Below are 268,228 nucleotides of genomic sequence, written 5' to 3'. Positions count from 1 at the left end.
TCCTCAATTAGAATATTATGCTTTTTGTACAGGCGGTATCTGGTTAAAGTAACCATTTTTGGGTATAATAACCATTTTCCTCTTTTTTGCATATATCTCAAGAGCTAAGGTAGAGGCACCAGTACCTGACACTCGTAAGACCAGAAAGATACATTTTCTGATATTAAAACGTTAATTTTACTCAGAGATTAATTTGTTCTCTTAAGCAAAATGTATGATTAAGTTAATTATAAATAAGTTAATTGTACATGTGAAAAGAGATTTGATTTAAATAAAATTTACCAAAAAAAATTTATTTTAAATACATGTTTTGTCTCCAATACCTGGCATTGCAAAGTTTGCAGAATCCAAAAAAATACCCAATACTTGACCTATCAAAAAAGGTATTTAAATAAAAAAAAATTAACTTATTTATTCAAATATCTAATTAAAACAGGAAAACTTTATTATTTCTGGAACTCTCCATGTCTGGAACCTTCCACGAATATTTAAACTTGCTGGTTCGTTGATCTTCTCCACAATATCAGTATGATCATACTGATATATCATATTTTCTTCTACTTCTTTTATTTTTCCCGGGTAGTGTTGATCTTCATAAATAACAATAACATAATCACCTTCTTTTAAATGAGATTTGTTGAATGTTGGAACAATAACTGGAATGCCATCACCACTATCAGATTCCAAATTTAATTGCTCATCAGATAGAGATATTTAGAGTGATGATAGAGTGTCCTCCCACTTGCCGACTTGTTTATTGAAGGCTTCTATTTCTTGTTTAGTGACGTCCGCTGACATGCCCCTAATGTGTAGGATAACGTTTTTTTCTTCTTCCCCTTTGGTACTCCTCGTCGATCTGACTGATTCCGTGGCCTCGGTCCTCTTTAATGGCGGTTTTTACCGTTTGCAAAATCTGGTTGTAATCTCCACCCTTTTTGGAGACCATAAGTGGGATGCTTTTTTCTTTGTGTCATCGTGTAGACTAGTATCTCCGTATAAGTCTTCTAGAAGAAGGCCTCAAACTTCTTGCTGAGGTCTCCAACGATGAGGTAGCTGACGTGACGTAACGCCACTTTTTCTCCCAAACCCATCTCTTCTTTTACCTTCAGGATGTTTTCCCAAACATTTTTCCGGTCCTGTGATAATTTTGGTCCTCTAGACCTGACAGTTCCGGTTAGCTGTCCCTGTACAGTCTTTGGATAATGTTCTTTTTTTGCCTTTTGTATATTGGGAACCTCCACCACAAATCTAGTGAGGTCTTCTACTAATTTTTAGTAGGTCTCCAATCCTCCCATAATAGAGAAGTATTCACAAGACTCTTTTTTTTTGACTCATTTGCCTCTGTTGACCCATTTTTTCTTTTTGTCCCCGTAATTTTTAAAGGTAGGTTTGGAAGGGAATTTACCCTCTTCCTTCTCCCGCCGCAACTCTTCTCTTCGTTGTGTCTTCTCTTGTTCTTTTTTGCGTTTTTTCATTCATGTAAATCCCACGAGTAGCTAGGGAAATACGGTCCATTACCACAGAGCCCCACATGTGGGAATAATGCTTTTTACAATATGGTTTCGCCCGTTTCCAAGAGAACCGTTCGTGACCACGTTACATGTAGCTATCCAGTCATCAGCACGGTTTCTGACACCTTATCTTACGGTTTTTTTTCTGCTGGTTGTCTCCATCGGTTTTTTATTTGGCGTCAGGTTGGCCCTTGGGGTTATGAAAAAGGTATGGAGGTTTATGGGACGAGGGAAATGTGAACGTGAGAGTTGAGATTGCTCATCTCCTAGTCCAGGTCCCAAACGCATCCTGATAAGCTTCCCTAGCTCGTCTCATCGCACTCGACTTACAAGAATTAGCGGTCACGGCCGGACAAGAGTGCAACTGCGTCTCCGTTTAGTCGCCTACTTACTACTTACTAAAAATAAGATGATAACTTTGGAGTTTGAATGACTATAAACATAATGTCAAAATAGATTATGTAAACACTTATATATAGTAAGATTGTAAAATAATTTTGTAAAGATGTTAATATGGTTAGAGAATTTCTGATAAGTTCCTGGCAGAAAAAGGAGAGGAAGACCAAACAAGAAAAAGGTAAAGAAAATCTCAAAACAAGGTCAAAACTCTGAGCCTGTATCCTAATTTTGAGAGAATAATGTGACTTTCAAATTAAATCTATAAATCATACAGAAAGTAAAGTGCATCTCACAAATCACCTACTTCTAGATGCTTCACGACAATACTTTAGTTTTATATGAAATTCAGCGCTCCAAGAGATTTGCATCGGAACTAATTCAAGCGGGAATTTCAAAATTTAATTTTGGTGGGAAAATTTAAATAAAGCTTAAAATATTTTAATATAATTTGGTATATTTGAAAAAAAAATTGCATTTGAAATTTTAAAATGTGTAAATTATTTTTAAATTCAAATATACACAATACCATCTAGGAAAAATAAGACATAAATTGTAATTTATTTATTTATTTAATACCTGTAAAAGCCCTTTGTATATAAATTTAGAATAGAATAGAAATATGCTTTATTGTCACTGAAAATTGTACAATTTTATGGACAAAGCTTACAAAAAGTCAGAAAAATAAAAATTTAAATTACTGAAATAATTTAAGTCGTCAATATTTATTGTCACTGAAAATTGTATGGACAAAGCTTACAAAAAGTCAGAAAAATAAAAATTTTAATTACTGAAATAATTTAAGTCGTCAATATCACAAAATAAAAGATAATAAAATACACAATCTATTGCAAAATTTAAATAAATTTCAAATTGCATGATAAAACCTTACGAATTAACAAGTTTAAGTTGTTGCATGTGATACCCAAATATATATTTATAAAAATACTTTTGTTACTTGTACATCAAGCTATTCGTTAAGAAACTCTTCTACTGAATAATATGGTCTTTCAGATAGATAGGCTTTTCCACAAGGAAACTAAATTCCTGTTTAGTGAAAAAGATAGGCTTTTGTCATTTTACGGGACTTACGGAAATAAGTAAATAAGATACAGTATTGCTCTTTTTGTAATTTAAAAATAACATAAGATTGGGTAGCTGTACTAGAACCCCAAAAAGGAAGGCCATATCGAAGATGAGACTCGAAGAAAGAAAAATATGTTATTTTGAAGATACTAAATTGATTTCATTCGAAACAGATCTTATTGCATAGCAGCTGAAGCTAGTTTCTTACTTCACAAATCGATATGAAGGGACCATTTAAGGTTGCTGTCTATAAAAATACCAAGAAATTTTACAGTCAACGATACTGATCTGGCTGTTATTAAGAAGCAAAGGTTGAAAAGCTCCTTTGTAGGATAATGCTACTGTCTTATCCACGTTAAAAGAGAGTAAATTAGAGTCGGACCAGGTTTTTATTTTTAGTAGATCAGAAATAAATAATTGCATGAAGAGTTGCAATATTAGAGTTCCTCCGGGTATTACTGGTATCGTCAGCAAAAAGATGTTTGCATCGATTTTTAAGCTAGCGATATCATTTCATAAGGAAAAATAGAAGATCCAATATTGAACCTTGTGATACTCCACATACAATCCTTTTGTAACTAGAGTCAATATCATTTGCGCTAACTAGTTGTTTGTTATTCTCCAAGTAAGATTGGAACCAATTAAAAGAAATTACTCGAAATCTTAATCCTTCTTCTTCTTAGAGTGCCATATCCCTACGGAACGTCGGCGATTACCATGCTTATAATATTGTTATACTGAACTCGGTCTTGCGCTACGTGTAGCAATTGGTCCGCTGTCAATCCTGTCCACTGCCGCAAATTCCTCAACCAAGAGAGTTTCCGTCCTATCCATTTCTTTCCTTCGATTTTACCGTTGAGAATTAGCCGAAGGAACTCATATCTTGGTCCTCTGATTATATGTCCAAGATATTCTAGTTTACGCCTCTTAATAATATTTAGTAGAGTTCGTTGATGTCCCATTCTTCGAAGAACTTCTTCGTTTCTGGTTCTGCTAGTCCATGGAATTTTTAGTAACCTTCGATACAACCACATCTCAAACGCATCGATTTTATTCATGATATCGGCGTTTAAAGTCCAAGTTTCACATCCATACAAAAGTACAGACCACACGTAACATCTTGTAAACTTTTCACGGATTTCCAAATTTAATGAGTTATTGGATAATAGAGGCTTGAATTTTTGAAATGAATTTCTTGCCTGTTCAATTCTACATCGAATTTCGAAGGATGGATCTAGATTTTGGGTAATCCAACATCCAAGGTATTTGAATCTGTGAACTCTCTGCAGCGGTTGTTGGTTTAATATCAGTTGGGTTGCGCCGATATCCACTTTACTGGTCACCATGTATTTAGTTTTATCAATATTTATCGACAGTCCCCAATTTGTGCATTCCATGTCAACTCTATTGATTAGCTCCTGCAGATCGTCGATGTTTTCAGCTAGAATCACAGTATCGTCGGCGTACCGTATATTGTTAATTATTTCTCCTCCTATGATAATTCCTTTTTGATCTTTTAAAGCTTCCCTAAATAGATTCTCAGAATACACGTTAAAGAGGGTGGGAGATAGTATACAGCCTTGTCTTACGCCTCGTTCAATACCGATTGGCTTTAAAATCCAATAAGTAAAAAAATACATAATATTTTGTCAAACATTTGTATATTGTAAATATCTTATGTGCGTTTATTAAAATTTACTTTTATATAATATACATAAAAAATACAAATTTCAGTTTTAAAAAACAATTGAGATTTATTCTAGGAAAAAAATGTAATGAATTTGAATTTTAAAATAATCGGCTACACTAGTTATCTCCACAAAGTCTGAGATCATCAGCAAAGAATAAAAATTTGTTATGCTTAACCAATAATTATTGGCTATATTATTAATAGTCATATTGAACAGTAAAAATCCCAAATAAGACCGTTGAGGACCATCAGAGGAAACACTTATAGCACAAGTAATAAGTCTTTACTTTCATGTACCAAACCCAATTACTCAAGTAGAGTAATCGCTTTCGCTTAAGCAGAAAGTCCATATAGCTGAAGGTTATGAAACAACAGACCATGATTCACCCTGTCAAAGACCTTTGAAAAGTTGGTATATATTTCAGACATCTGAACCTCCTTCTTGAAAGCAGAACAATGTGTTGTTGATAGACAATGAAATTAGTTATCATCCTTTCTTTAAAATAGGCGTAATATAACTATCATTCCAAGTTGAAGGATATAAGTATCTATGTGCAATTTTATTGATAAGTTCAATAAATAACATAAAGGTACACAGATAGTGTAAAGCACCTTTTTAGAAAATAACTGTGAAAACGTAATGAAGGCTATATCCACATTATTAACCAATTTATATGCATATAATGATATAAGTTCAGGTTTTTTAATATATTTTCTTTTTACTCTACCTGCATACATCTTATTTGCCATGATTTTTGTTTTACCTATTTGTTCCAGACTAATGCATGATTTTATCTTGCAGAATCCGGTTCTGCTGCTTTACACCAATTATGTAGTATGGTTTTAATTGTAAATTTTAATACTAATTATTAATTTTTAATTGATTTTATGGGACTTGCAAGTTATAAATTCAAAACTTGCCTTATCGAGAACAATTGATTCTATTGTATTTATTAAAAACCTTGAATGTGTTTGTTCATTTAAACAAAAGTGAATAATTTGTACAATATTATAAAATGCTTCCACAAAACAAGAAATCGAAATTATAACATAATCTTCGAATGCCATTGGTATATTCCCTTAAATCCAGGGACATATAGTTTTCAGATGTATAATTGGCAGAAAACATTGTTTTTCTACAATCTAAACAATGAATGAGTTTTTCTTTAAAATAAAACCTTCATCGTAACTGGTGAAAAGTTCCTGAATAATAATTCTTTTTACAATTGGAATGTTTGACATTGTTATTGGATCAGAATAAGATATTTTATAATCATCACAATCTGGAGAATGTACCTAATATGTTTGAATTAAAAAGTTTTGTCATTGGCACAAAAACATTAAAGAATCGTCCTCTTCACAGATAAATGTTTTTTATAAATATCTAAATGTATAATGGAATTCACCAACAATGTTTTAAAAATCCTTGTAAAAAAAGGTAGGCTATCTGCATTCTGCATCTAGCTAGAGTAATGTAGGTAGTCTACCTTTCAGTTGGAAATAATTTTTAAATTAAAAAATAGATACAGATACATAATAAAATAATACTTAAAGAAGAGTATTAAACCTATTGTATTTTAATCTTTCCTCCCATTGTTAAAAACGTTTAAATAAGTTGATTTTTATAATATTTATGGATTTTTAATCAAGAAACATAACGACATAACCTAACAATTTGAGCAGTAGTCTAGTCAATAGATCTTGATATAACCAAATTAACCACTTAATACTATTTATTTTCTCTTCAACTCTTCAATTTAAAGTAATTAAAGAAACTACTGAAGGGAACTGGAAAATGAATCATGAAAATATAGAACCTCAAAAGTGCTGTCCCGATAACAAAATGAAGCTAAAAATCCTAGCGATTCATGGTTACAGACAAAACGCTGAAACTTTCAGATCAAAAACTGGGTCTTTTCGAAAAATGATTCACAAATGGGCAGAGTTCACGTACATTACAGCTCCCCATAAGGTTATTCTAGTAGATGATCCTAATGATTTAGAGAAAAATGGACCTGATATAGGACAAAGTAAAGACGAAGGTAGGTAATGTTCTTTATATATTTTTAAAGTTAACATAGATTACATTGATTTGTTCTGTTATGTATCTCTTGAGATGTTTTGTGGTTACATGATATGTATGATTACATGGAATATGTATATAGAGAGAAAACAGGAGAAAGATAATTATACGTAATTATGAACAAGTTCAATTTAGTAAAAAATGATCAACTTCCATTACTGAAAAGTGAAAAATGTTTGTTACTAAGGTTAGAATAATAGATATTTAGATATAGGTACTTAGTTGCGTTAATAAATATACATAGTAGAAATGTCAGATTTGTAGATTTTGATAGTTCTGCCTCAAGATACAGTGCGGCAGCTGATTGATATACTGTTAAAGCAGGACATAGTATGTGCTAAACTTAATTTTGACCATTTTTTATATACATTTCACCTTAAAGTAATTATTATTTAAATGGGAATAAGCCACAATTAAAGGTTAAAGTATGTTTATTGGTGTTTCAATTTGAGAACAATTTCCGAAGTGGAAATTGAAACGTCAATAAATGTACTTTAACCTTTAATTGTGGTTTATTCCCATTTAAATAGTAATTACTTTAACATGCCACAAGAAAATAGCTTCAGAACAATACATTTCACTTTACAAGGACCCTTCCTCTTACTGCATGCTTGCATTGATAACTGATGTAGAGTAGCTTTTGTAATTACTCTTGTTATTGTTAGAATTATTGATACTAAAAGAACTTTATAAAAACAGAGTTAAATCTAAAATTAATGTAAGTATCCAGTTCAAATTTTTTAAAATTCAGCAAAAAATTTCAAAGTGTCTGCTTTTTTTTTATTTATTTCAGAAATACAAAACCCAACAATATGTCAACTTTTTTAAAAGAGAGTCTTTTCAATATTACACTTGTAATTTGTCTGAATATTAATTGCACAACGCAACAATTATTAAGGAATCAAGTACTTCACACTTAATTCAATTTCTCCTTCTTCAGTATTTTCTGCATCACTGTGATAATTCATATTATGGTTTTCAATAGTATTATAAGTGAATTAATATTAGTAAGTAATGTGTAATAATAAATTATGTTGGTATGCCTTTGGTCGTAGTTCATAAATGAATACATTTTACTTTACTATATTAGTGTATTGACTGTTTATCAAATGAACACAAATGTAAACAATAACAAAGCTATTGACTAGCATGAATCATAAGTTACTCAAATATAAAATGATCATCATATCTAGGTACATTCTTATTTATATGTAAGTAGATATACAATTTATACAAAACAATCTGTGCATCAACAATGTCAGTATTTCGGTTCAAGTTCAGGATATAGTTCACCTAAGTATGGTTATTAGTGTACATATTTACAATTTAGAAATTAACATTCTTGCAAATTATTTATATTTTTTGTAGGATTTTTCTTTTTAATGATTAAGGGTGAAGTACCTTACTATAGCATCTGTAGGTCTTCAAAGATCTTACAAGAATTGTTTTTTTTTTAGAGCAATATGGTTGGTTTTTTAATCGAGATGATAAAACATTTAGAGGTATTAGAAAAGGAGGGCCAGCCATTGGTTTTGAAGATAGTTTAAAATATATAGAAGACATTTGTGAAAAAGAAGGTCCATTTGATGGTCTTTTAGGATTCTCACAAGGAGCTTGCTTTGCAGGATTACTTTGTGATTTACAACAAAGAGGATGTGAGTGTTTTCAATGATTAAGTGTAAAATCATTTAAAATAATTTAAAAACTTGCACCAGGAAATATGTCCTGGTTGTGAGTGACTATTAGATTTCCTTTAAGAGGGTCTATTAAAGGTTTCCTAATGACCTAGGTATTCAAAAGGATCAGAGTTTGCCATGACTAGCTTTAACTTATATAGTTTTGTTCTAATTATTATACAATTTGAAACGAATCACGGTGTGAATCTATTGATTTTATAATTGGTATTTTTTCTCTTCAATTATATCAATACCAATATAAAATTAAATTCTACTTAACTAATGATGTATTCTTATTTCAGTGACCAAATTTACTTTTAATTTTGCCATTTTTTCATCTGGTTTCAAATCAGGGAGCCTTCCACATTTGAAATATTACACTGACAGAATAACAATACCAAGCCTTCATATTTTTGGAGAAAATGATCAAATAATTCCAACAGGTAAATATCCTCTTGTTTAATATACAGTGCATTTTAAAGAATTCTCTCAAAATATAGTAAGGTGAAATTTTATAACCGAAAGTTGTTTTTAGTTATATTTTTTCAAATTTTCCTCTGACAACATTTACTCCGACAGAGGTTCAACAACAAATAAAAATGCTAAATCCTAAGAAAGCTCCTGGCTATGATTTGATAACTGTGGAATTACTTCAGAAGTTACCGAGAAAAGCGGTGGTGCTATTAACAATAATATACAACTTCATACTACGTCTTTCGATACTTTCCAATACAATGGAAATTTGCTCAAGTTACTATGATTCCGAAACCTGGTAAGCCCGCAACGCAAGCAAATTCATATCGCCCTATAAGCCTACTCCCAATAATGTCAGAAGTATTAGAAAGGCTACTATTACATAAAATCGAGGAAGTTGTTCCCGTAAACGAAGTTATATCACAACACCAATTCGGATTTAGACGTGAACACTCAACCATCCAACAATGCCACAGAATACTAAATATAATTAAAACAACTCCCGAAGAGAAAAAGTTTTGCGCTGGAGTGTTTCTAGGTATACAACAGGCATTTGATAGAGTATGACATGAAGGTCTCCTCTAGAAACTGAAATTACACCTTTTTTTAGTGCTAATAGTTGGCACCGCCTGTGCATGACAAGTGTGTCAATGAGTTAACAACTTTGTAATATTCCGTCTGAGTAGATTCTTTCCCACTATGCATCCCACTAGAGAAAAACAATGTGAAAGTCTGGAATCTAGATGAGTAATGTTTGCATGACAGTGAAAAATCAAATACATTAGGTATCACGTACAATCAGGTACATTAGAAAATACATACCAAAAGAAGGGAATTTTGATACGGGTTTAACTTCTTCTAGTGCCGACTCCACTAATGACGGTTGGCTATAATCATTGCAAATTCGTCTCTATCTTATGGTTTTCTTAAAAACGTCTGTGTGTTTAACCCGGTTCAGTCACGAATTTTTTTCAGTCAGGATATTTGTCATCTACCATTACCCATTTTCCTTCGATTTTGTTCTTCTTAATCAGCTTTCTAAGTATGTGCCCCAAATATGCTGTTTTTCTCCTTTTAACGGTGGTCAAAAGTTTTCTGTCTCTTCCCATTCTGTGCAACACCATTTTGTTTGTAATATGATCGGTCCATGGTATTTTCAAAATTCTTTTAAAAAGTCACATTTCAAAAGTTTCTAGCTTTCTCATTAAGTCAATATTAATAGTCCAATCTTCGGCACCATGAAGAAGAATAGAACATTTTACCATCCAATGTCAAATTTGCAGGTTGAGTCTTTGGTTACTCAGAAATTTCCTGATCTTCAAAAAGGCTGCTCTTGGTCGCTTTATTCTTGATCGAATTTCTGATTTCAGATTTAGATCTTCAGTAATCCAGACTCCTAAATACTTCATTTTGTCAACTTGTTCAATATCTTTTTGGCTGCATCGTTTTCATAATGAATGTTATTTATATTTTCACCATTTATCTTGATCCCTTCTGTATAGTTTTCAAGTGTTTTGTAAATAACTCTTCGGAGTATATATTAAATAGTAATGATGAAAGTACACAGCCTTGTCTCACACCTCTACTTATCTGTTGCGCATCCGTGCTATTTCCATCTAATGTTACCATAGCCTGTTGGATCCAATAGAGATTTCTCACTATGCTAATATCATTTTTGTCAAGTCCATTTCGCTTTAGACAGTCTATGTGAATGTTATGTTTAACTTTGTCAAAAGCTTTCTCATAGTCTATAAATGCGACAAAAAGATGTTTTTGTTGGCCTCGACTTTTTTGAGCAAGAGTTGTGAAACTTTACAGAGGTTCTACTGTTCTGATGCCATTACGAAAGCAAAACTGTCTATTCTTCATATCCGCTTCACACTTTCTGAATATTCTTGCATGTATAACCTTTAAAAATGGTTTCAGTAATTGTTTAAATTCAAATATGGTTGTGTAAATTAATCGATATATTTGTCCTCCCTGTATCCCTTCGATTCCAATAGTACCGGTCGGGGAATGCATCTCGCGAACCAGACAAGAGCGTGATCGTCGATAAGAGGGACAGACGCAACCCGAAAATGAACCTATGCATATATATTGAATTTGTTTTGTTCGTTGTTTCATAAAATAGTGTAAACCATGGTCATCAACTTCAATTATACATTGTTTTGATTGTTTATTGCAACCATTTAAAATTTGATGGTTATTTGCACATATGAGTTAAAGTTCATTCATCTCTCTAGGCTATCGAAGGAAATATAGTTGAAATTAATATAATTATTCTTAATTATCTCGTAGTAAATCATTGTTTGTTTAATTCGCCACAGTAATTGTGACATTAAGCTGATTGATCTATAGTCATTTCAGTGTTTGGGATTCTTGGTTTTTGGTACAGATTCAACTGCAGCAGAAAATAAGTTCGTTGAAATACATAACAGGGTTTCAATATATTTTTAAAAGAATTCAGTTAAACTGTTTGGGAACTTAAAAGTGCTGGAGGTCAAAGTAGTGAAGTCTATCATTCTTACTCTCTGCAATTTCTGAAGCATATAGCGGTTACCACACCAATTGATATTATGTTCTGCCAAGATGAAACTTAAGTTACATTACACTTTGTTAAAAGCAAACTACTAATGCAAGAGGCCAGGGAAAATAAAAATGATCGAGATGATAAATATTAGAATAAGGCTGGAACCCGTGATGGTAATGTAAGAAACAATTTCAATTTAAATGCCATAACTTTGTAAAAATGGGGCGCAGGCGCTATCAGTGTGGGAAAAATAAAAATGTAAATAGACCACTCTCAGTAGAAAATAGTGAAAAGGTAACATTCTTGACTGCAGAGAAATCACTTTATTTACCAACTCAGAACCTAGTGAAATAAATTTCATAATAGATTGGGGTGCTACGAATCACTTAGTTATGAAGAATGATGAAAGGTTTTTAGATAATGACCAAGAAGTAATATACATCACAAATGTGACAAAGAAGAATTGGTGACAACAAAACAAAGGTGATTTGAATCTACAAGCAGCAAATAGTAAACAAATTGAGTTAAAAAATGTATGACTATGTAATCAACTTTTATATAATTTAATTTCCGTGAAGAAAATGGAAGAACAGGTCTTTAAATTGTATTCAAAGAGAAACGGGTCAAAATAATGAAAGGAAATCATGTTGTGATAACACTAACAGAGTTAAGAAATAATTTGTACATTGTTAAATTAAGATGTAAATATCTACTAGATGCACAAATCACAGCTGTTGAACTTAGTATGCTAATGCATAGGAAAATGGGTAATTCTGCAAAGTATCCCGTTGGCAAATATATTAAGAACAAGAGCCAAATGAAAAAGCAATTACACAGCGGTGTATACATACTTAAATGTGGCGACTGCCCAAAAACTTACATCGGTCAAACTGGTAGAACTTTTATCAAATGTATAGCAGATGGTATATAAAAGGCACAGCCCACCTCATCATTTTGTTTTAAAGCATCGGTATATACTTGTATGTAATTAGGATATTTGGCAGTATTATAATTAAAGGTAGCTTTGCTAAGTGTGAGAAGTTCGGAATATGAGGGGGTTTGAATTATCGATATTTCTAAAGTCTAAAAAAATCCGATTGAGGCGGTTTTTTAATCATTTTTATAATATTACAAGTATTTCGAAAAGCTGTACATAAGGTGGGGGAGGATTTTTAGACCAATAGCATATTAGATAGCAAGCTTTGTGGGATCGCACTGTAACTGGTGACCCTGTGTAGCTGCTTTTATATTCTTAGTATGCGCGGAAACGGTCTGAGCGGGAAGGTTTGGGGCGGGGGGTCGCTGAATCAGTGGTCGCAATGTTTCCGGCAGTTGTTTAGCATCACCGCGCGTGTTTAAGCTGTTAGGCCATTTTTCAATTTCGATGACTTCACGAATGATTCTCGATTTTAAGGAGCGGATGAGAGCAAACGTTTTTGCTTTTTCGAAATCTATTTTGTGGCCTGTTTGAATATGATGTTGGGCTAGGGCTGAAGTAATATTGGAATGTGATATAGATATAGAATCTTCGTAAATACGGTTATGGATTCGTCGGTTTTTCTGTCCTATGTATGTACGTGGGCAACTGGAACAGAGTATCTAGTAGACACCATGTTCTTCATTAGGGATTTGGTCTTTTAACGGATCTGACGAGATTGGACAACTTGGAGTGAGTAGTGAAGATGGTTTTGATGTTTGACGTTATGACAGAGGTTTCATCAAAGTACCGTAACCAGCAGGAGGGTTTGAGATTTGATGAGGACATGGCTGCTGTTTCGAAATGTTCAATGAAGATATCAGCTATTACGGGAGAGAGGGGGATCCCATTGGGGCACTTTTGATTTGACGATAGAAATGATTTTGGAATGAAAAGTATGTATTAGACATGCAGTGTTTTATAAGAGATAATGTGTCTTGGGGGATTTTATGTTTAGAGTCCAAGATGGAAATGGTTTCATCGATGGGAATGTTGGTGAACAAAAAAACAATGTCAAAACTAACTAGTATATCTGAGGTTGAAACAGAAATGTTTTTCAGAAGATCAATAGAATGAAAATAGCTTTTGACAAAGGACGAAGCGTTTTCGGCTAAAGGTTGTAAGAATAAAGCAAGATGTTTTATCAATTTCTGGGTAAGGGGTCTCAAGGTAGAGTGGACTTATTTATGATGGATTTGGTCGTTTTTTCTAGATAAGTAGTGGGATCGTTTGGGGCGCGTTTGTATTTTGTGGAATTGAGAAATTCGAACATTTTGTCGAAATAATTAGGAAAGTTGAGAATAACGGGTGGCATTACCTTTGTCGACCGGAAGAATGACAATGTCAGGGTTGTTATAAAATTCTTTTAGGGCGCTTCTTTCTGAAAGACTGATATTTGACGGTGGGGATTTGGAAGTACGGAGAATTCTGGCGACATCTTGTCTGGCAACTTCGGCTAGGCCGAAAGGAAGATTAGAAATAGCTTCTTCAGTTTGACAAATAATTTTCTCAGTTGGGATGGAAAGAGGAGTGACAGAAAAATTGAAGCCTTTTAACAGAGCTTTGATAGCTGAATCGGATATGTGAATATTTGAGAAATTGCGAACAACAGTAGAAACTTGTTAATTCGAAATGGGCTGTGGATTTTGCTGAGAGATAAGTTGGTCCAGTTTGCGTTTCTGGGTTAGGGTTTTGTTGTCAGAAAAATGTTGGCCTTTTTGGTGAGAAAGACTATCGAAAGTGTCACATATTCTTCAATATCTTCATTTTTTGGCTGCATCGTTGGCATAATGAATGGTACTTATATTTTCACCATTTATCTTGATCCCTTCTGTATAGTTTTCAAGTGTTGTGTAAATAACTCTTCGGAGTATATATTAAATAGTAATGGTGAAAGTACATAGCTTTGTCTCACACCTCCACTTATCTGTTGCGCATCCGTGATGTTTCCATCTAATGTTACCACAGCCTGTTGGATCCAATAGAGATTTATCACTATGTTAATATCATTTTTGTAGAGTCCATTTCGCTTTAGAAGTCTATGTGAGTGTTATGTTTAACTTTGTCAAAAGCTTTCTTATAGTCTTTAAATGCGACGAAAAGATCTTTTTATTGGCCTCGACTTTTTTGAGCTAGAGTTGTGAAACTTTACAGAGCTTCTACTGTTCCGAAGCCATTACAAAAGCAAAACTGTCTATTATTCATATCCGCTTCACACTTTCTGAATAGTCTTTGAAGCCAGGTCACAGAGAAGACGGTATTTGCGTGTTAGAAGATTAGAAAAAGATTTAGTAAGAATGAAAAATTTTTCCCCGTAGAGGCGAATAAAATGTTCGGATAAATTTCCGCGGTCAGGTCAATGAAAATTACTAAGTTGTCGGGATAAAAAAAAAGTTTGGTGTAGTCCATAGACTATAGTACTGAAGAATTAAGTACGAGCCAATTCACTGAATACTGTGTATTTTTCTTGTAGTTGCTTTAGAATCATATAAGGCCAGATTATTTTGGATTATAAAAACCAAATAACTACAGTACAGTACTTTGCTGTAGACGATTGTTGTTTACCCTTGCATTAAAAAATAATCAACACAACTTATAAATCGTTATAAAAATAATTAAGTTTACAATTGTTTTAGAAATGAGTGAAGCTTTGAGTAACTGCTTTGAAGAACCAGTTATAGTAAGACATCCTGGAGGTCACTACTTACCTGCTGCAGCTCCACAGAAAAGTGATTATCAGAAATTTATAAAGCTCCAACTTCTTAAAAAACAATGTAATAACTTAACATTCAATGCGGTTTAAATAAATTGTAGAAGTAATATATATTTATTACAAAAATAGTTTATGCTTATGACCTACTCAAAAGTCAATCTCCCCTTCTAATAACCAAACCAATGCTATATAACATGGATGGTTTTTTATATTATAATTAATTAATTAATATATTATAATTGTGGGATCTGCATTTGTTGAAATAAAGCAGGAGGGACCTGATCTCCTATCTCTGGCACTTGGTCGTGGAATCATTGTACCAAACCCTGTCCTTGTAATAAACTGAACCAAGAAATCCTGGATCTTTCATACAAGCCTACTTTCTTATGGGAAGTTTAAGAATGTCTACTTGTTTTGTCCGTGTATTTTCGCCTCATGCTCTAAGCACTTCATGTTCACAAAAGACATATAGCTGTTTCTTTTTTCATTTGGTATTTCATGCACCGTGGTTGATTCGTCTTATCTATGTTGTAGAGACGCATTTCCTCTGTTGACTTTGTCCAGTGATCACCTTCGTGACCGGTTTCATATCTCATTTAGCAGATAAACTAGATAAAAGGCTGTACATTTTGCTCTTACGATTTTCTTACCACTTTTGAATTTAATCTCATTTCGTTCTCTCGGACTCCTTCATGTCTCAGCATCCATATTTTTTTCGTGGCCCCTTTTTATTTCGTGATTATTAAGATCTCTACAGTTTTTATGAGATTTGCTAAGTGTGCTCTTTACCACTTTTATTGATGCCTGACTGTTGGTACAAATAATTTTTTCGGTTATCCTAATGGTTATATATAATAGCTTGTCCGAATGGTTTCATCAGTACCGATCATTAGTGAGAATACTTCAGCCCAGAACAGTAAGTACCTATAGTATTGTCCCAAACCCTAGTACTCACTGAATTTGCTTGTCTGTCCTAGGTCCTCGGACTCATGAATCGGTTTCATGTACAGTTTATGAACCACCTCATAGATGTATTGACATCATAAGTATTGGCGAAACTAAATTCAAATTTTTACCTCCGTGCTTTCTAAATCTGACAAAACAGACAGATTGATATATTTTTTTAATTATTATTTATTTATTTAAACGAATTAAGATAGTATGTATTTCAAAATATCATTATATATAAGTAAATCAAAATATTCAACTCAGTTCTTTTATTAAGTGAAGTAGGATGTTTAAGTATATAACACATTTCCAAAGTCTTTTAGTATAATTCTTTTAATACAAAGAATTCACACCCCTTAAATGTTAACCTTATATTTAGTTGTGATGACATGTTGTGCTGTGATTCATGCACAAGAATGTTTAGATAAGTTAGTGTAACTGCGATGTGAAGTTAATCTAAACTTCAACGAACGCCCAGTTTGCCCAATGTAGCACGTGTTACATTCTGCACAAGGTATGTGTTGGTATGTCGTAAGCAACATTAATTTGTCCAAGAGGAAAAAAGGAGTTTTGATTTTGGAAAACAAGTTTTTGACGGTTTTAGTACTTTTTCTTTATAGCTACTTTAACTGGTAAATTTCTAAACAATCTGATAAATTTATCCGTAACTTAGGGTAAATAAGGCAGGGATGAATAATGAGTCGAGTCCTAAGTGTTGTAGCTTGCAGAAGTGTATTATTCGAGATTGGCCTTAATTGGTCACCATTAGTAAATCAGTAGGTAACGTGCCATAACTCTTGGAAAAAAGGTACTTATGGATTAACGAAGGAGGATAGGAATTTTCAATAAGAATACTTCTTAATAAAGGAAGGAATTCCATTCGATGAAACGTATCTGTTAACCTGTGTAAGCTAAAACTAAGGACTTAAATGAGGTTGGTTTTATATTTAAATCGATGACAGGAATTGTAGTTGAGAAACTTATTGAAAGCCATTGGTTTCCTAGACTAACTTGACAGGGTGCTCGATGGCCTGTCCATCCATTAAAATTAGGCTATCCACATAGCGCCAAAAAAAGGGATTTAAATATCCAATGACTTTAAACGGTCAGAGATTAGATCATCTAAAACACAATTAACAAGTATAGGTGAAATGGTGGGGTACATAGGTATTACAAATGTTTGTAGATAATATTTATTATTGAAAACCAAAAATTAGTAATCAAAGTAATTAGTAAAAATCAAAATTGAGCGACGTGTAATATTTTAAAATTATTACTAAAAAATATCTAACATCTGGTTCGATAATAAAACTTGTTGGGCCTAATATTACATGTAAAAGAAGACCCAAATCAGTGCCGTTTTACTCGTTTGTAGAATACGATGTGTCTAAATTGTTTTATAAAATAAAATACAGAATTTTGTAAGTTAAAATATTGTAAATGTTATTTTTTTTTAATTTGTTAGTTGATTTTGTAATGTTTCCGATGAAGTTAAAAAAATGAATAATCAACGAAATATCGGAGTGATGAAATAAATGTGAAAAAGACTTTAATCAGTGCCGTTTTGCATACCATGTGTCGCTCTGATATAATTTGTTTCATAAAATACAGCATTTCGTAAGTTAGAATATTGTTAATGTTAGGTTTTATCTAAATGATATATTATATATATATATATATATATATATATATATTTATATATATATATATATATATATATATTTATATATATATATATATATATATATATATATATATATATATATATATATATATTGTTACTTATAACGACGATGCCCAGTGTATCAGGACTTCTAACTACCAGAGCCGATAAGAATCTCTGCACATGCAGTATCAGCAGAGTCAGCGGAACCCGAGGTTTTTACACGTTCCCAGGCACCAATCTTATAAAATTATTTGTCGCTCTTTATTTCTGTTCTGTATAATTAAAATTGTGATGGATTGATGATGTGGAAGAAGACCTACAGATTCTAGGGGTTAGAAGATGGAGGGAAGTTGCCAGGAATCGACAGGAGTGGCGACTTCTTTGTGAGCAGGCCAAGATCCACAACGGATTGTCGAGCCACTTATGATGATGATGATAATTAAAATTGTAGCACGTTACTTTGCTCGTAGTATTTTTGAAATAACATTATTTTTTTAAAAGTTCAAAAAGTGTTTCGTGATATAAAAAGTGGCGAAGTCAGTAGGATCTGGAAACGTAGGAAGAACTTAGAGAAAACTTAGAAAAAGCTTTCTAATCGGAAAAGAACCCGTAAACTCCAAAAAGCAGTGGCGTCCTAACTTTGCAGAAATCTACGAAGGAACACCAAGTGAAGCTCCTGGTAGAACAGCTATCGAGAACAAGACGACTTTATGTTTTTGGAACTAATGTAAATCTAACATTGAATTATCTCGTATATAATTTTTGTTTTATACTTTTTATTATTATATAATGTTTAATAATTATAAATTTTTGGCGGTTATTTTGTAAATCGTCGATTTTTTTTATTTTATTCATATTATTAAACGATTATTATTGTCGATTATTCCGTTAATCAGACAGTGTCTTTTCCAATATTTTGATATATTATTTTGATATTTATTTTGTGATTAATTATTTAGTTAATTAATCCATAACCTTATATTTGTATTTAGTTTATTGATTTATTGATCACCATGAATAATAACGGCAACACTTCTCGTCCCGCGTCTCGCATCGAGAACCAACCTGAAATACAACCTTATAAATTATCTGAAATATTTTCTATCGTACCCGAATTTGAAGGCGATTTTTACACACATTTTTAAATGCTTGTGAATATGTCTACGCATGATAAAAAAAAACTATTAGTAATTCACATAAAAAATAAATTACGCGGAAGAGCAGCGCAACTTATAAGTTCAAGAAATTCATTATCATATCTAGAAATCAAGCAGCTTCTCACTTCTCATTTTGGGGACACTAGAGACTTATTTTCTTTGATACAAGATTTACAGAGAGTCAAACAGCTTCCGAATGAATCGGCTCTTTCATTCCTTAATCGTGTCCAAGTCCTTAATGCAAAAATGCGTGCTAATATACAGAAATCTGGTATAGAGAAACAAGCTCAGATTGTATTAATCGAATCAATGCGCTTAATACCTTATTGCCAGGCCTTGCTTTAAGGATCGCTCATATTATTCGTGCTAATCCAAAAGACCTTCTTGAAGCTCAGGTCCGCATCAGACGAGAGTTACAATTATCCTTGTATTTCGAAATACAGAAAATCAATTAACCCAATACTTCAAAGCCCAATCAACCCATCACAAGACCAGTCCTTCAACCACCTAGATGCACGTTTAGTGGACGTATGGGCCAGTCGAATAATGAATATCGTTCTTGGCAAAATTCCGAAAATAACTCGCAGAATTTCAACAACTCCCATAATTTTAACAATTCTTGAAATTTCAATAGACATCAAAACTTCAATAACGCTCAAAACAACGGCTTTCAGAGACCAACTTTCTGTTCAAATAATAATTACCAAAACAATAGACCCAACGACCAACAAAGACCTCAATTCACACCAAATTAAAATAACTCACAAATACGCCCTTCTGTAATCGATAAGAATCGTAATTTTTCGAAAGATATGCACAGAGCTCATATCGTTAACTATGAACCTGACTATGTTAATGACTACACCGCAGCTCCAAATGAAAACTACCAGTATGAAGATTTCTCTGATAAAAATTGTTCACCTCCTGATTATTACCATTCATTAGATCAATCAACCGATTTAATTGATAGCCAAGACTATCAGGATTTTCTCACAGTCTCGAACCAGAACCACCCACCAGACAATGCCAATTCAATGAACGAATCTTTGTCTCAAATGCTGAATCAGATTCAAACTCTAAATCTGGACGACATGAACCCATCTCTGAACTATCCAGAACAGAATTTTCTCTGAGTCCTCTGCTTCCTGTGAACCTGTACTATATAAAAAACGCATCAAATACGTTTAAATTACTTATCGATACCAGTACTGGTATCTCTATCTTTAAAGAAAATACCGCGAAAAATTTCAAACCATGTTTTTCCGAAAAAATTACCGTACAAGGTATTACAGACCAAAAGATTTTTGTCACTGAATCAACTTTGGTCCCGTTTCAAGTGGAAAACCCACATAAGGTGTTCATTTATAATTTAAATATTGATTTCGATGAAATTTTTTTCCTCGATTTTTTAGAACATTACGAATGTACAACAGATCTCAAACAAACAACTAATCACAAACTTTAAAACATTACCTCTCTACAAAGTAGAAACTAATTCGCGTAAAAATGAACCCTCTAATCAAATTAAAATAGATCCCAGATCCGAGCAAATAAATATTCAAGTTAACATGTCACCTGTCGAATACAGCAGTCTCAAAACGTTAGTACACGTTAAATGAAAAAGGAGAATTTCTGACATCCGTAGTAAATGCAAACGTAATCCCCAAAATTATCGATTATTCCGATATCGTAATTGAACCCTATTCGTAACTACCCTATCCTAGATTTGCAGTCAAAAGATAACTTGGTAAATTATTGCTCTGATAAAATTAACCGAACCAACAAAATCAAATCTCGACTTTGAACAGAACATCTTAACGAGGAAGAACAAGAACTAGTTACAAATCTTTGCTTAAATTATGAAGACATATTTTACTTAGAGGGAGACAACCTCACTTTCACCAGTAAGATAAAACATCAAACTAAGACCAATAACGCCAAACCCATTTTTACGAAGTCATACAGATATCCTCAGGTCCACAGAGTGGAAGTAAAATCTCAAATGAATAAGATGGTTAACGAAGGCATCATCCGGCCCTATACTTCCCGTTGGTCATCTCCTGTTTGGGTCGTTCCCAGAAAAATGGACTCTTCTGGAGAACAAAAATGGCGAGTAGCAATAGACTATCGCAAGCTTAATTAATGTACCATTGACGATAAATATCCTTTTCCTAATATCTCCGATCTCTTAGACCAGCTTGGAAAATGTCAATATTTCATAACTCTCGATCTTGCCTCCGGGTTTCATCAGATCGAAATCGGTCCCAAATATATTCCTAAAACAGCCTTTTCCGTTGAAAACGGACACTATGAATTTACTCGTATGCCTTTTGGACTTAAAAATACACCATCCGTCCAGCGTGTCATGGACAATATTCTTTTAGGTATTTTGAACGAACGATGTCTTGTCTACATGTACGACAATATAGTATACTCCCCTACCTTTTACGAGCATATTTCCCGTCTTACTGAAGTCTTCAAACGTCTTCGAAAAGCTAATCTTAAAATCCAGCCTGATAAATGTGAATTTCTCAGGAAAGAGGTGGTGTATCTCGGACATCTTATTACCCACGATGGGGTCAAGCCTAACCGTTCAAAAATCGATTGTATCCAACGATTTCCTGAACCGAAAACACTGACAGACATAAAATGTTTCCTAGGTCTAGCCGGTTACTATCGGTTTATTCCAAATTTTGCCAAACTTTCCAAACCCCTTCACTAGACTACTACAAAAAGACGTTGCTTTTAATTTTGATCTAAATTGCAGACAAGCTTTTGAAGATTTGAAAAACGCTTTAATTTCTGACCTATCCAAACTTTGAGGAACCATTTGTTCTCATAACAGATTGGAAAAGATCTACCTATAGCATATGCTTCGTGTACCCTGTGTAATGCTGAAACACGATATTCGACCATTGAGCGAGAGCTCCTTGCCATCGTATGGCTGTAAAACATTTCCGACCCTATCTGTTCGGAAGAAAATTCACCCTAGTAACTGATCACCGTCCACTAACCTGGTTATTTTCTATAAAAGACCCTGGAAGCAGACTAGCTAGATGGCGCCTCAAGCTTGAGGAGTACAATTATAAAATCATTCATAAACCGGGAAAAGCAACAAAAATGCGGCACCCATTCCCGAATAAAAATCAATAATTTAAAAGAATGTGCGAATTTCCATAAGAAAATATGAATATTAGATTCGAATGATACGGAATCTGACGAAGAGCTAAATGAAATCGATGAAGAAGCAACCACTGAACATTACAATAGATTTGTCGAACTGTATAAAACTAAATCACTTATCGATTATTTTAAAATTGAAATATTTAATGATAGACCAGCCAAGTCTTGGATACAAGGTGTTATGGAAACCATGAAAGACAGAGCCATTGATGAAGACACCTGGAGAGATAGAAAAAGATGGCGATCGAAATGCGGGAAGCGGCAGAAGCTGTAGATCCCCGCTATATATATATATATATATATATATATATATATATATATATATATATATATATATATATATATATGTATATATATATATATATATATATATATATATATATATAAAAGAAATTTAATCTTTGCAGATAAGTTAAATAGTAAACTCTTAAATATTGGGGAAATCTGCAAGAAAGACTCTAATGAGTATCAATTGTTTCGCCGAACGTTTTCGCCAAAGAGAATTAATTTGGCTTCTTCAGGGCTAAAAGAGAATAAATTATAATTAGCTACCATATATTATCTATTAAAACATTATTGATCTTACCGTAACTTAGAATTGTAGAGTTAGAATATTAAAAAGCTTTGCTAGTAACATAGTGGTGTATTTTGTTACTATGTGCAAAAAAAGTTTTTTTAAGGTTTGAAATGTATGGTAGCTTTGAACTTAACACGCACAGGTTTACCCAAGGTTAATCAAAAAACCCAATGTAACTACATTTAAAAGGAGGTAATTCTTTGAATTGTCGGCAATAGCTAAATTTTTTATTTTTAGAAAGTTTAAAAGTGAGGTTCTGTTTTAGCCAGAACGCATGCGCTAACAATTTCAATTAGTTCTTATGAATCTTTATGTCGTTAAGGTTCATTGGTAAAAACGAATGAAATTAAATCCCAGTATAGGGAAATATTATTTTGATTTTTATTAAATTTATTAGATTTGATTTTAATTAAATAAAGAAAATCAAAATAATATTTCCCTATACTGGGATTTAATTTCATTCGTCTTTACCAATGAACCATATGACCGCTTGGAATGCATATATCTAATTACTAATAGCAACTTAAAATAATACGGTGTCGTATGTCAGCGATTTTATGTCGTTCTCTGAGACTACATAATGATAGCTTTGTGGTTCTTCAGTTGTTATTCTGACTTTACAGTTAAATGTTAATTGAAAATGGAAATTCGAAAAATATATCGACAATCTAGTAAACCGCATGCCTGAGAGTTTTGGCAACACTGATCTCCATAAGCCTAATGTTATTTTCTTAACGTGGAACGCTGTATAGCAAAGTTTTTTAATATTCTAACTCTACAATTCTAAGTTACGGTAAGATCAATAATGTTTTAATAGATAATATATGGTAGCTAATTATAATTTATTCTCTTTTAGCCCTGAAGAAGCCAAATTAATTCTCTTTGGCGAAAACGTTCGGCGAAACAATTGATACTCATTAGAGTCTTTCTTGCAGATTTCCCCAATATTTAAGAGTTTACTATATATGGTGGTGAAATATATATGGAAAGGTGAAATGTTCTTATGCGATTTATCTAGTAATTGATCATTAGATATTATATATATATATATATATATATATATATATATATATATATATATATATATATATATATATATATATATATATATATATATATATATATATATATATATATATATATATATATATATATATATATATATATGTCGTAGGCAAGTATGAAATGCAGGCATTCTCGCAAAAGCCTAGTCATTTTCGTAATGACTTGGCAGTTTGTATAATGTTTTCATTTTTACAAAATGACTTCAACCTTTTAGGCATTTGTGAAACTACCGGAAATGGTAATTTCATGGTATCATGGGTAATAATTAATAATTCTATTTTGAAACAGTGTTGCAATTTAGGCACAGATCATATAATATAAAAAAAGGAAAGGAAGAAGAAGAAGGAATATAAATTTAGAGGTTATGTTATAATGTTATTTATTTTTGTTATTGTTGGAAAGAAAAAGATATGATATATATTACCAAAGAATATAGACGCATATAAGTCTATATTGTTTAATATTACATATGGAGCAGTAAACGTAAATTTAGCAAAAAAGAATAAACAAATTGACACACTACAGTATCTAATAAAAGATAGAAAAGACGAACAACATTAACCTCATAGGTGAAGAAATTAATAGAAAAACTGTATGTTACACAAAGTGCTTAATCTGTGTTGTTGGTAAGTTTTCTTTCACATATTCAATATAAGAAGTAAATTAAATTATTATTATATACTTGTATTTTTGTATAATTATTCTGTATTTTTATTGTTTTAGGTCTCTTTACGAAAATCACCCAAAGTATTGTTTCGATGGTTTTTAAAAGGTGCCAAATATTCTCCAGAATCAAGGACATTTGCACTGACTTTAAATTTTTATTCACCAAAAGAATATGATTTTGGAAGAGCTTTTAATAATTCGTTATCTCACCCATCACGAAATGGTACCAAACTGTTGATGGTGCACCTAAGTTTTTCAAAGAATGTTTTAATGCTTTGAAAAACAAAGTGGAAGAAGTAGGGATGCAAAAAAACACTGGTGTGCAATTTAGAAATGTCTATTTGTAAGCAAGTGGAATGGTATGGAAAAAAATGTACTGGCTACATTGATTTGTGTACAGATATAGAATCTGATAATATACCTGAAGAGAAAGAGGTACTGATGTTTACGTTAGTAGCCCTTAAATGAGTGCCAATTGTATATTATTCTGTTATAGTTTTATTTTATCATTTATGCAAATTAGTGCAATGAACTCGTAGTATAGCTTTTCAGAAGACAAGTATAGCAGGTGTACCGATACTATCAACCTAGATGGGAATGTAGATCTTGGAGGTTGGGGATATATAAAAATTTGGCTATAGAAAGTAGAACAAGACATCAAAATAGAGACACTTGTGACAATGAAAAAATGATCAATGACAAAATTTTTGGTGTAAAACAAACAAGTTCAGTAAAATAATGGTTTAAGTTCAAAATGTTTAATTAAGTTCCTCTATATAATTAAGTTAACATGTTTATGTTTTTCCTTACTATAAAATAAAGGTTTAAGAACCACTGTGTGTAATAATTTCATGGCATTAATTATTTAAATTTAATAAAGATTAAAATACTTTAAGGTTCGATAACTGAAAAATAACATTTATAGATTTTATTCACTTCTATTCTGATCACTTTTATATTTTAAAGAAAACTACTGTATGGATTTACAAGTTTTATTATTTATTATTATTTTATCTATTTACAAAAAAGAAAAAAAAGTTTTATTATTGTTTTACAAATCACTTATTTGCACAAGGACCACTTAAATGACATTTGCTGGTACATTTCATATTAGCTCTAAAACAAAAGCATTTGTTTATTCGACACTGATTTTTATTAGGTTTACAAGAACACTTTTTAAATCCTTGTCCTCCAAACTTCGAAAACATCCCAACTACTTCTCTTAATGCAATATATTTATCATGAGGAATTTCTATAATTTCATTACTTTTAATGCTACCTATTTCTTCTCTGGAAAACCACCTATTTAAAATACCAAATTTAGTACCAATTTGATATGCTCCATTTCTAATTTCTAAAATGACACCCAGAATATTTTTGGAATCCAGTGGTCCCCTGTCTACTTTCGGTACCTCAACAATAATATTTTGTCCAGGTTGAAGAGGCTGCAACTTCTTATTTGAACTTTCAAGCATTTTCTCTGCAGCACGTTTTTGACCAATTGTGCAATTTGTTCTCTGCATCTTTATTCTTTCTTCGTTAAGACATAAATTACATTTTGATTCTTGCACAGAAAATGATTGATCGCAAAAATACTCAATTTCGAACAAAATGTTTGGGAAACACTAGCACTTGGTATATTGTCAACAATTTCTTGCTTATTGTCGTCTTCCATCACAGAAAATTGTTCTTCAACGATTTGAATTTCATCTGTGTTTGATACTTGTTCTTCAATTGTACAATAGTTGTGAACATTTAATAAGTCTTGTCTTTCAATGATTGCAATCTCGTCCATGTTTAAGACCTGCAGATCATTTGTGGCACATGTTGAAGAAGCAGTTGATTGTTGACAATCTTCATCTGTGACATGACATGACTCATTTAAGTTTTGAGATGAATTCACAATAACACTATCTAGCCTTTCTTCAGTATCTATATTTCTTATAACTTCATCTGGTAAGTCTGAAGAAAACAATCCAACTTTAAAATCTACTCCGAATAATGCTTTGTATGGGGTGCGTCCGATTATTCTGTGGTAAGATGAATTCTTCTGCCATTGCACAAAGTAACAGCCAACTGACCAATTGGTTGTATTATTGTCAGTTAACCAGCTTCGCAGCATATTTTCTACATCTTGATTGCTTCTTTCAACACTTCCTTGGCTCTGGGGGTGACGTGGACGACCATTAATTATTTTACAAGAAGGCCATTTTGACACTAGTTCTCTAATAATGCTATTGACAAATTCACGGCCATTGTCGCTCTGTAAGATACACGGGGCTCCAAATTCTAAGAACAATTTTAAAAGTTCTTGTGCAACTTCTGTTGCGCATTTTGATTTAAGTGGCCTTAAATGGATGAATTTTGTAAAATGGTCTTGATAGTTCAATAGCCATTTGTATTCTCCATCCGGAGATGACTGAAAATCTATTAAATCGACTTGACCTCTACTATTCCAAGAAGTAGAAACAATCGGTTTAACTACCACCCCTTTTTTCGTCAAGTGCTTTTTTTCATCACAAGTGGTACATAATCTTACAAAAATTTCAACGGCTGGTCGTGGAATTGCGTATTTGGGTTTAAGAGCGTTTATCATTTTATCACGACCTCCGTGTCCAGTATTTAAATGTACTTCGTTAAGTTTGTCGTAATACTCTTCAATTGGCAATACGAAGGTGAGTTCTTGTTTTTCGTCGGTTCGTTTTTTTATAACTCTTTGAACCCCACCAATTTCAAGTAATTCATAATTCCTAAAAAAGTAATGTTGTTCATTGGTTCTACGAACGCCAATTTCTTTTTGTTCTCTGGCTGTTCTCAATAACGTACAAACCTCTCTTAGCTTTTCGAAACTCCACGGCTTTTTAAAGCTATTTAGTTCTGCAAAAAATAAAAAAATTTCAATCGAGCATTACTACCTATTATCCTACAATGAGTTTCAATATAATCCCAAGAAATCAAGAAGAATTTAGAAGTTACGTCAACTTACTAGAGTAAAATTTATTTAATTCTTCATAGAATTTTTCCCGATTAGCCATGTCTAATATCTGTACCTAATGTGACCTAACTTAGACTGTAAACTTTTGTAAAAGCTGCTTTAATCTGTAATCTTGAAAATTGGAAAACTAGGTAGGATTAGAAAATTAGGTTAAGAAAAAATTTTGTTATATTATATTATGATCTGTGCCTAAATTGCAACACTGTTTCAAAATAGAATTATTACCGTTTCCGGTAGTTTCGCAAATGCCTAAAGGCTGAAGTCATTTCGTAAAAATGAAAACGTTATACAAACTGCCAAGTCATTACGAAAATGACTAGGCTTTTGCAAGAATGCCTGCATTTCATACTTGCCTGCGACATATATATAATATATATATATATATATATATATATATATATATATATATATATATATATATATATATATATATATATATATATATATATATATATATATATATATATATATATATATATATATATATAATATCTAATGATCAATTACTAGATAAATCGCATAAGAACATTTCACCTTTCACCATCTTTCTTAGGCAAAATAAAATGGAAGGGATCCATCACAAAATATTAGACGACGTTTTTGACGAAAACAATATAGATTTTAACTTGTCAAAAATTAACTTGTTGAGTAGTAAATATATATATATATATATATATATATATATATATATATATATATATATATATATATATATATATATATATCGTCGTAAAAGTCACCAATCACGATGCAGATTGTCACTTTGGCCGGCCAATCACAAACATCGAGAGAGAAGAGAAGCAGTCAACGTACCGAGATACATTGCAGAAAGATTCCTCTTCAGAGAATTATATATATATATATATATATATATATATATATATATATATATATATATATATATATATATATATATATATATATATATATATATATATATATATATATATATATATATATATATATATATATATATATATATATATATATATATATATATATATATATATATATATATATATATATATATATATATATCCTACATATACATTATCTGACCGGCTACTCTTTGCTGTATCTTGATTATTATACAACTAATATGCTTATTTTATTTAACAGCGTTACAAAGAGCGTAAACGGATGAATGCAGCCAATATGTTAAAAAAAAAGTAGATAAATAACTGACCCCTATCACCTATCATAAAAGGAGTTAAGAAAACTTCTCATATTAGACTCGCCAATCAATTAACACCATCGTTCGATAATATAATCTTACAAAGTACTAAAAGAGAAGGAAGAAGAGAATAATTAAGGCAAATTTCAATATGGGGCTGTGACGCTAAAAAGTGATGTGTGTTGTGTATATGAAGAATCTTTCACTGTCACTGTCATTTTTTAGCGTCGGCAAAGGTTATTGGCGATGTCAACGAACTATAGGGGGCGCTTTGACAGATGATCAGCTGATCACGCACGTAGGAAAACAAAACAGAGCTTCCATAATCTTTGTAGGTGAATCTTTGTTGTGTGTAAAAATTATCTGTATTTATTATTTTTTTGTTAATGCAATGGCAAATAAAGAAATTGAAGTTAGTCTGCTCGATATTTTGAAATATATAGGAGACACAAAAAGACCTTTAAAAGAAGGCGAGGCCTTGTTAAAGGCTGGCCACGTTTTGTTGTGTGGCAAATATAATATGATATTATTTCCTAAATACATATAAATAAAACACTTGGTTGTTTTTATATCACTATTATTCCAAAATGGTACAATTTTTTTATGTTTGATTAGCATAAAAAAACAAGCAATATTACGATTTGTTTACTGATCGAATAATAAGTAATTTATTTCTAACCTAAACTAACTAACTTTTTCTAATCTAAAGTCTTACTTAGCAGTTTGTCTTTAGTTACTATTATGACATTTAATATATTTACATATTGTAAATGTCCTAATAGTAACTAAATTATACAATATTATATTTACATTTTACTACTGATAACTTCTGTACAATAGGAGAACTTAACTTTAATATGAACATTGGTAAAACAAATATTAATACATTTAAGACTAGTTACATTAATTACAACAAATTAAGAAACTAAAATTGTGACACTTCAAAATAAAATAAAAGAATGTACTTATGAAAAACAACGAAGGAATGCCATGTACGATCTTGTAGATTTTTGTCACGAGAAAAAAAGTGCATACTTATTCTTTCCGATCGATAATTACTGCATTGCGGTGCAGAACAATACTTTTTAACATTTTGTTACCTTATTGTGCTTTATTTAATAATATTTAAAATGTTTATAACTATGTCATGTGTGTATAAATAAATACAAAATGTTTTGTTATCCTACGTGCACTAGTTCAAATTTTTACCGCACCGTGCCGCCTCTTTCGTTTGACATCGCCAATACCAAAGAATATAGACGCTTAAGCGTCTATATTCTTTGGTTATACACAAAACAATCAGAAGTTAGTCATGATTTTAGTTCCATATTTGTACCACTATGGAGTGGTCATGTCAGCGCTATTACTGCTTCTAAAATAAGAAAGAGTGGGGCAACAAATGCAACTTAGATATTTTTATATGCAGATTGCAGATGCCGCGTGGTCAAGTGTAGGTGCGTTTTATAACATTTTTTGAAGAATCTAAAATATTATTTTGAATCTTTTTAGAAAAAACATTATTCAAATTTTTAATTTAATTTAATATGGGCAAATTTACAAATAGAATGGATATCATAGCTTATGGTTCTAGGGAAAACTGGCGTGATGCAAAACAAGTGGTGAATAGTACAAAATAAATGGGCAGTAAACAAGTTTGTACCGTATAAATTACCAGGTCCAGAGGGGATTTAAACAATTCTTTTACAACAGGAAAATGACCTTTTCTACAAAAAATATGTAAGATACTGCAGGCTAGCCTATGACTAGAAAACATACCAAAAGTATGGATGCTAATAAGGGTGGCTTTTATACGTAAACCTGAAAAAGTCGGACATGAGTAAATTAGGTCCCTGAGGCCGATAAGTTTAATGGCATTCGTACTTAAGACTAGGGAAAACTGCTCGATAGGCATATTAGGAATGGGGTATTGGTTGAAATTCCGATACATCAGGGACAGTATGTGTATCGAGCAGGAGAGTCTCTACAGAAACGGCACTGCAACATCTTGTAAAGAGAGTGGAGTACGTTCTAAAAACCCAACATTTATTTTAACAAATGTCAGTAGAACCTAGGTTCAATATATATATATATATATATATATATATATATATATATATATATATATATATATATATATATATATATATATATATATATATATATATATAATGAAAAGAATATTATTTAGTTGAATATACTATGTAGTAATTAAACACTAAGTTAACAGTTGGCTTTATTTTTGAAACCAATAATTTATTCATTCATTGATATATGAATATATAAGTTATGAAGATTATATTTTAGTAAATGTCATAAATTTGCCTATACATAAAATTTATTTGAATTTTAACTAACGGCATCAGTTTATTTTCAATTAAGTATAAATCCGTTTAAGACTATATTTTAATAATTTTACCAATATTTATTCATTGCGAAAATTATGTTTTACTAGTAGTTGTTATTTTAAAACAAGATTAAATAGTACCCATACAGCATAAAAACTCACATAGAATATTGATTAAAAGTTACTGTTAAATATTTCAAAAATAATTCAGGAATGCTTTTTGTTGTTATTAAAAGATTATGGATGAAATGGAAGTTACGGCGAAATGGAAAATTTCAAAATTTAGTAAAAAGTTTCAATGAATACTTTTTTTAAACAGGACAATTGTTCAATGAAATAATTTCGAAAATATAAAAAGTTTAATGAAAAGTCCTGAGAAAATTAAATTTTTGGTTGAATATATTTTGAAATTTTTTAAAAATATTTCGTAAATTTGTGGGCAGTAAAACAGTATAATAAAAAGTTACGTGACGGTTTTTCGTAGTGTTGGAACAAACCTATTTGTAATTCAAAGTTATAAAATTTTATTTACATGTAATAAAAAAAATAAATACTTTGAATATTGTAAATTTCATCCCTTTTAAGTTTTAAAATTAAAAATATAACAATTTAATATATTAAAAATAAAGATTTTATTGTGTAAAAAACAAAAAAAAGACAGTTTGCAAATCAATGGCGTAAAAAATTTGATTAAGCGTGGAAGTACAAGTTAAATAAATAGCTGTGTTCGTAGGTTCGTACTTCTTTCCCACTTGCCCCTAACTATATCTTTAGGGTTAGGAAGGTGTTTAATTTAATATCTCTGATCTCTGATGTAAAGTTCTAAGTTTTCTCTTAAAATTTATAGGGCTTTAGCTTTTTGGATATAAATATAAAACTGAAATTGGTACAATAAAATGAAATCAAATTTAATAATATGGAAATAAAACCAGAAGCTAGTAAGAGAACTTGTAAATTAGAAATAGATAATGACACGTCTGTTGGTCCTTTGGATGCCTTCAAAATTGAAATTAAGGAAGAACCCAAGACAGAAACTGCATACGACGCATTTATAGGCTTAAATGAATTTCCCGTAAACACTGAAGTGGAACAAGATGAATATAAATTTACACTATTTGAAGAAAAACAAACATCAAATGAAGAAAGTAAGTACTTAAATACAACTGATTATTACAGTAAATGATAAATTAATTGTAAGTATGTTGAAGAAATTTATTATATTTTTAATTATCATCATCACTGGCTGGACAACCCTTTTTGGATCTTTGCCTGTTCCAGAATACATTAATACCTATATTCCACTTTTCTGGAAACTGTTTATTCATATCTTTATTATCAGGTCATGTATTGTTTTTAGTAATGCATCTCCTCCGTCCTTTGTTTTTAACAGAAAATTACTGCTATGTTACCAGGGTTAGGTTAAATTAGGTTTATTAACATTTTTTTACATTTTCTAATTTTAAGTTAATAAATATTGTGGGATTCCCAGACAGACTTTTAATCCTTAGGAACAGAATCTACTGATTTCATGGAATCAGTGTTAGTGTTATAAGTGCTGTGATTATATATTTTTGTAATGAGCAATATCAAAACAAACATACCAGACATCATTTTTCCTTATCGAAATTTCCCTAAGGCTATGTTATGATGTAGATGATAAAAGACAGTTTCATATGAAAATGTTGATATATTTTTCATTTCATTTCATAGTATTTTTAAATCATAAACAATAATAAAAACTTAACAGAATTAGCATCGAGCAGTAATTTATGCCCCTTCAAAAGTTTTTATTAAAATGAAAATTTAATTAGTCTTCGTTCTGTTTTACTAGCAAAACGGCCAATAAATCGTTTATTATAGTCTTCAATGTTGTTATGAAACACTTTTTCAGCTGATAACATTCCCAATGCACTTAGTCTTGCTTCATTCATCGAGTTGCGTAAAAAAGTTTTTATCTATCTTAATAAAGAGTAGAGCATCTTTCAGCTTTGGATGTTGACATAGGTCTAGTCACTAAAACTTCCAGCAGCTTAACAGTTTCTTGGAAAGTAGATATCATTTCTTACTTTGAAAGTAATGATAAAAGAGAAACGGCTTAAGAAATTGTTTGTAGTTCTTCGCTTTCATATAGTACTTGCAGTTCTGGTTTTAAACGTTTTTTTTTTCTCTATAAATGGATATATGTCAACAGTATCAGAGAGCAATTTGTCTAGAAAGTATTTTTGATATTCGTTAAAATTTTCTTTCATAAATAATTTTGTAGCTACCAGATGTCCTGTAAAAGTAAATCGAGCACTAATCTGTTGAAAAATGGAGTCGCAAACTACCAATGCTTCTATTTTTTTATTCATTGAAACAGATATATGGGAATGAGGACACCGTCTCCTTTTCTGAGGAATAGGATCATCGGTTTATACTAGCTACGAATCTAGTTGGTCAATAACTGTATCTATTTCATCAATAATTTTTTGCATTGTCTTTTCAAATGTTTGCAGATCTTGTTTATCCTTAATGGTGTCAGTATGAATTATCTGCAGTTGCTTAAAAATTATTTCTACATGTGGCATGATTTTCTGAAAAAATGTTAACCAAAATATGAGCTCTTTATTCTGTAATCTAAGTTTAAATGTACCGGTTTGCTCAATTGTTGAATTCAATTTCATACTTTTGTCATTCTCTAAACTATCCATGACGACTTCATCATCATCAGCTCATTTCGGTATTCATAAACTGTATCGACTCCACGTGATCGAAAATTTCATCTAGTTTGTGATGGTAGTGGTAATCGTTTATGAGCTATCTCATCCAATTCCTTTGTTCTTTGGGGTGATGTAATAAAAAAAAGAACAAATCCCAGTTAAATGTGCCAAAAAAATCTGAATAGATGCATTAATTGAAGCCGCCCTGCTCATTATAAGATTCATCTGATGTGCATAGCAATGTACATAGTTTGCAAATGAATATTTATCTTTAATTATTTTTGTACCTCATTTACACCTCCGCTCATTACTGATGCTCTGTCATTACTTTGTGTTATTAACTTATTTGGCGCGTCACTGATTAAAGGATTAATTTCATTTTCCGTCGACCGTCCATTTATGATCAATTTTAACACCCTCAAAATCATTGATTAATGACTCCTATGAATGAATGATTTTCTATTAATGAACGATTTTATTATAGGCAACACAACATACATTGCTTGCATAAATTAATTAAACGCTCTGTGATTGGCAGTGACCTGTGGTGTAGGCAACCAAACATATACCTATTTATATTCCCACTAAAAAATTAATTTAAAATGAAGTAGCCGCTGTTAGTACCATCTGTCATTGTATGTCATTATTTACTTTATTGTTTAAAATTCTGTGTATTTGAAAAACCATAGGATGGATATAGACGAAGAGTTTAATTTAACTCCACCAGAATTTAACTTCTTCTATCACAGAATTTACAGAGGTCCAAGAAGACTTAAATATAAATTTGTCAAAATGCTGTACAGCAGATAATCATTTATCAATATCTTCCTTTAATTTCAGTAATTGCACCATTTCGAATATTAATGTTTACTATAATAAAACTACCACTAAGGAAACTTTTGAATAAAGTCAATGAAAGCTGAAAAAATTGTTGTTTATCGTTAAGTTAATAAATATTTAAACTAAGATCTTTATTTCTGAAAAGTATGGTCGACGGAAAAGTTTTGTAACGAACTCGTGAATTAAAATGGCGATTAACAATCTCGAACATTATATCTCAATACAAAAATATCTCAATTGTTAATCGCCCTTAATAACACACTTGTTGGTTAAATAACTATTAAAATACAATTTGCTAGTGGAATGGTATTTTGCCCGGGAGTATTTACAAATTTCCAAAATCTTTCTACTGGGTTATTGGAGGCAATATATCATAATATAATGCACTAACTGAAATTCGGTAGCGACATCTGTAGCTTCATTGGCAATTACAGCTACATAATTTGATTTGTTAATTTCTTTAGTCACCTCATCATGGCAAACGCCAAGCATACAGTGCAATAGTTCATTTTGTATACTTTTATAGGTTCCTTTAAATACTGTTGCTTTATTAAAATGATCCTTTAAATCTGTATCTAATTGAGAACTAAAATCGCATTAATTCCCGAAACACTCCTTTATTTGTTGATTCTTCCGTTTCATCGTGACATCGCAATGCTAATTATAATGCACCTTATAATGTTATACAGTTTATAATGTTTAAAATGTACCTGTTTTTATCAACAGTTTGTTCTGCATAATAACATTTTGGCGATAAGCCGAACAACTGAGTCGTTATATTTGATTTTCCGAGCAGAGAGAAACTAAAAATACTATAGTATTTTTCATATAAAAATGCGTGCACGTCATTCAAGATTTACGACGTCAGAACCCCATAGCGTTGCCAAAACATCAGAATAGTTAGTAAGTGAGGAATTTTTAAAATGCCAAATATTTGTCAAACTATTATATAACAGTAAATACACTTAGTTTTAAGACTACTGCAACACACTAAAATACATAAGAAAACATTTTAATACAAAATTATATATTCTAAATCTTAAACTTACCTCTATTTAGAACATTAAGAGTAAAAACGTCCCGCCATTATTTCTTGTTCAAAACAATCTCTAGCTAGACTATTTAGTTGTTTTGGCATAGCACAAACACAATACGCAACAATAATTAGTTTTTAAAGCTATTAATCTAAATTTAATATGTATTTATTAATACAATTTATTAATATATAATAATATTATGATCAAATTGTGTAAGAAATCAAAACATAAACAAAATTCTTACTCTAAAAAAGCGGCAACACTTTAAACCATTTTGCCACACGCTGAACTGTCAAAAAATTTGAAGTATTCCCATATCAGTTGCGTACAATTGTCTAATATATTTAATTAAAATTATTATTTTGTGGAATATTAGACTTAAAGAGTTATTTCATAAAATTTATATTATTAATAGTAACAAATGTTTTTGGTTATTTAATCAATATAATTCTAAAATTCCCAATATAATGATGATTACATTTTTCTGATTACTATACCATGCTGACGCCTATGAAAGATCGATCAGTTCCGTATGGGTTTCATATTATTAGCTGTGTTAGGAAAATTTGAACTCTAAGGTTGACGTTCTGGAAATTTTAAATATAAGTGAGGTCACTTTATATAAATTGTGACGTGCACGCATTTTTATATGAAAAATACTATATTTATATTATGTTCCTTGCTATTTTCATGAGTTTTTATTTTCTCGTAAATATGCACTAAATCAATGATACCATGTCTTGCCTATGTAGAATCGCCCCCAAACAAAACACACAAGAAACAAAAAAATGCATTTTGTTGATCACATCCACAAATCCAGCTATTTTTTAAATATATATGTCTACTAAACTTCCTTACATGACCTTTAACATTTGAAGATTTATATGTTGAAGCTTTCTGCGTAATTGTTATATTCAAATCTGGAAGAGATCTATTAAGTTCCTTGATTTGAATTTTCTATGCAAGCGAGTGAGAAACACTTCGATTTCGTAATTTAAACGTAACTAAAACGGTATCTTCTTTCTTCTTTTAGTACCCTGTCCGATTATCGAACGTTGGCGATCATATTGGCAATAATAACTCGCACAAGTGCTTACTCACACATATACATACAATAATAATGTATTATATTTCTCAACATCTGTAATGTACGAGATTTACTATAGTACTCCTACATATGGAATAATTGCTTGGGGCTCAGCTTAAAATACTAATATGAAAGGTCTTAACTTTCTCTCTCTTTTAACATTGCGTCGTGGTACCTGCAATATGTCATTTTCATGTAACTTTTCAGGAAGGACAAAAAACTTCCCTTTACAATTCTTCACCAATTCATCTGAAATTTTATTTACTTAAATGAAGTCACGACCGGCTGACATGCATTATCTCATTTTTAAGTAATTTAACTTATTACGTCATTTAGGTTGACATACGACCTTTTACACTCTAATGTTAGCTGTTTTTTTGACATAAACCAAATTTTGCAAAAAGAGACAAAAAAATCATAAGCCTAAGGCCTGATAGAATAATTTGGTGAATTAATAATATTGTATTTAAAAATAAAGTATTATGTTTGTCTTGACAAAAACTTTGTCGGAAGGAAAACGACAAAAATTTTCTTAAAATTCTGTTTTTATGTAACCAAAATAAAGTAAATAAGAGTAAAAAATATTTATACAAGTTTTAATTTACTGAATTTTAATTCACGATGTAGTAGTAACAAAAATATCATTTGCTTAAATAAGAAATTTGTCACTGCGTTATTTATTACAGAAAAAGGTCACAACACTTATTTAATGAAGGTCCACACAGGAAAAAGTAAAAACTGCTTTAGTGTCATTTTATGAAACCGATAAATTTTCTTCGTGACAGAAGTTTCTGTTAAACCTCTCTATTAAAACTCTATTAAGTAATTTTTTATTTGTATGGAAGGTTGGTGTAAAAGTCGCGGTAGTCCTGAGGAATTCTTCTTTAGGTGCCGTCTTCTTAGCGAAGGTTGGCGATGCCCTCTGCAAAGTCTTCCCTATTTTGGGCTTTCCTTATTAAACTTTGAAAGTCTAATCCTGTCCAATCTTTGATGTTGAGGAATTAACTGTTTTAATTCTTGAAGGTGTTCATACTTCGATTTTTCAATAGAACAAGGTTCTGTACAATTTTGAGCGTTCAGTGTCTAACTTCTTTTTTGTCCTTTGTGGAAGCTCAGTCCAATTATCATTCATTGCAAGTTTATAATTAATTATCCCTGCTGGTTTGTATTGACACATGAATCTCCTTTTTCGATCCTGGTCTAATACTACGATAGGTAGATGTATCATATTGAAAGAAATCGGCATAATTTAGGTATTTTATAAGGATTGTTGATACGTGCACTTTTAATAATAATTATGTAGTCAGCAGGGACGAAAACCTGTCTACGATTTCTGAGTTTCGTTTCAATTACTGAATGGACAGAGTCTACCTCTATGTGGGTATGACTATCTCTAAATATTTTTGTTCTATGATAATATTGTATTTTATACTAATATCGAGTAATGCATTTGACAGCTTTGCATTTCTGTTCTGGTATGCATACCCATCACTCCAAATAATAATTTTCTTTATTGAGCTCTGAATACCAATTTCATTTACTGTAAAATTAGTTGCAATAGTGGCAAAAACATCACTCTCTAGTCCTCCTTCCACCTCATGCCACACAAAACAAATTACATCTCTTGTAGCTTGATTATGAACTTTCAACTTAGTTTTGTAATCATTGGCGGATGCATTCAGGCGAGGGGAAAGAAGAACCGCCTGTAAATCTATTGTATAGCATTTAGTATCTGTGTCTGATAAAGCGATGTCTTTATCAGTCTCCTTTGATTCCTTAGCATCTTTCATCTTTTTAATGTTTCTGAAAAGATTTTTCATCAAGTGTTTCGTTTTTGTACAAAGTACACTGATTACACTTATCTTTTTTCGGCGCGTAAATAGATAAATTCATTTTCTTGAAGATCTTTTGGAAGGTATGCCATGATACTGTTTTTTTGTTTTCAACTTCGTACACCTTGTGCATTTCTCTAACACTGTACCAAACTGGCTCTAGATACAATTTACTTGTAGATGAGCGACAATAGTGGGATTCTCAACTGACCTCAATAATTTCTGATAATGCTGGATTCTTCTTTGATGTCCATGATCTTAATTGTTTTTCTCTAATACTCAATGTATACATTTGTCTGCAAACTTATTTTTTTACAGAATCTACTGTAAAAGAAAAATGGTAGGTTTTTTTTTTCGGGAATCTATAGTTAAATCTGCCTTTGGATATTTAGGTTTTTGTGGTAAAGTGTTTTCTAAAACATAAGTTTGTTTGGATTCCCAGCTACGTTTGGCCCAAAATGTCCTAAACAGTAAGTCTCGTTGGTCATCACTGATTTCGTGGCATTTAAATGACTGTGTAGGGTCCTCCTTTTTACACTTAACAGAAAGGCCAGGGCACCGTGGACCTAAAGTCTTACGATCTTTATTAAACTTTTGTTCGTATTTTCCTGTGTCAGGATTTTTTTCGAAGCCGACATAGGCTTTGCCTAATAACCGCAGCTTGTCGTTTTTTTGCCTCTTCCACTCTTCATTTCTTTGGCCTTTTCTTTTTCTTTTAATTCCAGTTTGTTCGCCAACCAGAATCTCAGTAGTTTGGTTGACCTCGGTAACTTTGAACTCTGACTCATCTGAGGAACTTAATGCAGATCCTTCGTATTTGTAAAGAGAGCCAGAGTCAGAATCTTCACCAGACAGCGAATGTTTTGATTCTCTAAGCTCTTGAGCCAACTTTACAGTACCACCTATAATTTCATGTTTTTTGTTATTAGTTGTATCTATTAGTAGTATCTATTTCTGATACAACGTTTTTTTCAAACACATCTAATAGATCCTCAAATAGATTTGATGCTGCAACCTCACTTTCAGTTGGCAACATTAAGACATCATTGGTTTCTGCAGAACTGAAGGTTATTTCAGACTCAACAGTAGCATTAGATTTTACTTCTGAAGCAATTATGTTTTGAAACTCATTTGAGAAGTTCTCTAGTAGATCTGGCGCTGCACTATCTGTTTACACGGGCAGCGCTAGGACGTCATTTATTTCTCCAGAGCTACTAAAGATTGGGGCAGACTCAGCAGTAGCATCAATTATAACTTCAGCAGACTCCCAAGATTTCTAATGGTTTTGCATAAGTTGTTCCAGGGCCTAAAAAATAAAAAGTCGAAAATAACAAAAAGTATTTATATACCTAAAATTATTGTAACGAAATAGCCCATCTCCGATACGTCATAATTCTTAGAAGGATGAATCTAGAAAACGTAAGAATCGGCATGTCAATAGCGCCCGTCTTTCGGACTGGTGCTTTCAATTACACGAATTAGAGGTGGTCTACTCTCGAAAATTCTCGAACATAATAATTTGTATATATATATATATATATATATATATATATATATATATATATATATATAAGTAACGGTGATTGAGGTAAGTTAGTTAATAAGAGAGTACCGAACTGTAAACTTATAAATAAATATATTTATATAAATTGTGTGTGTGTGTGTGTGTGTGTGTGTGTGTGTGTTTTATTGGCACTGGTTTTGACAACCAACTGGCCAGTCAATTTGTTTTGAGTTCTCTCTTTACACAAGATATTAGATTAAATTTAAAACTATTGTATTGAGAGTTAAGACATGGAATGTTAGAAACTTACTTACTAGTTTACTCTGTTTTTGCTGTTTTATTTTTTGTATCTTTTTTTTATTTTTTTTTATTTTGTTTTTACTTTTTTTTTTACTTTTTTTTTATTTTTTTTTTATTACTACGCTAAGACATAAACCCGATTCGACACCTCGGAGGTTTAGATCTTCTTAGTAACTTTTTTTTTATTTTATTTTTTTGTATTTTGTTCTCCATTTTTTTTATTCTTTATTATTTTTTTTATTGTTTTTTTTTTGTCAGAGCTTTAATTTTAAACAATTCATATGACCATATAAAATTTTATATACATCTAGATTCTTTGACTCTAAAAGATGTGTTAGATTAGAAGGTAATTGAACATTAAGTTGAACTAGCTTGGTAAAAAAATTTGATATTTCAATAAAATGTAAAGGACATTCTAACAGCATATGTTGTAGATCAGCTAGCTCCCCACATATACATTCATTATTATTTGTCAGTCCTATTTTTCTTTTGTATACTGGAGTCATACAATGATTGCTTCTTATTCTACAAATAGTTTTGATGAAGCCTCTGTTGGAAACTTGTTTAAACCATGTCTTGACGAAAATTGTGGGTTGGATTCTTTTATAAAATTTGCCTTTGTCTGAATTGTTGTAGTGTCCCTGCCATTTTGTGCGTTTAAGAGATCTGATTACAGATATTAAATCACCCATAGGAAGTTGATAGGTTTGCAGAGTGGATTCTTTCATTGTTGCTTTTTTAGCCATATCATCTACTATTTCGTTGTTTTTTATACCAATGTGTGCTTTTATCCAGCACAATATGATATTTTTGCCCGATTTAAAAGCTTCACTATTCAGAGCTATGATGTCACTGATGATATAATTTTCTTCAAAATTGTGTAAATTATATTTCAGTTTATGTACAATGCTTTGGCAGTCTGTAAATATAACATAGTTTAGTTCTTTTTGATTCATACATATTTGGAAGGCTTCTTTGACTGCTACGAGTTCAGCTGTAAAAGTTGTCATTTTGTCAGGTAATCTGTTGTTTATCTTTATACTTTTTTGGGGGTAGAATATAGCATATCCAACTTTGCCGTCTATTTTTGAACCATCTGTATATAATTTTTAATAACTCTCCCAATGATGTTGTACATACTGTAGGTGATCTATTTTAGTAAGAAAATCTGTGGCAAGAATATTACTTAAATGGCAGTTAAATAGAGATAAATAATCTTCATAGTTTAATTTTCGAGATGAGGTTTGTTCCATTTGGTGTATGTCGTCAATGTAACTAGAAACGTTGAGAAAACTTTCCACAACTAAAAGCTGCTTCTTTTTTTCCCAGTAATGATGAGTTAGGTATGTAGTGGTTAGTTGTACAATTTTACTCAACAACAGTTTATTGTTAACTGCCACTTTAACTATAAATTTCTCACCTAAGAATTCTCTGCGTAATGAAAGTGGAGGTTCATTAAGCTCACATTCCATGACCAATATGGGAGTACTACGAAGATAACCAGTGCTTAACCTAAGTGCTTTATTTTTTATACTTTCGATTTTTTGGAGTACAGCGTTTGATGCTGAGCCATAAAATATAGATCCGTAATCTAGGATCGATCTCATTAAATTTCTGTACAGTAATATTGAGATGTTTGGGTCAGCTCCCCAGTTACTGACACTTACAGTCTTGATGATATTCATTGCGTTTTCCGTTCTTCGCAATATATAATTTGTGTGTTCTTTCCAATTTAATTTTGAGTCTAAGAATACGCCAAGAAATTTTATTGAAGTTTTATAATGAATTTTATAATTATCAAATTGTAGGTGGTTTGGAGGAGAATATCGTTTTCTGGTAAAAGTAACAATGGTTGATTTACTCTCCGAGATTGTTAAATTCTTATCCGTCGCCCATTTTTCTATAATATTCAATCCTGATTTAAGGTACTCATTACATTTATCTATTGACTTATTTTCTACATAGATTGCAACATCATCAGCATACTGTAAGATTTTTATATGTTGAGGAAGTTTATTTTCTAAATCAGCAGTATACAGAATATATAATAGAGGACTCAAGATGCTACCTTGTGGTAGTCCCAAAGATGTGTACCGTGTGTTAGACTTATCTCCATTTAATCTAACGTGTACTGATCGATTAACATACAAATTAATGATATTCCATGTTACTGTTTCAGGTATTCCTATTTCTAACATTTTCGCATATAGAATGTGGAGATTAACATTGTCATAAGCCCCTTTTATATCTAAAAACAAAGCACTAACTGCTTTCTTATAAGTAAAGGAACCATAAATGTCTATCAATAAGTGACTCAGGCTTTCTTGTGTGGATTTACCTTTTCTAAAACCAAACTGAGTTTTTGGTAATAGGTCGTTCTTTTCTAACCAAAATTCCAAACGGTTTTTAATTAATCTCTCATATGTTTTAAGTATACATGAAGCCAGTCCTATTGGACGGTAAGAATCACAATTATTTAACGATTTTCCGGGTTTTAAGATCGGGAGAATAGTATAAACGTGCCAATCGTCAGGAATCTTTATGCGGCGTGACCAAATTTCATTGTATATATTCAGAAGCACAGTCTTACCAATTTTTGAAAGATTTGATAGCATCGAGTAATGGATTTCATCAGCACCTGGTGCTGAATTTGAATTTTTCTTTAACGAAAAGTAAAGTTCAGTGCCAGAAAATGGTTTGATTAAGAAGCGGATTTGTTCTGGATAGTCGTATTGCGCATTCACTTGTAGGTCAGGAATTACTAATTCTGCAGACAGTGGAGTGATATTTTGGTGGAACTCTTCTATCCATGAAGCTTCCGATAGTGTTATAGGAACTTTGTTCTTAGTTTTTCTATTTTTTAGTCTATTAACTTTTGACCATACATCTTTAATAGGGACCGACCTATTTAAGGACCTGACATAATCTCTCCAGCTATTTCTTTTGGCTTGTTTAGTGATCTTCTTCACGTGGGCATCATCTTTTTTATACTTAAGTAGGTTTTCTTGGTTTGGATGATCTTTGAATATACAAAAACTTTCCCGTCTTCTTCTGACTGCTTCCTCACATTCTAAATCCCACCAGTATTTTCCTCTGGAAGTTGGTTTTTTTATTTTAAATTTGGGGATGCAGTAGGATGCAGTTGTATTTATAGTGTGCAAAAATTTTTCATATGAATTTATATCTTCAGATTGAGAGAAAATATCTTCCGAAAATTGTTCATATAATTTCCAGTCGGCTTTCTTTAAATTCCACTTTTGTGAATACGGGTTATATATGTGAGTTGGTTGATCCTCTAATTCGACTCTTATAGGTGCATGATCTGACCCGAATAGGTCTTGAAGTGTTTTCCAAGTGATCAGATGACTTAAGTCAGGAGTACAAATGGTCAGATCTGTTGCCGATTTCGAAAAGTTCCTAAAGAAAGTAGGAGAGCCATCATTTTTGTATATCAAATTATTATCATCTATACAGTCCATTAAGATTTTGCCTTTTATATCTGTATGATTGTCTAAGCCCCAGGCAATGTGATGAGCATTGAAGTCGCCTCCTATTATGAACGGTCGTTCTATAGATGTTATGAAATTGTTCCACTGTTGTAACGATAACTTTTCTCCTGGGGGAACATACATCGATACAAATGTGACAGTAAATGATTTAAACTTAATTTTAATGGCAACTTTATTGACGTTTAATAATTCGACTTTCATGGTGACTTCCTCATAATACAGATTTGAGTTTATTAAAATTGCCGAGCCACCACCGACAGTTGCTGAAAAGCGGTCGTCTCTGACAATATTATATCCGTGGAAGTTAATATATTTTTCTGGTTTAAATCTAGTTTCTGATAATAATGCGATATCAACTTTCTGGTCTTCTAGTAGGTGGAGAAGATTTTCTCTATTAGAGTTAGCCGATCTACAATTCCATTGACAAATTACCAAACTATTCATTATTATATGAGAGAGAACTTAAAACTGTTTGAATTAAATTTATTAAAACTGATTTTTCTGGGATTTCAAAATTTTTGTGATTCATATTAGAAATAATACTTATAACTATATTTGATATTAGTTCTGTTAATTCTTTAGGAGATTCATGTATTTTGGATCCTTGTTCTGTATTAAATGTAGATTGATAAGAAGATGAATTGAAAATGCCGCCAGGTCTGGTGGACATGGGGTTTAACTTTATTATTTTTTGATGTTCTATTTCTATTGGGTCTTGCGAGGAAGGGAGGGGTCGTTTGGATTTTGGAGGTTTTATTATTGTATATCTGTTTGAAACTGTAGGGAGGGTGAGCTGATTGGGGGGTGAGGGGGGTGTGGACAATTGAGTAGAGGAATATGAAAAGGATGGAGCGTTCATAATTGGAATTTGATGTGAATTTATTGAGGAATTATTAGCTGTTATCGATGCATAGGTTACTTTAGGAAATAATTTAAGCGTTTCTTTGAAAGACAAGCTGTTTTCAGACATGTAATGTTTTATTTTTTTTTGACGGTCGAATTCTGGACATATCTCCCATTCATTAGTGAAGTGTTCACCTTCACAGGAGAGACATTTTTTATTAAAGGATGATAAAGAACACGATTCGGAAGGGTGAGACTCATGACATTTGAGACATCTAGGATTACTTTTACACTGCTTACTCATGTGTCCATACCTATAACAGTTGTAGCAAATAATTACTTTTTGTTGGTATTTTTCTACATTATGTAAAACATGGTTAATTACGATATATTTTGGTATACTTTGACATTTGAATGATACAATTACCGATTTTGTAGGTTTAAAAACTACTTTATCATCTGTTACTATTTTTCTCTTTATTCTTTTTACATAATCCACCGAGAATTTACAATGGTGATCAAATTCTTTTATTTTATCTTTGAGATATTCTTCTGATATATCTGATTCTATATCCCTAACCACACCTAATTTAAATAATTGAAATTTCGGAATATATGCAATTAGATTTTTTTGAATAAGCAATTTAGAAGTAATTAAGGTATTTGCACTAGCATAGTTTTTAAATGTTATCCTAATCCGATTGCGTCCAATTGAATCAATTTTTTTAATATAATTATCAATTTCTGGGTGTACGGTAAATAATATTTCACCTATCTTAACTGCATTTAATTTGCCTGTAAAATTTTTATCATTGTTTTCAATAAAAATGTGAAATGGCCCTAAATCAGTTTTATCATATAAATATACAGGTCTGCTTTTTTCTGGCTCATTAGAAGTTAATGGGTTAATTTGTTTATCGGTTTTTAAATGATTAATATTATTAAGACTACTTATCGAGTTTTCTAGCTGATGGGATGAAAATCCATGGGAACCATAACTGCAATCATCCATCGCATCCTGATCCCTTGGCATTTTATCGGGGGGCTCGCCCCCGTTAGAAGACTCCATAAATGGAGCCTTCGACGATCGCTTCGACGACCAAACTAGTACTAATGTATATGTATTAAACTATAGTAATAGAATGTAACTGTGTTTAGCACTTTCTAAATCATAAAAATTCGCAGAGGACTTTAAAATGTGTAATTTAACTTGAGTTTATATGTAAAACTATCTGAAATTAAACTTTAAAATGCAGAGAACTTTTAAGTTCGTATTTACACTTTGACGTTTATTTGACAGATGTATATAAATTCGAACCGCTCGTTTTATTTAATCTCGCCACAGTTGGTGTCCGGTGTGAGATTTTGAAAATAAATTCTGCAGTGCTTTTTGAAAAAGACTTTTGGACTTTTGAAAAGTATTGTTCGTCGGGAACATCCACGTAGTTCGGCAGTGATCTTTGTACGAAAGAACATTTAAAAAGTACGTGTGTGCCTGATCAAAGATGCTGCTAGTACAACTTTCAGTAAAACAGTTGCGTGAGCAACTAGAAGAACGCGATGAAGACTGCAGCGGGTCCAAGAAGATACTCCATGAACGACTGAAGACTGTTCTTAACAAAAATGGAGATGACCCAGAGACATTCCACTTTCAGTGAGCAGAAGCAGTTTTAATGAAAATAGAAGAAACTTCTAAAAAAACTGATGATAAATTCGAGACTGTTTCCAAAAGATTCGATGAAACGTCTCAAATGATAGAAGAAACTTCTAAAAAAAATGATGATAAATTCGAGGCTGTTTCCAAAAGATTCGATGAAACGTCTCAAATTATTAAAGAAGTAGCTAGACAAAACGACGAGACTTCACAAATAATTAAAGAAATATGTATTCAAAACAATGAGAAATTTGAATAAATTTCTAAAACATTTGATAAAGTAGAAGAGAAGATCAAACAGTTAGAGAGCATGATAACCAATACAAAAGTGCTACCACCAATTAATACAGTAGCCTTACATCCGGTAGTGAAAGAAGACTCACCTAGAGACGAAACGACACATAATATGAGATTCAAATTGCCACCATTTGATGGAAAGTCTTCTTGGTCCATATACATTAGACAATTTGAAGCTATTGCGACAGCCAATCATTGGACAGAACAAGAAAAAGCTGTTTCCTTGACTTCTGCTTTACGAGTGATGCTGCGGATATCTGCGAAGATCAATTCCTAAGGGTCAAGAAAAATGTTACCAGACCTTGTTCACGCGACTAGACAAACGTTACGGAGATGCCCATCTACAACAAGTCTACAAAGTACAAATTAGAAGTAGAATCCAATGAGCAAGTGAGAGTTTGCAAGAATTTGAAGCAGATAATGCTCATATAGCGCTGTTGGCATATCCAGAGGCACCAGACGACATTTTGGAAGAAATTGCTGTAGATTCCTTCGTCAATGGGTTAAGAGACAGTGAACTACAGATAGCTTTACGACTAGCAAGACCGCAAGTTTTAGATGAAGCGCTCGCTATTGCCTTGGAACATGAAAAAGCTAGTCAAATTTCACGGAGCTATCGAGTACGAACCTCTGAAGAGAGCGACGAACAAAACGAGAAACGTCTGGAGGAAATCGTACGGAAAGTAGTTCGTAACATGATGCCGAAGAGATGTGAACCTATATGTTGGAATGGTAACGACATAGGTCACATTCGTCGTAAATTGCATGAAAATAATACAACAGTCAGAAAGCTAGAACAGATCGAACACTGGGCTGGAAAAAGCATTCAAATGCTGAGGCTCAGTCAAGACGGCCATACAGTGCAAATTGTAGTCACTGTCTCAAATTAGAAGAACGACTTTGCCCCGTGAGACGAACCACCGTCATTAATGATCAATGGCAGCCTCAACAGCTACAAGACGCTCAAGCAGATGATCCATGTATAAAAAGAGTATTGGATTGGATGCGTCGAAGTGAAAGACCTTCTTGGCAAGACATTAGTGCATGTAGTCCAGAAGTCAAGTGTTACTGGAGCCAATGGAATTGCCTAGTGCTGAAAGATGATCTTCTGTATAGAACCTTTGAGAACGATGATGGTACAGAAACTAAGCATCAGTTGATTGTACCTAAAAGAAAAGTGTCAGAAGTAAAAAGAGGGCACCCATGAGACAGTACAATGTTGGTAGTCCTATGGAAAGAGTAGCAGTCGACATTGCAGGTTCACTTCCAGAGACAAATGATGGAAATAAATATATCCTGGTAGCCATGGATTATTTTACGAAATGGACTGAGGCCTATGCGTTACCAAATCAAGAAGCTGCTACCGTTGCAGAGGTACTTGTGAAAGAATTCTTTAACCGATTTGGTGTTCCCTTGGAGATCCACTCCGACCAAGGGCGAAACTTCGAGTCAACCCTTTTCCAAAACGTTTCTAGATTGATTAGGGCCAATAAGACCAGAACGACACCCCTGCATCCTCAATCAGATGGAATGGTCGAGAGAATGAACCGAACAATGGGTAAACACATGTCCAAAGTTGTATCAGAACATCAAAGAGATTGGGACAGCACATTCATTTATTCCTAATGGCCTACCGCTCGGCCGTGAATGAAACTACAGGCCAGACTCCAACCTGCCTGATGTTAGGTCGTGAAGTTCGTTTGCCTTGCGACCTAGAGTTTGGCTGCAGACCTTCCGAAGAACATGTTGCAAGCGAAGATTATGTCGACCGCCTGAAGTTAAGAATGAATAAAATTCATGAACTTGCCCGACAACACATCCAGTTAGCCAGTGACAGAATGAAAGATCAATATGATTCTCGATGCAAGAATGAAAGCTATGAAGTAGGTGATCTTGTTTGGCTTTATAATCCACAACGTCGTCGAGGCTTGTCTCCCAAACTGCAAAGACAATGGGAAGGTCCGTATGAAATTAAAAAGAGAATAAATGACGTAATAGCAGCAGGATCTTTTTAGTGTTCCGCGTAACGTCTCTCTAGCCCACTGTGTTGCCCAAGATCTTGAGATGACTAAAGGAATCTCATCTGTATTCTATAGGAAGTTCGGTCGTTTGGTCCTCGATCTTTGCTGTATATGGTGACCAGGAAGTCGTATACAGACAGGGCAAGCTACGAGGATATAAGGTGTGCTTTAACTAATTTGAAGAAAATCGTGTGCAATTATGACATTAAGAATTTGGCCTTACACAAGATAGGCCATGCACTAGATAATCTGGACTGGAATATTGTCAGAAGCATGCTTGAAGTGATCTTCCGAGAAACCGGCGTACGAATTACTGTGTGTTGCATTAACCCGATGAGATCGTATCCTGCAAAGTCAGTAGACTGTTATTTCTTTCTAAGGGGTTCATGCAGAGCTGGAGAGCTCTGTAGATTCCGCCATCCTGGGCCTACATCTGGAGTTACTGATCGGGACGCTCAGATCTAAGAGGGGAGCAGTGTAACGAAATAGCCCATCTCCGATACGTCATAATTCTTAGAAGGATGAATCTAGAAAACGTAAGAATCGGCATGTCAATAGCGCCCGTCTTTCGGACTGGTGCTTTCGATGACACGAATTAGAGGTGGGCTACTCTCGAAAATTCTCGAACATAATAATTTGTATATATATAAGTAACGGTGATTGAGGTAAGTTAGTTAATAAGAGAGTACCGAACTGTAAACTTATAAATAAATATATTTATATAAATTCGAACCGCTCGTTTTATTTAATCTCGCCACATTATTAACAATAATATTTTGGTGCAAAATGACTACATCATTATAAAAACGATTCATGAGGATAAAAACCTAACCTTACCAGCTTTAACATCAGTCTCCCAACTACTGCAATTAGTCGAGTGTCAAAATAATAACCTGTCTATCTTGATGCAAAAGGTTGTATGTCAAAAATGCATTTATATAAAAACTCTTATAATAATAAAATAATTTGATTATTATATTATTATTGTATATCAAAATCAACAGTTTTATAATATAACTCAATTTTTAAACTTAACCATATTTAACTCAATTATAAAATGTATGGTTTATAGTTCTATAATAAAACATAAAGTAAGGATATAATACTTTATAGAAACAACCAAAGAAAGATCCCAAAATTATCAACAACACTGGAATAAAATTTACTTTTTTAATATAATAGTAATATAATAAATCCTTACATTTTAATTGTAGATAATAGCACAATATGATTCTAATAAACTCACTTAAACAGTACTACGGGATATTACATTCACTGATCGCTCCGACATATGACTAAAGGTCGTGGCATATTATCGTGCACGTTGCGTTTCCAGCACATAGCGTTTAGTTTCCGAAAAATATAATTTAAATGGTTTTAAATATGAACAACGCACACTGTCCGGAACATAGCTTTTCAGGCACTTAACGCTTCCGTTCAGTATATTCGAAAACAATATTTTACTGATCCCGACGGCTACGTAACGAGTCTTAACCGGTTGGTAAGGATAATGTGCATTAGATGTCCGTCATTTTCCCCTTGTTGTTTATTTAGGAATTTGTTTGGTTTTGATACAGAGTATTTAAAAAAATAATTTTCGTGGCTATTTTGTCATTTATGCATGTGTTTTTATTGCTTTGTGACATTCTTTGTGTTAAAATGGATTTCGAAAAATTAATTAAACTCGTACGCGGTGAAGAAATTTTATATAATTACAATCATAAATGCTATCATGATGCAAATAAAAAAGAAAATATTTGGAGGGAAATCACACGCAAATTAGGACAAAATGGTAAGTAGGTATCAAATAATCCCACAAATATTTAATCCGTCTAAAATGTATTAATACAAAATACATAGAAATTATTGTTGCCAGTCAAGTTTTCCAGCAGCAGATTAAAAAATGTTGTAAAGTTGTCCCTTACTGTGGATGCTAATAATGAATTATTTCCACCCTGTCTAGGCAGACTAGTAAATTCTTCGTCATTTTTTTTGTCATTAGTTAATAAATGTTCTGAATGGGCCCCAATAAAACTATGTAATATGCACGTAGTTAGTACCACCTTGTCTACAAATTCTGGTTTCAATTGGATTTTTCTATTATAAATTCGAAATCTTTTAGATAAGATTCCAAAGGCATTTTCTACCACCCTCCTAGCTCTTGATAATCGGTAATTGAATTGTTGTTTTTCTATGTCATCACATTGAACTGCAGGATATGGCCTCATTAAGTATGGCTTTAAGGGGAAAGCCTCATCACCTACAATAACATGTGGCATCTTTAATTCCATTCCTGGTAAAGGTTTATCCTCTAACTTTATTTCATTTTCTAAATATTTTTTTAAATAGGAATTATGAAAAATGCCTCCGTCACTATTCTTGCCATAGCTGCCTATGTCGACAGCAATGAACTTATACCTAGCATCCACCAACGCCATTAGGTTTATGGAAAAAGTTTTCTTATAATTAAAAAATAATGAACCACTATTTGCTGGAGCATTAGGGAAATTCCACAATTCCCAAAACTCTTGAGCTATTTCTTGCCACTTGTGACGATCAGGAACAGGAATACATTCTGATTTCATAGTCAAAATAATTGCATTTGTAACATCCATAACGATTGACTTGACAGTGGACTGTCCGAGTCGAAAACTATATGAAATTGTTTTAAACGAATCCCCAGTAGCTAGAAACCTAAAATAAAATTTTATTGTTAATGAATGTTTTTTTTCAGCTAAGGATTGTAAAAAGCAATGGAATTCCCTTAGAGATGCGTTTAGGCGACAGCAAAAAAAGCGAAAAACAAAGAGTAGCCAGACCGCAATTATAATTAAAAAATGGAAGTTTGAAGAAGAAATGAACTTCCTTCAAGATAGGTCTACCATTTCGACAATCGAAATGCCCGAACAAGAAGAGTCACAAGCTGAAGCTGAGGCCGACTCAGAGATAGTAGAGACTGAAGAAGAATCTTTGAATGTTGAGGTGTCCTACGAAAAACAAGCCCCAAAAAGAACTGTATTTGAAACCCCGCAATTGCCAAAGAAAAAAAAGAATGAACGTACTGCTGCATCTGTGGTTATGGTTTATCTCCTAAAATCCGAAGAAAAAGACGAAGTTGAAGCGCTTTTTTATGGTTTGGCCCAAACTGTAAAAAAGATGCCGCCATATTATAGAGCACTGGCAAAAGCAAGAGTTTCTTCAATTGTCGGGGAGATAGAACTACAATCTATTACTCATCCTAATCCACCTGCGATGAGAAGTCCATACATCTATCCGGGTAACTATCCTGCCTATAATGATGAGCCTAACAATAATAATTCAGGGCCAATTACACCAATGCACTCACCTCAGACATCGGAATGTTCAACATCAACAAAGACTTCTAACGTTTCTATGCCAATGCCATCATCTGCAGCATCCAATATCCGAAATTGTAATGAATATGTTTCACAGAATTTGGTTTTTGATAACGAAATCATGCATTGGCGGATCCAGGGAAAGGCGATCGACCCCCCCTCTCAAACCGAATGATTTTTTTTAATTATATAGGGATAGGGTGTCGCACATCCTGGAGGTGGGCTCTAAAATCTTAAATATCAACCCCCGTTTTTTATTGCAGTTTTGGATTATGAAAATTATGTATAAATAACATTTATTTGAAATATTTTTTAGAATTGTTGATTTTTGTATTTTTTATTTGTATTAATTGTATTTTTCCGATTATAGCGCCATTTATCAACTATTCTAAAAAATGTTTCGAATAAATGTTACTTATTTTTTCATAAAGGTAGTCCCCGCCTTACCTGTAAGGGGTGGAGTGTGGAGTCGTTTTTGGTCTCATTCGATGGATTTTTGAAAATGATTGAAAAACGTATTTTTCAGTTTTTCGATCCGATGTTCATTTCGCGAAATATTTGACTGTTCCGCTACTTTTCCGACACCCTGTATACCCTGTATAAAAATTTATGTTGCTACTATTAATTTTTTTAAGTAGTATTTGTTATGATTATATATTATGATTATAAATAAATGAGTTAATTTTGTTTATAGAAACTTTTGCTTTAACTTACCTTAAACACACAGCTAATTTTTCTTTAGGTGTAATGGCTTCTTTAGATGTAGTATTTTGTTTTTTAACTAAAGGTGTAATTAAATTTAAAATATATTCAAACTGAACTCTATTCATTCTAAAATATCCGTAATATTTTTCATCGTCATCAATTAATTCTTTGTATAAAGTCCAGTATTCACCTTTCTTTTTTCTTTCTCTTAGCATTGGATGTACTGCAAACCTTTTATTTACTACAGTATTTCTTTCTTCATCATCAAGTAGAAGCGCAATTGGACATAATTTTTGTCGCGAAAAGCGAGAACACATCTTTACCGCATCAAACTGAAACGTTCTGTGTATGAAAATGTGAACGCGCAGTCGAATTGCTGGAGTGGAAGCGCTACGTTCTGGAAACTATACGTGCAGTATATGTCACGACCTTAATTGCATCAGCCAAATATCAACGTGGTAACTTTGGTGGTAATAATCGACCTTTTGCAAGAGAAGGGGAACACGATTTTTCATTGGCCCATCGACATATGACTTATTGGAGTTGTGTATTTGACTGAATCGGTCATGTATGTTCCATAAACCAGAAAGTTGTTTTTTTTACATAGGACCTATTGCATGTACCACGACGATTGGTATGTCTCACTTTAACATTGCTTAACAATATTTTTAAGTTAATAAATATATCTACCAGTTTAACAAGATTTTAAAAATTGAATTGTTTCGTAAAAAAAAATTGGGAAATGAAACCATTGGTACAATGTAATTTTTTTATTTTAATTTATTAAATAATGAAAACAATGTACTTACAACAAATAAATACAAAAAAATTAATATCAACTCTAAACATTGGAACATAAATAAAAAATTGCTGAAATAAAGGGTGATATAGCCTTATGACAAACTGAATTTATTTGCCTCTTTTATTTATAGATGATAGTACAGTATAGTATAGTTTTTGATTTTGGTTTTAAAACCAGTCTTTGGACAGACTCCGGTCTATATAGTAGTATGAAGGATACGATATGTAAATCCTCATTTTAAATTGCTGGTAACAATAAATATAACTAAATCAAGTAGGACACAATGTTCTGATTCTTCTTATACTTATTCTACTAATAATTTATTGTGCTACCGTTTGCATTTGGTTTAAATCATCAATTCATTTTAGAAAATCGTATAAGATCAAAAATATAGAAAAAATGAAAATAAATACTTTTATTTAATTGTATTCTGGTTACAAATTTAATGAAAGTATTATTTTTGATATAATCCAAAAGTTGTTTGTATAATGAAATAAAAGTAAAACATTGCTATCGATAACGCACTGACATGGAAAACTAGAAAAACTAAAAGTAATAAATATAGCTCTCAAATCCTATAAATAACTATATTGATATTAAACATGTTTATTATTTTGTTAGTTAATATAAACTCAAATGTAGTTTTCCATTCATATCAGTTTGAATAACTGTCAGATCAACGCTAAAAATATATATCTTAATTTTTGAGTTATTTTGAGTACTGAATACTGCTGCCTCGAAACTAAAAGACTATCGAAAAATAAAAAAAAACGGGTGTGGCAGTCCAGTGGGACTACCGGTGGAAGTTACACTTCTATACACGCATTCGCCGTTACAAATTTATTTGGGAGTCGATCTGCACAATCATTACATATGTAATGCTATAGGTAAGACATAGCAGAAAGAGAAACAGAATTAATAACAACTTACTAACAATTAATAAACAACTTTTGACCTGTAATAGGAGTATAGTAAATGAAGGATTGAATCAATATTTTGATGAAAATGTATATTTTTATTTTCATATATGTATGAAAGGAGTTGAATGCAAAAATTTTTTTACACATACTCTCAGTAAAATTCATTGTTTATTTTGTTATCAATATAATAATACAATACAAATTAAAATGCAATATTCATAAGTATTTAAAAATGATAATAATATACATAAAAAAAATACACTACAATACAGTGCAACATAATTCAATATAATAATACAATGTAAATTAAAATGCAATATTCATAATTATTTAAAAATGACAATAATATACATAACTTTTTTACTTACGCATATATGTTTAATTTACCATGTAATAATATTAATAAAAAAGTCCTCCCTGTCTGGGAATAGAACCCCGGTCTCCCGCGTGACAGGCGGGGATACTGACTACTATACTACCGAGGACATGACACAAACGTATTTCAAAAGTGACAGTTCTGGGTCATACAGTGATTTATTGAGATTATTATTTTGGAATACAAAAGACTAATGTAATTATGAACATTTAATAAATAATACAAAACATATCACATAAATAATAATATTAATAAATATTTTATTATATATATATATATATATATATATATATATATATATATATAATATATGTATATATATCTTTATATAATATATATAATATTAAATTATATATAAAAAAGGAACATTTTTATATTCGAGAGAGGAAGAGAGAAAATATATCTTCTGTCTCTCTCTTACTCATTATCTTACATATGTAATGATTTCACTGATTCACTCCCATACAAATTTCCAACGTGGAGCGCGCGTATAGAAGTATAACTTCAAAAATTTCTCAAATTGATTTCTGAAATTCATCATGTGTGGAAACGATAATCTCCATACGATAAAATATACACTTCTCCAAGAAATTAACGCACCACTTTGAAATATTAAAATATTTTGACAACGTCATGAAGACACATCGAAGTCTACAAATTCAGCTTCGAGACGTGCATGCTATACAAATTAGTACTGAAACTGTTCGCCAGCGACTTAAGGAATACAGCTTAACACCTAGGATTGCCGCCTGAGGTCCTCTATTAACTGCAGAGCATTGAAGGTGGAGACTACATTTTGCCTGAGAACACGTTAATTGGTTAGAGGCTGACTGGGAACGAGTGCTATTTACTGATGAATCCCGATTTTGTTTGTACAATAACGACAGACGTGTGTTGCGTCGACAGAACGAACGATATGCTCAGTGTAACTTCTCACACACCACATTTTTTGGTGGAGGATCCGTTATGGCGTGGGCTGGTATTTCTTTGACCGCACATATGGTACTAGTGGTCATACAAAATGGAACTGTTACAGCTGAAAGGTACATATTGGAGATCGTGGAGCAACATGTAGTACCATTCGTTCCTTATATCGGTGAAAATTTCTTACTAATGCAAGATAATGCCAGAGCTCACGCTGCACAGATCGTCAGAAATTATCTAGAAGAGGTAGAAATTAACACTATGGAATGGCCAGCACATAGTCCAGATTTAAATCCGATTGAAAATCTCTGGGATATCCTTGGTAGGCGATTAAGAGCGACACCGATGCAATCAAATAACTTACAGGAAGTGGGAGAGAGGCTGATCCAGATTTGGAGAGAACTAGACCAAAATGAAATACGGCAATTAATTTTAAGTATGGGTCAACGATGTGAGGCTGTTATACGTAGTAGAGGTGGAAACACTGGTTATTAAGACTTTTTTCTTATCATTATTTTTTTAGAATTTTCCGTTTTATTTTTTTTTTCTCCTGTACTTCAACATTTTCTGATGATTAGACAAATTGTTATAATTACCAATAAAATGTAGAATAAATCTGGTGAAGTTTAATTTTGTATTCTTTGCCTGTTTACAAATAAAATTGATTTATTGAAGTGGTGCGTTAAGGTCGATTCAAACACATCAGTCCCGTCACAGTCCCGGCGCCGAACCGGTCCCGTCTGGTCACAGAACTATTCGTTCGTCTATTCGCACACACCCGAAATGCATCAGTCTTCGACGACCAATCTGTTGAAAAGATGGAAAGTTTCTCGGATGAAGAATTAGCAAATATTATTATTATTTCCTGCCAAATATTATTTTTAAAATTAATGTCCATGAAATTTGCATGCGACAAATCATATAAAACATTATATTTTCTCACACATTCTATTAATTGTTCGTCAATCATTTTATTTTGTTCACTTGTACCGCCCGTCATGTTCCCGGCAAAACCAAAAAATTTGTCGCTGAGATTATAAAATCGGCCGGGCGATAGACGTGTTGAAACCTGATTGCTGGGAAACTGTTCGTCAACTGATGAATGTGAATGCCGGTGGAATATTTCTAATAAGAATATTTTGTATGACGGATTGTTTGGTTTGGCGCCGGAACTGTGACGAGACGTAACTGATGTGTTTGAATCGACCTTTAATTTCTTGGAGAAGTGTATTTCAGACTTTAAATACCATTAAAAAAGAAATCCTTTTTATTTATTAAATTATAAATTTTTGATTCATATTGCACAGGACCAAATCTAAGGTTCAACTTAAGGTCTTGATTTCAGATTTTGGATATCTGGAAACACAAGATTTTAACCAGATTTCGTGTTTTAAATTATCATAACTCTTTTAAGAATCCAAAATGGTTCATTCGGTATAAAAATTAAAAGTATTGATATCGACTGATGGATCAAATGATTTTCAAAATAGTAGCGTCTCTAACAGTATAACTCAAAACGGTGAAAATGCTCTAGGGCTCTATTATATTCAATGTTTTTTTTCTATTAACGTCTTGATGGTTTGCAAATGATCATTTGTTTCGTATCCTCTTCGTATCTCCATACAAGTATTTTTGTCTCTTGCCTGATTTTTTCATTCTTATCCTTCCTGCGATTTGTGTTGCACGTTTTCTCTATGTTCCTGATAGCTTTTAAGTTATCGTTTATGGTTTCGACATTCGTAACGTCTTTGATTGTTGTCCAACTTTGGCTGCAATTGTATTTTATTTATTATAATATAGTCCTTTGTTTTTCTGTTACAGTATAATGTTTATAGTTGGTTTGTATTTTAGGTTGTTTCCAGGAGGGGAATAAAATAAAAATTATGGAAACGCTACATTCATCTCATAAAGGAAAACATACAGATCAGCACGTTGAAGGAAAAATATTAAATAAAAATATGAAAGTTGGGACTGGACAGAGGCCTTACAAATGTGAAATTTGTTTCAAGCAGTTTTCTCGAAAAAGTATTCTGAAAAGACATATGAAAACGCACACTGGAGAAAAACCTTACAAGTGTAAAATTTGTTTTAAACAATTTATTCAAGCAAATAATTTGAAAGAACATTTGAGAGTGCACACTGGAGAAAAACCGTACAAGTGTGAAATTTGTTTTAAACAATTTATTAAAGCAAATAATTTGAAAGCACATTTGAGAGTGCACACTGAAGAGAAACCGTACAAGTGTGAAATTTGTTTAAAGCAGTTTTCTTTAAAAAGTAATCTGAAAATACATTTGAAAACGCATACAGGAGAAAAACCTTACAAGTGTGAAATTTGTTTTAAACAGTTTATTCAAGCAAATAATTTGAAAAAACATTTGAGAGTGCACACTGGAGAAAAACCATACAAGTGTGAAATTTGTTTTAAACAATTTATTCAAGCACATCATTTGAAAAGACATTTGAGAATGCACACTGAAGAAAAACCGTACAAGTGTGAAACTTGTTTAAAGCAGTTTATTAGTACAAGTGATTTAAAACAACATTTGAAAGTGCACACTGGAGAAAAACCATACAAGTGTGAAACTTGTTTAAAGCAGTTTATTAGTACAAGTGATTTAAAACAACATTTGAAAGTGCACACTGGAGAAAAACCATACAAGTGTGAAACTTGTTTAAAGCAGTTTATTAGTACAAGTGATTTAAAACAACATTTGAAAGTGCACACTGGAGAAAAACCGTACAAGTGTGAAACTTGTTTAAAGCAGTTTAATATTACAAATGATTTGAAAAAACATTTGAGAGTCCATACTGGAGAAAAACCGTACAAGTGTAAAATTTGTTTTAAACAGTTTAGTCAAGTATGTCATTTGAAAACACATTTGAGGGTACACACTAGAGAAAAACCTTGCATGTGTGAAATTTGTTTTAAGCAATTTATTCAAGCAGGTGATTTGAAAATACATTTAAGAATACACACTGGAGAAAAACCGTACGAGTGTGAAATTTGTTTTAAGCGATTTTGTCAATCTGGTAATTTGAAAGAACATATGAGGGTGCACACTGGAGAAAAACCGTTTAATTGTAAAATTTGTTTTAAACAGTTTAGTCAAGCAAGTAGTTTGAAAAGACATTTGAGAATACACACTGGATAAAAACCTTACCAGTGTGAAATTTGTTTTGAGCAATTTATTCATGCAGGAGATATGAAAATACATTTGAGATTGCACTCTGGAGAAAAACCGTACAAGTGTGAAAATTGTTTAAAACAGTTTATTACTACAAGTGATTTGAAAATAAATTTGAGGGTGCACACTGGAGAAAGACCGTACAAGTGAGAAATTTGTTTTAAACAATTTATTCATGCCCATCATTTGAAACAACATTTGAGAGTGCACGTTGGAGAAAAACAGTAGAAGTGTAAAACTTGGTTGAAGCAGTTTAGATTTGAAAAAACATGAGATTGCACACTGAAGAAACACCGTACAAATGTGAAATGTGTGAAAGCAGTATAGTCAAGTATGTAGTTTAAAAACACATTTGAGGTACACACTGGAGAAAAATCTTCCAAAGTGTGAAATTTGTTTTAAGAAATTTATTCGATCAGGTTATTTAAAAATATATTGGAGGGTGCACAATGGAGAAAAGCCTTACAAGTATGAAACTTGTTTTAAACAATTTATTTAAGCAGGGTATTTGAAAACAAATTTAAGAGTACACATTGGAGATAAATTATACAAGTGTGAATGTTGTTTAAATCAGTTTATTAGTATAAATGATTTGAAAAAACATTTGAGAGTACACACTGAAAAACAGCCTTTTAAGTGTGAAATTTGTTTAACGCAGTTTATTACTAAAATGATTTGAAACAACATTAGAGAGTCCACACTGGAGAAAAACTGTACAAGTATGAAATTTGTTTAAAACAGTACTGCAGGTAATATGAAATTACCTGTCATTCCTACCTGTTAATAATTTGAAAACACATTTAAAAGTGCACACTGGAGAAATATCGTACAAGTGCGAAACTTATTTCAAGCATGTTTAAAAACAGATTTGAGGGTACACACTGGAGAAAAAGGTTTCAAGTGTAAAATTTGTTTTAAGCTATTTATTTAAGTAAGCAGGTTCTTTGAAAATACATTTAAGCATGCACACTGGAGAAAGCCGTACAATTGTAAACAATTTTGAAGTTAGTAATCTTTTCAATGGCATGATTTTACCTCAAAACTATATATTGGCTAGCCTAGATGTGATATCTAACTATTAAGTAAATAGTTACGGCTAATGAGTAAACTGTTTGGAATTATAAATTTAATAATCTAAAATTTAGTTCATTTTATTTAAGTTACATTTAATAAAGTTTCCTATTAATGTTGCCAATTTCGTTTTAATGAAGTTTTTGACATGACCAAAAATTGACACAAGGAAAACGTAGGCGTTACGTTTAGTTTTTAAGAGGTGTAACAATTTCAATAAACTAAAAAAAACATGGATGTCTGAATTCTCAAGCGAAATACCTGTCTAAAGCAAATCAGCTAATGCAGCAAACAATTTTTTTAATAATAATAATTTAAAAGACATACAAAATATATGTTCTGTGAAATTCGAAAACCCACATATAGTTTGTACAAAGTTATGTTTCTTCTGCAAATCGGGGGAACATGAGGCAACAAACAAATGTTGTCCAGAATATGAACGGCAATGTAATATAAAAAATCCATGGAATACCAGAATTTAAACCATTATGAAACCAACCTCCTACATCCCAAAACATACCTACCAACCTCTTCTTCAGATAAAAATGAACAAACATATCATTTTCTCCAAACAAAATTTCCTTCACTTCAAAAGAAAATACAACAATCAGACAATCATATACAAGTTCATGAAAGATCCTCAATCTCCAATAATACACTGCGCTCCAAAATTAACGCATAATTTTAAAAACCCGGGTAAATCAAATAATTTTAATGTTTCGATTTTTGTGCTAATATAGTATTGTTACCCCCGGTATATTGTAAAATTTATCGAAAGAACGGTAAAAACGCTAATGTTTTTACCATTTTTTGCAATAAAATTAAAAACATGCTAATTGTGCTTCATTTTATTTCGAATTTAGTTGGGTTGGATTCATCGAGCAAAAAGACAATTGGCAAAGGCAAAGTTGTCTTTTTGCTCGATGGTTGGATTACATTGTGCTGAACGTTTAAAGGTGTTTTTCAAGTTTATTAAGTGTTTTTTCTTTGAAATGAACCATCAGCAGCAAGAAAATCGAAATTTGTCAGAAAGTGACTGTTTTAGAATCGTTACTCTTCGCGAAGAAGGTTACACTCAAGTAGAACTAGCTGAACGTTTTAACGTCACCCAGTCAACCATTTCAAGAGTGTTAACACGTTTTTCTGTTACTGGACGTAGCTCGCGAAGACCCGGTCAAGGCCGTAGAAGGGTTACAACTCCTAATCAAGACCGGTTTTTGACACTTCGTACACTGAGAAAAAGGTTATCAGTACTTCTCTACAAAATGAATTTTTGGATCGTTATAATTTTAGAATTAGCCAAAATACGATTAGAACAAGACTTACCGAAAACGACCTATACCCTGGAAGGGCACCAATTGGCCCATTATTGACCAGAAACCATAGAAAGCAAAGTTTGCATTTTGCTCGTGAACACGTTGATTAGAATAATGACGATTGGGGAAGAATATTGTTCACCGATGAATCCAGGGACTGTCTTTTTTCTGATGACAGAAGAAACCGAGTGTATAGAAGGCCTGGGGAACGCTACGCACAGTGTAACACCGTAGGGACTGTACAGTATGGCGGCGGTTCTTTAATGGTATGGGGTGGGATTAATTTAGAGGCTCGTACGGAATTAATTAGCATAAATCGCGGTCGGCTTACATCGCAGAGGTATATAATAGACATTTTAGAAGAGCATGTCGTGCCATTTGCACCATTTATTGGGGATAATTTCATGCTTATTGCAAGATAATGCCAGGCCACACACGGCAAGAATTGTGCAGCAGTATCGTCAGGAGGTTGAAATTCCTGCCATGGATTGGCCTGCGAGAAGTCCTGACCTCAACCCAATAGAACATGTTTGGGACATCATAGGTAGACGACTACGACAACTACCTAGTGCACCAAACACATTAGATGAACTGTTTTGCGGCTGGTGGAAATTTGGGATCAAATTGATCAAGAAGAAATTAGAACGATTATTGTCAGTATAAGAGATCGTTGTCAAGCAGTAATAAATGCCAGAGGAGGCAATACTCGATACTAGTACACGGTACTAGTATTTTCTTCAACATTAAAAATTTCAATTTCGTCATTAATTTATAATGTTATGTAGTTTGTTTAGATCAGTTGTTTGTTTAGATGTTTAGATTTATGATATTATTCAATACATTTCTTGTAAAAAAATAAAAAAAATTTATTTAAGATGTTCTAAAACAACCATAAAGCAGAAAAGAACAAACAAAAATTTTTTCATTACAACTCAAAATAAGAATTTTAAAATTATGCGTTAATTTTGGAGCGCAGTGTAGTAGCTTAGGGAATTCAAAAAGATCATTCTCAATGTTCTACATAGCCACAGTTACTACAACTCCTCCAACAAAAAAAAACAAGTTTTGACAAAATATCACACAACAAATCACTAATAGCACCGAGTGGAAGACAGGAACAATCAAATTATAGACCCCAGTTACAAAACACTCTTAAAACCCTTTGCAGTAACACAGAAAAAGATAATTTAAATACATTAAACATACAAACCACAAAATCCTTAGAACAGACCACAGTTGATGAATGTTATAAACTATTTTTAAATACACCAATTGAAGTAAAATGTCAATTTAGAAATTTGATCAATGCATATTTTGAGTTGTCCAAATCAACAACGGATCTGAATGACCCAGAATTGTATTGAATAATTAAAATTTACAATTTTTTTTTATTTTTATAAACATTTGCATTAATAATTTTATTACACAATAATAATTAACAACTTTATATAATATCAATTGTTCAAAGATACAATTTTTTTTCTAAACTCAACCTAGCCATAAAGGTAAGAACTAATCCAAGATAAATTAAACAAAACAACACAAACCTAAAAATTTTGCAATGGAATATCCAAAGTGTAAACTCAAACTACAGTAACGTAATATCACTCATAAGAGAGGAGAATCCGGATATTATTTTACTACAAACATTCTTGAAACCCACACACAAATTAAAGTGATGATGAAATGATGTGATGGAAGGTACAAGCATTGCTACCCTGATAAAAAAAAGATTAAATATGAAATATTGCACTGTGAGAAAAAATTTAAAACAAATAAAATTAGACTAATAATAATCAAAATACAAAACTATAATGTTGTTAATATTTATTCACACCCCACTAATAAATTAACTCAAATAAAATGATCATCGATAATTGACTCCTTACAAGGATTCACCATAATAATGGGGAACTTCAATGCACATCTCATGGGGTTGTGAAATATGTGATACAAATGGTATTCAGGTACAGAAATTCGTGGGTGAAAAAAATATGTTCATACATAATGATGGAACCCCAACAAGACTCACCTGTCCAGGAGAAAGGCGCAGTGCCATAGATCTGACAATAAGCTCTGATACAATTGATACAGGATCCAGCGACCACTTCCCCACACGATTAACAATACAAATCTCTCTAAAAATGTAACTGAAAATACTGTAGAAAGGAACTTAAAAAAAGCCAATTGGAAGAAATATTATGAAATATTAAACTTGACACCTAATATAGAACACCTTACATACAATGGTTTAGTACAAACAATGGAAAAGGCAGCATTAGATGCAACACCTAATACTAGTAACGTTAGGACAAAAAACAAAGTAAGGTGTATCTGGTGGGACCAGGAATGATCTCAAAAAAACAAGGAAAGAAAAAAAGCTCCACTGAAGTTAAACTCAGAGTTCACAATGGATAATTATGTAATTTCCAAAAAAACAATAGCAGCAACAAAAATGTTTCTAAAACAAAAAAGAAAGATAAATTTAGACAATTCTGTGGGACACTGAATAGAAACTCAGATATGAGCTATGTTTGGGCTTCAATTCAAAGATTTTACAACCCACAATACTAGCAGTAAAAAACTTCCCAGCAAACTAATTTGTGAAAGCATCTTAGAAAATCTATCAGCTTGCCATATAGACGCAGATTTCAAACCAGAAATTAATAATCACATTTAAACCATTGTCTATGAGCGAACTACAACATTGTATTAAATACAAAAAAGATACAGCACCTGGCAATGACAAAATCACATACTCAATGATAAAGTACCTAACAGTCACAGCACAAAAAACCCTACTTAATATATACAATGATACATTAAAGAATACATACAGGCTGCTTATGACCATGTCAGCATATATCTCTTATTTAAAAAGTTCTAGAGTTAAACCTTCCAATTGAACTAATTATTATCATATTCAATCTTCTCCACTAGAAAAATATACATTAAAGACAATGAAGAAAACCTTGTAGGACCAGGCTACACAACACAAGGGTTACCTAGTCCCTTACTTTTCAACATATACATCAGTTCCAATTTATGACATAATTCCAAATGAATGTGTTCTACTATCATATGCAGATGATCTAGTTCTATTGAGTAAACATTATAACTCTATTCAAGGAACAACATCTACAAATTTAGTCCTAGCTGACATACACAACTGGCTGAATACACACAATTTCTCAATTTCGATAAACAAAAGTGGGGCTATATGGTTTGCAAAAACTAAGAGCATAGGTACATACCCAGATATTAGTATCAAACATCAGATTATCCCATACAAACAACAAATAAAATATTTGGGTGTAACTCTCACATAAAATTTAAATTGGAACCCACATATTGACAATAATAAAAGTAAAACCAGTAAGGGAATCAATGTAATGAGGACTTTCTGTAGAGTTTGGTGGGCTGGAGACTCTACAACATTGCTTATAGCCTATTACGGACTGGTAAGATCTCATCTTGACTTTGTACGGAAGCAAGCAAACCCTACAAAAACTAGACACCATACAATATCAAGCACTAAGGCTAATTCTAGGATGCGTGAAGTCAATCCCCACTACAGCCCTGTTAGCAGAAACAGAGGAGATGACCCTAAAATTTAGAAGGAGATGGCTAGCAACAAAATTCATGTCAAAAATTTATAGCTACCAAAAGCATCCACTGTTGGAGTTAACACATGAAGTAAACCAGGCATGTAATTACAACTTTGGTTACTGGAGACAGAAAGCATCCATACTTAGTAGAAGCATTAGATTATCTAAAACCATATAAAAAAATAGTCCACAAAACAGATGGGATAGCTGACTTCACACAAAATTATGATACCTTATATGGTCAGATCCCCATAATTCAATTAAACATCAATAAAACAGGTATCAATTAAAATACAATAGGTATTTAAAATAGTAACTGAGAAATTGTCTAGAAAATATATTTTTGTTTAGACTGATGCAGCAAAATGCAAAATTGATCAGGAAACACAAACTGTTTATGGAGTGTATATCCCTGACATATATTTTTCATTTTCATCCAATTATGAATATATGTACAGCAGAAATAGTAGTCAATAATAAGGGGTAACTGTATGCCTAAATAGGGGCATCAAAGATTGTATTATCTAGTGATTCTAATTGCGCTACACAAAAATTAAATTGCATAGGTATTAATTCAAAAAGTGATTATATTGCACTACAAACAAAAAAAATATTTATTGAGGCCAACTCTACTAGTAAAAACTATAGACTGTGCTGGATTCCAGGTCATTCAGGAATAGAGGGAAATGAACATGCGGATAATTTGGCAAACATTGGCAGGTGTCTTAAGATACCTCCGAAGATAAAAGTAAACCACACAGAACTCTGGCCAGCTCTAAAAATAAATATAAAAAATGAACACAACACTCATTGGAAATCAAAAGTTCAAATTAAAGGAAAATGGTATTCAAAAATACAATTAATGTTCCCGGAAAAACATAATAATGAGAACAGGACATTGTTGCACAGGCTCACATCTATAAAGATTAAGAGTAAAAGACCACCCATACTGTGAATGTGGAAAAATTGAGGATCTTGACCACATTCTTCTTCAATGTCCAATAAGAAGATCCAAACAATTTAATCTGAGAAGTGAACTCACAAAATTAGGAGTACCAAAAAATTCAAATGCTCAAAATATGTTACACAACCTTACTTTTGATCAACTAAAGGCAGTGATTAACCACTTAAACATTAACAAACTGAATTTATGATAAATTCATCCCGACCACACATCTTTTAAACATCCTCCAATTCCCTCCTGGGTACTTGTTAAACTACTGAGGCAACATTTCGGTTTGTGAAAAGCTCCGTCGTTGCCTCGGAGCGAGAAAAGTCTAAGTTTCCTATGTTTTGTGCTATTTGTTTCAAACTAATACCAAAGAATATAGAAGCACCTCTCACCACTAGTGAAATAAATACAGTAAAACCTCCGTTAACCGAAACCTTTTTAACCGAAACATCGTTTAACTGAAACGGCTGACAGTTTCATAAATTTCGTCAATACAACATAAATTTGTATCGCAAAACGAAAAAACCTCGTCAGCATTGCTTTCATGCAACTAAAGAATGCAATTAAATATACAAAACATGTTTTTTATAACTGTAGTTATCTAATTATGTGTTATATCGGTATCAATTACTCACTGTTATGACACATTTAGGGTGCAAGCGGCCGTATCTCATTCCTCAGTCTGTTCTTTGATTCAGTATCATACTCGTTTGTGTGCTACCTTAATTTCATTAAATCGTCTGTTGTGTGAAAATGTCAAATAAAAGGAAACGTGTTGTGATTGCAATTGAACAGAAATTGGAGGCTATCCGAAGGATTCAAAATAGAGAGATTTTACGGACAGTCGCAAGAGATTTTGGCGTTGGCGTTTCTACAGTTTCCGAATGGGTTAAAATGAAAAGCAAATTTGAGGAACATGCTTCGAAAATGCCAAACAAAAAAACTATGAAACTAAGTCAAAATGAGAAGGTAAATGAAGCTGTCTATTTGTGGTTCACACAAAAAAGAACCAAAGGAGTAGCATTATCTGGACCAAGAGAAGGCAAAAATGTTATCCGAAATGATGCGATGATGGCGATGAAGGTGAAGGTTTTAAAGCAAGTTCAGGTTGGCTAAACAAATGGAAAAATAGGTACGCTATTCGTCAAGTTAGTTTATGTGGAGAATAGATATCTGCTGACCACGATGCTGTGAATATTTTTAAAACTGAAATGGATGAGTTATTGACAAACTACACTAAAGATAAAATTTACAATGCATATGAGACTGGAATAAATTTCAAAAGCTGCCCAAAAATCACTTGCACCAAAACATGAACACAGTGCACCGGGCCTAAAAATGAATAAACAACGAATAACAGTTCTGTTTTGTAGAAATGCAGCAGGAACTCACCGATTGAGGCCAATGTGTGTTGGAAAATCAAAAAAACCAAGAGCTCTAAAAGATGTTTCAGAAAAAGCACTTCCAGTTTTTTATAGAAGCCAAAAAAGCTCATGGATGTCGACCACTTTGTTTTCAGAATGGTTCGAAAATGAATTCGTCCCAAGTGTAAAATCTAGCTTGTTGACAATGCAGATTTTTGCCACCGAATATCACAAGCTTAATTCAGCCGTTAGACCAGGGAGTAATAGAGACATTCAAAAGACATTATAGAGGAGCATTCTTAAGGCATCTGTTATTACAGGAGACGAATGAATCCAAAAGCGTTCCTGAAATTCTCAAATCTTTAACAATGAAACATGTTGTTTATTGGTGTGCTGAGTCGTGAGTCAAGATCAAATCTTCAACATTGGAAAAATGCTGGAACAAACTTTTTTATTGGATTTTGATTGACGATCCTGAAGAAGAAAATGTGGAAAAAAAGACTGAAGAAATTGAACCTTTGCTAAGAAATTTGCCAGGATGTGACGAAGTTAGCAGCCTTAGCGGTAAGAATTTTATACAGTAGGTCTAATTAGTTAGGGACACGGCTAGGTTCTTAATTTTTGTTGTCATGGCATAATGTTTTGTCCTTTTCAGATTGCTTTACGTGTCATCGAACAATCTAATGAGGCAAAACCGCATAACGTTCTGCAAATGAAACGATGGAGAGATATAGCTGCGAAACATCGTATTCAAAGAAAAACACAAATGAAAATAGACGATTCCTTAAAAAAAACAAGATTATGTTAATTTTCCTTATTTATTACTTTATTTTGTATTTTATTAACATATTAGGAAAACATTACAAAATCACCTTATAGTATTTTTTATACCAACTTTGACCAAGAGTACTATGTAATTTGATACAAGAACAATACAAAAAACAATGTTATTATTAACCGAAATTCTTGTTATCCGAAACTGTATCCGAAAATATTTTTTATTTATACAGGCCCAGTGCTCATTCAGTATCCAATCGCCTAACCTCGTAACTTCATTTGAAGGTGTTGAACATAGATTAGGGGAGGGGTGAAGACCAGGAACCAGAACTACAAACGAGTGAAAAAAAAAACGAGAAAATTTAGTGTGATTTTTAATTTCAAATATCTCATTCAAAAAAACTTTTTGTTTATTCTAAGGGACTTTCGGTCCTCGGTAATAATGTAATCTTTCATTCTGTGTTTAAATTTTTCAAAAATATTTGTTAGTTTTCTCAGGATTCCAAAAAAATGTTAAAAAGCATTGGCCCGAAATTTTGCGCCTACGCTCTTAAACGAAACAAAGAAATTACTAAAATGCTCAAACTAAAAATTGTTGGAAACATAATTAGACCTATAATTGGGAAAATCTTAAAATTACAACAGAACAAGACTTCAAAATTGCAAAAACATGGTTGCAAATAAACAAACTTACATTAAATTATGAAAAAACTAAATAGGTACTCATCTACTTTCTGCTATATACAAAAGTTGTCTGCCCATTTTTAATTCGTTAAATATAAATAAAAAAGATCAAATATATGGATCGAAGTACATAAAATATTTAGGAGTTTTAAATGGGAATTACAAATAAAAAATATTAAAACTTTATTTGTTGCATATCTCAATATTTAGTGACATTTTTGTGACTTAGTCAGGAGAAAACTGTAAATTTATTAAGATTAGATATTGACAAAAGTTAAATATTTCATTACTTACAATATACTTAGAATATACTAATACTCTTATAGTTGTAAGTAATAAAGTATTATTTATAAATACAGAAAAAGTTCTTTGTTTAAAATTTGTTCTGTTAAAAATTTGTAGTGCCAAAGTGTGGATAGAAGCTTGCAGACGAGAAGATTTGTTATTCAAAATGGATTCACTTTATAATAATTATAGGATTTGTGAACTGCATTTTGAAGATAATGTTATTGTAAAAGGAAAGATATAATAATCTTTGTTATTTATATTTAACGAATTAAAAATTGGCAGACAACTTTTGTATATAGCAAAAAGTAGATGAGAACCTATTTAGTTTTTTCATAATTTAATGTAAGTTTGTTTATTTGCAACCATGTTTTTGCAATTTTGAAGTCTTGTTCTGTTGTAATTTTAAGAGCGTAGGCCCAAAATTTCGGGCCAATGCTTTTTAAATACAATCATTTTTTTCGAATCCTGAGAAAACTAACAAATATTTTTGAAAAATTTAAACACAGAATGAAAGATTACATTATTACCGAGGGCCGAAAGTCCCTTAGAATAAACAAAAAGTTTTTTTGAATGAGATATTTAAAATTAAAAATCACACTAAATTTTCTCCTTTTTTTTTCACCCCTGTAACTTATTAAAATAAACATTATAGAAGTTTTCAGGAACTTTCGGCCCTCAGCAATAATGTAGTCTTTCATTCTGCGTTTAAATTTTTCAAAAATACTTATTAGTTTTTTCAGAATTCGAAAAAAATGAATGCATTTAAAAAACATTGGCCCAAAATTTTGCGCCTACGCTCTTAAGAATTTATATTGTGTGATATGCCCACTGACTATTAATTTTCTGGTTGTTAGCTGTCATTGGCGGCTTGGCCACGAGGCCACGTAACTTCAAAGGACTGTCGCTTCTCTGTGTTCGGTTGTTCTCTGTGTTCTCTGGTTGAAGACCAAGTACTAAGCTAAGTACTCAAGTAGAAAAAATAAAAATATATATATCATAAAACAATAACAAAACTTTGACACTTTAGTTTTTTAGGGTTTTTAGTGTTGCAGCATTGCCTAGAGCGAGACTAGCTACAATCAGAAATGCACAAGGATGCGAGCCAACAAATAAAGAAAGAAGAAGAGAATAATTATATGGAAATGGAAAATTTTAATATGGCGATATGATGTGTGTTCTGCTTGTGTCGTTAAATTCATAGATAAATAATATGGTAAAATTCTTTATAAAGCAATTGGGTATGTATTGTGGCAGTGGCAACTGGCAATATACTATACTGTGCTGTTGCTGTAACCTGTGACATTAATCCATTAATGAGAAATCTTGGTTAGGATTAGGACCATGTTAAAACAGTAGGAACATGTTAGAACAGTAAAATCAAATTTAATAACATGGAAATAAAACCAGAAGTTAGTAAGATAACTTGTAAAATAGAAATAGACAATGACACGTGTGTTGGTCCTTTGGATGCCTTCAAAATTGAAATTAAGGAAGAACCCAAGACAGGGCTTATGGGCTTAAATGAATTCCCTGTAAACATTGAAGTAGAACAAGATGAATATAAATCTACACTATTTGAAGAAAGACAAACAAAAAATGAAGAAAGTAAGTAAACAAAACCGATTAATACAGTAAAATGATAACAAATTAATTGTATGTTGAGGAAATTTATTATATTTTTAATTATCATCATCACTGGTTGGACTACCCTTTTTGGATCTTGGTCTGTTGACTGTTCCAGGATACAATCTGCTGGTAACTGTTTATTCATATCTTTATTATCAGGTCATGTATTGTTTTTGGTAATGCATCTCATCCTTCCTTTGCTTTTAACCGAAAATGACTGCTATGTTACCAGGGTTAGATTAGGTTTATTACCATTGTACATTTTTTAATTTTAAGTTAATAAATATTGTGGGATTCCCAGACAGACTTTTAACCCTTAGGAACAGAATCTACTGATTTCATAGAATCATTGTTATAAGTGCTGTAAATATATCTTTGTGTAATTAGCAATATCAAAACAAACATATCAGACATCATTTTTCATTATCGAAATTTGCCTATGGCTTTGTTGCCATGTAGATGATAAAAGAGAGTTTCATATGAAAATGTTGATATATTTTTTATTTAAATGTACTATAGATTTGCAATAAATTTGCAAACATCTAAATTTGGCAACTGTGTTTATTGGTGGGGAATAGAATTTTCAAATCATTTCCTGTTTGATCAGCCTTGCAGAAAGTTATAATTGAGTGTTAAGGTATTGGTGGAGAATAACATTTTCGGATGTTTTTCACATTTGGTCCCAGTGAAGATCACATCAAATGAGTTTGACAGAAGGAAATATTGTTGTTTGGCGGTGTTTACAGTTGGCAGTAAATTAAAAATAGAATATATCGTCGTCAACACAAGGAAAACTCGTAACTACATTTTCCATATTTTTTCAGGAGAGACTAAAAAGAGTAACATGTTCACGGATATAAGTATTTTATTTGATAGAGAAGAACGATTAAACAACTATATTTTGAGTTTAAGCAGAATTATATCAATTTTAATTTCAAAAACTACTGGATATAGCTAAAAATACAGAAAATTTGGAGATACAGATTTTTCTTCTTTTGAAATGAGACGTGGCTATGGAGTTACATAGCTTTCTTTGTAACGCTGGATTGGACAAAATTAATAAAAAGTATCGGTTATTGATTTATAAAAATATATTATCTGACACACATAAAAAATATCCTAATATTGAAATACAGACCAATATTCTCCATACGATAAAATATAATTCAGACTTTAAATACCATTAAAAAAGCAAAAAAAAGCAAAACCTTTTTATTTATTAAATTATAAATTTTTGATTCACATTGCACAGGGCAAATCTAAGGTTCAACTTAAGGTCTTGATATCAGATTTTGGAAAAATTTAGTTGAATAATAATTTAACTAAAGAAAAGAACACAAACCGTCGAAATATCCTGAAAACAGAAGATTTTAACCAGATTTTCATGTTTTAAATCATCATAACTCTTTAAATTAAAGGTATTGATATCGCCTGATGGATCAAATGATTTTCAAAAGAGTAGCGTCTCTAACAGTATAACTCAAAACAGTGAAAACGCTCTAGGGCTGTATTATATTCAATGTTTTTTTCTATTAACGTCTTAATGGTTTGCAAATGATCATTTGTTTCGTATCCTCTTCGTATCTCCATACAAGTATTTGTGTTGCACGTTTTCTCTACGTTCTTGATAGCTTTTATTAAGTTATCATTTATGGTTTCGACATTCTTATCATCTACGTTTGTTGTCTTTGATTGTTGTCCAACTTTGGCTGCAATTGTACTTTATTTATTATAATATAGTCCTTTGTTTTTCTGTTACAGTAAAATGTTGATAGTTGGTTTGTATTTTAGGTTGTTTCCAGGAGGAGAATAAAATGAAAATTATGGAAATGCTACATTCATCTCATAAAGGAAAACATACAGATCAGCACATTGAACGAAAAATTTTAAATAAAAATATGAAAGTTGGGACTGGACAGAAGACTCACAAATGTGAAATTTGTTTCAAGCAGTTTTCTGTAAAAAGTAATCTGAAAAGACATTTGAAAACGCATACGGGAGAAAAACCTTACAAGTGTGAAATTTGTTTTAAACAATTTATTCAAGCAAATAATTTGAAAGAACATTTGAGAGTGCACACTGGAGAAAAACCGTACAAGTGTGAAATTTGTTTTAAACAATTTATTCAAGCACATCATTTGAAAAAACATTTGAGAGTGCACACTGGAGAAAAACCTTACAAGTGTGAAACTTGTTTAAAACAGTTTATTACTAAAAGTGATTTGAAAATACATTTGAGGGTGCACACTGGAGAAAGACCGTACAAGTGTGAAATTTGTTTTAAACAATTTATTCATGCTCATCATTTGAAAAAACATTTGACAGTGCACACTGGAGAGAAACCATACAAGTATGAAACTTGTTTAAAGCAGTTTATTGATACAAATGATTTGAAAAAACATGAGAGTGCACACTGGAGAAACACTGTACAAATGTGAAATGTGTGAAAGCAGTAAAGTCAAACATGTAGTTTAAAAACACATTTAACACATTTTAGAAAAATTTTGTAAGTGTGAAATATGTTTAAAGCATTTTATTTGATCAGGTTATTTGAAAATATATTTGAGGGTGCACAATGGAGAAAAAGCTTTCAAGTGTGAAGTTTGTTTTAAGTGATTTATTTAAGTAAGCAGATTCTTTGAAAATTCATTTGAGCATGCACACTGGAAGAAACTGTACAATTGTAGACAATTTTGAAGTTAGTAATCTTTTCAATGGTATGTCTTTACCTCAAAACTATATATTAGTTAGCTTAGATGTGGTATCTAACTATTAAGTAAATAGTTACAGCTGATGTGTAAACTGTTTGGAATTATAAATTAATTATTCTAAAATTTAGTTCATTTTATTTACGTTACATTTAATAAAGTTTCCTATTAATGTTGCAAATTTCGTTTTAATTAACTTTTTGACATGACCAGCAAAACATTTTTGCTGGTGTCAATTTTCGGCGTTACGTTTGGTTTTTAAGAGGTGTAACAATTTCAATAAACTAGTAGTTTTTCACAAGAATACAGTCAATATCAATAAAAATGTGCCACGCATGGTATATTCCCTATTTACAATTTAATGTAATGTAATAATGATAAAGGTCATGCTTTTCATTTGGATAATTCACAAGTATCCAAAGATAAAAATTATAAATTACAAGTTTTTTTTTCGTGGGCATACCCATTTAGAAATGGACAGTGATCATTTTATTATTAAAAGAGAACGAAAAAAACACAAGGTTTTGAAACTCAGCAGAATACAGACCTTCGTATATGTCAAACTAATTTTAATTCGGAAACATTCCAATCTGCTGAGGTTAAGAGACATGCTATATAGAAGTGTTAAATTATATAATTTTTATAAAAAATTATCCCAATCCGATAAGATAGGTGATAGTAATAGTAGGATTAATTATTTTTTCCAAATTAATTTTGAGTGAACAACACCCATGGGCCATGATCCTTTGAGTTTCGTTTTTTCATTTTGTGTTATAAATGTGACTTGTATATTTCACTTAATTAAATACAAAGAAGTGTTCTTGACTAAATTTTGTTTCATTTATAGTATTATCTCCAGATTATTTATTCACGTGTGTCAACTTATTGTATTCTATCACAAACATGGTAATTGTTTTCATGCCAAACAGTATTAACTCCATGTTATTTCAAAAATTTGAAGAGCTAAAGAAATAACAGATACGATGAAATAAAGTATCATTTATAACTATTAAATAGTGTCCATCACATATTTGAAGAAAAAGAAATAAAAATTCTATTTAAAATTGTCTGTTATATTTCTTTTAAACTCTCTTTTATAATTTCAATTTTGTGAGTTAAGGTTGATCTGCACCCCTCAAAAAAACAAACTTTTTCGTTTTCGAAAAAACTCAAAAAAATTTCTTTTTTCCAATTATAAAGCGAGAAAACCAAACATACGATTTTGTTAATTTTCTTACAGCATAAAGATATAATCCTAAGAAATACTTTTTAATTTTTTGAAAATTTTTAAATGTACAGTTTTGCCGCAATATAAAAAATATGTTCCGGCTTATAATAAGGTTATCTGTAAGAAACCGGAGAAAATTTTAATAACAACATGTAAAACTGTAAAAGTGGAAAATATTTGCAATAAAACGTTAAACATTTTTTGCTAAACATATGAAAAATCTCGTTACAACAAGAATTATATCTTGAACTGCTGCTATCAAATTATGTTGTAGAGAGGGCTCCATCTGAAACATCTGTAATATTTATCATCGAAGATAGCATTACTTTTGGCTTCGAAACACTTCAAACGAAACGTCATACTAACAGGGTTGCCATATCAATTACTTTGTACAACACTTTGGCAGATTACAACAAAATTTAATAAGAATGTTATCGGTTTGAATTTTGAACTGGCTATGCTTAAACTTACAGAATGGTAGATACTGTAACTTTTGTTTTAAAAGTACGATGTCATAAAATTTACAATCTACAAGTAATATATCTATAAAAAACCTATTTGATTTTTAAAAACCTATTTAGGCGTTTTTACTTAATTATTTTAGTATTTATAAACAATACTGTTCCTTGTATAACGTATAAGTGGTAATTTTTATATTAATATTAGTTTTAGTGTTAGGGCATTATGCCTTTTAAACAGAATAGTAGGAGAGGGTTACATTTTTTTAAACGATCATCAAAATCGATTCATATCAATAGGGATAAACACAATGTGAATTCTTCTAGCGACGTGGGGTACTTTGGCTATTGGAAAAGGACATCATTCAGTAGAGGAATGTTTAACGGTGTTGGATATTCCGCCAATGGGTATTCACACATTTAATAAATGCCAGCAAGAACTAGGAGAAACGTGGCTGCAATGTTTAACTGATGCGATTCAAGCAGCAGGGGAGGAAGAATGCCAGAAAGCTTTAGAAACTCAAAACGTGACATCAGGACGAATTGGTCAATGTGCAGTGGTTGTAGATGGTGGATGGAGTCACCGTTCGTATGGACATAAATACACGTCAAAATTCGGCATAGCATGCATTATTGAAGTTCATACAAAAAACTACTTTTTATAGGAATTCGCAATAAGTATTGTGGTATATGTGCAATTAATGAACGAAAACATACTATAACACCTACTCATATATGTTACAAAAATTGGACTGGATCATCACCAGCAATGTAGGCTGGTATACTTATTGAAGGTTTTTTAAAAAGTGAAAGCATGCACAACCTTTATTGGTGATGGTGATTCCAGCGGCCACTCAAAAATTCTTGAAAAGGTTTCTGATTTCGAGAAACTTCAAATAATGTTCTAGTAGGTAGATATGTATCACATATATTAACTAAATAACAAGGCAACCTAGCTCTGTTCATCTTGTAAATTAGTGCCTTCTTCCATACCATGTCATATGCTTTCTCGATGTCTAGGATGGCCATTCCAGTTTTCTGTCTTCTGCTGAATCTTATCTTCGTGTCGCTGATGACTCTTGCTAGTTGGAGTTCGCAATTTCTTCCTTTTCTGAATACGAACTGATCCTCCTGAATGATTCTTCTTCCTTTCACGTGCTTCATCAGCCTTTTGTAGATAATTTTTTACAGTACTTTTCCTAATGTTTCTTGTTTAGTCTTAGTGTTGCCCAAAATCGGTCTTGGTCTTGCAGTCTTGGTCTTGTTCTTGCGTTTTTGCAAGACCAAGACCGCCTAATTTTAGCAAGATCAAGACTGTCCGTGCAAGATTTAATCAAGAACAAGACTAAGCCTGCGAGACTTTTGCGTCTGGCAGTTAGGACTGAGTGTGGTTTTAGCGAGTAAAGTAGTTTGGGTATATGCTAAAAGACTCTATGAGACGCAAAAAAATATGTAATAAAAATTTGAAAAACTGGACTTATGCGCATTACAAACAATACCATAAACATACATACCGGATCAAAATATTCAAAAAAAAAACACATTTGACACGTGCTCAGAGGTCATAATTACAATGTAAAAATAAAATATTTATATTCAGCAGACGACTTCTTCGCTCTGAAATTATATGTCCATATTTTGATAATAGCCGCCCTCTAATCATAAAAATAATCTTCTTGCATTGGGACGCCGACAGTAATATCGTATCGATATTTTTTAAAATATGTCACCCTAGCTAATAAAAAATATAATTGTTACGAACACCCACTTAATGATTCAATTTTTTTCCCATTATATTTAGTCAGGAGGGATCTAAATAAACAAATCTTATCGGCCTAAGACTATAAATTGTTTCTGTGCGATGAGATCATTCGGTTAAACAAAATTTGCTGAAAAAGTGCGGCTAATATTCAAAAGTAACGAGACAAATTAATAACAGATAATGTCGAAGTAAACAAAATACCGAAGTATTTAGAATAACGAAGTAACGGTATATAATTCTCGGTTTGTTATTAGATATTTAGGGCATTGGATAGTAACGAACATAAAGTAACTATTAGTAGTATAGTAGTTACTTTTTCGACATCACTTAACTTCATTCCCAATTGAGCTTTCCTTTGAGTCTAATGTAATCATTGTTTTTCATCTCATCCTTGTTGTTTCCGGAGTGACAAGTTTACAATTTGACATGAGGGACAAAGATTCAAGTAGTTCTAGCGTTGATTGAATAACCCAAATTGGGTTATTCAATCAACGGTTCTAGTCGGAGTAGTGAGCGTTGGAGTTATAGATCTAAAAGACCTAAAAGCAAATTTGATGAGTTTTTCGAAATAATTCATGCATCCCAAATTGCTTTGTGTAAATTGTGCCTACATAGAAAGGTTGAAATGATGAGAATGATCAACAGAAACACGTCAGATTTAAGGAAGCATCTAATATCTTTTCACAAAAAGGAATTACAAATATTTCTTCCTGAAAAACCAAAATTCGGTGGAGATATTACAAGCTTTTTAATAACCGCTAGAAAAAGTGGACATGTAGAAAAATATACTTATTACCAATTACATATATTATGTACCTACTACTTTATTTTGGTAAATTAATGTATTTATTAAGTAGGATCTCCTTAATTTAAAATAACTTCTTTTGATTACCATTGCTTTTTTTAACTATTCTTTATTTTTTCAAGTTAGTTTTTTATATAAAAGTAGAGATAAGATTGGTAAAAACATTTATTTTGATTTAATAAGTGGATTATAGTTTGTTATCTTATCACCTAAAAAATATGTGCCCTTGATACATGTATGTGGATTTTTTGCCCATCATGTCCATCAATCCCTTACTAGGCAGATAATGTTCTTTAAAATACAGGTATCTTTATGTCATTAATTTGTGTTTTTTAACCATGTTTTAGCAAATGTAAGCTTAGTAAATGCAAACATTTATTAAGAAACAGATTGACTTCCGTGGGGCCTGGTAGATAGTTGAGTTAGTTAGAGCATAGGCACGGATCGCTTAGATCGTGGCTTCAAACCCCACCCGGTGTCAGTTGTTTAGACATTTATTAATTTTGTTAGTCTTTATTATGGCTATGTTAATTCAAGCTTAAAATGTACTTACTCTGTTACGTTGTTCTAAGATCTAAAGTAACGTTTAATAAATAACAATAGGCTAATGGGCAACCATTGCTATTTTTGAATGTTTATTATGTGTTAAAAATAAGTGCTTTTAAAAACATTTGGATAAACTGAGTGATGTGCATAGTGATGCAACTAGAAAAAACTCCATTATAATATCTTTTATTTTGTAGATTAACGAAGACCCAGAATTCATATGAATATATAGCTAGTAAGAAACTAGCCTCAGCCTGTTATGCGATTTGCAATAAGAACTGTTTCGGAAGAAATCAATTTAGCATCTTCCAAAATAAGATATTTTTCTTTGGTAAATCATGTTATCATTATTAAAATATATAATGTTATCATTATTATAAACAATACCAATATAATTTTATGTTTGAATATTACAAAAAATGTCATTTAAAATGTTGTGCAATATTGTGTGACCTTACTAAACTCATATTCGATGGCCAGCTAGCTCATCCGATCTAAATAAAGTTGACTTTATCATTATTTATTTTGATTTTGTGTTTTGTTCAGTAGGTATATACGTACAAATTTTGTGTACCTTCATTACCAGTTTTTTGTATCTTTTTAAACATCTGAAATATCGAACTCTGGAGTATAAGTTAATTAACCTGTACCCACGTGTAATAAAAGATAATTAAAACTTGTTTTATAAAGGATATCTATGTTAACAAAATAACAGTACCAAAAATCAATAAATTTAAATTAACTTCAAAATTTTATTTATGATTAAAATATTATAATAACATAATTTTATCATCTCTTTATAATTACTATAATTAAATTAGCCAAATTATATAAAAAAAACTTAAAATTAAAAGTCTTTCCTATACTACATTCAAATGCTGCGGGAATAAGCGTTCTTCACTACGTCATGCGCGAAAGCGAACCGATTTTGGAACATTATGTTATGAATTCTTGTTAAAGTTAAATGGGATTTTTATGCATTCTGTGATGAAATTATTTGATTAGCAAAATAATAATATTAAAAAAGGTTTAATAATTACAATAATCGTACACAAAAGAATATCTCCAAACTATTTATTAAAGATTATTTATTGACACATACAAAAAACTGACATTACGAACGTGCAGCTCTCCAATTACGTCACGACTTATGCGCAATATCTTATCTTCTTAATCATAGTATCATGTGTGCAAAGAATATAGCACAAACCATACATACTGTGGAATATAGGCGCTAAGCGTCTACAAGTCCATAATTTACAACAAAGACCATCTACTTTACAGACTACACTATAATATACAGCCTAGGTTTGGCGTGATTGGTTGGTGGGTGGGTCCCAATTTAAAAATTGGCGGGTTTCATGTTTTTTAAAATGACAATTGAGGTATTGTGACACAGTATATCGCTAAAAAATTTATTAGCAGAGTAGCAATCTACTGTGGTATTGGTACAAAGCCGATGATATTCACATTTTAGGATTAAGCTGGCTATTATAGTTTTATTAGAAATGTAATTATTTTTTCTTTTGAGATTATGTAGGTAAAATTAATTTCTGACTTGTGTTTTTTTATTTTGATATGCTAGTGATGCTTTTTTATTAGATATATAGATATTGTTTTAATTTTTTTTTGATTAGGTAATTTTTTTATTAAGATTTAGAGGTTCTTCTTATTATTTTTATTTCTAGAACATTCATTAACATTATTATTCTCGTTAGCTTTCTCTATGTGGGATCGGCTTCTCTAATTATTTTCCTGTAAACTTTTCTGTTCTCTTGCAGGGACTAAGTACCTCTCCGCTTTTTCTCTGAGATTATGGTTTTTCAAAAACATGCAATTTCTGTTCATCCCCTTTTTTACTGCCCTACATTCAGTACCATACATCATAGCTGGTCTAAAAGCAGTCCTATACAATTACCTTTTAGTTTTCTTCGTACCTTTTTTATCACACATCATTCAATTTGCCTCTTTCCTTTATCTTTAATTGAAGTATGATAAATAAAACGGTAATACCGATCCTAAAAGCCGAAAATTATCATCTTTTTTGAGTTCTTGTCTATTCAAGCCAACTACTCTATCTGGAATTGAAATATCATATTTAAAAGAATATTCTAAATATTTTGTTTGTATCCAACTTAATTTTAATCATTTTTCATTAAGGACTTGTCTCCGCTACTCTATAGCAAGCAGGTTCAGTTGTTATCTAATCCAGCACAAATGAGAATAAATATGGGCGAAACCCGGATGAAGCCCTATTTTCACACAAAATTGGCCAGTTTCACCTACAATTGTATAGTTCTAACACTATAATAGTTATTCTAACTATATATAGTAGTTCTAACACTATTATAGTTGTTACTTGCTCATACTCCACTCACACATTCAGCTGGCACTCCTTTCCTACTAAATCTCTGCCACAGTAGGTTTCTGATAACTTCATCATGTGCTTTCTCAAGATTAATAATACTATTCGCAAGTCTATCTCTTTCACTCTAAATTGTTAAATTAGCTGTTTTATAATAAAAATTGCTGATGTAGACCTGCCTCCTTGCATAAATCCAAATTGACATTTATCCATTTTCATTTTTTTAGAACACTGAATTATATTAGATTTCACCACAAATGTAGGATAATAAAAAGATATATATTGTGAATCGAGTACTATGAAAAATTGTCATTGTTAACAAAATGAAGCAGAGGTTTACTGGAAATAACTATTGCAAACCAAATAAAACACTAAACAGTTATGTTTAAAATGTCTTTATTCTTTATTAAAAATCTGCAAAATCAAAGGAGGGGGGGCCGTTATTGATGCAATGGCGAAGGAAAACCCCTCTAAACCTCGCCTAGGGCCCAGTACATCCCGATTTAAAAATGCAATTCTAATATAAAAGCATACAAATATAACATCATTACTTAACACAGCTTTAAAATTCAGGCCTAAACTAAGCATTTATACATATATTTTATGAAATTTTACTACATATATTACTAATTGTCGCTGGATTTGACCCTCGGGAATGAGGGAAGGTGGTCCAGTCGCACTATCCATAGCTATGTTGGACCGGAGCATATAGGGATCACAGTCCGTGGACATAAAGGTTATATATGAACCCTAGCTAGCGGGAAAAATACCTTTATTAAAATACAATAAAATGTTTATTACAAGTAAGAATCTGCAATAAAAGTTGATTAGTATTATAACTAAGAATCTGCAAAGAAAGGGGTTAGATATCTTAATACTAAGAATCTGAAAATAAAGTGTTAATTAGTCTTAGAACTAAGAATCTGTAAAAGAAGGTCGTTAGTTATGACATCTAAGACTAATTAATGCAAAAGGCAATTTGCAATAGGTAAATAAGCCTATAAAGTGAGCTACAAGAATGGTTCAAATTTAATTTTTAATCAGTTTCTTTTTTTATTGGAAGGAAAATATTCCTGCTTTTCCATTTTTCGCTTCTTTGTAATATCCTTAGGGGTTTCCTGAAATTCTTTCTTCACTTTGCGCTTTGTTCCTTGAATGTCCCTCACAATTTTGTCATGTAATCTTGCAAAACTTTCATCATCTAAGTCTTCCATGGTTTTTACTAAATTTACCAAGTTTTCTATTTGAAGACTTCGTTTGGTTTTTTCCTGGATGACATTTGTCTGTTCTACCTTCCCTCTGACAAACTCATTAATTTCCTCTTGATGCCTTGATTTGATAATTGAAGTTTCTGCCAAACACCTTGCAGCATCATCTAAAACAGAGTTAGTTCCCTCGCGCTCCTCGTGCATTCTTACCAAGTGCACATGCTTACACAAGATATTCCTCACCACATATTCAGCACACTCACACTGATAGCGATGAATACAAATTTTACATACTCTACAATACAATGTCTTACATTCATTTTCACATACTTGCCTTATATTTACATTATATAATTTATTAGGATCTCTAAATGACTTTACCTGAAATTGACCATATACCTTCTCATTTTTCTTAACCTCCACTTTGTTTTTCATCGTTTCTGCCATTTTGTGTGCTTTTGCTATAACCCTATCTTGATAATTGTTCGCATTTGGTCTTTCGATGTCTATAATCCTCTTCCACATTTTAATGTCAACTAGATCATCTATTGTGTCCAATAACTTTTCAATTGTTACCCCAGCACTTCTCCTAAGGTGGTTGGTCTTCAATAGGTTGTTGAAAGATTCTATCGCCATGTTTGTATTGATTCCTGAATTTTTTCTGTAACAATGAGCCCACATTTTGATTCTCTCTTCATTCTGAAAGTAATTCCTACAAAAAAAATAGACTTAAGGATGACTTAAAATGTATGATTTCATATACTTATTTACCGTGCCAGATAATTAAAAAAATCTATCTCATTTGCCTCTTGTAATTTGATTATATATCTATTGCATAACTCCATAAATCTATCTTCATCCGTTTCATTAATAATTCTTTTCATCTCAGTTTTCATCTGTTTCTTCAAAATTGGATCTTTTATTTTCTTCTTCCCTTGAATGTTCCAATTTTTCACAACGTGCCATGTACATAAAAGCCTCTTTGGTTGGTTGCCCATAATCTTCACCCATACATTATAATATTTTTTATCGTCATCACTCATAAAATGTTCTGCATAAATTCCAGTTTGCATTCTATTCTTGAGAGCACCTAAAAGTTTTTAAAAATTATTTTTACTTACCAGTCATAAATTGTCACTACTCATATAATACATACCTAAAAAAACTTCTTGAACTACTTGGTCCAATCGGTTTGACAGTAAGAATGCAACTGGAAATCCTGTATTCCTGTCATCTTTAATAAGCACCACTGTTAAATCCATTCCCCTCTTGTTCGTGCCATGTGTACCATCCATACAAATTATGCTATGGAATTCTCTTAATTTATCTTCCATAACAGAGTTCATGAATCCTAATGCAAAATCTTCTTTTTTAAGTACATCATGTTGTTCTCCTAATAAAAATAAAAAATTTATAGTTTAGAGATAATTAAAGATAATAAATTAATGGTAAGAGACTGAAATTTTATTGTATTTTTTAACAGGTAATCATTAGTCCTATTTTTTTTTTGTGTTGACTTCTTATTTAACATATCATATTTATCAAAAACTGGAAGAGCAAAGTGTGAAATAGATCAGAATGGAGAAGTATTCTTTAACAGACTAAGACCCAAAAATGGTTGTCTAGTAAAATTAAAAAGTAGTAAGTTTGCCCAATAAATCAGCACCTCCATTACAAAATTAGTTTTAATGTAAAAAACCAATGACTACAATCTTACGAGATATATTATTTAAAAATGTATATTGTTGATTCTGCTAAGAGTAAGGTTTGTTACATGAGTCAAGTGATAACAATTCACACAAGTCAAATTGGAATAGGATTAATTATAATTGTAGTAGGCATAAAAAAATGATAGGTCTTTACCTTCCTTCTTGAATAAGAAAGCATAATTCTTGTTGTTAGCATTCCATTCCTGAACCTTTAAAGCCGTTGCTACCATATCATTTTGATCTCGTTTCTTATATGTATTATACTTCCTGGACAAATTTGAGAGGTCTTTACTTGTTAATAGGGCAAGTCTTTCTAGTTTTGGTGTTTCCAATTTTCTTGAATCTTCTAAAATTCTGCTGGATGGCACCCCAGATATTAACTTCTCTACAATCATTTTTTCTTCTGCTTTTGCCAGATGCATGGTTCTTAATTCCTCTTTATGTCCAGCATGTGTTTTCCAATAACTGACTGAAACTTGTCCTTGATCTCTCAGTTTGCAAATCAGCCTGGAGGGACACACTCCTTTAATTTTAATTGATCCACCAGATTTCTCTGTTCTAATTTTATAGTTGGGCTTATATCCTAAATATAGATTAGTATAAGTTTTAAATATTACAAGTAACAAAGTATTGTACCTACCTTTAGTGTTACTTCTGTTACACTCATAGTATAATGTCTTCTGTTCATTTCTATTAACAATTCTATTCATTGTATAACTTGTCTCAAATTTCTGCATGTCTTTCCATGTCTCATATTCTTGTAAACTAGAAAATTCAAAAGTTATTAATTCAATACTGACCTGGTGGTTCCCTTTAAGATGTTTTCGTAAGCTCTCATGGCTTTTGAAATTAGTTTCTTGTTCACATAAGGGACAAATAATGTGATTAATTTTCTTAATCGACAATTCTATGTTATGTATTCCTTTGATATGACGATTTCGTAATTCCACATTTTTAAATATTTTGCTGCAAAGATGGCAGGCTCCTGAGTTAATTTCACAGCTTGTTGAAGTGGATGGATAGACAGAATCCATAATTGCTTGCTAAAACAAAGTCTTAGGTAATTAAATATGGTGTTCTAACGAACAGATTTTTAAAACAATTTAACAGATTTTTAAAAATAAATGAGAAAAATTTAAATTGAAATGTTCTGTGTGGTTGCTTATTGGCAAATTGGTATAAAACCGCCTAATCACAGATGTTTAAGCGCCAAACAGAGAGATACATAACCTGAAAAATTCAAAATCCGATGAAGATGCTGACCAATCCACAGCTCTTATGCTGTGACCAATCACGCCAAACTTAGGCTGTATATTATAGTGTAGTCTCTACTTTACAAACCGTTCACGTCATTATCTACGTCAGAGATCGTAGTTGACATAGTTGCCAAAGTATAAAAAATTCCTGAATCCATTTTAAATCAAATAGGTCACATAATTATTGCAAAAGTGTACAACAGTATACAACAAAATAAATTAATATTTAATGTAAATAAATAGAAACAAAACAAGAGTTGAAAAATAATCTTGTTAAAAACAATTTGAGCCGCTTGTTTAAAAAACAACATAGTTTAATTAATAGTAAATAATAAAAACAAAACTAAAGTGTCAACACCGCAACTGTCAAATAAGTGTTACCAATTTATGCCAAAATTTCACCTTCGTTCGATTATAGTTACAGTGTGTTCCGAACAAATGTTCTTCATAAAAATGATGTATTTATACAAATTAAATGAAATATATTATTGTGTATTTCTTTAAGTTAACATTAATAGAAATCTTTAAATATTATATATACATAAAGTGATTCTAAAAAGAATACACGTACCGCCTAAATATTTCTTGTTGGTATCATGTGACGTCACGGGCTATGACGCCGATGAATGCAACGGTTTATAAATTAGATGGACTTGTATATTCTTTGCCTTGTGTATTCATTGTACCATGGGTTATGTTCATTGTTCATTGTAATGGTACGAGTACATACAAGAATTTAACCGTAGTAGAGAACCCAGGTAGGGCTATTCTAAGGTTTCCTGCTAAAATTTAATTATACAGTAATTTTGCTTTTTGCGTGTAAACATAAAACCAAAGAATATGGTATCTGTCAATTAAATTCACAGAACAAATGTTTGACGTTTGACTGTGTTGTCATGTCTTTATAATGTATATGTTGTAGGCTTCAATTACAAATAGAGAAGCTTTCAAAAATACATTTTTATTATATTATTATATGAATTATGCAATTTTTTTATTTTTTTATATACAACACTAACGAATAAATACTCGTTTCTTCTCATATTAATTGCAGTTCATTATTACAACATTTTTTTGGCATTTGCCTTTGATAATAAGCTGATAGATTTGGCAATCCTCAAACCACCAGTTGCCAGATTGTTACAGATGGTCACCAGATGTTTGTGGAAAGTACCTGAATACTATTCTTATTATTTTTTGAAAGAATTTCTTTTTTACTTTAGTTTGTTAACGTTCTATTGGATTTTTATTAATTATAAATCACATGCTCTTTCCCGAGTTATTAAAAATCATGGCAACACAGTTAAACGCCAAAATTTCGTTCTATAAACTTTGATTGACAGCTCAATTATAGCTATCTTCAATGGGACCAAATGTGAAAATCGTCCGGTATGTGTCTATATTCTTTGATAAAACAAATAAAACTTACTTAAAATCAAATTTAATAATATGAAAATAAAACAGGAAGTTAGTGAGAAAACCTGTAAAATGGAAATAGATAATGATACCTGTGATGATCCTTTGGATGCCTTCAAAATTGAAATTAAGGAAGAACCCAAGACAGAAACTGCATACGACGCATTTATAGGCTTAAATGAGTTTCCCGTAAACACTCAAGTGGAACAAGATGAATATAAATTTACAGTATTTGAAGAAAAACAAACAACAACTGAAAAAAGTAAGTAAATAAAACTTATTAATGCAATAAACTGATAACAAACTAATTGTATGTTGAGGAAATTTATTATCAACTTAAGGCGCATTCTTCTGAGCAAAGTTTAGTTGATCAACAAAAGTTGAATAAAAAGTGTAGTGAGATAGTGAGAACCTGTTGTTCAATAGAGTTGATCAAGAAAAGTTTGGCCCATCAAACTTTTCTCGTTCAAGTGGTGAATCATCTCGAATTGTTTATAAGTTCAAGCTTGTCTTGAAATGTGTGAACTAGGCTGTCAACTTTTGTTGACTAATTGACTGTGTTTAGTAAGTACATTTTTTGAAAGTGACTGGGGTGCAAGAGCCTTTGTTTGGTTTGGTTAGGTTAAATAATTAGGTGTTAAAAACATAGGTGTCATATCATTATAGACATAATATAATACAAGATAGACTAATCATTACCAGCCTGTTCCCCAGTGTGGCAGTTCCTGCACCTCTTTCTAATTTGCCACATTTGCCAGGTTTATTGGCCATATTGACCTAAATGACCAATGAGAAGGTCACATGGTCCATAAACCTGGCCCATTAGACAGAGATGCAGTGCTTTGTCTTTAGAAGGGGCTGGTATTACAAGGATCAGTCTATTTTTTATGAAAGTTATTATCTATAAAAAATAGTTCAAATAATGACCCTCAAGTGGTCTGTATTATGTATTATGATGAAATTTTTGGAGCTGTATCAGATATATGATTGTCTGTGGGACCACCTTACCAATAAGTATAGAAATAGAGATGCATAAAGTGGGTGATCGACGAGCGAGCCATAATACCGCGGTTTTAAGAACGACGGTTTTACTCGCGGTTCGTTGGTGCTGATAGACTAGCGAGCAAAACAGTCATTGTCAACTGTCCACAGCTAACATGTCGTGTTCAACTGAAAGTGAAGTTTTATGTTACCTCGCTATAGCATACTACGAAATTACAAAAAAAAAGCGGAGATGACCTAGACGTTGGGTATTTAAAAGTTTAACATATGCGGTAAGTCGAGTTGTTTTGTTTTTGTATTCTGGCGATGTACATTTCCGTAAACAAACACAGTCTCGTAAACAATATATAAATTCTAATAAAAAGTCGTGGCTGAGAGTTCGCATATCCATGATTAAAAACTGATCTTTTCACTTCAACGGTCTTTGAAAACTGCCGGTTTTGCTCGCCAGTAGTGATACACGCGCGGTTTTAAATGACGAGCCAAGTAAAAAATAAAACAAACTGACGAGCCGCGAGCCAGGCTCGTAGGTATATAAAACCGCGGTATTGCAATGATACACTGACAAGCTTTACCGATGAGCCACAAAACCGCAGTTTTACTCGCCTGTCGATCATGGCCTTTAGAAGATGCTTTTGGCTGTATTGTCAAGGAAATAGAAATTTCTACTGTTATGATTGCTGACATAAAAAACAAAATCAAAATTAGAAGGATGTATAAAAAAGAACATTCATTGATTTGCAAATCAATCCATAGTGGAATGTGAAGAGATGAATTGTACATGCCAAAGTTTTTTTGGTATAAAAGAGCAGATATGTTTTTAAAATATAACTTTACAAATACAAGGAATACCTTATCAAATTTAGTAAGTATACTTTTATTTATTGGTTAAATATTTTGCCATGAACTTTTAAGTATTATTCACATCATCTTGTATCATATTCAGTTGCCAGGGCACAGCTCCATATCTGGAAAAATATTTAACATTACAACAGTAGATGCTAATGTTGTATAGTTGCGATTTCCTAAATTAACATACAAATAATCTTCAGTGTCAATAGAGCTGCTGGTGTACATTTTTAACTAATTACGTAATGCTAAAGCTGCTTTAATGATTCTGTCTACCTTGTTAATTCCAACTGGGTATAGGTCGTTCAAGCACTCTAAATCTAGAAACCAAAATTCCAAATGCATTTTCAACAATGAGACAAGCTCTTGTTACTCTACTCTACTCTACTCTACTCATCTTTTACTACTGGCAATGGTGATACCCAGAAAGAAGCGATAAGAGTAGAAAGCACAAAAACTACCAATCCGTCTTCTACAAAGCAATGAAAGACAACAAATGTCTTTCATGCTCCTCAGAATCGCAAACGGAAAATAGCAGAAAATGAAAATATTTCAAATATAAGTGCAGCAATTAATAATTTTTCATTTTCATTTTTTTTTTCATTTTCAAATGAATCATGCAACACAAGTAAGCAGAGAAGATTTGCAGGAGTCTTAGTCTTAGACTTAGAATAGACTAACTTTTATATTACCTACTTTTTGTTACAAAGTTTTCATACTTACTTTAATAAACTCTTGTAACATGATATATTGCTGTACACACTTCTCCCATAAAATTTGGTATTTTTAGGTACTCAGTATATGGAGTGTTGCAAATGAATCTTCTGTAGAAAAAGATTTTAAAGAAACTTGTAGCTTTAATCTTGGTGAGATTGCTTGTCGCATCACTGTATCTTGTATCTTTTATGACAATGTGCACTTTTAACAGCAGGTCCTCAAATTTTTCTTTTGACATTCTTAAGTGATTTCAATACCCCCTTTACCCTCTAATGCTAGCTCCTTTAATAATGTTTCTGATGCTCCCACTTAATTTCTTTTAAGAATCCACTGCTTCACACAAAAACGATGGTTATTACGACTTTTGTTCATCTTATTAACAAATTCTCCTCAGTTCTTCTTGTAACAAGACAGCAACATTTTGTACACATTCACGCACAACCGCCAGTCGATGCCATTTTACATTGAACTGCTGATTTAGTTTCAATTGAATAATGTGAACAAAAATGAATGCAAGTTATATTCAAGTTTTGTTGATCAACTAACTTGACTCATGAGAACACACCTTTAGAGAATACATATTATACAAGTACTTGTAGGTAGTAGATTTTAAATGTTAATTAATATAATATAATATATAAAATTAATTATACTACATCATATACGAGTATAAATATTAAAAAATTCTAGAAAAACATTTTGAAGTTATACTTCTATACGCGCGCTCCACGTTGGAAATTTGTATGGGAGTGAATCTGTGAAATCATTACATATGTAAGATAATGAGTAAGAGAGAGACAGAAGATATATTTTCTCTCTCTTCCTCTCTCGAATATAAAAATGTTCCTTTTGTATATATAATTTAATATTATATATATATATATATATATATATATATATATATATATATATATATACATATAATATTATACATAATAAAATATTTATTAATATTATTTATGTGATATGTTTTGTATTATTTATTAAATGTTCATAATTATATTAGTCTTTTGTATTTCAAAATAATAATCTCAATAAATCACTGTATGATCCAGAACTGTCAATTTTGAAATACGTTTGTGTCATGTCCTCGGTAGTATAGTAGTCAGTATCCCCGCCTGTCATTCGGGAGACCTGGGTTTGATTCACAGTCGGGGAGGACTTTTTTATTAATATTATTACATTATTGTCATTTTTAAATACTTATGGATATTGCATTTTCGTTTGTATTGTATTATTATATGGAATTATGTTGCACTGTATTGTAGTGTATTTTATTGTCATTTTTAAATACTTATGAATATTGAAGTTTAATTTGTAATGTATTATTATATTAATAACAAAATAAACAATGAATTTTACTGCAGAGTATGTGTAAAAAAGTTTTTGCATTCAACTCCTTTCATACATATATGAAAATAAAAATATACATTTTCATCAAAATATTGATTCAATCCTTCATTGTTAGTAAGTTGTTATTAATTCTGTTTCTCTTTCTGCTATGTCTTACCTATATAATTACATATGTAATGATTGTGCAGATTGACTCCCAAATAAATTTGTAACAGCGAATGCGTGTATAGAAGTGTAACTTCCACCGGCAGTCCCACTGGACTGCCACATCCGTTTTTTTTATTAATTTGCTGTACCTAATAACAGTAATTCCAGAGAACAAAAATTTTGCAATTCATAAAAGGAAAAGAACTCCAATTAAGCCCAAAACTTACAAAAAAGGGAGATAATAAGCTAATAGCTTATTATGCATTACTACTATAACAGCTTTATTTATGAGACAATTTCAAACTTCTTTTGAAAGGCATGCATTATGTATTATGCCAATACTTGTACTACTGCTGTCTTTTCTCCTGCTTTAACTGCCTCAATAATGATTTAATTATCACCATCTACTTTATCGTTTTTTATTTGATTTAATGATTTTTAGACTTCTTTTGTTACTTCTGGAGTGTCCTCTGAACCCACTTATGCTGTCTTTCTTATCCTTTTTTTATATAGTTACGTGTAAAATTCTTCAACTATCTTAATTATCTTCCCTTTATATGTTATTTGCCCATTTCGATCTGCTAGCTTAACAATATTGTTTTTACTTAGAACTTGACTTCTCTTCAGCACCTATAAACTTCTATTTTCCTTGACAACCGTTGTAAGCTGTTTGGTGTCATATTGCACTTCTTTTGTCATCCCTTACTGCTTTATTAATATCTTTATTAAGCTGTCGTAGTACGTTCTTGACAGATTTTATTTTTATCCTGCCTGCGATTTTTATTGCTCGTCTCCTCTGCTTTCCTGATAGCTTTGATTAAGTTATCATTTATCGTTTCGACATTGATAACATCTGTGTTTGTTGTTGTGTAACTTTGACTGTAATTGTACTTTATTATATTATATTCCTTTGTTTTTCTGATCCAATAGAATGTTAATAGTTGGTTTGTATTTTAGGTTGTTTCCAGGAGGAGAACAAAATGAAAATTATGCAAACGTTACATTCGTCTCATAAAGGTCAACACATTGAAGGAAAAATATTAAATAAAAATATGAAAGTTCGGACTGGACACACTTATAAATGTGAAATTTGTTTCGAAAAGTTTTCTCAAAAAAGACATTGGAAAACACATTTGAAAACGCACACTGGAGAAAGACTTCACAAATGTGAAATTTGTTTAAAGCAGTTTAACCACGCAAGTTATTTGAAAACACATTTGAGAGTGCACACTGGAGAAAAACCCTATAAGTGTGAAATTTGTTTTAAGCAGTTTAGTGTAACATGCAGTTTAAAAAGACATTTGAGAGTACATACTGGAGAAAAACCGCACAAGTGTGAAATTTGTTTAAAACAGTTTATTACTATAGATAATGTGAAAAGACATTTGAAAACGCACACTGGAGAAAAACTTCACAAATGTGAAATGTGTTTTAAACAATTTAGTGAAGCATGTAATTTGAAAACACATTTGAACATGCACACTGGAGAAAAACCGTACAAATGTAAAATTTGTTCAAAGCAGTTTATTACTACAAGTAATTTGAAAATACATTTGAGAATGCACACTCGAGAAAAACCTTACAAGTGTGAAATTTGTTTTAAGCAATTTATTCACGCAGGTTCTTTAAAACATCATTTGAGAATGCACACTGGAGAAAAACCGTACAAGTGTGAAACTTGTTTAAAGCAGTTTATTAGTACGAGTGATTTAAAACAACATTTGAGAGTGCACACTGGAGAAAAACCATACAAGTGTGAAACTTGTTTAAAGCAGTTTATTACTAAAAGTAAGTTGCAAAGACATTTGAGAGTGCACACTGGAGAAAAGCCCTACAAGTGTGAAATTTGTTTAAAGCAGTTTACTAGAACAACTCATTTAAAAGTACATTTGAGAAGACACACTGAAAAAAAATCGTAACAAGTGTGAAATTAAGAGATGTTTAAACTAACATGGGACTGAACCCCAAAAAATTTATTCAGGAGGTACAAACAAGATAGTACTCAACGTTTTTCATGATTCAGAAAATTTTCGAGTTGAAACATGCTGTCAAAATAACAATTGACTTAATAAACAAAGATATTCCAGTACTCAGTGAAGATGGACAAATCGACAATGGCTCCTCAGAGAAACGGTCGTGTTTACGATTCGGTAGTTAAGTGCTGTAAAAAGTGCCTAAAAGTTGCACAAAGAGGTCTGTTATGTGCAAAATGTGGAACCTTATCTCATAGTGGCTGCCTGAAGCAATTAAAATGTATTAAATATATCGACGATGAAACAGTTATATGCTGTGAAGAAAGTGTTAGGTTAAGTGATACATCAAACGAAATCTTGCATAAAGGGGCTGACGATGAGGATCGGAGGATAACTGAAATCAGGTGCTTAAAGAAAATTATTAATCATAATGATATTATAATATCAAATCAACAAATAACGATAAATTTACTGAAAGATCAAATAGATTTATTTATATATATGCAATTAACCGACCAGTCGCCATCTACTCAACAAAATATGAATTTAATAAACCATTCTAACAGAAACCTCAATTTTAAACGACCGATACAGTCTAGCAAGCAGTAAAGAATACCCAAAAAACAAAAAAACTACACCCGCAAAAAATATTGCTGTTAATGAAAGGCTAGCTGTTGATAAAGAAAGGAGTTCCCCAACAAAAACTGTGTTTAAAAATGTTACCAATAAAAATAAAAAAGTTGTTTCCTTAATCGAAAATAATAAACAATTATCAGCTGATATTTTAAGAATACAAACGGAAGCAAAATGTTCAGATATTATTAATTTAACAAACGATAATTTGATAAATATTGAGAATACAAATTCGGTTACAAATAATAGTGAGCAAGAATGGAAAATGGTTAGACACAAAAAAAGGAATGGGCGTTTTATTATAGGTAATAATTAGAACTCAGAAATCAGTGGTGTCCCAAAATTTAGCCATCTCCATGTTACTAGAATAGACCAACATACAACGGCAGAAAATCTTAAGAAGATGTTAGAAAAACACTTTCCAGAAGTAATATGTACGTCGTTAACGGCTAAGCATCCCAACATATATTCATCTTTTAAAGTTTCAATTTTTGAACAAAATTTCGGTAAAGCGATGGACCCAAAACTATGGCCAGTAGGCTCCTATGTAAGTAGGTTTTTTATGAAGCGCCCAACACATACGCAAATAAAGTGAAGTATGAACCAATGACTTTTAAACAGGAAAAAGGAAGGGATGAGTACGATCTCCTACTGTCAAATATTCAGGGACTAAATCAATTTAAAATGGATTGTTTATTTGCTGATTATAAGGAGTCTGACTTGAAATTTCTTTGTATGACTGAGACGTGGTCAGCAGATGGCCAGGTGATTCATTATAGTTTTCCAAATTTTAATATTGTAAATTATTTTAGTAGATCCCAATATAAATGTGGTGACGTTGCAATTTGGGCAAGGAATGATTTGAAGGTTAGTTCCATTTTACTTGATCAGTACTGTGTTGAAAAAGACATTGAAGTATGTATCTAAAGTGGCATTATAATTCAAATTATACACAATTTTAGTTTGCTACAGATCTCCTAAAGGTAAATTTGATCTATTTTATGAAAAACTTAATCTTATTTTAAATTCAAATTTTAAACCAAATCAATTCATATTTTTAACAGGCGATTTTAATGTAAATTCCATGACACTAAATAATTCACACAGATTTTCCGGTCTTCTAGCATCTTAGGTTTGTCACCCAGGAATTTTACACCTACAAGGTTGACTTCCACATGCGGAAATATTTTGGATCAGGTATTGTATGTACAAATTGTGATGATTGTATAGGTACTGTAAATGTAAATACTGAATCGGATCACGATATATTCCTTTTAAGGTTGAATTTTATTAATCTAACTATGACATCAGTTCGAAATACTTTCAGAGTAACACATGAAGGCGCTATAGACATTCAATAGGCAATAGACTATAGGCATTCAACAATCTCTTGAGTAAAGAAACATGGCAAGATGTTTATCATGCAACTGATGTTGAGAGTAAATATAATGCCTTTCATGATAAATTACAGTTCTATTTCAATATTAGTTGTCCTATTAGAAAAACCAAACATTACCAAAACCAAATAAAAAAAACATGGTCACACAAGAAGTAAAATCTTCTTCAGAAAGTCTGAAGGATTTGTATATTTTGAGTAAGGCATACCCTGAGCTAAAAACTCTATACAGACAAAAAAATATCAGCACAAAGTTCTTGTTGAGACCACAAAGGGTCAGTTTTATTTTAACAAAATCTCTGAATCCTCTAACAAAAACAAAACCACATGGGCTGTTATAAATGAACTTAATGGAAAACAAAAAAATCACAAAAATATCTGTCTAAAAATAGATGATACTAGGATTACAAATTCAGATATAATATCGTAACAAATTTAATGATTACTTTATAGATGCACCAATAATAGTAAAATAAAAAGTAAAATAATTAAACCAGATATAAATTTTCAGCATTCCAACGATTTTGTTCAAAATAGTTTGTTCCTATCTTATGTAACAGAGGAAGATATCTTAGACATAATAAAATATAAAATTAAAAACAAACCATGCATCGTGTGGTTTTGATGAAATATCAGGTGTAGTAATTAAGAAAATTGCGTCTCAGATTTTGACACCACTTGGTCACATTATAAATGCTTCTTTTAATGCTGGTGTTTTTCCCAGTTTGCTTAAAACTTCTATCATTTCACCGGTATTAAAACAAGGTGATCCTGAATTAATGTCAAATTTTCGACCATTGCCTGTTCCATCTGTAATATCTAAGATTATTGAATATGCAATGGTAAAACAACTTTTATTATTTTTAGATATCAACCAAATTATCACAAAGCATCAACATGGATGTCGAAATAAATTTTCTACTTCCACAGCCATTAACAGTTTCTATGAGGAAGTCTTAATCTCTATTGAAAACAGTGAAAATCCAACTGCCATTTTTCGTGACCTCAGTCGTGCTTTTGTGTGCAACACGATGAACTCCTCGATAGATTGTACAGATATGGTGTTAGGGGAGTTACCCATAGTTGGTTTGGTTCCTATCTGAAAGACCGGCACCAAATAGTTAGAGTGAAAAATAACTTCAAGATTTCAATGTCTGATCCGATTGTTAATAAGAATGGGGTACCACAAGGCTCCATATTGGGCCCGATATTATTTATTTTGTATATTAATAAACTACCATATGTAATGTCTGATGCATTTGTATCAGTTTATGCTGATGACTCAACAATGCTATATCGCGATAAAGACATAAATTTTTTACAAGATAAAATAACAAACTCACTGAAGACCTTCTCTGATTGGTCCAGTAATCAGTCGCTCCTGTTCAATGTTCACAAAACTAAATTTTTATCATTTACATCTCGTTCAAATTCTACTAAACCTGATTTAAGTATTTCCATCAATAGTGAGGATATTTTGAGTTGTAGTGATGTGAAGTTTTTAGGAGTGACTTTCAACTCTCATTTATCTTTTAAGACTCATTGTTGGAATGTATGTAAAAAACTCAATTCTAAATGTTATCAATTGAGAAATTTGGGTAGAATACTTAGTCTGCAACACCTTCGTCTTTTTTATTTTGCTGAGGTACAATCGACAATGAGTTACGGTATAACTGTCTGGGGTGGCTCTTCTAGTATAAAGGACGTTTTTAAGGCCCAAAAGCGTATTGTCAGATGTATTGCAGGAGTTCCGTATGGTTGGTCTTGTAAAAACCTATTTAGAGATTTAAATATATTAACAGTGTATGGAATTTACATTTTGGAATTATTGATACTAATTCATAAAAATAAAAGAACTTTTTTATGTAACAGTGATATTCATTCACACAACACAAGAAATAAGAGACAGTTTGTAGTACCCTATCGACATTTAGAAATAAGTAGGAAGTCATCTACTGTCTCTGGTTTTCTAATGTATAATCAACTTCCTCAAAAATTTAAAAACATTCATTCAACTACAGCTTTAAAAACCAAGTCAAAGAGTACCTAGTGACCATGTGTCCTTATACATTAGGTGAATATTACCAGAGTGTATCTGTGAATGCCCAAGCTGCAACATAACCAAATTTAATATTATTTTAATTATACATATTATGATGTCCATACTGTACGTTTTATATGTATTTTAATGTTTTAAATATTTTTAGTGTATTGTTTTCATTTTTTTGTAATGATTTATATTTATAATTTTAGTTTTGACTTGCTGTAAACCTTGTAACTTACAGTCAAATAAACTATCTATCTATCTATGAGTGGAAGATTTGATTTGAACCTGTCATGATTCTAGAAACATTCGAAGAAGTCATCAGAAATATGAGTGAAGAAAATTTTCTTACTGCTAGCCAGGTAATTGAACCTATTACTGCAAAGTAACTGTAGTTTCCATGGCTAGACGAACTCTAAAACTTTCAGTCTTAGAAGCAGAATCAGTATCAGATGTTCAAAAAACTTGTTTTATGTAAGGTCGTAGGCCACTTTTGTAATATATAATATGCTAGCCGCTTGGTCAACGATCTCTGACTTTTTAGAAAATTCAAGCGTCTGCAGGTATTTTTCCAGACCACTGCCCGCTAAATCTTGTTTGTCAATCTGGCCTTCTTCAAGAATGCTATAGGCTGACGTAATGTAAACAAGCAGGTAGATGATTCCATTCTAGTACATTTAAGGGAACCCCAGCTAAAGGAACATTAATATAAATATAAACGATTTAGATTTTTCGGTCAGTGGGGAAATAAATTGTATCGTAAAGTTTTGAAATATGACGTGCATATTGTAGTCGGAAATAAAAACTTATAAATATTAAAATATATAAATTAATTAGGTGTAGATAATTAGAATAGTGTTAGTGTAAGACTATAAATAAATAAAATAATGTAATAATAAATTAAAAGACTGCCAACAGAAACATTACAATATAAATATATAATGAAAAATAATGATAAATAAATGTATAAATTATCGGAAATTGGTTAATTTGAAAATAAATATTTTTTTCAAATTTTATTTAGAATAATAGGAATAATAACAGTAATGTTACTAAGTTAAGAATATTAAGCGTACAGGAAGGAGCATTTGTTTTCAGAGTTGAATTTTTTGTTAAAACTGATAGAACAGTCAAACAAAATGGACGTTTTTATCCTTGTCAAATAAATGTCAAAAGTTAAACTTTCTATACTTTAGACGACACCGTCACTGAACACAAGTTGTGGTAGATATATATATATATATATATATATATATATATATATATATATATATGTATATATATGTATATATATATAAATAGGTATATATAAATATATATATATATATATATATGTATATATATGTATATATATATATAAATAGGTATATATAAATATATATATATATATATGTATATATATGTATATATATATATAAATAGGTATATATAATATATATATATATATATATATATATATATATATATATATATATATATATATGTATATATATATATATATATATATATATATATATATATATATATATATATATATATATCTTTTGGTCACGAGGATATCGGTCAAAGGAGAAATAATAAAAGGAAATCACAGTTCCATTCCTATATTTGAAGACTTTTCGCTTATTTAATTTACAAGCTTCATCGGTTCAATCTAAAAGAATACAAAGGTGGTAGGTAAGAATATAAAAAAACATGGAAAAATAACTTACGAATGGTGAGTGAAGAAAGTTAAGGTGTAAAACAAACACACCATTCTCTTAGTATCCGTGGTCAAAATATTAAAGTTGAAATATTAGCTTAAATGTTCATATGTAGTCGAATTCATGTATAACCATAAGAAAAAGATTACTTTAAAGGTGAAAAAAAATGGATAAAAACTACTGCGAACCACTAGAAAAAACTGTCACATTGTACGTAAAAAAACTTATCAACAGTAAAGTGTAGAGATAAAAACAAAAGATTTTACAAAACACACTGGCACAGAGCTGTTATTCTAACAAAGTTAATGTTTAAAAAACATCTTATACTTCACTTTAGGGCGCATCTCAAATTCAAAAATTCCAGCCAGAAAACCGTCAGGGGATGTTGTAAACCACATTGATCTTTTGATGATTGCAACCTATGTTACATTGGCCAGACTCGTAGATCCCTTAAAGGTCGACTAACTTCTCACAAGAGTGATATTAGAAGCTATAAACATTCTTGTGCCTTAGCACAACACATTCTTACTTCTGACCACCGACCAGATTATGAACAGGTCAAAATTCTTTGTACAGAAAGCATCCATTTCAAGAGAAGTTTCCTAGAAATGTGCCACATTTTCCTTAATCCTTCCCCCATGAACAAACGTATTGACATCGACAACCTCAGTTTATTATACCATTCTCTTCTTTCCAACATCAAATGAGGAATTTCTCGAAGTTCTTTTGCTTCCAGACGGTATCACCTCCGTTCCCTTTGACCATTTATCATCACATCTTAGTTATCTATTAACCTTCTTTTTATTCCCCATTAGTACTTCCTTATATCCAACCTTTTACATTTATACTGACTCATTCCTAATTTACATAAAGCTTTATCTATTTCACAATCCATATTCTCATTCCTTGACTTAATCGCCATAATAAATTTCAGATTTCAACCTTCCTTCACTCCAAATTGGTTTTGTAGACATTCCAATCAAATAATTTTATTTTCTTCAACGTCCTCTGCGTGGCTGGTTTGCGCTCTTGTTGTATTGCGCATACTTATCTCATACTTCCAGAAAGTTGTCCCGACGCACAACTATGAAATGACACACAATTACTTCAACGAAAATACCGGTAACTTGACTTTGTTTTCCGGCTGGAATTTTTGAATTTGAGATGCGCCCTAAAGTGAAGTATAAGATGTTTTTTAAACGTTAACTTTGTTAGAATAACAGTTCTGTGCCAGTGTGTTTTGTAAAATATTTTGTTTTTATCTCTACACTTTACTGTTAATAAGTTTTTTTACGTACAATGTGACGGTTTTTTCTAGTGCTTCGCAGTAGTTTTTATCCATTTTTTTTTCACCTTTAAAGTAATCTTTTTCTTATGGTTATACATGAATTCGACTACATATGAACATTTAAGCTAATATTTCAACTTTAATATTTTGACCACGGATACTAAGAGAATGGTGTGTTTGTTTTACACCTTAACTTTCTTCACTCACCATTCGTAAGTTATTTTTCCATGTATTTTTTATATTCTTACCTATCACCTTTGTATTCTTTTAGATTGAACTGATGAAGCTTGTAAATTAAATAAGCGAAACGTCTTCAAATATAGGATTGGAACTGTGATTTCCTTTTATTATTTCTCCTTTGACCGATATCCTCGTGACCAAAAGATTTATTTCTGTTGGAACTTACTTATTGTATATATATATTATTGTGATATTTAAAGTCTTGGTGCGCCAAGCAATAATTAGCTAATTAATTTTTTTGATCAATTAAAATTATTTAAATGATATGATTATGACTCTATCACAATTTTAATTCTTTTATCTCAGGGTTAAATTCGTGCTTCAATATCTATGCTATTACATGTGAAAGGTAAGGTCCAGAGAATACCGGAATAATAAAAAACACATATGATCTAACACTATATATTGAAATAAAAATAATGAAATAATTCACACTCAAAAGTTTTCAATAAACAAATCTCATATAAGGATTCTCAAAATTTTGTTCTCCGTACGTGAAACATCAAAATTTATGGTACAAACAATATTAATTGAAATCTCAAAATTCCGAACTATTCTAACTCTCCTAATCAAAATATTTATATCCTTTCTAAATTAAGTGTAAAAATTGTGTTATCAATAAAAGAAAAAAACTGCAGAAAACAAAATATCTCTCTCTGATGATGAGTGGTCCAAATCCTTGTTCCTTGTAGACTATATTATCTCCTCTCAACCGCTCCCTATGTAATCGGCAATCTTACACAGATTGTTGCAAGTATATCGTCCTTAATGATCTCCTTCAAAAGCACAAATCATTCAAATTATGATAGCCTTTCTCCTCTCGATAAACTGAATCTCTCGTTGGCCCGAGTGAAAAATGACTCTTGGAATATCTTCTCTTTACGATAAACTGAATCTCTCGTTGGCCTGAACAGTGACTCTTGGAATATAAGTAGAGAAATGTGACTTACAATATTTTGCTGCTTCAGCCTCTGTCAGATACACTAACTCCACAAAAACTCACTAACATTCAACACTACTGCTTGCTACATTTCAGGAACCGCCAGAGAACAATCACTGTTCCTCTTCTAGATCTGGAAAACCAACTGACCATATCTTTTTTCTCTCCTCAATCTCGCTAAACTCCCTCCTACATACTTATCCCACCTTTTTCAATCTCCGCCAATCAAAACTCGTCACAATTCCCCCATTTTTTCATTTCGATAACAAACAAATTTTTACCTATAATTATAAATTTCCTAAAACTTATTTACAAATAATATTTTTCTATAAATCTTAAAAACTAACAAAAACCTCTTTTATAATCCCTTCTATTGTCTTTAATCACTGCATTAATGGATTTTGAAAAACCCCGTTCAATTCTTTGGCTTTCACTTAAACTTATGCGGGTCACTCAAGTATAACAAAGAAATGATTGATGTAAAGCTTACACTATGTTTAGTACAGGAAATCCAAGGATTTAATAACTTTCCTTCTCCGAAATGTTTGTTGGATATTATCCTACTTATCTGAATTATTTTAATGTTTTTGAACTTTGAAATATTTTTAAACAAACCAATATTTTTCTCGATTTTACATATCATAACAATATATATATATATATATATATATATATATATATATATATATATATATATATATATATATATATATATATATATATATATATATATATATATATATATATATATATATATATATATATGTATAAAGCTAATAGTATAGCTTTATAGAAATTAGAAATTCACTTCATTTGCGTCAAAATACAAAAATGTTATGCAAAAGCTGCACTCTTCACCTTTAAAACACATTCTGATTTTTGTCGCTAGAGCACTGTGATCGACAAATTTTCGCGGGTGTAACTGACATTCAAAATCAAACTGTTCATTCTACGCAAAATGTACTTGAAAACAATTTTGTTTAAAATTACCTCAGCTACATTTTTCGTTTGAAACATTTTTTTCTACGGTGTATATATTCTTCGGAAATCGATGTTTTCCGTTTTTCCCCGCTACAGGGGTGGTTTTAGGAGGAAGCCTGTGGTAAACTTTTTTGTATCTTATTTATGATCTTAAAATTGACATTCATAGCAAAATTTGGTTTGTTCGTATGATTTTTAGAGGTTGAGTGGCATTTTCATTTCTTACGACTGGATTCTCTCTTTGTTATTAAAGATAATTAAAATAAATCCATATTGTGAATGAATCTTTATTGATTTTACTGCATTGTATAGAAAATAGAATTTTCAAAATTACCTATTAAAACATTTTTTATGGAAAAAACTATACTATTTAGAATTATTTACTATCCTTTTTAGTGTAACATTTTAAATGCAAAGCAACGTTTCATTTTTCTTTTCATTTAATATACACTTGCAATACCGACATTTTCTTCGATCACCTTCATTCGTTATTTACAAAAACATGCCATATTAGATCAAATCAAAATGTCTAAAAAATTTACAAACTTCAGCAAAAGCTTTGTTATGGCTTTGATGAATTAAGATGCCGAATATATGAAAATAAACAGCGAAAGGAACACAATTCGTCAAACTTTCCGTGTATGAATTGGTATCAATAGACTGTTAACGTTATTTCTGTATGATCAGACACTGACGAAATTCGTGTATCCCCCAACAATAAATTGTTAGCAGGTCCCTGGTCTTCCTGGCCTTTCGGCACAGAATAAATAACAATCAGAATTCCCACTCTCAGATGCCGCCTTTGAAGTTTGTCAGCACGCGAACGCCATGTTTTAGATGGAAATATAGAAATATAGACCCGAATTGAGAAATTTGTGACAAGCTACGACAGAACTGTAATTTAAATTTTTAGAGATTAATAATTTAGTACATTTGAAATAATTTAATCTATTCTTCAACTAAAAGTACGAATAAAATAGTGCATATTATATCTGTAGTTGCCGTAAATAAATTAAACCGGGTTAATTTGTATATGCACACCAGATAAAATGTCATTGAACAACACTGGAACAGAACTGGGTTAGCAAATATTAGTACCATCTATTTCCAGAAATTCCATTCTTAAATGGATTGGCTCACTTTAGATTTTAATGAGCATTCATCATCATCAGCTGTTTTGAGTCCACTGCTGGACATAGGTCTCCCGTAAATAATTCCAATGAATTCTATCTTGAGCACCCTGAATCCAGTTATGCTGAATGCGCTTGATGCCATCTGACCACCTTGTTGTAGGACGTCCTCGATTACGATAAGCATCGTGTCTAGGTCTCCATTCCAGAATTTTCTTTGTCCATCTTCCATCTTTTAATCTGGCAACATGTCCCGCCCAGTTCCATTTCAATTTTGTAATCCTTTGAACTGCGTCAGTAACACCAGTGTTTCACCTAATTATTGTATTTGATACTCTGTCTCTGAGGGATATATTCAGCATTGACCTCTCCATCGCTCTCTGTGCCATTTACGGCCCATTGGGCTGGAATTAGATTAGCTACTAAAATTGTGCCCTAGCCCAGCTCTCTGATTGCGTTGCTTGATTAAATCAAACTGACTAAAACAAAACCTAGAACATGTCACCCCACCATTTATACATAAAAAAGTAGCCTAATAAATTTCTTGCTAGGATACACACGCGCCGTAGTATTAAGTTTAACCAACTTAAACGTATTTACAAAAGAACTTCAATTTTTTGAATAGGTCGGATTTACATCACGAATCACATTATATGTCAGTGGCGGCTCGTGGCTTGAGAGACAAGGTCGGCAAGGTATTTTTTGTCTCCTCATATAGGTATACCGTCTAATAAAGACTTCAATCATCATAGGAGATTTTTTGTTTTCTTGTTTTTTGTTTTTTTTTTTGTTTTTTCCTATAAATTTAGAACCTAAACATGTTTATAAATTAACTCTAGTCTACGTTGTTTGGAAGTAGCAAAAATCAAGCTTGACATTCTCTCTTGTTTCATGGTATTTCGACAATACGTTTTGATTCTTTTGAGGCAAGAGAAATCTCGTTCATTTGAGGCAGACGTTGGTGGTAATGAAAGAATTAATAACAATAATTTATTAATTTCGGTAACAGTTTGTTGTAATGAATTGCAGTATATAAAATTATTCATATCTTGTAACTTATCACACCTTCCGAAAATATTTGGATCAGCATATAAAACTTTTAATTCATTTTCTAATTTTATTTTATTAAAGAATGAAGGATAATTTTTAATTAACCTGTCTAATAAATATCTTGGAAATTCTTTGGCGTAACTTTTAAATTTTGATTCGTCAAAGAAGTCAAAAATTTGCAAATCTTCAAAATTCGAAAAACGAGTATCTATTTGCATAATAATAGTATCCAGTTTTTCGAGATCTGATCACTTTCTTAAAAATATATAAAAGTATGTTAAAAGAGTAATCATTTAAATCGGTTTTCAAACCGATTGCTTCACGGATCGAGATATCATCACTTTCAAAATCGTCGTATTCAATAATAAAATCAAAAACTTCCAAAAGCTGTTCACGAAAATCTGCTACAGTGAAAACTAACCGAGATTTAAAATTCCATCGCGTCTGACAAACTGTTGGCATTTTTTTCGAAACAAACTGTTCTGAAACATTAGTCCGTTTAGGCGAGCTTGAGAAAAATGAAGCAAATCCGTTTAAACTGGCAAAAAAAAGACATTCTTTAATTTTTTTACATGTATCCTGCAAAACTAAATTCATTCTATGTGCATGACAGTGAGTAAATAAAGCTTGCGGTGCAATAGTTTTATCTTTTGCCTGGAGACCATTCAATTCACCAGACATCACGGCAGCGCCGTCATAAGTTTGCCCTACCAATTTATTTTTGATATCAAAAAATTTTAATCCGTCAATATATTCTGCCTTATGACTTTTACTCACGTCTGTAAAACATAAAAACCTCTCATAGATATTACCAAGTAACGCGTATCGAACAACAATTGATAATTGTGAATGACATGATATGTCGGTAGTTTCATCTACTTCTAGTGAAAAGCAAATGGTTTCCTGAATCTCAGATTCAATAACGTTACTCAAAATGTAACTAATTGATTCTATTAATTCATTCTGGGTTGTTTTAGATACACCGCTAAATGTCTTCGAATCAGAAAGTAAATTAGAAAATTCCAAATCGTATTTCTTATACATTTTTATTAGTTCTCTATAATTACCTTCATTTAACGAATGCTCCGATTCATCGTGTCCCCTAAAAGATAATTCCTGACAACTTAAAAAAATTACAATATGAATTAAACGACGTAAAACTGCGTGATTATTTTTAACAATTTCGTTATGTTTAATAGCATTTTCACGTTGGGCATTATCTAATAAAACATAGATATTTTGTTTTCCAAATAAATCTAATTTAATCTGGCTGTATGTATGATCTTTCGAAATATCATGTTTATGTAAAGCCCCACAAATTTAAATTTGCCGTACTTGGTAATTAAGTTCATATGGAAAGAAATGTATGTTTGGTCGCTAATCAACTAATATTCCGTTGATTTTTACAAGTAAATCGTCAAGGTTGGGATCGGCTTGCCGAAAACCCAAAACGTGCCTTTTTAAGAATTCACAGGCGGATGGATGTCTCCGATATCGGATCATTAATTTGAAAAGTATCTTACGCAGGGATCATTTAACGCTCAGTTTGGACGAATTCTTTTAAAAAGCATGAATAAAATTTAGTCTGGTCGAATTGGTCGAATTCTTTTAAAAACCATGTATAAAATTTAGTCTTTATTATCTCACAGATATTTTTTTTTATTTCACAAAAACAAATGACATCAACTGATTACGTGCCACAATTAATTATTGAAATACTGATTAAATTAAATACTAAAAAAATCTATAATAACTATAAAGGCGGCCTGTCCGGCCGCCACTGTTATATATAATTTAATTTTTATGTCAGTAATTCCTTTAGTTATAACAATGAATTGTTTCGAAATACTTTCAAATTACAAATAAACAAATAAATGAAGTAATTAACACATTTTGGCTTTATTGTAGACGGCAGCTATTAATTAATAACATCAGACCAATTAATAACATCTGTATCATTTGTAAGGCAGATTCTGAAAGTGGTGCAGTAGTAACTGTAACTCGAGAAATAGAAACTCTGAAGTCTGTGAGTGTACAACGAAAAGATGGCATTTTCAGCATAATTCGAATTTTGAATACCATTACGGTGCACGCAAAATGCAGTAGGAAGTACACTCTTAGAAAAAAAGCATCATTTCAATGAAGAAACTTCCACCATTGAGCCCAGTTAAGAAGAGACTGCGAGTCGAGTCCACGTTTAACTTCAAGACCTTATGTTTATTTTGTGACCAGGAAGTTTCTAAGCGGTTGAAGCGCGAAAAAAATCACAGAGATGTCATAGGAACGGTACAAACGTCAGGTTTAAAAGATACTGTTTTGAGATGATCACGGGACTCCCATCAATGGACAATTGTAACGAGTCCGTTACTTAAATAATCGTTTACCTTTTTTTTGTAACTGGAATCTTTTAATTTAATTCTAAATTAAATTCATATTGAAATATTCTTAACTAAATATTTAAATAACTCCCAGTAAATCTTATTTTCTAAGGTTGGCATTAAACCGCGCCACCGGTGGTAAGATTCTGAAAGTACATCCACTCGACGACTTGTAGAACCTTAACAGGTACTTGTCAACTGGATGTGATCGAAGAAAGATCGTTTCGATCAGAATAGTAGCGGCTGGGAAGTGCCATTTTTCCCGAATTGAGTTTAAGTTTATTTTATTGTCAAGAGCTGTTCGTTTTAGAAAAAAATCATTTGAGTTATTTTGTTATTTGTACGAGGATACTTTCAGTTGGGTCACCCTAGCCGGTAAGATGAAATTACAAATAAATTATAAGGAAAAATCCTTCATATCATCCGCCATTGTTAGTAAAATCCAGATCTATTTTAATTTCTTCCTTGATAGGTATTTCATATATTTTATACATGTCATATTTCACCTTATTTCATTAAGGAAAATGTTTTATACCTAAATAAATTATAAGTATTAGATTCTATATCTATCTCAAATTTTTATTTCCTTTCAAGAGTGAAAGAAAACAATTATTTATTTCAATTTCATACCGTTTAAACCGGCTAATATTTCTTTTTTTTTCCTATTCTATAATATATAAAGATCATGCTTTCCGTTAAAACTATCTTTTTAATATATCCATACATTATAAAAACATTGTCACACCAATTTAAGGTCACTTGTTGACATTTCTTGTATCGCCTATCAAGGTTGATAAACCTTGTGTTTTTCCTTACCTTTTGTATGTACAAAGAACATGAAGTAACACAATTGTTCCTTTTTAGCCTACTCCCAGAATCCAGTTGCAAGTCAGGGGAAGAAATCTTTTTAGTTTTTTTTGGGTTGTACTTACTAAGGACAAGGGGAAGAAGTTTTAAGTAGACAAGGGATGAGGTTATAACTCTCCCTTGAATTTCTCTTTGTTAGGTTATCGTGTGCACACATATCCAGAGAGTTTTCACTTGAAAACCTAAACAATTCTTGAACGAAAACTAAACTATTAGTGAGTAGTATATAATTATATTTATTATTTATACATTATTATTGGATATAACTTTTGTCACGATTTGAAATTAAGGGGTATATCAGGGGCAAATTGTTTTATAATTATATTCAGGGATTTTACTGTAAATATAGCTATATAGTTAATTGTACATAAGAGGTGGTGGGTATCTTTCATATTTCAGCAATACAAGATATCTCGGAAGAAAACATTTAACTTCCTGGCGCCCAAGCATTCATTAGAGCAACTTTCATCCTTCATCTGTTTATTTTTTGGTGGTTTTCTTGTCATTAGTTCTTATATCTTACGGTCTCTGTAGGGCATGCAAATTGGCCGAATCCTTCTTTGAGTGTCAAGTGGTCGTTCTCCTGCATAGTCGCTAGCCAACACTTAATTCTGCTATATTTTAAAATTCCTATTTACCCTTTATTTATTTCTTTTACATAATTTATTTCTATCTAATCCCTTCCATCTTCCGTTATTCCACATATTAGTTCGTTGGTGTATCAAGGTACATTTTAGAGTTCACCCTTTTGCTACACTGGATAGAGTCACCCAGACTCCTTACCACATTTTTGTTACACAATGTACGGACCCGAATATTGACGCAAGACTTACAGGCTGCGTGTTTGTTCTACTCTTCTAATAGGTGTGACCTATTTAAGCTAACATTTGAATTTTTATTAGTTTGAAATGGAATTTCTGTATTATTGTTCATATTTGGAGCCTCATGCAAAGTGGAACTAGCTGCTGTACTATTTTCATGCTTAACTATCACTTCAGTATTATGTCTACTAATTGTACTGGCAGGCTTTAATATGTGTTGTCTGTTCCTACGATAATGTAGACCTTCAGGTGTTCTGACGACATATGATCTTGGAAAAGGACCTATTTCTACCACAGTAGCTGGTAACCACGGTGATGATTGAAACTTTTTATAAAATACATTTTCCCCAACAAATATACTTGTTATGTTTCTTGCTGACCTATCGTGATATTCTTTTACTTTCCTTTTTTTTCCTTAACAAATTTGTTATATTCATCCCTATCAATTGTTTTAGGTATGAGTACATTTTCGCTAACAGGTAATTTCATTCTTAAATTACGTGACATTAATAATTGAGCTGGAGAATAACCACATTCTAATGTTTTATTTCTGTATTGCAACATTCCCTGATAAGGATCAGAGACTGACTCTATACACTTATTAAAAATATTCTTGACAGTCTGAACTGTTCTTTCTACCAAACCATTACTTTTTGGATAATAAGAACTAGAACTTTGATAAGTAATATCCCAATTTATTAAAAATGACTGAAATTCTTTTGATGAGAATGGAGGACCATTATCAGACATGGCATTCTATACACCTATGTCCCGCAAATATAGACTTCATTGCACTAAGTACCTCTTTTGCTGACGTATTATTTAGACATTATTTCAAAATATTTAGAATAGTAATCTACTAATAAAATATATGTCACTTTACTATAATAAAAAAAATCAACACCAATTTTCTGCCAAGGTAAAGTCGGTATTTCATGTTACAATAGTGGTTCTGGACTATTTGATCTATGAAATTAATAGGTACATGCTCTACACTGTTCAACTTTATTCTTTATATCCACCGTCATTCCTGGCCAAAAAACCACTGTACGTGCTTGCCGAATACATTTTTCATATCCCAAATGACCTTCATGAATTATTTCCAATATGACTTGACGTAATGACTCAGGAATTATTATTTGGTTTTCTTTAAAGACTACTCTATCCACAACATATATTTCATGATTAAAATTATAATATAGTTTAATTTCTGTGTCCAATTTATTTGTCGAACTTGACCAACTTTCATTATAATATTTTATTATTGACTGATGATGATGATGATGATAGTGTGTTTGGCATGGATACTAGTCCTTTTGCCACAGATTTTTAAATGATTTATGTTATGTTTATCAATTAAAAACTTGATTGTACTAAATTTATATTATATATCCGGATGCATATAAGTGATTACATATGAGTTCGTATATGGATTTCTGATTCAATGACAGTAGGTGGGTTATATTTACTGGAAGTTGCACATTACTTTTAACTAGGTTTTCACAAAACGTAGATGAGAGTGCTTTATTTTTAATACATCCAAACAGGATGTGATTAACATCACACTGGGAAATATTATCGCATAAACACTTTCCTGATTCTATAATGTTTAATCTAGCCAGGTGAGCAGGAACAGCACCGTGACTAGTTTTTAATCTTGTAATAGTTGCTGCTGATCGTTTAGATATATTATAATGGAATATGTGTGGTAATTCTGTTAGGGATGGTAACGTAGGATGGATCTTGTAATAATGATTATTTGAAGTATTCGCCAATATTTTCCATCTGTCTTGCCAGTTAAAATTTATTTTTTTATTATAAAAATTGATTAGGTCTGATACTGTGTAAATATGTTCTTGTATACCTGAATGAGTAGAATCCTTAGCGAGCTCGTCTACTATTTCATTACCTTTTATCCCGGAGTGACTTTTTGCCCAAATAAATGTTATACCTTTGTTTCTCATTTTTTGTTTAATGTCACATATCAGCTCACATGTTTTATGGTTTAACTCAGTATTATTAAGTCCACTAAGAATTGACTTAGAGTCTGAGATGATCACAGCATCTTGCAAATTTGCGTGCTCTAGCCAATCCAGAGCTTTCCTAATAGCTACCGCTTCTGCAGTGTAAATAGAGCAATGTGGAGGAAGCTTTATTTTAAGTGATTTGTTTTTGGAAGGAATATACACTGCAGACCCTACTTTCCCATCGTTCAGTTTAGAGCCATCTGTGTAAATTATAGTTTTATTAGTATATTCACTCAATATGGAGTTCAACAGCTTGTTATTTATTTGATGTGAATCTAAATATTTCGGAAATATAATATTTAATTTTTTGAAGATTGTATTAAATTCTAATTTATAAGATGGTTTAATATAATTTGTTGAAAGTGTAACCGGTAAATCATTAGTTTCCAGAAAAGCATCTGCTAATGGTGGTGAATTTTTTATTCTCCAATAATTGTTTACTAAATTTTGTATGGATAATTCATACAGCATACTTAGTAGGCCACTTGTTCTAGCCCTTAATTTTAATACATATTTTGTTGCTAATAAATTTCTACGATTTTCTAATGGCATTTCATTACTTTCAGCAAGTAACAGGGGGCATGGTGTTGATTTCATAGCACCCAAAGTTAATCTCAAACTTTTAAACTGAATACGATCCATTTTTAGTAAATGTGTTTTGCTTGCTGATCCGTATAACACACATCCGTAATCCAAAATTGATCGCACGTAGGTCCTGTAAAACATCAATGCAACTTTGGGATCAGCACCCCATTTCCTGCAAGTGACACAGTTAAGGAGATTAATGCCTTTCTCACATCTTTTTTTTACATATTGGACATGTTTAGACCATAGTAATTTGGGGTCTAGGATTATACCAAGATATTTATACTCAGTGACAACGGGTATATCATATCCTGACAGGTGTAGACTATCAGGCGTACGTAACCTATGTCTTGTAAATATCATAATGGCAGATTTTTCTGGGGATATAGTAAGTTCGTGGTCTTTAGTCCAATTGTCTACTAGTTTCATGATGTGTTCCAGGACCTCCACACAATCGTCATATGAATCACGGACGGAGTAAATACATATATCATCGGCGTACTGTATACATTTTATGGAATCAACAAAAATGTCATGTATACTTGCCGAAAATATGTTGAAGAGAATTGGGCTTAGTACAGACCCCTGTGGTAATCCTGTATGAGTTATTCGTGGACCATATAACTGATTACTATGGTCTCTGATATATAAAGTTCGGTTGCTAAAAAGATTAACTATATTAGCGGATAAATTTGTGGAAAACCCCAGTTTGCATAACTTTGAATGCATTACTGTTAAATTAACACAGTCCTAAGCGCCTTTAAGGTCTAGAAAGAAATATGCTAAATATTTATTTTTTGAAAAATTTAGTTGGATATCTGTTGTTAAGTGACTTATTGCATCTAGTGTTCCCAGACCAGATCGAAATCCATATTGAGTGCTTGGCAAAAGATTATAGTGTTCGATTGTCCAGTTAAGACGATTTTTGATAATAATTCTTTCGAAAGTTTTTGTTATACAAGACAATAGAGAAATGGGTCGATAAGACGATGAGAGAGTTTTGTCTTTGTTGGGTTTGATAAAAAGACATATAATTGTTTCTTTCATTTTGTCAATGTAATTTCCTTTCAAAAGCCAATCATTAAATATTTTTAATAAATGATTTTTTGCCTTATCGGGAAGGTGGTTAATTAAGGAATAAGTGATATAATCTTTCCCGGGTGCAGTAGATTTTGATATTTTAATAGCTGCATCCAGTTCTTGGATGTTTATTGAATTTTCTAGTAATTTGAATTTACTGGAATTGCATATTGATACGTGTTTTAATTGGTCTTGAACGTATGGTGGAGCGAACTTGTCAAGTAACTCTTCTATTAGCTCTGTTGAAATTGGTTGTGTCTTTGAATGATAATTTTTGTTAGCCATTTTATTAACAAATTTCCATATTTTGTTGAGCGGTGTATTTTTATTGATAGTATTTACAATGTTGATCCAAGATGTTTTTTGTTTTTTCATAAAAGCAACTTTGCATTTGGCTTGGATGTGTTTAAATTTTAGACAATTTTCAAGATTTGAGACAATATTATACTCTCGAAAAGCTTTTTTTCGACACGATATTAAATTTTTACATTCGTCGTCCCACCATACGGGAAGACCGGATTTTGGTTGAAATGATTTTTGAGTAATCATAGCAGAGTCTGCAGCTTCGCTAATTGTTTTTATTAAGTTATTAAACATTTCCAAAGATGTTACATCTATAGAATGAGTGTCTAGAAGGCATTTTTCTAAGTAATTTTCAAATATAGACCAGTTCGCTGAAGACTCTTTCCATTTTGTGGAGGTATGGATTGTTCTTGGAGAATATTTCAAATCTAGGGTGATTTGGATAGGGATGTGGATTGTACCTAGTGAATCATTTAGAGGATTCCAGGTAGTAAAGCCTGTTAAATGAGGAGATACTAATGTTAAGTCTATCATTGAAGGACGTTCGTTTGGTCTGGATATTTTGGTTGGTCTTCCGTCATTGAGTAAAATTAGATTAGTATTATCTAAAGCGTCAGCTAAAATATTACCTTGTGCACTATGCTGTATGAACCCCACCTACAGTGATGACTATTAAAGTCGCCCCCAATTAAAACTCTACCTTTAATTTGTCCAAATAAATTTTCCCAATTTTTGGATGAGACATATATTTTAGGAGGTTTGTAAACACATAGTATTGATAATTCTACTTGTTCTAGAAAAACACCGCAAACCTCTATATTTGGATTATAATTTGTTTTGAATTTTATATCTGAAAAGGAAATGTTGTTTGCAACTAAAACAGCAACGCCTCCATAGCCATCACGTCGATCAACTCTAACGTTATTAAAACTTTTAATATATAATTTTTTATTTTGTGACAACCAAGTTTCGTTCAGAAGAATGACATCAATTGTATGACTTTCTAGAAAATTAAGCAAATTAGTCTTTTGTTTTATAATAGATTGGCAGTTCCACTGAAGAATATTAAGTGTTCTATGATTCCCCATCACTATCGTTGTCTGATAAACAAGAAAGTATATTTCTGATTTCATTTTGAGTGACTTTTTGGAATTCAACTGAGACTAGTTTGGGGTCAATTTGTTTAATTATTCTTTCTAAAGCAAATGGAATTTCTTGTAGAATTTGTAATTGTATTTTTTCTTTATATGCTATAAACTCATTACGATATGGGTTAGGAATTATAGGATGTGACACTGATTTTGTTTTAGAAGTTGAAGGAAATTGTAAGGCAGTTTTACATTGAGTCGGGGATATGGCTTTTCGTTTAAGAGGATTAGAACTTTGTTTAGGTTTAGGAACGAATGAATTGTTTACTTTACGGTCATTTGCCGCAGTCGGGAGTTGGGGAAAGTTATTTAAGTTACTAAGCAATTCAAATTTATTATGTGTCGTGATTTTGGCATAGGATGGATTTTTTGCTAAAAACTCAGCTTCTTTAAATGTAGTATTCTCAATCGCCATTATTTTTTTAATATTATATTGATGTTGATAAGCTGGGCATTGTTTCGTTAGAGTCGTATGATCGTTTGTTTTACAGTGAAGACAATATTGTGAGTTACTACAACGGGAGTTGTCTTCGTGTTCTTTGCCACAATTTTTGCATAAGCTGGAAGTGGACTTACACTGTCTGAGAGTATGACCAAATTTAAAGCAATTTAAACCCTGTACTACAGGGTATATGTATTGTTCAACTTGAAACCTTACCAAATCTAACGTAATATATTGAGGAATAATATTTCCTTCAAATGTTAAAATTACCATTTGCCTAGGAACAAAAATAGTTTCATTATCTGAATCAATAAGTTTTCTTTTCATACGTCTTACCTCGGTTATTTTTTGGTCGGAAATAATATTATTCATCATATAATTTTCGTCCAAAAAAGTATCAACTTGTCTAATTATTCCTTTTTTGTGATTAAAAAAATTCGGAATATAAGCAATAAATTTGTTAGAAATAATTATGTCGTGATTGACTAAACTATTTACACAAGTGTAAGAATTAAAAATAACTTTTACTTTATTTCTACCAACGAGTTTAATATCGACAACATCTTTCTTAAAAAAGTTATTAATGAATAAATAATGACCTACTCGGACTGGTGATAAACGTTTAATATTTGGGTCGATGGACTCGACAAAAACAAAAAACGGGCCTTTATCATAAGATTTATACCTATTATTTAAATCAAAACGGGCACTTACTGCCTCCATATTTTCACCTTTATCAGGGGGTGGCTTTTCGCCACCCGAAGAATCATCCATTTTTAAATATAGAGAACAATCCTACCTTGTTTTATTATTCCTTACTATTTAAAAAACTAAACTTTAACTGCTTAGAAATTGAAAACTAATTAGCACTTAATTGATGTGGACACTATCGATGCCAGCACACAACTCGTATTATTGACTGTAAAACTCAGTTTTGGTTGCTGTCTGTATTTCCATTAATTTCTTTGACGACGCAGCTAAATTGTTAACTAATAAACTTCCATGTATACGTTACTCTTCATCACTATCAGTATTATCTGGATCTTCTACTGGTGCCCGACTTAATGTATCTGCGATGAAAAGAAATTTTCCTGGAGTATAGCTAACTTCTAAATCATAAAGCTGTAAGTTTAGCATCATTCTTTGCAAACGTGCTGGAACCTCAGATAATGGTTTCTTAAAAATACTGACTAATGGGTTATGATCTGTTTCAACTTGTACTTTTCTACCATGTACATATTGTTTAAATTTTGTACATCCGAACTGGATTGCATATAACTTTTTCTCTATTTGTGCGTAATTTGACTAAGACAGTGACAAAGATTTAAATGCATATGCTATAGGTTTTTTGTTTTGTAAAATCACTGCACCAACTGCAAACTTTGAACTATCAACTGATAATGTTAATGGTAGATTGTTATCAAAATATGCTAATACTGGCGTTTGACTAATCATTCCTTTAGGCGCCTCAAATTCTCTTCCCTGCTCTTCTGTCCAGTAAAAACTAATATATTTTTTTCAATAATAATCTTAAATTTTTCGTACGCTCTGCTAAATTATCTATGTACTCACCTAAATCATTCCCAAAAATCTTCTAATATCAGCTACACAGTTAGGAACTGGCATTTGACAAATTACAAGAAATAACATTATTCAGAAGCTCTGCGGTACCACCTGGGGAGCGTCGTTTTCCACTCTCCGCTCTATTGCCTTAGCCCTTGTTTTCTCGACCGCTGAATATTGTGCTCCAGTCTGGCTACATAGTCCACACGTAAAAAAGGTCGACAATCAACTGCACAGCACTATGAGGATGATAGCTGGTACAATTAAATCAACTCCCACCCAATGGCTTCCAGTATTAAGTCACATCCCACCTCCACATTTACGACGAGTCGACGCACTTACACGTGAATACAAAAAGATCATGAACGATATAAACCTGCCGATTAACCAAGTTGCCGAGGATGCACGAAATACCCGTCTCCGTTCTAGAAAACCACCAATGAAAACGGCAAGAATGATACATGAGGAGTTCAACATCACGAATGCATGGTCCCAAGAATGGAACGAATGGCAAAATAACATGCCCTGCATTACCCACAAGCCACCAGGTTTTGATCTTCCACGCAAAACATGGTCCACTCTAAATAGGATCCGAACCAGACATGGCAGATGTGCATACATGCTACATTAATGGGGAAAGAACCCGTCTCCTCAATGTGACTGTGGGGAGAACCAAACCATCGACCACATTATTGAAGAGTGTCCCTCAAGATCCTACAATGGTAGCCCTGAAGACTTCCTGTTTGCAACTTCAGAGTCAATTGATTATATAAATACACTTGATGTTTGTTTGTAACTATTTAAAGTTTGTCAAATACCTATATTACTAGTGTTTGTGTATTTGTTCTAAATGTGTTGTAATTGCCATACGATAAATAAATAAATAAATAAATTTGACAAATTGCACTTACTTTACTAGAATCTGGACATATGCCTTCTGCACTAAAAATATGACCCAAATATTTAATATCTGACAATAGAAATTGGCATTTGTCCATATTAAATTTTAAATTGAATTGTTTTGCCATATCTAGTACTAGTTCTAGCATTTTATTGTGACTTCCAAAGTTACACTATAAATTAGAATATCATCTATATACAAACAAACTCCTTCTATGTCTCCGACTATTTCATTCATTATTTTATGAAAAATCCAAAGGGTGTATTAAATGTGCATAGCTTAGAACTCTTTAAATCTAATGGTATCATCCAAAACCCTGATTGTGCATCTAGTGTTGAAAAATATTTTGCTTTTGCTAATTTTGACTTAATCTCATTACATGTTGGTATGGGATAATGACATCTTTTTATAGCTTTGTTTAGATTACCAAGAACTCTACCTGTATTGGTGTGGGGTGAATTGAGTAGCTCTATAACTGATGCAGCCTGTCCCAAGCCCGGATAAAAGAGGAGGGATAGAGGAGTAACACTTCTAAAAAAACAGGGTTCAACTGGCCCGGTTGATAGCACCCTGTAAGGGCCCCTTGTCTAGGATTACAGACGAAGGGTAGATGATGCTCTTAAGCTGCAGTGAAAGCAAATTGTCTAGAAGGAAAACTCCAAAATTAAACCCTGGCCCTCCAAGTGGGGAGTTGAGGCATCGGGCTAACTCCCCGTTATTCGGAAAACAAAATAAAATGTTAAAAAACCCAGCAAAACGCCTGGGAATGAATCGATCAACAAACGACGACGTACGCTACGAAAAAGCAGTATGAATTTCGGAACTTGAAACGTGCAAGGTTTTAGACCTAAAATAAATGAAATAATATATGAAATGAAAGCTGAAATTTGACATCACAGTAATCACCGAAACAAAACGAAAAGACCAAGGATCAGAAAACATCGGACAATATAATCACTTCTACAGCGGGGTACCAAAGGAGAAAAGAGCTCAACAATGTGTTGCCATTAATACGTAAGAAGCTAAGGAAATACATAACTACTTGAGAGGCCATAAACGAGAGACTGATAAAAATGAACCTTACGATTAGAGGACACAAATGCACAATCTTGGATGTATATGCAGTAAATGATGACGCACCAGTAAACATTAAAAACGATTTTTTGAGAAATTGAATTTAGAGGTTGCAAAAGTCGGCACATCTCTAGAAATTATCATCTTGGGAGACTTAAACAGCAGAACTGAAAAAAAAACCCATAACTCAGTTATAGGTCAATTCGGAGAGGACCACGTAAATGATTATGGTACCAGATTAATATCATTATGCGAACAAAATGAAATGAAAATTGCAAATGGATTTTTTCAACACGGAGACATACACAAATATACATGGACGCAAAATATGAGAGGGTTAAAATCAATCATAGACTACACACTCATACGACAAAAGACAAATATGATTATACAAGATGTAAGAGTATTGAGAGGAGCTACCTGTGGAAGCGATCACCACTTATTAAAAGCTAAGATCACAATTTTGAGTAAATAAACCTAAAGAAGAAAAAGAGAGAAATGAAAGGGAGAAAGTAATACAGAAGAGGTATAACCTAATCAGCCTAGAACAAGAAAGCGTGAGAGAATTATACAGAAATCGATTAAATAAAAAGTTGGAAAATAAACAATTTAATAATAATGAAGAACATTACACTCACGTGAAAAGGTGTCTCCAGGAGGCAGCAACAGAAGCCATTAGATACCAAATCCAGAATCAAAGAAAACTTCCATATTGGTTTGACGAAGAAATAGAATAAGAAATAAAGAAGAAAAGAGACCAATATCAAAAATTCTTCAATACAAAGAATATAACGGATAAAATAATCTACAAGGAATCTCACGCTAAAGTACGAAAAATGATATGTCGGAAGAAAAATGAAGCATGGCAACAAAAGTGTAACATGATAAATTCACATCTAGGAGGACGAAGAATATATAGACCGAGACGATAGACTGAGCAAATATTTTTCACATTATGGGTGGCATTCGAATAATAACGCCAGCCAGTTCAGTGGAGAAACGTGAACGCGTTCAACGACGTACATCTTATGTTAAAGCATCGGAACTCACAGATATTGCGAAAATTCCTTTTCTTACTTTCGACAATTCGAGTGAGGGAATTATGAACAACTGGTTATTGGAGATGTGTCGACACCTGATGTACATACAAATATTATCTCCCACGCTGATTTTATGTGAATACTCGGTAAATTCTCGTTGCCTGAAAAAAACCCTGGGTGGAATGGTTTTATGGGTAAATTGTCAGAAAATTTACCTTTTGCTGTGAGCAGGATTTGCCCGCTACCATTCTTCAAATACTCGTAAATACCATTTTTACAGTCCTTAAACATGCTGCTAGTTTAACTCGAGCTCGGAGCATGCACACGGTAATTGTCACATTTGATCTGCCTTTGTATCAAAATTCATTCATGTTGCAATGAAATACTTTAAACACGATTATGCCTCGTCTAGGCGGATTTCATCTTCTGATATCGTATTTCGGTGCTGTTAGTTTTATAATGGCAGGCTCGGGTTTAAATGAAATTTTTAGTCTTTGTTATGCTAAAACTCGGTTGATAAAATGCTAGCAGGTCACTCTTACGTAAGAGCCATACGAGCACATACTCTAGTGTACTTGGCTTTGTGTCATAAAATTATGGCAGAAATTGATCTGTCTGACATTGAAAAACAAACAATGACAAACTACCTTCTGTGTTTTACGGAAAATCCTCCAAGAATCGACGATTTTGTCGTTTTCACGACAGCAAATTCCAAATTTACGTCAAAAATGGAAGGAATTGAAAAACGGGGAAAAACAACGAAATTGTGAATTCAGTACGTACGGATGATAGGAATAGCGAAAAGTTTTATTCGTGCGGAAAAAATGGGCAATCTGAGATTGCAGTTGATCTTAATTGAAAAAATGCTGCCATTTTTTCATGCCCTTTCAGGCCACTACGTTAAAGCGGCCACTATTATGTTCAGGATATGCGAGCAATTATCGAAAAAATGAACAACATGTATTTTTCTTCAGGAAGTGAGCATTCCGCTGAAGTAGAAGAGTACAAGAAGTTCATCGATCATGGCTTTTGTACTGTTAGGCGAACGGCTAAATTTTGATCTGGAAATTTTACTATGACAATTATGCAAGATCTCATGAGGTTAATAAAAGTTACTGGAGGCATTATCGACTGCGGATTCAATTCCGTTATCAGTAACCAATTTATATCCCGAATTAATGTTACCTACGATATTTGCGAAAGTATTGAGACGTTTTGCGGTGTCAAATTCGTGACATCAGACCAACACGTCGACGAAAGAGATGTACGAATTATTCGGGATAATGACGACCTGAAGAAATTCTCCGAATTTTTTTGACTGCCACGAGCCATTTCCGTTCAAAGAGACCATCAAGTCGATTGTTACAGGAGTTATTGGAGGCGATTCTATAAACTTCTTCCAAGTACATGAAATTGGCGAGGCTAGTTTGAAAAAAATAGTGGGTTACCCTTTCTACAAATTGTCCCTTAAACGTCGAGATCTCGTAGTTCCGCTAATTACCGTAAATAGCAAGCTGAGAATTCATGACGATGTGATACCACTCAATCCGATGCTTCTCTTCCAAAAAATCTGTATCTCAAAGCAAAACAAAGAGGAGCTGAAAGAACATTTTAAATGGAAACTTTCTCCATACCATTTGTCACTCTTATTGGATGGATAACCTTGAAATCATCCATCTTCGATTTGTTCACGTCTGAAGAAATCCAACTCCCTGCAGAAAGTTTTTCGTTCGTGATTTTTGGTAGTATGCTCCTTCATAGGGTAGTATGGCATCAGAATGACAAATACTCCAAAATACTTCTGAAGTATATAAACTACATACGAACACATTTTGGCGAAAAATGTACAATTATTTTTGACGGCTACGAGAATAACTGCTTTAGTATAAAGGGTTTAGAGCGTCTTCGTAAGTCAAACAAAAATTCATGTTCCGATATTCATTTTGATTTGACCGTGAATGTCACCGTCCCGCAGGAGAGATTTCTGTATAATTCACACAACAAAACTAGATTAATTGGACTTTTGAAGATCGCTTTGTTGGGAGCAAATTTCATAGTTGAACAGCTCAACAGTTCGTCATTCACTATGTGTAATTGTATCGAGGGCGTTGACATTCTGATCCTTGCAGTAGGCCTTACTCTATCGGAGAAAAAAAATTATTTCCTTAAATTGGGTAAGGGAAATAAACGCCAAACGATATATTCCACGAACACCTTAGACAAATATCTCCTGTGACGAAACAACATTTTGTTTTTACATGCTTTTTCAGGATGTGATACAACCTCCTGCTTTAACAGTTACGAAAAAAAAAAAAGAATATTCACATCCTTTGAAACAAAATTATCCCTTGATTCCACTTTCAGGCAAGCTGTCGAGGTATTTAAAAAACGTAATCAAACAAAAGAAGTCATTTTTGAGAATAGTATGGCGGCTCTTTTGTTTGTTTATAAAGCACCACAAAAAACTGCATGTAATAACAGCTATCGTTATGTTTGCTTTGCAAAGGCAATAAAAAGTAAACGTGTAATTTTAGCCAGCTTGTCACCCACTGCTGACGCAGCGAAGTATTTTTTTAGAGTTTACCTCCAAGTGCAATCGTGGCTGTTAAACGACATGTCACTTGAAGAATGGGGTTGATTTTGTTATCGGGAAAATATATTTATACCCAGACAAATTACGCAAGTTCCCGCTCCAAAACAGACTTAAATGCTTTGCAGTTTGTGGGTCCTGTGATATGACAATGAGCGACTACCTCGCACCTTTAGTGCCAGAGGAATTAGACGATGACGACGGCAACGGCGTTGATGATGATGATGAGAATGTGGATGATGAAGGCGACGAATGATCCAATTTTGTGCATTGATAAAGACCCTTTTGCAATTAAAATTATAATTATTGTTTTTATTGTTATTATTAATAATATTACTAAAATAACTCTTACTTCGCACGAGTTATTTTTCGTTTACACGAGCAATTTTATGGGTGGGAGATATCTATTCTTATTTTAAACGAGTAGGTTAAGCGTACGTTTTTTTTTAATATCTATAATCTATTTCTTCTCATTTTTCTATTTATCCCATTTTATCCATGTACTAGCATTTTTACTATTTTAAGGGTTGGCGGAAGGGAATGGAGTGGTTAATAATAGGAGTTTAAAACTTTTCATATCCGATCCATAGCTTAATACTACAGTCATATACAAAGTGCTTTATATATTCACCAATTTTTACCGTAATTTGCGCATTTCTATTTTGCATCCTGTACAGGATGGAAAATTGCTAATTTCTTTCGCGTCGCAAAAAAATGCTAAATAACTTTTTTGTTAACAATACAGATTCTTGGTAAATAGACGTTTTCCGTTTTCCACCTACGAGGGGTAGTTTTAGGAGGAATTCCGGGGTAGAAATGGAAAACTTTTTGCATCTCTTTTGAAGTTCCAAAATTGACATGACATTTAGAGCAATATTCATCTTGTTTGTATGATTTTTAGAAGTTGAGTGGCATTTTTGTCTCCGATGACTGGAGTAGTGATTAATATAAACTTAGCCACACGTGCTTTCGGAGTTATATGTGTCGCCCAGTTCCATAATCAGTTAAATCCAAAATTTAAAAAAATGGACGTTATGATTTCAATGAATTCTTTGTTAGTCTCCTTACATGTGTGTATCTTCAAACTGTTCCAAACTCAGTTACATTGCGTTGAAAATACCGGCTGAAAAGTTCGGACTGTTCCAAAAGCAGTTAAATGTATTCGGTGGTCGGTTTCAAAACCAGTTAAATCTGTCACGGTGTCAAAACAAGTTAAAAGAAATACTAAACCCACATGACCATGAGTTCGGTGCCACAGCCACTGTTAGTTACAAATCGACCACCGAAGCAGGTAGTTAAACATTTTTTGTGAGAAATAGAAGCGCTTGTATTGTAGTATTGAGACAAACCTAAAAGCATAACACTATTTTTTTTTTCAAAACATTAAAATAAACCATAACAGGTGCTTTTACTGGACGATACAGTTCTTAATATCGTGGAGGGGCCAGCGGAAAATCCTGAAATCGTTGATAATGTTGAAGTAATAGCAGAGGCAACTGGTTCTTTGGCTAAAAAACGAAAAAGCAATCCTTCCACTTGGAAAAAAACCATTGCAAAAGTATCTAGGTAAGTTAATTGTAATTATTATAATAAAAATTTATACAGTGTTTCGTCAATATGCCAACAACCTTCATTATTTTACAGTGACGTAGAAGTTATTGGGATAAAAACCCAAAATTTACTCTGTATCTGCGCCTCTGGAAATGATCAATTTAGAAAAAAATGCTTGTTTTATCAAGTAGTACTAGTATACAAACTTTCATCATATCTACAGTAGGTACTAAAATTTTAAGAGATATCGGCAAACAATACAAAAAAAGTATCTCAACAACGACACATTTTGAATGGTATGTTAACATAACCATTTTTAATGTTTTTTAGAGGTATACTTTTATCCCCTGAAATTTATTGGCACATTTACGAGACACCTTTTATAATCCGTTATTATTCGTCTTTACTTATACCTTTAGATTCAAGCTAATCTTTCCTAAACTCTCATAACGTCAACTACAGCGAAAGCGATTAGGTAACTGAAAGTGTAACAAATTTGTTTTTTTAGGCACCGTCCAAAGGGATTTCCTCAAATGCCAAACTGCAAACATCCAAGCAAAAGCAAGTATCGATGCTCCGAGCTTTCCTTGCAAGACGTAACAAAAATCCATCGCAGATATTACAAAGATGCGGACCTATAATCGAAGACACAATTTATTCTGCAACATGTTATGGTTTTTTCTGCAAAAAGAACCCGGATTCCAGAACGTACCTCAAAAAGAATGGTAAGCACTAGTTTCTACTTACCTAAGCAAAGACACAATAAAACAGAAAATATTAAAGTGTGTCGAGCGTCATTACTTGCAATACTCCAAGAAAGTCGAAACCGGGTGCAGTTACTTTGCCAAAAATTTCTTCAGACAGGTGTACTCCCATCTGAAACTCGTGGAGGAGCCCGCCACGTTGAAAAGTTTAACACAAAGAAAGAAAGCATCAAAACTTTTATTAAATCTTTTGTACCAGTGCAGAAACACTACTGTAGAACAAAGAACAAACACAGACAATATCTTCCGAGTGAACTGAGCATTAAAAAAATGTGGTATATGTACAGTGAGCAACATCCAACTCCCAAATTAACATGCAAGTATGATTTCTTCAGAAACGTGTTTGCCACCAATTTTAATATCGGGTTTGATGCCCCATACACTGATAAGTGTTCTACATGTATACGACTTGAATGCGAGACAGCAACCGAAAAGGATGGTGACAAACGAGCAGCTTTAAAATTGGAGTTGAAAGTCCATAAAGTTCGTGCTGAGAAATTTTATATGTTCTTACGAGAGAACAATGATAACGAGCTTGTGTTCAGCTATGACTGCCAAAAAAACTTGGTGTTGCCTAAAATACCTGATCAGGCTGCGTACTATAAGCGTCAGTTGTATCTTTATAACTTTGTTATATGTGAGGGGCACTCCAAAGCCACACGAAATTGCCACAACACATTCTCCTATCTTTGGACAGAAAACCAGTATCAAAAGGGATCCAATCAAATAGCATCTGCTTTGTACCATAGATTACAGAACTCGAACTTTGAAAATGTCACCACAGTCAAACTCTTTTCTGATGGTTGTGGGGGACAAAATAAAAACACCATTGTTGTTGGTATGCTTATCAGTTGGCTTATTAAGGATGCTCCTCGTAACGTGAATAAGGTGGTACTATACTTTCCTGTAGTCGGACATTCGTTCATCCCGCCAGACCGAGTCTTTGGAATTTTAGAACGACAGTTTCAAAATTTCAGTGTTATCAACAATCCAGACGAATACACTGATATCATTAAAAATACCTGTACTGTGATAAAGCTGGGTGCAGACTGCTCTGTCAGTAACTGGAAAAGTGTCACAGAAGCTGTGGTAAAACCTCCAGGACAGTGGCATTTCCAATTTCAAAAAGCTAAAAAATTCATTTTCACACGATCTACAAGAAATCCAAACACAGCTTTGATCCAAGGAGAGGCCAACTACAACTTTGAAACGGGTGAGCCCAAGTCAGTTTTAAAAAGAGGAAAAGTTTTCGGAAATCAAGCTGTTCCGGAAATACCAGAAGGTGTGGCAGTTAAAGACGCAAAAATTAAAGATATAAAGTGTTTATTGGATCTCCATTATGGAACAGACTGGAAAAACAACCAGAAGTTAAAGTTTTTTGAGGAAATGTTGCAACAACCAATCGATCCTGTAGATGACGGAGAAGATGATTTTGAACTGAATGCTGAGGACGAATCTATTGATTAAAAAAATAGACACCAAATACTATTAAAAAAATGTACGAATAAAACTTTTCAGTAAAAATTGCTTCATTATTGTAACAATCTAACTAAAGCAAAAATTTTGCCCTCACAACAATATAATACTATGACATAATAGTTTCAAAAGTAGTTAAATCCTATTACTGTTCCAAAATCAGCTATAATAAATTTTTAATATTTTACAGTGCCTACATTTTTTCTTTAATTTTATACAATTTTTATTAGGAAAAAGCTTTATTTTTTAATTTTTTTTTGATAACAACTTTATCACGTTCCCTATGACGGTAGGTACGCAACTAGTTATTGGCCTATTCCCACAAATTTTTTCAAGTGGATTTAACTGATTTTGGAAATGGGTGACTCATATGAAATATGATTTTTTTTAAATGTTTTTTAAATGGTTATTTTAATGATAAAAACACCTATAAAATAAATATCATGATATTGCTAAATACCGTGGTCACTACTTTTTTCACAAACTTACAACATGCATTACAGATGCACTTGGATGCATAGTAACCAAGAATGGCTTGGTTGCCGTGCAACAAGGGCATTGTAACCTATTTTCGAAGATCTTCCTTAAAATTTCAAGACTCGTCTGCATTAAGAGTCTATATGCAATTAATAGTAGAAATATTCAGCTTCAATTTCCCGTTCCGAACGTCCCTAAATATGATTGAAATCAAAAGTTATATATATGTTTTTGTGAAAAGACAGGAAACCGTTACATTTGGCCTTATACTTAAAGTAAAATATTTAAAATTATTTTTAAATTGCACAAGCACTTAATTAAAAACTAGACATCTTCAGCTACAAACTCCACTCAATACCGATTTCGTAGAAGCATTTCCCATGACCTAAGATTGTTGGTAATGTGAAAGTTTAAATTCTGCGTTTTTAGGAAAATTTCAAATGCCTCATAGTTCTGGCTAAAACTCAAAATTTTTCAGCAAAACTCAAAAATTGCATAGAAAAGCTACACTCATCACCTTTAACACGAATTTTGATTTTTGTGGACAGAATTAGAAGATATCGAATTTTTACCGTCCAGTTGATATCAAAAACATTGATTTCGCGCGCGTAACTGACTTTCAAAATCATTGGTCGTTTGAAGCGTGGTTTCTGAGAAAATGGATTATGCTATACAAAAAGTGATAAAAAACATTTTTATTTAAAAATTACCTCAGCTAAATTTTTTGTTTGAAACATTTTTTTCTACGGCGTACAGATATTACGTAAATTAAAGTTCTGCAAGACATGTACACAGAATTGGTAAACGATCTAATAAGGCCCGTCTAATGAAAGTGACCTTTTCAACACCCGCGCAGGCTAAATCTATTTTGCGTATCAAGAATAAATTAGCCACATCTACTTTTTCTGCTATTTCAATTTCTGATGATAAAACACCTAGACAGAGACAATACCTAAATGAACTCCGGACAGAACTGAAACGTCGAACAGACAATGGAGAACAAAATCTGATCATTAAGTATGTAAGGGGTAGACCTACCATAGTCAGTAAAACTGAGAGCTCTTTAAACTAAATGTGTCCAGCAATTCCAGATCAAGTAAATCCCAACACGTTGAAATTACATGTTATTACCAAAATGTACGCGGCCTTAATAGCAAAATTTCATTGTTTAATGCCAACGTTAGTGATTGTGAATTCGACATCATAGCATTAAGTGAAACGTGGTTACGCAGGGATGTTTCGAGTATGGAACTCTTTCCGAATAATTATGTCGTATACAGAAAAGACCGAAAATTCCATGAGGTGGACAAGGTGAAGGGTGGTGGTGTAGTGCTCGCGTTAAAAGATTTCATAACATCTGAAATATTGGACATTACGGCTCTCGACGCACAATTTCCACTTATTGATCTTATTATTGTCAAGTGCCGGATTGGTTACAAATATTTTTATATAGTTGTTGTTTATTTACCTGATAGGTTAAGTTTGGTAGACTTTGAATATTTTCTCGATTGCTTAGGGCAATTTGATTACTTAAATAATGTCTGCATAGTACTAGGCGATTTCAATGTTTCAAGGTTTATAGATAATGATATGTCTGATTTCAAAACTTCTGTAGTTTTAAGTTTTGCGGACTCTACTGGCCTTAGACAATTTAACAATGTTGTTAATCACTTGGGTAGACTGCTAGATTTGGTCTTATCGCATTTCAGTTGTGAAGTGAAGCATGATGACTCACCTTTGGTCTATGAAGACTCTCATCACCCAGCTCTTCTAATAACATTTACGGATATATTTGTAAAAGAGCCTAAATTTAGGTATGGTTTGGAGCAATTAACTTACAACTTTAAAAAAGCAAATTTTCCTGCTTTATATCGAGAACTGTATAAAACGGATTGGAACTCTCTGGATACTTCTAATGACGTTAATGAAACTTTAAATAACTTTTATGATAATAATTTTTCTGTATTCAATAAGTATATTCCAGTTTACAAAAACTTTAGCCATAAATACCCACCCTGGTTCGATGCTGATATCATTCACAACATCAAATTAAAAGCAAAGTTTAGAAAACAGTTTAAACGATTCAAAAATCAGTGTGATTTGCTTGAGTTTCAACGGTTAAGACACCTTGTCAAATCAAAAATCAGTTTGGCCTACAATGTATATGTCGAGAATATCCAAATTGCTTTATCCATCAACCCCAAGAAGTTTTGGTCGTACGTAAATTCAAAAAATAATAGTTCAAGAATTCCTGGTGTGATGAAATATAATGACAATACTACCTCCGACCCACAAAATATTGTGAATATGTTTGCAGAATTTTTCAAGAGTGTTTTTCTGTCATCAGATATTAATTTCAAGGCTAACTCTTCCTCAATTAACGCAGATTACTTAAATTTTTATCCTATTTTGGAGTCTGAGATAATTTTGGCTAGTAAGAAATTGAAAGACAAGATGACGTGTGGACCTGATAATATTCCATCCTTTTTGGTTAAGGATTGCATAGGTGCCTTAACTGTGCCACTATTAAAAATTTTTAATTTATGTCTTCTTAACAAGGAATATCCGAGTCTCTGGAAGGAGTCAAAAGTGTGCCCAATATTCAAAACTGGTGAAAAGGGTCAGGTAGAAAACTACAGACCAATTTCCATTATTTGCAATCTATCGAAAGTCTTTGAAATAGTTTTGTATAATCGTATTTACTCACGCACTCGTAATCAGCTGTCTCAATATCAACATGGTTTTGTCTCCAACCGGTCCATTGTGACAAACTTATTAATGGTCACACAATATATCTCAGTGGCCCTAGATAATAGAAGTCAAGTTGACGTCATATATACTGACTTTACGAAGGCGTTCGACAGAATTCACCACGGCGTATTACTTTCTAAATTGTGTCTCTTTGGTCTTTCTGAGGATGCCGTGACTTTTATGAGGTCTTACTTGTCAAATAGAACGCAGTTTGTTGCTTATAATGGTTACAAATCGGAAAAGTACCTAGCTTCTTCAGGGGTTCCACAAGGTTCTAATCTAGGTCCATTATTGTTCTTGTTATTTATTAACGATCTGTGTGAATCAATTTCTGCACCATGTTTATGTTATGTAAAGATTTATTCATTGATAAGTGACGTTAATGATTGTCATTTTTTGCAGAGTGAACTGAATCGTGTACATAAATGGTGTAATGCAAATCATTTGAATCTTAATGCCAATAAGTGCAAAGTAGTTAGTTATTCTAGGAAACAGTCTAATTTATACCATCCTTATATTATCAATGGCAATGAACTTGAACGTTTAAATAAAATTAAAGACCTTGGAGTTACATTTGATTATAAACTCACCTTTGTTGAACATGTAAATTTAAAGGTTAAAGAAGCACTTAAATCTTATGGATTCATAATTAGAAATAGTCGAAATCTCACTAATATTAAGGCAATTAAATTACTTTATTACACTTTTGTACGCTGTAAACTGGAATATGCCTCTGTCATTTGGTCACCTTTTTATGATGTACATATCCAACTTATAGAGCAGGTGCAGCGTAAATTTTTAAAATTTTTGTCTTTCAAAATTAACGGCATATATCCCAAGAGGGGCATCAGCAATAGTGAGTTGTGTAGCGGTTTGGACGTAGTATCATTAGAATCTAGACGAATTAATGCCTCCCTAATATTCCTGTACAAGCTACTACATAATCTCATTGACTGCCCTGATATTCTTCGACAAATAAATTTTAACGTTCCATCTTATCCAGTGAGAAATTCGATTACGTTCAGAAATACACAAGCTAGAACTAATCTTATGTTAAATTCTCCTCTATTTCTCATGTGCAACTATTATAATTCCTTAAGTGCTTACTGCGATATATTTCACTGCAGTTTAAAGCAGCTTACTAGGATGGCTGAGATCTACCTAGGTGATTGAGTAGTTTCCTTATGTTAAGGTAAAATACTCGAAAAATGTGTTATTTAGTTAGTACTTATGAATTATTAATATATCATTTAACTTTAGTATTGTATTTTGTCCTATAAATGGATTCTGTTGGACAATAAACGCTATTATTATTATTCCAGATTTAGCCATACGGCTCACACTCCCTCTAAGGGGAAAATTCACTCATCCCAGATACCTACGGTATCAAAAGGATTGAGCTCTGGTGGGACTCTTTCCATGTTATCGAGTCCTAGGTGACTTGGTATGTCGGTGTATCTCCCAAAAATTTTCGTACGCATCTGGACGTCGAAAGTAACACAGCTTTCTGCATAATCTTATATAGATGTTCATTTAGACCCAGCTTTTTTATGTTTTCTAGGAGACTCTTCGGGATGACTCCAGTGGTAGAAAGAATAATAGGTATCGTCTGGGTACTTTCCATTCTCCATTGTCTCCTGATTTGTATTTCTAGATCTCTGTACTTGGCGATCTTTTCGTTGTATTTAACACGTAAATTATTGGTGTTGGGTATCGCCACATCAATAAGTGTTGTTTGGTTAGTAATTTTATTAACTAGTATGAGATCGGGTCTATTATGGGCCACTGGTTGGTCTGTAAGCACAGTGCGGTCCCAGTATAGCTTGTAGTTGTCATTTTCAAGCATTCTATCAGGGACGTATTGATAATAAGGAAGATGGTCGGTTTGGAGAAGTCCCAGTTTGTCAGCTAGTTCTTGGTGGATAATCTTTCCTACTGAGTCATGACGGTCTTTATAATCAGTACCGACAAATGCCTGGCAGCCACCGGTAAGATGTTGGATAGTTTCTTGGGCTTGGCATCCATATCGGCATTTGTCATTTTGGACTTGAGGATCTTTAACAATATATTTCAGGTAATTTTTAGTTGGAATAACCTGATCCTGAATGGCAAGTAGGAAACCCTCAGTCTCGGGAAACATCTTTCCTGATGTCAACCAATAGTTCGACGCTGTATTGTCGACATATTCTTGGCTGATCTCATTAAGATGTCGCCCATGCAGAGGTTTACTCATCCAGGCGCGCATTTTGTCTTGCTTACTCAGGTGGTTTATGCGCATTTCTTGTTCCCTCAGTTTAAGCGGCGTCGTATCATCTACTGCGCAAATTGCTCGATGTAAAGTAGATGTCTCAGCCTGTACCTGAAAATAAGTTCTTAAATTAGCAATTTGTTTATCCAATTGCTCACGTATATCCATAAGTCCTCTTCCCCCTTGATACCGCGGTAATGTTGTTCTCTCTACTGCACTACGTGGATGATGTTTTTGCGCCTTTGTGAGAAGTGTTCTTACTTTCCGCTGAAGACCCTCTATATCCGTTTTTGACCACTTTATAATACCAAATGAGTAGCTCAGCGCGGAACAGGCGTACGTATTTAATGCCTTAAACAAATTTTTACTGTTAAGATATGACCGATTTAGTTGTCTTACTCTTCGCACGAACTCCGAAGTTAGTTCGGTTTTCATTTGTTTATGGTCAATTTTCCGCGCTTGTTTTACTCCGAGATATTTGTACATATCATTTTCACCCATTGCCTCGATGTTTTGGCCATCTTGCATATCGAAACCTCCGGGCTGAACCTTTCCTCTGACTATGTTTAGTATACGGCACTTGTCTAGTCCAAAATTCATACTGATATCATTTGAGAAACTTTCTACAGTTTTTAGCATCTCATCTAGGTGGTTTCGAGTGGAAGCCATTAATTTTAAATCATCCATATACAACAGCTGATTAAGCTTCGCTACAACAGTGTTGTTATTTTTGATGCTAAAACCTGAGTCAGTAGAGTTCAGCAGCTGAGATAGTGGGTTCATTGCTAGGCAAAACCAAAGTGGACTTAACGAGTCCCCCTGGAAAAGCCCCCGGTTAATAGGGATATCTTCAGTTTCGATATTAATTTCACCCGGTATTTGAAGGTGAATTTTAGTCTTCCACTCTGCCATTATATGCTTCAAAAAGGTCACGAGATTATCATCGACTTTATATATTTTCAATATATCTATAAGCCATTCATGCGGCACTGAATCAAAAGCCTTCTTGTAGTCAATGAAGGCAGTAAAAAGGTTTCTTTTTTTGTTGTATGCCTGGTTAGATATGACTGAGTCGATAATAAGTTGTTCCTTGCAGCCCATGGACCCCTTAGCGCATCCTTTCTGTTGAGGCTCTATGATATTGTTCAGAGCACAATGTTGGTAGATACGCCGGGCCACACAGGATGTGACCAATTTGTACAAAGTTGGAAGACAAGTAATTGGGCGGTACTTTGCTGGATCTTGGGTGTTACTTTGATCCTTCGGTATTAGATAAGTGGTTCCCTGAGTAAGAAATGATGGTATTTCCTGTGAATTAGAAATAATATTATTAATAAATGCTGTTAAAAGCTCATTAACACTCCAAAACTTCTTTAGCCAGAAGTTTTGAACTCCGTCTGGTCCAGGAGATTTCCAGTTATGAAGCTCTTTGATAATGTTCGAGACTTCTTCAGTGGTGAAAGGTTCATAAGGAATATTACTGTAGTGTTGACAGTTGTTCGTCGTTTGTTCAATCCATCCAGCATTGTTGTTATGAGTAGCTGGCGTCGAAAGTTGGTTTCCCCAAAACTCATGAATTTCTTCTTGGCTTGGGTAGGATTTATTTACATTTTCTACGGTGGAATTAAGTTTTCTATAGAAAGCCTTCTCTGCATTCTCAAAAAGTATATTGTCGCATTTACGGTTGTTACTAACTTTGTATCTCCTTAGGCGACCTGAATAAACGGAGAGTTTTTGTTTTAATGTGTCCAGGCAGTGTTGAGCTGTGTTGTTCTCTGGATCATGTTGTGAGTGTCTTGGAGTGTTCAGAATTATTTCTTCAGTTCTTTTAATTACTTTTCGACTTCTTACTCCTCGGATGTATTCTGTAATTTGTCCAATATCCCTGCGCAATAATTCAATTTTACTCAGCAGTCTTTTTTCCCAGGGTGCAATTCTGTTTTCAGTCCTTCCGATATTAGTTCCCCGCCGTGTTCTGATCTTAATGCCCATAACATTAGCAATTGCTGTTGCTGCACAATAAATCAGCATATGCAAATATTCTAATGTATGGGCTTCCACGATATAATTGGGTAGGACTTCAGTGTTCATAATTTGTAACAGCGCACCTAGTTTCTTACAAGAGTTTATTTTTGGTAGCGGTGGTCTGCTAAGTGGGTTTGTACCATTAAACTCTTGTACGGCACGTGCCATTTCTCTTACCAGGCTATCGTGCAACTCGTTGTTGTCCTGCTGCGTGTTAACAGGTTGAGTTTCTTGTATGATGGGCTCAGAAATCTGCCCATTTGGGATTTGATTATGGACTTGATCCACAACTAGCTCTTGGTTATGAATCTCCCGTTCGACTTCGCTTCTGATAGTATCGCGTCTAGCCTCTGGGATAAGATTATTTCTTATAATTACCCGGTATTGATCTGCTATTCGCTGTTCAGATACTTGAATCTCTGGGTACTCCCTGCAAAATTCGGCATACAGTTGTTGTCGATAGCCGATCGTTTCTTGACCGAGGTTTGTCACCTTATAATAAAAGCGCAAAATATTTTCGTTTATGGACACAGTCCATTTCATGCGCTGCCTCGGTCGTCCCGCTTGAGTGAGCGCCGGCTGATGTTCCAGCGCAGCACCTTCAGCGGGTGGAGCTCTTGTTGTTGTTTGGCTCATTTGTGGTTCTTCTTGTTGTTGTTATTCCAGATTTAGCCATACGGCTCACACTCCCTCTAAGGGGAATATTCACTCATCCCAGATACCTACGGTATCAAAAGGATTGAGCTCTGGTGGGACTCTTTCCGTGTTATCGAGCCCTAGGTGACTTGGTATGTTGGAGTATCTCCCAAAAATTTTCGTACACATCTGGACGTCGCGAGGAGTACAGCTTTCTGTATGGTCTTATAGAGATGTTCATTTAGACCCAGCTGTTTTATGTTCTCTAGCAGGTTCTTGGGAATAACACCAGTAGTAGACAGAATAATAGGTACTGTCTGGGTACTTTCCATTCTCCATTGTCTCCTGATTTGTATTTCTAGATCTCTGTACTTGGCGATCTTTTCGTTGTATTTAACACGTAAATTATTGGTGTTGGGTATCGCCACATCAATTAGTGTTGTTTTCCTAGTAAGTTTATTAACTAGTATGAGATCCGGTCTATTATGCGCCACTGGTTGGTCTGTGAGCACAGTGCGGTCCCAGTATAGCTTGTAGTTGTCATTTTCAAGCATTCTGTCAGGGACGTATTGATAATAAGGAAGGTGATCGGTTTGGAGAAGTCCCAGTTTTTCAGCTAGTTCTTGGTGGATAATCTTTCCTACTGAGTCATGACGTTCTTTATAATCAGTACCGACAAATGCCTGGCAGCCACCGGTAAGATGTTGGATGGTTTCTTGGGCTTGACATCCATATCGGCATTTGTCATTTTGGACCTGAGGATCTTTAATAATATATTTCAGGTAATTTTTTGTTGGAATAACCTGATCCTGAATGGCAAGTAGGAAACCCTCAGTCTCGGGAAACATCTTTCCTGATGTCAACCAATAGTTCGACGCTGTATTGTCGACATATTCCTGGCTGATCTCATTAAGATGTCGCCCATGGAGAGGTTTACTCATCCAGGTGCGCATTTTTTCTTGCTTAGTCAGATGGTTTAAGCGCATTTCTTGTTCCCTCAGTTTAAGCGGCGTTGTATCATCTACTGCGCAGATTGCTTGATGTAAAGTAGATGTCTCAGCCTGAACCTGAAAATAAGTTCTTAAATTAGCAATTTGTTTATCCAATTGCTCACCTATATCCATAAGTCCACTTCCCCCTTGATACCGTGGCAATGTTGTTCTCTCTACTGCACTGCGTGGATGATGTTTTTGAGCCTTTGTGAGAAGTGTTCTTACTTTCCGCTGAAGACCCTCTATATCCGTTTTTGACCACTTTATAATACCAAATGAGTAGCTCAGCGCGGAACAGGCGTACGTATTTAATGCCCTAAACAAATTTTTACTATTAAGATATGACCGATTTAGTTGTCTTACTCTTCGCACGAACTCCGAAGTTAGTTCAGTTTTCATTTGTTTATGGTCAATTTTCCGCGCTTGTTTTACTCCGAGATATTTGTAAATATCATTTTCACCCATTGCCTTGATGTTTTGGCCATCTTGCATATCGAAACCTCCGGGCTGAACCTTTCCTCTGACTATATTTAGTATACGGCACTTGTCTAGTCCAAAATGCATACTAATATCATTTGAGAAATTTTCTACAGTTTTTAGCATCTGATCTAAGTGGTTTCGAGTGGAAGCCATTAATTTCAAATCATCCATATACAACAAATGATTAAGCTTCGCCACAACAGTATTGTTATTTTTGATGCTAAAACCTAAGTCAGTGGAGTTCAGTAGCTTAGACAGTGGGTTCATCGCTAAACAGAACCAAAGAGGACTCAACGAGTCCCCCTGGAAAAGGCCCCGGTTAATTGGGATATCTTCAGTTTCGATGTTGTTTTCACCGGGTATTTGAAGGTGAATTTTAGTCTTCCACTCCGTCATTATATGCTTTAAAAAGGTCACTATATTATCATCGACTTTATATATTTTCAATATATTTATAAGCCATTCATGCGGTACTGAATCAAAGGCCTTCTTGTAGTCGATGAAGGCGGTGAAAAGGTTCCTTTTTTTGGTGTACGCCTGGTTGGAAATGACTGAGTCGATTATAAGTTGTTCTTTGCAGCCCATGGAACCCTTAGCGCATCCCTTCTGTTGAGGCTCTATGATATTGTTTAGAGAACAGTGTTGGTAGATACGCTGGGCTACACAGGATGTGACCAATTTGTACAAAGTTGGAAGACAAGTAATTGGGCGGTACTTGGCTGGATCTTGGGTGTTATTTTGATCTTTCGGTATTAGATAAGTGGTTCCCTGAGTAAGAAATGGTGGTATTTCCTGCGGATTAAAAATAACATGATTAATTAATACTGTTAAGAGCTCGTGTACACTCCAAAATTTCTTTAGCCAGAAGTTTTGAACTCCGTCTGGTCCAGGAGATTTCCAGTTATGAAGCTCTTTGATAATGTTCGAGACTTCGTCAGCGGTGAAAGGTTCATAGGGAATATTACTGTAGTGTTGACAGTTGTTCGTCGTTTCTTCAATCCATCCAGCATTGTTGTTATGAGTAGCTGGCGTCGAAAGTTGGTTTCCCCAAAACTCATGAATTTCTTCTTGGCTTGGGTAGGATTTATTTACATTTTCTACAGTGGAATTAAGTTTCCTATAGAAAGCCTTCTCTGCTTGCTCAAATAGTATATTGTCACATTTCCGGTTGTTACTAATTTTGTATCTCCTCAGGCGACCTGAGTAAACAGATAGTTTTTGTTTTAATGTGTCCAGGCATTGTTGAGGTGTGTTGTTTTCTGGATCATGTCGTGAGTGTCTTAGAGTGTTAAACAATATTTCTTCAGCTCTCTTGATGATCTTTCCACTTCTTACTCCTCTTATGTATTCTGTTATTTGTCCAATGTCCCTACGCAGTAATTCAATCTTCCTCAGCAGTCGTTTTTCCCAGGGCGCTATTCTGTTACCAGTCCTTCCGATGTTGTTACCCCGTGGTGTTTTGATCTTAATGCCCATAACATTAGCAATTGCTGTTGCTGCACAGTAAATCAGCATATGCAAATATTCTAATGTATGGGCTTCCACGATATAATTGGGTAGGACTTCAGTGTTTACAATTTGTAACATCGCTCCTAGTTTCTTAGAAGAGTTTATTTTTGGTAGCGGTGGTCTGCTAAGTGGGTTTGTTCCACTAAACTCTTGTACGGCGCGTGCCATCTCGTTTACCAAACTATCGTGCAACTCGTTATTGTCCTGCTGTGTATTATTAGGTTGAGTTTCTTGTATGAGAAGCTCAGGAATCTGCTCATTAGGGATTTCATTAGGGACTTGGTCTGCAACTTGCTCTTGGTTATTTATCTCCCGTTCAATTTCGCTTCTGATGATGTCGCGTCTAGTCTCTGGGATAAGATTGTTTCTTAAAATTACCCGGTATTGGTCTGCTACTCTTTGTTCAGATACTTGGATTTCTGGGTACTCCCTGCAAAATTCGGCATACAGTTGTTGTCGATAGCCGATCGTTTCTTGACCGAGGTTTGTCACCTTATAATAAAAGCGCAAAATATTTTCGTTCATGGACACAGTCCATTTCATGCGCTGCCTCGGTCGTCCCGCTTGAGTGAGCGCCGGCTGATGTTCCAGCGCAGCACCTTCAGCGAGTGGAGCTCTTGTTGTTGTTTGGCTCATTTGTGGTTCTTTTTTTCTTTTTGTTGTTATTATTATTATTATTATTATTATTACGGGAAATCGATGTTTTCCGTTTTCCCTCCCTACGAGGGGATTTTTAGAGGGAAGCCCGGGGGCAGGAGTGGTTAACTTTTGTGAATCTATTATGGGATCCAAAAATTATTGTTCTCAACAAAATTCAACTTGTTCGTATAATTTTTAGAGGTCAAATCTCTGATGACTGGACTAAGAGAGAAGTCCACCAATCAAAGAAAGCTCGATGAATTAGAAAAAATTATGGAAAGAACACCAGAAAAAAATAGAGAAACTGCATGTTCGGAAAATTCGCAAGAGAGAGGACCGCCTAAAGCAACAAATGGAGCCGATATAATCAAGATTGTAAGACTTGAAGAGTCCATTTCCATCATGTAGTGGAACAGGAAATGGAACATCAGGAAATGTAGATCAGGGTAATAAGAAAGGAAGACCAGGTTCAAGTTATGTGATCACCAGCTCGCCATAAAGAACGAACTGGAAATTAGCATAAAAAAGAATGAAAGGAAGCAGACATTACAAAAAAAGAACAAAAGATTGGAAAAAAGTCTAACACAGCCTAAAAATAAGAGCAAGCTACATTAGGAAATAACAAATCAGTCAAGCGAAAAGTTCGAGACTCGGATGCGTCGAGTGACTCTGAAGATTCTATTATTCTAGATGACGACTCTGACATAGATACTAGATGACGCAAAATGTATGTTTTGCCGTGTATTTTTTTCGGACGATACCAAGGTAGAAGGGTGGATCAAGTGCTAGTCTTATCAACGATAGGCGCATGATTGTACCAGTAGTTCTAAAAGGAAGACGTATATATGCGAATTTGGTTTGGAAAAATAAATGTTGATTTAATTTTTCTTCGTAATATAAATAAATGAAGTTTATGTTCTTAATGTTTGCATTTTTTGTTTCTACTTGAATTACTATCCGAAATTAAGTTACCAGGGTGTCCCAAATTAGGCAACTAATTTTTAATATGTCCAATTTGCACATTTTTATTATTTTATGTACTCCATTCCTAACAAACGTCCTAGTTGTTTATATTGTAGTGTGTTTCAATAAAACAAGCGGTTCTAATTTATGTAGATATATTTACTTATAGTTTACAGCACTATAATATCTGATCAACTAAACTTATCTAATATCAGCGCTACTTATATATACAAGTTATTAAATACTAGAATATTCTGGAATAGTCCTCCTTTATTCACTTGCATTAGCTCGTCGATCTCCATCTCGGTCGATACATGGGGAAAGTTCCAGAACACAAATCATCGTCGTCTCGAGATGCAACCGATATATGGGCTACGTCGAAATAAGCATGTTCGGTATAATATTGTTTCGATTTATCATGTGTGAACTTACTCCTTAAGTAATAACACGTCAAAATATACAGTTGTTTAAAATCTATAAGCAAAAACAAAAATCTATCCAAAATTAGGCGTCTTTCCTCTACCAATGTATTGATTTGATCCGCGAATAAAGAAATCTTATGCCGCGAATAGTGAAAACGCGAATGAAAGAAGCGCGAATAAGAAGCTTTTACTATACATTAAAATAAATGGCTTATGTAAAACTGAAGGTGATAATATGCGACTTAAATCAAATCTGATTAAGTTTTTTGCATTCATTATAACCCAATGATACTATCTGATGTAACCTAATCAATTCCCTGTTTGTTCCAAATTACGATTATACTTCTTCAATTGCGCTGGTTAATCTAGCAAGATAATCCTTGACCTGTTTGTTGAAAATATAATAAAGCAACATTTACAAAAAACACTAATTTAATCAGTTGAAGTATATCATTTCTTTAAAGTGTCATATAAGGCACTAAATCGATCATGCTTATTAAATATTTGAATGTTACAATATAAATACAAAAGTCCATTCAATTGATTGTTTGTATTTATAATTTATATTTGTTCTAATTTGGTTACGCTTGATAATGAATGTTGATGAAAAAAAAGCCTTATCTTTTTGAGTTGTTGTAAAACTGATATGAAGGACTTTTTTCTTAAGCGATAACTTTAACCTAATGACAGTACTAATACGATTTAACACCAAGATGTGTCGTTAATTGTTGTAGTTTCTCAATCTTTGATATAATTAAAATGAATTTATCTCAGTCAAAGTTATTTTCTGCTCTTATTTTGGGGGTTTCGAGTTTGTTTGTTGGGGTTGTACCAAATTGTTTCGCTCAACAAGGAAGACGTCATTGGCCTCTGTTTATATCAAGTTTACTTTGTTTTGGTGCTGGGGTACTACTAGCAACTTCCGTAGTACACATTTTACCAGAAGTACGAGAGTCAATACCAGTGCAATATAAAAACTATGCCGAAATTTTATTCTGTTGTGGTTTTTTTATTCTGTACATAATTGATGAGATAGTTCATTACTTCTACGGTGATTCTGAGGAAGCCAACCTCTTCCACAATCATGGTCACAATCATGACCACCACAGAAGACAGTCACAACAGCTAAAGTCATCGTATGGCACTGCTGAAAGACATAATCTACTACGTGCCGACTCCGCACCCTATAACCCATCGTTTTATAGAACTAGAAGTGATAGTGTGCTGTTTTGTGATCAGCCTCCATCTCAGCTGTGCCACGTTGGTCATCAAGAGCCTTGCCATAATGCCCCGACTGCTAATTTTGGACTTATAGTAGCCCTTTCGATACACGAGTTGCTGGAAGGGTTGGTTGTTGGATTAGAGACGAAACCAGAAAAGGTAAACATAAATAATCATTAAGTAAATGTTTTTTTTAAATTTTATATTATATTTATCGCTACACAACTTGTATGGAGATCAGTCCACTCTGTTGCTCTTAAAAAAATATCTCACTTTTTCTTGAATATTACCTCAAAGAATCTTTTTCTTTTATAATTATGTTACAGCTACTCTTCTTGTGTAAGGTTATAGTGTTCAGGAGTTGATACTCATCGTCCCTAAGATTTCTTTTTTATCAACTTGATCAGAATATATTGATTTCTAATAATTTTAAGCTGATTCCTGCGAAGATCGTTGGGTGGCTAACCACTAACCACAAAAGTATAGTACATTTCAGTGTTCTTTATGTATAGCCACGTGCACATCACAAACTACTTTCAGATTACCATCTCCCTCTAAACATAAAATATTTACACCTTTGTGCAATGTAGTTTAATAATTATTCTACCAGACTATTTTTTATACTTTATTTATTGTATAAATTAGTTCGTGTGCATTTGTCACTGTCGGCTACAAAGGTTAAATTTGTTTAATTACATTTACCTGATTTATTTTTAGTAAATGTGAACCTCATTTTATTTTTAATATTAAAAATTACCTCAAATATTCCTAAAAAAAAATAAAAACTGAAAAAAATTGTTTAAACAAATTAGATGATTTATTTAACAACCTAATTATTTAAATAATACATATTTGTAATGTATGCAAAAAGTACATACAAATTAAAAAATAAACGACGAAATCTATAAACAAGAAACAGAGATACAATTAACAGCTTCTTCCCCCTCCTGCGCTCTCACTAGTTTCAAAGCCGACCAATTTTGAGGACCACAATTTTTAAGCTTTGTGAACGATTCCATTAAAATGCAATCTTTTTAGAATTTTTCATGTTAAAACCATAAAGTATGTTCTTTCAGATGACCCTAATTAAGTTCCTTAATTGTTATAAACAAAGCTGCTATCAATTTATAAAAAAAGCACTAACTTCGTACCAAAGTATCTTAGTTCAACTTTTTTCCTTTTAAATTTGTAAAAAAATTCAGGCTGCCAAAATATGGAAAAATTAGTTTTTTGCAGTAAATGGTTAAAAAGTTATTCTAATTGTTTATAAGCAAAAAATTGACATGTTTTTACCAAATTATTTTGCAATATTTAAAATTATTCTTCCTCATTTTTTTTATAATATTACTGGAATCAATCTTCTTTTAGAATTTATCCGTATGTTTAATAAACCTATTTAATTTTCTGACTTATATTGTTGCAAAAAATTTAATTTGAGATAAATAAATTAAATAACTTTTAAACTCTTTGACCGATCGACTGGAAATTTTGATATTATTTTAAGCACCACAAGACATTGTGTGTAATATAAAGGTTATAGGTTTATTTTAAAAAAAGTTTTTTACATTTATAAAAAACCGAAATTGTTTACTTATTTTTCAACTTTCTAAGCAACAAATAAGGATAGGAACGTTTAGAAAACGCCATTTTAAAGGTTTTTATATGACTTATAAGTTTCTTGTCTTCTCAAATTTGTTTCAAACCCTTTACTTTTAGCTGATAGACGAAAAAAGCGAAAATTTACCGTTTGTTGACCTTAATTTGTTAATAATTAATTCAGTCCAAAAAATCGACTGCAGGAAACATATAGCTTCTTGTTATAGAGGTCCATACTACTCAAAACAACTGTCGGTTGAATGGCCGGACGAGTGTCATAAATAGGGTACTTTTTTTTCTTGTTTTCCTGGTCTATTATGCATTATGCATCATCGTCGTGCTACGACCAAAGTTAATTCTCCATCTTTCTAAGCTTATTTATCTATTGGTTTCTGTTTTTGGCAGCTCGATCTTACTGACATCTTCATCTGATTCATCCCTGTATCTCAATCTTGGTCTAGTTTCCTCGGGTTTTACCAATAGAATACATTAGGCAGAGTAGATTTTACTTGCTCTGACTAGATGTCCTGTTTATTTGGCTGCAGCTATTTCTTCTTACTTATCGTATAGCTCAATGTTCCTCCTGAATATCAGAAATTAGAACGTAGAGGTCAATAACTCGGAAAACACTGAGATATAGAATATCGGACGACAGAAAAAAAAATCTCTGTAACATACAAGATATAGTACGTTGGGAAAGACAAAGAAGACGAGACAGTGGTTTCTAAGTTGTTTGATTAGTCCACAATAAATTATATTTGCAAGCGTTATTCTTCAATTTATCGCGTCTTGTTTCATGTTTGTGGTAACTATTTACCATGCTTCATAGATAAAGAGAATTATTGAATAACTTCAAAATTATAATCAACCAGTGGTGCACCCAGAATTTGACTGAGAGGGGGGTTTCGAATTTTTTTATGCTACCTCCATTTTGAGTCCCTAAAATTTGGATTTTAGTTTAATTTAAAGTACTAAAGATTCAGGTATCTATTATGCTGCCTACCAACTAAGACCACCCTCTCTTACTTATGCGCAGTTGACTGTCGCACGTACTGTACTCCGAAAGTGAGGTGGCCGCTGTAAGGTTGAAGACATTGTTGGAACACTCCCTTCTTTTATCTAGATCTTATATATTGTTCTGAAGCTATTTTCTTGTTGCATTTTAAAGTAATTACGATTTTAATGGGAATAAGCCACAATTGAAGGCAAAAATAAGTTTATTGACATTTAACATTAATTTTTGTAAGGTAAGTGAGCCAAATATTGCCACCTTACCGTTTGGTTTTAAATAAATCGTAAACTTTTATTAATAAATGAAAACTAATTTGAGTTGTAGTAAAGAAATGTATTTTCTTTAACAATATATTTTAATTATATCAAAAAACTAAATAAAGAATACTTTTTTATTGACGTTGCGAATGGCAATATTAGGATTATAGATCTCCTATTATTGCCACCCATGTCAATATTAGGCATTTTTCTACAAAAATTAAATTAAATTTAATTAAATAATATAAACGTAACAAAAATTTCTGAAAAATATAACTTAAGAACAGTGAGCGCAAGTAAACTTTTCTTTATCATCTTTAGTCAGTCCTACACAGGCCTCGTGAATATAACGATAGTATGTACGATAGTAACTATGTACAAGCGCATATTTTCTTAAACGCATAACTGCAAATGTTACAAAGGTAACAATATCAAAATTCTTCATTACTTGATTTTTTTTTGTCGTACTGCTCGTTGCTTTTTTCACAACTTTAATTGGGTTATTTAATTTTGGTATTGGTGCTAACAAATATTTGGTAGCTTGATGGGCTTTACTGTTTAAAGATGGCTTTCTCTTTACGGTGGATAATTTAGTTTTCGGTGTAACCAGCAGTCCTGTATCTTTAAAAGAACTGTTTAAGTATTTGGAGTAAGAAGTTTTTACTTGATTAGACCCCGGATTACATTTTGTTGTTTCTTTTGTGACAGTATTGCCTCTCTATTTATATTTTAATTCAATTAGTGGACTGTCATCTTCAGAGCTGTTGCTCCTCCTAGATCTTTTCATAGATACATCTTATCTAAAGACATCGTCAAGTCATCGGCATCATCAAGACATCGTAAAGACTAAAATTTGATAATAATTCGCTAGTTGAGACAGTAATTAAACGCTTCTTTTTTTTGTTATTAGTTTTCTCTGGCACTTGATATCCGCTTGTACTCGCCTCGTTTTTATATGCGGGCTCAACTGACTTATTAGATCTTCTAACAACATCTGATAAATCTTGGAAGCTACTGTGATTTACTTCATCTTCTTCTCTGTGAGTGATCAAACGTGGTGCAAAGGCAGCTTCAGGTATAGTGTCTGATTTAAACGGCTAAATGCCGGTAAATTCAAAACCGGAAATAATGTTTGATGGTGTCATTGCTTTTAGCTAAAATAGAGTAAAAAATTTTTCCAAGCCTCATTTTGGTAATCGCCTTGCCAGGGTTTGTTGTTAAAAATTGTAGAACTTCTTGGTCCTAAAATGTCTTAAAGCTTTTAAACACTGATTTGTCCATAGGTTGCAACTCGTGTGCCGTGTTGCTAGGAAGACAAAATAAAATTATGTCCATGCGGTTATCTGCCTCAACTATGGAAATAGGTGACTTCAAGGTCCATCTAATATTAGTAGGGTAGGAACAGGGTTTTTGAATGAAAAGAAATGATCAAGCCACAAAACAAATGTTTCGCATGTCGTACTACATTTATTTGTGACAATAGCTTTTGAGCCAGGGGGCAAGTGATCAGACCATTTAGGTTTAAATCTTTGGCCTTTAAATAGCACAAATGGTGGTACAGGTTAACCAAGCGCATTTCCGCAACCTACAATTGACATGTTTTCTCCTTGTTCAGGTGCGGTTAAATGTACCCGTTTTGCTCCCTTTTTAACAAAAATAATTTGTTGCTTATGGATTGTTAATCTGCATCCCTTTTCGTCCGTAATATATATATATATATATATATATATATATATATATATATATATATATATATATATATATATATATATATATATATATTGAAATGATATTATTTAAAAAATTAATTTATAAGTTACACATTAGATAATATTAGATATTTGGTTATTTTAATAAGTTATATACTAGAGAATTTAATAAAAATTATTTATGTGAGGGCATTTTTAAGAAATTAGCATATAATAATTGTAAAAAGTTGTATTTTAATGTTGTAAATATATTTAAGTGAGCCATGTGCATAGGCAACCAACTATACAGTAAGTGACTGACAGAAATTAAGAATTTTAGGAATATAAAGTGGGGTTATAATAATAATGTTAGTTTAAAATGTTTAATTTATATATATTTAATGATTTAAATGTTTATTCTGATCTGAAAAGCCTAAATGTCAACAAAATTATCAATAGAACATTAACGAATTCTCCAGAATGCAGAATTTGACCTTTGTTGACGGTCGAACATTCTGGAAATAATGGTGATGTCTATGGATCCAACATATATTTTTTTTCGAGAACATCCATATCGAAGAAATAGAACTAAATAGAACATGATTTCTTACCAGATGGTTCTGGAACATCCGAAAAGATATAAATACCCGGTGATTTGGATTAGGAGGGATCAGTTATGAGTTACAGTTACTATGAGGCCAGTTTTATTATGAAAGTTAGTAGAAGATAAACTCATTTAGTTACCTAGTGAAGTCAATTGTTCAGAATTTTCAAGACAGTCAATCAGTTACAAATAGTCCAATTGTTTAATATAGTGAGTTAAATGAAGATTAAAAATTATGCACATTTATAATTATACACAAATAATTATTGAAGATTAAAAAAGTATATTAGAAGAATATTGGAAGGAATTAAAATTATATTATGATTGGAGATTAGTATAAATCAACTTATAATAATTGGATATTGGTATATTGAAAAGAAGAATAAATATAAATGCTGTTTTGCTGGTTTGCTTGGTGGTTTATAAATGCTGGTGAAGAAAAATATATCTTAAATTGGTAGAAGCTGATAATTGGAAAAAGTAATTTCACCAAAAACAAGGATAACCGAAGTACGAAGACATTCAGTGGTGATTAGAATCATATAGTGGAAAACAGTTCATTTAGGCATTCAGTGAAAGAAAGGTACAAAATTTTGTTAATATAATTTAGTTAGTGTCATAACAATTTCAATTTTGAAGATAGTTTGTTTAAATTTTACATTGTCTATAGAATTTAATTAGTTTCATAAGAATTTTAATTTAAAGATAGTTTATTTTAAATTTACATTGGCTAGGTTAGATATATATGAGTGTTTCATAATAGTTATAATAAAGATAATTTAAAAAAGTACTTACAAACTAATTCTTTGAGAACCGCGATAAAAACCCTATATATTATATTATTAAAAATACTCATTGCTCATCATTCAAACAAACAATACATCATAACAATATATATATATATATATATATATATATATATATATATATATATATATATATATATATATATATATATATATATATGCTACCAGGTTTGTCAAATAGGTTTAGTTTTTCTATGGTATCTCTCAGTTTATGAAAGAAGTCATCAACGAATATTATATTCATTTTTTGGACTCGAGCCGTATTCATTAGTTGAGTTTTTCGCCTAGCTACGTCTGGGTGGCTGCACAAGAATTACTTAAGTCATATTCTACCGGCTTTATTTGACTCTTTACACCGTAATCACCGGTGATCTTCCAAGATTTCTTACGGGATTATTGTGTTCTGTGATAAAGACGTAGCATTAAGCGAGGAATCTTATAGTGCTTGGCAGCCCCTTTGATTGACGTTCCGTTCGCTATGATTTGCAGCGCCGAGCGTAGATCTTCTTCTGATCACTCAGCTCGTTTTCTTGGCATTCTGCAAAAGAGTTTAATATTCAGTCCCTAATATTGTTACTGGCAATATTAGGAATTATTATAAATAGTAATGGCAATATTAAGAACACATGACGTTCATAAAAAAAATCTGTAAGTTAAAATTTCATTCGAAATAATTCATGCAATTCATAAAATAATAACCACTGAAGTGTACTGACCTAAACTTAATTACAAAAATCCACAAAATTTTAATATATATCTTGCGTAGGGTCAACGGGAAAAACAGGTTTATTTAAAACGCGGACACGAAAAACAAATAGCGAGCTTCTACATCTGATGGATACCATAGACTAAAACCGCCGAATAGAAAACACGTTGCTGATAGACAAATACACTTGCCACAGTTGCCTCTTGCAGCGTCGATACTATCTGTAATACGGGGGTGACACTACCGCACCTACCTTTTTTGACAACGAATTCTGAAGTGGAGATTCAAGCGTCAATAAACTTATTTTAACCTTTCATTGTGGCTTATTCCCATTAAAATAGTAATTAAATATTATCTCTGTCATTGGTCCGGTTTTTTTTCTCTTCTTCTTCTTTCTTTTTAATGACTGCTCGGATGTAATGGTGAACACTATTTCATCCCTCCGTACTTCCCGTCATCTTCACGATCATCTCTCCTGACACTCACAGGGTTCATACCTATTTCTTTATACATTCTGTTTCTCTCCACTGTACATCTATTACACTCCAGCAGTGTGTGAGTAACAATGTCGGAATATTCGCAGTATAGGCATTTATCTGTATCTGTCTTTCTGAACATATGAAGATACGCCCTAAAACAGACACTCTACCCAGTTCCTTAGTCTCGGGATCAGCATCTTGGTCCACTGGGCAACATCTTCCTTGTTATTTCACTCTTCTTGGTCATCTTTCCATTGATCTTTCCCTTTCTTCTTTTTTTTATAGCTGTTGTCAAATGCTCTCTTCTCTCATAGAGATGTCTCTTTTCTACTGCTAACTCATGTAGAGGAACACAACCCGTGATAGCCCACAAGGCCGCCTCAGATACAGTCCTGTAGGCGCATGCTACTCGCAACAGACTCGTTCGGTCTACTTTTGTTATGAGCCTAATATTAAGTATCTATATCTAAATATCACGAAAAATATTATTAATTATTGTGTATTTATACAATAATTATTATATTCTACATATTTAAAGTGGTAATTTAATTATTAAATTAGCGTTTTGGATTTTTTGTATTGTGTGTGAAAGACAAGTTACATTTTGCTACTATTCTTTATTTATTTTTTACTTTATATGCCCTGAGGGGAGTGGGGGTTAACCCCCAAAACCCCCCACCTGAGTGCGCCATAGTAGTCAACGACGTCTAAGTTTTGTTTTATGTTTCTAATTATGTAGTCTATGGGTATCAAACTCAAAAGCTAACTTGGGTCAAATAAAAAATGCTTAACTTTAGATGGGCCGCAAAAAAATGTTCAATGAAAATTAAAAATGTTAAAAAAATGTTCATAGAAAGAAATATTTTTTTTAAGTAGTACATTTTAATAAACATATATACAGGGTGCGGCAGATAAACGGCGAACTAGAAGTATCTCGAGAACTAAAGGTAAATGAATCATGAAAATTGCAATGAAGTAGTTTTGAAGAGAAGACCTATGTACAAAAAGGGTGTACATATGTGAAATTATGAATATAATTTCAGTTAATGAGGACTGTATTACATAGGGCTGGTTCAAATAAATTAGGATATGTGGTAAAAGGTTATACAGATTATAGCAAATTAAGTTTATACAAAGTCTTACCAATATTTTTGCTCCACACACTCGCGGTATTGACAGGCTACACTCGCGGTTGTTTCTCATACGCGGAATCTGTCCGGGTACCGGTTTCTGAACACGTGTTTCGCGGTACTAACACTGAGATCACGAGATAGAGCACATTTTGCGTCTGTACACGATTTAAAACAGTATTTGCGATATTTTTCGCGTAACTGTAAGCGAGACAGTTAGAGTGGAGAAAAAGAGAAAAAAGAGTTTTTGTATATAGCGCGTATACACAGTCCTTTGGCATATTTTCTTCTTATAACCTCTCATATCTTCTCATTTCTTCTCATATCTTCTCATATCCTCTTGATACGGTTATACATCCTTTTTTGAAACTATTTACTCTATTTTTCAACATTTTTGTGCCAATTTCGATTTCTCTTGACCTTTTGTTATTTTTGAGACCGTTTACTACTTTTCAGTAATATAATAATTGTTTTATAGACTCACTACACTGGATAGAAAAAAAAATACATAATAGTACAGATAGAAAATTTTTACAACATTACAGATACAAAAAAAAAGGGAGGAGGACTTCGAAGATCGTTTAGAGACGAAGTAAATAAGGAAATAGAAAGAAGATACCTGCAAGATGGAGATTGGCAGGACAGATGGAGTTGGAGAATACGGTTGAGCTAAGGAACACAGTAAAAACTGTAATAATCCTTAGTAGCATGTGTTTCTTATTTTTAATCGTTCAGTCTCATTCAGTATTTTATTCATCGATAATATAATACTCATCAGAAACATGTGTTAAAATTTAAATACACACATAAAAAATCTAAGGGACATCACCAATATTCCAATTTTTTTATTAAAAACTTCAACACTTTTTTGTTAATATATACATACCATTCGATTTTAAAACTTCTTCTCTACTTATCAAGGTATGCCATGAAAGTTGATCTGTCAATTGCACTGTTTTATTGAGCAAAAGTGACAGCGCCTCAAATTTGTATCATTAATTGTTCCAATTTTTAAAAAGAAAAAGTGCTTCAAATTTTAAAGATAGTCTGTATTTACTTTAAAATTTTACTAAAATAAGATTATTAAATGCAAAGATAGTCATGGAGCGTCGACATTTAACACATTTTTAAACGGTAAATGCTGTGCATATGATTGAGGCTGATCTTTCACAAGCTTATGTTGCACGTCATTTTAACGTGTCTCGGAGCGTGATTTAGCGATTGTGGCGTCGATATAAACAATTTGGTATTGTCGTTGAAAGACATGGATGTCATCAACGTGCAACTACTCCTCGACAAGATCGGTATGTGGTAGGATTAGCTCGTCGAAATGAACATATAGTTGGTAACACTGTAAGAATGCAGCACCTTACTATCCGCATCTTGCACTGGATTTCAATTCTGGATTTGATCTCTTGAGCGTAGTCCCATTGTGAGTTGAGGATAGTTCCGAGGAAAGTGAATCTGTCGACTCTCTGGATCTCTTCGCTACCTGCCATTAGTGCCACGGGATCTAAATTTGCATGGCTAATAACCATGAATTTAGTTTTATTACTACTAAGGTCTAGTCCGTATGTTACGCTCACAGTTCTCACTCGGTCTAGTAAGGCTTGTAGATCATTTAGGCTGGTTGTTAGTAACACAGTATCATCGGCGTAGCGGATATTATTGATGTATTCACCTTTCTCTCGGATTGCTATCTCTAGGTTTGTGAATGGCTTCAGTAAAAATTTCCTGAGAGTATATATTGAAAAGAGTCGGCGAGAGCACACAGCCTTGCCTTACTCCTCTCATGATCTTCACTTGGTCGGTCAGCTGGTCTTCGACCTTGACTTGAGCACGCTGGTTCCAGTTTAAAAAATTAATGATGATCCGAATGTCCTTCTCATCCAATCCTACTTTTTATAGGGCGGCGACCATCTTCTCGTGCTGACAACGGTCAAAAACATTGGCGTAGTCAATAAAACAAATATAGACATCACAACTGACATCGCGACATCTCTGAAGCAGGACTTGTAAAGTGAAAAGTGATTCACGTGTACCCATGGATTTGCGGAATCCAAATTGCATTTCACTGACATTTTCTTCGCATTTCTTGTAAATTCTGGCATGTATGGTTTTAAGAAGAAAAATCTTAAGTGCATGACTCATAAGGTTCGGAAATCTTCGCAGATCGTTTTTTGGTAGTGTTACAAATGTTGACAATAGCCATTCCTCTGGGATATTACCTGAATCGTATATGGCGTTAAACAGTTCAGTTAACTCCTTCGTGCTCACTTCACTCATCACCTTTCTGGAAGGTACTCACAATTTATTTCTGGAAGATTACCTCGGTAGTCCCATAAAAGTTCTTCGATGTACATTTTCCATGTCACCAACTTCTCCTTAACTTTCGTCGCCAGGTTCCCGTCTTTGTTTATGAGAAGATGTGTGTTTCTCCTCTTGTATTGACCAGTGGCTCCTCGAATCTTTGGGTGGATATTTATATGATCGTGTTTCACTTGGAACTCTTCAATTAGTTTACATTTTCTTGCATCATGTCTCCTTGGCTCTTCGTATTTATTTTTTAATTGTTTGGTTGATTTCTTGGTGTTTCTTCGCGTCCCTGTTTCTCATTAATCTTCTTTGGTTCATCATCTGCAGAATGTCATCAGTTATCCATTCTTTATTTTTTACTCTTGTTTTCTTTCCGAGATGTTCTTTTCCCGCATTTAGCATGACGTGTTTGATATAACTCCATTTTTGTTCTACACTCTGTTTTTGTTGTTTAGCGGTTTCTAGTTTTCTCTCATTACATCTCTTACGTTCTGACGAACTACGGGGTCTTTTAGAGTGTCATAATTCAGGTTCTGTTTAGGTTGATGAGTTTCTTTAGTTTGAGTTCTATCTGTCCCACTAATGAGTTGTGGTCCGATAAGACGTCTGCTCCTGGGAAGGTCTTCGGCAAAGTCAAGCTGTTCTTTAATATTTTGTTAATGAGAATAAAGTCTATCTGGTTTCTGACGGTATTGTTGGCTGTATCTGCAGATGACTTCCACGTATAAAGTCGTCTCGGGGAAGTCTAAACTAGGTGTTAGCAATGGTAAAATCTTCTTTCCGACAAAATTGGATAAGTTGGTCTCCCCTTTCGTTTTTATCGCCTAAGCCGTATTGTCCAACGATGTCTTCTATTCTGCTTTTGGCAACTTTGGCATTGAAATCACCCATGGTGATGGTAAGCTCGTTCTTCTTGGTATATTTTAGTGCTTTTTATACAAGTGCGTAAAACTCCTCGATATCCTCTTCTGGTATTTCTGATGTTGGAGCGTAAATTTGAATGATGTTCGTACTAACAGGTCTGCTTTGCAGCTTCATCAGAATGACTCTATCAGAGAGAGGTAGCACGCTGATAAAAGCCCCAGCGACCTTTTTGCTCAGAATCACCGCTACGCCACATACTGCTGCAATCGTAAAAGATTGGTTTCATAATGAGAATATTACACTTTGACCGCGTCCAGCTTAATTGCCAGATCTTTTTCCCATCGAGGATGTATGGAATATGCTTCAGGGACGTATTGCTCTTATCTGCACAATGTTCAAACTAGACAAGTAAAAATGTTCTTTAAAACTTTTCCATGACATTTATTCTTTCTGTTTCTGGAAACTGCGGGTAGATTTTTGGCGCTTTCAACAATTTTGCTAAAAGATTAATATAATAATAGACAAGTACTTCAAAACATTCTTACACAGAATTTGATCCTATTGCCTCAAAACAAAATTCATAATTTAATTTTAAGCATGCCAAGGCGGCGTCAAAAGATTATTAAACACATTTATTGTTAGATTTTTATGTTTTATATTGACTTTTATGATGTACATAAAATGTGACATTAAATTAGTGTACTTCTTAACTTTTCTTTGATTATTTTATCATAGAGAAATCATATTACACTGAAACTAAGATAAAAATATTGCTGATTAATCAGGCATTATAACGATATGTCACTTTTTAAAATCCAATCAAAATTGATGTATACATTAAAAAACTTTGTGTCCCTTAGACATGTTTGATGTGTTGTTGTTTTATATGTATACGAATACTTTTGATATTTTATAAACTAAATTTATTTACTGAATATTAAAAATATTGACTTTATAATTTAGTAGACACTTTTTGTTTTAGGTGTTGCTGCTTTTAGGAGCTGTAGCATCCCATAAACTGGTGATTTCATTTTGTTTAGGAGTAGAATTATCGTCAACTCCATTAATTTCGTGTACAAGACACTTTATTTACATTCTCATCTTCTCGGTGGGCTCTGCTGCTGGTATAATCGCAGGGATGATTGTATCAGATGTTCCTGGAGGTTTTAAGAATGTTGCCATGCCTATATTACAAGTAAGTAGATAAAATACCTTTACTCTTTAGCATAGATATTTATTTTCCCACTTTTATTACATTTAAATAGGTAAATTATAATATAAAAAGATATCTGAAGACCACATAACGTGATTGTATCGTTCATATTTTAAGTGGTAACTCTTTGATTTCAGCTGATAGAAATTGAGTTCCTCTAAAATGTTATTTAAATTCTTAATTACTGTTTTGGCACTAATGTCACTGCATGGGAAGCAAATCGGAATTTGGAATACTCTTCTATTAACGTAAAAATATAATGGTTATTGGTATTCGAAGGCACTGGTCCTTTAAAGTATATACTAAGGCGTTCGAAGGGAGATGTTGCTTTTATAAGCTTCGAAAAAAGCCCTTTATTTTTAAAGAACCTTTGCTTGATTTTAGCACATATGTTACAGTCACGAGTCATCATCTTCGTCATAATCGAAAGAGAATGTGTGTGCTACCCCTGGATGATGTTTTGATGCAGCTGCCATCGTGGTAGCAGCGCAAGAGCAGATGCTCAATAAAGCATTCGCTGCTTGGTTGTCTTTTCCTGGTCGATATACTACATCATATTTATAAGGTGCCAATTTAAGTCGGCATCTTAGTATTTTTCATTTTGGATCTGGCTGAAATGCTTTGTGTTGAACACAAATGTAACAGACTTTTGATCGGTGATGACAATAAAAGGCTTTGCTATAATAAAATGATGCCGCTTTTTTAGACATTCTACGATTCTTTTTCTATAGGAAAATTATTTAGCTCGTTCGAGTTAAGCGATCTTGAAAAAACAATGGGTCCGAAATCCTGACTCTAGGTAGCAGCAATCGAGTGTTCTGAAGCATCAGTTTCAACAACAAATGACAAATTTTTGTTAATAGCGTGAACGGACAACTTTACGACAATAAATTTCGGATTTTCAAAACATAATAAAGCAGCTTCGTTCAACAAAAAATTGTCGACATGAGCTAATGTGTGGACCCTTTTAAATATTTTGAATAATATGCAAACATACTCAATACCCTTCTGAGAGATGCAGTGTCATTTGGTGGAGGTATTTTTAACAAGGGTTGTAGTCTGCTACTATCGGGCTTTATGACAGGGTTTGGTCCTGTCATAAAAAACAGTTATGTCATCAAGGTAGGCGTATGTCTCTTCGAGGTTTTTCTGTGCGTATGAGCCAGTGGATATGGATTGTGCATTGGAAACTGGCTACACCTAACAGAATACCAAGACATTGGTACTTCATAGCGGCTTCAAAGGCTGTGTACAGTTTTCATGTGGAAGTATACGAACCTTCTGGTATGCACTTTGGAAATCTATTGCACTAAAAACAGTGAATTCAGTGAATTGTGATACTTTAGACAATATTTCTTCAATATTTGGTAGTGGAAAAGCATCAAATTGAGTAAACCAATTATTTATCTGAGAATAATTAGTGACAATATGCTTCTTGTGAGTTTCGATTTTGATGATAAGAACTTGCGCTCTCCAATTTGATTGCCTTTGTTCAATAATCCCAGGTTACAAAATAAAAGTACTGCAGGAACTGCAACTGTACTACATACCTTGAATACTTCTTTAGATTCTCCAAATTTAAACTCTAGACTTGAGTGGTTTTTAAGTGGAAAATCCTAGCAAGTTAGTTCACCTTGCAAACCAGTGCTCAGGTGTTTTGAAAGACACAACGGTGAGCTTTGGAGACGTGGGTCAATAGATTTGGGATGGGAGTATATTTAAAAGATTTGAGGGAATTTGAAATGTATCAATGAAAATGAGGAAATTTTGTACTAAATGAAAGGGAGAAAATAAAGGGCGCCACTTAATCCTTTTTCGAAGGGAGAGGAAAACTCTACATTACCCTATGAGATTGGCTTAAGAAGGATAAAAAATAGGCTAAACCTCTAAAAAAACCAATATGCATACATAGTCAAAAAAAAGCAAACACACTTACCTTATAATATCTCTCTATATTTCTATCATATTTAGCTTCATATTAGTTACCAGAAGAAAGTAAGATTATAGGAGAGCATTAAACAAATAATGGCTACAAATTAACCATTTTTATTATTCAAAAGTTCAGCCAGATAAAACGTTTTATAGAATGTTAACAAATTAGCCAAGTAAACATAAATAAAATCAAACAGATAGCAAAAAGACAAAAATACAAATGTAGATAAATCAGGTATTAAGTAAATAGTTCTGAAATTAGGCGGACTACCTTTATAACTGGGTAAAACTGCAAAATGAATTCAATTAGTAAAATTTAGCAAACATACTTAGGCATTACCTCAGTTATAGCATACTATCATGATATTATAGGCATTGTATCTTACTATCTATAAACAACATTTTACATATTAATTAGCTGAACAAAAGGGCACAACAATTCCCTTGGATCACCAGAGCACGGACATGCAAACTGTTAGGCTGTATTTACAAACAAAGATTATTATGAAATACCAAAAAAAATGCAATACCCTATAGAAAAATTTTACACTGCACTAGATATGTAGGTAATAATAGTTAACACTTGTATTTCTTGAATTGACCAGAAAGAAGACACTTAGCGATCTTATTTCCACCATTCGGACAAGTTTTCAAATTAATTTGAGCTTATATCATATTGCTGTCACTGACTAATATTCAACTGAATTAAAACTTATCACTTTATTTTATCTTGGTTTAACTGTTGTACTTTATTCGTAGTACGGTACTACATTATTGATTTTCACATCTCTTTGCTACATGTTCAATTGTGACAAAACAAACTAGCAACAGGCGAAATGTGAACGGTACTCCATCGTGCTCCTACGGCTGTCAATATCGAAGTCCTCGATGACAAAATTCGAACCTCCACATTTCTCACGTCCGCTCCCCGAGAAGTCAAGTCATCGCTAAAAATCCTTCCCCTGCCAGCGTAAGTGGCAAGATTGTTATTTATTTTCTGCAGATGGCTGGTTTCAATCGTTGGATGTGAACCTCCATTTTTCGAGCAGGAGATGTAAGTTCCCTTAAAGTGATATCCTATGACATCTACCGTGTTTCACCACATTTTAGTAATCTATAATAAGTTTATAATAAGCTATCGTATTGGCTAGTTTCAACTACTTCTAAGATGTTTCGACGATGATGGTCCGATTAGACCGAAAACATTTTGGAGATAATTTTAAATGTATATCGTTTGTATAAATTTAATTTTTTTTAATAAAACATATACCATCTTTCATAAGAAGTTTTTACTTCATTTGTAACGTTTTACAAACTATTGTATACAGCCAACCACTGCGATTTTCCATTTTAATTTTTAATAAGCTGTTTATCATTGCTGTTAAGTTGCTTAATTTTCTTCCGTTATTTGTTGTCATTTATTGATTCTTAATTTTGTTCTTAAGCTATTCTCTTGTGGCTTTTTAAGTGTATTTACTATTTTAAATGGGAACTAACCGCAATTTCAGTTTCAAATACGTTAATTTTGACGTTTTGATTTTCATTTCGGAAATCGTTCTCAAAATACAAACATTTGTTTGTTTTGTTACTTGGTAGTACAACAAAATTCTAATAATTTAATTTTATCTGCCTCACTCATATTGACAATTCAGACATATATTATACATTTTACATTAGATGACTTTAAAATGAATTTGTCAATATTTTTATGGTGCGTTCCTGGGACGACTTTATTGAAAGATAGTTCATTCCATTAAATGAATTTAACTTTAACTTGAGAATACTTGTCACAAAAATCACAGCACGGGATTTGTCTTAAAATGACCAACACCCAAGACACCCAACACACAAGCTCCGCCCACCGAGATGGCTGCCCTCCTCTTCTTTTCGGCTGTCATTCTTCTTCTTTCTTATCTGTCGTGTCAATTCTTCTTCTTACTGGCTGTCACAGTTCTTCTTTCTTATCTGTTATGTCGACTCGTCTTCTTTTCAACTCGTCTTCTTTCCGTTTGTCACAATTCTTCTTCTGTCTTATCTGTCATGTTAATTTCTCTTCTTTTCGACTGTCATAATTCTTTCTTTCTTATCTGTCATGTCATAGACCTCCCTGTCCGATGCACATCCACTGCTTTACAGTGATCTTCACAAATCTATGAACGCCTACTACAATGTACAGAGTTCTACTGAACGTACACATCGACAAGGTTCTCACCTCAACAGCCACTACTATATTAATATAGGGTTCCAATGTACTCAAGCATTTGTCGTTTTTTAACCTACAAAAAAGCATCTATGTTGACATAGAAAAATCGTTTAACATAGTGTAATAAGTGATATAGTCGATATAAAAGTGTAAAGTATATATTGATTGAGAAGTGTAGACTATATTTTCATCTACGATAATAATAATTTTCTATTTACCACAGCACAAGTTGATGTTATTTCCGACATAAACTGGTATATGGTATTCGTTTAATATACTTTAATAAGTAAAAGTGTTGTTATAAAAATATAAGGTATACAGTGATGGCGAATTGCATACTACATTTTTTTTACGACAATTTCTATTTAGCTCTTCATAAACACGTATTATTCTAGGTGTAATTAACAGATATATGTTGATATAGAAGAAAAGTTTTACATATGCGTCAGAAAATATATTGCTAAGTTCAGTTCGAACAAAAATTTGTTCCTAACAACCATCATTAGAAGAATGAATGGATACATTGACTTCGTATTTTCGTTTTATTGATTTATTCTTTCTTCCTTTAGCGTTATATTGTATACCTTTCGTACATCTTCTCTCGTGACGTTAGCGCTAGATTAAACACTGTACAGGAGAGAGGGTTAATCTGACGTAGACCGTTGTTGGCAAAGAATATACCTCTTAAGGCGGGGTCCCACCAGTCGCGCTATTCTGCGCTGCGCCGCTCTGCTTCGAGCAGCGCGGAGCAGAACTACACAGAGCGGCGCAACTTTGCGCATGTGATTCTAGAGGAACAAATAAGTTCCAGTTTTTATTTACGCGCGCACGATGGAAACAAAATTAGCAATAGCAAGTGCTGCTGTTATAGTAGTTAACCATTTTTTATAAGAAAAACAAAAGACCCAGAGGAAACGTCGTTATTGGGTTACACCAGTATTTAAAAGTAGACAAGTTTATAATGGAAATAATCTTTTAAGTGATTTAGTTGCAGGACAGTTTCAAAATTTTTTTTCGTATGTCGTTACACGATTTTGAGTACCTGTTTACAATGATTGAACCAGTAATAAGAAAGAGATGAAACAAAGCATTTATCAATGTCTACTGAAATTAAAATGTAAAATTAGCTGTGCCTGTGTCCATTGACTTTTTCATTTTCACATTTTCTCTTCTATATGAAGATAACAAAGACGTCATCTTTGTTTTAGCTTCAGCGACGGAACAACCGATATTGTCTGCAATAAATACCCATGCATCGTATTTCTTACTTTTTATATGATAATTATTTCTTTTCGGATTCCACAATTCCGGTTTGTCTCTGTATGCCTAAATAAGTTTTTCAACTTCTTCATGATTCCACTCAAAACTCATTGCGGAGATAGTACAGAAACACAATAATCTGTAAAAATGGTCTTCAATCACAAACACCGTTCCAACTAAACGCGTACTTTTCTTTGATCTACACTACTTTACCGACAACCAACGGATAATGTTCGTTCTTGTTTGAACTTGCACGGCGCAGCGCTACTTGTCGTTCCCACTAGTCGCTCAAGCTCGCTCCGCGCACAAATGAACCAAAACAAACAGCGCGGCGCAGCGCAGCGCGACTGGTGGGACCCCGCCTTTATGGTGTATGATGCTGTTGGTTTTAAATGGTTAATACAATTCCTCTTTGATTCCTGATAATATTGGTAAAAGTATTGATCTAAACGCCATACTTAAAAATAATTCAATTTTTTAAATCATAATCTTACTTTTGAACTTATATACAGAATACTTTTCAAATATATCTACATTAATTATTTTTGTATATTGTAGGCACTTGCTGGCGGCACACTGTTATATGTAACTGTAAGTGAAGTATTACCTCGAGAAAGAGCTAGATGGCATCAGCAACATGGCAGAAAATCAGCGGGAGTGGTACAACTTCTCTTCGTTTTCCTTGGTTTTGGGCTTATGACTGTGCTTATTAATTACTTAGGTAAGAACTACTTAGTGTTTAGATAATTACTAAAAGACTGTAATGGTCGTATGATCAAACTTCCTAAGAAGGATCATTTTAAATTAAATAAGTTTGTCTGCTTATAATGATTATATCTAAAGGATTTAATTACTTTGACCTAAATATTTGCCGGAGACAGTAACGGTGAACTACCATATATCTTTTTTTTTTGTTAAGAATCAATTTAATGTTTTTAAGATAATAAATTTCTAAAATTCGGTAAATCTAATTGATTATAATGGTTGACTATATATATATATATATATATATATATATATATATATATATATATATATATATATATATATATATATATATTTATTTACTCGTATTTTGAGTACCTATTAGAAACCAGTTCATGAAAGGTTCTTGCTTAGATGAATCGATATGAAGTGGAATGCAAATTTAGATTCCTTATGTCGGTCCATTCATCGTCTGGTTGCTTTGTAAATCGTATAAGGCACATATTTAAGTAAGCATTTGAATTTTGGTTTTAAACAAATAGAAATCTTCGGATATATATTTCATAAATATTATTTCATCTTCTCTATTTATTCTGTTTATACAGGACATTTTGAAAAGAAAATGAGAAATAAGTCAGTAACCTAGTTGAAATTGCAGAAATGTGCAAAATACTTTGGCAAAAATTTAACTGAATGATATGTCATTATGTATGGCAATGCCCATTAGCACTGATGCTCATTATATCGATATTCAGTCTCTCCATTTCATGGATGGTTTCATCAATTTTTCCTGCTTTGTACATGATCTTGACATTGCAGGAGTATATTTTAATAAACTTTTTAGATTTTCTGGGCGCGTCCTTTCCTTTTACTTTGGGTTTCGATAGCTAACGACCTGGCAGACCCATGATTTTGTGTTATTATTCTTCCCTGTCGGATCTAGCACTCCAATATACATGATCAGTAGTCTTCATTCTCAGAGCTGTAGCCATGATATATGTAGGTACAAGAGATATTTATATGTTTCTTAAATGCAGTGGTTTCTCCTTGTCTTTGACATCCTTACGCCGTAGGTCGTAGGTCTATTTCTCGGTTCATCCGCCTGATTGGGTAAGGCTAAGATAGAATAGAAGAGAAATATGCTTTACTGTCATTGAAAATTTTACAATTTTATGGCCAAAGCTTGCAAAAAGTCAGAAAATAACAATTACAATTTACTGAAATTACATAAATTGTCAATATCACAAAATAAAAGATAATAAAATAAACAAGCCATTGCAAAGTTTAAATAAATTGTAAATTGCGTAATAAAACTTTACAAACTAATAAGTAGAAGTTGCTGCATCTTCTTTTCATTGTGCTGTCGTCTAAAGAAGGTTGGCGATCACTTCTTTAGAGCTTCCCTATCTTTTGCAACGTGAAATATCTGTTCAACACTTAGATTAGTCCAGTCTCTACTATTCCTCAGCAAAGATTTCTTCTTTCTTCCCAAGTCTTTTCTTCCATCTACTTTGCCTTGCATGATGACGTGTAGAAGAGAGTGTTTATCGTTTCGAAGTATGTGGCCCAGGTACGATATTTTTCTTAAGTTTTTCCTAAGCTTTCTGCCATGTCCAATTCATCTTATTGGTTGCTGCATATGATACCCACATATAGATGAAAATACTTTAGTTACTTGTATATAAAGCTACTGTAATTTCTTAGTTACTCATTAAGAAACTCTTCTACTGAATATTATGGTCTTTTAGATGGATAGGCTTTTGTCATTTGTAAATAAACATCAAAGGTTGAATTTCTGATGGAGTGGCCGTGATTAGGTCTTGCTGGAAAAACATGTAAGTGTTTACGAATTAAGCAAACAGTTTCTAAAATATATAAAGGGGGAAGCGTTAATTTAATTTAAAAGATTGGGCAGCTGTACTAGAATTCCAAAAAGGAAGACCGTATCGAAGATGAGACTCGAACAAAGAAAAATATGTTATTTTGGAAGATGCTAAATTGATTTTCTTCGAAACAGATTTTATCGCATAGCAGACTGAGGCTAGTTTCTTACCTAAAAAATTCATATGAAGAGACCATTTAAGGTCGCTGTCTTTAAAAATACCAAGAAATTTTAGAGAAGTAACGATACTGATCTGGCTGTTTTGGTGGACCAGGTTTTTATTGTAAGTAAATCGGAAGTTATAGTTGCATAAAGGGTTGCAATATTAGACTTGCTCCAGGTGATACTGGTATCATCAGTAAAAAGAAAAAATTTTTTCCATCGATTTTTAAATTAGTGATGTCTTTTCTAAAGATAAGGAAAAATAGAGGACCCAATACTGAACCTTGCGGAACTCCACATACAATGCTTTTGTGACTAGAGTAAGTATCATTTGCTCTATCCAGTTGTTTCCTATTCCCCAAGTAAGATTAAAACCCAATCAAAGAAATATCTCAAATACCGTAGAAATTTAGGTTTTTTATCAAAATGTGATTTGCACAATCAAAAGCTTTAGCACAGTCACAAAAACAGTAACAGTGTAAAGATTATTATTTAGTGCCTGGTAAACCTCATGTAGCACAGAAAACATAGTATCGCTGGTACATTTATTAGATAAAAAGCCCAACTGATTTTGTGATAAAATGTTGTTTTCAACTAGAAGGGACATAAGTCGGGCATTTATATGTCCCTTAATAATTTTGGATAGTACCGATGGTATGGCAATATGTATATAGTTGCAGGCATTAGATTTTTCAAGATTCTTATAAAGAGGAATAATAATGTCTGTTTTTAGCCACTCTGGAAATGTACCTTTTTCAACGGAATCATTAATTAGTGAGACCAGGACTTTTTCGGGAGATTTGAGAAAAATTTTATGGATAGTCCATCGGTACTATAGGAAGATTTGCTTTGGATATCATTGATTGCTTGGATCAGTTCAGATTTATCAAATGGTCTTATAAAGAATGAATTCGAGACCTTTTTTAAATTGGGGAGATAAGAAATGGAATCTTGCTGTGGCAAAATAGTTGATGTTATATTTTTACTCACACTAACGAAGTATTCATTTAGATTTTCAGGGTTTGCAACACTTTTAGAGCTGCCTAGATGATTTTGATAGTGCGCTTTTTTAGCTATTTTGATAAGTTTTAGAGAGGTTTCTCTGTATTTGGTGATATATTCAATGACAGACGTAGTGACGACAGTGTATTAAAAAATACTAAGAACTTGTTTTCTTAGATTTTTTTTAGGGCTAGCCAAGGGAACTCTAAGCATTTGTTATGCAAGTAAGCTTATCATGAGCCTGATTTTAATGCCGATGGTTATTTCGTAACTTGTTCAGATTGTCTTTAATTTTTTAATATACCACTTTAATGTAGAGTAAAAAAAAACCTAAAGAAATAATATTTGCTGCTACTAGAAGTGATAGTAATGAATATTGTACTAAAAGTACTCAATGTTCAAGTATATCCTTTAATCTCTTTTATGTTCGTTTTCAGTCATAAAGGTTTTTTAATTTTCAGACTAAGAGAAGAGGCATTAACTAAGTATAGCATTAGAAAAATTGTTAACCGACAATGACGAATGGTTGCTCAGCATACTTTTGACAAGTGAAGTTATGGTACAAATGTAACTTTTAAGATGTTACAAAAATGAAATTTTCAAATTATGACTGAAACCTGACATATATGTTTTCAGAGTAATTCTGTATTTAATATAAATAAATGGGTACTCTAATTTTACGAGATGTTTTCTTCTTAATTTTACCCTATGCCTCCAATGTATATATACACACACACATATATATATATATATATATATATATATATATATATATAAAATTATTATTTTATTGGGAATAAGCCACAATTATTTAAGTTTAAATAAGTTTATTTTTGACGTTTCAATTTCCACTTTGGAAATCTTTCTCAAATTACAAAACATTAATAAATTAGACATATTTTGTTTTTTAATAAATACTTTTTGAATAATTCTTCTAATTTAATTTTATCTGACTCATTTATATCGAGAATTCAGACATATATTATACATTTTAAAGTAGACGACTTTAATTGTCAATATTGTGAGTTGCGTTTTAGGGACGACTTTATTGTAAGATAGTTCATTCGATTACATGAAATCAACTTTAAGTTGAGAGTACCTGTTAGAAAAATTATAGCATGTGATTCGTCTTTAAAAAGACGACCACATTCAATGATAAAAGTAAAATTCTCCTGTTAGTGATTCCATAGTAAATCATGAGGAAAAAACCTCATAGTACTATCCCGTCCTCTTCTCTGGGGTTGCCACATCATCGTTTTTTTAGGCAATCTTTCGTCCCCCATTCGGCTCACATGCCCATACCATATGAGCTGTTTTCACTCAATATCCTCAACTATAGTGTCCTCTATACCCATTTGTTGTTGTTTTATCACTTCATTCCGTATTCTGTCGGCTCTTGATATTCTCATCGATCTTCTGATGGCATCCATTTCCGTGGCTTCGACCTTTTTCTTATATTTTTCGGTTATTCTCCATGTCTCAGCTCCATAAAGTAGGCTAGTTTTAACCATTGTCTCATAGATGTTCCATTTTCTTTTCTTTGATATTTATTTACTCCATAGAATTCCGTTCAAACATGCTATAGCTCTTCGTGCTTGTACAATTCGATGTTCTATTTCTCGTTCGTCTTTTCCACTACGGTCGAAGATGACGCCCAGGTATTTATATTCGTTGCATGGATTTATTTTTTGATTGTCATCGATATGGAGTTGTTCTGCTTCAGCTCCAATTGAGAGGTATTTTGTCTTTTCTAAATTGATATTTAATCCCCATTTCTGGTATTCTTCAATTCGTTTTTTAAGCATGTATTCCATGTCATCTTTGTCATTTGAGATTACCACCGGATCATCTGCAAACTGTAAAGTATATATGTAATCCTGATCGTTCAATTGTATACCCATTCCTTTGACTTTCCTTTTCCATTGTTTCAGAGCTGCAGAGATATAAATCTTAAATAGAGTCGGAGAGATACAACATCCTTGTCTGAGACCCTTAGTAACTGCAAATTTTTCAGCTAAGAGTTTTCCGAATTTCATTTGGGAGTTTGAACCATAATATAGATATTTGAGAGCACTAACCAATGTTTGATGTATGTTTGATGTGCCCAGGACTTCCCATAGTTTATTTAGCGGGACTGTGTCATATGCTTTCTCAAGATCGACAAAAGTCATATGTAACTCTCTATTTGTCACAATTTTCTTTTCTATAATTTGTTTAAGACAGAAGATGTTATCTGTACATGAAAGACCTGCTCTAAATCCTCCTTGTTCTTCGTCTTCAGACGATTGATAATGTTCCTCTATCAGGTCCCGTAGTATTCGACCGTATAGTCGACTCATTGAACTTGTGACCGATATCCCTCTATACTTTTTACAATTTCTCCTGTCACCTTTTTTATATATTGGGGTCATATATGCTGTTTTCCATTCATCTGGTGTTGGATGTCCATTAATATATTCGTTAAATATCACCGTGATCATTCTGTATAATTTCTCTGAGCCATTCTTTATTAATTCCGTAGTTACTCCCTCTGGTCCACTTGCTTTCCCATTCTTCATCCCTGCTATAGCTTTTTGAACTATGTTGATATCTATGGTAATATGCTCTCCCAGAATTTTGATTCTTGATGAATTCATATCTTCTTTAAATTCGTCTCTGTTCTCATTTAATAGATGTTTGTAATAATGTGTCCAATCCTCGGGATTTATGGGATTTAGAATCACTTTCTCGTTAGTCGGCTTCTTAACAGAGTTTATAAACTTCCACGCCTCAGTGCATTGTCGTCCTCCAATATAAGATTCTATCTCTCTGCACCTTCTATCCCATATCTCATTTTTGGAGGTCATAATTATCTTTCTAGTTTTCTTCTTCATTTCATTGTATCGGTCTTTGTCTGCGTCATCTTTTGTATTCAACCACTTATGGTATAATCTTTTCTTTTCTGTTACCGCATTTTCGACATCTTCATTCCACCAAAGCTTGTTACTAATTTTATTTTGTTTGATTCCTAAGACCTCCTGTGCTGTTTGATGAATACTTGATATTATGTTCTCATATATGCATTTGGTATTTGTTAGTGTTTCGTCAAGTTTGGAGTCCATTCGAGTCTTATATAGTGTGCGGGTGCTCTCATGAATTAAACTGGACATATTGTATTGAGGAAGATCAATTCTTTCTAAAAGTTGTTCGTCTTGGCTTGATGAGACACTGTCCTTTAATCTATATGAGAAAACAATTTTTGCCCTGACCATGTGGTGATCTGATCCGCATACTGCTCCTCTCATAGCTCTAATATCTCTAATGAGTATTTGTGAATTTTGTTTAACTATCACGTAATCTATTATAGACTTAAGATTCCTTGTTGGTTGAAACCATGTATATTTGTGTATGTTTTTGTGACAGTAATATCCGTTAGTTATTTTGAGTCTATTACTTTCACAGATATTGATAAGTCTTTCTCCGTTATCATTTACGACGTCTTCTCCATAAGGTCCAATTACATTGTTGTGGCGCTTGTTTCCTGTTCTTCCATTAAAATCGCCTAATAAAAATATTTCTCGGTTATTTCCAACTCTATTAATAACTTCGTTTAATTTTGCAAAGAATTCGTCTTTTGTGGTTGCATTCTCATCCTCTGAGGGGGCATAGATTGCTAGTATTGTTGTTTTTTTATGGTGTAGGGTCATATTTACTTGCAGGATATTTTCATCTATTGCAGTCCAGCTGGTAATTTTCCTTTTAAACTTTTTGTTAATAATTACGGATACTCCTCTCTTAGCTCTTTCTTCCTTTGGTACGCCGCTATACAGGTGTATGTAGTCTCCTATCATTACTGATCCAACGCCCTTCTTCTTTGTTTCAGTGAGGGTCACTATGTTGAGGCCAAGTTGTTTTACTTCTTTAATGATCTCTTCAGTTTTACCCCTTATTCCTTGTACATTCCATGTACCTATCATCATGGTCCTTTTTCGTAGCCCTTTTCGTCTTTGTTTAGATCCGTCTATATTTCCGAGGCTTGGTTTGGGATTTTTAGCAGTAGTTTTTTTTTAGATATGAAGGAGCTAGCTCAATGATCCAACCCCCAACCTGGAGGGCCAGGAAATTTGTCTTAAGGTTTTCATCCTTTAGATTGACTGTCTTTCTGGACTTCAGAGATCAATCTTCCCCTCGATTTTATACAAGCCCTAAAACCATTGGGCTGCCGCCTCCTCCTCCGCCTTCCAGACCGTTGTGAAGATCTTCTTCTCCGCCCTGGATGCCGTTGTGGGCTTCATCCGTGACCCTGGACAAGGGACCCTGAGCAGGTACTAGTTTCCCGGGTCAGGAAACACCTGGAATCTGCGGAAGGCAGGGATTGATTCACTTTCCCTGATATGACTATCCAAAAGGAGTTCCTATCCGCTACCTGTGTTATTTAAAAAGCATAAATGATGTATCCTCGATATGATATTGACTTACTAATAGTTGTATTTTCTTTTTATTGATTTCCACTTTTTTAAAGAGAATTTGATGTTTTACAATAGAGAGTTTTCAACACTTACGATTCAGGACGATAGGACGTCAGAGCCTCGTTTGTTATCTATCAGGATGCACCGAATGATCAGAATCAAAATCATCACACGGGCGGATGAATTTGAAATTTGGAAAGGAAAGGCTATACATTGGGCATCACTATCCCTTGCATCCCAGACTTCGTAAATAAAAGCTGCTAAACTCTGCGAGGGTGTTGCAAATTCAAGAGCCTGTGACGTATTATTCAGAATATATTCAGAAATGTTTAATTGAAGACAGATCAGGCGACCATGGTGGCAAAGGTAAATGGTTGATGTGATGTTGATCTATGAAGGCTAATATGCGGTCTGGCATTGTCTTGCTGAAAAATTGGGTTTTGGATAGTTTTTAGGTATGGAATAACATGAGACTCCACTACTTCCTAAGTATAGCGTCGGCCTCCTGTCATTGCCCCTGATAAAAATTAGTGGTGATCTGCCACCATAAGCAACAGCACTCCATACCATAATTTCCACGGCTTGGTAAACGTGCCGCTATTTGCCAAATTGTGGGTCACGTCTTTCGCTACGTTGCCTTCTCACTTTTGTCAGACCACCGTGTATTCCCAGAAACAAGCGGGATTCGTCACTAAAGACCACCTGATTCGATTCCCGGTCCCATAAAATTATTTCTTTAGACCAGAGGAAACGGTTACGCCAATTTTCAGCTGTGAGAGATAGCACCCGGTGGGTAATAAGAAAAAATGCAAAACTATCGTATTCGGTGATATACCGTACGCATACCAACCATACTTTCATGTTCTTCATACCACTTATCTGCGATGATTGGATTACTACTAAATATGTCTCTTAGAGCCATAATTATTAATCAGCGAGCTCTCTGTGAGGTCCAGAATCTCTCATTCAATGTCCTTGGCCTTCCTGATCTGTTGTTCCTCCTAGAATCATCTTTTATCGACAGACCGGCTTCACACAACCCGACAATTCGACCCCTCTAATAGACACTTAGCTGGGACCCCCGATCCCGACCAACTAAAAAAGGCTTTTTAATCAGCTACATGAAGTTTAAAATTTAACTGACAACGTATATTCACGAAAACTGAATCATTTTTCATCACCAAACAATTTACGCAGTCACCACAAAAACTTAACAGAGAAACCTGAAAATTTTATATCTTGTTTATTGCAATCTAAATCGATGTGTAAACATTTAAGAATTCTAATAAACATACGTAGGTGTTAACCCTTTTTTTGTCAGTTAATATATTATATACAGTAGAATACTTACAAAAATCTGATGAACCTGACTCACTCATTTGGTGACGTCAATCTACGAACGAAGCGATAAAATCTGACATTACTGAAAACATTTAATTGTCTTCAGTGCTTTCTCATAGCAAGACATGAGCCAATAGTTTTTACATTAGTAAAATAGTTGAAGTATCTATTATTTTTCTGCTAACAGTCATTGGTAAGACTTTATATTAAGATATTAAAAATATTCCCTAAAATTAACTGGTTTTACAGTTAAAGTAACAATAAAAAAGTGGTATTTAATCAAGAGAGGCAAATTATCTTTAACATTTATTTATTTATGAAACGGTACAAATATTTGGGATATTGTGAAACTACTTTATGTGTAATAAATACAGTATCTCAAGTAACTGATGTCTCAGAAAGTTCAAAAGGGTAATTAAGGTGAAGGTGAAAACAAATCATGAACCTCAAAATTTGGTTCACCCAAAACACGCATTTGCAAGCCCAAGTCATTGGTTAATCAATTTGGGAAACTTTTTCTTCTTTAAGTGCTGTGTTTTTACTCAGAAGTTGGAGGTCATCATGTTTACAATATCCTGAAAATTAAATTAAATTTCATGTGGAACCACACTATTTCCTAATATCACGCAGCTGTAAAAGTTTCTTGGTTTCTTTCGACCAATCCATCTCTTTCTCTCCACTTTTCCTTTTATTATAAGGTGAAGTAGATGATATTTAGGTCTTCTAATTATATGGCCAAAGTATTCTGTTTTTCTCCTATTTATGATGTTTATAAGCAGACGTTCTGAACTCATTATTTTAAGAACATCTATTTGAAACTCTCACAAATTTGTCAGCAAATATATATTTATTCAAAGGTTATTTTTACCTGAATAATTTCTACGTGTATTTTAGAAAATTACCCTAATCCTTTCTTTTTTAAATAGCTTCGTAGTATGGTAGAACAATAAACGGGTATTTCCGATGTCTGTAACGTTAGAGACCAGCTTTCTTTTTCTACCCCAAGTCACGTAAAAACAAAACATTAATAGACAGTCAAAAGCCAGTCATGTAGAAGATACAAGCACTCACAGTATCTTCTCTCTCGTGAAAGACTTAAAAGATAGTCGCAAATTAGTGGTGCAGAAGGCACAAATTTTTGCGTGTTATCTCCTAGTATATATACTTACTCTTACTCGACAAGTATATCAACACTCAGAAGGTTTAAAAGGTATCTCTATTTCTAGTAACAAATGCACCCGGTACTCGTGAGTGTACGTTTAAGCTGTATACTTATGTTTATCGGAAAATTAGTGGAAGCTGTAATATGGTAACAAGCTGCATATCTAGGCAAGAGATACCCAAGAAACCGGCAGACAAGGTAAGGGTATATGTCTTATTAGCTCGTATGATATTTACCGGTAAAGGCCTGAAGCAAGAAAATATCAGACTGTATGAAAGTGGGAAAATTATACAGATACACTATCGTAGTTTTATTTTCCGGCTATTTTCGTTAGTTGTAGTGCCAGTAATAGCTTTCATTGTTTTTTAGCTTTTATATATTTATGGATCCCTTTGTTAGCTTTTTATTTAGAACAAATGTGTTAAAATCACCTCCCTCTTTATATTTATTGGGCTAGATTTAAGCCTTCTGGGAAGCAGTCTCGCTGGTGGATTACTTACACAGCTAATTACCTATTCTCAGTGAACCAGTACGTATAGAACCTTTCAATAATTAATAATTTCATACACATGGGGATCTAATTAATATCTTCCCAACAACATCTTCATTGGAAGTGTGCGAAACTCACGATAATACTAGGATCTGTCGATAGTACCACAATTTAAATGCTTGACTAGATTTACTAATGTCTGGAAATCTTGTACTTTTTTGTGGTCTTTATGTGAAGAATCACACAACAATCTCTCACTAGCATATAGCTCTAAAAACTTCAGCACTTGGTCATTGCTGCTCCACTCAACTATAGTTGGCGAAAAATTTACCAAACAATAAACAAATAAGTCCGTGCACCGACAAGACAGCGAGCAGCATGTAAACAGTCACTCTAACTGTCATTCGCACTGCAAGTCCTTTGATTTCCGTTAAAAAAAAAACGCCAACGAAGGGAGCGTACGACAGCGGCAGTGACATGAGTAATGGCAGAGCGAGAGACGTATTTACATACTCAAGCTGCCAACTTCCCTGCTCATTGCCGCGAAAGTAAACTGCATGTAAAGGGGGTATAACTCCTTACGTCGGCTCAACACATGGGGGCCAACGTTGGCCCCAACAGCGTTCGTCGAATGTGTGTACCGACAAAACTGTGTTGGAGCCAATGTTGGCGCCAACGTTTTTACGACTTGTTCCAACGTTGGGAGTTTTCCTTGGGCTGTCGGTTTTTGCGTACACATCAAAGGGATTGGCGCCAATACTGGTGTTGCCAATGTTGCCACACATTGGGGCTACAGCAGTGTTCCAATCGGCGTATAATTATGCGATTTGCGCATAATTTAGTTGTTGGCGCGTAATTTTTGCATCCTGCATAAAATTATCTAATATTGCACAATCTAACAAAGCAAAAGAAACTAAACCAACGACAAGCCACAGTTTATAAAAAGAGTCCTCGTTTTCTTTTTTCTTTTAAAGCGCTTGTGCTGTCATTTTACACAGCATAATTTTTAGAAAATAAAAATGACTTTATTGAAGAAAATTTCCATTCCATGACGGCATTACAAAATAAATTTATAACACGTAAAAATCGATCTTTGGCCACCTGAGCCACCTCCGTTGAGTTGTTTAGGATTAACACTTCGATACATGACTGTGATCTATCAGAACGGGGTTTATGCTCAAAAGACTATTTCTTACATAAATAAATAATATACATATCTGTTTTTTTCAGTACCTTTCAGGCACCCAAAAAAAATGTAGTTATAAATATGTACTTCCATATATCGTCTGTAGATTAAAAACACGTTTGATGCTGAATACATCCAAAATAGAAGGCTAAGAAATTTGGGAATTGACTTAATAAATGAATAAATGGGATTCAGGAGCCTCGACGTCAGGTTTACACTCGTATATTCAGTCTGCAGTTGCCAAATACGGCATTAGAGATCTAGTAGCTTTAAGTAAAGCTGTAGACAAAATGACGTAAAATCATCACGTCAGTCGCAGCGCTGCAATTTCCATGTAGGACATGTTGACGTTGGCTCTAGAGAGAACAGACTGATGTCGTCCCAATACTCAACCCAATGTGTGGATTGTGGATGTCTCACCGTCACCGAACGTGGGAACATAGTTGACCCAACGTTGGCTCCAACGTTGGCGCCAACGTTGGATCCTATGTGTGGAGCCGGCTTTATAGACAATGCAATCTTTATAATTTACTGGTTGGTTTTTTCACAAACTATCACAAAGTAGGTACATTTTTTCTTATAGGTGTATTAACTTAATAAAAGTTAAGTTGTTGTTTTAACTTAACAAACGTATTGGGAAGCGGGCTATTGTGTTATGAAGTTTTTCAAGATCTTTTTTTATAATATTATCAATGTTAATAGCAATGAAAATTTTTAAGTACGATCTGACACTGCGTTAATTTTTGACCCGATAAGTAGTATGAAAAAAAAAATATAAATTTATTCTCGACTGAAGTTTTTATTATTATTGTACAGCTATCAGTTGGCTTGCGCTGCAATTTTACTTGATCAAAATAAGAGTTTCAGTTTATAATTATTGTGTACTTTTTGATTTTTGATTTTCATATAAACTAGTCCTCCTCTCCTCCTTTTAAGAAGTAAATATTAGGCATGAGGCATTTTTCCGTCACAGTATATGGCTAAAGAAGGGAATGGAAAATGGAAATGGTAATTCTTTTAGCTTTAAACTGTGCCTCCGTGTTCTCATTAAGACCGATTTTTTACTATTGTAAACTTACTTTATAATAAGTCTAACAATAATAACAACTAATAAAATCAAAACAAACTAATACCTACGTAATATATTAAAATAATCTTTATTACTTTTTTATGTCATTTTATAAACCCACACTTTGGAAAGAAACCACACATATTACGTTTCAAGAGAGTTTTGCACTTTGCAGTTAGTAAGTTATCAAGTTCAGTTTCGCCGTTTTAAATAATGCTGTTCATTCATAAATACTAAACAATCCTTGTATAATTCGCCGTCAAGGTTACAAAACAAAAAATATTGCTGTTATTTTTTATGAGAATCATGAAGTGAATAGTGAATCATCATTATTTAGTGTATTTTGTGCAATTAGAAATTAGGTAAGTAAATAGTTCCTATTTTTTTAATAAAAACTTGGACCTATCTGTATGAATCATGTTTTGTTTTGATTAATAGTCATTAATAGTAACGTCACAAACATGATAGATAATGTAAATGAACTGTGTACTTCACAGTAAAATTAAATAACAATAGTTGCATGTTGCATGGTTTAGATTTAGATCAAATAATATATCCTATCAAACTTTACAGAGTAAGGGGGAAAATTATAAGCTCTCAAGTTTTCCTATACCGTCTAAATTTCTCTGTTTAATTTGTTTTTGTTACGGATGCGTAATTTATAAATATTTTGGTAAATCCGCACACTATAATATACAAGGAGCAGGTAATTGATATTTGCGTTTTTGTATGCTTGTCTTTAATAATATGAGGGCACCCATGTCAAGTTAATTGAAATGTACCTAAAGTAAAAGCCATATAATATGTAATTTAGCGATGATCGATGGGCCTCAAACAGTGGCTTTATAATTTAATAATTGCATGCGGCGAAATTCAATTCCGGAGTAAGCTCTTCAATTGGATCTCCGGGAGGAGCAGTTACAAGTATAACAAAAAGATTAAAATGCAAAGAAGACATCAGAATAGGCACATGGAACGTGAAAACCATGGCACAGGAAGGTAAAATACATAATGCAATACAAGAAATGGCACACATGAAATTAAATATTCTGGGAATAAGCGAAATGCGTTGGCCAGGTTCAGGAACCGCAAATATCGGGGAACACCGCGTTTACTATTCTGGAACAGATAACGGCAAACATGAATTGGGTGTCAGCATTATATTGACAAAAGAAGTGGCAAAATCTGTTGACAACTTCATCCCAATCTCAGCAAGAGTGATGCTCATACAACTAAAAGCAAGACCAATCGACATCAATATAATTCAAGTGTATGCACCTACAACAGAAGGAACAGAAGAAGAGATAGAAGAACTATACCATAGCATTAATCAAGTCGTGAAAAGGTTGAAAAAGCAAGACCTAACAATTGTCATGGGTGACTTCAACGCCAAAGTTATGGCCAGCAAAACATAATCTGCAGTTGGACCATGTGGTCTAGGAAACCGGAACGATCGGGGAGATACGTTGGAGATTTTTGCGGAAGCAAATAAATTAGTAATAATGAACACCTGGTTTAAGCTACACCCAAGGAAACTGTACAACTGGAAATCTCCACAGGATTCTGTGGGAAGGATTGCAAGAAATCAAATTGATTACATGCTAGTAACAGCTAGGAACAGCTGTACATCTGTCAAAACATACCTGGGGGCAGACATAAATTCTGATCATGTACCAGTTGTAGGTAATTTCAAAGTCAGAAGGAAGAAGGTTACAAGTAAGTCGATGAAGAAGTATGATGTTAGAAAACTAAAAGATCCCAATGCTCGACAGAAAGTGAGTGAAAACCTTAATACAAAGGTGCTAAAATGCAAAAATACAGGAACTATAGAGGAAAGTCTGACCATCATACAAGAAACAGTAAGAGAAATTACAGAACAACACCTGAAGAAAGATACAGTAAAACGGAAATCGTGGATGACCGATGAAATACTTGAACTAATGGATCAGAGAACAGAAAACAAAGAAAATCTCTAAGAATATAAGAGAATACATACCATCGTCAGAAGAAAAATAAGAGAAGAAAAAGAAAAATATTTTCAGGTATTAGTTGATGATTTCTCATATTTTACAGTAGTTAAATTGCTAAGATATAAAAGTGAAGCTGAAGATAATGTTCTTGATTTTATAAATTTAATTAAAACTAAACATAATTTTAAAACTAAAAGTATCAGACTAGATAATATGGGTGAATTCTAATCACATAAATTTAAAAATATGTAGACAAATGGGTATTGAGTTGCAGTATACTCAACCAAACACACCACAGCAAAATGGTACATCTTAAAGAATGAATCGTACATTTATAAATAAAGTTAGAGTCAAACTAGCAGAAACTAACTTGACTAAACATTTATGGGGTGAAACAATGAGATGTTGCTTATGAATTGAACATGAGTCCTACAATAACTAATGGTGGTAAAACACCATCTCAGATATGATATGTTGAGAATAATATTAATCATTTTAGTTTTTGGTTCTAAAGCATGGAATGTAATTCTTCCAAAGCCGAATAAATTTGATATTAGAACAACAACAACAATAATGGTAGGTTATTCTAATTCAGGATATACGAGTAGATTGTGGGATTGTAAAAATAACAAAATAATTACATCTATACATGTTATTTTTGATGAAAAACAAGTTAAATATAAAGATAGTATAACTGATGATGTTAATGATAACAGTAAACATCAAACAGTTTGGATCAAAAATGAAGCAAATTCAGAAGTTAGTGAAGATGGAAGCAACAAAAATGAAAGTTTAGCTGAAAACGAAGAATAAATTAGACATAAAATAAAAAGTAATGAAGAGGATCCCATATGTACTAGAAGAGCAAGAGAAGTAAATTACCAGAACATTTTAACGAATATGAGTTATATTCAGCTTATTGCTTACTATCATTGAATGGTGAACCAGAGACGTTTAAAGGAGAGCAGAAAGATGGAGAGTGGAATAATGCAATTAATCAAGAACTGGAGTCATTGGAAAACCTAAACACATGTACACCAGTAATAATAACAAAAAGATTATAGATACAAGATAGGTTTTTAAAATTAAAGATGATGGAACACATAAAGCAAGGTTGGATGTAAAGTGTTTTCAAGTACAGGAAGAAAATCCACCAAAATCAACCTATCCACCTGTAGAAATAATGAGCACAATGAGAATAATGCTGGCTCATTCACTGCAAAGAGATTGGAAAATGTATTAACTTGAGTGCCCACAGCTTTCTTAAACGGAAAACTTAATTCAGAAATATCTATTTATCCTCCACAAAGACTAATAATAGACAGAGGAAAGGTTTTAAAATTAAATAGAGCGCTATATGTTTTAAAAGAATCACCAACATGCTGGAATCATACTTTTAATAGAGTTGTAACAGAGAACGGATTTATTAGATCTAAACATCATTTTTGTCTATATATAGGAGAAGACATATATATATATATATATATATATATATATATATATATATATATATATATATATATATATATATATATATATATATGATTGTTTATGTGGACGATATAATGTTAACAGGACATGAACAAAAAATAAAAGAAACAATAGATATTTTGAAAAACAATTTTTGTGCTAAGGACCTGGGTGAAGTGAAGAATTTTTTAGGAATGACAATATTAAGAGAAAGTGATAATCTCACATTAGTGTAATCTCTCACAACTTATAGGTAATCTTATGTATATAGCAACTACATCTAGATCTGATACGTCTTATTATGTTCATGGTTCATATCTCAGTAGAGTACTTGATAAACCAACACAACAAACTTGGAAAGCAGGAAAAAGAGTATTGTGATATTTGAAAGAGACACAAAATTTTTCATTGACATGTAAAAAGAAACTGGGGAACTAGTTTGTTATTCAGATTCAGATTGGGCATCAAATAAAATTGATAGAAAAAGTATTACAGGTTGTCTTGTATTTTATTGTGGCAATCCAGTTTCATGGTTGTCCCAGAAACAAAACTGTGTTGCTCTTTCAACTGCAGAAGCTGAATACATAGTTGCGGCTACCTCAGCTCAAGAACTAATTTACTTAAAAGGTATTTCATCTGATTTTAATGAACAGGGTAAATCAAAACTTTTAATTGATAATTTGAGTACAATAGCAATGTGTCAGTCTTTTGACAATTCTAAACGTGCCAAGCACATTGACATTAAAGAACATATAAAAGATTTAGTTTCAAAACGATTGATATGTATTGATTATATTTGTTCTGAAAATAATCTTGCAGATATATTGACAAAGCTTTTATCAAAAGAAAAAATTTTACCATCTAAGGTCTTTGTCAAGTGTTTCTTAACTGATGTAAAATTATTATAAGAATATTTTTGATTGTTTAGATTTAAGCGATTTTTCCTCCTACGTAATATATTTAAGTTCAAATCGAGCAGGAGTGTTAAGTATAGGTTGGTACAATAGTGTAGGTTGACTACAGTGTACTTATGACTTACGTCAATGTCAACGGCTAAAATAAAATTTGTAAGCAAGACAAGATTTTAATATGTTGTTCTAAGTAATATATTCTTAAAAAGGAAAAGACAGTTAAGATTTTATTTCACGTATAGGGAGCTTGCGCATCCGTTTATACGTATTTCAGCCCAATAGGCCTCATCAGAACGGATTTCGCAAACGCTCTGAACGTGAAATAATTTTTTTCTGCCTTAGGAAGCAACTATAACATGGCTTCGTATAGACGCAATGTAGCGACATCTGATAATAAAATCGTAGACTAATTTTCGAAACCAAATTCAAGAATTCCGCTTTAATCTGTGCTTTCTAAGAATTGCAAGGCAAAACAGACGTTAATAAAGATGTTAAGAGAGACATGGGGAATCTAAAAATTACATTCCACAACATATCTCCTCAACTAAGCAAAATTCTTAGCGAATTGGTTTCTAGTACTCGTACAGAGTATATCGAAATAAAAAGGAAAAGACAGTTAAGATTTTATTTCACGTATAGGGAGCTTGCGCATCCGTTTATACGTCTTTCAGCCCAATAGGCCTCATCAGAACGGCTTTCGCAAACGCTCTGAACGTGAAATAGATCTTTTCTGCCTTAGGAAGCAACTATAACATGGCTTTGTATAGACGTATGGCTTCGTATAGTATAATATATTCTTCTATATAATCCATTAATAATATACTTATTTTGTCATTTATAAACTAAATATTGAAAAATTTTGTGTTGTTAATAGTGATTGTCTTGAATCAACTTATATTACCGAGGTCTATATGAAATGCAGCAATATTTTTAAATACCGTATTGCAGGCATAGAACGATTTAAAGAGGACAAGCATTATAAAAGATATGATAAGCACCGTGATATACTGGTCATATAGTAAAGTACTAAACGATTGGAGTTCCTTGTGCATTGTCAAGTGCAAATGAGTAATGTAAACTTTAAATTTTTTTCATGGATTTAATAGCTATATTTTCATTTAGAATGTCAACTTTTTTGGAATTCATTAAAATTCAGGCGTCATTAAAATTGAAAGAACTCTTACTATCTCCAACAAATACTTCAAATCTGAACTCATCGCTAAACTGTTTTGTATCCCATCATAAATGTGTCCAATCTCTATAATCTTTTGACCATTAAAAGTATAGACAGATAATACAAATAAACTGAACGCTGCAATACAGACCAGTTCCCCCAGTGATAAAGAGAAAACTTACGAAAAATAGTTCCTGCATCTCTTTCTAATGGACCAGTTTTTTTCGACCACGTGACCTAAATGACCAAAGAGAAAGTCACATGGTCGATAAACCCGGGCCATTAGAAAGAGATGCAGGGAATGCTTTGCGTCAGTTTTCTGTCGCAATGGGAGAACGGTATTGCAGCGCTCAGTCTATTTGTATTATATTTTATGTCATGGTTAAAAGTAGATTTTTAACTATATAACTTATTTGTAAGTATCAAATCCTAATTTGTGGCCCTCTTGGTGATTTGTTGATCTAGAAACGTAAGTTACAGTACAATGACCGCTACTATCCAGTGAATTCTACCACGTGGATTTCAACACGGGGCTATCGCTTGAACATTCTGGACTAAATTGCGATGTATCGAACAGCAAGATCAGCAATTATAAAATTATAAAAACACCATGTTAAAATCAATATTTTCAGTCTGATTTAATTTATTGTTGTTGTTACTAAAATCTTTGTAAGTCGAAAATAAAAGTTTTAATTGTGAGTTCAGTTTTTAAAAAAGTGTTTTTCCCAAGAACATTCATAATTCGTATCTTACAACAACGTCACATCACAAAACACTTAACTCTAGATAAGTTGCACGGCGATTTCTCACTATAATGCGTCTTAACAGCTTAAACGCAACAGAGGACACAGGTTTTCTTCTTCTTCAGTGCCTTATTCGGTCCGGATGTTGGCGATCATCAAGGCTATCATGGTTTTGTTGACTGCTCTGCGAAACAGCTCCGCTGAGGTCAACCCAAACCATTGTCGGAGATTTTTCAACCACGAGATACGACGGCGTCCCGGTCCTCTTCTACCAAATACTTTACTCTGCATAACGAGTTGAAGAATTCGATATTTTTCTTCGTTCCGCATCACGTGGCCGAGGTACTCAAGCTTACGTTGTTTAATTAAATTAAGCACTTCTTTTTCTTTTGTCATGCGCTGTATTACCTCAACGTTGGTGACATGGTGCACATAAGATATTTTTAGTATTCTTCTGTATATCCGCATCTCGAAGGCTTCGATTCGTTTTTCAGTGGCTTGCGTCAGTGTCCAGTGTCCACACAGACGGACACAGGGTCGGACACAGGTGTCCGATTTGAAATTAGCCGCCTGGGCCACGGCGGACACCGGTGTCCTATTGACTTTAAATTTTTCATCATCCTTACCCGGCCGCGAGGACACGATTTTATGCGGTTTTAACATAGGAATGTGTCCGCTATAGCCCTGCAATATAGAATGTTGAAACAGGTTCTGTGTAGCAATTCCGATCTTTCATTAATTATAGAAATAAGAATACCTAAATTGATGAAAAAATGTATTAAACAAATAAGCTATAGAAATACATATCTACAGTAGGTATGTACGTACATTTATTTCAAAAAAATTAATGAGTTTTGTGAAATAAATTGAAGCATTCCAGACAAAACCTAGGAGTATTTTCGCACTGGACACAGTACGTTATAACTTTCTTCACTTTATTTTTATCTATCAGTCCATCCTGTTTTCTCTTGTAACATCCCTTGCAGTACCGTCTATTTTTTCGTGCCTTACAGTCTAATTTTGTAAATACGTGAGCATTGAGGTTTACTTTTGCACGACGTGTACGTTCATAAAACTGGCCACCTTCAAATTTTAATAATTCTTCAATAACTGCATATCGAAAATCATTTATGGATATGTTAGTCTGTTCGGCCTCCTTGTAGATGAAATAGGCATTAACTATTGAAGTACCTAATAAAATTTCTATAGCTATTTTTTGTACCAACGGACAGTTCGTCGCATCGCCGTACTGTAACTCGACATCTGATAAATCGGATAAATCAATGGAGCTTTTACCTGAATTGTAATCAATTACCGCTTTCGGTTTTTGAAAATTATTTCCCCGACGTTGAAGGTGAACCATTTCAGCATTGTTGAATGTGGATAAAACCAAAACATCTTTTTTGTCATGTCACTTGAGGACACATATTCCTCTTTCATTTTCTCTGGCAATTACTTCACTTTTTTTAAGTTTTTTTTATTACTTCGGCTGGATTACCCTTGCGATTATTTCGCAAAGTTCCGAGACAATCGGTGATGTTATCTAAAAGTATGTGCGCTAATTAAAGGCTTGTTTACCAGTTATCAGTTACACAAATTTTACCAGAACCTAAAAGAGCTCGCGACAATTTTAGCACTGCACTGGTAGATGCTGCTAATTCATCTTGCTTTTCTTTGCCTACATATACAGTTAGGTTCCACGTATAACCATTCTGAGAACATAATTTAAATATTTTAATGCCATATTTATGGCACTTTTGTGGATTATACTGATTGAAGAATAAACGTCCCTGAAACGGTACCATGGTTTCATCGATGCAAAATGTTTTCCCTGGTGTAAAGATTTTTGATGGTTGCTTATGCTTTGGTCTATAATATACAGTCCGTCTCGTTCTAGGCACTTAGAGTTATCTGAGAAGTGCTACATTTTCAGAAGTATTTCAAATCGGTTGCGGCTCATAATATTAGGAGCAACGTTATTTTTTAACATCCACTTCGTTGACGAATAATCCCCAATGGAATTAATTTGCACTATTCCTATGTAGCCCAGTAAATCTAGAAATTGTGCAATTTCCTTTCGTCGCGTCATCGGACACCTCGATGAATATGGTGTCCGCTCGTGTTGAATGTCTATGGCGGACACCGGTGTCCATACGCAGTTTGCGCCAGGCCAAAGCGGACACCGACGACCGCTCTATTTTTTTTAAACTGTTAACAAAAAATGGTTCAAATGATGGGGATTCGATTTGAATGCGAATTAAATGTTAAAATTTTGTTTAATATTGCTTTGGTCCAGGGGAACATTTTGGTGAAAAATCTTTGGCGCTTAACCTGTTAATCCACTTCGATCAGCGTCGTTTAATTTATTTTTTCCTACATTTCTAGGTTTTGTGACGACCGAACCTTTAGTTTCATATCTTCTGAATATATTTCTTACACTGTTCCAGAATTAAAAATCTAATGTTGATTAAACAAATTTTCTCATCCAGAACTTTACCTCGACCCATTTTAAAACTCACAAATGACAATAAGCTTTAAAATATAAAACAAAATACATTTGATATTAATTGCCAATAATTGCTTTAATGCCATATTCCCATAGGTACCTCTGGTTTTAAGGTAATTATGAAAAAAATCAACGTATGTTGATGTAATTGATTGAAAAACCACGATTTAGCGAATTTTTTTCTTATTACTGAAAATAAATAAAAAACCATAGATAAAGATAATGTTTTAATAAGTAATAATAAAAATGCCATATTAATTAATATAGGAACTTATAAAAACATGGAGAATAATTTTTTTTTATGGTAATCGCCTAATCGCCATACACTGCAAATTCCATAGATGGATCAAGTGATAAGAGAAGAGGATCGTAAATATATTATACCTGCACCTGCATATATGTCTGCTTTTGTCCCTTTGCCCCTGGAGTCTAGACAAACGATTTCAACTGTGTTCGTAGTTCTCTGATTTCAACCGTAAGTCAGCCACTATAACCCTCACCCTCATCTCATTCTACTTTAGTCTACGCCTCATCACTCAGTTTCAACAGTTAATTGTTACTTCTCTGTTTTCTGGTGCATTCAGTGCAATTTAATCAAAACTGAGGTAAGTCAAAATATTTTATTAATTCGTATTTTATAAATATTTCTTAATTCCTTATTAGTATATAAGGCACAATTAAAATGAATTACATAAAGCAAAAAGACGGCATACAGATAAATTGGAATTGGAATATAATTAAAACAAATCTAAAGAATCAAATCGGTAATAGGTATATTTTTAACAACATAAAAATATTTAGAGACATAGAAAACCATCTAAAGATGAGATCTAAAAAAAGCAACACAAAAATATGTTTTAGAAACAGTCAGCCTAATAATAAAATAAACAAAACAACGAAAAATCTTAAAAGGAAGGTAGTAAGGAAAATAGGAAAGGGCCAAACACATAAAGTGAATACGAGGCAAGACTGGAGATCAATGGACCATAGAAAAATATGAACTAAGTCGTAGTGTTACTATTACATGTGAACTAGATTACTAAGAAGTACATTTATACCAAAGAATATAGACGCTTATACCCCAGTGAAGAAAGAAAAAAAACTGAAAAAAATATACAGATATTTGAAGCTTCTAAAAGTTACCTATAGGAGGGGTATCTGTTTATAATACAAACAAATAGTATTTTTGTGCTAGAAATATATCTTTTTTATTTCTATAGACTAAAAAATCGGTTGCCTGTAAAGTCGGTTTTACGGGCGAAAATTTTACGTGACAACGTCTTTTTCTCAGTAGAATATTTATTGATATGAATATTATTAAATTGCACAATAGGAACAAGGAATTGAATGAAAATAAGAATTGCACAAATTTTAACTATAGAAATATATTTTGTTTACTAAAACATTGTACATGTAAACTTAAACTTAACTAATTTCTATTTGAGTGATTTTGTTGAGGATAGGACGATGATAGGAGAAATAGCATCGCACCAGCGGACCGATCATGTTTGAGTGGGAGAGAGACGCAAGGCATTCGCCGGTCCGGCGGGCCTCTCTCTCGTTCGGTGACTCATCGTAACAGACGTGAGCGGGCGTTACACTTTTTCATGAGTGACTCCGAGCCACAACCTAATTTAAGACGTTGTCACGTCAAAATATTAAACGAGATATGATTCTTTAAAGGTTGTATTCGCATGCGTTTAGCACCATCTTCAAGCCATTTCAACGCAACCCAATCAAAAGGCTTAAAAAAATTATACACCACATTGTAGTTTATTTTAAAAGCTACAAAGTGAGGTATATCAAAATTTTTTTCAACCCCTTTGTTAAAATGGGTTTCGCTTGCGGATGAACGCATGCGAATACAACTTTTAAACAATCATATCTCGTTTAATGTTAAGTTTGTAGAAATTAAAAAATAAAAAAAATGATGACATAGAAAGAAAACAATTAATCTGGTTCGGACATGTTAAAAGAATGCCAGAGTACAAATGGCCTAGAAGAGTACTGGAATGGATCCCTCCTGAAAGAAGAAAGAAAAGATGAAGTAATGGCGGCAAGAGACAGATCAATATGACAGAAAAAGATGGAAATTATGGGCGGAGAAGCGGCGACAGCCGTAATAAATTAGTTATTATATATATATATATATATATATATATATATATATATATATATATATATATATATATTATATATATATATATATATTTATATATATATATATATATAACAAAACATGAAATATATAAATAAATATATTTATATAAATAAAATATGAAATAAGAAAAATTAAAACCTTCAGTAGAAAGCTGTTTTTTCAATTCTAGCATTTTTTCTGTATTTTTTTAGCTGGTGAGTTATTTTGAAAAAAAAAAAAGGGAACCTTTTGAAAAATTCCGAAAATAATGTCTTCACTTTAAACTCGGATTTTTTGGATGTTTCAATCAATTTATGGATATTGGTTGTTCAAATGATTCACCCAATAGTTTCAACTATGGTGGTTTTGGTGGGGGTGAGTTTGTTCTTTTCTGCGTCACAAAAATATAAGCGGAATTTATTTTGGTTATAACTTACCTTAATTTTCACGAAAATCAGAGGTCTTACTGCACCATAATAGTGTGCATGAGCACCATCTTGAAGAAACGTTATTTCCAAGTTGCCAAATTCATCTGGATTATCTTCATTGGTTAAGTTATCATTAAGAAAACATTTCCATTGAGGGAAAAAGTACTTTCGTCACTAAAACAAATTGTTCATTGACATCTTGAACACTACTCTTTCTTCAAACTTTCGAAGAAGCTCTCTCAAATAAGTTCTCGATATAGGGCGATCGGGGTACCTCTCATTAAAAAGAGGTTCCGCTGCATGGACATTGTTACTACATTCACCAATTATTATGACAGCTGTTACTTTGTCGGCTGCAGTACGTACCATTCTGCCTGTATAAACATTTAAACGTCACGTTAAACAATTTTAAGGTAACACTTTTGCAAAAACCTAACAAAGTAAAAACAACTAGAAAATTGAAAAACGTCAACTTTTTTGACAAATAACCAGAGGTGGGCATTAGAATCTTTATTAATTAAATGCAAAACTACAATTTTAGTATTTATTTAATTTATTCATCAAAATCAGTTTGAACCCAAACAAAATTAGTACGATTGAATAGATGTGTTCAATATCTTTGAAACAAAATATTACTTGCCACAAGGTCCTATTTAAAATTATCGGTCACAGTAGCTCTGTTACTTCACCTGTTAAGAAGCCTACGTCTGTTTATTTCCTCACTCGTCGGTGTGTCTTTCGCTGATCGGATTGCTTCTTTTCAGTGGGTATGTGTGTGTCCTTTTATAGGTGTATGTCACCTCTTCAGGACGTGGTTCGTTTTGTGGATATTGGCACTGGAGTCGTTGTGTCTCACTTCTGGTATTGGCTTGGTGGATGTTGATTCCTGCGGAGGAGGTACTTTTCCAGATTAGTCAGAGGTGAAAGGGTTGGTGCTAAAACGGTTCTTTTCAGAAATTATTTTTTGTTAATGATTATGAATGTATATGACTGAATTTAAATGTATAAATAATTGAATATGAATTTATGTCATGTTGAGGGCAGCTGTGGCTGTATCCTCCCTAAGGACAGGTATAATTGTGTAATGGGATCGAGAAACCACAGAATCCTTCGCTAAATAAAGCGGAGTTGCATCCAGGATGTCCATGTACTTATCATAGAGTTCGTTGCTGGCTAAAGCCAACAGTTTGGTAGGAGAAAGGGTAGTTTTCTTTTGGGGTGTCTGGTGAATGCATTACCAAAGGATGAGGTAGTTTTGATTGTGTTTTGGGCTCTGTAGTTTTGGCCTCTGATGCTTTTAATTGTGTAACTCCTGTTCAGAGAGGATAGCCTCTAATTTATGGGCTGGATGTTCGATAGTTGATGTATGAGGGCGGACGGGTAGTGGTATCGTTTGTAATTTACTTTACGCAGAATTTTCCTCTCCATTGTGAACACCACGCTTAGGTTCTCGATCTGATTCCGGATTTGGGAGTCGATCCTCCCAAAGTCTAAGGTCGATTCTTTCGGCAACATTGTTTGTGATGTGTCTGCTAAGATTAGGGTGTCTGAAGAGGATCATTTGTATTTTGTTTGGGTTAGGTGTTATTCTTTATCTCCCACACCATCTATTGACATGGTTTAGATGATTTTGAACAAACCTACGGAGGACATCTGCGTCTCGAGATGTTGTTACGAGAACAGTGTTGGTTAGGAAAGTCACTGTTGTATATTGTGTAAAGTATTGGTGCCAACACGAAACCTTGTGGCACTCCTGCTGTAGGGGTGAAGAGGGAAAATTACTTTTGACTTTTACCGTGATTTTGCGCTGAATGGCATATGAGTGCATTAATCTGACAAATGGAAACGGCAGGCCGATGTTCAGTAGTTTTTTCACCAGTCTATCATGCCCGACTTAGTCGAAGGCTTTTTGAACATCGAGAAAAATGCCTAATGATAGTTTTTTGTTGTTTAGACTTTGTGAGATGTGTGTAACGATTTCTGTCAACACCGTGTTGGTTGAGTGACCTTCTCTAAAACCGAATTGAATATCCAAATTTTCAGATAAATCCAAATAAGTTTCAATTAATAGGTTCAAGAGATACAAGCGGGAAGGGACTTTGGCTAGCACTGAATATTTGAGAAATTGGAGTGTATATTGAGTACATTCTTGTCCAATGTCTTTTTTTATTTTTTATATTAATTTCTTCTGTTATGAGGTTTTCGGTATTAATTCGAGCTGTTTGACTCAAGTTGAAGTTAATATGACTACAGCATGTGCTAATCTCATGTCCTCATTACGTTTCTTTAATGTGAGATAATATTTTATAAAATTAAGTTGTATTGAAGTTGGTTGAATGACAAGTAGTTTTTTATTAAAATTGATTTGATATTTATTTTTTTTTTTTGCTTTACCATATAGACTAAATTGTACTATTTACTATAATATTTTTATAGATGTACGTATAATATTAATCAAGATTATGATTTTGCAATTTAAAGTTTATATACAAAATTGGTAGTTACGTCGGCATCCTTTGATTTCATCATTAAGTTTATTTTAATAAGAAAATATCCATCATGCATTATATTTTAACAAATAATACTCCTCTTTTATCCGCGTTTTTTTTTACCTCGTCCGAAAATTATTACACCAACTTTTAATCTAGCACCAAGCCTTCGTGTTCCAATAAGATATGTTTTCTGGCAATGTTCATATCTTTATATATATATATATATATATATATATATATATATATATATATATATATATTCACACTACAGCTCCTCTATCTTTAATTAAAAAATTAGAATTTTCAGAAGCGTGTTCCCGACTGGCTGGTTTCATTTAAGACACATTTTTACCTTTTTTACTGACAATTACTTTTTATATTACATTGTTTATTGTTTGTATTTTCTAGCAGCTAAGTTCAACCTCCTTAAATCTGATAGCTTTTTAAATTCAACGACGTAATTATTGTTTTTACTATATTACTGTCCTTTTTTGTGTGTCTTTGTCCTTTTTTCTTTCTTCTTTAAAATATTTACTACTTACTAAATATGTTTAGGAATGTTACGATTTGTTTATTAAGCAATAATTCTTTGCAATGGACTATACAAAGAAATGTGCTAAAGATAATGGTTGATTTTTGTAGCTAGCTGAAAATCATGGTTTTTAAAGAAAAACATTTTCTTTAGAAAGTAGGGATTTTAAAAGAAAGACGGATGGCACTTCTCTTTCATATGGTGCTACAGCCCAAGTCGAGCCCTGACCTTCCCAGTATCCGCCTGCAAGAATCTCTTTCCTAGGCTGCTCTCCTCCAGTTATCTACCCTCAATATCTCTTTAGCATCGGCACTCACTTCTTTGTTTTCAAGCGTCTTCTAGGTGTTCTGTTATTATCCATTCTTACAAGGTGACCTGCCCAGTGCAGTTTTTGTAATTTTGTATAATTTTCTATAGAGGGTTCTTTGTGATATTGATACATCTCGTGGTTAAACCTTATTACCCACATACAATTGTCGCAAATGGGTCCCAATATCTTTCTAAATATCTTTCTTTATTCTTCTTTGAATTTTTCCATTATTGCTTCGCCATTTTCGTCCTCCACAGCACTCTATTTTTCCAGTCATCTTCTCTTAGGTCTCTATCCATCATAGCATTTCCTATGATGTATGTTTTCCATCTTGTAGCGGGTCTTCCTATCCGTCTTCTTTCCGGCAGGTCCCAGTCCAATATTCTTTTCGACCACCTGTGCTCTGGCATTCTTTATGCATGCCCGTATCACTGCAGGGCTCTGTGTTTTAACTTTTTTGTAATTGAGCATTCTGTGCCATATTTCCTCTGTTCTTATTCTACCCGCTCTGGCAATTTGTAGACATCTCATAAAGTCCAGTTCAACTGTTCTTGTCATTGGCCATACTTTCGCTCCACTTCTTCTTCGCCTGCCATATTAGAATTATCCGACGTTGGCGATCACCATTGCGAAGGTTTCTCGATCTTCTGCAATATGGAATAATTGTCCTGCATTTGATATCTGTGTCCATTCACGAATGTTTTTTAAACAAGAAACTTGTTTTCTTCCTACACCTCTACGGCCCTCTATTTTGCCTTTAAGGATCAGTTGTAATTTCGCTCCACATAGGGTAATATTCGTCACTATGCTCTGAAAGATCCTTTTTTTTTTCTTTTCTTTGGTTTGAGTGTTGTTCCATATCACTACATGGAGTGCTTTCGTGGCTTGTTTTGCCCATGCTATTTTCATTTCTAAGTATATCTTTAATACAAGTACCATCTCAGCTTAACATTGACCCTAAATACTTTAAAGTCTTACAACTCTTAATAGTCTCTTCTTCTAAACTTAAGTTTAAATCTACAACCTTGGATCCAATACATTTGGTCTTACACATAGTTATCTTGAGTCCCCACAGCTCATATTCTTCCTTTAATTTCCTTATCATATGTTCCATATCCTCCCTGTCTTGTGCAAAAATGACCTGGTCATCTGCCAAAAATAGTGAATGTAATATATTCTTTTGTACTGATATGGTATACTTTAAAGCTAAATAAACATTAAAATAATTCTTTTTTATGATACAACTAGCTGACCCGGCGAACTTCGTATCGTCTTAGAATTAAAATGTAAAAAATTAGAAATATAAAATTAGAAAAATAAACAAAAAAAAAAGCATACTATGTATGAAAAAAGTTGAATCCTTGTGCAGACTGCCCCCGATCTTATATAGGCTAAACAAATCGTAGAATCCAAAACAAGATTTATGAACATTCCATTTCTGTTCGCAATTCCGATTCAATTTCAGCTCTAGGTCAACGCCATCTTCATACAGGTTACAAAATTGATTTTGAAAACTCCAGAAACATAGTCTTTCATAAAACTCTCATGAAACATAAATCAAAACTCTCATAAAAAAAAATATCGTCCTCTCCACTGTCCAATCAAAATCCACCTGTCAGAAATGTTCGCGCCAACCCTTGCGCCAATCCCGCTTCAATCCCCACGCCAATACCCACGCCAACCACCACCCAAACCACGTCACCATCGATGGTATAAATGAACCGTTTGCTATTCCCAGTAGCAGTAATGCATTGATCAGTGATCAGTATAGTAGTGTCTGGTGGCTCGGGAAACTGAGACCTCGGAAGCCCTGAAGAAGACATCGGCGCAGTGACAATCGACGCGTTTCCACCCGGAAGCATGTTGAGTTTAATATTATTTCTTGTGTCTTGCGTCTAATATTAATTCCTGTTCTAAATGTCTTGAACGACCAAGGGTCGTTCAAGAGAACGGGATCTTGTAAAATGTTACGGTGCCTATGTACCGTAAATAAAAAAAACTATGAAATTAAAATCTTTCAAATTGGCAATCCTTTTCGTTTATGGTTTGCGGAGAATCCCTCTATTGTATTGTACAATATTGTTATTTAGCTTTTGTTGTTTATGTTTTACGGGTAAGACACTATGAGACAGAGCTAGAAGTACAGATTTACGACGTAGAAAAGTACAATGAAACGATCATATAAGCCGAATGGCAACAAATGGAGTAGTAAAGACGGCAAGAGACGGTTTCCTAGGAAGAAGATAGGTAGAAAGTTCACGAAAACGGTGGACGACAACTTACTGGACGTACATTGAAGAACAGACAGAGTCATGTCTACATAAAAAGAAGAAGAAGATGTTTTACGAGGAATCCTTCATCTGTATTGAACGCCCTTTTAAATTTGTTTTCGTTGTCAGCAATACAAAGAAACACAGTGCTGTAGTCAGTGTTGTTAAAGTGAATTCATACTGTAATATCATTAAAAGTTAAAATAAAACGCAAAAATTGACAACTACGTTGTTTAAAATAAATATAGAAGGCCTAAAGCTAGCTTGCAAGATCCAGCAGAACCTAATCTGGAACGGTAGAGTACTTACGTCCGAGAATCGCAATATTTCTTGCCAGTGATTAAATGTGTGGACCAATCTTGCTGTGACGGCTCGAAATGTGTATTGAACCTAAATCCTACAAATCCCAAGCAAGCACGTGATACTTAGTTAGTTAGATAAATGATCATGCAAGCTTCTTGTGAGGTTGTCCGTTGATCTGTCGCCTTCACTGGAAGGGTCTAATCAGATGTCTTATGATCTCTTTTATAATTGTTCCAAGATGACAGGCCAGACACTCAGAGCAATGTAAATAAAGAAGGACATGAAGTTTTACAATCGGAAGTTTTTCATGCAATAAAACAACTGGACCAGACAGCATCCAAGATGAACTATTTAAAATGGTACAGAAGGACCACAGCAATGATCTAGTTAAGCTTTTTAACAATGTATAGACTACTGGTGAATTACCTGGAGAATTGTTGAAGTCTGTTTTTATAGCAATTCCGTATAAACCGTGGGCGAAAAGATGCGACGAATACAGATTAAATAGTCTGATGATCCACACATTGAAAATGTTTTTTCACATTATTTATGGAAGATTAAGAAGTCGTTGCCAGAGAGATCTAAATAAAGCCCAGTTTGGATTTAGGAGTAATTTCTTCGCGTTATTCATGGAAGATTTAAAGGTCGCTGCGAAAGAGATCTAAACAAAACCCGGTTTGGATTTAGGAATGCGCTGGGTACCTGTGAGGCATTTTTTGACTTAAATGTACTTCTTCAAAAATACCGCGACCAACGTAAAGATATTTATGTGGCATTCATCGATTATGAATAGGCTTTTGATAACGTCTGGAACGCTTTTGAACATATTAAGAACCAATGGCATTGATTGTAGAGAGAATCCTTCAGTTTATCATGAAAGATAAAATTGAGGGCCGCAGAGGAATTAGAAGAATGATGATGTCATGCCTCAAAAACGTTCGAGATTAGGAATATGCTGTGCCGAACAACTATTTCCATTTGCTGAAGACCGTGAACAACAATTCGCCAATGTTAGGGGGACCTAATATGGCACCGAAAAGGAAGATTTCTACCTAATGATTTTACTTTTATTTTTTGTTAAGAATACGATTTTATTCTGAATAAAATGTTTCAGTTAAATTTCCATTTCTAACTATATTGCCAGATGCCGAAATAAATATATTTTATTTTAAGTTTATTATTAAATACCGTTAAAATAGACGAATGCATGAGAAGAACAATAAGGGATTAAGCCAAAAATATGTGTATTTGTAAGGATGAGATCAAATAAGGAAAACGTAAAAAATTGATTAGCAGCAAAAGTTTATTATTGCCTGGTAGAGAACGTCTTGTTTCATTTATTATTAGTGCAAAAGCGATTAAAACTATAACATAATTGTTACTTTTAGGTAAAAATGGTCACTTAAATGTTACTTAGGGGAGAGTGGGGCTCCTTCAGACAAAAAAAATTGAACTGTCATATCACTCTAAATACCTCACAAAATAAAGAAAAAAAATATTCATAAAATACATTGTTCACCCAACTTTCACTGTATATATGTTTTTAATATTAAAACCTATATCTGTTGTAAAAAAAAAACAAAACCACTTTTTCAAAAGCGTCTGAAGGTCTGACTTCTGTTTGAAATTTCAGACGGGGAATGGGGCAGCTTCAGACACAATTGGAAACATGACAACCTCATATAAATGTTTTAAAAATTATTTATTACAGTATTTACAACTATATTATGATACTTAATCAAACCCCTAATACATATTGAAGTTTTCCAATGAAACTGAAAAAGACAATAATGATTTCTGTGGCTTTGTACCCTTCTCAGAAGGAGTTGGCAAAAGGGCTACAATTTCTGATAAAGAAACACTAGAGATATCTGGTACGGTGGGGTAGAAAAATTTATAATTTACTTTAGATGACATTCATCATCAAATTCATTCATCATGACAAATTTCATCATCCCCATCATCACATTTACCAATAATTCTCCCAACATAGTTCATATCTTTTTGTTTTACAGTCCCAAATTTAACCAGCACAAAATCTTCAATTTTCAATTCACTCCTTTCAAAATTTTGCTGTGGTTCTTCTAATACTTTATCATCAGAGTTTTTGCCATTTTCATCATCAGTTGTCTTCTCATTCTTATCATTTTATCAAAAAGTAGTTTTCTTTTCGTAGATTTAGTACGTTTAGCATTAGAGTTGGTGGTTTTCTTTGTTTTTTTATTGATCTGTTTTTCTGCCAGAAGAAGCTTTTCTGGGGTGTCAGTTATTATTCTGCTTTTCCCCTTTTCTCCTGGTTTCTTGGAGCTATTATTGAGTTTCGATTTTGGATATCCTTGTATCTCATCAGGACTTAAATAACAGCCAGGCTGTTGAGAGGGCATAGGCGTAGAGTTTTGGCAGCTTGATGTTGATGGAGTGTCTATTGGTTACTGAAAGTTTTCGCTTGAAATTTGGGGAGATGACGGTGGTTTTTCAGATTCTAAAGTTGGTAGACTTGCAGCTAGTTGGCATGTTAGAGGTTCATCAGGAAGAATTTCGTCTGGAGGATTAGGTCTCTCACTGACCAAACTAGGAGCAAATGTATCGTCGGTGAAAATGTGCCTGTCAAGTGGAAATATACCTGTTTTTTTGAAAAAATTTATAATGCTCTGTGGTAACATGGCACGGCCATGTGCTATTCCAACACATGCGGCCATGTGATAGATGCCAATCAATTGCAGCATTATAATATGTTTTAAAAGGTTTCACGAATCCCACATCCAGTGGTTGCACCATGTGGGTACAATGGGGTGGAACTGTTAGAATGAGCACGCCATTAGCTCTTGCTAGTTCTATTGCCTCAATTGACAAGTGGCTCTCATGATTGTCGCAAATTAGAAGCATTTTCTCTTTTCAGAGGAACCTGAACATTTTATAAAGTGCTGCACCACATGAACGAAATTGGAAGTGGTCATCCAACCTGACTGATGAGCCAAACCCAAGGTCCCGTTTCGTGCTCCATTTATCATGTGGCTCTTGAAGTGCACTCTCGTAAATGCTAGAGCAGGAGGTATTGTATTTCCAGCTGAATTTATAAACAAAACTGTAGTAACCAGAGTTCCTCTCTCACCACTTACAGCAGCTGCTACTTGTTTTTGGCTCTTTTGTGAAATCACACGAGAAGGTTCTTGGTTAGTTTCAGTTTTTGTTTCATCCATATTCCAAATCCTGGATGAGTCACAGAGTTCTGGGTATCTTTTGATTAATTTTTCATAAATTGCAAGTGCAATACTGCATCCTTCAGCAACACGGAGAGATATTCTTGGGTGGCGTTTCATAAAACCGTATAGCCAGTCCTTTCCTGCCATTCTTGGAGCTTTCCAGTTTTTAGGACAGTCAATATTGGTCATTTTGGCCATCTCATGTGCTATTTTTCGAGTTTCTAAATTGTTAAAACCATAAAATATTTTTGAACACTTAATTAAATATGCCTGAAGGTCGTCTTCCTGTGTCTCCCTGTTTGTCAATAAAAACCTTTCTAGTATCGTTTCTTAATTTCATATAATGTTTGCCATCTGGGTTATCCCTAAACTTCTTAACGTACATACCAACAGTTTGATATTTTAATCCAAATCTTTTAGCAGCATTTCTTATCGATTGACCATCTAGGATGGCCGCTACACATTCTTTCATAGATTGGGCATTGAAATTTCCTTTTGTTTTTTCTTTCTTCCTATTTCTTACCATCTTCAGACAATCTGCAACAAAGAGAAATCCTTTTTAAATAACTAGAATAAATATATATAACTAAATAACTAAATATATATAACTTTTAAGCACGTTATTTCAAAAAAGGTGTCTCTATTTTCCATTGCGTTTGTCTGATAGTGCCCCATACCCTTTTGTCTGAAGGTGCCCACTCGATGTGTCCAGACTAAATGTAAAAATATAACCTAAGAGTGCCGTCAGTAACAAATGTGAATAGTACAGGATATACAGAAATAAATGGACTTAAAACTGGTAGTAATGTTAATTATCCTAAGTCTTATCTTCTAATAAAAAACTCATCTTACCTTCAATCCCAAAAATTTGACTTTCAACCACCAAAAACTAACTTTTCTCTTTATGACATGAACCCTTTACTACACTGTTCTACAGACTGAACTACAATAGTGTGAGTAGTAATGGAATGTTTTGATGTCAGTGTTGCCAACCCGAGTTCTTAAATTTACCCACAATATGAATGTCTGAAGCTGCCCCCTGTCTGAAGGAGCCAGCTTCTCACCTAATGTTTAGGTATGGGGAGGGGTACAGAAAACGTTACTTTGCATTACATGAGGGAGGTAAGGTCAGAAATCGTCAAAAATTGCGTTAAATAATACTTGAACGCCCCCTTAACTCTTTCGTCTCCCGATTAGTATCATTTGAAAACTGTAAATATCTGTTTTAGAAATTTATAAGACATGCATATATTCATACATTTAGCCTTTTTCTATTCCAAATAAATAGCAACATAATAAAAAAATATGTTCTCATTTTTATAATAAAATATAATTAAAAAAAGAGGTTATTCTTTGTATAGAGTATAAGAAAGTAGAGAATAAGAAGTGTATAAGAATAACCTCTTTTGTTATACGTGGTATACAGCCAGCTACAGGAATTATTTTCCTTGTGGAAAATATAATTGTTTATTTTTTTTTTCTAGGTTAACCCTTCCGTCTCCCGATTCATAATTTGAAAACTTTAAATATCTGTTTTAGAAACTGATAAGACATAATATATAAAAATGGTCAATTATTTGTTATCGCTGTATATCCTCGGGATTATTATTAACAACAGTTCGACTTGAATCATAGTTCCGCGATGTGTTGATGTGTTTATTTTTAGCGCTCGCCAATGCATTGAACAATGAATTTAGTACAATCAAAAGTATTTTCTGTGTTAAGTATTGGCGTGTCCAGTTTCTTAGCGGGTGTTATTCCGAACTGTTTTGCTCATCAAGGTAGAAGTCGATGGCCCTTAGTACTTTCAAGCCTACTATGTTTTGGTGGCGGAGTACTTCTAGCGACGTCCTTGGTGCATATCTTACCGGAACTTAGAGCATCTTTACCAGAACATTTTCAAAAATATGCAGAATTGTTCTACTGTGCCGGCTTTTTTATTTTGTATATAATCGATGAAATAATACATTACGCATATAGCAATTCAGAAGATGAAGCAGCTAGTATTTTACATAGTCACGGTCATAACGATAGCAGAAGAAACTCATATGGAGCTATTAGAAATGAAGCACAAGCATCAAGGCAGTTAAGTGCGCAATCATTTTCACAAACTCAAAGTGATAGTATTTTTTTTAATGAACAAATTGCTGCACAATTAAGTACTAACAGTCAACCAGAATCTTCGTCCAGTCATACTACAAACATAGGACTGTTAGTTGCTTTGTCCGTTCACGCATTATTAGAAGGATTAGTTGTTGGATTAGAAGCGGAATCTGCAAAGGTGAGAGATAAAAATATTGTTTTTTTTTTATTTTTTATTTTTTAATTGTGTTTATGCTGGTTAAAATTAAAATCTAGGTGGCTACCTCCAATTAAAACAGATAAATTTCAGGATGGATAACGTATGGGACATAAGTTTGAAAAAAAAATTTCTTAACATGCTTAATTGGACAAGACTGGCATTTTATTTAAACTTTAATAAATTATTAAATTGATTAAATTAAATTAATTAATTAATTAAATTTAATTAAAGGACTATCTTCTTCTTTTCGACTATGCTTAGGCCCACATCAGAATATCAAATATTTCTTATCATCTCTTACAATGACACAGTTTCTCACAAAATGTCTTCAGCTTAAAGTTCGGAAACATTTAGGAAGTCTTTCAAGCTCTGCCAGGGTGTATTTAGAACTACTTCCTTTTTTTGGTATTTGATACCATTTATGGGCTAAAATTACCGACCAGTCTTGTATGAAACTCCATACTCGCAACTCAGCTTTTAATTAGAAACCATAATTATGTCTGTAACTGATTGTAATGGTCTATTAATACTGTTTTGTGACTAAACAGTTCCAGTTCTCGGCAAATAAATGTAAGGAATATTCTCTTTATATTCTCTTATTGTCCTGTTGTTGCCTGGATAACATTTTCATATCTGAAATAATTAACAATTTCATATTTACACAACCGTCCAACACTAATACCAACACCAATAGATTTGATATCAAATTCGAGTTGTATATTTAAAGTAAGCTTTCTCTCAATACCATACACTCTACAACCCATAGTAGGTCTTGACCTGTTCTAGGATCAGCTTCTATTCCTTCCTATTCTTCGCCTTGGGTTTCCAATTTCGTACTCTTAAGTCGTCTTCCACTTGGTACTTAAATCGTTCTCTGGCCTGCCTCCTCTCCCCACACTTTGGTTATACATGCTGTTTATTTTGATAGACCTACCAATACTAGGTTCACTATTAAGGCGGTAAAGCTCAAAATTATAGCGCCTACGCCATAATTCGTTTCCCTTAATAATATGTCTGAGGATTTTACGTTCAAAACAGTTTAAACCATTGTTACTGTATTGTCTGGAAAATTATTGTTACTCCGTTTTGAACTTTAACCTTACACTAGATTGTTGAGACGTTTGCTTTCACTAATTTCACTAAAGTGTATTAGGATATTGAATTCTACCATGACTTTGTGTAGTTCGTTTCTCGCTAACTGTCATAGATACACCTAAAATCCACAAATAAATGGTGAGTATCAATTCCATACTCATATATTTTTTGCAAAACTTGTCTTAGAAGGAATATTTGATGGATAGTTGATATTTCTTTGAGAAGCTCACACTGGTATTTACTTATTATGTTTTCCCAATATCCCTAGAGTCAATCGTAAAGAATGTAGGCCAATATTTTGTAGGTCACTTTTAATGGTAATTCCTCTGTAGTTATCACAAATTGTTTGATTTCTTTTCTTGTGAATAGGTAAAATTATACCTACGTTCCAATCTTCTGGTAGTTTTACCTGCTTCCAAATCATTTCTAGTAGCCTACTTATACAACAGGTCAGATTTTTCGCGCCATATTTTATAAACTCAGAAGGAATGTCATCTTCTTCAGGAACTTTGTTTTTTTTTTCAATTTTTGTATAGCTTTGATGACTTCTTCCTCTGTTGGGGAACTCTTTCTCTTCCTCTTTCTCTCCTTCGTCTTCCATGCCTTCGAACTGGATTTCTGCTTCTTGCAACCTTGCAAATTTTCAGCCCATCTTTCTAGTATCTGGCCCTGATCACCAATGATTTCTCCTTTTTCTAACTATTGGTAATATAGGTTTGAATTTCTTTCTGTTCTGGTTAACCTTCTTGTAGACTTTGCGCGATTTCATTTGTATGTTACACTTCTCTAGTTCTTTCAGTTGGTTTTCTATATGCTTCTTCTTCTTTTTTTTTCAGTATTTATTTTTTGTCTCGTCTCAGCTGCCTATACTCTTCTTATACTTGGCTCGTTCTTCGTCCTTGAAGCCTTGTATATGCTTGATTCTTTCTTTGCGTTGCTTGTCCCTATTCCTCATCGTACCAGTCCAGTCTTATTTTTCCACGAATTTGTCTTCCAATCACTTCAGTTGCTTCCTCTTCGAATATGGTTCTACCCTGCCTCTAATAATTGATAACATCTTCAACTATACCACTTGTAAAGTCCTCTACCTTATCTTCCAGACTTTCCTCAAATTTCTTAGCTATCTTAGAGTTTTTTAACGCTTCTACGTTAAACGTTTTCTCTTTCACTACTCTGAGTTTCTTTGCATTAGAGATTCTAGCTCTTATTTTCGTTTGAACTTGGTAGTGGTCCGAGTCTATGATTGTCCCGCGTCTTGCACATACGTCTATAACGTCGCTGAAATCTCTTGCATTGATCATTACATGGTCGATTTCATTAACTATATTCCCATCAGGTCTTCTACATGTTCCCTTATGTATATCTTTGTGCATAAATCATATGCTGGCAACTACCATGTTCATTGAGGCGGCTAAGTATATCAGGCGAACTCGGTTGTTCGACCCTTCATATAAACTGTGGTTTCCAATGGTTGGCGCGTATTCCCCATCCTTAACTATCTTTGCACTAAAATCTCCTATTAATATCTTTACGTCATTTCTAGGACTTCTTCTTCTTTTTGATGTACCTCCGTTACGAATATCGGCGATCATCATGGAAATCTTTATCTTATCTACAGCAGCGCGGAAAAGCTGCACAGATGTTGTATTGAGCCAGATTCTGAGGTTCTTTAACAAAGATGTTCCTCTTCTTCCTGGTCCTCGTTTTCCAAATATTTTCCCTTGCAGGATAGCTTGAAGGAGGATAGCTTTCTAGGACAGCCTTGTAACATTCTTCTTTTTCTTCATCTGACTTCTCCTTTGTTGGTGCATGAGCATTTATTATAGAATATTTAAAGAATTTACCTCTGATTCTTAATTGTGCATAGTCTTTCGTTGATTGGTTGGAAGTCTATTATAAGGTGTTTCTCTATTTTAGTCTATGTAGTCCGTTTCTAATTTATGTTCTGTTGGGTGGCAGCTATAATATATCGTCAAATTCTCTTTTTCAAAAGTTTTCTTTCCCAATTATCTCAATTCCTGAAGTGTAATTATATCGCTTCGATGTATTTTTAAATTGCAAATAGGCATCTGTGAGGCTCCTGGCCTGTATAGCGATCTTATATTCCACGTGAATAAACCTAAATCTTTGTCCTTTTTCGCGCCAAGTCGTCGTATAGATTTCAGTCCGGAAACTTATTGGATTCTCGTAACAAGATTTTTTCATGGTTTCGGAATGTTAACCTTATGCCTAACCCCCAACCTGAGACTCTTCTGTTACCTTACCTTAGCCAAGTTTCAGATTTGAGTCGTTGTAAACTCTCCTTCACCCATTCCATCACGGGTAGAATTTATTAGTGTCATGACATATGTCAACTAGGACGTTACTTGGTATTTAATGACAGAAACCACTTGGCATAGCTACTGCTACCAAGACCCATACACTAACTCTTCACCATCCTCCTTTTTTAACCCAGCTTGGAATCGACTATGCCGGAGCTATGTCCCATACGTTACTGCGTGTATTTTAAGACTTTGAAACGTAATGTCTATTTATCTAAAGATTTAAATCGGCATACCAAGAGGCAGTAAACAAATAATACTAATCAAGAAATACACCTGTAATGACGCTCATACAGATACGACACAAACAAGTGCAGTAATATGGACATAACAATCACTATTATTAAGACAGGAGAATACCCTCGAGAAGACAGAATTAATTTCTTAACAGATATCGTCTGACTGAAAAGCTTCGACCTTTCAAAGCCAACCAGCTCACGTTTGCTTACTTTTTCCCGTTCTTAATTTTTAATAACTCATATCTCTAAAAAAATAATCAACAAGATTGCGTAGTTGAGAATAGGTAAAAAAGTTAGTGAGGTCATGATTGCAAATATCACAAGATAACCTCCTTCAAAAATCCTATCGCATGCCGGATTTTCCCATGGCATGCCAGAGACTAGTAGCATGGTATAGTTTTATACACGGGAGATTGGGAATATCCTGGTTCTACGAGAAAGAACTATTATTTTGAGTATTCACAGTATATACACAGAAAACTAAGCTTGGGAAGAAATGGGAAACTCATAAAAAGATGGCGAACTAAAAATCTCCACAATTTTTAGACCGGAAACAAGCTGTTTTCTTGAGCCATTTTTTACATTGATTACTGTATTTTTTCTGGGAATAAATCACAATAATTGTGAAAAGTTGCAATGTTTCGACTTCTGGTCCGGGAATCTGTATCTTCGGATTGGAAGTCGAAATTACAAAAAAATAAGTATTTTTAATTAAATTACTATGACTTCCTTTCATGAATATTAAACTTTTCCATCTTATTTTAGGTATTATTACTCTTAGGGGCAATAAGCTGCCATAAGTTAGTGGTTTCCTTTTGTCTAGGCGTGCAATTTGCATCAAGTCCCTTCATTTCATTGCAACGACATTTTTCCTATATTCTTATTTTCTCTGGTGGATCATCAGTGGGAATACTAGTGGGTATGGCAGCATCAACTATCCACAGCAGCGTCACAAGTTATGTGATACCTATATTAGAGGTAAAATATAATTTTTATGTAGTTTTAATGAAAACTTGTTAAATACTAATAAGTACATATTGTCTTTACTTCTTTGAAATTATTTTTATCTAAAATAAGATAGATATACGTCGAATTCCACAGAAAATATCCACTTTTTTGATGACAAAACCATTGATTGTGAAATTTGAGTTCACACTGTTTAAGAGACCATTTTTTTTTGTTCTTAAGTACTTAAAACTAAACAAATATATAGTGCCGCCAACCGGAACGGGGGTAATCATGCCTTTTTTACAAAATTTTAAAAAATGTATGAGCGAAATGATAGTGATTTTGGAGTGGAAAAATGTCGCGACTTAAAATCACACTGTAGAATCTGCCCAAAAGCAACTACAAATCCTTTAAAAAAATGAAGATCTTTTTTTTACTTTTAAAATAATTCTTTCGTTTTTTTTTATTCTCAATCTACAGGGTGAGTTTTAAGTATGGAACGCCTTAATTATCTCGGAAACGACTTGCACGATTTTTATATATTTTGGTGTGTAAGGGTTTTCTGCTGCGACCGACATTATGGTGGTATTTGCATTGTTGTCAGATCTTCCGTCTTTCTGAAAATCTAATGAACTTTCTTATTTCAAATGGATCATCCTGTATATTTTTTTGCCTTTTGAAGTCCTTAAGAAATACTAATTATTTTTTATGTAATGTTATACAATATTCCTAAATGACATACCTAATTTCGAAATTTATATCTAAATTTACATTATCTTCGCAGATTTTGGTGCATAAGGGTTTTGTAATGCTGCTGATATTATGGTGGTATTTACATTGTTGTCATATCTTCATTTGTTTCTGGAAATCTAATGAACTTTCTTATTTCAAGTGGATAATCCTATGCAGTTTTGGCCTTTTTCAAGTCCCAAAAACTTAATGTATGTGCTGGAATATTAGGCGACAAAATAATTGGTCCCTTTTAAAAATTATGCTCTACTTCACTATGCGTGTGTGGTGAGGCAATACCTAAATAATCTGTTTCCCAGAAGATAGATTGGAAGGCGTGGTTTTATCGAATGGTACCCGCGATTACCCGACATGAATCTTTCAGATTATTTTCTGTAGGGTCACTTAAAAAACATCGTTTATAAAACGAAACCTGCCAATATTCAGGAAATAAAAGATAAGAGTTTCACACAGATAAAAAAAAATTGAACAGTCATGGATGTTGTAAAATGTATTGCACAAAGTTAAAAATCGCATAACTTGTTGTACTAAAAAAAACGTAAAACATTTTGAGAATCTGCTGTAATCGCATTTACTGGTTTTCAAAAACTCTTAATTTTTCTACTACCCAAATATTGATATAGCTCTATATGAATTTGTTTTCAGCTGCTGTAGGTGTTTTGAGCTATGATTTGGATAAATCCTCTACTGCACCAGTTTCTTTTAATTTACGTAACACAGAAAGTGATATTTTACGAGAAGAGTAGGAAGTTTCCAGGGCGAGCCGTAGGCATGTCCTGGAATCCTGTGAGTCTCGTAAAATTACTTTTGGATCGTGTTACGTACAATATTTTTTCTGCAACCATTTTTGTATGTTTAAAAGAATATATGAATAAACTTTACTCATGTAATATTTATCAATATTAATAACACAATTATAACAATTATTTACATTGATATTGTTAGGAATATTAACAGAAGTGGCAGTATTGAAATTTGAAATTAGTGTTAGACGTGTCAGTACTTTCACTATTTTTTCAGATATTAACTTGGTTGCGGCCATCTTCAATATATGAAGCTATGTGAATTTTATTTCTTAAAGAATTTTCTACGTATTCCTCTGCTACATTAGTTGATTTCCATCCTCCGTTTCTTTTCAAGTTGGTTATAGTACCACCACTATCAGCCAGTAAAGTGGCTGAGCTCCTTCGTAGATAGTGCCCGGTGTATTCTTTGGGATGCGGTAATTTAAAAAGTTCAGCAATAGTGCAGGCGATTTTTCCAAAAGTGTAAATACCAATAGGTTGTATAGTACACCTTCCATTTTTGTAATATACAAATAATCTACGATGCGGTGTGTTTGCTTGACGTAATGACAAATATTTTCTGTATAAAGAAATGTTATTTTCTCCAATAATCACAAAGGTTCTTTCCATGTTGAATCCATGTTCCTGTTCCATGTGAAAGCAATAACTTTTGGTCAAGAATGACTTCTTCATTTATAATATATACATTTTTATCATTTCTCCATTTTTGAAATAAATCGTAGACCAATTCATACCTCTTTAGCGGCTTCAGCAGTTTCCCTAATCTCATCTCGAATCATTTCGGCTTCACTTTCACTGCTGATTTCCATTTCTTAGAATTGAAAAACGAAAAACTGAGCGAAAACACACGAATCTTAAATGACAAGCGTTGTCATAATAAAATACAAAGTTGATGTTATTGTCAAAGCCGTTACCTAGCTGCCCAAAATCGTCCTGAAAGTGAAAAAATTAGTCCCGAAAGTAGCTACTTTCGGTACCAGTTGTGTAAAATAGTACTTTCGATTTAATAAATCATACCAAAAGTTTTATTTTCGGGACGGCTGCAGAAAAATTTTTTTACTAATTGATTGTCAGTAGATCTTGTTATGATATTATTGGGACATAAATTATTGAAGATTATTTAAATTAAATGAGTTTATTGATCTAAATGTATTACTTGATCTCCGACGAAGATAATGTAAATGTAGGAGTAACTTAGAAATTATGCCATTTAGGTATAGGGTATAACATTACATGAAAAAGAATCAGTATTTCCTAAGAACTTTAAAAGGCAAAAAATACACAGGGTGATCCATGTAAAATAAGAAAGTTCATTAGATTTTCAGAAAAATGAAAGATATGACAACAGTGTAAATACCACCATAATATCGGTCGCATCAACAAGATCCTTACACACCAAAATCTAAAAAAATCGTGCAAGTCATTTCCGAGATCATCAAGGATAATTAATGATAATTCCAATTTAGCACTTAAAACTCATCCTGTAGATTGAGAATGAAAAAAACGGAACAATTATTTTAAAAGTAGAAAAAAAGATATTTTTGTTTTTTAAAAAGGTTTGTAGTTGGTTTTGAACAGATTCTACAGTGATACATTTTTTGAAATTTTGTATAAAACACATGATTATCCTTGTTCCGGGTAGCGGCACTATTTTTTCCTTCAGTTTTAATCACAAGAGTCTTTCTTACATGCGTAATTCTAAAAACTCGTGCAAACCGTTTCCGAGATCATTAGAGGTGTGCCATACTTAAAACTCACCTTGTATATTGAGAATGAAGAGAAAATAAAAGTATTATTTTAAAAGTATAAAAAAGTCCTTAATTTTTGTTTTTTAAAAAGGTTTGTAAGTGCTTTTGAACATATTCTACAGTCATTTTAAATCACGAGATTTTTACACTCCAAAATGACTATTATTTCGCTCATTCATGGCGGCAATATTTTTATCTTTAGTTTTAAGTAGGTACTAAAGAACAAAAAAAAAATCGTCACAAGAGTGTGACCCCAAATTTCAATATCATTGTTTTTGACATAAAAAAAGTGAATATTTTCTGTGGAATTCGACATATCTATATATAATTCTGAGAACAAAAATACCATTTATTTCTTAAATACTTAAAATTAAGGGTAGATTACAAGTAAGATTGAGAAATGTGTTTTTATATACATGAATGCATTTATTTAAATAAAACTCATTTATTTAAGTGAAAAAAAATTTCAGTACTAGTTTAACAAATTTTCTCCTTTTTCTCCTTTTAATCCTCGTATTTCAAATAACCTGAATGACAATGGTTAGTTTGAATCGCCTGGCTTTTTACAACACGGCTCTGAATAATTGTAAAGAACTTCACAAAATTTTTAAAAACCCAGACTTTTAACATTAAAATTCAATAATAAATATTTCGCATTGAACAATTGATGAAACGGTAAGATAAATTAAGGACATTTTTACGTTGCCTTAAGAGAAAGATTTACGTAACTATAATACAACTTGACAAGAATACTTTTTGTACAAGCACGAAATATCCTTTCGACACACCTAATACAGCAAATATGTTTTTACAATCTCAAATTTGCGCTGGGAGTTGGACTTCTATATTGTGACTTTGGCTGCTTTTTATATGGTCCACGAAAATTAAACGCGAAAGACAAGTAGAGTGGTCAATGAAAAGAAAAATATTAATTTTTTATATGTCATTTGCATATACTTCCAGTTGAACTGTATATTAACATATACTGGATTAGAAATTGAAGTCAAAATGAATCAGCCTATTATTATGTCTAGTAATGGAGGATAAGAGAAAAATGTAATAATGTAATAATATTGTAATAATTGATGATTAAATCTTCTTCTTCTTGTAGCGTCTATTCGTTTCGGATGTTGGCGGCCATCATGGCAATCTGTACTTTGCACACTGCTACTCTGAAAAGATTTGTGGTTGTTGTGTTGAACCACGTACATATATTTTTTAGCCAGAAAATCCTTCGTCTTCCTGGTCTTCGTTTTCCTTCTACTTTTTCCTGTAAAATTAATTGAAACAATGATTATGTACAATGTTTTATAAAAAAAATTCTGTCGATTTCGTGTTGACATTCCCACACTAGCCTAGATGTTCAACCGGTTAAATTAAGTGAAAATTATGCAGAAGAACATGACCAAAATAAATCGACCGCTGAAAACGTAACACTGGACCAGGATACAACGAATACTTCTTCTTTAAGTGCCATCTCCGCGACGAAGGTTGGCAATCATCATGGCTATTCTGACCTTCGAGGCAGCTGCTCTGAACAATTGCCTTGAGCTGCAACCAGACTACTCTCTCAGGTTCTTCAACCAGGAAACGCGTCTTCTTCTTACGCTTCTCCTACCCTCTACTTTTCCTTGAATTATGAGTCTCAAGATATTGTGTCTTTTATTGTATTTTCCATTTCCCTCTCTCTGTCTATTCTCCTTAACACTTCTGTATTCGTGACTCTATCTACCCATGGAATCCTTAACAATCTTCTAAATGTCCACATTTCAAACGCGTTAAGTCGATTTATTGTATTCCGGTTTAATGTCCATGATTCAGCTCCATAGTAGAGTACATTGTGTACATAACATTTAATTAGCCTTATTCTGAGGGCCAATGTCAGATCTTTGCTGCATAAAATCTTTTTCATTTTCACGAAGTTGGCACGTGCTTTTTCAGTTCTGACTCTTATTTCTGTCGTATAATAATTATTTTCCGTGATTATCGTTCCCAAGTAAGTATATCTTTTTACTCTCTCAATCTGCTGGCCGCCTACCGTTAATATTTCGTTTGTATTGTTGTTCTTGCTATATCTTAATATTTTGTTCATTATTCTTTTTAAGTGTTCCAAGTTGTCGGCTATTATGACTGTATCGTCGGCATATCTAATATTGTTAATTAAACTTCCTTTCACTTTTATGCCGACTGTCTCGTTTACCAAAGCTTCTTGTATGATTTCTTCAGAATAAGCATTAAACAATAACGGCGACAGTATGCAACCTTGCCTGACCCCTCTTCTTATCTCCACTTCTTCTAACACTTCTCTTCCAATTTTCACATTTCAACGAATACTCCCTCATCAAATAATACGCAAACCGAAACTGCAGATATTGATGTGAGTGGAGAGCAATTTAAAAATCCAGCATATATGGCAAGAAGTATTGACAGATACTGTTAGACTAATAATTTTAGACATAGGTCCAGTACAATTGAAAAATATTATTTATCCTGTAAATAATTCAAACAGATCTTTTAGCTCTACTTAGTTCGTAAAAAAGTTAACGAATAATGAAAAAGTACCTAGAAACTGACTTATTTACTCAAAATCTAAAGATTCGGTATACTGCTTTTCCTGCAAATCATTTGAAGTTTCTTCTAATAGTTTTAGCGATAATAATGGTCTTAGGCACTGGCAACACTTGTCTCGGGCTAGAAAGACACGAAACTAGTAAAGGGCATTTCGAAAGTGTTAAGAGATGGGTTGAATTAAACAAATCAATTGAAAAAGGTTTAACTGTCGATTATATGAATCAGAATTTATTTCAAATATAAAAAAAGAAAATCTGTTTTAGAAAGAATTATTTTTGTGATTCAATTTTTGGCTGGACAAAATTAGCTTTTAGGGGCAACAGTCAAAAACTATTCTAAAAAGGTAATGGCAATTTTATGAAATTAATTGAGACAATTGCAAAATTTGATAGTGTAATGGCTGACCATATCGGCAGGATTAAAAAAGATGGCAAAAAATTGCATATTATTTGGGCGATAAAATCCAAAATGAAATAATCACCTTAGTAGGAGAAAAAGTTAAAAAATATACAATTCATCATCATCATCATTGGCTTTTACAACTCTTCGTGAGTTTTTGCCGCGTTTACTATTGCCTTCCATTGATTCCGATCCTGTGCTATTATTTCGCATGGCCTTACTTCCATCTTCTCCAGGTCTTCCCTGACTGCGTCTTTCCACCTTTTTCTAGGCCTTCCTGTCGATCTTCTACCATCTGGTCTTTCCCAAAACACATTGCTAATCAGTCTGTCGTCATCACTCCGTACCACGTGGCCTGCCCATCTTAATCTATTGGCTTTTATGTATCTTACGATGTTTCCTTTCCCGAAGAGAGTCTCTATTTCATTGTTGTATCTGCTCCTCCATTCATTTGTCACGCTGTCCCTGCAAGGACCATATATAATTCGCAGGATTTTGCGTTCCCATACTAATAGCTTATTGATTTCTTTCTTTCTCAATGTCCATGTTTCACTTCCATATGTCACTGCTGGTCGTATTATGGTTTTGTACATTTGGATTTTGGCACGCCTTGAGAGAAGCTTTGACCTCATTAGATGTTGAATGGCAAAGAATGATTTATTCCCCGCCAGTATTCGTATTTCAACCTCCCGTTCTCCTGTGTTTTCACTGGTAATTGTTGCTCCTAGGTATTTGAATTCTTTGACCACCTCAAAATTATGATCGTTTATGGTAATGTTTTGTCTTATTCGCTGTCGTTCCTTTTTTGATACGACCATGTATTTAGTTTTTTCTTCGTTTATTTTCAGGCCTACGCTTAGTGTTGCTTCTTCAAAGTTCGATACTATATCCTTAACTTCCAGTGTTGTCTGTGCTACTGCATCTACATCATCTGCAAATGCGAGAATAATCTTTGCTCCTCTGGCAGTTATGTCTGGTTTGAATCTGGTATAGATTTTTCGCATTGCATATTCCAATGCTAGGTTAAATAGTAATGGGGACAGCGGGTCTCCCTGTCTGAGTCCGGTGCTTATGCCGAAAGCCTTTGAAGTTTTGCCTCCTATTCTAATTTGTGCAAAGGAATTGTTGACACACATTCGCGCAATCATGGTCAGCTTCTTTGGTACGCCTAACTCCATCATTGCACTCCACAGTTTTAAGCGATCTATGGAATCATATGCTTGTTTGAAATCTATGAAGATCTGGTGTACTTCTTTATTATATTCCCAATACTTTTCTAGCATTTGTCTGATAGTAAATATTTGGTCGATTGTTGATCTTCCAGGCCTAAAGCCGCATTGGTAATCGCCAATAATTTCCTCTGTATATGGCAGTAATCGTTTTAGTACAACTGAAGCTAATATCTTATATGTAGTACCGATTAGTGAGATTCCCCTGTAGTTGCCACATGTATCCTTTCTGCCTTTTTTATGTATTGGCACGATAATACAGCCACTCCATTCTTTTGGCATTATTTCTTGTTCCCAGGCTTCTTTCATTAATTGGTGTATTTTAGTTCTAAGTTCATGTCCTCCTTTTTTAATCAGTTCTGCATCAATATTGTCTAGTCCCGGGGATTTGTCATTTTTTAGGGTTTCTATCGCCGTGATAATTTCTTCCAGGCTTGGCGGGGGTACTTCTATCTTGGCCGTTTGGTACTCACAATTTGCTTTATTTCCATCCGCGTCTACCTGGACATTTAGAAGACTTTCAAAGTATTCAGCCCATCTTTCGATTATTTTATTTTCAGCTGTAATCATTTGCTCATTTTTATCTCTCACAAAGTTCGGTGTTCTTATATATGCACCTTTCTTATGTTGTCTTACTTCTTTGTAGAATTTTTTATTTTGCTTGCTTCTGTGTTCACGTTCTACTTTTTCAATTTGTTGTTGTAAATGTTGTCTCTTTTTTCTCCTTACTGTTCTTCTGGCTAAGGCTCTCTCTCTATTGTATTGTTCACGCTTTTCATCCGTCGGGTTTGCTAGGTAGTCGATTCTTCTTTTGTTTGCTTCTTTTAAGGTATCCTCGCATTCTTCATCAAACCATTTATTTCTTTTTGCTTTTCTCTTCCGACCTATACACTTCTCTGCTGTTTCTGTAATGATCGTTTTAATGGAGTGCCATTTCTGGTCTATATTTTCTCTTTCATTTTCTTTCGTTTCCAACACCTGGAATCTGTTTCTCAATTCTAGTTGGTATTGTCTCTTTCGCTCTTCTTCTTCCTATTTAGACACATTCCATCTTTCGGTCTTCATCTGTTTGTCTGTTGTTTGTGTTGAGATTCTAGTTCTGAGCTTGGCCTTTACTAGGAAATGGTCTGTATCACTATCTGGTCCCCGTCTAGTTCTTACGTCTATTATACTACTGGAATGCCTCCCATCAATTAATACGTGATAAAAAAAAATATATATATATATATATATATATATATATATATATATATATATATATATATATATATATATATACAATTGAATCCTTAAAAATGTGCAAGTATTTTTTAATTATTCTTGATTGCACACCTGACATTAGTCATCAAGAACAAATCACTTTTTTATGATTCTGCGAAGTTAGCAACACTACTTGTCAAGGTTTAACTGATTTCATATTAAATTTTTTTAAATTACCAATAAAGTTACCAATTTTTTCAGTATTATTCAGGAACTATATGTCTTTTTTTCGGCATCAACATATCGATGGAATATTCTTTTAAAAGAAGTGCCTAGATTAACGCCATAACCGTTCTCTGATACCCAGTGGGAGTGTCGAATTGATGCCGTAATGACTCTTAGGTATGAATTGGCAAAAGTTTATGATGCACTGTTCGCCTTTTATAATGATCATGCAAAAATCTGACGTTATTTTACCAGAAGCTGTACCAATGTTAAATGGAATTAAAATATTTTTAACAGACATGAGATCCGACAATGGGTTTATAAATTTGCTAATGAAGCTAAAAAAATAGCTCAAGAAATGGATGTAGAAATTTCATTTCCAGCAGTTCATACAGTTCGACCGAGAAGACAAAAGACTTTTTATGAATATGAACATAAAGATGAGCCAATTTAATCTCCAGAATTACATTTTAAAGTAAATTTGTATTTTTATATTCTTGTTATAGTCATCTCAAAATTAGATGAGAGATTTCAAGATTTAGAAACGCATGTTGAATCTTTTGGTTTTTTAAATAACTTAAGTGTCTTTTCTAAAGAGGAAATAATAAAATATTGTACTAATTTAGAAACTAAACTAACTGACCCGGAAACAAAAAATTTAGTTATAAATGCAATAGATCTTTACAATGAGATTGATATATTGTCTATTTACATTACTAATAAAAATATTATGTCGGCCAAAGAAGTGTTAGTTTATCTCGTTGCTAACGAGATAAAAGGAATGTTTCCTAATTTATTTGTTGCGCTTAGAATATTTTTAACTATGCCAGTCACTGTAGCTCATGGGGAGCGATCATTTTCAAAACTTAAATTAATAAAAAAAACTACCCAAGATCTACCATGAGCCAACCCAGGCTTACAAATTTAGCTATAATAAGTATCGAGGAAGATATTTGTTTTAATTTAGAAGTGATTGACCTAATTACGGAATTTGCACTTAAAAGGGCAAGAAAAGTCGATTTTAGTATTTAGACGTGTATACGTACCTAGTGTTGTATTTATTTTTTCTTTATTTTACTTTATTTTTCGTAAAATAACTATGTAGATTTTTGTATTTTGGTTATACCAAATTATATTTATGTACATAATATATTGTATAAGCTCATATTTATATTATAGCCCAGTCTGGTTAAAAAAAAAAAGGTCGAAAGATGTTTCGCAGATATCTGAAGCTTTTAAGACATAGGTGGGGGTTACTAGATGACGAATATATGAAAAGGTACTCATATTTTTACCTTGCGTTTTTTTAAACAACAATTTGTGGTCACAATTTGATTTTTTTACCTTATATTTTAAATAAACAATATGTATATCATTTTTTTATATCAAGAATATCTTTATTTTCCCGTTTTTTTCAATTAAAATTGATAAATAATTTACGGAGATATTTGCAAAAATCAGTTTTTTTGCACTAATTTATAAATTTTATTAATTTTTTTATTAACAAAATAAAATGTTATTAATACATTTAAACATCGAGGAATTACCGTCTTTTAAATTTGTGCGAAATTTCCCCCCGATCGGTCAAATCATTTAAAAGTTATTTAATTTATTTATCCCTGAGGCTAATTATTTAAACTATTGAACTTGCCCTATGAATGATGCTAGACACATTTAGCAAATTTCATAGGATTCTTAAACTATCTCAGAAGTTAAATGCATATTGCGTTTTCATCGAAATTATTTACAAAATAAACGTTTGAAAAAGGGGTATGTTTTTTACTTATAAACAATTGTAATAACTTTTATATTTTTCAAGCTACAGACTTGTACGTAAAACAATTGGATAGCTGGTAAAAAAACTCACATTAAAAAAACCTTCTATGACCAATAGAAACGAAGTTGACGACTATTTTTAAAAAAAATCGTATCTCTATTGTTTATAAACATTAAGAAGTAAAATTTGCACACATTTTGAATGACAATAGACAAAAAATCTAATTGTTACCATAAATTATTGTTTAAAAAAAAACGCAAGGTAAAAATACGAGTACCTTTTCATCTATTCGTCATCTAGCAACCCCCCCCCCTATGTCTTAAAAACTTCAGATATCTGCAAAAAATTTTGCCTTGAAATCGATGATTTTTGCATAACCAGATTGGGCTATTATAGGTATGTATCTATTCGTTAACTACTTAATAATATATTTTTATGATTTAAATGTTCAAAATTGTGTTTTTCATAATTTTCCCTAATTTGCAATGTTTTTTATACACGTTTTCCAAAACTGCTTATGAGGCGGCAAATTTGGTTCTTGCACCCGGGTGGCAAAACCTCTAGGCTCGGCCCTGCGTATATACTTCATCTTTCAAGATACTGTCATAGTATAAAAAAGAAACTGTGGAAATTTGTGGTTAAACTGTGATACTGTATACAAGTTTCATAAAAGTCATTAACTTCACAGCTTAACATCTTTGAAAACTTCCGTAATTGTCACAGAATATTATTTTACCGTATCATTCAATTCAAACCCTAACTTAAAATATACTATAACTATTTTTTATAGTACTCTGTAATATTACATCAAAAATATAACTGAATTATAAATATCCAAAAATCTTGCTTCTGTATTAACCTTTATAAAAAATGTTTTCTAATTTATTTAATCTTATCTAAACTAATCGTGTTTTCTTGTAAGGTTTCATTTTTAACCGATTAATTTTGTTCAACGCCACAACTTTCATTATTTCTCTTTAATTAAACACGTGTCCAATGAATCATATTTGATAATTAGTCATGAATGAAAAGAAAGAACATTTATTTTCTGGTATAGTACACAACACCGATATTTTACTCGTCGAAATTCAACAAGTTTCAAATATAAGCGCGTTTAATTGGCCTCTCATTGCAAATACTTAACTAATTAATTTTGTCACTCATTCGGAATGTAGCCGATACGTGCGTATTTTATATTAAAAAAATAAGCAAAACAAATTGCTCTTCTTTTCTACCTGTCTGTAGCTTGTTTTTATCTCTTCTTTGTGTTTTGTCGTTTATAAATTAGTATTTACAAATAGAATTTTTTTTAATCAGAACTAATTGTTGTGAATTCGCATCATTATGTGGACGGAAAGAATTATAATTTTGATTTTGTCGAGAGGAATGTGAAAAGGGTGTAAATAATGGTCCCTGGAAGAATTTACATTTGTGAGAATCACTGAGCCTTGGTTCGCCTCTGTTAGCATGTATCTATTTACGCTGAAAAAATTTTTGAACCCTTACCCAAAGATGATGCAGCTACGCTACCGTTCTCCTCAAAAAGTTTTTTAACTTGCTCCCGATTTCGCCGTTTCATGGGTCCATTGGTATTGGTGCAATGATCAATTGAATAGGGTGTTTTTGCAAATTACAATTCATCCCTCGTATGGTAAAGTAACGAATCTGCAAAATTGAAATTTTACAGGAGAGCTAAGAAACATTTCAATTTAATGTGAAAAATAGGGATATTAACCTAAATAAACGACATTTTTGTATTGAATTCTGTAAATGTGTCTTTATATATAATTAACTTAATCTAAATTGCAATATCCGTTATCAAAGCAAAAAAACGCAGATTCGTTAGTTATCTCTTGCAAAATTATCCCTTAGTCCAATATACTTAGGCTAATATAAAGTATTGAATATACTTTAGTATTTATGCATACGACTCAGTCAACAGACAAAAACTTCTACAGGCTATGGTGAAATTTCAAATGCTGCTTCATCTTGTTCAACTAACCGAACTTACACTCACAGGCGTAGAGCGTGTAGTCAGAATCCAAAACGACTTTTCAAGACCCTTTCATTGTAAAAATGGACTGAGACAGGGAGATGGACTGTCATGTCTCATATTTAACCTTGCACTAGAAAAAGTATTTCGAGAGTGCCATATTCTTGCACTAGAAAAAGTAATTCGAGAGTGCCATATTAATGCGAATGGCACCATATTTAATCAATCTGTACAAGTGGTCGGATATGCAGATGACATAGACATAATCCAGTCCACAGAATCTCTGATCGAAGCATTTCGATCACTAAGGGCGTCTGCACTGAGAATGGGATTAAAAATAAACCCACAGAAAACCAAGTAAATGTATTGTACTATATCAGGCAATCAGATACCTAGACTATTAATTGATGATCTGGAACTGAAAGGTGTGGCCACCTTCGTCTACCTGGGCTCGCTGCTGACCGTAGGCAACAATGTCAGCGAAGAAATTAAAAGAAGAATAGTGCTTGCCAATAAGTGCTATTATGGCTTGAGGAAACAGATGGCCCCAAAACTACCCAGAAAAATTAAAGTTACCATATATAAAACAATAATAAAGCCAGTGTTAACATACCGGTCAGAAACGTGGTCACTTACACAGCACGACCAAAAATTGCTTAAACGTTTCGAGAGAAAAATTCTAAGGAAAATATATGGAGGAGTCCAAGAACAGGGTTTGTGGCGTAAGCGCTACAACTTTGAGTTATACAGAAGTTTTGGGGAACCTGACGTTGTAAAATGTATTAAATTAGCACGCCTTCGATGGATAGGACATGTAATTAGACGAGATGAAGATGCAACGATCAGAAAAAATTTTGACTGAAGAGGACCAGTGGGAAGACGAGTCAGAGGAAGACCAAAACTTAGGTATCAAGATAACATAGAGGATGATCTAAAATCCGTCGGAGTTAAAGCATGGGGAAGAGTTACCAGAGACAGGGGCGAATGGAAGATTGTTCTGAAGAAGGCTTTGGCTCATAACGAGGTGTAATGCCACTGATGATGAGTTCTATGCGCTCGTTAACTTCATTGTCCATATAGGAAGGGTGCGAACTGTTGCGTCCCAGAATCCTACATAAAGCAGGCAGTTACACTTTAGGTTTTGGGGTAAAATAGTAAGCGCCAACTAATCTATAACAAAAACCGTAGACCCAAAAAATGGCACCTAAATCCTAACAATGTTTTTCTCGTACACTGCTTGTTGCGATGTTGCGGCCAAGTCCTATGAATATACGTTACTAATGGAAGTGTATATTCGTTAATTTTGGTTAAAACTTTCCATTTGAAAAAACTAATTTATGAATGACTATAAAACAAAGTTTGACGAATAGGGCATAAAATTAATTATTGAATTTACTAGACAGTTGGGACTGAGTTCAGCGAATAGAGATATGTCAGTGAATGAATGCTGGTGAAACAATACTTTCCAACAGTATTATCGCTCGGATGTTTATTTTGAATTACTAAGTAACAACTTGATAAACAAATAGTATTTTGTTGAATCTTATTGATTCGTAGATATTACTGGTTCGTTAATCAGAATTAATTGTAAAACTTTGGAAACACGATGATGTGGACGAAAATACATGAACCTAGCCCAGATACTCTCAAAATTATGGAATCAACAACAGCATTGGGAGACCGGTCCTGACTGAGTACAAGTTAACCTGTGTTTTAGTTAACGATCGTAATTTATACAAAAAGTGCAAGGAAATAGTCTGATTTATTTTGTGAAAGTTGTGCATATCAATAAAAAAAGGCAGTAAGTGACCAACTTAATTATTCCAAATAACAAACATTTTATTGTATATACCAATAATATATCGTTAAACAAGAAATTTTTAATCGAGGTTTAAATTGATAAGAACTGGTTCGGGTTCCCATCAGGGGACAGGGCCGCAATCACTCTTGCGTATAACACCTGATATTTTAAAATACTCTTACCGAAGCAAGCATGGATATAAGTAATGCACAACAACTTGATTTCGAACCATCTCAACATAAAAGAAATGTTCCAAAAAGCTACTCAGCAGTGACCAATCAATTTAAATTTCCTTCCAAAGAACAAGCACTAGTGTTTAGTGCAATTGAAAATACTCCGCTTCAAGACTACCTAATTCCTCTTGGTAATTTAATTTAACCAAAAAATATCATTTTCTCCTGCCGCCTTTCCAACAACCAAATTTGCATGTACCTTGCCGACAAAAATATCCTAGATGAGTTTTTAGATAACCATGGTCAAATCACTATCCGAGGAGAAGTTTTAAGAGCTAGACCGCTTATAACATCTGCTGACAGAATTGTTATGTCAAACGTATGCCCGACCATTCCACATAATATTTTTGATAAAGAATTACTTTCTTGTAATCTTGTATCTCCCAAAACATTTCTAAAAATCGGTGCAAATCTCCCCGATTATAGCCATATCCTAAGCTTTAGACGGCAAGTATATGTTAGCCCTCATAATTTAACCATCCCAAGCGCCATAACAATATCATTCTAAAACACAAACTACACAGTTAACACAGTATTCTTTTCACAAGATGGGAACGTCTGCTTTAAATGTAAGAAACCAGGACACGTGGCAGCAGCCTGCACCGAACCTACAAATATATCTGAAATACAAACAAACTCCACTAAGTTCTACAACTTCTAATATTACAACTATAGCTGATTTGACTGCACAAACTGTAAGATAAACGCTTCCTACGCAATCCTTTTCCTTTGCCAGTGAAACTAGCCAACCTTCAATGTCATTGTCTAACCAAGATCTACCTCCATTATCACACCAAAGCACCCTTTTACAATATCCGAGTCAGAATTACCCAATGTAAATACAGAAGAAACAGGAAATAAAGAAACGCATTCAAAACGCTCTATATCTAACGCGGATTTATCCTTTTCATCCATGATAGAACCAGCCAAAACCTTAAAACCTTCATCAATAATCACGAACCACCATTTCTACTGAACAGTGAACAATTAGCCCTCCTACTAGAGAACACTGCCGGCTTATCTAATCCCATAATCTCGATCAAGGATTTCACTTCTGATTTGCAAGGTCTCTCTCACATGTTAAAACAAATTCGTCCCTATTTAAAAGAAAGGTCAATAAAAGCAAGACTAACTAACTTAAACAAAACAATATTTGCTTATCTTGGATAGGTGGGCTCTGAATTAGAAAGTGATGCATCACAAACCAGCACTTATTAGCAGCAATCGTTTAGTTTTAATTTTTTTTTATTTAAATTTTTTATTTCTTACATTGAACTCGATAATACAATGGAATATCGATGGATTCTTTCATCGCTTGGCTATGCTACAGATTATCATTGCCGACAAATGTTCAGACATAATCTGTGTACAAGAGACCAATTTAAAATCCCAACAGAAATACAGTCCTAAACAATACATATGCTTCCGTAAAGACAGGATGCTTGTTAACCGTGCTAGTGATAGTGTTATGACATTAGTAAAAAAATCTTTTGCTGCAAATTTATTTCCCGTAGTAAGCAATTTAGAAGCTATAGTCATCAAAATTGATTTCTTAATGTCATTTTATCTATGTATTATCTATATTCCTCCCAACTCACAGGTAAATTATGCAGATATACTGCACCTTATACACCAAATTCCCACACCACGTATAGTCGTCGGTGACTTTAATGGACACAATATAATATGGGAATCTTCTAACATAAATACAATGGAAAGAATAATAGAAAACCTAATACATAACGTTAATTTAAATTTTCTTAATGATAGAACCCCCACGAGGATCAACTCAGCATCAGGAGAATCCTCAGCAATTGGCCTAAGTCTCTGTGATCCAATTTTAACTCCTTGCTTATCCTGGGAAGTGTTGTCGTTCACCTACGGCAGCGACCATTACCCCATAAAAATCTGCAATACTAACACCCTACCGGAACCAAAAGACACCTTTGTCTTAAAATGGAAAACCGAAAAGCCTGATTGTGTGAGCTTTTCAACATATATTGATAATTCCGTAGAAAGCTATAAATTACTGTGATATCGATAGAACAATCACCAATTTTAATGACTTAATACTAAAAAGTGCAGAACTCTAGATTCAAAAAACAAAAAAAATTCACAATCATCATCCAGTACCATGGTGAAATAATAATTGCGAAGAAGCAAAACGGCAAAACAAAAAAGGTTTAAATAGGTTTAAACGGCACAAACCCCAAGAAAGTAAAATATAATTCAAACGGTTAAAGCTAGAGCCCAATTACTTAAACATAAAAAATTCAAAAAAAGTCTTATGGTCAAAATACGTCTCTGAAATAAACAGTTCTTCTCCAATGAGCGAAGTTTGGAAAAGGGTAAAGAAAATTTCCGGTTTAAAGTATTCTTCATCAATTAACACTCTTAAAATAAACAATACCACAGTTTCTTCTTCACAAGACATTGCTAAATCTCTTGCTTCCACCTTTGAACAACATTCATCCAGCGAAAACTACGGCATTAATTTTAGGGACTACAAGCTAAAGAAGAACGCACCATCTTGTCTCTAGAAGAATCCGACGAAAACAGCCTATCTCAACCTCTTACTATTTTACTCAACTAAATAACTCCCTACAGGATATGAAAAACTCAAGTCCAGGACCCGACAATATTCCTGTTGTATTCCTAAAGCATTATCCTAAAGCAATATCCGTCTATATGGGCAAAAACCATAATTTTGCCGTTTTTAAAATCCAGAAAGCCTCGACTTGATCCAGAATCATACAGACCCATCTCTCTAACATGTGCCATGGCTAAATTAATGGAGAAAATAGTCAATTCCCGGCTTATGTGGACACTGGAAAAATCTCATTACTTCTTACCACAGCAAAACGGCTTCAGACGTAACCGATCAGCAATTGACAATATCGAAGACTTACAAAGTGATGTCCAAGAAGCGTTAGCAATGAATCAAATGTTCATAGCTATTTTCTTCGATCTAAAGAAAGCCTTCAATACGTGTTGGAGATTCAACATTCAAAATTGCACGCATTCAATATTAGAGGCTTAGCCTGTATCGAAAATTTCTTAAAAGACTTTTCTTTCCAAGTAAGAGTTAATAACGTTTATTCCGATTTTTATACTGCAGAAAACGGTACCACACAAGGCTCAGTACCTAGTCCTGCCCCGTTTCCTAATTTTCATGAACAACATATTAAACAAATTATATAAACCTCTCAAAGGTCGCCTCTATGCCGACGATTTAGTGGTGTACATTAAATGAGCATAAAAAGAATCTATGTGCAGAATAGTACAGACATTTTTAACCCAACTAGATGAATGGACAGCTAGTACAGGCTTCGAATTATCCGTTACAAAGACAACTGGTATGGTGTTTACGAAAAAATCATCCATTACACCAGTTCTTTATCTTCACAACAGCATCATTCCCTTCCAAAACTCCGTAAAATTCCTTGGTATGTGGCTGGATCAAAAACTTTCCTGGAAAAATCACATACAACACTTGACACTAACATGCAACAAAAGACTCAATTTGCTTAAAACCGTATTAAATCGTTTCTGGGGTTTCGACTTCTCTACACTACCCCTTCTGTATAAAACACTAATTAGATCCAAATTCGATTACGGTTCAATTGTTTATGCCTCCGCAACCAAGAGTACCCTAAAACCGTTAGATACAATCCACAATGCCGCACTTCGGACTGTTTTCGGAGCTTTTCACACTTCACCCATAGAAAGCTTATATCCCGAAACTGGAGAACCATCATTGCAGTATAGGCGGGCACTTTTAACACTTTCACACGCTTCTTCTGTAGCTGCTAATAAGGATCATCCACTCTTCGAAAATACTTTTTCTAAAAATAATCTTGACTTTCTCTTTAATAAACCTCGTACTGGAAAATCTTGTTACACACGAGTAAGATCAATTCTGAATAATTTTGACACAACAATCCCAGATGTATTTCACTGTAACATCCAACATCCGACTCCATGGTTAATAAGCATCCCAAATTGCAACACCTCTCTAATAGAGTTCTCCAAAAAATGCAATAACAACATACTAATAAAAAACAAACTAAACGAGATTCTTGAACGAGACTACCTTAACTGCACAAACGTCTTTACCGATGCCTCTAAATCTAATGATGGCATTGGTTGTGCATTTGTTACTGCAACATCTACTTTCAAATTTAAACTACCGCCTAGCTCAAGTGTTTTCACCGCTGAACTGTTTGCTTTGTCCCGTGCCCTAAAACATGCACATCTCTCAAGGATTTCAAAACCTGTTTGTCACCGACTCGCTCAGCTCTTTCTTGCAATACAGCCTCTGTATCCTAAACAGCCCTTGGAGCAACTAATAAAAACTGAACTACAAATCGCCCAAGAGAACCACATAACTCCTAAATTTATATGGATGCAGCAACAAGTGCGGAATATGAATTAGTGCGTGAGAGTGTATGTAAAGATCTCAAAACGTTTTTTAAACAAAAAGCGATTGGTCAGTGGCAGCGCGAATGGTTTCTATAGCAATCTAAATTAAGATCGCTAAAACCAGATACACGACAGTGGAAAACTAGTGCTAGTACACGGTTTATTCAAACGGTTCTGACGCGCCTACGTTTAGGACACACTAAGATCACATACTCTTATTTACTTTCGGCCAGTGAACGCCCCCTGTGTGACCTATGTGCTACGCCTCTTACCGTCGTCCATTTGTTAATTGGTGTCCAAAATACCATAGAGAACGTTCAATAAATAATATACCAAATTCTGTACCAGATTTATTAGGAGAAAACTGTCACGTAAAAAACTTATTAAACTAGTAAAATTAATATTGATTGACCTAAGGTCAATCAATGGGTATCGGGTTTAAAGTTTTGTTTACTGAGTAACGCCGCTAATAACCTGTTGGTGGATGCGGCAATGTTTCTTTTTAATAAAAAAAAAACAACAGCATTGCAATGCCTGGAGTGAGAATATACAGAACTTTATACTACTAAGTAACAGAGAAATATGAAGAATAACTATAATTTGCGTGTTCCCTTGCTATAATCCCCTTTTCGCTTGTTTCAAGTAGATGTACCATGTATGTTACAAAGATAAAACACTAATAACACTTGTTTACAATTATTTATATTTTATACCTAATTATAATTTCCATTTTAGGCCCTTGCAGGAGGAACCTTGTTATATGTGACATTAAGCGAAATCCTTCCAAAAGAAAGAACAAAATGGCATCAACAGCATGAAAAAGAACTTGCTGGAATACTTCAACTTGTCTCAGTAGTTGTTGGCTTTACGTTTATGACTGTTTTAATCTACTACTTTGATGACTGACTACTTTGGTATGAAAAAAAAAAAAACAAATTGGAGAGGCGAGTGAAAGATCAACTAACATTTGTCAGTATTGAGACAGTTTCAAAGTTAAATTAATAATTTTTTCTAGAACTAAATTATAACCTTAGAAATTTGCTCGATTTCTGTTACTAACTGTTCAATTGAAGATTATCTTCAGATTAAAAATAATCTTCAGTTAAACTTAATATACGTTGTTCAATGCAAGTTTAACACTTAACCATCTGTTAACCAGAGATTAACTTAATCGCCCAAAAACGAATAATTAACGGTGTTAACTAGAGATTTGTAACCTTACTTTCTGGTTTTTAATTTTAAATTAAATATTGTCTAGACAATTCCAGATTAAAACAACCATAGTTATATAACTAGATATTGTGTTTTATTGCTTCAAATTTGCAGTCTTAGATAAGATTTACAGCAATAATCTATTATAATATAATAATTATGGCTATTGCTAATAATGGTGTGTTTGATTTTGATGATGGAGATATTACAGAGGATGAAGATTTCTTAGCTATTGTTAATATAATAATTTTTCCTCTGTTAAAAAATCCTGTTTTTCGAGTAAGAGAAAACCATTTTCATAAATGGTCAGATAATGAGTTTTTGAATAGATTCCGATAACAAAGGAAACAGTTTTTATGCTGGTTAAGTGCATAAGAGACAGAATAGCTCATCCCACAAATAGGTAAGCTTTTTATAATAGTTAATTAAAATATGTATATATATATATATATATATATATATATATATATACAGTGATGAGTGTCTTACCACCCGGCTTTTTAACGTAAGAGATAGAAAACACAGTTACCTTGTGAAATAAAAAGAGATAAAACTCGTAGAGGTGGGAAATAATCGGTAGAAACCTATAATTTACATTACATTACATTACCACCATCGATAGTCTCACACCTTTAGGCGTTAGCTTCGAGCTAAATCACCTCGGTCATAATTATTATGTGTAACGTCGTTTGTGTGACGTATTTCCATTTTTAATTTGGCATAAAGTAAAAACTGATTGACCACAATAACGCAAAAATGTGAATAAAATAATTTAATTAATAGTGATTATTTAATCTAAAGTTTTAAATTAATAACCAAGAATAATTTCTACTATGATTTGAGGAGTTTTATACACTCTTGTCACAGAATAATTATAAATCCTTCGTGGCTTAGTGGTAAGAATTCGGCACTGCGACACAGACGTCACAGAGTTCAAAACCCACATTGTGGTTTTCTTTTTTTTTATAATTTGAAATTATGCAGAGATCGTTTTGCTTTGAATCACTAAACATTTATGTCACTCGTTACTAGTATTAGAAGTGTTTAAATTAAACATAAATATCTTGAAAAAACAGTATCATTGTACTTCGAAAATAAAGTAAAAATTCTTCAAAATTAAAAGAACGTTTAAAGAATGTTTAAATAAGTAAAAATTCTACAAAAATAAACTGTACAGAGGACAGAGAACTGTAAATATACCTGTACAGAGGAATTGATATTAACACTGAGATTCACCGGATTATTTTGCATTCACAACTGAAGACTGTAAAACTGGAATTGAATTTGAATTATTTTGTATTTCTATTTTATAACATTGGAATAAGAATAAATTGTAAATAATGAGTTTTTCGAAAACTTGTTACCTAATATGTATCATATTTTTTGATTGAGTAAAACAAAAATTTTATCCTTGATGTGAATTGAACCCCAATCTTCTTGTCAATAGACCACGTCTCTTACTATTACACCAATTCTACATACAATAATTATTGTTTTCTGACAGAACATACTTACCTTTAGTTTAGTCAAATATTTCAGTTGAGTTATTTTTATTATTAAATAAACTTAAAGATTTATAATTTAAAATCGCTACTAATTAATTTTTTTTACTATAATATATCTTAATTTATTCAATCATTTATTCTAACATAAAAAATTATTAAAATAAAATATTTTCCAGGTCATCCGTATAATTATGACTGAAGTAAAATAGCCACGTCTAAAAATTAGCTTTATCTCGTACTATCTCACAACTTAATATGTCTTCTATCCTTTCCGCTATTTTGCCGGGTGGTAAGACACTCATCACTGTATATATATATATATATATATATATATATATATATATATATATATATATATATATATATATATATATATATATATATATATATACATATATACATATATATATATATATATATATATATATATATATATATATATATATATATATATATATATATATATTACACAATTTTTAGAAATCATGCTGTGCTGCCAGAGACAATAATCACTAATGCAACATGAACACGAACATGAAAAATGTAAACACTACGCCAAAAGTCATTAACTTTTATATATGAACACCAACGTTTATACCACAGAAAAAAATTATTTTTATAACTTTCATGAAAAAATTTGTTCCAAGCCGGTAATTAATAACTGGCAACATTGTCACCGCTTCAGTACTCGGGTTTAACAAATCTGAGAGTTAACATGCATTGAACAACTTCTTGAGAAATAATCTTTGAATTAAATTTAATCATTGTTTACTTAATCCATGAGTTAACTATTGATTCAACAACTGGCCCTAAGTGTTTTAATCTCATATAACAAATGTCAGATAGTGCCTATTTTCATTAACCTCTTCAATTACAATTTTGAAACTAGATAAGAGTCAAGTTATAAATTTGTATTTATTTTCAGATTAGACGTATTTTGGAATACGCAGATCTTAGAAGACTCGAAGACATGAATATGTTTAAAAAAACTGTTACGTAACAGACTATTTTTTATAAGACTGTACACGTAGACAATCTTGCTATTAGATTATAAGAATTTTATAACTGCGGCATATTTATTTAATAAATGGGACTTTTAAGTTGTACTTGTCAAACTTTTGTGTTTATTGCATAATTTAAAAGGTAACATAATTTTTATGTAGGTATCACATCCAGTTTAATCGATAATCATTGGGTGAAGGAGGTAGACTGCAGTGCCCCAAGGTAAAATATCTGTAATAAAAGCAGGCAATCATCATCATCATCTTGGTGCTACAGCCCTTAGAGGGCCTCGACCTTCTCAAGCTTTCTACGCCATTCTATTCTGTCCCTCGCTTGCATTTTCCAGTTGCCGACTCCGATCTTCTCAGCATCTTGTGTTACCCCGTCCATCCACCTTAGCTTTGGTCTACCCCGTCTTCTCATTCCTACGGGTTGCGCTGTTAGAATCTTTTTTATCATGTTTGACTCAGGGGCCCGGGCTACATGTCCTGCCCACTGCAGGCGGTTTCGCTTAATTATAGTGGTAATATCTTTACCACCAAAAGCAGGCAATAAAAATTAAAATAAAAGTACTTACCAGGAGTAGTTATTAACTGCAAACTTATCAGTGACTGGAATGTATAATAATACAAAGTTTTAATATTCTCATCGATATTTACATTTAGATGTGCCTGGTATTATGTTTGAAAATATGGGCAGTCGCCCAGTTGAAGTTTTCATCGGCATGTATCGGCAGACTTATGCATCCTTCGGGTAAGATATAACAATATTTGCCTGAGCGACCGAAACCATAAAGTAGTTTATCAGAAAAAATCACGTTTCAACCGCCCAGTGATTTACAATTGGGTAGGTAGGTATAATATTTTATTTTTAAGAAACCAGTAAAATCAGATTTTGCGAAACAAGAATATTTTTAGTATAGGTAACCATAACAGCGTTCAGTTAAATTCAAATAGAGAACTGCAAGTGAGTTTTGTTGTGACTTCATCAGTGTTCTTTCTAAACTTCTTTTACCATTTTACGAAGATACTTTTAAAAGGTGGCGTCTGCAGTGTGATAATAATTCTGCAGCTGAAGAGCCAGTTCATTCCTCTAATCAATTGGAAGATTTACAAAGCTGTGTAGTAAACGTAAGCGGCATGTCCAATACCTCTCTGATAATGCCAAACGTATGCTGAAACATGTTTATGAAGGACTGTGTTCTGAGTTGTCTAAATCAGAGGCAATTGCAAAAACATGTTTTTTAACCAGAGTGTCCAAAGCAACCTGCTACAAGATTATAGGAGGAACATCTTCTCTAGGCAGAGGAGAAAGTATTGTGGCAAATTCAGACAAATAGAACCGCACTTAATTGAAACTATAACCAGATCAAAATACAAAATGTATGCCGCTAATATTTTTCCAACTATTGAAAGCCTTCGAAGTGAATTGGTTCGAAAGGACATTCTCTCATGTGCAGCAACAACACTTCGATTATTTGTTAAAGCCAATAATTTTAACAAAAAGAGAAATCAAACGATTTCTACTTAGCGAAACCAAATTCAAATCTTAACCACTGTGTTTCCTAAAATTTGCGAAACAAACAGCTGGATAAATTACTCGGCAAGGGAATCTAAAATTGCATTCCACAAGCCGTTCATCCTGGTCAAAATCCTGGCCAATAATTTTAATTACAAAACTATAGACAAGTGCCAGGCACTAATGGAAAGTACTAGAATAATTTCTTTAAGAAACAATTATATCAGGCAGATAACTGAGTAGGGGAGTGGTAGGAACACTGAGACGAAAAAATTTCAATGCCAATAACTTTTTTATTAAATGCTACTTTAAACTTATATTATACAATGATATTTGGTATATAAATAAGAACTGAAAAATCATGTCGTTTTCTCATAAAAATTAATGTTAAAACCTCAAAAATATAAAAATTAAAAATTAGTAAATGTCTCACTGTTCCTTTCAATGTGGGAACACTGAGACGTAACAATTAACATTATTTGACGTTAAGACTATCAAAGTTTAATTCAAATTTTAAAAGCGAACTTTGGCGCTTGGTTAACCCTTGCATTAAAGGGGGCGGCAAAATCATTTTAATGTCTCTTTTTAATACATGTGAGACATCTGGGACAACTGGAAAGAAGAACCTATTTTCACATTTAGCGCTTTTTCGCAAAAACGATATTTTAAAATCATTTTCTTTTATTTGAGACAAGACTTTGCCTACATAATATGTCTTTTGCTTAGAGTTGAATTCAACGAGCACATAATTCCCATCATTTGGACAGCGATCAAGATCTTCGAAAATAATTGGTTCTGGATCTTCACCAATAAAATCCTCCCCTCCGCTGAAATCTTGTAGTTCCATCTCATTTTCGTCTTGCTCGTCAGAATCACTATCTAATACGCGCCGTGCTACTTTTTTCTGTTTTGGTGTTTTTTCTTTAGATTTAATCAGCTCCATTTTTTCCGGGGTATCCGTAGCTATCATCGTCCTTCCTTTGCGTCTTTTGTTGCCCTCTACAGATTTTCTTGTCGGAGCTTTAGGATAACCCTTAAAAACTGTTGGACTAACAAAGGTTTTAGTAGTAGTAGCAGTATGACTTGGACCTGGATTTTCTACATCTGGAGATTCACTTATCTTTTCAGCAGCAGCTTCAACTGCAACAAGCGGCCTATCTGTCACAAAACTTGACAAAAAATCTTCTTCAGCGAAGACATGCTGATCGAATGGAAATATTCCAGATTTTCGAAAAGCGCTTGCGATGTTAACTGGCGTCATTGCTCGTGGATATGCTGTGCCCACACAGGCTGCTACGTTGTAAATTGTAAATGTCTGACCGGGATGGTTCATCATCCATGCATCTACTGCAGCATTGTAGAAAGTCTGAAATGGCTTAAATAAACCTACGTCCAACGGCTGTAATCTGTTCGTGCAGTGTGGCGGTATAGTCAGGATTATAACGCCATTATTTTTACATAAATCGATTGCCTCAATCGATAAATGACTTTGATGATTATCCATTAGCAATAAAGAAGGGTTTTCTCTAGTACTACCAGTGTGCTTAATAAAATGCCTAACAACTTGCACAAAGCACTCTGTATTCATCCAACCTGTTTTTGAAGCTAGTCCTAAAGTTCCAGGAGGCGACCCATTTATCATAAAATCTTTAAAGTGTACTCTTGGGAATACCAGAGCAGGAGGAATAGCTACTCCAGATGCTCCAACAATACAGCATGTTGTAACGAGTGTTCCACGTTCGCCACTTGTGGCTTTACTAACCTGTCGTATACCTCTTTCTGCAAACACTTTTTGGGACTTTTGAACGGTAACGGTTCCTGTCTCATCTAAATTAAAGATGCGACTACCATCTCCAAACACAGGGAAACGCTGTAAAACGGTTTCAAGTTTACTGAAAAACATTTCAACATTAAATTTATTGAAACCGGTTGCCCTTGCAAGACTACAACCTTCTGGGGTCCGGAGTGATAAATTATTGGAATGACGTTTCTGAAATCCTTTCATCCAGGCAAGTGAAGCGATTTTTGAAGTATGCCAGTTTGCTGGAACCACTATGTTATTGTAGACTGCGGCTTCATATGACAGTTTTCGGGTATCTTCTCTTGATAGGCCATAAAACATTTTAGAACATTTAATTATATATTCGCACAAGTCGTTCTCCTGTTCGATAGTAAAAATTTGTTTTACTTTGTAATTAGGACATAAACGGACGTTCTCATCTTGTTGATATTTTTTAACATATCTGTGGACTGTTTGGAAAGATACTCCTTTTATTCGTGCTGCTTGCCGTATAGAAGTGCCACCTTGTACTAATTCAACAGACTGTCTCATCATATCTTCAGAGAATCTTCCTATTTTCCGATCTGTTTTATTTTTTCTTGGCATCTTCGTTCTGTAAGAGAAATTATTTTGCAAATGACCTGGCTTATACAACTATAACGGAACAGTGAGACAGTAAAGGAACAGTGAGACGCGTCTCACTGTTCCATCTGCTGTGTTGTCTCACTGTTCCTTAAAAAATCGTTAATAAAAATATATGAAAAAAACTAATAAAATATGTACAAAAATCGTTTGTTTTAATTTAATTGTTTCGTAAAATGGTTTACTTTGTAGTTAGAATAACCTACCTTGTCTAAGAAACTTCAATTTTCGTGAAAACAGCGGCCACGTGGATACGGTATATTTACTACGATGCACTCACTTCAAATGACCAGCGATAACTAAAACATTTCTTGTTGAATCTTAATGGTTTCTTGTTTGCTTCACTTTAAGGTGGTAATAGGCATGTTCGTTTAGTTCTACCTTATAATACCGAACGTGGTAAGCTCTACCGCGTTTGTCTCAGTGTTCCGACCGTCTCACTGTACCTACCTCTCCCCTATCAAAAAATGAAATGAAATATTGTATCATATGTATGATACTCATGATACGACACCGTGAAAAAAAGTTAAACGATTAATAACAAAAAGTGTTCTAGTTCAGTACCGCCCAATAAATGACAAAGAATTATAATTTTCCACTGCGATGGAGAAAATGGATGGATCGACGATGTATTATTAATATCTACAAAAAAAAATTAAAGACGCGTCTCTAGATTACGGTTTGAAAAATCTCAGCTTCCCAAATTACTTAAATATAGTGTGTGTGTCATGGACAACGCATCATACCATTCAAGATTAATGAGAAATATTCCAAATATAACTTATACCATATACTTATACCTATAACAAATTACAAATTCAGGAATTTTTATTTGAGGAAGATTTGTATTTTGAGGCACCATACAGTAAAAAGCAATTGTTGGAGGTTGCTCATAGTAGACAGTATCAGAAGGAATATTTTGTTGATAACTGTGTTCGCAGTAATGAGCATACCGTGCTTAGATTTCCTCCATATTATTGTACATTGAACCCAATAGAGTTAATATGGGCTCAACTTAAAGGAAATATCAGGAGAGGAAACGTGGCTCCTAAATTTTCGTCTACTGTTTCCCAGTTAATTAGAAGAAAACTCACAAAGATTACAGCAACCAACTAGAAAAATGTAATCAAATATGTAATTGGAGTGGAAAATGACTATGTTATCTATTTACCAGCATTAACCAAACTAACTATAAATTTAGAAGGAACGAGTGATACTAGTGATAACAGTGACTCTGAGTAGATTGGCAAGTGCTTAATTCTAATTAGGTGTTAGTTGAAACCTTTATTTTTATTGTAATTGTAAATATTCTCTTTTTGCTTATATATCTCTGAAAATAGAGTAAAAACACACTTCTTGATAGAACAAAAAGGTACAAAGTATTTAATTTAAAATAGTCAAAGTACTGGTTACGTTATTATAAAATACCTGCTAGGTATATATAAAAAAAAATGTTAATAAAAGTTTTAGACCTCTTATCCAGTTTAAAATTATGGAGGTACTAAGTCTTCTCTAACACGGTGTCAAACCAAAGTTGTGATTCTTTAATAGAACACCATGTATTTAATTTAAAAAATGAATTCTCTATTTTTTCCTGTAATATATATTCCTATTCCTATAATAACATAAAAATATTCCTATAATAACATAAAAGTTATCAGGGATAAAATAGGAAGTTTTAATACTTATGAGCATTTGTGTTCATAAAACGTAAATATTTGATCATACTGTTTAATTGTATGGGATAATTAGGTAAGTACTGTTATTAACAATTTTTTTTATATAGGTATTATTATTTTACAATAAATTTTGTTCAGTCGAATCGATTAGTGTTATTACTACCTAGGTATATAAGAAGTTGATAACACCCATATTTTTTATTTAAACTTTATAGAAAATGAAACTTATTGGTAAAATAAAATATTTACTGATACCCACATAATTTGAAGACATGCGACTGTTCCATTTACACTTAAAATCAAATGTTCGCAAAATATTAACTTTTATTTAATTTAAAATTAGATATCGACGCTACTGTTCAGTAGAATATCATAATCGTCACTCTAACACTGTTGCCAATTTGCTAGTATCTTACTCGCTCTTGTTCCCGTAAATTTTCCAACGAAATTACGTGCTTACTATATGATATTGCGCACCCCACTATCAGCGGATCCCCTTCTGTGGACGTCACAATGAGAGTGGCCGTCATTGTAATACATATATGATACAAAAATGTTTAAATATTATTGAGTCAGCACTTATTACGTAACCATACCCATACACCTCCTGTATTTTTTAGGGATTTTCGCTAGGAATAGTTTATAAACTAAATATAAAATGCGTTGTCTGGTAGCTGGTTGCTTGAATGATAATCATACAAGAGGTGCTAATAAATCTGTTAGGTTTAATGGTTTTTAAAAGGATTTGGTAATGGAAAAACTGTGGGTTATTGCTTGTTGCCGTGAAGACAAATTTAATGTTAAAACCTCAAGGATGTGTTTAAAAACCGTTTAAAAAACTATATTTTAGGAAGGAACCAAGGGACTTTATCTGAAGCTGGCAACACAGAAGCTTATGAGATCATCGATGGACCAATCGATAATTTAGGAGAAATTTTTATAAGCAAAACATATTTCTCAGATTTATCTGCCGAACCAGGCAAAGGAGAAGTGGATACTGACATGAAGAATTAAACCAATTATTATAGTATGATGCACTTGAATATATCAGTGGTTATATATGTAAAAAATTAGATCTGCCTGAAACTAGGGATACTTTCACTTACACATGGATTGATCAAGTTTCCAAAGACTAATTTCTTCCAAAAACTTCCAAAGAATAATTTCAATGGGTCTGAACTTTAGTTAAAGCCAGGGAAAAATTATTTACAAATATTGATTGATTTATCTGAGAAAATTTAATGTGACTAGAAAATAAAACATCCGTTCTTTCGATCTTAAATGTATTTTAGAATTATGAAATTACACTTAAAACTTAAAGAAGATATAAAAAATAAGAAAAGATTAAAGAAAATTGTAACTTAAAACCTTAAAACCTCGTATTTCCTTTTTATTCCGATATACTCTGTACGAGTACAAGAAACCAATTCGCTAAGAATTTTGCTTAGTTGAGGATATATTATGTTGTGGAATGCAATTTTTAGATTCCCCATGTCTCTAATAACATCTTTATCAACGTCTGTTTTGCCTTGCAATTCTTAGAAGGCACAGATTAAAGCGAAATTCTGAATTTGGTTTCGAAAATTAGTTTACGGATTTTCTTATCAGATGTCGCTATTTGCGTCTATACGAAGCCATGTTAGAGTTGCTTCCTAAGACAGAAAAGATTTATTTTCACGTTCAGAGCGACTGCGAAAGCCGTTCTGATGAGGCCTATTAGGCCGAAATACGTATAAGCGGATGCGCAGGCGCCCTGTACGTGAAATCAAATCTTAACTGTCTTTTCCTTTTTAAAACCTTGTGTTTGATTTCTTCTTCTTCAGTGCCTTATCCGGTACGTATGTTGGCGATCATCAAGGCTATCATGGTTTTGTTGACTGCTCTGCGAAACAGCTCCGTGGAGGTCATCCCAAATCATTGTCGGAGGTTTTTTAACCACGAGATACGACGGCGTCCCGGTCCTCTCCTGTCAAATGCTTTATCCTACATAACGAGTTGAAGAATTCGATATTTTTCTTCGTTCTGCATCACGTGCCCGAGGTACTCAAGCTTAACTTTTTTCACTAAATTAAGCACTTTTTTTTCTTTTGTCATGCGCTGTAGGACCTCAACGTTGGTGACATGGTCGACATACGATATTTTTAGTATTCTCCTGTAGATCCACATCTCGAAGACTTCAATCCGCTTTTCTGTAGCTTGCGTCAGTGACCAGGCTTTAACTCCATATAGTAACACTGGAAGAATGTAGCACCTCACTATCCGCATCTTGGTTCCCAAACTGAGATCATTGCAGCACAGCAAGGATCTCAACTTGATAAATGTAGACCGTGCCATTTCAATTCTGGATCTAATTTCTTGAGCGTAATCCCATTGTGAGTTGAGGGTAGTTCCGAGGTAAGTGAATCTTTCGACTCTCTGGATCTCTTCGCTACCTGCCATTAGTGCCCCGGGCTCTAAATTTGCACGGCTGGCAACCATGAATTTAGTTTTCTTAATATTAAGGTCTAGTCCGTATGTTACGCTCACAGTTCTCACTCGCTCTAGTAAGGCTTTTTGATCATTTAGGCTGGTTGCTAGTAACACAGTGTCATCGGCGTACCGGATATTATTGATGTATTCACCGTTCACTCGGATTCCCATCTCTAGGTTTGTGAGGGCTTGAGTAAAAATTTTCTCAGAGTATATATTGAAAAGAGTCGGAGAGAGCACACAGCCCTGCCTTACGCCTCGTTTGATCTGCACTTGGTCGATCAGCTGGTCTTCGACCTTGACTTGAGCACGCTGGTTCCAGTATAAATTCATGATGATCCAAATGTCCTTCTCATCCAATCCTACTCTTTGTAGGGCGGCGACCATCATCTGGTACTGGCAACGGTCAAATGCCTTGGCGTAATCAATATTCACCGACATTTTCTTCGCATTTCTTGTAAATTCTGGCACGTATGATGTGTTTGATTTGTTTTGCGATTTTATTGCAGAAAATTAAGATTAATTATTTTCATCTGTTTACGTGCAACTAAACGAAGGCTCGATCCCCTTCTTGATACTGACGCCAAATAAAACAAGCCAATCAAAAGCGAGCTCGTAAAATTTACAAAGGTTACCTTTCTAGGGTTAAAAAGCAAAGAATACAAAAAAGATGTATTTTTGTTCATTGTACTATTTGTTAATTTGTCAATCGAAATATTAAAAGGTCTATATTTCAATAAATCCGAAATAGTTAAATAGAAACTATAAACTATATTAATCTATTAAAATCACTTTTTATGGATAATTAACAATTAATTTATTGTGTTCTTTATGCCGATGTTCTAAATATGCTTACAGGAAATATTTAAAATCACTCTCATTGTGACATCATGCGTGAACTTATTTCAATTTTGCGCTCGGGAATGTCATAACTGTTATTCTTTGTATCATGGCAGTGTCCTGTACTGAAACTGAACAACTCATAAAATTATATCTTCCCAACAGATTGAATTTTGATCATGTGACTGCGCAAAATGATCACAATATATAACCGATATTAAAAGGGCCTGAAACTGTTTTCTTGTGACATGTCTAATCCTGATTCCATATGTGATATTATTCCTAATACAGTGGTACCTCGACACACGAGTGTAATTCGTTCCGTAATCTTGCTCGTATGTCAAAGCAATTTTCCCCATTGAAATTAACTGAAATGTCATTAATCCGTTCCAGTCCCCAAAAAACACGTTATTTGTTTTTGTTAAATGTTCTTACATAAGAAAAATGTATTTAAAAGAAGAAACATTTATTTGAAAGTAACAAAAAATACATACATATTCTGTAAAAACATAAGAAAAAGTGAAGTGCTTACGGAAGCGCTTAATTTTCGTCAGTGGTCTTCGCTTTTTCATCACACTTTGCTCATTTTCATCTGCAGATCGTTTAAAAAAACTGTCCAAGGAAGTTTGTTTCTTGCTCCCTTTCAGAATATTGCGGATACAATTTTCGTTGAACAATACCGATGTACGACCAGTTGTAACTTTTTCGGGGTGATTTTTATCCACGAACTCTGCAACTTTCTCCCACATTCCCAGGATCTCCTTTATATCTCTTGTAGAGACAACGTCTTCCAATTCTGGCTCCTCTTCAAAACTAATTTTTCGTTAAATCACCGTATGCTGCTGCGAATGTAGTTCGACCAACTCCTCGGTTGTCAGCACCTGAGACTGTTCCTCGACATGTTCGTTCACATCTCTTTCATCCACCTCCAGACCCATGGATTTTCCAAGAGAAACAATCTCATCTACCACTGACACTTCGGGTTCCAGTCCTTCGCAGACGCTTTCATCTAGAGCCTCAGGCCACAGCTTCTTCCATACAGAGGCTAAGGTCCTGTTGTAACACCTAGCCAGGCCTGCCAAATAATTCTTAGGCATATTACTATGTTAAAGTGGTCAAAGTGGCCAAAAAATGTTGCTTGTATACAACTTCTTAAAATTAGAAATCACTTGGTGGTGTTGGCTGGTAGGTAGAGAATCTTTATAAACTTGAACTCTTGGAGTAACTTCAAGATTTGGTGGGTGAGAAGGGGCATTATCGAGGACAAGAAGGATTTGCATGGGTAGGTTGTTTTGCTGTAGATATTTTTTAACAGAAGGGGTAAACACCAGGTCTGGCCACTCCACAAAGAATTTCCTGGTGACCCACGCCTTTTAATTTCCCCTTCACATAACTAGCAGTTTTTTTTAAATCTTATGTGACTTTAAGGTTCTTGGATTTTCTGAATGGTACACTAGAAGAGGTTTAATTTTACAGTAGCCACTCGCATTGGCGCAAAGTAGTAGAGTTAATCTATCTTTCATAGGTTTGTCACCTGGCATCGTCTTCTCCTTTGCCGTTATGTAAGTCCTACTCCGCTTTTTTTTTCAGAAAAGCTCTGTCTCGTCACAGTTAAAGACTTGCTGGGGGATGTATCCTTTGGCTTCTATCAGTTCGGAAAACGTTTTGATGTAAACCTCAGCTGCTTTCACATCCGAACTTGCTGCCTCACCATGCCTGACGACGGAGTGAATGCCGGTCTTTTTTCTAAAATTGTCAAACCAGCCCCAACGACTGGCTTTAAACGAGTCTTCCGATTCATCATTTGTGGAAGTGTGTGGGATCTGCTTCAGCAAATATTCGTAAATCGCTCGTGCCTTCCCACATATGATGCTTTGTGTGAAGGTTTCTCCTTGAAGCTGCTTCTCTGTCACCCACACCATTAGTAGTTTCTCCATCTTTTCATGGAGGGAAGTCCGGAGCTTAGAAATTATTGTAACGCGCTTAGCTGGCATTAAACCATTTATCACCTCCTTCCGTTTAAGTACAGTACATATCATTGATACGGTACGCTCATGTATTTCAATGATTTCACATTTTAGTTCAACAGACATCATCTTCTTCGAACTCATGGTTGTAAAAATAAATGTAATATTGTAATGTACAAAAAGTACAAAACGCGAACCCAACTTATCAACAATATTTCGAAAATGAGGGAAACAAGCAAAGCAGACAGACTGAGGTCTATAGCGAAAATTTACACAGTGTAAATTACACCGACATCGAGAGTGCAATATGGTTAGTATTAGAAACCGAATTTTTGTCGAATCTAATTGTTTAATTTTGATTCCATGTGGCATGTCTGATCTAAGGATTAATCCCATACCTACATAATATTTAACGACCGATATTCTTAAATTTGCTTCGCTTAAAAATCCTAATTATATATTTTGCAATATAAAAACTAAAGTTATGTTGTGTCCTACGAATACCTATGTCAACCAAAATGAAGTATGTTGTAAAAATTGACTGCGTAATTTTGTCGATTTATATATTTTGCTTTGATATTGATTTTAAATCAATTGAGCAGATTGCTTAAAACGTTTAAATATTATCAAAACACTTTCCCATTACTGTATTAACATACTGATAATCTACGTTATAAAATTTTTGTGAGTTGTATTTATTTTATACAAATCAAACAAATAGACAGACAATTATTTAACAGGTACAGAAAATATTTAACAGGTAAGAATAGGCCAGAAAATATTTCGAAAAAATCAAAAGACTGCTTTGAAATGTGGATCTATCGGAAAATCATCAAGTTCATCAAGAACAACCATCTCATTTCTAGTTATTCCAGGGATAACGAACCGCTCAATTCTCTGATCTATTTGGTGTAAAAATGTAGTGGATTGGTTCCAATGATTCTGCCAGTGATTTCGTACGAGTTTCTTTATACTAGTATTTAGATCACTGGCGATTTGTATATTACGTAGTGTACAATTGGATACAGTAGCTTCTTTGGCAAAGCGATCGGCGTTGTCGTTACCCGTAATCTCAATGTGGGAGGGAATCCATATGATAGTGATATGGATGTCGTGGATGATAAGGTTTTGGTAAGTGTCATGGATTTTTTCAACAAGAGGGTGATTAGTGAATAGATTATTGATGGATTGGATAGAGGCGAGGGAGTCTGTACAGATGGCAATATGTTGATTGGGTCCTGTGCAGAGTTTGAAGGCTTGGTAAATAGCATACAGTTCACCAGTGTGAACGCTACATGTGGCAGGTATTTGATATGATCTAACGACTGTTTCCGTAGTGGTAACCGTACAACCAAGCCCCCTTTCGCTCTTTGATGCGTCAGTGTAGAGGACCCGATCGAATTTCTTAAAATTAAGAATTTCTAGTAAATATTTCCTAATCAAATCTTGGTTGGTTTCAGCCTTACTAAACTTTGTAAGTGACACATTAAATTTCGGTAAAGTTTTGGTCCAAGGAGAATTCTGCGGGATCGGGAGAGGGTTAGTTAGGGATAAATTTATATGTGGTATTAAAGTTGGAAGTAGGAGGGGGATAGTATGTATGCGTGGAGTATCCAGGGCGAACTTTTAGAATGGTTGTTATCCTACCTAACTGAAAGAATATAAATAGTACGTGTTCAGGGTTTTCAATCGTTTGAGATTAAGGTACTTTCAGGAGTACCACAAGGATCACACCTAGGACCTCTTCTATTCAATTACGATGTTAATGACATTGCCTCCTGTTTCCTCTTTGCTTCTTTCCTAATGTTTGCTGGCGATTTAAAATTATATTTGAAAATTGAGAATGGTGGTGACTGTCAAAAACTACAGTCTGATTTGAATCGGTTGAGCTATTGGTGTAACAGCAACGGAATGGAACTTAAAGTTAAAAAGTGTCATTTAATGGTTTTTGGTCGGAATAAAAGTCCTACAAATCATATCTATACTATTAATGGTTGCCCTTTAGACTCTGTATTATTTTTTATCTCAGATAAAAGACCTAGGTGTTGTGCTTGATTCCAGCTTATCCTACATCCCCCATATCTCATCTGTTGTCTCAAAATCACTTCAAATTTTAGGGTTTATCAAACGTTGTGCTAAAGACTTTCTAAATATCCCATCCATAAAAATTTTGTATTGTTCACTTGTGAGACCCCACCTAGATTACTGTTCATGTGTTTAGTCTCCTCACTATAACACCCATATTCAAGCTATTGAGAGAGTTCAACACAAATTCTTAAGATTTGTTACATTTAAACAAAACCAGAGGATTGAAGAAATTAACTATTCAAATATGGAAAGGTCTCTCAACATAACTTCTCTCCAAATCCGACGCATGCACAAAGATCTCACTATGTTTTATAGTATACTGCACTCTATTATGTTTGGTCCTCAACTATTGGAAAAAATTAATCTCCATGCTCCCAGTAGACAAACAAGACTAAATAAACCCTTTTATGTTAGACTCCATCGCACAAACTACGGACACAATTCCTTCACGTCTAGAACACCAAGGTTTGCTAATCAATATTCCCAAAGGTTGGATTGCTATAGTATTCCAAAAGAATTTGAAGCTCAGCTTAAGAACTGTGTGTGATAGCTTGATGTCCTTGTGTTTTGTACAGTCTTGGTTAATGTTTGTTATTTACTGTTAATACTTTTATTTTTTGTATGATTAAAATTTTTAAATTTAATTTAAGTAGGTTACGTTAAGAATCTTCTGTAATTCATCAATAATGTTTACATTGTATTTTAATTGGGCAATTGCTCGTTGATAAATAAATAAATAGAAATGACGAGAAGGGCGAACTTTGGAACGAATGGATCTCTGTGGCGGCCTCGTAGTGGTGAACAATGGTAAACCAACCTTTGTAAGCGGTACATCAGAAAGTCATATAGATATTACTCTAGCAAGCAACGGTGTTGCCAAGAAGATTAGAAGTTGGGATGTACTGGATGAGAACCTTTTTACCTTTCACTGGTACATCACATATGAAATTGGCACTAAGGTTGCAAAATACGGCAGGAAGAGAATAATATTCGATAAAGAAAAATTTAAAAGAGAAATAAATAACATACCAGAAGAAACTACCATCTTCAATGAGTTCCGAGAAAATATCATAAATGCACACAAAAGAAGTACTACAAATAGGCCCACCACATACACAGTACCTTACTGGTGGAATGATCAAATCCAAAATAAATGAGAGTAATGCTTAAGACGCTGGTGAATAGCACAAAGGCACAGGTACCAAGAAGAATATAAGGAGGCAAATAAAAGCCCAAAAAAAGAACTAAGTAGAGAAATTAAAAGGGCTAAACGTACATGTTGGCAGAAATTATGCGCCGCTCTGGAAGAAAATATACTAAAGATATATATACCAAAAGACGGAAATAGCGAACACACTATCTTTAAGGAATCCGGCAACACATTTCTACGGATAGACAAAAATATTCAACCTGCAGAGTTTATTACTGAAGAGATCATTCAAGCAGTAGAAAGTACAAAGACAGGTAAAGCCCTAGGTCCAAATAAAATAACGGCAGATGCAATAAAACTGGTAGTAAAAGAAAAACCAGAATTGATACATAGAATATTCAAAGAACTTTTTAATATGCAAGAATTCCCATATAAACTGAAGTTGACGAGACTCGTATTACTAGCAAAACTCAGATGAAGCCAACTCATACAGACCACTATGCTTACTAGGTTGCATAGGAAAATTCTGAGGGTCCTATAAAGAAAAGCCTTGAAGAAGAATTTGAAGTACTGGGAATAATTTCAGATAGACAGTAAGTATGGTTTTAGAAAAGCCAGATGAGCTATACATGCAGTGCAGAAGATCTTTGAGACTGTAAAAAGAATGAGAAAAGACTGACCATCCTTGTGATGTTTGATGTGAAGAATGCCTCTAATTCTGCAAATTGGCATTACCTACTAACGAAGATCTAAGTAGCAGGAGTGTCAGACTACATAATAAATATCAAAAGGAAATACCTGACAGATATTTAAATGAGGCATTTAATGAAGATATGAATTATCATGAATGCCACAAGGGTCCGTTTTGGGACCTACTCATTCCTACTGCCTTCCATGAAACTACTGAAAGATTGATCCAAGAGATGTTCAAAACCTGCATGATCCACAGAACTTTAATGATATTCATCAAGTGGCACCTGTGGATTGAACTGTGTAAAACAACTTCCACCAGATACCACCCACACCTTGAAGAAAATAGTCAATGACTCCCTTAATCTATGCTACTTTTTAAGTCCTTGGAAAGTAGTCAATACCATCATGTTCCATATACAGGGCACACCACTGACTAACCTCAACTGGTTAAGTCTGTTATCTCTTCTAGATGCCTCCTTTGAGACAATCCTCAAAGAGAGACTCCTAGATTGTACCACAGAAAAAAATACATATAAAAAAAGCATAAAAAGGTGATATCCACTGGTATGTATTATCACAAGCATGTGCTTACCACTTAGGACTTAGGTGGGAAACCTTCTGGAGACATTTGTTTGACTTTTGTGTTTGAATTTTTGTATCCAGCTATCCATATCTGATGAGCTAAATGAGGTCAAAATGGTATCGTAATGCTGTATTGGTTACCAATTTAAACACAGACTGACAAATCATACTTCTATGGTATATTATGGTCTTAACTGAATCAAAGATGCAAAACTGGAAAAATAAAGCACCAAACAGGAAATAGTTGAAAAGAATAGTAAACCAAGCCATAGGACTTCTAGGCCTGGAGAGCTAAATTATATACATTAAGTGATTTAAAAAAAATCATATAAATATGACAAGATAATAATATGTACTAACGAACACTGCAAAAACAAACAAGAAATTAATATATTGAAATATATTTCCAAGTATTTGAATGTTTTATGGACATTCAAAAACATTCAGTACTAAATAAAAAATTAACAGCTAGAAAACTAACAACTCACAATGAAATTTTATATTGTTTATAATAATTATTCTTAACAAATTGTATTTTTTACAATGTAACTTCTCCGCCATCTTCAATAATACCTTCCATTTCTTCATCACTTTCTCTGTGATCTTCTGCCATAGATTCTTCTTGTTTTCTTTCTTTAAGTCCAACAGCTGGGGATCTGATAAGAGACAGATCCCTTTGTACCTCTTTGATGTCTCGTTCTTGTTCAATTTCTCTACCTTTACGTAATCTTTGCATAATGTAGGCCCCTTGCCTTTTCTGTTTTATTTTTTCTACCTTTTTCATTGCTTCTACTGCCTTTGACCAGGTTTCTCTGTTATATTTAAGTGGTATGTTTCTACGTTTTTCAAATTCAAATGATGGATCTATCGTTAATTCTTTGCCTACTGTTTTCCTGTACGCCTTGGTCCATTTTACTTTACGCGGATTCTTTTTCTTTTTAAATGCTGCATGGCATTTTGAACGGCAAAATTTAAATATCTACAAAACACGCAAAATGTAACAGCGATTATTAAAGAAAAATAACATATTACCTTGCAGTCATTTCTTACAAATTGTATTCCATGGCCTGGATATATCCTTGAGGAACAGAAGTAACACGTTTCTATACGCATATTTGTGGTTTAATGTTAAATTTTAGTACATTATATTACACGTGCATCAGTTTATTTTGATTGCACCACATGAAGAGAAATTGAATTTTATTTTTGACATTAACGACAGTCGACAACTGATAATTGAAGGTCTTCTTCCTACTAAAAACAAATTTTTTGGTATAGATATTTTATATGGGCTTAAGCCACAATTAATTTGAATTGTGGCTTAAAATCATCGAGTTAGAAAACTCGATGATGCTTAAAATTGATTGATCAGAATTCCATTTTGACTTTGATGTTTTGATTTTCATTAAATCGATTAAATTAATTATGTGCAAAATTAGTATTATGGTAATAATCTACCTTCACCATCTATTATAAACATTTACAGGTTAAAATCATTCAGAATTTTTATCAGAAATGTTTGAAAACGATTTCCGAATTGAAAATCAAAACGTCATATTTAGTATAAAATGTAATTCTTATTACAATGAATTTTGGCTTAATCCCATATCAAAATATCTACGTTACACATGCCACAAGAAAACAGTTCAGAAATTTTCAACCTTTTAGATCATGAAAAATGGATTCTCATTCCTCTCCTCATCAACACACATGTTCCTATCTCACGAATAACGTTTCTTTCAAAGTTTAAAAAAGAATAAGAAACTGACATCTATCCTATCAACGTGAACACAACTTCATATCGGTGGTTTCGCGCCAAAACTAAGTAAACGTTTACATATTAATATTAGTGCCTTTTTCTGATTTAATTTATTTGAAATATACTTTTGTTTAAAATGGAAACTCAAGATATGGATCAGCGTATTAGAGACATCCAGAGGGAGTATCTAGATTTCTTAGACGATGAGGTAATATCTAAATAATTAATATTATATTTAATCTTTGAAATGTATATTATTCTTTTTAGGCGGATCAAGGGAAATACTCACAACTTGTAAAAGATATGATTGATGATAAAAGTTATCGTTTGTTAGTCAACATTAATGATCTACGTCGAAAGAACGCTTTGAGAGCAGCAGCTCTTCTTAACAATGCCTTCGAGGAACAAATGGCGTTCCAGAAGGCTCTAAAAGAATATGTTTTGTCTGTTAACCCAGACTACGCCAAAGATCACGTCGACTTTTTCATAGCTTTTGAAGGAAGTTTTGGAAACAAACATGTAACTCCCAGAACACTAGTTTCAAGATATCTTGGCAATTTGATTTGTGTGGAAGGCATTGTAACCAAATGTAAGATGTTCATGACTATTAACTTTTACCATTTATTTAAAGTTATTATTTATATATATGTATGTTCCAGGTTCACTAATTTATCCTAAAGTAGTACGAAGTGTGCATTTTTGTCCTGTTACCAAGAAAATTATGGAAAGAAAGTATACTGATATGACTTCATTTGAAGCTGTACCTTCTGTAGCTGTGTATCCCACAAAGGTAAATATGTATACATTTGTTGATTTAATATTATGTTTTGTTTTATTTTTTAATAGTTTATAAGTGTTTCTATTGCCTTTTTGGTAGAAGTATAGAGAACGTTCTGGTTAAGTTAGCTACAAATAAAACTTCAGTAAATCACAAATTTGCGTTTGCAGTATTGCCATGTCCTTATTATATATATGTTTTATGCCTCAAATATACTTTAAAACAGTACATTTTTATTATATTATTTTATGGAATCAGGTGTTTTTTATTTATTTTTTAATTTACATAAAACACAAACAACAATTTGTAATTGCCAGTTAGTAGATTAGTGGATAAATTTGGCAATAATGTCAAAACCTTCAAAACACTAGTTGCCAGATTGCAAGATAATAACAAAGTAAAAATAAGTATGTATTAAAATCATTACAGCAGAATTTAATGTGTTATTTACTTTCTAACTAGTATAATTATAGTGATTTATATATTATTTTTCTCAGTTTATATCAAATGATTTCAACAAGGGTCAGTTTTGGTGTGAGGATCGAAGTATAAAACGATCTTTCTGCTATTCTGGAAGATGCCTTTATAGCTGAGTATGTTATTCAAGACCTCAATATTACCAAAGGATGCTCATCCGTATTTAAAAAAAGTTGGTTACCTATATAGATTTAAAATCTAGTAGCTGAGTATTTGCATTTAGATGTGTGTCAATCATTGTTATACATGGTGACCAAGGGATCCTCTACTTAAAAGGCAAGCAAACTATGGGATCATAGATCATATGTTAAATTATTTGAGTAATATTCTATGCAATTAGCACATAACATAGTTGGCTTTACCAAAAAATAGACCATGGGTTGGAAAATATTGATTGGCAGATCTTGGGAAGCATGATTAAAATAATATTTTCCTTGATCCCTTGCTGGGCCTTTTAAAAACTGTATATTGTTACCTGTTTCTCAAAGGCTTGTACATAAATGGAAACACTGCTTTCACTACTAAGAACAGATGTTGGTACTTAATTCTAATTGGAAGTCGCAGCTAAAAGGAGATCAGTGTAACGTAAGCCCACAGACTATTGAAATATCAAACCTTATAATATTCTTGGCAAGTGAATCATGTCTGCAATGCCAAAAGGAATTGTTGCGATACTTTAATATATAATAGAATAGATAGAATATATATTAAAGAAGTAGATGTATACGTAAATAAAAGTTTAAATAAATAGTGTATCAAAACACCCCCAATCATGATTTAAAGTTACAATACACCTAAATATGTAGGCAGTTAGTCGATTCTGTCAACAACACTAATTTTGAAGGAATGTGACACATCTCACATATGTACATGCTATACCCTACCGAATATTTATCTGGGATTATTAAAAACTATTTTGTATTTATGTGTTATATAACAAAAGACATTTTTGCTATATTTTACAGTTATTCCAGTAATACCCTTTACATTTACTAATTTTTTATGTAGGATGATGATGGTAATCCTCTAGAAACTGAGTATGGGCTGTCAGCTTACAAAGACCATCAAACCATTTCCATTCAAGAAATGCCTGAGAAGGCTCCTGCTGGTCAGCTGCCCAGATCTGTAGATATTGTCTGTGATAATGATTTAGTGGATGCTTGTAAACCAGGAGATAGGATACAAGTTGTTGGTACATTTAGGTGCTTGCCTAATAAACAGCAAAACTTTTCTAATTGTATATTCAAGTAAGTTTTTTTCAGATTTTTTAAAAAAAATTTCAGCTTATTGCTAAAATGAATTAAATTCACTTTTGGTGTCATGAAAATGTACAATCAATTTAAAACAATTGACAACAATATGAAAATAAATAGTAAAAAGAAAAATCTTGCACAACTATCCAACTTAAATAAAATATAAATGAATTTTTTTGGTACTTTACTAGTTTTTGTAGTGCAAGTAATAGTTTGATATCAATAGTAGACTCAGGTCTAGTCTCCCCGATGTTCTTTGAAATCTGTAATGAATTATAATAGGTACTAATGATATTCATCTGGGATGTCTCTGATTGGTAGAGTTTCCTTTTGAATCGTGATGAAAAGAGGTTTCAATATTCCTTTTTAAAATTGGAATGGTATCATACCTTTAGAATGATAGAATCATTAAAAAACATAGGATATCACAGATAAAGTGTGTTCTGTCTCATTATAATTTACTTCCTTTTTGCTTTTTTGACTGACTATGAGAAATTACCACACATGTCTTATACAAATGATGTAAATAGCCAAGAAATTGGATTTTATCTTGCTCATCACACGGTATTAAAACAAGATAGTCTCACAACTAAAACTCGCGTAGTTCTTATCGCTTATCGCCAAATTCTTGTACATCTCGATGACGCAGTTTATCAAAAAATTTTATTTCGGAAAAATCCACAAGAGCCAATCAAAAAGTACATTCTTAATACTGTCACGTACGGTACCGCTCCAGCATCATATTTATCAACTCGGGTTTTTAAGCAATTAGCTCAAGATGAGGGTTTTGTGCATCCTCTCGCAGCTATCGCATTAAACAGAGACTTTTACGTCTCACTGGTGCAAAGACTCGCACATAAGCGTCCGCTTTGCGAGAAGATCTTATCGCATTGTTAAAAAAAGGCGGGTTTCTTCTTCGAAAATGGGCATCAAATGTTGATCAAAAAAACACGATGAGAGTACTCACATGTCTCTAGATCCTGATGCCACCATAAAGGCATTAGGAATTCAATGGAATTCTCGCGAAGATACTCTATGTTATAAGACGGACATTTCAAGTATCGCAACTGTAACGAAACGCTCTATTTTCTCGCAAATCGCAAAATCGTTTGAACCGCTGGGATTGTTGGGCCCAGTTATCGTATACGCAAAAATAATTATAGTAACCTGGGATGAATCACTTCCGCTCGAAATTCACGATTTATGGTTGTCATTTCAGGCTCAATAATTAACACTTATCGAACATTTAAATTTTTCTCATTGTATTACAATACCAAATCCCGTCGATATCCAAATTCATGGATTTTGCGATGCCAGCGAAAAAGCTTACGGCGCTTGTCTTTATTGTCGTTCTTTTCATGCTGAGGGAAATATTTTTGTGCGATTGATTTGTGCAAAATCTCGCGTGGCCCCCCTCAGCTCAATTTCGTTACCGCGATTGGAGTTATGCGGCGCTTTACTTCTAGCTCGGCTCTATGCAACGCTTCAGCATTCTCTTTTACTGGAAGTCAGCGGTACTTACTTTTGGTCGGACTCGACAATCGCTCTTCACTGGATAAATACCCAGCCGTGTCTTCTTCGCACATTTGTCGCCAACCGGGTTGCGGAAATACAAAGATTAACGCCTCTGTGTCATTGGCAGCACGTTTCCTCGTTAGACAACCCGGCAGATTTTTTATCGCGCGGTCAACTTCCCTCCGAATTTTTAGAAAATAATATTTGGCAAATCGGTATCCGTCTTGGTTATCGCGAACCCAGTCTTCATGGCCGAAAGAAGTTTTGGATTCGATCGAAATTCCCGAACTAAAAATGGTAAGGCTTCAATCAATAAAGTGTATGCAGGTTGTTGTAAAAAGCAACCTGTATAATATAGTTATTTTATCGAATTGTGCGCTTATGTCGTCAGCTGTCGTGTTGACGTGTGTGCGACTGACTCCCTACATCATAAACACTCTACTCCCCGCTTTATATAACTTAGGACTAGGACTAGACAGTGACAGTTTGTCTCTCGAAAATTGAAGGCCGGGCGTGTGTTGTCGATCCCGAAAAGTGCGTGGTCCGTAAGTGATAAATGCGCTTGTAAACCCGGTGTTTTGTGTTAAACGTATATCAGTTTGTTTCTCTCAAGTCTATGTATCTCTGTTACTGCCTCTCAGCACTGTAAAGCTAATATTTGTATAACTCTTTATGTAACTGTCAGAATTGCGATAATTGTCAATGTTTGAATCAGCCCTTAAGTTCACTGTAAATAAATCGAAGGAAAATACCTCTTAATTGTTTTATTGCTTCAGTGGTCCTTTATAAATATTTTGAAGCAATTAGGTGTTCAAATACGCCTCTCTTAAATGTGGATAGTTTGGCAACAAAGTTTACCCTTTCCATCATCTTGTGGTCTCTTCGAACCGAATATATTGTTTATCGCAATTCTCGCTTTGATTTATCTTCATAAATCAAATTAATTTTCTCTTATTTTAATTCTCTTCCCTTAAAAATTAAAATAAACTCATTAGTGAGTGCTCTTCATATAAGATAAGATAAACAATCTCACGGCACATGGAACATTACGTCACCACGCAAGTGTTTGAAGTGTTTCCACCCAACAATCTTAGATGTTAGATTTATCGCTCTTCGAGGTGCATCTCAAGTGAAATTGCTGTCAAGAAACATGTGATGTGACTATGGATTTTTATGGATTTTTTACGATTCATTTCTATTTGGTGAGTCCGTTCCAAGATATATTTTTATAATCACGTACAGGGACATTCAAAAGTTCGAACGCATATTATTAGTATACAGGACTAGTTTATATTTCGCAGGATTAGTAAAGACATTATTTTCTGAGACTCTTGTTTATTATACGGGGTGGACTAAGCTGTGTTTTAGACTCTAAAATTTTTTATTTCTCGTGTATCTCTCATAGATAAATATCTCACAAAGCTTTCGATACATCTCTAACCGCAATGGATCAATTAAAGAAACAACGCAAACCGTTGAAATCAAAAATCTCTCGTATCTCTAATTGGTTAAGGGATAACTCTACTCAAGAAACGGATCCCTTGCAGTTCCAACTCCGTCATACTGAACTAACGAATTGTTACGCCAAATATGATGACCTCATGGATCAGATTGAGGAACTGGACGAAGAAAACACTGAAGAACGCGATAGGGAAGAAATTGAAGAAAAGTACTTCTCAACTCTGGCAGGTCTTCAACATAGAATGGAGATGCTCCAACCTCCTTCACACCAGTTCAGTTCCACTTCTCCACGTTTAGCTAGTGCTAAAGTGACTCTTCCCGAAATTAAAATTTAAACTTTCTCAGGATGCTTCTCAGAATGGAGTGCATTCTATCAGCTCTTCGAGATGTTAATTATTAATAACCCGGAACTCAACAACGTCCAGCGTTTTGTTTATCTCAAATCCTTTCTACGCAACGAACCTCTCCAGTTGGTAGAAAACATCCAAGTTTTAGAAGAAAACTTCCAAATCGCGTTAGAGACTCTTCGAAATCGCTACGAAAACAAATCGCGCGTAATTAGTTTGCTTATACAGCGTCTTTTGAAAGTTCCATCCTTAGTCAAAACTAATGCAAAGGCCTTACGTGAATTTTTGGTCACCGCAAAACAGACCTTACTCGCGCTAAAAAATATGAATGTACCCATCGAGCATTGGGATCTCTTATTAATAGAAATATTTTTGCAAAAAGTGGACTTTACCACTCACCGGTCTTTCGAATACGAGTTAGGGTCAAAAGATATTCCCACGCTAAATCAATTCTTTGATTTTTTAGAAAAAAAGTGTGACATTGGAAAAGTTAAACTCCTTAGATAATAACGATAAAAAAGTTATTAAAACTCACTCTAAAACGGTTCTCTTCTCTTCGGCAAATAACAAAACTAACTCGTACTCCAAAACATGCGTATTTTGTAATAATGCTACACACACTATTTATGCATGCACAAAATTTGCTAATCTTTTCTTACAGGATAAGTATAAATTTGTTAATGAAAACAAACTATGTCGCAACTGTTTAGGAACTAAACACTTTTCTCAAAATTGTTCGTCTCAACGTTCATGTAGTATATGCAAGAAAAGGCATCACACACTCTTGCACAATGACCATGAAAATAGCTCTTCTTCTAGTAGATCTTTTCAAAGACAAAATCACGCAACCTCTCGCAATGTACAAAACACTTGGTCTGATGGTGAAGCCGGTCCAAGTAATTCTGTCTCTCTCTCTGAATCTCAAACCTCTCAGGTCTCAAATGTGATGACTTCTCTCTCTGCTCTGTCAATAAAGCAGGATGTTCTGCTGGCAACCGCTCTAGTCACTATTTATTCAAAGCATGGCGTACCCATACACGCTAGATGTATTTTAGATAGTGGATCTCAGTCGTCATTTGTCTCTAAAGATTTGGTTCAAAAATTAAATCTCTCTCCTTACACCAAAAGGTTACAAATCTCTACTATCTCTGAACATAGTTCATTCTCGAACAAAATGGTCGATCTAGAAATTTTTCCATACAAAAGAAATGGTAATGGTTTCAAAATCTCCTGTGCTATTTTAGACAACATAACTTGTAGACTCCCTCAGGTATCCATAAACAGAAGTAAATTTAATATCCCCTCTACAGTCACTCTCGCAGATCCCACCTACTCTGTCCCTGGAAATATAGATCTTCTTCTTGCCAGTGACATATATAGCGAGTTGTTATCAGATGGTTTAATATGTTTAGGTAAAGGACTCCCTGTTCTCCAGAACACACACTTAGGGTACATTATGTTTGGTTCTTTACCTCCTTACGCACTTCACAAAGGAATTTATAGCTCACAGTTGTCCCCTACACAGTCAAATGTCTCTTTATTTGTCCAGTCCACATCTGAGGAAGATAAGCTCGATAATATAATTCGACAATTCTTCGAAGTCGAAGAAGTGACCCCCTCTGTTAAAATCTCCTCCTCTGAGGATCTGGCTGAACAAATATTCACTGAAACAACTCAAATTCTACCTTCTGGTCGGTTTCAGGTAAAGCTTCCTCTCATTTCTGAAACAGCACATAAAATGCTGGGCAATTCTTACAATATGGCTAGGAAAAGGTTTATTAGTTTAGAAAATAAACTCTTAAAGCACGAAAATGTATACACTCAATATAAAGCATTCATCAATGAATATGTTTCTCTTGGACATGCCAAAAAGGTTCCTCTTTCTCTCACAAATGTGCACTTAGAAAATAAATACTTTTTACCTCATCACTCTGTCATAAAAGAAGAATCATTAACTACCAAATTACGGGTGGTTTTTGATGGCTCCATGAAAAGTTCTAGTGGCTATTCTCTTAATGACATCCTGTTGAAAGGAAAAACTCTTCAGCCTGAACTTTTCGACATTCTCCTTCGGTTTAGATTGTATACCTATGTCTTCACTTCCGACATACAAAAAATGTACAGGCAGGTACGAATTCATCCTGATCACACATTCCTGCAGAATATCCTCTGGCGGGATTCTCCAGAACAGGACATCGAATGTCTTGAGCTTCAAACCGTAACTTATGGAACAAAAAGCGCAAGCTTTCAAAGTACTCGTTGTTTGATGGAATTAGCTAAAACTCATCAAAACAAATATCCATTGGCCTCCGATGCTCTCTTAGCAGGATGCTATGTAGATGACATTCTATATGGGGCCAATGACACGCAAACTCTTCTTAAGGCTCATAATGAGATAACTGACCTACTCAACAAGGCATGCATTTCTCTTCATAAATGGTGCTCTAACTCAAAAATGTTTTTGGAAAATGTTTCTACTCTCTCTACAAACTCTGCGTATATTATTTCACCAGAGAATGCTTCTAATAAGGTTTTAGGTCTCTGTTGGAACCCCAGTACTGATACATTTTCAATTTCTGTACCTCAATTATCAATAAAGGATAATTACACAAAAAGGGAAGTACTCTCTATTATCGCTCAAATTTTTGATCCACAAGGGCTCATTAATCCCGTAACTGTTCTTGCTAAAATTATTATGCAAAAAATTTGGATTTCTAAAATTAATTGGAATGACTCCGTGGATTCAAATATTTTAAATGAATGGTTGAAGTTTATAACTGATCTCGCTGCTCTCAAAGACATAAGCATACCCAGATGTCTTTTCTCATGTCATGAAATTTCTTCTATTGAAATTCACTCTTTTTCTGACGCAAGTTTGAAAGCATATGCTGCTTGTTGTTATATACGGGTCATCTACAAATCAAAAAATATCTCGTGCTCTCTTATTGTTTCGAAAAGTCGTATTGCTCCTTTAAAGACCATAACGCTTCCAAGGCTGGAACTTATGGGTGCTTTATTGGCTAGCAAGCTCACCACAAAGGTGGTTGATATCATAAAGGATAAATTGCCCTCTATTACCTCTATAAACATGTGGAGCGATTCTGAGATAGTTTTGGCGTGGCTCAGATCACATCACTCCAGATGGAATCAATTTGTCGCCAACAGGGTAGCTCAAATTCAAGAAAATTCTTTTCACTCTCATTGGAGACACGTAAAGTCTAAAGACAACCCTGCTGACATCCTCTCCAGAGGAATGATGCCCTCTAACATACTCAACTCCACTCTTTGGTTTCACGGTCCTCAGTTTTTGCAAACATTTGACCTAAATTTGTCTGAATATAGTCCGAAGTTTAATTCTAATAAATTACCTGAAGAAAGAAAGGTTGTTCTTCACACTCGAAGTGCTCAATTTGATTTCTTTGTCATGCTTTCTGAAAGGTTCTCCAGTTTCACGAAATATGTAAGGACTATAGCTTATGTACTCAGATTTGGTAATAACGCAAAGTCTGGCACTCAAAAATTATCGGGTGCACTTGAAGTATCTGAACTTCAAAATGCCGAAATGAAAATTATAAAATTATTGCAAAACTCATGTTTTTCCTCAGAAATTGCTGATCTCAAAGGCAATAAGATTATTTCTAATAAGTCTCTCTTACAATTTGCTCCTTTTCTTGACAAAAATGAAATGCTCCGTGTAGGTGGACGTCTTAGGTATTCCGAAGTTACCTTTGATCAAAAATATCCTCTCCTCCTCCCCTCGAAAAATCATGTTGTTCGTCTAATTCTCAAAAAAGAACATCTCAGGCTCCATCATGCAGGTCCTCAGAATACTCTCTCTCAAGTTCGCCTTAGATATTGGCCCTTGAATGGTCTACGGGAGATTAAGAGGATAGTCCACGAATGTCATGTTTGTTTCAAGTTTAATGCCAAACCCTTAGCTCAAATCATGTCTGATTTACCTAAGGAACGCTTATGCTCTGCTCAAGTTTTTGCTCATGTAGGTTTGGATTTTGGTGGTCCCTTTCTAATAAAGGCCTCTAAACTTCGTAAAAGTCCCTTGATAAAGTCATACATAGCTCTGTTTGTCTGTATGTCCACACGTGCGGTTCATATAGAATTAGTCAGTGGGCTTACAACAGAAGCGTTTCTTCTCACTCTCAAGCGCTTTATCAGTCGCAGAGGTCTCCCTCAGACTATTTTCTCTGATAATGCGACAAACTTTCTTGGGGCTAAAAATCAGTTATTCGAACTCTACAATTTCTTGAAAAATAAGGAAACTAACTCTTCTATTCAGGAATTTTTAGCCTCCTCTCAAATTCGGTGGAAAACAATACCACCTCGATCTCCTCATCATGGAGGACTCTGGGAGAGCGCTATAAAGAGCGCTAAACATCATATCTATAGATTGTTGGGCAATCTCAAAATTACATTCGAGGAATTCAGTACCGTGCTTACCCAAATTGAAGCCGTACTTAATTCTCGGCCCATTTGTGCCCTCTCTAATGATCCCTCCGATTTCACATATCTTACCCCTGGTCACTTCCTGATTGGAAGGTCTCTCACCTCGCTACCCGACCAGGAGTATACATCTATCCCGGAAAATCGACTTAGCATCTGGCAAAATCTCTCTAAGCTCCAGCAACTTTTTTGGAAAAGGTGGTCGACTGATTATCTGAATCGACTTCAAAATCGTCCAAAATGGTTTCTCCCATTTAAAAATTTACAACCTAATGACCTTGTGCTAGTTAAAGAAGACAATCTCCCTCCTCTCTACTGGTCATTGGCACGAGTGATGGAAGTCTTTCCGGGTAAAGATGGCCGAGTGAGAATTGCATCTGTTAAAACTAAGGATGGGATTTTCAAACGCTCGATAACAAAATTGTGTCCTCTTCCTAGTGAAGGATTATGTTAATGTTATTAGGTTTAGTACTTTTACTCATAATATGTTGTTTGTATGAATTTGTATACTATTACTCATATTGGTTTTTTTATGTACTCTTTTCTTTTTAATGTCTTTTATAATGTTAAAGCTAGTGCTTCAACGGGGGGCAGTATGTTGTAAAAAGCAACCTGTATAATATAGTTATTTTATCGAATTGTGCGCTTATGTCGTCAGCTGTCGTGTTGACGTGTGTGCGACTGACTCCCTACATCATAAACACTCTACTCCCCGCTTTATATAACTTAGGACTAGGACTAGACAGTGACAGTTTGTCTCTCGAAAATTGAAGGCCGGGCGTGTGTTGTCGATCCCGAAAAGTGCGTGGTCCGTAAGTGATAAATGCGCTTGTAAACCCGGTGTTTTGTGTTAAACGTATATCAGTTTGTTTCTCTCAAGTCTATGTATCTCTGTTACTGCCTCTCAGCACTGTAAAGCTAATATTTGTATAACTCTTTATGTAACTGTCAGAATTGCGATAATTGTCAATGTTTGAATCAGCCCTTAAGTTCACTGTAAATAAATCGAAGGAAAATACCTCTTAATTGTTTTATTGCTTCAGTGGTCCTTTATAAATATTTTGAAGCAATTAGGTGTTCAAATACGCCTCTCTTAAATGTGGATAGTTTGGCAACAAAGTTTACCCTTTCCATCACAGGTTTTGTTGAATAATAATATTTTAGAAAAATACAGCTCGATGCATAAATTAATTCCCGTGATTGCCTATGTTCGTCGATTTATTTTCAACGCAAAGTTGAAGGGAAAAGATAAGCGCAATATCTTATTGAAATAGAAGCAATATTAAATTCTCGTCCTATTTCTCCTATGTCGTCTAACCCAAATGACCTTTTTCCCCTTACCCCTGGACATTTTTTAATTGGTGTTCCGATGACAAGCTATCCTGAAACTGACTTTTTGGATATGTCAGCCAATAAATTATCAGCTTGGCAGCACGCCCAGCAGTTGAAGCAGCACTTCTGGAAACGATGATATAAGGAATATCTTCATCAATTGATCAGCAGCAATAATGTTAATGCTACTGATAATGGAATAGTGGTCGACGCTTTTGTATTAATTCTTGAGGACAATTTGCCACCGTTACAATGGGCAGTTGGACGCATCACTTCGGTGCACCCTGGGGAGGACGGCATTGTTAGAGTGGTAAAAAACCAAAACTGGAGACTACAGACGCTGTGTGAAGAAGTTGTGTCTACTTCCGATCAGCTAGATTATCGACGTCAACCGACAACTTCATTTTGAACTTCAGTACTTCAAGGCGGGCTGCATGTTCCGTCTCATTATAATTTACTTCATGTTGTTTGTCGATTTTACTTTATTATTTTAGATTGATATCAGTAATTCTTAAAGTTTGGGTAAATTAGCTTCCAGAAATCTATTAAAAGATTAAAATGTTTATCAGTTTTTCATATTTCTGGGGAAAATTTGTAGATAATAATTTAATAATCCCTGTCTTTAGAAATTAGGTAGTTTTAACATTTACAGTTAGTGGTTCATTGTTCTCGTGCCCGCTACGTATTTATGTATTTCTGAGAAGGACAATACGTGCTTTCCCAAGATAAAATTTTATAGTTTTTAGAAACGACCTCCCCTCCACTAGGGGCTTCTGTTAGACGCTTTGTAATGGATTTTTAGGAATATCATTCGAAACTCAGTTCTGTACACACGTTTAGCTTAGTCGATAAAAGTTCTATCGAAATTGCCCTCATATATTAATTTATTTTGATAAAATAGTATTTTATAGCAAATATATCTCACGGTAAACTAATCGTGAGCCGAACAAAGGGTTATAGAAAAATTCAAATGATTGCTCTTCATATATAAACCAAAAAATAAAATTGTATGAATAAATACTGTATATCAATGGTTAAAAGTTGAAACCTCATAAGTCAAAATTTTACCTTTTTTGGAAAGCAAAAAAACTTATATGTTTAGTACATATTTTTTCTTTCTTAATGTTTATTTAATCATTACTTTGAAAAAAACATAACAATACATAGTTTTCATGAATCTGGGGTTTCGGCAGAACATTCAGAACAATATTTTTGAGCCAAATCCCAAATGTCAAATCTAACAATGGCCAATTTTTGACTTATAAGATTTCAACATTTAACCATTGATATGTTTATATGTCACATTGTGATTATACATTGATGTTTGGAAGAATTTGCCAAAAAGATTTTTATTACATTAGATACCAGTTCAAAGGACAAAAATGGGAAAAAATGTCATGTCTACCTTCATGAATACTAATGTTTTGCAAAAAAATATTGTTGTAGCTATGAAATAAATCAATCAATCAATAAAGCCTTTTTATTTCTCATTAAAAAAAATACAATACAATATTCTCTTTAGCGCGACATTTGTTCTCCTTGGCACATGCCATCAGGAGGATTGGCAAACAAATATTATTCTCTAATATACAAAAAATTACACTAAGGCTTATTCTATCTAACAAGGTCATTAAAATTAATAAAAAATAAATTAATTGTATATTCATATAAGTGTAATAAAATAAATTTGTATATACTACTGAGTAACACTTTGCATTAGACTAAACAATAATAACAATGTATAACAGTAAGGTATGCTTGCATTTGAAATGATTAAATTCGTCCCTTAGAGGGAGTGAAAGCTGTTTATATAATAATAATAACAATAATAATTTCAAGATAGTCAAGATAGACAAGACAGGTAAAAGATAATAGCTATACGCAAACAAATTATTAATGCTAATTTTAATATTTTCATCCCTTTTGAACTAACACCATGCTAATAGATTTAGTAATTAAATAGGCTCACTAACTCATACCTATATGGCCATGCCTCCCTATAATAACCTGCTAACTCAACATGTCTCTGTCTCATCATAGTAACTACTTTAATTCTACTAAGTTTATTTCTACCCAACCACTTTAACCTAATATGTCTCAACACCGAACATTTTCCCAAAAAATGTATCACATCTTCCCTTTTCTTCGTGTTACACATTGAGCAAAACTGTATTTCATCATTTCTGCCAAAATTTCTGCCGGGTCGATCATTAAAATATAAAACTCCACATCTTAATTTGAACAGCCATCGAATGTCCCCAAAATTTTCCGTTTCCAGTAGATAATGCATGTTTACTCCTTCTTCCCGCAGTTCTTTGTAGTGTCCACAAAAATTTGATTCGTGTGCTATATTCTCAGCCTGACGCTGTATCTCCTTCTTTTTTTCTATCATATTCTCAATCATACTAGGCCAGCTATCTCTCCATTCCCATTCACACCTTACCTCAATACCAAATTTTTTTCCCATGCTCATCCAATCTTTCCACCAGCCACACCTTGCTCTCATCATTTCTTTCAAAAGAAATTTTGGCAACCTATCCTGCGAATATCCTAGTATTTTTTTAACATCCCAGTATTTTTATGTAAATTCATTGTATATAGGCCGACTCTAGCAATACCTGTCTCCAAATCTAAAATAAAGTTAGGACAATACCTTGGACAAGAAAACATTTTTTTATATAAAATCTTCTGATTATTTCCACCTCATCGTACTCAAAAAGACCCCATACCTGAGACCCATAAGTCAAAATTGATCTTACCACCAATTGATACACTGTTACTTTAGCCAAAAATGGTATATCAGCCTTAGACACTAAACTACTCCAAGCTGTGTGAATCGTCACTTTTGCCAGACTCTGGCGCTTTTTGAGATGAGCTTTAAACAACAACTTGGGTATTAGTATCATTCCCAAATAATTATAGTTATTCACTACCTCTAATACTCGATCATTCAGTTTCCAAGATTCCCTGATCACACCACCTCCTCTTCTGAATACAAGAATTTTGGATTTATCCAAATTTATTTTTAGATTCCACATCTTGCAGTATTTTTCCAGTTCATTAATCATTCGTAAATCATCTGCATATAATAAAAGTCTTATAATCACACCATCTATCTCCGAACCGCCTCCCAATGCTTCATGTAGGTCATTCAAGAAAAGCGCAAACAGTAATGGACTTAAAAGACATCCCTGTCTCACTCCTACATTACTGTCAAACCATTCAGATAGACCTTCTCTTGACCAGACTACCGATTTTGTATTCGCGAACATACTTGTTAAGAAATTCAGCACTTTAGTAGATAATAAGTTACTCAACTTATAAAAAAGGGCCCGCCTTTCAAAAGTATCAAAAGCAGCACTAAAGTCCGCAAAAAATGTATAAACATTTTTTACTCTCCGTGCATGTTGGATTTTTACTATACTCGTAAGATTAAAAATGTTGTCTATAGTTGAATAGCTGGTTCTATATCCTGCCTTGAACTCATTTAAAATGTTATTATTTTGTACCCACAAAGTAAGTCTGGTTAAAGCCAATGCCGCAATGAGTTTGGTTACTGCATTTAAGAAGCTAATACCTCAATAACTTTCTGCACTTTCCATGTTTCCTTTCTTATAAAGAGGAAAAATTATTGCATCATAAAAACCCTGAGGAAAGTCTGGTTTGACGAAAAAATTATTAGCAAGCCCAAGTACAAGTAATCAATACAATTTTGTTATTTATTTTATTTTTAGGACCATTGTAATAGCAAACAACATTTCCCAACTGAGCAAAGAAGCAACACATTCAATTACAAGGGAAGATGTTGCACACTGTAAAAAACTTGCCAAATCTAACAAAAATATCTTCAATTTACTATCAAAATCATTGGCACCTTCTATACATGGACATGAGTATATCAAAAAGGCTGTATTATGTCTTTTGCTTGGTGGAGTCGAAAAGGTGCTGCCAAATGGTACTAGATTAAGAGGTGATATCAATGTGCTGCTTATTGGAGACCCTAGTGTTGCCAAATCTCAGTTGTTGCGTTATGTTTTACACACTGCTCCTAGAGCTATACCAACCACAGGTAAATGTTTACCCATTTAATAAGACAAATTGTTAACATTCTATTTCTAAAATGGAACACTTCTGGTTTCTAGTGGGTATGATGGTTTTCAAGCAAAAAAAACACAAATATTTATTTATTTATTTATTTATTTAAACTCCTTTAAAACACAAAATGATTGTTATTACATTAAAAACTACTGCTAAGAACTAATGTCTATATTAAAAACTAAACCTAGACAGAATAAAACAAGTAAAAAACTCTATACATCTAAATTAAATTTTAAGACAACAACTGTTGCAGACTAGAAATTTGTTTCAAAAGCAACTTTTATTTGTTTCAAAACAACTTTTATTTGTTTTACAGAAGAATTTAAAAGTCTATATTACAGTTAATTATCACATGGTTACATTCTTCTAACATCTTATTTATGGGTGAACAATCAGTCTTATTAGTTGTGAACAGTCGTTTGTTATTAATTCTTAGATGTATTTTTGGAACCTTAAATTTAATATTATTTATAAAAAAACAATCTTTATATTTAATGTGATTTACTACATAGTAAATAAAAAGGGCTAAATGAAAATTATTTCTATTATCCAGTCGCTGAACTTTAAAACAAGTTAACATAGCATTATAGGAAATCATGTATGGATAGATACCAAACTTTCTGACATAAAGAAACTTCAAGAATCGTTTTGAAACCTTTTCAATCAGATCAACATTGAATTCGGCTTGTGGTGCCGATATATGGTATATAATAGAGGCATACTACAAGTGAGGTCTTACCAGTGCATTGTATAATGATATTAGAGTTTCAAATCTTTTAAAAAAATTTGAATTACGACTTATGAAGCCAAGAGTTCTGTATGCCTTTCCAATGATGATCCGATAATGTTCATTAAATCTCAAATTTTGCTGAAACATTACTCCAAGATCTTTGCAAGTGTTCTTTCTTCCAAGTACAGTGCTAGAAATTTTGTATTGGTTCTCCATGTATTGTGTTTTTCGAGTGATAGTAAAAACATGACATTTAGAAGTGTTCATAAACATTTTGTTATCATCGAACCATTGACTTACTGAGTTCAGATCACATTGCAGCATCTCAGAGTCCTACAGAGTTGAAATTTCTCAAAAAATCTTAAAACCGTCTGCAAATAGCAGGCTTGTCGAAAACTTCACACAGTGAGGCAAATCGTTAATAAATATAGAGAACAGAAGAGGACCCAAGTTGCTACCTTGTGGTACACCTCATGTCGACATAAATGGCTTAGATAAACTGTTCCCCACTTTAACTTGATTTAACCCATCAGAAATATATGACCTCATAAACATACATGCTTCTGAATCAAAATCAAATTTGCTTATCTTTTCAATAAGTATAGAGTGGTCAATCTTATCAAAAACTTTTGTACAGTCGGTAAAAATGACATGCAACTGAGTTTTATTATTTATGGCCCCTGCTGTAAAAGTTGAAAAATCGCACAAATTTCACACAGTGACTTCCCTGGTAAAAAAACATGTTGTTCTGGACAGAACCTATCTCCAAAGTAATTCAAAATATTGTTATAAAGCACATTCTCGAATATCTTAGCAATTGAATTGATGACAGATATGCCTATAGTTCTCAACGTTACCAGCATTACCAGATTTAAATATAGGTGTTATAACTGCATGATTTAAGCCAGTGGTGCTCAAAGGGTCGATCGCGATCGACCGGTCGATCGCCAAAGTTTTTGAAGTCGATCGCGATTCACGGAGAAAATACGGGAACTGTCCTGACTCACCACACGTGCATGATTGAAATAATTATGATGCTATGCTAATTATTAAAGTTTAAGCTATCTGGAAATTTACTTTGTTTAAGGGACAAATAAAAAATTAGTGTGAGTGTGAAATGTATGATGGTATATTGCCATTACCTGTGGCTTTTTTTGGTTTTAGTCTTTTAATGCTTTGGAGAACATTCTCAACTGTTATTTTTGAAAAGTAAAAAATATTAAGAGTTTAATTAATGTTGTTCGGCAAATTACAGTATTTTATGTCATTAAATATCAATCAATCTACCACAGAAAGCATAGGGTAACCCATCTACATACCAAAAAATATACTTTTAACAAAATGGACATGTTTTATCAATAAAATGTTATAATTTTTCTAGGTAGAGGATCTTCTGGTGTTGGTCTGACAGCAGCAGTTACAACAGATCAGGAAACTGGTGAAAGACGTCTAGAAGCAGGTGCTATGGTTCTTGCAGATAGAGGGGTTGTTTGTATTGATGAATTTGATAAAATGAGTGACATTGACAGAACTGCCATTCACGAAGTTATGGAACAAGGTAGAGTCACAATTGCCAAAGCAGGAATACATGCCAGCTTGAATGCTAGATGTTCAGTATTGGCTGCTGCCAATCCTGTATATGGAAAAGTATGTATTACATGTAATTTTATAGCATATTTCAGCGTTCTTGGCGTAAAGTTTTTCAAATTATAAATATGATAAAGAAAAATAAATTAACATATCGCAGTAATCTTCCAAGAAAGGTCACAAATTAATGAATCCATATTGGTAGTACACAGTAATAATAAAAAAGAATTATTCATCTTCATCATGTCATCAGTTGATGATGAACCCCTTCGTGAGCCCTGGCCTACTCAAAACACTCTTCCATGTTTCCATGTCGAGTATCTGTCTTCTCCATCCCATTACTCAAATCACCCTTAAATCGTCCTGCGCATCGTCCAGATACATGAGTTTAGGTTGTCCCTTATTCTTCTTCTGACCGGCTTATTTAGCATGGTTATTTTAGAAGGATCACTTTCATCCATCCGCATAACGTGGCCCATCCATCTTCGGCGGTTTATTTTGATGGTTTTCATGATATCTGTATCACCAAAAAGTTTATAGAGTTCGGAATTATATCGCCTTCTCCACAGACCCTGTTCGTCTTCATAAGAATAGTTTTATAGTCTGAACTTTAATGCCATATTAATAATTATCCTAGTTTACTTGTTCTAAACGTTGTTTAGAAGCTCTCTGTGGGTAGTAGCTCTTTTTAATACCTCTTCATTTGTAGTATGGTAGATCCATGGAATTTTAAGCAATCTTCTGAGGTACCACATTTCGAATGCTTTAATACAGTTTAGCGATCTTACTTTAAGTGATTAGGTCTCGCTGCATTATTATTGGTCATAGGTAGCATTTTAGTATGCGAATGCGGAAACCCAAAGAAGTTTTGTACTGACAAAGGTATTTATTAAATTTGGTAAAAGTATTTCTACATATTGCTGCTTGTATCTTCACTTCGTCGTCACAGTCTCACTGTTTAAGGTAGCTCCAAGATATTTAAATTTCTCAACTCTATAAGTTGCTTAAATATTTTCAAGTGTATCTGCTTATGGGATTGCCTGTTGACTTTTATTAATTTCGTTGTTGTGATTTTTGTGATATTCCTCTTCAACTGTATTAATATTATTTAATATCTCTTCTATGTTGTCTGCTATGATAGTTGTATCATCAGCACATCGCAAATTATTAATGGGAATTCCATTTATTTTGATATCATTTTGATATTTCGATTCCTTTTGAGATTTTTTTTACATAAATGTTAAACAGCAGAGGGGAGAGGATGCAGCGTTGCCTCATGCACTTACTTATTTTTACTTGTTCTGTAGATAGACCGTTAAAGATTCTTAATCCTGTCTTTTGATTACAGTACAGCTGTTGGATCATCCTTATATCTCTTCCATCAAGACCAATCTCCCTTAACACTTCATCAACACATTACGTCTTCTTATATTGTCAAAATCTTTTTGGTAATCGATAAAGCAAATACAGACATTCCTCCTCTGGTGTTCCTAAACTGTTTTTGATACCAAACTGAGTGTCTCCTGTTCTCTCTTCACATTTGTTATAAATTCGATTATGAATTACTTTTGAGGACACTTTGAGTATATGGCTCATTAAGCTGGTGATTATCTTCGCAGTGACATCGTTGTGAAGATCATCACTAAAATACTAATATGATACCAAAATTCACTTAACTCAGTTTATTAACTTTCAATACATTCCAAAAATTTTATGAAAGTCCCTATAGAAAGTAAACGAGTATTATTTTGCAACACGTTTTGTCACCTACCTTTTATCTAATGTCCAATTAATTAAGAGACACTTTGTATAATGAATAATATTTTATGTTAGTTATAAATAAAGTTGATTGATATTTTTAGAGATTTTTAATATATGTTTTTTTTTGTATTAGTATGATCAATATAAAACACCCATGGAAAACATTGGCCTTCAAGATTCGCTGCTTTCTCGTTTTGATTGTTTATTTGTGATGTTAGATACAATAAACGAAGATCAAGATTTAAAAATTGCGGACCACGTTGTCAGAATGCACAGATATAGGTAATTTTTTTAAAAACTACATTAATAGTAGTAAAGTAGTATAATTACTATTAACTAATACATTTTTTCTTCAGAAACCCATTGGAACAAGATGGAGAAGTCCTTCCCATGGGTTCTAATGTCGAAATGTTAAGTACCATGAATCCTGATGAAGAAGATCGTAAAGAAACTCCCGTGTATGAAGAATATGATGCCTTATTACATGGAGCAAGTCGTAGAAGAACGGATAAGATTTTAAGTGTTGATTTTATGAGAAAATATATTAATTTCGTAAAGATTTTAAAACCTGTTCTGACAGAAGAAGCTTCTGAAATAATTTCCGATGAGTATTCAAGACTGAGATCTGAAGATGTTTTGGAGAGTGATGTTGCGAGGGTAAATATCTTTAGAAATATTTGAACTTTGTAGTTACCTATAAAGCATTCCATTTCTACATAAGTATGTTAAATTTTGATCGTATTTATGTCATTATTTAAAGTATTTGGAGATAGCATAATATGGAATATACTATATAATATAAACCTATCCGGTAAATTAAACTACATTTGAACTTTTTAATGGTTGTCTAGTGATTTCTTATTGTTTTCTTGTTGATTTCTTGTGTTTAATGATTTTGCATTTCAATTACAGATCTGAAGTATTTTTTTTTTTTCGCTTTTCATAATTTGTTGCTCTTTGTTGTTGTTCTTTTCTTTCTAATTTATCAGTAAGGTGCTAACCTGGCTGGAGATATGCTCCTCCTATCCATCAAATAATACTACAGGCAGAATTTCTTTTTTGTTTGTTAAGTAATGTTCTCTTTAAATTTATTCCATTTTGATAAAAAAATTGGCTTCATTTTTAAAGTCTTGTTTAAATGTTTCTTGAAAATAAATAATAAACACTTATTATTGAATGGTCCAAGTCCAGAACTGTTGGTTTAGCTGCCACTCACAGGCCCGGTTTAACTACTTACTGCACGACTACTACTACTCCCAGCCCAGATGAAGAGTTTATTTTACATTTTGTGGTTTATTACCAAGAGATATTCGAAAAATAAAACTAAGATGCTACAAAAAATATATTTTTTTCAGACTCAACCTGTAACTCCACGTACCCTCGAGACGATGATCCGTCTGGCAACAGCACATGCAAAAGCCAGAATGTCTAGAACCGTCACTGCAGAAGACGCGAATGAAGCAATTGAACTGATTCAATATGCATATTTCAAGAAAGTATTAGAAAAGGAAAAGAAACGAAGAAGACGAGATGAATATGATTCCGCAGAGGAAGAAGAAGGAGATCAAAGACAAAAACGAGCAAGGCCGGTTGTAAGTATTAGTTTATTATTTACAGTATACAAAAAGTAATGTTATATGTCGATTTGATACGTTGACAAAAGTGTTTCATTAAATTTAAAAAAATTATCAATGTAAGTGACATAAATAAATGTGGTATACAGGATTGAAACACAAAATATTAATATTATCAACAGATCTTGCAACGGCAGTCTAGTAGCTAGTAGGAATTATGATCATTCATGTATTGTTTATAAGTTCTGACTGGAACTATAATTTATTTATAAATATTTCACCAAGTAGTTTCCTCAAATGCTTAATTTATAATAATTTAAAAAGTCGTCTCTTTTTACATTCTTCTTTCTTCTTCTTCTTCTTTCTTCTTCTTTCTTCTTCTTTTAAAAAGTCGTCTCTTCTTCTCTTTTTTTTTCTTTCTTTCTTTGCCTTCCTCCCTTCTTCTTCGTCTTTCTCCTTTCGTCTTCTTTATTCTTCTTCTTTTTTCTTCTTGTTTCTTCTTTCAGTACCCTGTCCGATTATCGAAAGTTGGCGATCATATTGGCAATAATAACGTTGTTCACACGATAGCTCCAAACAGATTACTGGAAGTCTCTTGATACCACTCTCGGAGATTTCGGATCCAGGATGTTCTTCTTCGGGCCTGGTCCTCTTCCGGCGATCTTGCCCTGTATTATGAGGTGTAGAAGGTTATACCTCTCTGAATGTGTCATTACATAGCCGAAATTCCAACCCGATCAAAGGCCTTCTCGATGTCAATAAAATACATACGCCGGTTGTTTTATATCCCTACATCTTTGAACCATGCAAATAATGCTTCTCCGGTTCCAATATTGTTTCTGAAACCAAACTGAGGTTCGCTTAGTTGTACTTCTATTTTGTTGTAAATGCTTGTGTGGAGTATTTAAAAAAAAATTCAATTCGTGGCTCATCAGACTAAGTGTGCGTTCCTAACTAGGCGCCGACGTTCGGTCGGACCATAGGATGGTATCATAGTATCATCGCCACGTAAAATAAATGCACTACCAACTTACAACCACAACCAAATGGTACTTTAAAAATTCCAGCGTTCACCGTCAACGCGCAGCGCCCAGCCTAGAGCCAGGTATCGGACCATGGAGTTGGATCATAGTATTCCAGCTTAGTATTTTTTCGATTCTCGTCCGTAGTACTCGACGATCGACACTACGAGATGCCGAGCACCGAGCCTCACTGCGACCAAATAAATGCATTTTATTTTAAATTATTAAATATATATATATATATATATATATATATATATATATATATATATATATATATATAAAATATATATATATATATATACATACATATATATATATATATATATATATATATATATATATATATATATATATATATATATACATATATAAGAAAACCAAAACTGGTATATCGATGGAAGGCAACTGTATATACGTATTTCTGACTATTGGTCGTCTTCAGTACGGTGCAGCCAAGTTAGAAAAGGAGCATATTAACTTGGGAAAGGATCACTACAGGACTATATATATATTAAGATATAAACAAAGCTGCTATTAATTAAATAAAAAAATAGGCTTTGTCCCAAATTATTTTAGTACAATTATTTTTTCTTTTAAATTTGTGAAAAAATTCAGGCTTTTTAAATATAAAAAAATAATATTTTAACAGGCAAATGGTTGAAAAGTTATTCTAATTGTTTATAAGCAAAAAAACTACATGTTTTTGCAAAATTATTTTGCAGTATTTAAAATTAATTTTCTTAATTTTTTTTTAATGCAAATATTAGAACAAGTCTTGTTCTTCCAGAAACTACCCTTACAATTACTAAAACTATATAATTTTCTGACTTATTTGTTGCAAAAAAAATTAATTTGGGATAAACAAATAAAATAACTTTTAAAATATTTGACCGATCACTTTGAAATTTTGACCGTATTTTAAGTACTATAAGACACAGCATTCCATGCACTATAAATGTTATAAGTTTATTTTCAAAAAAGTTATTAACATTTATAAAAAACCAAAATTTTTGACTTATTTTGCAACTTCCTTAGCAACAAATAAAGATAGAAACATTTAGACGAGTGTCATGAAAAAATGCTTATTTTCCTGGGCTATCAGTGCTATGTTCTAGGCAAGGATACCATGCGATGGTCTCCGTAATGAACGCACCCTAATGGTGCCATCCACATTGTTTAGCGCATATTTTTTGGGTATCATTACAAACATTTACAGTAGCCAACTGTTGATATTTAGGTCTATGACCTGTTTCGTATATTTTACTGATGAAGTTTAGAAGAGAATATTTATCTTTATCGTCGAGTAGTTTCATTATTTCGCTAGAAATTTCATATGGTCCAGTTGCTTTCCTATTCTTTGATAGGTTTGTAGCTCTTTCCATTTCATCGAAGGTTATGTTTAGACCAGTCGATATATTTTTCAATTGAATTTCTATTTTTTCATCATTAAACAGTTCCTCAATATATTCCCTCCACCTCTCCAGTTTGTCTTGTTCATTAACTATATTTCCTTATTTATCAAGTAGACTATTTGCAGTTGACCTATATGATCCAGTTATTTCTTGCACTTTTTTGTACAAATTTAATGTGTCTTTTTTTTTTCTGCAGTTCTTCTATTTTAAGACATTTGCTGCTGTACCATGTTTCTTTTCTTTTAGAAAGTTCTAAACGATCATGAAATGACGTCTCATGAAAGAAGAAACTCTGCGGAATTTATTGATTTGAAAACGTTTACCGTGGCGGTATTACCGATATAAAAAATGCTCTCTTAGCGTTTCATTTAGAAGCATAGCATTCGATATCTAAAATAATACATGTAACAAGTGTTAAAGGTTCTAGTAGATAAAAATATCACCACTAGGTAAAACAGTTAGTAATATATATATATATATATATATATATATATATATATATATATATATATATATATATATATATAAATACGTTCGAATTATCTGGTAAAGTGGTCTGTAATGAAAATCTTTCTTTTTTCTGAGATACTCAATATTTCGCCATTTATTTAATAGCTTCCTCAGGAGTAAACTAAAACAATTTGAACATTACAAAAAATGGCGTACAAATACATTTTAAAATTTTTGTAATGTTCAAATTGTTTTAGTTTACTCCTGATTAAGCTATTAAATAAATGGCGAAATATTGAGTATCTCAGAAAAAAGAAAGATTTTCATTACAGACCACTTTACCCGATAATTCGAACGTATTTATAAATTATTTTTTGGTCGAAATAATCACTTCTAATATATATATATATATATATATATATATATATATATATATATATATATATATATATATATTTCAAATTATTTTTTCGACCGTACTGTTTTAAATATTGATTTATAGTATCAGCAATCGGTCAGGAAATAAAACTCTATTTGTTCAGTCTCAATATTTCGTCACGATTTTGTGACTTCTTCAGGAGAAAACTGTAAATTTATTAGAATAATTAATGATTATATGTAAACAAAATGAATATTTTAATACTTACAACTATAAGAATGAAAATTTAAATTTTGTTGACATATCTAAATAAATGACATATTTGTTTGATTTTATTAAGGAGTTATGGTAACCGCAATATGTTATAGAGTGAATTCCCGTTGTACAATTTTCAGCGAGTAGGTTAAAATAAACAATTATTATAATAAATTAAATAAACAAATACTGTCATAGTAATAATTGTTATTCGGAAAAATTAACGATCGATAATATGGCTGAAAATTTGCCCAGAGGTATATTTAAGAAAAAAATGTGATTTGTAAAGTAAATATGACTTTAGTTTAAAAAAAAAAACATCATAATATCATTTTAAAACTACAAAATATTCTATAAAAGATTCAGACGATGACGTAGAGTTTTATCAAATGTTTTAGAATAGTTTTTCTAATTTTTTTTTCTTATCGGAAAAATCGTTTGAAAATTATCGTGGTATAACTGACAGAAAATCGAAAGGATTTTACAAATTAGATTTTACCTCAAAAAATTACGAAAATTTTCATTTACGGAAATTTTTTTGGAAAATTTTGAGGAAAACTCTACTTGACGCTTTTCAGAATAGTAACAGAAGTGAGCATACAAATTTTCAAATCAATCGGTATAAAAATATCATAATAAAATCAGTTTGAAAATTATTACCGAGACCTAAAATGGGCAGGCAAATGGTACATTTGATCCCGTTTTATGTCTCCCTGTAACAACCCAGCTGTCCGCTCTTTTCGATTTAGAGTTTTTAGGGGCTAAATAATGAGCCATGAAAATGGCGGACATATTACTTATCGTTAATTTTTCCCCAAAAAATTGCAATTTCACCCCTGTCCGCCACCCCTTATGTATCCACTCTCGCGTCCGCCCTTTGGGATTTCGTCCGCCTCAAGATCTTACTCTGGGCAAATTTTCAGCCATATTATCGATCGTTATTTTTTCCGAAAAAAATGACAACTTCATCCCTGTATAGCCACCTCCTGTACCACGAGGGGCGTCCGCCTGTAAGGCAAAGTCTTAACCCAGTTACAATGAATATATTTCAATAGAGAAATGTCTTATTACTGATCAGTTCAAAATTTCGGCTCTATCTCTCCGACTATTAGGCAAGCTCCTCTTTCCTTTAAAGGAGACAGATAGTTGAACGATATTTTAATACAATGTCTATGACCGGGTATGGATTTATTTTTATCCAAGTTTTATATTGGTCCACTATTTCAAATGCAGTTCAAACAGACATATATTAAATTGTATGTTCCGTTTTAAATTCGTTCAATCTGTATATATATATATATATATATATATATATATATATATATATATATATATATATATATATATATATATATATATATAGTAGATAGATAGTTACGACACGTTGCTTGCAATTGGAACTATATTCGTATTTTTTTTTTTAAATACATTTCGAAACGCTTTTGAAATAATTCCTACTTCTTTCATGATTTAACTACTGGAAGAAAATTGATTCATTTCATCTTTGGAGTCAACAACCCAACAACTTTTGTAGTAAAAAATAACAGCAGATTTTTTCCAAGTTTAATTCATTGACTAATTTTTGTATTACTGGGAATGGTACATGGTCTATTGATAAACTGGAATATTATCCTTCCTTTCTTCAACAGATAATAGCATCTTCACTCGAAAATGTTTTTGTCTCAACAGTGATTTTGATAAGTAGCCGTAGATGTGGTTTTTGAATGGTTAAGGAGATGTACTTAAAATATTTTTCTTTATAGGCTTTAGTCGGGAATTTATGTTTTTTCTTAACGTTTCGTGTAAAACTACCACAGTAATCACCGATATCTGGCGATGCGGGAACGGGGATCTACTATCGCTACAATCGATCATTGTTTACTGAGATTACTCCACCATAACAGTGATTTACTTGCAGTTGTAGATGAAACGTAAAGGAAAATAAAAATCCAGTACCCGGCACATACAATTAACCATGTTACATTTTACTTCACATACTGAAAATTATTAAAAATCGTTACTCTTTCACTGCCTGGGCCGGATAGATACGTAAAATACTTGTGCTTGTATGGAGGGAATCAAATAAATACACAAAACTTTTTCGAACATTTTCTGGAATCAGAGAATCGTGATATTGCTTATGTATTATATATTGTCTACAAGTAGTAGTTAATTATGTTACAACGATTTTTTCAATATATTTGAAAACTTTCCGATTGCTAGCCTTGACTATAAGCCTCACTTCCGACTATGAGCCCGAATTATTTCCGCAGATTTTAAACCCACAAGTGTTTTCTTTCTCTTTTGCAATTCTGTGGATTGTCTCTATGTTGGTGACATGTTCGGTCCAGTATGTATGAAGAATGCATCGGTACACTCAAATTTCTAATGCTTCTAGTTTTTTCATGAGTATCCCTGTCAGCGTCCAGGTCTCTGCACTATATAGTAAAGATTTGATAAGATAATATAAAACAATGTAGCATTTGACTAGTCGTAGCTTTAGAGGAAGATACAAATCTTTGCTTATGAGGAGTTTTTTCATATTGTTAAATGGTACTCTAGCTCGATCTATTCTCGCCCTAATTTCTGTGGCCTGTTCCCATTTTGCATTTACTTTGGTAAGTTATACAAAAAATAATATGCTATTTATCTGTAACTGTCGAACAGGTTTATTTTGCTTATCAGCACCCACCCATAGAAAAGCATAGAAAGCCTTAATCAAATTTATGAAACAAAAAGAATAATCAAACATAATTGTTTTTAGAGATCAGAGGCAGGGGATGATTCAGATGATGAAATAATTGCCACACAGAGTTCCACAAGAAGCAGATCTACTGCAGTTTCTGGAGTAGAACCAATGGAAGAAGAAACTGTTCTTAACGGCGTCAACGGCCACACAAATGGTCACACGGAAGACAGTGAATCTATGGAAGTTGATGATAGTCCCAAAGAAATATCTACTGACAGGTAATTAAAAAATATCTTACTTAACTATGCCAGCTACACTTAGCTTTTCGTTATTGATATTATTCTCTTTAAAATACATTAAACATTCATCAAATTTATATTTTCAGGTTAACAACATTTAAAAGTAGTCTTCAAAAAGCGTTCAGAGAAAACAGGACACAATCTCTCAGTCTAAGTCGCATTAGAGAGTTCATAAATAGCGACAACCCAACTCCATATACCCAAAACGAAATCAGTGCTGCCATAGAACGAATGACAGATGACAATCAAGTGATGTTATCAGATGGATTTGTGTTTTTAATTTAAAACTATTGTATATTTTATTGTTCATCTTTTATACTAGCAACTTTTAAGATTTATGTGTTGAATACATTGGTGGATATTTTCACATACACTTTTATGTATACAAACTTTTTTCCAGGGAATTCCAGAAAGTAATAATACATTAAAACGAAAAATTGATATATTTTAATGAAATTTACGGGGTATATTCCAAAAGATGTCATTTCCCACCTAATGACCAAAGTTTAAAGCGCAGATATCAGTTTTTTGCTTCATCTCGTTATATACTTTCTAATTTATCTCTTAAAGTCTTTTATTCACAATCTCCATAACCTTCTTTTTCTCCTTTGAGAATCGATCTTTGTACAAAAACTCGTTTACTTTAGAAAAAAATATATTAATCTAGGAGCATTCAGATCGGTGTGGGGTCTGCTGTTAGGCAAGAATGAGTGAAGAAGTGAGCATTTCCCTAATTTTGTATTTGATTTTTTAACTTTTTAAAATCTCACAATATACAGCAATATTTATACTATATCATTTGAGCATGAAACCAACTGTAAGATAACTCCCCGTTGCTTTACATTTGAAAAAATAAAAGTCGTATTTTTTTAATCAAATTTATTTTTACGACCAAAATATTCATAATTTAATATAATTATTAGGTATAAACATTGTTATTGTATCGAACGTACTCCTCTTTAAGCTATTTCACTTTATAGACAATCGAAAACTATGAATTTTGAGTTATTTCTTTTTCTTTGATGTGCAGTTTGATTGTTAGTAAGCCCGATATATGTGACGGTTGCTAACTTAAAAGCTATTCTTATATTATTACTTTCTGTATGTCTGTGGTTGGTTAATAAATTGTTAATATTTAACAAATCCAAATTTAGTATTTTAAAGATCTGAAAATTTAAACATTTAGATACATATAATGTAAAAGATCATATGTAATGTAATATGGGTCCTGCTTTTTCAGTGTTCTTTTTCTTTTATTTCAGTAGGCTGCTTCTCAATTGATCATTTTTCAATTAAATTCCCAACATCAATTCACTATTAATTTCTTCGGATATTTATCGCTCCTGGTTGACAGTTGCAAAGTTTAATGTTTTAAATATTGATGTAATGATCAAAAATCTAAAAAATGAAAACCTTATGTGTTAAAGCAAACTCAAGTAGCGGGCATATCTGTAAATAAAGACCATTATTTGTCAGTGGCAATTTAAATCGTTTTTGAAATGCATCAATATGTCATCAGCCTATAACGTACACTGCTGGACATAGGCCTCTCGTATGACTTTGCACTTAGTCCGATTTTGCGCCATCTGAATCCAATTTGTAGTCACTCTTTTTATGTCATCGGTCCATCTCGTCAGGGTCTCGTCGGGGTCTCTATTCCAAATTTTTTTATGTACATTGATTATCAATTATTGCTCTTGCTACATGACCTTTTTATATATCCGGATATGAAAATCATACCAATCATCAAAAATCCAGTCTCAATTTACTTCATTTTCCATTTGTTTAATTTTTCTGATAATTCCTTCTTCTCAATAAAGAGTGGTGATGACTACAAAAAAAAAACATGTTTTTATAGATTCGTTTTAGTTTATTATTTAATATTCCTAAGTTCTTATCTGTAACGTTTACCAAGTAGATGTTTGCCTTGAATAATATTTTACATAATCAACTGTGGAAGGATTGTAGAGTTTTAACTTCGTATGTGGCTCAAAACGTTGTTTTTTTTAACATCTTATTATCTCGCAAGTGTTTTTTATTTTCCTTTCATTCAGATTTGTTGTTAAATGGGAAAGATGTCCATAATATGTTTAGTGCTCTACAAACAATCCACATTTCAAAAGCCTCCAGTTTATATAAAGCATCTAACTGTAATGTTCAGATTATTCTCGCCCAATCTCCTTTCTTTATCTAATCTAACATATTGTTTCGATACATTTTTTACTGATTGTAAAATAATATTAAACATCTTAGAATCAGGACCCTATAAACTTGTTAAATTAATTATATGTAGATCTTTTTTAAAACTAGTAATTTTAACGTAAAAAATGGGATACTTTTTAGTTTAATTATTAAAATTATTCTACCAAATAAGATTTTTTAAATATATTTTTTAAAATATCGGGTAAGGACTATTCTTTGTTATCCTCAGATCTTTATATTCCTTTATAGATATGAATGTAGCATACACGTTGAATATATTCAACTACATTTTTGTAAGAACAAAAAAAATGCAAAAACCCATTGATTTTGTATTCTCCTCCCCGCTCCTTTGTCGTTTTCAGCAATACAATATAAATAATAATATTTCTTTAAAAAATTATAGACCGTTGGCTTTCCGACGAAGTTCGACCACGATTTTTTCCCTTATGTCTTTGAGAGTACTGAAAGATGAGATCAAGGAGAGAAAATATGTAAAAAACTGTGGGATTTCCTGGGGGCATTTGCGTGAAAATTGAATTTTGTTTTGTAAAGAATATTCTTTTATCCGTGTTAACCTTTTCTCTCCCTTTTGGCATCAATTGATGCCTCTCCAAGACTTCCCCTATTCTTCTTCTTCTTAGAGTGCCGTCTCCCTACGGAGGTTGGCAATCTAATGGATATTTTTATTTTTGAACTTGCTGCTCTAAACAAATAAATCGATCTGCATTGATACCAATCACGTAGATTCTTTAACCATGAGTTCTGCCTTCGGCCAACAGATCTTCTTCCTTGAATCTTTCCCTGTATTATGAGTCTCAAAATTTCATATTTTGTTCCCCTTATCACGTGGCCTAGGTATTCCAGTT

At 33.1% G+C, this 268,228-nt stretch overlaps 11 protein-coding genes and 1 long non-coding RNA gene across 18 annotated transcripts; 7 read left to right on the top strand and 5 right to left on the bottom strand.

Moving 5' to 3' along the window:
• Window positions 1–6,240: 6,240 nt before the first annotated feature.
• Window positions 6,241–15,261, top strand: LOC140439563 (esterase AGAP003155). The gene is made up of 4 exons (XM_072529549.1): window positions 6,241–6,725; window positions 8,224–8,421; window positions 8,745–8,885; window positions 15,059–15,261. Exons 1-4 carry the CDS (start codon window positions 6,479–6,481, stop codon window positions 15,223–15,225), a joined length of 753 nt encoding a protein of 250 aa, XP_072385650.1. The 5' UTR covers window positions 6,241–6,478; the 3' UTR covers window positions 15,226–15,261.
• Window positions 15,262–25,348: 10,087 nt separating this feature from the next.
• Window positions 25,349–27,552, bottom strand: LOC140438247 (KRAB-A domain-containing protein 2-like). The gene is made up of 2 exons (XM_072527942.1): window positions 27,384–27,552; window positions 25,349–27,274 (listed from the first exon to the last, which is right to left on the bottom strand). The coding sequence occupies exons 1-2, from the start codon at window positions 27,430–27,432 to the stop codon at window positions 25,923–25,925; spliced, it is 1,401 nt and encodes a 466-aa protein (XP_072384043.1). The 5' UTR covers window positions 27,433–27,552; the 3' UTR covers window positions 25,349–25,922.
• A 4,143-nt stretch (window positions 27,553–31,695) lies between these two features.
• Window positions 31,696–74,102, top strand: LOC140439561 (uncharacterized). Of its 5 annotated transcripts, none has more exons than XM_072529547.1 (2): window positions 31,696–32,055; window positions 72,282–74,102. In XM_072529547.1, exons 1-2 carry the CDS (start codon window positions 31,827–31,829, stop codon window positions 72,926–72,928), a joined length of 876 nt encoding a protein of 291 aa, XP_072385648.1. In that variant the 5' UTR covers window positions 31,696–31,826; the 3' UTR covers window positions 72,929–74,102. The 5 variants fall into 5 exon arrangements, with proteins under 5 accessions (XP_072385648.1, XP_072385645.1, XP_072385647.1 ...); XM_072529544.1 differs by lacking the exon at window positions 72,282–74,102 and adding an exon at window positions 57,468–59,995; XM_072529546.1 differs by lacking the exon at window positions 72,282–74,102 and adding an exon at window positions 51,268–52,620.
• A 1,607-nt stretch (window positions 74,103–75,709) lies between these two features.
• On the bottom strand, window positions 75,710–76,048 carry LOC140438685 (uncharacterized). Its single transcript, XM_072528329.1, has one exon. The coding sequence runs from the start codon at window positions 76,046–76,048 to the stop codon at window positions 75,710–75,712; it is 339 nt and encodes a 112-aa protein (XP_072384430.1).
• A 4,746-nt stretch (window positions 76,049–80,794) lies between these two features.
• LOC140439560 (uncharacterized) lies at window positions 80,795–84,573 on the bottom strand. 2 transcript variants are annotated; one of them, XM_072529542.1, is made up of 5 exons: window positions 83,920–84,573; window positions 83,434–83,862; window positions 82,727–82,963; window positions 82,342–82,660; window positions 80,795–82,282 (listed from the first exon to the last, which is right to left on the bottom strand). In XM_072529542.1, the coding sequence occupies exons 1-5, from the start codon at window positions 84,311–84,313 to the stop codon at window positions 81,403–81,405; spliced, it is 2,259 nt and encodes a 752-aa protein (XP_072385643.1). In that variant the 5' UTR covers window positions 84,314–84,573; the 3' UTR covers window positions 80,795–81,402. The 2 variants fall into 2 exon arrangements, with proteins under 2 accessions (XP_072385643.1, XP_072385644.1); XM_072529543.1 differs by having other exon boundaries at window positions 82,727–82,921.
• Window positions 84,574–85,880: 1,307 nt separating this feature from the next.
• Window positions 85,881–92,698, top strand: LOC140439558 (uncharacterized). Its single transcript, XM_072529541.1, has 2 exons — window positions 85,881–86,213; window positions 90,977–92,698. The coding sequence occupies exons 1-2, from the start codon at window positions 85,985–85,987 to the stop codon at window positions 91,936–91,938; spliced, it is 1,191 nt and encodes a 396-aa protein (XP_072385642.1). The 5' UTR covers window positions 85,881–85,984; the 3' UTR covers window positions 91,939–92,698.
• A 57-nt stretch (window positions 92,699–92,755) lies between these two features.
• On the top strand, window positions 92,756–96,330 carry LOC140439559 (uncharacterized). Its single transcript, XR_011950652.1, has 2 exons — window positions 92,756–93,492; window positions 96,275–96,330. It is a non-coding gene; the product is annotated as an uncharacterized lncRNA (long non-coding RNA).
• A 41,493-nt stretch (window positions 96,331–137,823) lies between these two features.
• Window positions 137,824–160,867, top strand: Zip88E (Zinc/iron regulated transporter-related protein 88E). Its single transcript, XM_072527941.1, has 4 exons — window positions 137,824–138,529; window positions 150,811–151,023; window positions 156,995–157,157; window positions 160,649–160,867. The coding sequence occupies exons 1-4, from the start codon at window positions 137,909–137,911 to the stop codon at window positions 160,651–160,653; spliced, it is 1,002 nt and encodes a 333-aa protein (XP_072384042.1). The 5' UTR covers window positions 137,824–137,908; the 3' UTR covers window positions 160,654–160,867.
• A 9,190-nt stretch (window positions 160,868–170,057) lies between these two features.
• Window positions 170,058–220,235, top strand: LOC140439557 (zinc transporter ZIP3-like). Of its 2 annotated transcripts, none has more exons than XM_072529539.1 (5): window positions 170,058–170,245; window positions 191,820–192,616; window positions 197,058–197,270; window positions 217,130–217,308; window positions 220,037–220,235. In XM_072529539.1, the coding sequence occupies exons 2-4, from the start codon at window positions 192,023–192,025 to the stop codon at window positions 217,298–217,300; spliced, it is 978 nt and encodes a 325-aa protein (XP_072385640.1). In that variant the 5' UTR covers window positions 170,058–170,245; window positions 191,820–192,022; the 3' UTR covers window positions 217,301–217,308; window positions 220,037–220,235. The 2 variants fall into 2 exon arrangements, with proteins under 2 accessions (XP_072385640.1, XP_072385641.1); XM_072529540.1 differs by lacking the exon at window positions 170,058–170,245 and adding an exon at window positions 179,144–179,262.
• Window positions 176,996–177,514, bottom strand: LOC140438684 (uncharacterized). The gene has a single exon (XM_072528328.1). The coding sequence runs from the start codon at window positions 177,512–177,514 to the stop codon at window positions 176,996–176,998; it is 519 nt and encodes a 172-aa protein (XP_072384429.1).
• Window positions 220,236–235,906: 15,671 nt separating the features above from the next.
• Window positions 235,907–236,728, bottom strand: RpL24-like (ribosomal protein L24-like). The gene is made up of 2 exons (XM_072529538.1): window positions 236,554–236,728; window positions 235,907–236,500 (listed from the first exon to the last, which is right to left on the bottom strand). The coding sequence occupies exons 1-2, from the start codon at window positions 236,632–236,634 to the stop codon at window positions 236,060–236,062; spliced, it is 522 nt and encodes a 173-aa protein (XP_072385639.1). The 5' UTR covers window positions 236,635–236,728; the 3' UTR covers window positions 235,907–236,059.
• A 572-nt stretch (window positions 236,729–237,300) lies between these two features.
• Mcm3 (minichromosome maintenance 3) lies at window positions 237,301–267,562 on the top strand. Its single transcript, XM_072529537.1, has 11 exons — window positions 237,301–237,488; window positions 237,548–237,869; window positions 237,940–238,070; window positions 239,544–239,782; window positions 252,636–252,970; window positions 255,111–255,376; window positions 257,211–257,359; window positions 257,434–257,734; window positions 258,433–258,669; window positions 264,937–265,139; window positions 265,247–267,562. The coding sequence occupies exons 1-11, from the start codon at window positions 237,417–237,419 to the stop codon at window positions 265,443–265,445; spliced, it is 2,454 nt and encodes an 817-aa protein (XP_072385638.1). The 5' UTR covers window positions 237,301–237,416; the 3' UTR covers window positions 265,446–267,562.
• The last annotated feature ends 666 nt before the right edge of the window (window positions 267,563–268,228 follow it).

Source organism: Diabrotica undecimpunctata, chromosome 4, assembly GCF_040954645.1.
Source record: "Diabrotica undecimpunctata isolate CICGRU chromosome 4, icDiaUnde3, whole genome shotgun sequence".
Classification (NCBI taxonomy): Eukaryota; Metazoa; Arthropoda; class Insecta; order Coleoptera; family Chrysomelidae; genus Diabrotica; species Diabrotica undecimpunctata.
This window is presented reverse-complemented; position numbering and strand designations above follow the sequence as displayed.

Bases quoted from the DNA above. Each gene is read 5' to 3' on its own strand.
- LOC140439563 (XM_072529549.1), top strand. From the start codon at position 6,479: ATGAATCATGAAAATATAGAACCTCAAAAGTGCTGTCCCGATAACAAA. The intron at 6,726-8,223 runs GTAGGTAATGTT...TTTTTTTTTTAG, and splicing joins AGGACAAAGTAAAGACGAAG to AGCAATATGGTTGGTTTTTT. The intron at 8,886-15,058 runs GTAAATATCCTC...CAATTGTTTTAG, and splicing joins TGATCAAATAATTCCAACAG to AAATGAGTGAAGCTTTGAGT.
- LOC140438247 (XM_072527942.1), bottom strand. From the start codon at position 27,432: ATGGCTAATCGGGAAAAATTCTATGAAGAATTAAATAAATTTTACTCT. The intron at 27,275-27,383 runs GTAAGTTGACGT...TATTTTTTGCAG, and splicing joins ATTAAATAAATTTTACTCTA to AACTAAATAGCTTTAAAAAG.
- LOC140439561 (XM_072529544.1), top strand. From the start codon at position 31,827: ATGGAAATAAAACCAGAAGCTAGTAAGAGAACTTGTAAATTAGAAATA. The intron at 32,056-57,467 runs GTAAGTACTTAA...TTTGTATTTTAG, and splicing joins ACAAACATCAAATGAAGAAA to GTTGTTTCCAGGAGGGGAAT.
- LOC140438685 (XM_072528329.1), bottom strand. From the start codon at position 76,048: ATGAAGCACGTGAAAGGAAGAAGAATCATTCAGGAGGATCAGTTCGTA.
- LOC140439560 (XM_072529542.1), bottom strand. From the start codon at position 84,313: ATGGATTCTGTCTATCCATCCACTTCAACAAGCTGTGAAATTAACTCA. The intron at 82,964-83,433 runs GTAAAGACCTAT...TATTTTTATTAG, and splicing joins TTTCTTATTCAAGAAGGAAG to GAGAACAACATGATGTACTT. The intron at 82,283-82,341 runs GTAAATAAGTAT...TTTTTTTTGTAG, and splicing joins TTTTTTAATTATCTGGCACG to GAATTACTTTCAGAATGAAG.
- LOC140439558 (XM_072529541.1), top strand. From the start codon at position 85,985: ATGAAAATAAAACAGGAAGTTAGTGAGAAAACCTGTAAAATGGAAATA. The intron at 86,214-90,976 runs GTAAGTAAATAA...TTTGTATTTTAG, and splicing joins ACAAACAACAACTGAAAAAA to GTTGTTTCCAGGAGGAGAAC.
- Zip88E (XM_072527941.1), top strand. From the start codon at position 137,909: ATGAATTTATCTCAGTCAAAGTTATTTTCTGCTCTTATTTTGGGGGTT. The intron at 138,530-150,810 runs GTAAACATAAAT...TTTTTGTTTTAG, and splicing joins TAGAGACGAAACCAGAAAAG to GTGTTGCTGCTTTTAGGAGC. The intron at 151,024-156,994 runs GTAAGTAGATAA...TGTATATTGTAG, and splicing joins TTGCCATGCCTATATTACAA to GCACTTGCTGGCGGCACACT.
- LOC140438684 (XM_072528328.1), bottom strand. From the start codon at position 177,514: ATGGTTCACCTTCAACGTCGGGGAAATAATTTTCAAAAACCGAAAGCG.
- LOC140439557 (XM_072529539.1), top strand. From the start codon at position 192,023: ATGAATTTAGTACAATCAAAAGTATTTTCTGTGTTAAGTATTGGCGTG. The intron at 192,617-197,057 runs GTGAGAGATAAA...ATCTTATTTTAG, and splicing joins TAGAAGCGGAATCTGCAAAG to GTATTATTACTCTTAGGGGC. The intron at 197,271-217,129 runs GTAAAATATAAT...TTTCCATTTTAG, and splicing joins ATGTGATACCTATATTAGAG to GCCCTTGCAGGAGGAACCTT.
- RpL24-like (XM_072529538.1), bottom strand. From the start codon at position 236,634: ATGCGTATAGAAACGTGTTACTTCTGTTCCTCAAGGATATATCCAGGC. The intron at 236,501-236,553 runs GTAATATGTTAT...CGTGTTTTGTAG, and splicing joins TTGTAAGAAATGACTGCAAG to ATATTTAAATTTTGCCGTTC.
- Mcm3 (XM_072529537.1), top strand. From the start codon at position 237,417: ATGGAAACTCAAGATATGGATCAGCGTATTAGAGACATCCAGAGGGAG. The intron at 237,870-237,939 runs GTAAGATGTTCA...TGTATGTTCCAG, and splicing joins GGAAGGCATTGTAACCAAAT to GTTCACTAATTTATCCTAAA. The intron at 258,670-264,936 runs GTAAGTATTAGT...AATTGTTTTTAG, and splicing joins AAAAACGAGCAAGGCCGGTT to AGATCAGAGGCAGGGGATGA.